The sequence below is a fragment of the Lepisosteus oculatus genome, chromosome 2, assembly GCF_040954835.1.
Source record: "Lepisosteus oculatus isolate fLepOcu1 chromosome 2, fLepOcu1.hap2, whole genome shotgun sequence".
NCBI lineage: Eukaryota > Metazoa > Chordata > Actinopteri > Semionotiformes > Lepisosteidae > Lepisosteus > Lepisosteus oculatus.
In genome coordinates, this window is record NC_090697.1 from 59,292,934 (window position 1) to 59,556,953 (window position 264,020).

At 36.4% G+C, this 264,020-nt stretch overlaps 4 protein-coding genes and 1 non-coding gene across 17 annotated transcripts in view; 3 read left to right on the forward strand and 2 right to left on the reverse strand.

Annotated features, from left to right (window-relative positions):
- The first annotated feature begins 15,352 nt into the window (after positions 1-15,352).
- Positions 15,353-15,424, forward strand: trnap-agg (transfer RNA proline (anticodon AGG)). Its single transcript has one exon. It is a non-coding gene; the product is annotated as a tRNA-Pro (tRNA).
- A 78,119-nt stretch (positions 15,425-93,543) lies between these two features.
- preb (prolactin regulatory element binding) lies at positions 93,544-107,092 on the reverse strand. 4 transcript variants are annotated; one of them, XM_015346567.2, is made up of 11 exons: positions 106,840-107,092; positions 106,356-106,438; positions 104,460-104,610; positions 103,174-103,369; positions 100,888-101,102; positions 99,620-99,700; positions 98,439-98,566; positions 97,520-97,693; positions 96,549-96,621; positions 95,363-95,522; positions 93,544-94,890 (listed from the first exon to the last, which is right to left on the reverse strand). In XM_015346567.2, exons 3-11 carry the CDS (start codon positions 104,592-104,594, stop codon positions 94,796-94,798), a joined length of 1,257 nt encoding a protein of 418 aa, XP_015202053.2. In that variant the 5' UTR covers positions 104,595-104,610; positions 106,356-106,438; positions 106,840-107,092; the 3' UTR covers positions 93,544-94,795. The 4 variants fall into 4 exon arrangements, with proteins under 4 accessions (XP_015202053.2, XP_015202046.2, XP_006625835.2 ...); XM_015346560.2 differs by having other exon boundaries at positions 106,356-106,529; XM_006625772.3 differs by lacking the exon at positions 106,356-106,438.
- Positions 107,093-118,290: 11,198 nt separating this feature from the next.
- adcy3a (adenylate cyclase 3a) lies at positions 118,291-182,440 on the forward strand. Of its 2 annotated transcripts, none has more exons than XM_015346195.2 (20): positions 118,291-120,976; positions 122,605-122,754; positions 139,510-139,640; positions 142,685-142,796; positions 145,176-145,303; positions 152,802-152,960; positions 154,289-154,454; positions 156,746-156,865; positions 158,312-158,454; positions 163,186-163,347; positions 164,290-164,377; positions 167,983-168,099; positions 172,111-172,367; positions 172,997-173,078; positions 174,712-174,870; positions 175,116-175,262; positions 175,930-176,049; positions 177,096-177,222; positions 177,756-177,880; positions 178,341-182,440. In XM_015346195.2, exons 1-20 carry the CDS (start codon positions 120,302-120,304, stop codon positions 178,521-178,523), a joined length of 3,351 nt encoding a protein of 1,116 aa, XP_015201681.2. In that variant the 5' UTR covers positions 118,291-120,301; the 3' UTR covers positions 178,524-182,440. The 2 variants fall into 2 exon arrangements, with proteins under 2 accessions (XP_015201681.2, XP_015201686.2); XM_015346200.2 differs by having other exon boundaries at positions 156,749-156,865.
- A 9,752-nt stretch (positions 182,441-192,192) lies between these two features.
- wdr26a (WD repeat domain 26a) lies at positions 192,193-243,213 on the forward strand. Of its 8 annotated transcripts, none has more exons than XM_015344649.2 (15): positions 192,378-192,783; positions 194,356-194,455; positions 194,956-195,012; positions 209,941-210,077; positions 211,024-211,121; positions 217,513-217,669; positions 219,197-219,335; positions 220,320-220,460; positions 221,002-221,121; positions 221,763-221,908; positions 225,196-225,274; positions 228,566-228,695; positions 229,683-229,877; positions 240,612-240,658; positions 242,880-243,213. In XM_015344649.2, the coding sequence occupies exons 1-14, from the start codon at positions 192,476-192,478 to the stop codon at positions 240,641-240,643; spliced, it is 1,839 nt and encodes a 612-aa protein (XP_015200135.1). In that variant the 5' UTR covers positions 192,378-192,475; the 3' UTR covers positions 240,644-240,658; positions 242,880-243,213. The 8 variants fall into 8 exon arrangements, with proteins under 8 accessions (XP_015200112.1, XP_015200160.1, XP_015200135.1 ...); XM_015344667.2 differs by having other exon boundaries at positions 229,683-229,868; XM_015344626.2 differs by lacking the exon at positions 240,612-240,658 and having other exon boundaries at positions 192,193-192,783.
- A 12,806-nt stretch (positions 243,214-256,019) lies between these two features.
- LOC102684106 (synaptosomal-associated protein 25) overlaps positions 256,020-264,020 on the reverse strand; it is a 64,761-nt gene continuing 56,760 nt past the window's right edge. For both annotated transcript variants that reach the window (XM_006625689.3, XM_006625688.3), the window contains exons 6-8: positions 262,207-262,332; positions 258,946-259,090; positions 256,020-257,307 (exon numbers count right to left, since the gene is read on the reverse strand). In XM_006625689.3, coding sequence (XP_006625752.1) covers positions 257,239-257,307; positions 258,946-259,090; positions 262,207-262,332 — 340 coding nt within the window. In that variant the 3' untranslated portion in view covers positions 256,020-257,238. The remainder of the gene's footprint in view (positions 257,308-258,945; positions 259,091-262,206; positions 262,333-264,020) is intronic.

A 264,020-nucleotide genomic window follows, 5' to 3' on the forward strand; every position in this document is an offset into this window, starting at 1 on the left:
TGTGAGCAGAGGGCCCCTGACAGGTCACCTGGCTCTAAGGCCAGCAGCATGGAGACGCACTGTCCTGTCACTGATGCGGGCATTGTGTCTGCTGGCAGTTTCAGCAGCAGTACAGGTAGCAGATCTCTCAGATGAACCAGTCTGATGTGTCAGTCCTGCTCTGGTGTGGTCACTCAAGGGTGACCGGATCTTGGACAGTCATCTGTCCTGCCGGTCTGCTGAAACCTTCTCTGCAGTCAGGCCCTCTCCCTTGCTTCTGGTGACATTCAAGGCATTATGGGATGCGCAGAAAACTGACTAAGCGTGGCCTTTTTCTTGCAGTGGCCTAATCTTTGAATTAAGACATTTTTAAAGGTGACCTGATCCGGCATTGTTCCACCTGGACTCGTGGAGTAAAAGTGCACCTAAAAAGCTTTCGCAAGTTGCAATGCCTCACTGCATAAGCTGTATTGCTGATCAGAGGTCAACTTTTTTGTGAAAGTATATAAGCTATAACTAATATATTCTTATTCCAGAAAATGTTAAGTTTCTTTTTTCCCTCAGCATACAGTATATTATAATATAATATGTAGCAGTAAAGGAAAATGTCAAGAGTACTATGTTCAAATATGTTTAATTAAAATAAATGAATTGAATTCATTAATGTAGATCAAAATATGTTTCAGGAACATATTTATACATTTACATGTGAAATTTATAAATATTTCATAATACACACAACTTACCCAGAAGGATGAAAGTTCAGTAGCAGTTGAACTATTCTTGATATCAGATATTCAATGTAGCCATAAACCAATTTGCAAATTCAGACTGTGATGGGTATAACAGCTCAGGTATATACTATGTAAACAGTTAGAAAAAACTCTATATTTGATTAAGATTAAAGAAATATTATTCTCGATGAAAGATTCACACTTGAGTTTGGTGAAGATACAGACAATTAGTACAGCAGGTGGTTTTTTAAAACGGAAAGCAGAAACAAGTATTCCAAAAGTCAAAATAAGGTAACAGATGAATTAAAATGATTGATTATCATTTGTGATTTCGAACAAAATCAACAGACACAGTAGTCCCTTAGGACCAGGACTGGAAGCTTTTGTCAAACACTAACATACAGTACAAAAAGACTGTAATGTTTTGTAATGAACAGAAAAGGCTACGAAAGGATGTGATTCAAGTATTCAAAACCCAGAATCAAGTTTGTTGGAATCAACAGCAAAGCACAGACTTGATGAGACTTTTTGAGAGAAATCTGCCAGAAAGTGCAAGTAAAACTAAGAACAGAAGGCACATTTTTTATACAATGGATTGTAGAAGTCTGGAACAAGCTATATAGTTACAATTTTGAAGTTGACACCATGGCTTAATAAATCCTGGTATCATTTAGTTGCTAACTTACATTTGTGTTATGTTCTTATGCTATAACTCAATGCACAGAGAATGCACAATATACAGTATAGAGAAATATAGTCATTGTTTTCTGCTTTGCATTGCAAATAACATACAATCTCTTAAACATCAACTGGAAGGCACTTTATTTTTAATAAAGTGCAATCATTTTATAAACACGATCTGCATACCTGATCTTGATGACTATAACTGATACATCATCTATAAACATTGTTAAGTACAAGATCCCTGTCCTCTCTAATGCATAACTGTGAACCTGTTTACAGTGTGAAGATCACCTTTTTAAGTATGTTAGTAATTACAGACATGTAGGGGAATTACGTACTGTATCTGTGTGCAGCCTAATCAGAGTATCACCTGTGCCTTTTACAATAGGCTTCCCATTAAATGAGAAGATTTTTAGATGTTTCATTGAATTATCCCTTTAGGAAAGAAGATCGTGTGATCTTACCCAAGAGAAGAGAATTAACATTTCTCTAGATATTTTAAAACACAAAATATTAACTTTGTACCAAGCAATGTCAACTTCAGTCCACAAGCTGAAATCATGTCCTGTTTTCACAAAGCAGATCACATAAAATATTTGCTTAAATTGAAGATAAAATGGATGGCTAAAAGCTGTTTAATGGAAATCTCAGCAATAGTTATTGGTTTAAATTAAACAGACAGCACAATAACACACTACAGAATTCCAGGATGTCATGGCAGTGAAGGTAAAATTGAAATAATATCCACTGACATTTATATTAATCCATCTTCTTTATAAAGTTATTACTGTTTTAGATAACCTCTGTATAGATTTCTACCATAAGATATTTTAGTGACAGCCATGCTTATATGGAGATGTAACTTGCACGTTCTAAATAGCACATGCTATCATCAGTAAAGTTTAGTAGCAATGGAGATGTTGATTTACTGTGCTAAATAATTAAAGACACATACAAGTTGTGTCTCATTTATATACGGACCCGGTTCTTCTGTTCTTTACAGAAATCTGGCAAGATTGACTTCCATTTTCCTTTGATCTCATCAATAACTCACAGGCATTTCCAGGGTGCCTTCACAGGATTGGGAGCTGCTGCTTTGTGTACTGTTTTGGAATTAATAAGAATACATATCTAAGAATTTGTACTATAAAATTTATAATAATTCGTTATTTTATATTATAAAATATAATCATTTTTAGGTATGCCTTCCTAACCCCCCCGCCCAAACCAAACCATGTCTCTGAAGAGTGATAATAATCTCTCTTACAACATAGGTCTCAGATGGAAGGAATTTCTATCTGGAAGAGCAATATAAATTAAGTTTGTCTGCCAGTTTCCACTGATTACAAGTTTCCATGCGGAATTCCTCCAAATTCTTCAGGCATGACCTCTGGTGAAAAAATAGGCCCCTGTAAAAGGTGTTGAGGAATTCCAGATCACATTCACAAGAGCTTTCATTTGAGAGCTTTAACAATGAGTTAGACTGTGTGACAATGGGTCAAAGTTTAGTAGGTAGAATGCATTATTTCACAATGACATCACTGTTTTACTCTTTCGGTTATTGTGAGCATCCCTCTCATGCCTTGTGTTTATTAATATATTTTTCTGATAAAGTATTTGTTTTAATTATAGAGTATAAAATATTTTGTGTTTGTGGTTATACTGCAACTATATTATTATTATTTGCTATTATGGTTTTGGAGAAATATTACCTGTCTTCATCTAACATGATTTGTCTTTGGTTTGATTTACGTATGACTGTTGTTAATGTTATTCAAAGATAAACCAGTACTGTAGTGGCTTAAAATATATTCAAGGCTTAATAACCTCACTGATTTTTTTAAATAATTACCTGTTCAAATCTATGGACTGAATCATGGAGTGTTTTTTTCTTTGTAAAGAACATTTAGAGGTGAATGAGGAAACCACCCCATAAATGTTACAAACCACATTTTTACACTAGAATGCAGGCACAACCACTGAAACCTGCAAGTGAAAAGTGACGATTTCTTTCCAGTTACTTAGATAATACTTTTACAGGGAATCACTATTTGGCTCAGGATTCTACTGGTTAACTACAAATGAATCTATGCTAGTAAAATGTGAGCTATTATCCTAGTAGGATACAAGTTTGATTTTTCCCATGGAAAGACTAGGCTTTTGTCCCAACCAAACTTATGTTTGTAAGTCAATGTCTGTCATGTTTTGTCCTGTTGTGTATCTATATTCTATGTACATATTGAAGAGACGTATGTTTATATGTTTGGCTTTTTAAAATATGGAATAAATAAAATATGGAATAAATAAAATATGGAATATAATAAAAATATTAAATATTTAATATAATATATATATATTATATGCTTAGCTGCATATACTGTAAATATGCCGCTAAGCGGCAGCATTTACAAATGGGAAGGAACTTTTGGCAAAATTTAATTCTAATACTTACTTTCCCAGATTATAATGTCAATGTTTATTTAATTTACAAAACATCAATGACGCAATTGTTCTCTTAAGCATTATAGAGAGACCCACAAATTGATATGGACAGTCCATGAGGGTCCAGAGGTCCCAGATTATAACACTGTCTATTTTTTTCCAACTGCAGGCAGGTGATCTCTCTAGAGGAGGCAGATTTATTTTTAGGGCACCTTTTGTAGGCTCTACTCCAGAAGTAGTGATCAGAGCAGATCCTAGGCAGTACAGATCAGTCACAGTTACGGCTACCAAAGTGTACTTCTGCCTCAAACCTCTGTTTGTTGACCCTCTTCTGACAATCCCTTCATAATGTCATATGATGACTTGGAGTAACTAATGAATGGGCCATTGCCAAGTTTGCTGAGTGGAGAACACAGGAATCCTATCAAAGCCTTCATAGTAACCAAAGTGACTCCAAGGCTTCCATACCTCATCCTGTCAGTGCTAACCCTAATTTGCTCATTGTCCAACAGGGGTGAAACTATTTTATTACTGTAGATACGTTAAAATACACTAATCAGACTCATGATTTCCCCAACAATTAACACAAAACTTGGCCTCACAAGTATCCACAGTTTTCCTCCCACTTGAGCAGGTGTAGCAAATTGCACACTCACGTGTTGCTATTTAAAAGTGAAGCAGATGGGGTCTGTGCCAACAACAAAGACTAACACTCAGACACTCTCCTTCTCACTTCTCAAATCCCCACAAGTTAGACAACAAAATATGTCAATTCTATTTAAGGTACACAGTTACGCTATTTACAGGTATTTATATAAAGGTCTGATTATTTAAAATGCATGTACAGTATGTTGGTTTTGATTTTGACTGCAGCTAGTTGTGTTCCTCTTTTATCCACACACCTCATTTGCTGGTGATAAATCCAGTGATGATGACATGGGATTAGGGATTCAGGTGAACATATTTTGTGTCTGTTTTGTTTGTAATGTCTCCATGACTCCATCATCACAGATTTCAATGTTTATCATAAAAATAATTAAAGATAATACAGTGTATGTATTTTAGAGGTGGAGGGTTAAAATTGAACTATATGGTATAAACTTACAGTACAACTTGCTAGAAAAAGAATGAGGGAATTCTCTGAGATCCAAACAGACGGCAGAACTAAACATTCCTAAGTGTCAAAACATTACCTAGAGAAGTTCAGAGGTTAGGTCAGAGAAGCTGGAAAATGACCAGATATGGGCCTTATCTTGCTATCCACCTAATAACATAAACTGTAGCCTTTGGAGGAATTCATGTAACCAAATAAGAAAATGTGTTTTCTGTAGGTATTATGATACAGGACTCTTATGTGCTGTAAAACGAGTTATATTCACCACTACTGCCTACACCAAGAGAAGGCTCCATAGCCAAAACATTGTGTTTTCTTTCTTCTCTTTTCAGCATGGAATAAACCTATTACTTGTTCTTTGCAGCCTATGCATGCTGACTCAGCTACCCACCTGAAGCACTTCACCAATACAGTTCTCATGTCTGTCTTACAGTTGCTGATACGCAGCAGGGTGGTCTAGACAAAGCCATCAGTGATTTCTAGAGCAGACTTGAATCACTGCAGGTGTGTTAAAGTAGGGAGCCTTAGTCCAAGATCCAAGACAACGATGGCACAAAGGCATTGTTCTCTTGAAAAGGACATATTGATTATTTTCTGTATTTAGAAATCTTGATAAAATTTTGACTTCAATGATATTCTGCAGGTTAAGCATCTCCAGCAGCCTGGCCAGTACCTGGATGCAGGGCCGTCTCAAAGGTGACGGCCTCCCAGGGCCTCCGAGCTGACCAGCGCCCCCCCCCCCCCAATTCCCCACTTCACACAAGCATAAAAATATAAATACATACATATTTAATTATTTTAATTAAGCAACACACAAAACTTAATTTAAATCAAGATTAAATCTAAAGTTAGTAGGAGAGCAGATGCTTCATTCAGACCTGGAGGCATGTCTTGCACTAACTGTCATAGGCCATCATTTGCAAGCTAAAAGTTATTACGGCATAACTAAACTAGCTTGGAAAAAAAAGCCAGGGGAAAAATGGCGAGCACAAGCTGAGATAGGGACACATTTCTAAAATACTACAGTGGGTGCGAGAAATGAAAAAGGAAGCAGAAGAGGGAGGATGCAAATGTGTCACTTAAAGGCTCTTTGGAAAGGTTTGTTTTAAAAACCAGGAGTGAAGAAGAAATGGACATGGGTGGTGATCTCGAGGTCAACAAGAATGCTAGCATTGAGACACCTGAAGGTACCAATAGCATTAGCAACAACGGTGTTTAGTAGTTATGTTCGGTTCTGTACATGTATGTCTGTTTGCGAAGGCCAGTTAGGTAGCTATTTCATCACCTCAACGCTGCTCTTTGCCACCATCACTATACACATAAAAATCCTAGGGCGTTTCTCGAGAAGAATAGTGTTACCCCGGCATCCATTAATATTATTATTATTATTATTATTATTATTATTATTATTATTATTAAAAACCCTCATCACCTGTGCCCTTTCAAGTCTTTCATTAATGAGGTGATTTAGTGCTTCTGCAACAGTCACTATTATGGTCAGTCACAAATGATCAATTAATCCAAATATATCCAAAATATATACACTTTTTCTAGAAACACACGTCCTTAAATATAGTGACATATATTATTTGATGGTCAGTATACGGTATATAGTCACCAAATGAGATACAGATCCAAGATTCACAACCTCAGTTTCCTTTTGGTCTTTGCATGTGGTTGACCAGATGTAGGTCCATCACAGGTGGTTCCTGCTCATAGGTAACACAACAGGAACATAGTCACAGGGGACTATTAGTAACTTAGCCACTTCAGGTTGTTTGGTTCTTCCAAGCAACATTCCCAGTGTTCATCTCTTTTTATTGAGTCTTGATATAATTGTAGTGTGATTAAAAATGGTGAATCTGTAAAACTCTAATGAGTTAACTTTACTTTTTCACATTCAGACTGACATGACTTGCATGTGCTTTCATATCTGTTGTCTTTTTTAATCATGAAGTAATGTTTTAATATTCATATTAATGTAAATTAATTAAATCATTTCACAGACCAGGATTAGCACAAGTCCTAGATTTGCTAACCTAAAATTACAATGAGTCATCAAAGATCAGTGCTTCTTATGGGCTGTGAAACTACTGGATAAAGTGTTTCAGTATAAATTGTGAAATTAATTTGGTGAATGAATAGTGCATTACATATGAATAAATTACATAAAACGTGTTTGTAAATAAACAGTTATATTGTGTGAAGTACTTCTATGTATGGTACTTTGTAACACACATTAGAATGTTCACCGGTATTCACCATAGTCAGAGAAGATCTCAATCAACAATATTAAAAAAGTATTCAACATGCAGCAGATAAATAATATAAGCAATGAAAATAAGAAAGCAATTCTTTATATGGTGCTAAAATCATCATCATCATCATGACACTGAGACACCTAAGGTCCGTAGTGACGATCGTCCATGGCCTCGCTCTGTAGCCTGAGTCCACTCACGCTGGATACTGGATACAGTGCCATTACCAATTTTCTGCACATATGTATGTCTTGGATGACCCGTGGCCTTTTCCAACCTGGGGGCAGGCTCTGTGGATCGTCATGTCCCTGGCAAAATGCAGCAGGAGAGTAATTTGGTACCATTTCGTAGTACTGGCTTCATCTTTGGAGAATCTCATCCTGTGTTCTACAGGCTGTCCCATCTGTTTTAAGTATTGGGACAGGGGGGATTGTGTTGAAGGATCCACGTACTCGTCTGATGACCCTGCATGCGGCTTCCAAATTCCAACTTCCACTTCAGCGGCCAGGGTTTGATGATACTTTTCCCGATCAGATTTGGCTTAAGCACAAAATATACCTTTCAACCGCTTACACTCACCCTGGTCGTTCTTCAGGCAGGCATGGGCTTTCTGGTTCCAAGGTGACATCTGACAGCCACGGTTGCTTGCGTACCTTTCTAAAACCAACAACCTCTGTCGCTGTGTCACAAATTGTGTTGCTACAGTAAGTGTAGACCATGCTACCTCTACATCATCTGGAAAGTCATCCGGAACTGTGAACTGTTCTCTATTTCAATGTTGTACTCCTGTGCAATGGCTGGATCAATGCGCAGTCTCTGTACATCCAACCTTGGTAACATTTTATGTCTCCGAGACGGTCTAGAGGTAATGGCTACCTCTGCAACAAGTAGTCGATGGTCTGTGTTAGCAGGTGCTTCGGCACCCTGGTCAAAACGATATGATTTGACAAAGTGGAGTTGACACGTAAGTATATGGTCAAACTCATTTTTAGCTCTACCGCCGTTGGAAATCCAAGTTAGCCTGTGAATATGTTTGCTCTGAAACCAGGAGCCCGTTGCTACCACACTGTGAGTTGAGCAGAGGGGCAGCAATCTATGCGAGTTGTCATTTACTGGCCCAAAACCAAAATGTCCAATAATTTTCTCAAAGCAGGTACCCTCGCTCCGGGGTTTGCGTTCAGGTCCCCAAGAACTGCTAATTCATCGTGAAGAGGTGCAGATTGTATGCAAGCCACTAACTGGTTATAAAAGTAATCTTTCTGTGCATCGTCGCTATCTTCTGTCGGAGCATAGACGACAACTAATGACAAATGGTCATGGTGGTGAATGAGTCTGGTGTACAGCAGCCGGGATGAGATGGAGTGCCACATCACCAGCAAATTATTAATTGGTGGGTCATTCGTGCCAGAATGCAGTATGGTGGCACCATTCACAACTCTTTGACCATGTTGATGAGACGAGCTTCTGTAATTACAGCCACCGTGATGTTATATTTGGCCAATTCATTGACGAGGGCAACTTGGTATCCTGTGCCAGGACATTCCAAGTTGCGAGATGAATTGATATCCGTAAGTCGGTTTTTGCCACCTGTCGATCAACCTTTATCCGGAAAAGGTCATCCTGTGCTGGGCTTTGAGCACTCCCCTTCATAAGCGCCCCTCTTGGGGCGGATTGATGGCCGGTGTCCGAGAAATCGGGAGCTCTAATGTGATGTGTGATGTGTTAAGCTGGCCATGGTTGATCGTGTACCCCTGAATACTTCATAATCTTGGGGCAGGGATGATGGGAAGCACATTAACTGAGGCTGTTTTCCCATACATTGGTTCTCCGCCCTCAGCTAAAGTTCACTGTTGCCACTTGCTCCGAGGATGGGGTACATGTGCTAATAGTGAAGAAGGGGCCACTTCGGGTTTCACTTTGGGTTTCACCAGAGCCTTATTAGCTGGCAGTTTCAGGGTTCATTGCAGGTCTTCATGGTTACTGTAGAGGCCAAGGGGAACAAGCCCCACCATACTTCTCCCTGTCAGCAATCTCCTACTTTGTCAGTTGCCTGCCTCCCTCAATGTGAACGTGAGGTTGGACTTTTAGGAGGCATGGTGCTAAAAAGCACCCATACTCACACCCATAGATCCATTATTTTATACATGGTGCTAAAAAAGCAAGGATAAAATAATGGATCTATGGGTTTGGTTTGTTTAATTAAAGAATTATTAAATAATCTAATTAAATAATTAAACACTGTGATTATTTCCATAATACTGTTCTGTTGGTATTAAAATCGGACATATACATATTGTGCTTACTGTAGCACATACAGTAGTCATTACTATTCTCTAATACAACAGATTCTCTTATGTCACCAGATGAGTAAGTAATTAGGGAACTTTCGAAGCAGGTTGAGGTCATGGTGTAGTCAGCCAGTAAACTTCACACAGGTTTCAATAATTGTCTGTTACTTAGATTAGCAAGGCTCTAGACATAAAATATTCTTGTATGGGCAGAACTGTGATGTACACATTCTGGTATGATTAATTGGAACAGAGTATACATATCTGGTGTGAGTAATGTCAATGTAATTTTTTTTATTGCAAACTGTGTTTAACATTCCATTTTTCCACAAATTGGAAAGAATCTAACAGAGATCTATTTCTCTATTTTAAAGAAAAAACTTACTACATTGTAGGTAATGGCACAAAAAACACACATGGGATCTTATACTACAGAGGATGGAGGCCATATATAGTGTCCTCCAAAGGTAGTGTACTAATAGGTGATATTCTGTACTTTTGTCTCATATTTATCTTCTCATCTCAAATTCAAATTGCTTGAGTATACAACAATAATAGGAATTTTGATCTTACTATGCCATTACTATGAAGGGCAATGTATAGTAAATGAAAAATATATCCAAGCTGGACTCAGTTCCACTTAACAAGACAAGTGGCATTAAAAATTCCCCTTGGCCTCCACACTCAACTAACAGTTTGTATCTATTTCCCTATTCAGTACTCCTGGTATTTTTAAAAGCCTGATACAGAAACTGAATAGCCTGGGTTAATTTGAAACAGGAGAAAAAGGAGAGGCTGACTTAAGAAGGGGTAAAAAAACAAGTGAACAATAAGTGATACTCAATTAAATTGATATTAAAATAAAAATAAAGTTCAAATAAAAACAATAGGTTAAAAAAGTGACATTCCCCACCCTGAAGCAGAAGTGCAGCAAATCATAAATGGGTAGGTACTGTATTTCAAGGGGAATTGAAACACTATTTTTATATTTCAACAAATATACGACAAATCAGCATTTATGAGTGCCTTTTAAACCACAATAAAAGTAAAATGTACAAAATAACTTGTAAAACTTCCAACTGACATTACAAAACAGATTAAATTTCCAGGTATGCCCAGTGCCATATTCTGCGATTCAGAATGAGGCAACAAAACATCTGGTGACATGAAGCGGCCCTACTACAGTTCTAAATAAGCAGGCTTGTGAATAATTCTCTTCTAATCCAATAGAAGTATTGCACTCAACTTCGAGATACAATTTACAAATACTACTTACTTGTTAACTCTGCGTGCAGATGATGTTGGAACCTTTCTGCATGAAATGTCTGCTGCACAACCTCTAATCATGCACTTGTACATCACATTATATTAGTCATTATGGAGACTAGTGAGCACGCAGTTCAAAAGAGGCCGCAATTAAACTTTCTCTTGGTCTCCCAGCACTACTCAGCTGAAGTCCATTTAGCAAAAGCAGTCACAGGGGAAAGTTTAAGATAAAAAGGTTTTCTTGTGTTCAGGTCTACATTGGCTTGGGCAAAGAAACTCTCTCCCTGTATCTATGTTTTTCTGCTTCCCCACAGTCATCTTTTCAAAATGTGGCACCAGACCTATGAACCTGGTGCAAATTGTGGCAGTTTTAACATGGAGCCAAATCAATAGACTATTTCTAAGATGCTAATTGCAAAGGGTGTGTGGTGATGGAGCGCAGGGTGAATTCTGGACTTTAATTGCAATAATAGAAAAAAACACAGAAGGAACAGAAAAACTTCCCAGTTACCATAAAATAATAGTTGTCTGCCTATATTCATTGCATTTCCTTCTATACTTCACATCTTGATGGTCTGAGGTACAAGGAACATTTTTATATCAGGAGTGGTTTTTGCATCCTTTGAGCAACTACAACAGTTTTATAGAGGAAGAACATTTCACGTTTCATGATACTATGAGTGACATCAGTCTGTGTATTTCACGTTTTAATACAATTCATGGTCCTACATTGAATTCATATCTCTTAATCTGAGTCAGTCAAAATTTGTCCAAAATCCCTGCTTTTACATTGTATTTGACAAATGTTACCAGGGCTCAGCTTTACTAACACACGTTGAAGTCCTGTCCTTAATTAGGACATTCTGGAAATCTTTGTACATCTTTGTTTCGGACAAACTAATGTACTTATTGTTTCCATGCAGTACATCTTCTGGAATTTTATGCAGCAGGGCACATCTTTGCAAAGTTGGTATTTGCAGCATTAGTGATGTACTGTACCCCTTTATTTAGCTGCAGTGTGCACATGGTGTCCCATGTTTTCATTATAACTGGATTTTCTTCACTATACACACGTTCCCTTTCTGAGTTATTGCTTCAACAAAGCTTGTGGTTCAATACCTTTTTTCACTGCACTAAATCATTTTCACTACAATGAAGGCAATTTTCTTCACAGCCATAGCTTCTCTTGTTAAAGCTTGTCATGTTGCAAGGAAGGAATACTTTACTCTGCACAGATTATATTAACAAAGTTCGGCATCACAAAATCCTGCTGTGCTCTCTGTGCATCCACATGGTTCTTTGTGTTTGTATCATGTGCCTCTTGTGATCTTAATTACTGAGTAGTTTTGTATTGTGGAACATCCCCCTTATTATGTTGGCAGAGAATGCTGGAAGTTTTACTAAAGCAGAGAAAATAAGGAAAGCACAGTCCCTGAGGTAAACCTTGAAATGATAAAAAGGCTGAAAAAGGTGAGTGCGCATGAGACATTTGCATTTTGCATTTTCATAAATGTTGCTGTTTCAGCAGTGCAAGCTCTATTTTTACCAAAAAAAAAGGAAAAATATCAGAAATATGTTGGGGGACCTGAGCTTAATTTAATATTTTAGATTCAAGATTTTAAAATTAAATAAAAAATAGTAATGCTTTCTTGTGAAAAAGGAAAGAAGTGATGACAGCAAAACAATTACTGCAAAAGCCTGTGAGTGAACGTATTAACCTTGCTTTGTAGAGTGTATGGCATTAAAGAGCTGACTATAACACATTCATAAAAAACAGAGAAAAAAACATAAAGGATATTAGTGTTTGAAGTGCTCCTTGTAGTTGTGATCCCATACTGGGCGAAATGGAAAATGCATTACACATTTGGATTTAACATATGGCATAGAAACAAACACCTGTGGATGGCTCTGGGACTTGTGGGACGGCTTTTGAGCTTGTGAAAGTAATCTATATAAGCATTAGGTGAGGGGGTGAAGACAATATAATTCAAGTTAGTATGCAAGAAGTGGTGGCTCATAAAAGCTTTAAAAAAGATACTCTCTGTCTAATATGAATTGATTGGGGAACAGGCATTAGTCGGAAAAAAAAATTATCCCCCATAGCTGCTTAAAATCAACAAAGAAAGAGCCCAAACAATTTTTCACTGCGGATTTAACTGCCTTGCTATGGAAAAGAATATATTATTAATGTATTTATTAAATATGTACATTGATTTATATTTTTGAAATGAGGTTGTTTAGTGTCAGGATCAAATCCACCTCTTCATGGCGTGTTAAAAAAACAGACGTCTGGGAAAATTCTAATCTCTCCCACTTCTGCTCTCCAGTGCAGAAATATCTTGCTTACTGAGTGGTGTTTTGTGCATCTTTTTCACACATCTTAGCCCTTGGTTTTCAAAGAAGCACAATGACTTTGTTTGCTCCATTCTCATTGAAAGCAAGTTCTCCTTCCAGCTGGATCTGGACCCAGAAGATGAGTTCCTCTGCAAACTAGATTCCACCCCTGAGTATCTCCATCTCCAGCACTCATGCTCACACTATAGTGCACATCCTCTGATTGAACTGTGATTGCCTGGCCCCAAAGATAGCGTGGCTCTTTGTTACGGCATAGGAAGCTTTGAGTTAAGTTTGTGTCTCCTGGAGCACTGAAACCCTAGAAGAAGAACCAAACCACAGGTAACCTAAAATACCACGTTAAGCAATTCATGTAGCCAGGGAAACCAAGTTGTCAGCTGTAAATGAAAGTTGTAAGTTTGTCATGGCCCTCATATTGATGATTAGCAGTGTACCAGCTACAAGCTGAATATGCTAAAGAATTAAATAGGTATATGGAACTAGTGTAAATCCCACTCCTATTAACCCCATCCAGATTGCTAAATATTTAGCAGGACTCCCACTCCTTTTTTACTGTATTAAAATGTCTAAAGGAATCTCATTTCATTGTGCCATTGTGCACAGGCTTAATACTGTTAATTCACATCTGTGTGTGTTTAGGTAATGATAAGAAATCTGTCTTGCCAGTAAACCAAATTGTCCATTAGTGCCTCACACTCTTGATCAATTCCCATTGGACAGCACCTCATTAACTTCAGGTGGAATCAGCAATTTCAAAAGTTATGGGATAATTATTTGTAACCTATTAAGTAAAGTTTCATTTAAAAAGAGTAATTTAAAGATCATTTGGAACCCAATCCTAAACAGTACGAACCTCAAGAACCAGAGTTACTTGCTTAATCTTAACTGCATTGCCTTACCCTTTGTGTAGTGAATAATGAAGTGGATCATGGAGAAACTACAGCACTGTTTTATGACCACAGTAATGTGGTGCCTCAAGTCAAACATTCCAGCTGTAAACTGTCTGTTATTTCAGCAGTTGAGCAGCTTCATAATACAATAAGTGCAAGAGCTGACTAAATCTCTGCCACCAATAAGCAGATTTTTGTAGTGAAATGAAATGGAACTTCTTTGTAACAGGGAAAAAGCTCCTGTAATAGCAATGGGAGAACAGTAAAATTACTTGTACAGTAGAAAGAGCCAGTTTTCAAGCTACTATTTTAAATAAAATAATGATATCCCATTAATTGTTGTTCATCAATACTTGGCAAATGCTTGAGCAACACCTGGTAGGTGTCAGAACTATCACATCTGCCTACAGCCAACACAAGAAATGACAACTTTAGTCCAACTTTAGAGCAAAATCTAACAGGTTTAAGAGGCTAAGAAATTTCTTCACAGTGGGGTCATTTTCTGTTAGAGAAGAACTTTCAACTGTTCATCTGTCATTAAAAATAGACCTCAGAACTACATACAGCATCACAACATTTTTAGTTGGTCTTTTAATATGGTTTTATGTGTTTTATTTCCACATTTTCTTTCAGGCCCATCTAAATGTTATTAGGTTGAATTACCTGGTGTTTTATAAACAGAAAATCCCCAAATATGAATTCATGCTGCAGCTTTGCACAGTATATTGTGTATAACCACACTTATAGAAGAAAAGTCAATTAAATGTAGCACATCCTAATCTCGTACTTTCGCACTCCTGTGTATATATAATTTCACCATCCCAGCTTCCCATTGTGCATCAGCATGTTTAGATACAGCCAGATACAAACATCTCTTGCAATCAGCATCACTAGACCTTACCTTTATCACTCCTGCTCCCATCCTACACTCCTCCAAGTGAGAATGGAAGCAACTTTCTCTCTGTCTTGAACAGGTAACTCTTTGACCTCAACATAAAAAGCCCAGCTCCTCGCATCTAGCTTTTGCAGGTAAGCATGTTGCTTACTCTATTCTTCCTGTTCTCCGGATGTTTGCACTAAGCATCCTGGGCTTCTAAATTAATGCTGATGAACCATAGGTATGATTGTAACATGCCTAAGGACTGCAACGGATCTTGGATATTTCAAAGCTACTGTATAACACATAATACACATAATAAAACCCGTGAGAAAAAACAGAAAGGGTAAGTGAACTTAGTCGTTCATGAAATAAATGTGTATTTCTGCTTAGCAATGTAAACACTGTAGATTATATCCTTGATAAGAAATTATAATGGAACTACCATATACATTCGTTCTAGTTGGCTCGTTGGTCTAGGGGTATGATTCTCGCTTAGGGTGCGAGAGGTCCCGGGTTCAAATCCCGGACGAGCCCTAAAGGTTTTAGCCAGCAGCCATATCACCATGTAACACAAAAGGAGAATTCAGGCAAAGGAATACAACCTGGATCAATCAAGGGTCAAGAATCTCTATGGATTAGACTATAATGTAGTCACGATATAATAAGTCACCCTGCAACTCACAACTGGCAACCCACTGAAGCTAAGCAGGTATGAGCCTGGTCAGTACCTGGATGTGAGACCTCCTGGGAAAAACTAAGGTTGCTGCTGGAAGAGGTGTTAGTGGGGCCAGCAGGGAGCTCACCCTGCGGTCCATGTGGGTACTAATGCCCCAGTATAGTGACGGGGACACTATACTGTAAACAGGCACCGTCCTTCGGATGAGACATAAAACCGAGGTCCTGACTCTCTGTGGTCATTAAAAATCCCAGGGCGTTTCTGGAAAAGAGTAGGGGTGTAACCCCGGTGTCCTGGCCAAATTTCCCATTGGCCCTTACCAATCATGGCATCCTAATAATCCCCATCTATGAATTGGCTACATCACTCTGCTCTCCTCCCCACTGATAGCTGATGTGTGGTGAGCGTTCCGGCGCACTATGGCTGCCGTCGCATCATCCAGGTGGATGCTGCACATTGGTGGTGGTGGAGGGGAGTCCCCATTACTTGTAAAGCGCTTTGAGTGGAGTGTCCAGAAGTGTAAGCAATTATTATTATTATTATTATTATTATTATTATTATTATTATTAAACATCCTCTAGATAACAAATGTTTTTTCTTAAGCAAGATACTTAGATGTAGTCTAAATAGATGCATTCCAGATACAATAGTTGGGAAAATTGAACAAATTGTGATGATGTGATTTGACTTGATGCAGCCAGTGTGCTTATATACAGCAAAAAATTCAGGAAATGAATACCAGAAATGGAACTGTTCAGTTGAGTTATGTGATAACAAACTTTGATTTCTTGATTGTCCCATGAAATACTCATCTATTGAACATGACAGACATTAATACAAAGAAGTGATCCCAATTTGTTAAGGAATGTGAAAAGATGCTCTTCTTTTCATCTGGGGTCATGTCTGTGGTGGATCTGGATATTTCACAGGAAATGGCTGACAGCCAACACTGCTTCAAAATGTTTATATTACTTGTAATAACACAATATATAACATCAAATAGTAATGTTTTCATAAGTTAAATTGTATAGTTCAGCAAAGTTCCAAGATTGCAGTGTTACCTAATAGTTGGTGAGGTGGGGACTGAGCAAGGTGAAATTTGGGTTAAACAAGAGATATGTGGAATTGATGAAACTGGTGATACATCTGTTGATATAAATGGTGCAAAATGCATTTATTCATTGCTAAATAACTATTAGGTTACTGGTAAATTGGAAAAAGTGAAGAAATTATTTTAACTGTAAATTATATTTCATGAATTCCTAAAAAGGTACCTGCTACAGTATGTAAAGAAGCACAAGGAAAGAATTAAGTGTTTCCCATTAGGTAATACTGTATCTCTTTCAAGTAAGGTAGTCTTAATCTGTTTGTGTTCTATAGCTTTGTTGATATTACTCATTCAGAATTGAGGCCAATGATGTCAATACTTGTGGTTCACGCATATACTGAAAGAAGGAATATGAGTCAATTACTGGAGTGAGCCTTACTGTGGAAAACCCCTAGTCCTGTTGCAGACCATATGCTGGTATTCAGTTATGTCTGTTAACTGCTGTTCTCTGCTCTGAGTCATTACAGTTTCTGTCAGGGTCAGCCAAGCCACAGACAAAGAAAAGGAAGGGTGTTTGTGTCTCACTGGCTGTCTTTTTAAGATACCACAGCACAGTGACTTAGAAGGTAGTCAAGTCTTCCCATACTGTACGTCTCTTCATCTGGAGTGCTTTGGCTTTCCCTCCTATTTCCATACTACAAAAGTGGTCCTGGGCTCAAAATCTGTTAAAACTTTTTTAACAAGGAAATACATGTGACTTTTAAGTTACTCTAAGGTCTCCAAAGAGTTTTTAACACAATATTCCATAGATTAAAGCACATGCTTTTCTCAATAAAAGAGTATTTAGGTTATGCTATTGAACACCTTTTTTATGGGGAAAAATGTATCACTGTGATGGATCTCACAATCTTTAATACATTTACAAAATTGTGAACAACTACCATTACCTTAAACTTTGTTTTTGTTCCATCTACACTTTGGCCATTGTAAAAATAGTCCATCTGTTAACCATATTCTCCTTTGATTTGTAAGCTCTGAGCACAGGGGCTGACCTAAGCATTTTTGCAAAAAATGGAATTCAACACCTTATTTAAATAAAGTGCTTCAATCCCAGCTTCTGTTCAGAATATGCGAAGGAATGACTAAATGGCTTATGCATCTGGATTTCATCAGGGAGTCATATTGTACTTACTGTGGAATGGGCCTTCATGCTTTATGAAATTCAGGCAGCTTCTTTAGTCACCTTTGGGCCTTATTGTCATCAATAACATAGTGCTGGCTGAGGTAAGGATATGGTTGCAGTGTCAAGACATTTAGAATCTTACTTATTCATATTTCTTTTTAGAATTATGTATATTTTACACTATTTTGCTTTCGTGTTATTTTATAGTAAAGTTTTAGGTGTACCTCTCTCTTTTATTAAAATTAGACAGCCACCTACTAATAGTATATAGGAAAACAGACTCCTTTAATAAGTACAGTATATTCACAGGCATATGAAGCCATAAATGAAATTATGCCCCATTTGAAGACCCAATATTTCCATCATCATAGAAGTGGTAAGAAAAAATCTAAATCTTATTACATACTACAAATTTGTATACACAATTTCTTGTTTATGTGGTATAGTATAAAGTGGTATAGTGGTGTAGTTAGGAAACTACAGGAGATACAGTAAAATATCAGCATCACAAAACTCATGAATCATAGTTGACCTATACTTGGTAGGTTATATCTTTGGCTACTAGGTTTCTAAACTCAAATGCTCTACTCCCTCAAAAAATGAAAAAATAAACCATAGTAACCCATATAGATTATATTGTATTGGTAACATGAATCAAACCAAAGCTATTCAAACTTTTTTTTTACTAAATTTATTAGACTTCCAGATAATCCCACTATCAAAACTGCTCAAATTAATTATTGGGCAACCTATTAACTTAACAATTGGCAAGAATACTTGAACAGACACTAATTTCTGTCATTTAAGACAGAAATTAGTGACCTCTGTCAACCACGATGATGCCTTGACTGAATAGTTAAAAATGCTTACAAAATCTTCTCTCATTTCATTAATTTCATAATCTGTTTTGAGACATACAATACAATACTTCACGTAAACGTTACCTTTTCGAAAACAGTTTGGCTAATTAATATTTAATTGATTGACTTTATAATTATAATTCCTAGTACCACCAAGCTGAATTCACTGTACAGCATATGAAAGCACACAACAGTAAACCATTTGGCCTACTCTTAAAAATCTGGTTACATCATCTCTCATTATGCCCCAATAACCTACAGTACTTCTCCTTCAGTTTGAAAATATTTACCACATTTTGGACAGAAGGGTTTAAAGACAGTAAAAAACAAAAAATCTAAGATCTAGAAATTAACATTTATCATTTTTTGCATAAGTGTCCAAAAATAGTACGATAGATACACACGAGTTAAGAAAGAAAAAAACACAATAGATCAATTGGTGGTTAGGGTTTTGAATAAAATGTACACCATTATTAAAGTTTTCGGACTTTTGATTTGTATTAATCTGGTGATTGTGGAGTTTAGTTCACTTGAGTTGAAAAAAGTATACATTATGTGTATTATCGACTTATTTACACTGAAAGTTTAATGAGAAATATTCTCATGATAACAGATCATATCTTTCCTTGTTATCAAGATTTGGTGACCAGTATTATTGTAAGTAGAATTAAATCACTCATCTTTTCAAGACTTTTCTTGTCATATCCTTTATCAGTCAGGTGTGAACACACATAAAGAACCGTACTTTCAGTTTCCGTTTTTTATCAATTTATTGTAAATTACTTTTTTATTAATTGAATGCAAATTACAGGATATTGTCAATTTAGAAACAAGATTCTTTATTTGTAACTGTGAAAACATTGACAAGCATTTTATTAAACAATAAAACAAATAATTAAAATTTATTTTGTGTCACTTTATATACTATTTATTCCTTACTTTACTGATGATTATTCCATATTCATGATTTGTAAAGAGAAAAAAAAACTATTCTTGGTGAAACTTACAAGTGTTTGTTAAGGAGTTTGGTCAGGGAAAAGTCACATACAGTGAAATAAAAAAAGTAAGTCCATGAAAATGAGTAAAAATGTCATTTGGAATAATGAGTAATAAATTAGAATAATAAAATAAATTGGAATAATAAATCAGGAGCACCCACATGCTTTCTAACCTTCACACCTGAGAAACTCTTGTGGGCAGTGGCAGATCTGGAATTTGAATTATCATCTAATTATATACTTTAGGATGAACAGTAGTCATAAAATAGTAGTACTGTGGTAGTAGTACTCTATTTAGTAATAATCATGACCAATTTGAGAATTCACACCTTATCTGAGCTCTGTGTTCTAGTTGAGGTAGCAGTGCTCAATCCAAATGCATGAATTTCATTGAACGCTTAATGCCTTACTTTATGAAAAAAAGCTTCAGAAACTCTAAATATATAATATTACCTGTTTGTGTCCATAGCTGTTCTTGATTGGTCAAAGAACTTGAATGGGATATTCGAACGTACTGTATCTTCAGTAATTCATGTTAACCCATTCATGTTAACACAGATGACAATATTGATCTATTTTAGTTCTAATGATCATTCCCATAATATTACATTCAACAGTAATTACTAACAAAAATGAATTTAGTTAGTACCTGATAAAAAAAGATCTCTTGTTTAGTTAAGAATAAATGGTACAATACAATCAGTCCTGCTGATTTGTCAATCTTGAGGACTCTATTCCTAGTACATGGAATGCTTCTGCCTCTTCTATGCTAATTTTATTTTTAGTATAGAATATTCTAAATAATTTAGATCCTATGCTGAATAGTACATTATATATTCATTTAATGGCAAAATTATTTTATCTTGGCCTTTCTAAGGTATTTTCTTACCCATTCTTGCAATTAAAATGAATAATTTTAATTCAGTTGTTAATTCCATGTGGGCTACTGCTTTCTCGCCTTTGATTTACTTACTTTTTAGTACAGTACATTTATCCTGTGCTTCAATCTGAATATTTTGAAACTGTAGTCATCCAGTAACTACTGTTTTTATAAGTATTCTAGCCCATTTCATGTATCTTAGACTGTTTCAAAACACTGACATTGTGACATTGTGATCCAACTATTCTCTAGTTGCTTCATCCAAATCCAGGTCGCCAACCTGAGACTATCCCAGCAAGCAATGGGCGCAAATTGGGATACAGTACATCCTGGATGGGATGCCAGTACATCGCAGGGCACACACAGACACAAATACATTGTTCCGTCCCATATTGTGTCCATATTTCCCCAGTGGTTTCTCTTTCCTTAGTTGAGAAGATTAGTCTGAAAAGGCTGGATAACAAGCAATACTTCTAGTAGATATTTTGATAAACTGAGTGAGCCATGCCCACCATTTTTGTTCCAGATGCTGACATCTCTGATACTTTTTCCCAATTTATGTGAGCGCAATTACAATACACTAGCTCCTTTGCACATGCATCCATGATTTCATTATGTAAGGCTCCATTAATAATAATAATAATAATAATAATTGCTTACACTTATATAACGCTTTTCTGGACACTCCACTCAAAGCACTTTATAGGTAATGGGGACTCCCCTCCACCACCACCAATGTGCAGCATCCACCTGGATGATGCAATGGCAGCCATATTGCACCAGAACGCTCACCACACATCAGCTATCAGTGGGGAGGAGAGCAGAGTGATGTAGCCAATTCATAGAGGGGGATTATTAGGAGGCCATGATTGGTAAGGGCCAATGGGAAATATGGCCAGGACGCCGGGGTTACACCCCTACTCTTTTCGAGAAACTCCCTGGGATTTTTAATGACCACAGAGAGTCAGGACCTTGGTTTTATGTCTCATCGGAAGGACGGCGGCTGTTTTACAGTATAGTGTCCCCGTCACTATACTGGGGCATTAGGACCCACATGGACCGCAGGGTGAGCTCCTCCTGCTGGCCCAACTAACACCTCTTCCAGCAGCAACCTTAGTTTTTCCCAGGAGGTCTCCCATCCAGGTACTGACCAGGCTCATACCTGCTTAGCTTCAGTGGGTTGCCAGTTGTGAGTTGCAGGGTGACTTATTATATCGTGACTACATTATAGTCTAATCCTAAGAGATTCTTGACCCTTGATTGATCCAGGTTGTATTCCTTTGCCTGAATTCTCCTTTTGTGTTACACTCCTTAAAACTTTCCTGTGTTTTCACAATGCTATGCAACATTACCAAAGCACAAGGGTCTGCTAAATACAGTAGCTTCTGTTTTGATCCTTTTATTCCTAGCAATTGGGCATGAGTATTTAATTGGCCATTTGAAATTTTGACTTTCCCTTATGCTATGTTTTTGCGGTCAATGTTTTTCTCCTTGCACATTTTATTTGTCTCTGCCCTTCTATTATTTGTATTTAACTCTATGTATATTGAGTTTTCCATATTAAATATGGAGGATTGAAATCACCTCAATCTAAAAAAAAAACCTCAAAACCCTAACCCTAACCCTAACTCCCCATACAGACCAATTCTAAACTAAATTACATAGAAGACTGACTGACTAATGATGAAATCTGTTCCCAGAATTTTGGAATTCATAAAACAAGTGTAGCTTTCAGCTTGAAAGCTACACATTACTCTTCTGGGTTTAAAATTTCTCCAAAGAGAGGGAGAAAGAAGACCAAAATTAAATAGAGAAAAGATGTGTAAAGAAGTAAAGAAGAGTAAAGAAAATGGAAAAAAAAGACAATGGCCATTAAAGATATCAAAAAGGGGAATTATTCTAAACTACAGGTTCCAAAGGGAATGGATATTTATTGTCACAGATTCTGGTAGTGTTTAGTTATATTATTTTTTATTTTAATTTTGATTTTCTTTCCCTTTTTTCAAAAGAGAACTTTAATGAGAATATGGAATTCTAGTAAAATGGAAATCTAAAAATTGAACAGTAAAAGTATTTCTCTTTAGATAAGCAAAGTTATATATTTTGTCAGAGGTATATCTGCCTTAATAAGAAAATGTTTATTACATGCTTTCAAACTGCAGAGGTAAGTAGGTAGGTTAGGTCTCCTTTTCAGACCATAAAGGCCCATGGGGGAATGGGGGGCAAGGGCCACCATTTTTTTCAACCATCCGACACTGGAGGTAGAGGTGATTTGGTCAGCATCACGCTCCGGCCGGCCTATTACCCCCAGAAGGATTAACCCCCGGTACTCATTTGGAGTGGTCCTGAAAGACATCTGGAATGAATTAAAGTAAGCTACATTGCTTGCCCCCTACCTGGGTTTGAACCCGGGGCCTTCCAGTCAGGAGCTAGAAGCTTGAAAGATAAGAATGTATTTTTTGTTCTGTATCCATGACTTGCTGATGCAAATAATCATAGCAAATATTGTCAATTTTTAGATTTTGTTTTACTCCATTGAACTAACCAGTTTTGCCAAACGAACTTATGAATAGTTTATTTACTTTGTGGAGTTGGTTTTCTTTTTTTCACTTTAAAAGAGGATGTACTGTAGACTACACACTTTAAGTACAGTAGCAAGTTCTTTTGATCATTTTACCATACACGCATGCTACATTGTCGTATCCACCTTCATCTTCTAGATGTCAGCCTGAATTTACTGCAGTAATGTTGACAAAGGTTTTGTCTCACGGCAACTCAGGCAGCAGCTCAAGATGTGTCAACTGCCAGATTTTCATTTCATGATTTTGGATGATGGCCTGTCTTTAGCGGGTCTGAGTGAGGCCAAATACACAGAAGCCTCCAGTTTACAACCCAAAATACAAGATGACAACCTGAAGGCAAAGTATGGTGAGCTTATGAGTTTAGGATGTGAAAAACAAAATGAAAAATTACAGAGGCATTACTTAAGCAGCTGTGGCAACATGTGGTAATGTATAATGGTATATTTGTCATAATCATGCTCCCAGTTTTATAAATTGACTGCTATTTGTCTCTGATTTAGGTGGACAAAAATGTAGATGGGAACGATAGTGACGTATGAAACAACATAATATTTTCCTTACAAAGTGTTAGACCACATGGAATATAACTGTTGAAGCATAAATAACAAAAGCTTTATTTTGCTGTTTTATACTTTTATTATGCTTTAGTTTATTACCTCACACTAAGCTGAGTTAAAAAAAGCTCAAAAAACAAAACATTGTGGCTTTTGTTTCTCATTTTCAGCACAGAACTAACTTTTATGTGATCCTTATCTGTGATTCAAATGGATCATATTGTGGTTCTAAGGGGAAAAAATCTCATTTGCTTTAGATGCTAGTATTATAAGATTTATTTGATGTTGATAGTGACTGTTTAGAAGAAATACTACGCTTAATGGAGTATGAATAAACAAGATCCCAAATTTCTTTAATTCTCAATGTAAAAAAAAACTAAAAGCTTCAATCTGACAAATGTCTAGTAAACTGTGGCATTACTATGCTATATGGGTATATCATTTCTCTTTGAACATACAATAATCTATTGGAAAACTCATAAATATATTAGAGATCATGTGAAAAGATTAGTGTAAGAATACCGTGTTGCATATTCATCGTGTGGAAAATGTAAAGGAAACCATTTTATACATTTCCGAAACACTTAAAATATTCCATCTACAGTACATGTTGCTCCTCCTGATATAACTTCCAGATTGGTGGTTGCCCATTTACAACTGGTCTGTAAACAACATTCTAGCTAATAACTGGCATCTTCAAAAGGAGATTGTAAATTATGAGTGAGATCTTCTTTTCTTTCAAAATACTGTGGCATAAAAAGTGAACTGTGGCCAAAATTTCAACTCATGAAAGGAAATAACTTGTCAGGAACAGTTTCTATGAGGTTTGATGAAATTTCATACTTACCAGTCAACACTAAAATGGAAGTAGTGAAAGAAATTGAAAACTGAGTGGACTTAAAAGGGGAGAGTTTCTGTATGTGACAATATTTACATTATTAGTAAAAACATTATTGGTATGACTGATAAATTAAAAGGGAGGTCATTTGCATTGAACCTTTGTTTATTTTTTTACAGACTGACTGCTGTAGGATTAAAAATATTTTGAAATTAAACTTACATTAAATTATTATATGCTGACAAGGTTTTTTTTTAATAGACAGGTATGAGGAATGCTAATATTCTTTTACAATAAGAAGAGACCATTGCTGATAGGATACAAAATAAGAAAGAAGACTGAAGCACATATAAAAAACATAAGAATCTTGTGTTTGTTTCTCTGTTTATCATTACCTTCCATTTCATTTGTGGTTTGATTGTTCGAGAATGAAGCATGTAAAAAAATCCACTAAAAACAGTAATCAAACTTTTCCACAAATATATGTACTGTAATGCTACTTAATAAGGCAGGTTTAATCTTCAAGACAATTACAGAATTAAAAGGAAAAAATCTACTTAAATGAGGCAAATGTGAAAAAGGAAATGAACCAGAGAATATGGAAGTGCAGGGGAGATAAATCAATCCAGTACTCTCCAGTACTTGCTAAAAAAACTTGTATGAGAAGATCTCACAAATCAGTATAATCAGTAAATCAGCTTTCCCAGGAGCCCTAAGGCTGGATTTAAAGAGTAAACACACACCTGCCTATGTCACATTGAACAATATGTTACAGCACATGTAACAAAACAGACACTTACAGATGCTTACCAATCCACCCGTGACAATCAGCTACCAAACACCAGGTAGCAGGGACATTTTTTTTTCAGTTGCATCTTTGTGCATAAGGACAATTCAGTAGTTCAAATATTCGGTGATAAGAGGAAATGGGTGACTTTGACCTCCTCCCAGATTTTTTGTTTAAACCTCCATGAGTTGGGTTTCATTCAATATGAACAGCATTAGCAATAATTACTTATTATCATTACAACACATTCTCATTTACATCATGGGTTACGACATCTATAAAAGAGAATTAAAAATAATGTATATATTAACATATAACAGGCAAAACTGACAACAAGTGTTATGGAAAATATGAGTAAAAGTAAAAAACAATTCAAAATACTGGATCTTGAAAACAAAATTAGATTCCTGATTATACTATAGAATTATTACAATTATGCAAAATGAGGTTTTCTCATTTTCTGCCCCTACAAATTATTTTATGCAGATATTCACAAAACATATCATACAGTATTTCTGTACACCATCATGCCTTACAGCTTTAAAACAAACTGATTGCTTAGGTAAGTTCCCCTAAGCAAATTGATTGCTTAAACAAATGCTTATTTTAATCTCATATACAGTATATACTGATTGAAAAAATAAATGCAACATTTTCTGTAATGAGAATACTGTAGTTATGGCTTATGTACATTCACAAAACATTGTCAATTTGTTTTAAGCCCATGGACCAGCAATACAGCTTGTGCAGTGAGGCATTGCAGCTTGCCATCACACAAAAGCTTGTTAGGTGCACTTTTACTCAACAAGGTCCAGGTGAAACAATGCCTGATCAGGTCACCTTAATGCCTTAATTCAAAGCTTAGGTCACTGCAAGAAAATGGCCACACTTAGTCAGTTTTCTGTGCATTCCATAGTGCCTTGAATGTCACCGGAAGCAAGGGAGAGGGACATTGGCATGCTGGAGGCAGGCATGTCATGTGCCAGTGTTGCCAGACACTATGGAGTAAACAGCTCCACTGTGTACCAACTACAGAGAAGGTTTCAGCAGACTGGTAGTACAGATGACCGTCCAAGATCCAGTCGCCCTCAAGTGACCACACCAGAGCAGGACCGACACATCAGACTGGCCCATCTGAGAGATTGTTTCAGATCTGCCACCCGTACTGCTGCTGAAACTCCCGGCAGACACAAAGCCCGCATCAGTAGCAAGAAAATGAGGGTCCATGCTGCTGGCCCTAAATCAAGGCAACCTGTCAGAGGCCCTCTGCTCACACCTCCTAGACGTCAAACCTAACTGGCTTGGACCAGACAGAGGCTGCGATGGACTCGTCAGCAGTGGCATTAGGTCCTCTTCACAGATGAGTCACTCTTCAGTCTGTTCCACACAGATGGGAGGGCCAGAGTTTGTAGGAGGAGGTGTTGCATTTCTTTTTTCCATCAGTATATATCAAGACATATTAAAATGGTGATGAAGTTCACATTTCTGATCACAGCATAATCTCCTTCAATCCAAATTAATTTGCACAGAATTGCTCTTGATGGGAGATATGGTGATATTTTAGAATGTTTTAGCTTTTTTTTGCTCTGCTTTAGGACTAAAAAAATACAGTAATTCAATCCTGAGACAAGCATTGCTGTTGTGTCATCCAGTTATTCTTTCCTTGCTAACCAGTATTCATGTAGCACTTGTGCAATACATTGAAATAAATCACATCCTGTTGTACAGTATGAGCCATAATGTATAATGTACCCAAATCTAGTGTCACTAAACAATTGTCATGAAGGCCATTTAAGAGAACTGGAATCTGAACTGTTATTGGATACATCAGTCAAAAGCAAATGAAAATTCATAAAAAAAACATTTTAATCAAGACTGTGTATTTCATGAAAGACTGATACTTAAAAACAGACATATTTTCAGCAGTCAGGAATAGATGGTCCTTTACAAATTTTCCAGCAGCAAAGAGTTCCTCACTTGATATCCTCTCTTAAACATGTACTGGTGGGCAGATTTATTATTCAGTTTTTTTAACTTGTTTTTTTGAGCAAGGATTGAATACCTGTAATATGAAGAAATGGATTTTGTTTAATCATTTCTGCTAACATTGTCATATTAGGCTAATAGCTCTTTCTTCAACTTAAACAAGTATATGTAATTTATTTTAGTTTCTTACTCCGGAAAAAAAGTTGACTTATTTAAATGCATTTAGATGTTACTATTTTTAAAACCAAGTGAAAAAAAAATACAAAATAGGATTCAATTCAGAATTCTGTTATCAGGCATCAGTTTTAATTAATTTAACAGAAACTAGCAGAAGACTTCAAATGTCATTGTAGCTGGGATGTGTTTCTTACCCATGTAACAGTTCATTTGGTTTTTTGCGTATGACATTTTGGCTTATGACAAAAGTCACAAAGAAGTTCAGGGTGCACATTACAGTAGTTTTCCTGATGATAGATGGTTGGTGTGCAGGGTTATTGAAAGTACTTCAATAGTTAGTCTACTTACAGTATATAGCAACTAACTGGAGACACTTTATGAAGGCCTGTGTCCTGTTTTAATGTCGTCATCTGAGTGACTCTTAGCATTCCTTCTGATGTAATAATTCTGCTCTTTATCCTCTCAATACCCCCCAAAACTGCAGTAATCATCTGTCTTCTTTTAAGTGTGACCACCACTCTGCAAATTTGCAAATATAGGAATCATACATCGATATTTCTGCTTGACTTCCTACCCCTTTTCTCTGTCCAAGATTGGGCCTTATTTCTATATGTCTACCACATGGCTGCTAGCCTTACCATAGTTTCCATATACCATTTGCTCTATTTATATCTGACCTGTATATAGGTTTATGGTTGTTATTACTTGTTACAAGTAGCTTTCATATTCATATTCAAATATCTTACAAAATAGTGGGTTATTCCTCTTGAGTTGCTAACAGTGAATTTAGTTTTTCCTTGAACTAATCTCTAAAAAAGGAAATATGTTTTGCCAATTCTATTAGGAACTAATCAGTCCGGAGCCAATGTGTTGATATAATAAAGTTTAATTGGTTCCGAAGATGAAAATGATTAATTAAGTTAATGAAAAATTATGGTTCATTTTAAAATGAACTTACTTTTCATACCATTATTTTTGCTTTATGTGAACATTTCCATAAAAAGATACTATCATACATTAAAAATTTTAGTTTTTAAGACTTTCAAACATGACTAATATCCTGAACAATAAAACTTTCCTTTAAAATACTGCTGTATTTTACTGATGATGTCATTGTGATAAATAGTCTGGTGAGATATCACTTCTGAATGTAAATGGTAATGCTTCTGTATGGCTTGAAACCAAATGCTAAATGAGCTTTTCTGACAGAAGCAAAATCCAGAAACTTCATTTATGAAGGCTTTCAAAAGTCAGCCAAAATGACATCATCTCAAACAGACTGTCTGAGGCTCTGCTCTTTCAGTCTAAATTCAGATGCTTTGGTATCACTGGTAATGTCCCACTGGGAGCTTGCAATCTAATTAACACTTTCTTTAACTTCTTCAGTTTGAGATCAGCATCTTTCCTCTGTTTGTGCTTTTGGCATTAAGAAGGCTTGTGAACAAAGGAAACCTTTTTATAGCCTGTACTGAGAAAGCAGCAACTGTCAGGTTTGTTCATTATCTTTTGCCACCTGTCTTTCTGCTGGCTAGAGATTTGCGGCTCATAGATGAAGAACTCCTCTTGCATTCTGGGGATCTTTATTTTATAATTCAACAACTGGCACCAAAAGAGCCCCAAGGCCAGCTATGATACTACTGAATTCATAAGACTGACATCTGAGGCTGTGCACTGTTATGGTAAAGAACTACATAAACATCTCTACCAAATCCTACATGATAAATTTCATTTAGATTAGGAAAACAGATATCGGAACCTGCCAGAGGAAGGAGGTTTTGTTGACACTGACCCTCTGGAGTCCTTGGTATGTTTTTCTTTTGGTATTTCAATGTTGAGCAGCTGGAACACTGAGAAGGACAGATCATCGGTTGACATTATTAACTCTTCACGGTTTTCTTTCACTGATTTTCACTGTCATGCCAGTAAAAATGTTCTTCTCATGTAAATCAAACCGATTACGTTAAGATAAATGCATATACTGTATAGGATTTGCTCCATACAAAATATATTTAAATCCAAAAAATGTATGAAAGATACATAATTATGTATGCAGCTTTCATAATTAACAAGTAAAAAATATTTCAATATTGTGGCTATGTATGGCCAAAACTTAACTCAGATAAGAACTATTCAGTTATTCGTCTCTAAGTTAGAGTGGGACTCATGCGAGCAGTGCAAACAAAAGATACTCAACAGACACAACAGACATGCAGCAATGCTGGAGGTCTGGAGCACAAGGTTCCTGAACTGGAAACTACTCTAGATAAAGATGATACATTCCATATTGTAGTTTTAACTAAAGGATCTGAGCATAATGATTCACTTGGATTTCCAAACAAATTTAGTTCTCAAATCTGGTGCAATGAGACTTATTAAGAGGGTAGAGAATACAAGATGCAGACTATACTTCTAGATGCTGTGATGACATTTGGGAGGTTTTCCAGTCACAGATACAATGTATTCAAGGATATTTAAAACTATAAATTCAACAAAGTGAATGTCGTTGACTAGCCCTGTCAAAGTCCTGATTTGAATTTGTAAGCTTGTAAAGTAAGTTTACAAAGAATGGGTGAACCATTGTGGTGTTCCAGATGATGAAAATGTATCCAAAAAGTAATTTTCAGATAGATGTAAACACCATCTCATAAAACCACTATTAAAACTCTGTATTTGAAAAAATAAAGACCCCACAATTTATGATGTCATTCTATGTCACTGATTTACTCAAGTTGAACACTAAGTGTGTTCACTCCAACAAGAGGTTTACATGACTAATTATTTCACCACAGTCAGACGGAGGTCATTTCTCTGAGAAAGACATTCTTTGCCTTGTTCACAGTACAGACTACCAACTACAGACGCTGCCTCCTGTGTGATTCTGTTATTAGATGCCAAGACAGTTTTTGATCAGCTTGGCTTGCTCTGGATTATATGGGTTTTGGATCAGATTTCATGAATACAATTAAACATGGATATGCTAACCTAAGTGTTCGTCTCAATTTTCTCTATCTAGTAAAAAAACAAAGAGTAGTTGGGATACTCTTAAAAATGTTTTTTTTTTTTCAGTTTTCCATTACAGCTTTCTTCTGTCCCAATTACTACTACAATTACTATTACTACTACAACTGTAATTACTATTATAATTAAATATAATTGTACAGTACATTTATTTTAAATATACATTTTTCAACAAAGAGAATTTTAAGGAACAAATATCTACTATGATAAAGATAATGTTTATAAAGTTGATAATATAGGTTATAGTTCCATAATGCTGCTGTACAGAACAGTTAGTTGTTGGATAAAGATAATGTTTCTTTTCAAAGTTGATAATATAGGTTATAGTTCCATAATGCTGCTGTACAGAACAGTTAGTTGTTGGATGAAGAAAGAAGACAGAACTGTTAATTCAATGTTACAGTGCTATTATTCTCTAGGGAAGAAAGGGATAAAAGTGAGTTGAGTCAGGGCCAGCGCACTGTAACAATTTTACATCAATAATCCAGTGGAGTGCAGTGGTATGATAAAGGAAATAATCATCATTCTTTTTCAAAATCAGGTGCACAAAAATGATTGAACACTGTTAGGGGACATTCCTATGTATTCACTTTCCAAGTACATAAATTGTTGGTGGCAATTGGAATGAAAAAGGAAAATAGCATTGTGAGTTATTTTACATGTCCTGTATTTTTCTTCATGACCTGTCCTTGAACATTTTTTAATGAGCTGTGTGAAACATGTTGAAAACACAACTCATGGATATCTTAGTGATATTATCTAGTTACAAATAAATCTTGCAGTCATTACTTTTTGCTCTGCTGAAAACACAACTATAGACACTCATATACTGTATTATGTGATATGTCATTTTTCTTTATATGGAAAACTTCCTGGTTTTTCTTCTCAACTTGAACAACATGTAAACTTAACTTTTTGTCTCATTCAGGGACAATATTTGGAGGTACAGTAGAATTTCTAGGTGAAAACTGGGATAACTGGCTTTTGTTTCTCAAAGTGGTGTGCTGATTTTTTATTTTAATATTGTCTCTGTGGTTTTAAGAGTGGTAATTTCTCAATTGCGATTAGTGTGGTAGAATTCAGTTACAGGACAAAATAAGTAATTCCCTGAGGAGATTTGGACATTTATATGGACATTTGAACATTGTGGATTTATGTTTACCACCCTTGACTAGTTAGCACTGCAGCTAGGAAAAATATGCAGTGGATTACGAATGAGGGGAGTAGCCCAAAACATATTGTGCTCCAAAATAGGTCAGGTTAGAAGCAAGCTAAAGGAGTTGATGTAGAACAAACTGCTGTAGAACTACAGAAGATCAGTGAGTTACTGGTAGTGTCATCTCAAGCTCATAAAGGTTAGCTGTGTATTGTCTCAAGAGCTGAAAAAAATATAGAGACAGATTAGTTGACTAGTTCAAATTCTGTGAAGGCAGATAGTGGTAAGGTAGACATGGAAGGAAAGGACAACAAGTCAATAAAATAATTTTTATTGCAGAAGTATGGAAAAACGTAAGAGAGAAAATGCCAGCAGTCATTGGGATCATTTTGTGCACCGGACAAAAAAATTAAGGAAAAGAAACAAAGACAAAATCGAAAAGGGAATCATTGTGTTGTGTTGTGCGCATGAACAGTTATGAATTGCTTAAGCAGGTGCATTCAGCCATGCCTGTCAGGAACAGTTCTTTCCGGGCCCTATGCGGACGACACGATCCGGAAGGTGAAGAAACAATAGGGAAAAATATCATGCAGGAGTGGGTCAGGAGACAGGGGGGCGTGTCCAAGGTGAGCAGGTGTCCAGGGGAAGTGAGTCCGGGGCAAACAATCCAAGCATAAATCCAAAAGGGAAATCCAAAATGGGAGACAGAGTCCAAGACCAGGGGATCCATCCGAAGTAATTAAAAACCAGAACCGGGTCGGGACCGGCGGGACAGGGAATCAGGAACAGGAAACTAAAACCATAACGGAGCCAGACGCGGCAGGACCCCGGGCTCTCACGAAACAGGATTCAATGAGAAGCCCCGGGCAAACGCCTGCGTCTGGTTTTAAAGGTGGAACTAAAGAGGGGCTGGAATAAGGAACAGGTGTGGGGAATGGGGCAGAACGAGGAAGGGCTGGAATGCCCTTAAGATGAGGACACGTTCGTGACAATGCCATGAAAGTGGCTAACAACTCATGCTTAAATAAAATTAAAACCAAAGAAGGCAGAAGAAAATTAGTGATGTTCAACAAAGTGCATTGAAAGAAACCAATACATAAAACAGACTGATAGGGTATAACAGTTACATTTTGAAGATTTACAGTACACTAACATTACATTCTCAGGAAATAAGTGTGCTCAATGTCTTATGAATGAGGATAACTAATTCAGGCAGCTGCAGATACAGTTATAAATATTTTAAGAGGCACAATTTAAGGTAGAATAGGAGATATTAGTTTTAACAAGGGGAAAGAAGAGACAGTAAAATAGGAAAAGTAGAAGTGAGACAAGAGCTTCTTCATATAGACATACTGTATGCTTACAGCTCTGAAGGGAAGCAGGTAATTGAGATCCTGGAGATAGTCCAAAAAGTAAAAAGTTGGTAAAATGAACATACTACGCATGGGAAAGTTGACCTTCAGTAAGAGAACTAAAAAAAAGTTTTAAAAGAGTATGATGAAATATAAGATGGGGGACCATAGTAAGCAGTCTGCGATCACTCAGGCAGCAATTCAAGAAGCTTAAAATTCATATTTAAGGAAACTAAAGAAGGATCAGTGTAAAAAGAGGGCTCTGTGACTGATTACAATGTGTGGTGTCCAGAGGTCAACTATGAAGGTTTGATTAATCTGAAGTTTGGCCTGGCCAAACTCACTTTGCATGGCATGTCACTTTTCTTGAAGTATATGCACTTGGTATGCAAAAAGGAGCATACACTCGGTATAGTGCATGATTATATGAGAGCCTGGGAAAGGAGAGCAACTGCAACAGCAGGAGGAGGAGTGATAAAACATTTTGGACTATATCCAGCACTAACAGGCAGTTCAGCTGCCAAGTGAAATAACTGTATTAAAGGGTAAAGCTCATAGGAAAACAGAAGACAGGGTAGAACAAGGGAATGCTTATGCAGATGAAGCTGCAAAATTATTTTGGTGAAGAGTCTTGAGGTGACCTTTGCTGCTGTAGACACTGAGGAAATCAAGATTCGAGATCCTGAACATAACATTTCTTCTAAGGTGGAAAAGAAGGAATGGAGAGCATTCCAGGATGCCTTTTTATCAATATACTACACAAATGTGACAGAAGCAGGAAAGCCACGCACATTTGATTAAGACAGATTGGTGGTGACTATGTTTGGAAAGAGATATAACTAAACACTGCAAAGGGTATCTTATACAGTATGTGCCTATCACAACCCAGGGACACACATTAAACTTAAAGTGGCACATTATCCATGAACAAAGGGACCCTGAGAAAATATGCAAATAGATATGACATAATAATTTTACAGAGAAGGTCCCTAAATTAAGCACAAAGGCAAGGTTTACTATTTGAGCATAATTAACCACTTAGGAATAGGAGGAAACCTTGTCTATGCAGTACAGACAGCAACCTGAGTGATGGCTGAGGAGGTGATTCCCTGCTTGGAGAGCTTCCATAGTTGGATTCAGACCAACGCACACACATTTCATCCGGGTTGTCGTGAAACAGGATGGGAAGCTAATAGGAGTAAATAGTTCTTCCATATTCCTTATCACCTTCTGAATTTAGATATGGTGGAACAAATTAATGCTATACTTTAAACTGGGAAAGGATGAGCCTAGGGGCAACATTAAGTTGAATGACTAATTCTAAGCTCTTATGAGCTCATGATAGGAAGGCTCATGTGACACAAAGAAGGCATTCTTACAGAAGTTATAGAAACTAGACACTGGAATGAACTAGTGGTGACTTGTCCAACCCAACTTGGGGGTAGACAGGGAAGCTTATTTGTAAACTCTCTACTTTTATACAGCTTTGCACAACATTCTAACCCCGAAGCCTTAAGATTTAAATCAATAAGGAGAGTTATGGGAAAAGCAATATATACTGTAGTACAGGTTGTTAAGGTTACATAGTTCAGTCAGGGGAAAAGCATAGGTAAAAGCATAGGTAACCACTTTGGAATGCTGTACAGAGTCCGCTCATTATATTATATGCTCTAGTGATGCCGCTCAAACATTAAAAAAAATGTCAGCACTGTTCAGATAAATTATGGTGTGTCCTCACTGAAAAAAGATAGTTCCCATATGGCAGTCTGAACAGAATTTCAATAGCTCAGGGGTTGACAAACTTTCAGAAGGGCAGTGCCAAAAGGATTTACTTAATAGTGATACTTTTTAATGTTAAAAATACCCCTGGTTAAATGTGGATTCATTAAACGTTAATATTAAAATATAATAATATCCAATATTAATACATTAAAATTCATATCTTATCACATAGTGTGATCCTTGCTGAAAAATCCATGTCTCTTGTATCAAAGCTTTTTGGTTTTGTCTAAAATGAAAATATTGGGCCAAAACATTGGAAATCCTGAATTGTGGCAGAAACGTCTGATGCCAGTACTCAGAAGTATACTCCAAAGTCTGTAACATGGATTGCACAACATTTTGAATGTTCTCTAAGATATTGTTAATAGTGGAAAGTTGATGTGTCAATGGCCTGAGAAAAAATTCTAAGCTTTAAGTATCTACAATGGTAAGCACCTGGCTAAGGTAAATATTTGATGTTCTTGGAAATTCAAAGCAAGAAAAGAGCTATGGTGTTTACTTAATTGTGCTGGGTGTGAGATATATTGATCAAAGGAATCTTTGCCTTGGTTAATTAAGTTCTGGGTAAAAGATTAAATGTCAATCAACAGTCCAGGAACATATCATAAAAACAGAGAGAAACAGAGAAACGGCAATTGTATTGTATTTCTAGTGGAAACATTTATATAAATTATTAAAAACATATATAAATTGAAGTGACAATGGGCTTCATATTCTAGTAGATAAATGTAACAAGGATGTTCTTCACTCATTCCAGTATTTGCAATCACAATATAGCTTCTTCTATGTATAGTATGTGTTTTAATTACAGTGTTCATATAAACCTATAGCAGATGTTACTATTTGGAATATTGACTAAAATATCACATACAGTATGAAGCTCTTTTCTGACACAATATTTTGAATATCATATAAATTCTGCCCAGCTTTGCATCTGTTGCTTGGATAAAGATAAGTTAGAAAATGTATGTACAGTATATCTATAAATTCTGCCTCCAAAAAGCATACAGTATGTTGATACCCTTACATTTTCACAGAATCAAAATTCTCAGTGTATATTTAAGTCCTTGTATCTCAAATCATACAAAGCAACTTCCTAGTCTGCTGTTTATGCTCTGTCTAAGGGATTTCTCTGGGCACCTTTTTACATATAGCAGGATAAGATTGTCTGAAAGATTACCAATGAGAAGAAATTAATTGATCTATCTTGCTCATTTAGTTATTTAATGAAAATAAGAACATACGGTAACACTGGATCTCATCCAGCTGATTCTCGAAAGAAACCATGGTATCAGTATCAGCTTCATTAAAAGCAGTTTCTTTAAAGGCTGGAATGCCTGTTCCAGGTATACTTTTTTGTTTAAGATACAGTTTGTGTAATGAAGTGTTTCTTAATCTCTTCTTAAATTAATTCATTATAGTTTTCACTTGTGATACTGGGTCTTGTTTTCACCATTGAGTGTGTAAAATTTCTTAAAATTCCAGTTAACCCTGTACAATCTTAAATATTTGATTCACCTCTCAATCTTCTTTGTTCTAGATTGAAGAGTTTTAACCTCCTTAAGATGCCAATATACAGTACAGTATACCAAATTCCCAAGGGTCAAGAATACTTTTTGGCTATAAGTCCAAAGGGGGTGTAGACTTTCTATAGGCACTGTATACACATATACTCATCAATGTTAAATTTGATGTCTGCTCCCTTATTTTACGTTTCTTTATTTATTATATTGCTTTGACTTCTTTAATGATTTATTTTTTTAATATTTTTGTATCATCTGCAAAATAAATTTGGTTACTATAATGGAATCTAAAGTATTGAAATCTTCCCAATTAGAAGTCGCTCCCCTTAAGATGTACTTTTTTTCTGTTTATTTACCAGTTCTAGTGGCAGGGACGCTATACTGTAGTGGGCGCCATCTATCAGATGAGACCGAGGTCCTGACTCTAAGTGGTCATTAAAGATCCCTGGGTATTTCTCGATAAGAGTAGGGAGTTATCCCGGTGTCCAGGCCAAATTTCCCCCCTAAGCCTTTACTGTGGCCTCAAAATTGCCCCCATGTACAGTATGATTGTCTTGCACTTGCATTGTGTACCCTGCCTTGCGCTTGTTGCTCGCCAAGTAGGCTCCAGCTCCCCGCGACACCATATGGTATAAAGCGGTTTGGCAAATGACATGACATGATTCATGTGCACACAATACATCCTATGGGATCCTTGGGTTCCTATGAAATTTAATTTCTTAGTTAACCATTTCATAAGGTGAGATCAAGTGATATTGACCTTTGTTTCAAACCAGTGACTCTATAAAACCATGAATCTTAATTAATAACTTTCTGTACATTTCTGTAGCCAGCAAAGAAATGTCTACTCTTTTAAATAAGAAAACACTACCACAGTTGCTTATGTGTTTTGAAAATAACTTTTTTACAAACCACAGGAAAAATAATAGATACTGTATAAAATTGATTACAGGTTATTTAGAAGACATGTTTGTATGAAGTGAATAAATCATTACAGTATACACCTGCTTTTCAGAAGGGAAAAGGCTCTGCTCCAATGTGGAGCAATTCCCCACATTTCAATTCTTTGGTAATATATCTGTCACGACCACGGACTGAAATCCGTGTCAGATCTTGTAGAAGGCCCTATGCGATGTGGTAAGAGCTGGAGAAAACAGGAGGCGTGGTAAAAGGGAACTCACAGGGGTTTAATAATGCACAAAATAATAGTGACAATCAATGAGACAGTGTACGGGGAAGACAAAATGGCATCCAAATCCATACGGGTCCAAGGCCAGGTCAAAGCACAGTCCGAGAGTCCATCAACAAGGAATCCATCCTGGGACGCGACAAAGTTAAAATCCCCGGGAGGGGGGAGCACACAGACAGATAAAACATGAAGGTCCAAGGGTGACGAGGCGAGATCCTCCAGCCCCCGGGGTCAGGACGCGGGAGATGTCGGGGATGAGGCCTATGCCCTTAGGAGACGGACGTAGGGTTTCCTGGTGCCAGGCAGACCTCGCAACATCTTACCCTAATGATGAGCGCCGAGGACTGGAGGAGCTGGTCTTTAAATAATAACGCTAAAAGGGTACACCTGGGGTGCTTTATCACAAAGACAATAATGGGAGCAGTGGAGCGCCCTCTAGGGAGGGATGTCGGGAGTGACAATATCACCTGTACCTCAGGCTGCCAGCTACCATTATAGAGTTAATTAAGTACCCAAAACTGAAGGTGCTTGTATTATAATGTGGAGCATATTGACATCACCTATTGTAAAACCAATGTGAAATATTATTTGACTACAGTACATCTTTATCATCTTCTATTTTATTAATCCATGATTGTCTAGTAAACGTGTGCTATTATGGTTTATAGTACTGGAAAAGTGCTTTGCAATATTCTTTGCCTCAAATGCAGTATTCTTTTCTGTCTCCTTCTTGTTAATTCTAATTTTTTTAGTTGAAACTTGGCATACTTTTTCTCTCTTTGGATCTTGGACCCTTTTCATAGTCTGTAAAAACATTTAAACTGTATTTTCTCATATTTTCTAGGAATGCCTAGAATTACAGCATATGAAGTCATGGACGAAGGATGTAACAGTTGTCCTTCCTTTGGCTTTGAAGATTGTAGATGTAGCCTTTGTGTCTATATGTGTCTATATGTGTCTATATGTACTCTTGGAACATCCCCTTGTGTGTCTGGATTTGTGCTCTGTTTATTATGCTTAAACTTTGCTTTTTGTGATAGTACTTTGCTTTGTCAAATGTATTCAGTTCATGCCTGATATGTGGTACAATGCAAACTGTTATGACTACATTAGATCTGTCTTAAGTTTAAAATTAAAGCTTCAAATACTCTTATGCCTGAAGCCTTGTATTTATTTTATCCAAACATCCTTGACCTTTTCATAATTAATTGAATGTGCTTTATTCAGTTTTATTTTAGACAAATACAATAGGGTCTTGACATCTACAAACTTAACATTCACACATTCACTTAATCGTGATTCAGTCTGGCCAACAGGGTCTTGTGTGGACCAAGAACAGAGAGGGAAGAAACCAAGCTGAAGGTTTGCGTCAAGTTAGCAGTGCTACAGACTAGGATCGTGAGATTAATCTACTGTAGCTAATGAGTGAGCCTCTCCCTGCCACCTGCCAAAGTAAATCCTATACAGCATTCACATCTCAATGTCTTGATTTTATATTGTAAAAAACACTACTAGTACTGTGTTTTGCAGTGTGGGGAATGACAGGCTGGAGTCTGGACTTTATAAGCTCTCAATTTATAGGGACAATTTTATTACTCTGTTTCATTACAGTGGAGTGTGATAATCATGGCAGTAGAGAGAGAAAGTGCAGGCTGAATGCAGAGAAGGGATTTGTGTTGATTATTTTACAGATTACTACACATTTGTGATTACTGTTTTTTCTTTCATTTAATCAATGTTATTTAACTTGATAACATTCAGGTGATAACATTTTCCTAGTAACAGTGTAGATAAATACATAAAGCATTTTTATAGGTAAATAAACCAGGCTCAGTAAATGAATCAGTATATTAATGCCGATCTTCTCAATACAAGTGGTGTTAAGATTATAAGATCACTTTATTGGCTATCTACAATTTCTTGTATTAGGAATTTGTCTTTTTTTACATACCCTTACTTGTTCTCCATGAGACACACAGACAGGGAGAGAAGCTTGGGGTCAGAGCGCAGGGTCAGCCATTTCTACAGTGCCCTTGGAGCAGCTGGGGTTAAGGGCCTTGCTCAGGGGCCCAACAGAGTAGGATTCCTCTGCCAGCTGCTGGGATATGAACCAGCACCCTTCCAGCCACTGCTCCGCCCCAATACTTTGGCAGATTAGAATGCTGTAGATTAAGGTCTGTGACTGTAGTTTTAAACATGTTCTTCCTTGTTTTTACATACTGTTTGTTTGTTTAGGGTGATTATAAGAGAAATAGTGTCAATCAGTGACTCAATTCTTTTTGTTTTGATTGTTGTACCATCTTCATAAGGATCAGGTTTAAAATATTAAAAGATTCACTCACCAATCTTAACATGTACTGATACGTTTCTATTGTATGGAAGCTAAGGCCTAGTAATTTACATATGGTAGGTAAAATCTATTGCAGTTTTCACAATATGACCATACTGTATACAGTATAGTACAATGTTAGCTTTGTACCTTTCTTGAGTGCTTTTGTATGTTTAAAGTCAACAGTCTTATTTAAAAAAAAACAAATAAGCAATAGACCCAATGCACTGTGATAGGTTGTGTCATATTTTGAATGAGTTTCCTTCCATTTTGTGCTTTTCTCTCAATGCTATATCCTTTTCTACATCCTACATGTTGTTAAGATAACCCTGAAGGAAACTAGGTGAATTTCTGTTGAGTTTTTCTATTCTTTTTTTTATTATAATCCTATCTTTTATTTGCATTTTGTCAGCTTATTTTAAACCTTAAGTAATATCATTTAATGGTCTTTGATTATGGTTCTTTCTACCAGCTCGGTGGAAAACTGTCTGATAAACTGTCTAATAGTTTATGTATGGCTCCGTGGAGATCTGAATCTTCTCTTTGAAGGAACCTATGCGTGTTATGAGCAAACAATTGAGTCTTTAAGAATTGTTTTATTGTTTTGCCCATGAAGGAAACAGTGTCTTGGTTTAGCCCAATGCTGACTTTCTAACCTTGTTTACACCTTATAAGGCAACAATCTGTTACAGGCCAATCACAGAAATGCATGGTTTTGTATGGAAATTGTGCTCATCTTCAAGAATAAAAGCTTTTTGTTCTGTTCCAAAAAGTGAGTGAGAGATAAACAGTTAACCTTTTACCTGCATCTGTCCTCCTTTCTTTATTGCAATAAAGAAATCACTGTTGGATTCATCAGAACCATATGTGGTTATCTTTGTGGAGTCTAATATCTTGTTATACAACCTTTGTTTTTGCAAGCAAAACTGAGTACATTACCTCAACTTGTCTATAGTTTATCTGTTGTGTTTATCTGTTGTGGTGTTCCTGTTTCTAAATAATTTAGAATTAAGCATTGTGAATTAAGCCTCTCACTATGTTATTGTTAATATACAGTAGGATATGTCCTACCTATTAAGAATCTACTCTAAGTCATAGGTATATATTTTGTGTCTATGTTTATCTTTTTTACGGAAGCTTATTAGTGCCACAGAAAAAAAAATGAACTCATTTATACAAGAAAAGGATCTTGTTTATATGAGAAAAGTACCTTGTTTATATGAGAAAAGTACCTTGTTAATACGAGAAAATTATTAAACACAGTTGTACTGTAGGTGCCTACTATATAAATACTGTAAATTGCATTGTACTCTATATGCAATAATATTGTCCCGTGCAAAGTAGCATTGACTTTAGCAACAGCAGAATATCGTCACACTCCTCTATTTAGGGAAAAAAATAATCTAAAGGAGCACGTGTTCTGTCTTTTGTATACACGAAGTACAACACTGTGTCAGTAAGCATTACTCGGGTAAATGCGTATTGTTTTTGCCATGTCTCTGACAAGTAGAAATGACATGGCTTTCCAAATGTATGCATCACTCACTCAACAATGTTAAAACTTGAAGGTGTAAAGAATCTGTCTTTTTTAGTATTAATATAATACATATACTGATGGAAAAAAGAAATGCAACATTTTCTGGAATGAGAATACTATAGTTATACTATAGCTTATGTACTTTAACAAAAAGTTGTCAATTTGTTTTAAGCCCTCTGACCAGCAAAACAGCTTGTCCAGTGAGGCATTGAATCACACAAAAGCTCTTGGTGCACTTTTACCCAAAGAGGTAAGCAGGAACAATGCCTGATCAGGTCACCTTTAAAAATGCCTTAAGTCAAAGCTTAGGTCACTGCAAGAAAAAGGCCACACTCAGTTTTCTGTTCATTCCAAAATGCCTTGAGTGTCAACAGAAGCAAGGAAGAGGGCCATTCCCATGCTGCAGACAAGCGTGTCATGTGCCAGCGTTGCCAGACACTATGGAGTAAGCTGCTCCACTGTGTCCCGACTGCAAAGAAGGTTTCAGAAGACCTGCAGGACAGATGACCATCCAAGATCAGGTCGCCCTTGAGTGACCACACCAGAGCTGGACTGACACATCAGACTGGTCCATCTGAGAGATCGTTTCTGATCTGCTACCCATACTGCTGCTGAAACTGCCAGCAGACACAATGCCCATCAATGACAGAACGGTGAGGCTCCATGATACTGGCCTTAGAGCAAGATGACCTGTCAGAGGCCTTCTGCTCACACCTCCTAGACATCACACCCGACTGGTTTGGGCCAGACAGAGACCCGTCAGCAGTGGCATCAAGTCCTCTTCACAGATGTGTCACTTTTTAGTCTGTTCCATGCAGACAGGAGGGCCAGAGTGTGGAGGAGGAGGTGTTTTATTTCTTTTTTCCTTCAGTATAGCGTATATAGGAAGAAGTAAGCACATGATTTAGGTTACGGCTTTTGAGCAAGTAGTGCTTTGACATTATGTGACAAATTGACCAAGAAATGAAAGTAATATTGTAGCTTTCCATTTCTTTTCTTATTCTCAGAATACATGAAACTGGAATTTTGAGATGACGGGTATATGTACTGTCTCAGTGTGTATTTTTGACTTAATATGGGGATTAGTACATTTTTTTGTAGAATAACACCACAGTATTTAAACAGTAAGGAGAAGCAGATTAGCTTCCATATCTAAGTAGGGTAATTTGAATATGATGGCCTTCCAAGAAATCTTAAAGTATCAGAGCACTAAGAATACAATTTTCATTCTAGTTTCATACTGTATATTTCTAACTTAGAATAATGTTTATTATTATATGAGAGTATATGAGTATACATTACCCATCACAAGTAGAAACTGCAAACAATTAAATTTAATTTACTTTCATTATTTGCAGTAAGAAAATTAAAGAGTACAAAAGGAAGATTTGAAGTAGAGGAGAACACTGGCATTCTAAAGGTGTACACAACATATACAGAAGCAGGGGGAAAAACATGTAAAACCATTCAGATAATCAGGAGTTAGTTCACATTCTAATTATGATTAAATGAGGCAAATGTGAAGGAATAAAGTACAGGCATATGTAAAGGGGTAAACACAGTATTTTGCTGTTTGGCATTAACTGACTTGACTGAGGAAACGATAAGATCACTTTAGTGGCCATATTCAATTTCTTGGATTAGGAATTTGTTTTTTCGCATACCCCAACTTGCTCTCCATGAGACACACAGATAGGGAGAGAAGCTTTTGGTCAGAGCGCAGGGTCAGCCATTTATACAGCACCCCTGGAGCATTTGGGGTTAAGGGCCTTGCTCAGGGGCCCAACGGAGTTGGATTCTTCTACCAACTGCAGGATATGAACCAGGAACCTTCCAGCTACAGGCGCTGATCCTTAGCCACAGAGCCACAGAGCCACCCCATAGTGTTATGGAGGTATCCCTGATATCCCTGGCTGTAAGGAGAGGAATGCAAAAACTCCCCTGACCTGCAATGAATGAGTCAGGAAGGTTGCTGCAAGGGTGAAATTGTTGTTGGGTTGGGTGCTAGAAAAATAACTAGCGAAGTTGTACCACAGACAAGTATTTAAGAATAAGAGTAGACGAGTGTGGTTACAATTGACGTACTTCCCAAACTGCTGTTTAACAATTTCATTAATGGTAACCTACACAAATGCTGTGTATGCTTTATGAGCTATAAACTTGCTCAGTTTAATAATACATAGGACAGGGAGTCTCACCACCTAACACTTGAAAAACAAATTAATCTTCCCACAACAGATACATTTCTTAAACTGCAAAGACATTTCATGTTTAAAGCAAAAAAAAACACTAGTTACCAGTTGAAAAAAAATAGTTAAAATAGTTTTAAAAAGTTAAAAAATACCATCTTAACAGACTCTCACCTTTGGAATTAAAAATGTATTTCTTGAGAACAATTAAATACTTTTATTGTAGCATTTTTTCACTAAAGGTTGGAGCACTAAAGTACCCAGTTTTAGAAAGGAATAAGAGTGCACAAAAATGTTCCATTAATGACAGATTCATTGAGGTAGCAAAAACAAAAATACTTTTAATGCACAATCTAAATTTTTTGCACAGAAGCACACAAGACATAATACAGGGGGCTGTTATACCATACAAATCGAGGCACTCTGATTATACGTTTCTGTATGTAAATGAGTACTATCTGACCTGTAAGGACTCTACTTTTTTAAATAACTTGTGGTTTTCAGTAGCCTTTGGGAAAGAAGGCTGAGGCTGGGCACTTTGGAATGGGTGATCACATATTACAAATTGAGCCCATATGTGTGCAATGCATATGATGCATAGGTTACCCTTAATCTTCTAATTAAAGAAGAAATAAAAGACACTTAAGTTCTCTTAAATACAAAGTGATATTTTTTACATCACTATAATTTTGGGGTAGCCTAGGGTAAAACACAGCTGTGGTCTCAGTTTTAAATGTAATTTATGAATCTTAAATAAAATAAACCATATACAGTAGTACAAAAAGTAGGTTTTAAAGAGCAAAAGACCCAGTTTAAAAAATGAGTGAAAATGACTACTGAAAAATAAGTAAAAATATTTTACTTAATTTAAATTAAAAAAATAAAAAATTAGATAAATTTGAAAAAAGTGGCTACAGCTGAAAACTAATATATACAGTATATAGTTGTCTGAGCATTGTACGGCCTTTTATGCAGAAGAATTAAAAAACCTATTCATAAAAGCTTGTACTAAGACAGACACAAGTTAAAAAACGTTATCTGAAAATTAGTTTTGAAAATATTAATATTAGAATACATTTACCCCACATACAGTAATCATACTTATCTTACATTCAGCTGGCCTCTCATTGTTGCCATCACTGAAATGGAAACAATTTTTGAAATATGTAAAATGGGTAAAATGTTTTAATTTAAGAATTTTTAAATAAAGAAGTAAATCAGCCTTCAGTTTCATGTTCATGTTTATGATGTTTTATGACAAATTATTACTCATCGCTAGCATTTAGTGTAATGGTTTGTAACTTTTGAAGGTGGAATCCACATTTATTCCTTTCCAGAGTACTGAATATCCATGGATATTCCCATTTCTGGTGAAACAAAACTATAACTTCTTCTGTAACCAATTCAAATTTGAATCAAAGATTTTTTTATATCATTTTAGTTCCATCTATTGTATTTTATACTGATGACCTAACGGGTACCCATTATTTCTACAAGACATTTATTGGATTTTTTTTGTCTAATGCACAATTTATATTCTTTATTTTTATCAGAGTCTCCCATAAAAAGCAACTTGCAGCTTTTAGCAAATCTTTTAGAATAAGTTTAATTGGGTGTACATTGATATGATATGAGGTTAATCTCTATCCAGCATAGCTCGGGAGGACTACCTCATAGTCTTTGAGGTTGTCTTTGAGGATGACCTTGAATCTAAGACAAGAATGCAGATTTGGATATTCTAGTGCCCTTGGCCCTCTAAATCTGGGCTCTCATCAGTCTGTTTTGCTATGTTGTATTGCTGTTGTAACATAGAGTTCCCAACATACAGTAGGCCTTGAGAGTTGGCTGATACTGTACATGACCTACAGTAACTTATTTTCAGGTAGATTCTTTTGTACCAGTTTGTATTGGCTAATAGTGAGTGGGTTACTAGTGTGGTTATCTGCAATCTGTAAATCCTTTACAACACCTTAGAGTAGATCTGTGGTGATCTGATATCAAACACCCCTACATGACTGGATATGAATGCCCCCAGTGCATACAGTAATATGGAAGTCATCCTCTAAAGTCATGGAGAAGATAGAAGAGAAGTGTGCTGGCGTCGTTGTTCAGATTTGTTTTGTTCTGTTTGAACCTGGTAAGGGGATTAAAGATTCACCACACAGGTATGATAATGGACATTTTAAAATATATTGTATTGCTTTACATATTGCACTGATACTTTAAAAGCCACAGGGGAAATCATATATGGGCTGCCAAGGTACTGTGATCATAACAGCGGTTGTTCTGTAAATAGGATGTCTGCAATCTTGTCTTTCTTCTTCTTCTAGGTATCATTATGAATGGTGACAGTTAAATAAAATAATTCATTGTCTGGAAAGACGATGACATCTTGTGGTGGTATCTGCACTTCAAACTGGCATTTGCTCAAGATCTAATTTAGACAAGTGAAAGTATCACTCTTAGAAGGAATAGTTCTCACTTCTAAGCCAAGTAGGCTAGAATTAATTGTCCTTCTGTAGGAACAGAGACTAAAAAGCCTTTATTGAGGTACTGTAGAATGCAGGGGTAACAAACTCTAGTAATTTAGTATTACGGAGTCTTGGCTTTCACTTCTGCTGTAATATTTTTCAGGATTTTTGATCAAAACTCAAGATTCAAGGTACAGTACATTATAAATAAATCTTTAGCAATGTTTAGTTTTGTTTATCTTTTCTTTTAAAAAAATAAAGAAAATTTTCCCACATTCCACACAAAACCTCCTCACCAATCCCTGTCAGCAGTACTCCATTATGTTTACCTAAGGACCTCTTAAAAAAAGTTGAACATCTACAATGATGCTTTCATGCATCAATGCTTTGCATCAAATAATTATACTAATTAAGGTTTTGGCTAGGAAGAAAGATCAGGAAGAAATCAGGAAGAAAAAGAACACCCAATAAAATTGAGTATATGTTGGTTTCTAGTTTTATAAGGTTGTATTACTTTATGTAATATTAGTTAATGATAATTAGTATCTATAATAATTATATCTTTCAAAGGATTTTTTCTGTGTAACTACAATCATGTTCTTCAGCACAAAAATTGAGCTTTAACAAATCATTTTACTTTTAAAGTAAAATCATTTTACATTTCACTTTTAAAGTATAAACATTTATAGTTTTAGTTTTTAGTATTTTAAATAACACTGGTGTTTTACTGAAGACACCTTATTTGACTTAATGTAATGATAATTAAGTTGTGGTGACTTTCATGACTCTTCATGATCTAATGATTTCTTGCATAGTTAATGTTTTTTTCTTGCATATTTCATTAAATACAGTTATTAAATCAATGCCTATAAATGCTTTACAAAAATTTACAGTAAGTAAATATTTAATTAACAAATCATAGATTGTAATTCTAAAACTGAATTGTTCTCAGATATAACCACAGTAAGATGTTTTTTGACAATTAGGAGACTCAAGTCTAAATTTAAAAGGTCAATCTTTATGAACACAGCGTTGTATTAACATTTACTTCACATTAACTTAACATTAACATTAACTTAATGAATGATATGGACATTAGACAAATAGCCGGCAGCCTGGTCAGGAATAAAGGGATCTATATGTGTGATACAGGCTGGTTTGTTCTAGAAGGGAAGTGGAAAATGATTACTATATTCAGCATAACTGCACTACATGTATATATTGCATACACTGTGGACACATAACAGCTCTACTCACAGTTTTATTCAATTTAAAAAATGTAACCTACATTTTGTGATTTTTTGTGAATTTTTGTGATTTTTGTGATTCTTGTAATTTTTGTGAGCTCGCAGAAAAAGACATTTCATTGCCAGCAACTACTGCTGCACGCCATATTGTTGTGCATTTGATAAATAAACTTTGATTAACTGATTGATTGATTTGATTGATGTACAAAAGCGGTGAATGCAAACTGCAGAAAAGTGATCTGACTGCAACACCTGAAGTCTCCTAGGTAAGGAGAGACTGAATGCTCTGAAGTTTCGCAGGGAGAACAAAGAGACACAGCTGGAGCCACACTGGTGACTAGAAACTGAAGCGGAATAGAAAAAGACTGAGAGCAGCAGGACAAGATGGGATAAGGGCAGAACTGGAAAACAGAACTCTGAGGTCAGGCTAGAACATGGCTTAGAGTAGCTCAATTACCAAGTTTCAAGCAGTAATGGTGCAGGGCTTCAATACAGTGCTAAACAAAGATCTGTGAGCAATACTGTAGGTGATTGAGACAGGACTGTCTGCCAAATCTGGTGCTTGTAAGACCAAGCAGTGTTAAGCTCCTTGTGTGAAAGTGAGTAGTCTCCAAGAAGATAGAGGGCTGAGAGCTCGGACATTCCCGGGCATAATAATGTGGTTTAGAAATATACTGCAGAGGAATATCATGAAACACAAATACTAAAACAGAAAACTCCAAAAGTACAGAATTCTCCTATACTAAGTGAACAATGAGTGAGTAGAGGACTGAACTCAGCCTTTTGGGGGGAGTGTAAACATGGAGGAATTCAGAGATGTATGATGGAGCCAGATTGTTTAGAGCCTTGAAAGTCAGTAACAATATCTTGTATCGAATATGTTACTTCATAGGCAACCGATGTGGAGACTTACAGTAAGTATAGGAGTACTCTGGTGTCTGGTGAGTGTAAGTAATCTAGCTGCAGAGTTTTAAACATATTGCAATGTTGAGAAGATCTGTATTGTTGAGAAGAGAGTTAGGGAGCCCATAGAGTGTAGAGCTGGAGAAATCAAGTCTTAACGTTATATATGAATGAATCGGGCACTCAGCATTGGACATTGATAAAAAGTGCCCAATGCAGGCAATATTTCTAAGGTGAAAGAATGATGACTAAATCTAGTTTTTTACATGTGACAATATAGGAGAGTATCAAGTGTGACTCACAGATTCCTGGGCCCAAGACTGAACCCTGAGGCACACTGGGGCCATGCGGGATTTATGAGGACCAAGGGAGACAAAATGCTGCATGCCAGACAGATAAGAGAAAAACCAGTTATAGGCAGTACCAAAACTGAGCAACACTGAGTATCAACACACTAAGATCGAGGAGCAAAAAGATGCTTATAGCACCCAAATCAGAGGCAATAATACTCAGAGGCAACACTGACAAGAACAGTCTCAGTGCTATGATTTGAGTGGAAGCCAGACTGAAACGGATCAAATAAGTCATTAACTGTGTCATGATCGCTACTCCTCCTCTTAAGGGCGCTCCAGCCCTTCCTCGTTCTACCTCATTCTCCACACCTGTCCCTTATTCCAGCCCCTCTTTAGTTCCACCTTAGGCGTAGACGTCACCCGAGGTTCCTCATTGAATCGCATTTCATGAGAGCCCGGGGTCCTGCTGCGTCTGGCTCTGTTATGCTTTGAACTTTCTGTTCCTGATTCCCCTCGCCAGTTCCGACCCGGTTCCTGTCCCCACCCCCGGATGGATCGCCTGGCCATGGACTTCAGCCTTTGTTCCTGATTACCCGTTTGGATTTCCTATATGGATTGTTTGCCCCGGACTCACTTCCCCTGGATACCTGCACTCCTTGGACACACCCCCTTGTCTCCATCCCTTCTCCTGCATGATTTAATTCCTACTTTGTCTTCACCAACGGGATCGTGTCGTCTGCATAGGTCCCGGAAAGAACTGTTCGTGACAACGGTCATACAGTATGTGCCTATAGTTGATGTGTAACCACATGTTCTAAAACTTTCAAGAGAAATGGTAAATTAGAGATTGGTCTGTAGTTCATTATTATATGAGAGTCCAAGCCAGGTTTCTTAGATTCATTCATTCAGTAGAAGAGTGTTAGATGCAGTCTTTAAGGCAGTAGAGACCACATCCAGGGAAAGGGAATTTACAATTAACAGGCAGATGTCTGGGAGGCGAGGTTTCAATAAAGAGGTAGAAATGAGATTTAGGAGAAAGAAGTTGTTTTTCAGGTGGTAATAATTTTTGTAAGTTGATCCGTAAGGCCAGTGGAATAACTGGGGCTCAACTAGATGTCCAAATTCATTGCAAGGCTGAGGCTTGATTCAGTTAAATGTAATGTAAACAATGTAATACATTCAATTTTTGAATTATAAAATTAAATCTCATTTAAACTCTGGGTCCTCTATACTTAGAGAAAACGTTAATAAAAATTGTTGTAAAATACAAGTTGAATATCTGTTGTGGCAATTTACTAAGTAGTGCATTGCATGCGCTGGGCTCATGTGTGATAGTTTTCCAAATGAATAGTGTCAATAAGTTTGTGGGAAGCCTGACGTCTATAGCCTGTTACACTACTCAAGTCTGTTATTACACTATCCCATCATGAATAGAAAAAAAAACTACTCTGAAGCAATGTTCCGGTCTGTTTCACCAAGACCACAATCTGGAACTAGTGGTGAAGGGGAAAAAAAACACTATTTTATCTGATGAGAAACTGGAAATTCTATATTTCTCTTCCCTCAGTTGGTTGAAAATGTGATACTTGGCTATAACATTTGTAATTTAAATAACATACAAAGGTGTGTTTTTTCACTTCAGTACAAATGCTCAGAAATGGTGCATTTGTAAAGTTGAAAAGCCAAAGAAATTTCTTCTCAAATTTCTTTCTTCAATTGCAGGGACCATCTCCACAGATAATACATACTTTCTATTAATTCAATTACAGTTACAAGTAGTTTAGGACCAGAAGGCAAAATAGATTATTGAATGCCTCAACAGTGTGGACAGTACCTTGATAAACAGTAATACATTATGAATAGTACAAATATCGGCAATCAGTTAGTACTGCCAATGGTTATGGAAACCTCCTAATTGATATCATTTGTAATAATTATATAATAATGTGAATTAAATATAATGTATATTGACTGTATTTTGTGTGTAGATGAAAATCATATAGAAATGTGCAGAAACCCTAGCTTTAAAAATTGCAGATTTTATTTTGATATTTGGTTTTCATTCCACAATACGCATACTTGGCTATTGTAATCAGAATTACAGAATGTTGCAATTCCCTCCGGAACCAACTCTGAAAACCTTCCCCTATTCAGGACAATTGAAGTTGCAGCCACCAGTCTGCTCTCACATATCACAGACGCACTCTTTCCAAACTTTGATATCAACAGCGTCTCATACCTGCTGCTCTCACTGTTTTGTCCTAGCCATTCTCACAGCTGTGCCTCAGCATCTATGTAATGAGACATCTGATCTTATGTTTCCTCCACTCTAAAGCTAGACCAGGACTGACCGTCTGACTTGAACACCTCTCAGGGGACTTTTCATTTTGCTCTTGAGGCATGTTCCTGGCTGAATCCTGTTAACCTACAAATGCCCTTCAGCTGTGGTCACATAGTAATGTGTACCTCTCTAATTGAGAGCTCCCTCTCCCTGTCAAATACACCTCATATTATACCACATCTTACAGTACATGGGTTATTTGTACTTACCAGTGTTACCAAATTTTTGAACTGGGGGTAATGCCAGATTTTCAACTGAAATATTTTGGATCCCTTACCTTGATCAAGAAGACTTGTTTCTGACATTAAGAAATGTGACCCACTGTAAGCCACAGAGAATCAAATTCTCAATTCTTGTTTAGATATTTACCCCCAGACCTGCAAACGTCCTCCCAACATTCTAGTGATAACACCTTGTATTGTCCTTCACCGGATTTATGAGAAGCTAACACACATACAGTATAGTCCTGGTCATAATGACATTTTATACTTAATATTAATTGTTATCTAGTCCAAAGGAATTAAAATAATTTCTATGTTGGTACTCTCTTTTGAACTCGCATGAGCATATATATATATGATCATATAAAATATCTTATATCCAAATTTACATTTTAAAGGTGTCTCTGTGTTATGTCATGTCATTTGCCAAACCGTTTATATGGTAATACGGTGTTGCAGGAAGCTGGAGCCTTCCCAGCAAGCAATGAGTGCAAGGCAGGGTACACTGTGGATGGGGCACCAGTCCATCACAAGGCAAGTGCAAGCCAATCATACACAGGGACAATTTTGAGGCCACAGTAAAGGCCGAAGGCGGAAATTTGGCCCGGACGCTGGGATAACTCCCTGCTCTTATTGAGTAGTGCTCAGGGATTTTTAATGACCACTGAGAGTCGGGACCTCGATTTAACGTCTCATCCAAAAGACAACACTCACTACAGTATAGTGTCCTCGCCACTATACTGGGGCATTAGGACCCACACATACCGCAGGGTGGGCGCCCCCTGCTGGTTCCACTAATACCGCTTTCAGCAGCAACCATAGCTTCTAAGGAGGTCTCCTATCCAGGTGTTGACCAGACTCAACCCTGCTTAGCTTCAGTGGGTAGACAGTTGAGAGCTGCAAGGTGATATAGCATTAAACAAATAGACTTTTTGAAGCATTGTCTTAATATTTTAATAATAAAATGATGGGCTTGTAAACACATCTACACCCATCCCACCTACACAAGGGTTCTGTCCTGCAGCTCTTTACATAAAGCAAATTTTACTGAAGTCAGGAAGCAACTGTTTCATAGGCATTGTATGAACACATAAAGAGAAATACCATTCAGGGTCTGCTGTAATCCTCTCTTATTTTCTCTAGCTGTGTGACAGTGAGTGTGAGGAATGAGGGACAGGAGAGCAGAAGTGCAGCCTCACCAGTTTATTGTCCTTCAATGGTTTACAGGTGTGTGTTCAAAATCACACTCAAAATCAAAATTTAGAGAGCATAGAGAGCAAGAGAGAGCAGAGCAGCAGTTAGCAGTCCATGAGGTAGAGAGAAGGTAAGGGAACAAAATATCAATATAATTGTTTAGTAATTAAACACAAAATAAAATACACAGTGAATAATACAAATTATTAAGTCACTTGGGTGCAGCCTTATTTTTGCAATATTAAGTAACTCATAATTTGTTTTGAAAATGTATAACATATTATACAAAGGCTGCTATACATGCTGAAAAACTAAGACCAAAGTATAAAATGAGCCTTGACATACTGTATGCAGATAGTGATCACATTACTAATACTCAATACTATTCAGAAGAAAGTTACCAAACTATTTACCTTTTAAGAATTTAACAAGAAACTTAAAAATGCACCTGGGATAATCAGGGCTTTTCTATATAAAGCGTAGTTAATTGTTTCTGATCGACATTTGTTTGTTTTGCCAAAGTCTGATTATTACTTCTTGAATGAAGTACTGAAATGACTCTTAATGCTCAGTAGTCCCTGGCTTTATGGTGGTGTAATTATTAATCTTTATTATTAGCTTGCGTTGCCTTTTATTGTTCTTGATTTCTAATGACCTCTTATTGTGTTACAACATATTTCAAAAATTAGGATTTAATCAAACTATTTGAAAACATTTTGTCTTCAGTAGTATTCCCCAACATGATAAACTATCCCTCAAAATATGTATTAGTTATTGCCTGGAAGACCGCAATTTGCTTAATTTTCAATTATTGTGATTATGTGATTTATAACTACAAAAGTTGAAAGCTATTTTGTTTGTGTTCTACATTTCCATTAGCAATACATTTTGATGTGGTTTCAATGTATAACATCTTTTAGTGACATTTGATTTGCAAAGTAGCACATAGCAAATTACTGGTTAGACAGGAAAAGAATGCTGTCTTTTAAAGTGCAAAATTTAAAACACCTGCTTTCCACTAACTTGCTCATACTATATGCACAAAGAGTAGCACTCAGAGTGATAGGAGACAGCTGTCTGTTCTTTCCTGTAATCTTGTCTCGGTCAATGTGAGATGTTGGCCCCACCCATCATCCTAAATATTTTCTCATTGCTTGTTTCTGGTTGAACTGCTTGCCAGCTGAAGCTTGTTCCTTTATTGCAGGTGTTTTCTCCTTCGGTGGAAACTATACTGGTGAATCTGCAAAAAATCTAATAAAGGTAGTCCTAATCCTCATCTTTGTTTTTGAATAGAATGAGGGAATCATGCATCACTATGTCACCTACACCAATGCGGGACTCTCTTACAAGTGAAATATCATTTTAAACACATGATCAATATAATTGTTAGGAGAAACAAGCAGTATTTTAGAGAAAAGCCAACTTGAAGTGTCATTCTTTTTGCTGATGTCTACCCATCTTCAGATCCTTAAATATTTTATTCTGGTCATTGCACTTTTCTATTGCCTTAAAAAGCCTGAGATCTTTCATTCATGTTTGAACAGCATTGGATGATTTGTACAGTAGTGCAGCACGCCACTTTATAGTGCACTAGTTGAGTCAAAGGTGATACCCTGACTTCTTTAAAAAAATGGCCAACTGAGATCCTCAGATCTATTAGCAACCAAATAAACTAGAAGGGCCAAAATATATCCTCTCATTTCTAACCTTCCTTATATTCTCATTGCTGTCGTTGTTTCATCCAGAGCTATTTTAAATGTCCTTGTCTCACAAATAAAATTCCCTGTATTATTCAGGAGGCATCTGAGGATTGTGCTTAGTTCTAAAAATCCATAAATCTATTAATATATTTTTCACACTTACAGGGCCAGCCCTTAGCCATGTCAAATTTAGATATACAATTTAATGATATAAGCACACTGTATTCTCAAACCTTCGTTCACACTTGAGATTTAAGATGGCTTAGTGCATTCAAAAGTTTATTTCCTATATTTTATTTCCTGTATTTCAGCAGCCTGCTTTCTATGAACATAACCATTATTCTGAGCTATTTTTGAACTATTTTTAAATTTCTTCCAAACGTGTTTGATGCTGAGGAGCATCACATAAGATGGACAGAAACTTATTAAAATCTGTGTAAGAGCCTAATGAAAAATTTTAAATGATTGCTTTTTTCAGAAGTCTGACAAACAACATCATGTGTTATGACAAATGTTTGTGTATGTGACTAATGTACTTTTGGGTGTGACTAGTTTGACATCGTCATTAAGTCTTCAACCACTTCTAAATAAGGATGCTTATCTATCTTCAAACTATCTGTTTTTTCAAAAACGTATACTACAAAATAACTAGAAATAAATGTGTCCACATAAATGAATAAATGCGTGAATAAATGTATTTAATAAACACTTTGAAGATTTTTTTTTCAGATTTAGAGAAAAATGAAATTATGCTCTGAAGGAGGTCCACATGAAAACATTTACACTGTAAAGATGTTTCCAAAGCAAATATTAATTTTCCAATTGTTGAATACTGAATAAACCCTAACTTACGTCAGTAAAGAAAGGCAATTCAGAAGCTTGTGGTTGAGACACATCTCATCCCAAAAGGCTCAGGCTTTATAAAAATGTACTTATAGCTTTTTTTGGCTAATTTGAATACTTTTGTTTACTCATGCTTGAGTCATTGTGGTAGCTAAATACAACTGTTACTCATTTTCTCTTTGGTTTTCTTGGTTGTTGCACAGATCTTGGTCTTCCAGGCATATTTTTAAACAGCAACACCACCCATACCATGGTGTTTAACTTTCATTTAACTTTCTCCTCTTACATTCTTTTATCCATTGTACTGAATCTGTCTGCCTGTCAACAAAGATAAGAGCTCAATTAATGTTGTACAGTAAATAAGAGGAGAACATTCCTCTTACAATACTGCTTTATTTCCATGAAGCCATTTCTTAAAGGATCTAATAAAAATCAGTTTCAACAAATTAAAGGGAAAACTCTTTCCTAATATTCCATGTTTAAGTTTCAAAGATATTTAGGAAAAGTTGATAAAATGACACAGTTAATTCAGTGAACTATTAAATCACATCTACTCACACTATTTTATTCTGATACCGTACACAGAAATGTGTATATACAATGTAAAAACATAACTTTTTTTAGTATATTCCATCAGCTCAAAATATTTTACTTCATCACTTTTCTCTTGTAAAAGTGATTAAGCAAATTCTGAAATATTGATTTGAACATCAGTCAAATAGTTTCATTCCCATAAGTTAATATTGCTTTCTTACAGTGCTTTAGTAGTCCAGTCAAACCCTAATTATAACAGGAAAAAGCTGTTATTCGAACTTGAATAATTTAATGTCTGAATATGTCTGGCTAACGGAACATCAGCTTGCCTGTTGGAACTAGGGTACCCAAAATCCCCCCCTTTTATAAGAGGGATTTGACTACCAAATTGTGCTAGGCAGCTGCACTAGATGCCCTGCGTATTTACTAGATCTATGTATCATGATATTTATTCTAAGTGGACGAGGTAAAGTTTTTACTTTCTCCCAAACTTTCATTTAAAACTGTCAACCCTTAAATTAATGGAATAAATATTGTACATAATTTAAATTAGACAACTTTATGGACTTACCTTTCTCTCCATATGATAACCTAACCTTATGGACAAGGCTATGAAAACCTCCCAAAAAAAAAGGCAGATGGGACTCTATAAGGCAGGTGTATAATTCTTAAGTAGTAATAGAATATAATATAATAGAGTAGAAATGGGCAAGGTTACGGTCTTAACTTTTTTGCAAATTTCATTTAAAATTCCATTAATTCTTAAAGGGTGTTTCCGTAGTTCAGTCAATGTCTTAATATGATTTAACTAGCTGACAAATATAAAAGGATAGTGTACACTTACAAAGCGGTCAAAACGTGGGCGTATTAGAGCAAATTCATTTAGACACAAAGTTTCATAAGAACCAAATGGAAAATGTGCTCTGTAGTGTGGACTGAATTTATGATGTACTGTAGGCTTGAGCTTTTGAACAGGTAACAGTACAAACACTTAACCCTAGCTTACCTAGCTTGCTTGAGACTGAACACATTCTGATAGTGAGAGACACTGTGGTGGCCTGGAAATAGTAGCCTGAGTTGTACTGCACTGCTGCACAAATAGCACAGGATTTAATAGTCAGTTACCACTAGCTGAAAATTGCTAGAAATTAATAGATGAGGATGGATTCCAAGCTGTACCCCCACAAAATAAGAAATATTAACGTTATTGACAGCTGGAGGCTTGGAAATGGAAAAGAATCTAAGGCCAACACCACACAAGCTGGACGCCAACAGAGGAGAGGAAACCCTCTGTCATAGCAGCAGGGGGCCGCAACTGCGTCACAAAGGACTGTAAGGGCTGTGATCAATCTGGACCAACTGCATGTGTTTGAACCCTTGTGGCAGAGTGAGCATCAACAACCCTGGGGGCTACTATGGAGACAGAGAAAAGTAGGACTGGGGAAAGTGGGAGACTGAAACATTGAGCACTTGAGTGACAGGAGCTGTGGGTTGAATGTCTGACCAGAAATGGGGAGGAAAAAAATGGGGGGCAATCTGAGTAAATGGGGAAAGCTGGTGAAGGGGCAGGAGTGGTAACAGATGTTCTGGAGTATGTTTGCAGTTACACTCTAAACCAAAATAATGTGCTCTTTTTATTTGGCAATTTATAATCCAGAGTTGTGCTGTACTTCTATGTACTATCCCTTTCTGACAACGTATTTACAGTTCACCAATGTGTATCATACAGTAAGTTACATTTTTTTCTCATGAGTCCTTCTGTGGTAGGATACCTTTAAAAATCTAAAATGAAACATAAAGTTACAGTTAGCTGTGATACACCGTTTAAGTGAAAAGCCATATAACCTTCAAATTGGATATTTTTGCTATTCTAATCCATTTACCAATTTTCTAACTGCTTTATCCAAAAGAGGGCTGCAGGAGAGCCAGTGCCTATCCCCGGTAAGCAATGGACACATAGCAGGATACACCCTGGATGGGACGTCAGTCAATTGCTGGGTAGACACAGACATACTGTAAACACATACACTCACACCAGGGCCAATTTTCACAATTTTCCTATAAGCTATTTACCCTGCCAGTAGGTTTTTCAAATGTTTAAGGAAACTGGTGGGCTCTAAGAAGAGCTAAATGAACATAGGAAGAACATATAAACTAGCCACAGGCATCAACCCAGAAATTGAACCCAAGACCCTACATCTCTGAGCAAGCAATGCTTACTGTTCTGCTTTGTCACCTTGCTAGTATAATACCACTTAAAATACTGATAATATTCTCTATCTTTCAGAAATAAATTATTTAGAATTGATATGGTATAAATTGAAAATTTATAAGACTAGATGTGCAGTAAATGTTCAAATAAGTGAACCAACCACTAAGAAAACATTTATGAGAAGTCTTAGTGTTTTCACTATTACAGCCCAGGGACATGTCTCTAGATGAAAGTGCATGCTCTTCCATCTACAGCATCTATTTTTCCATCCAACATATCCACAGAAGATGAACTTTAAAATGAATGACCCTCAAGCACCAGTTACCCCTGGACAGGTAGAAAGACATAAACATGGTGTGTTTTATGTTAGGTAGTGACAAATACAGTATACTGTAGATGTACTTATACATACAGTAGTATACAATGTCCCTGTGTTATATCTTACTGTAAGACCTTCTTCCTTCATTCTTAAATTGTTAAATTATTCACCACACAGATAGCTAATCCAAGGCTGTCATGATGGTAAACTATGACATTAATCAGCTTTTAAAGCCTGAGATCTTAGAAACCTCAGGCGAACGCTCTGACAGAAGTGCATTATCCTTCTTCTTTGAAGTGTGCATGTAGTAATGTATTCCATCATGTTATAACAACAACTTGCTTCCATCATTTGAGTGTCTACTTTGTTTACAGTTTTTGCCAATGTTCTGTGTAAACATATATCAGTTGTGGCTACCACATATGTGGTAAAGTGTAAAATTTCCATTCTGTTGTCATTCTCTCTACACATGAAAAGGGTTTTCAAACAAACCACTTTGGCAGCCAATCAAGATGGTAAATTTTCACAAATTGACTAGCTTACAAATTGTGGCCAAATGACACTGGGAAATTACAACCAGCTGGCTCAAAAAATGCAAGCATGTTAAAGCTGTACACATATTTGAAAAGCAATATTTATAGTGCTGTGATATTACATCATTTGATAATTTAATTGTTTAAACCAATGTGTTCAAGAGAACAGAATAAACCATGAATCTTTCAGGTCAAAGTTGTTTTTTAATCAAATACACACATTTTATATACACAGATATACTGTATACCCCCAGTTTATTAAACAAAATCTGAATCTTGAAATCCTGCAAGATAATTATGATATAATGTATTGGAAATGTTTTTGTTTCCCCTTTTCAATGTTTATATTTCACATGCACAGCATATACCATAATAAATCCCCTGCCTTTTATATTAAAGCTTCTTTTATATTCTTCTGTGTATTTATCAACACAATAAATGTTAGCAATACAAAAAATGGACCTGCTTAGGTACACAACAAAACGGTTTGAATTTCAATTGAGAAATGTAATACCCGAGCCTTACAATATAATAGCAAGATCTCATCTAGAATTTTCTGTTCAGTTTTGATTATAGTAACAGCAAATAACTATAGCTTTAAAAAGAGTTCATAGAAGACCGATTAGAATGAGTTCAGGTCTCTGGGTAACATCATATAAGACAGGTGAAAGAATGAAATCTAGAACAAATTAGCTTGAGAGGAGATTTTATCCAAACAATAAAACTTAAGGGTATTCCGGGTGACTATTGCAAAGCCAGTAGGAAAAGGATATGGGTCCCCAGATGAAAATGAAAAAGGCAATTAGTTTAGAATAAAAACTAAAAGAGAATTGGTTTAAAATGAAGAATATGAAACACTGATTAACATAATCAGTGAAACACTGAAAACATAACATAAAGAGTTGTGGGTGTCTGGAGTTTTCAAGCCAGGTAGATGAGACCAAAACTCTAGAACCCTTCTAGAAATGATTGTGTTATAAAATTTATAGAGGTCCACACCTAGCAGGCTCATGTGGCTGGTGCCCTGTTGCGTTACGCCGGAGACCCGGGTTCGTGCCCCAGGTGTGCGGGACGGAACGGGGGTTGGGGGACACGACACCTCGCGGTACCACGACGATCACACATGCAGTATAATAAGATACAGAAAAGCTAGTGATTTAGAAACACAGACACAAGGTATAGATCTTGGATACATTTGAATTAAGTGTTACTTGTAATAGTACTCGGCAAGAAAGTACAGCGGCAAGTTGCAGAGTTGAAAACAGGATTTCATGAATACAGTATATGCTTTATTATATGTTGAATTTAATTTCTCTGAATAAATGTTAATTTTTATAGGGGGACAGCACAGCAATAGTGCAAGGTGTGGATTAAAATGAACATGTAATATTAATGCAAAGGAACAAGTAATAGGTTTATTCCAACGTGAAAAAAAGAAGAAAGAGAATACAACGTTTCGGCCGTGGAGCCTTCTTCAGGTGTGAGAGAGACATGGCATTAGGCGAAGGTAACGTAGCGGGAGAACAAAGGTTGGGAGGGATCCGGAATTGTCCTGAGGGGCCTTGTCCTGAGGGACCTACCACACTCATTCAAGGCCCCTCAGGACAATTCCGGATCACCCAGACAGCATCTTGTACCTCCAAGCAACCTTATTTACTGTATCTACATTGGAGAAACAGGAAAGAGACTCGGAGACCGCTTCAGAGAACACGTCAGGGCTGTGAAGATTAAAGATCTCTCCAAGCCCATTGTTTTTCATTTCACCTCTGACGGCCACAACCACTCTAATCTCTCCATCTGCATTTCTAAAGACGGTTTTCCGAACTCATACATCAGAAAGACCACCGAAACTAAAATTATTCTGCAGCTAGGATCACACATTCTCCCTTCTCTTAACGACAGACTACTGTTCCTTTAAATTTTCTCCATTCATTGGAAGTTTCATTTCACACCTCTGACTTCACACCTCTTGATTGGCCTCTCTTTCTGTCCCCTGCTCCCGCCTCTCACTCCTCCTACCTCCCATCCTTTGTTCTCCCGCTACTTTACCTTTGCCTACTGCCCTGTCTCTCTCACACCTGAAGAAGGCTGCACGGCCGAAACGTTGTGTTCTCTTTCTTCTTCTTTTCAGCATGGAATAAACCTATTACTTGTTCCTTTGCAGCCTACGCATGCTGACGCAGCTACCCACCTGATGTAATATTAATTGCTCATACTGTAGTTGTAACAGTACATTTGGTGTTAAATGTTTGTACTGTAGGTATTACAAATTGAGAAGCAAGACCTTCACTGTTCACTGATTTTTGCAATATTGATGGAAACCAATAATGAGCACACTACAGTATCAATAAGCAATTGGTAAAGGGGGGCTAAAGTTTAAAAATATGAGAAGTGCTTTACTTATTGTTGTTTTCAGTGCATTCAGGTGGTTATTTTGCTGAATTTAATTCAAACAACACCATTTCACCATAGCCTTTTGACACTGAATTTTTTAAATGATGGAAATAACAATTCTGTGGACATTTTCTAGTTAGTGGTACAAGAGTGAATATATGAATTAGGATTATCTATTGTGAAATGTTGTGTTGAAAAGTCAATCTGTCTAATGTAACAGCTGGAGAAATAAATACAGAACCATATGCACATATATCAGTTGTTTCATTGCAGTACTGAAAAATGGTCTCTTATGGAAAATAGAGTCTCTTAATGGTCACTAATGGGATCAGTGTCAAGTAAAAGCTCTGTTTGATTAATGAGATACAATGCTAAACAGCTGTGATGAGAAGTAAAAAACAGCTCTGGTCTTGTATTATAATTAGTATAGTTTTAGTGCAGTAGACCCCAACCCTGGTCTTAGGAGACCCCTGTGCCTTCTAGTTTTTGTTCCAGCCAAATTCTTAAACACAAGCTAATTGATTTTACAGCTTTTTAAATGTCGAATGGGAGATGTGCTGTATTTGATATTAATCCTGTATCAATTTCTGAGATTTAGAACTTTGCTTATTTCTGTTTTCTTCACTTATTTTTATTGACTTTTTTTTTCTGCTGAAGTTAAGGCTGGAGGAATTTTATTTTTTCTCTTAATCTTAGCCTTCATTCCTTGTACTCAGGAGATAACAGCAAAAGATTCTGAGTTGCAAAGTGAAACACTGTAGCCATAAAACAAGATTAAATCTTATTAAAATGCCCTTTTTGTCATAACATGCACATCATAACAAACTGTTTTATCTAAATGTGCAATCAATGACAATAGCATTGATCGGACTGCAAGAGTTCAAGAAAATACCTCTGAAATAGAGAAAATTAGAAAAAACAAGAAACAAATGTCAAAGATAATAGCTGGACAGGAAAGCAACCCTGAAACACTCAGCACAATTGACTGTTAATGATAACTTTAAAATCCCTTGCCATTCCATTCACAAAACAGTATGGAACAATCCTTTTTTTGTTTGTTTATTATGAACTAAACTTTACTTACTTGTCAGGCAATCTATTGATATCCTGAGTGAGAGAGGTGAATTGGCACGTGTATGCTTTTGTCAAACCATATCATTTGCCAAACCGCTTTATACCATACGGTGTCGTGGGAAGCCAGAGCCTACCTGGCAAGCAATGAGCGCAAGACAGGGTACACCCTGGATGGGGCGCAAGTCCATCGCAGGGCAAGTGGAAGCCAATCATACATGGGGACAGTTTGGAGGCCACGGTAAAGCCTAAGGGGGGAAATTTGGCCCGGGCACCGGTAAAGCTCCCTACTCCCTACATGACCAATGAGAGTCAGGACCTCGATTTAATGTCTCAGCCGAAAGATGGTTCCCACTATAGCATAGTGTCCCCAGCACTGTACTGGGGCATTAGGACCCACACAGACCACAGGGTGGGCGCCCCCACTGGTCCCACTAACACCACTTCCAGCAGCAACCATAGCTTTCCAGGAGGTCACACTTCCAGGTACTGACCAGACTCAACTCTGCTTAGCTTCAGTGGGTAGCCAGTTTAGAGCTGCAGGGTGATATGGCTGCTGGCTGTGTGCTTTTGTGTTGTTAAGAAAACTGTAAATTGAAAAAAGATTATGTTTGCTATGTTTTTGCATATCCATTTACCTCTAATCAAGCATGGTATCCACTTATCACATACAGTACATCCACAATCTTGACTCAACATTTAAAATGTCTTGGTTTGGGTGATCCCTACCTTCAGGAACTTCTTTTGCTTTGCAGACAACGACTGTTAAATCTAGCAATTATAAAGGGTGCCTGGACCCTACCTTCCTAATTTAAACAATTTTGATCATTTTAATTCATATTCAAAATCTGTAGTATCATTATGTTTTACTGTCAAAACTGTATGGAATCACAAACTATTAAATTCAATTATTAAGTACAGCATAAAGCACTACAACTGCAAGAATCTTTAGACTGTGATGTAGTAATTATTATTTAACTTATATCTTTGTATTAAACAATAATAAGAAAATGAAAAAGAAGTATTGAAAGCTACATTCCTGGTATTTGTTTCTCAGAAAAGGAAGGCAAAAAAAGATGGAGAAGTATATGTATTGCTAGAGAACTAGAGAACTACTGTGTGTATAGCAATGAGACATAATTGCAATGTTGGAGGCACTGAATTAGAAAACACACAGTGGGATAATTTAGTCTTTACTGTAGATTAATCTGTCAGGATCTAGGAAGTTATTAGAAGAAATAAGAAAAGAGAAAAATAATTGGCTGTATACCTATGTACAGTATAGAGTATAGTACTCCATGCAACCAAAGATACAGTAGATTACACTGAAACACTACAAGGCACTAGTTGGACCACATCTAGAGAATTACAGTACATGCAGTTCTGGTATCCATGTAATAAAAGGGTACAAGAAACACTGGATTACATCTAGGGAAGAACAAAGAGATTAATTACGGAGCTTAAAAATAAAAATTATGAGGAAAGGAACAACTTTTCAGCTCACCAGAAGAGTTTGAAAACAAAATGGTGTTCAGGCAGCCATCATTGTACAATCAGGAAGCACATGTTAAGTGTAACAAAGCGTTGATCAGGACCCTGTGCAGACGGCAGAATCCGGAAGGGAGTGAAACAGACGTGGGGAGGAGAAGACGAGGAACTGGGAAGGTTGACGAACAAGGGCGTGACGACTGTGTACTGGTGCTCGGGGGGCATGACCAGGGCGAAGAAGTCCAGGGGGGTCCAAAGGGAAATCCAGGGTGAAGTCCAAAAGTCCAGAACCGGGTGATCCATCCAAGACAAAACAAGACAAAAATAAAAAAACGGACCGGAACCGGAACAGGGAATAAAAACATGGATGACGAGGCCAGGCGCTCTGAGCCCCGGACTCAGCTGGGTCAGGAAGCCGATAGAAGGCCTATGCCCTTAACCCGCAGACATAGGGCTGCCTTGGTGGTAGGCAGGCCTCCGGGCGTCTGTCTTCCAATGCAGAGCCGGGAATAGTGTGAGCGTCCGGCTTATTTAAGGAGGGGCTGGACAGGAGGCAGGTGCACAAAATCAACTCAAATGTGAAAGAACCAGAGCGCACTTAAGAGGAGGGATTACAATCGTGACATTAAGTGTATTATCACTAGAATTAAAACTTCTATATGGAAAAATACCTCTTTTTCAACCATTGACATGAGAGTGAAATTAAAGACGCTATTCTTTCAGAATGCCAGAGGGAAGTTCCCAATACCTTCTATCACTCTCAAAACCAACAGTGATTCAGTCACAGTGGAAAGGTTCCCTCCAATTGTTGAATGCACACAGCTTTTATGCACTTCTCTTACACTAGGAAACCAAGGACATGGTTAAGATATTAACATAATGACATATTGTTGCTTTTCTGGTCTGAGCAACTATTTCAGGTTGTAATTGAAAATGGACAGCTATGGTAGCTGCAGGGAATTAGTATAAGGTGTGCAAGGCTCAGGTGGCAACAAAAGCAATACTTTGGCTTAGCTAGTGATCTATATTGAAAATAACTTAGGTTAAGCAAAAGAAAAAATACAATTCAAACTGACTTCTCTTGTCACAGTAATGTATACTAAACCATGTTAAACATTTCTACAAATTTAAAACTATTTTCACTACTTTCTCCATAGTCTTTACATGCAGTAGAAGCTCTTTGTGGGATGCTTAACAACAGGACACAATGGAACAAGTAATAGGTTTATTCCATGCTGAAAAAAAGAAGAAAGAGAACACAACGTTTCGGCCGTGGAGCCTTTGACAGTCAGGTGACCATTCTGGTTTTGCCGTATTATACTTGTTATTAGAATATATATAATGAGTGTGGAGTTATTAGTCCGAACAGTCTTTAAACAGGACGTTTATGTCACAGGCCACATTTCACTATGTACATGATGACCTGGTGTGGGAGAGAAAAATATTGCAGTGAACTAAGGTGTGGAAGCAACTTAACTTTGTTGATGAAATCTACTAATCTTGAATTTAGTATAGCACCCCTCCTTTAATCAGCTTTTCCTCAGAGGTTTTTCATCTTACCCCTGACCAGGCCCAACTTTGCCTATCTTCTGAGATCCGAAACATGTGATTATATGTTATTCTTGTGTCGGTCTCCAAATCAATTATATTATTTCATAGCATACACACATTGTGCTATTGATCCTATTTAAAAACAAGTTCACAATCAAAAAAGCCTTATCTAAATTTGCATTTTACAAATTATTAATAAACAATATTGAAACACAAAGCATTCGGAACTTTAAATACTCAGCACTTAATAAATATAACATGCAAAAGGCTTCAAAAATTCAAATAATGCCACATAATTGCCTCTGTTAGTTAAATTGCTTGAATGTATTTTTTACTACTTCTTCATTGCCTGCCGAGTGCTCTCTCATTTTGCTCCTCCCACCTCTTTGTAGGCACCTTCATCTGTTGTAAATCAGCATTAGCTTTATTTTATAGCTCTATGCTGTAGTACGTCTACATGTATGCCAGTTCTATTAGTTCAGGAAACAGGGCGCTAAACACTGATCATACCACACAGTTCACATGCATTATTATGGTGAGATGTCTGCTGTTTAGTAAATCAGGACCTTTTTTGCAATGACTGCTAGGCTTTAGAAAAGAAATCAAACACTAAAATATGCTGAAACAATAATAGCCTTCATCTGTTACGACTCCTATAAACTTCTACCTGGTGCCTGCCAGTCTGACACCCTACCGCAAAGAGCACTCAGCCAAATAAAAAGAACATGTTGACTCCAAAGAAGATTCAAAGGATAATCATGCTTAAGCTGCAGGGTCTTACTTAATATTTTTATCATTTTCTTACCAAATAGTTAATAAGGTTTTCTAACCAGAAATAAAGTACATAGCTGTATTTCTGAAATTTAATTTTGTGTTCAAATAATGTACAGTAGAATGCCTTGCAAAAGTGTTCAGACCATTGAATAGTTCTCATTTTCACATTCTGTTGCTTTAAAGCTTGTAGTCATGATGCTGGAAGTCTGACACTCACATATTTAAAGAAAAAATAAAAGGAAAGAAGTAAATAGATAAATAATATGAAAGAAAAATGGAAAAGTACTAATAGTATCCAATAGTATCCCTTTGCTATGACAAACCTAAATTAATTTACATGTACAAAACTACTTCAAAAAGCCACAAAATCAGTTGAATGGTTCCTATCTGTGTGTAAGAATAGTGGTTCACATGACTGCAAAATAAAGTCACCAATCCCTTTCAGTCAGGTACAGAATTTCAAACAAAAAAATCAAACATGAAGTCCAAGATGCTTTCAAAGTCACTGAGGGAGGTAGAGAGACCTTTATTAATTCTTTGTGCATGGTGAAGTTGATCATGAAGAAGTGGACGGCAGTAACATATTAGATCAAGCTATCATTCCAACCAGATAAGCAGTGAGGGATGCCACCATGGGACAAGCAGCAACTTTGAAAGTTTAGTGGCTGAGATGGAAGAAAATGTCCAGGGGTGAACAATACCTCAGACACTCACGTGTAATACTGTGGCTTTAACTTGCCTAGCTGGGATGTGCAGTGGCTCTGTGGCTAAGGATCTGCGCCTTTGGCTGGAAGGTTGCCGGTTTGTATCCCGCAGCCAGCAGAGGAATCCTACGCCACTGGGCCCCTGAGCAAGGCCCTTAACCCCAGCTGCTCCAGGGGCACTGCATAAATGGCTGACCCTGTGCTCTGACCGCTAATTTCTCTCCCTGTCTGTGTGTCTCATAGAGAGCAAGTAGGGGTATGCGAAAAAGAAAAATTCCTTAAACAAGAAATTGTATATGGCCAATAAAGTGATCTCATCTTAAGGAAATGAAAGTGCAGGTCAGAAGTACAAGCCAGGAAGAAAAAAAAATGCAACAGTGATGTCGGGATGGAAATGAGGGTGCTAGAAAAGATTGACACTAAGCCATCTGTAACCGGAGAGCTTCAATACATAGGGCCAAGGAAGTGTGAGTTTAGGGCCTGACCTCCCAAACTTCTGTTGAATAACATTGAATAGCCGAAAGGTCGCAGTGCCAGTTATCTTGGTTGATAAAAATGTGAGGAATTCCCCTTGATTTGGAGAATGATGTGCATGAAGATCAACAGCTGTGCTCAGTTTGCTACAATAATAATAATAATAAATAATAATAATAAACTTTATTTTATATAGCGCCTTTAAAGGTGGCTTCTCAAAGCGCTTTACAGGATGACAATAACAATAAATAAGAAGAATACAACAATAAATAAGGAGAATACACAAGATAAGACACAATTACAATATATAGAGGAGACCGTGGATGGTGGTACTAAGAAGAGCAGAGGGGTGAAGAAAGGAACCAGTTAAGTAAAGGCTTTTCTGATGAAGAGGGTTTTGAGTCTGGATTTGAAGTTTAGAGAAGGTGACTCTCTAATATCCTTGGGCAAAGATTTCAAGAGCTTGGGGGCATAACAGGAGAAGGCCCTGTCACCCATAAAATGTAGACGGGCTCGGGGGACAGTAAGGAGGGCAGAATTTGAAGAGCGGAGGTTGCGAGGTGGGGAGTAGGACGATAATAGTTCAGACAGGTACTGAGGAACCAAGCCATGCGGAGCCTTTTAGGTGAGCATGAGGATGAGCAATAATGGGATCATCAATTTAGAATGCAAAATACCCAACATTGCAAATCATTCAAATCTGTTGATCTAATGGCAGAACTACAGAAGTGCTGCCAGTGTGGCTGCACTAGCTGGCCTACCTGTTGAGGACCCTACATCTAAGTATGTAACTTTTAACTCAAAGTATGACTCATAGTAAGTTAAAGATTTTATGTTTTAGGAAAATCATAACCATTCAAATTGTTGTGATTCTCTTATATTTATAGTAAGTCAATAACATTGAATGTCTGTCCCACTCAATAGGCCTTTCAAATGGTTTCTCACTATTTGCTTAATAAAAGAATTCAGTTAAGGCAAGGGAAAATAACATTACAAACAACTGCACTGTAAATAACAAGAAAAGCCATTCCACATACAGTAACTGAAACTGTAGATTTATAAAAAGAAAAAAGTGGGTAAGTAAACATCACAGCCCTAACCAGATACAGCATATAAACAAAGAAGGAAGGCTATAGTCAAACACCCAACAATAAGATAATACATTATCTAGATGAAGAAAATAGAGAAAAAATGATTAAACAACAAAAACTAAATGTATTCAGGTGTGGTTTTAGAACCCCAAAAAATTCAAATCCCCATAATTTCAAACCAAGATGGGAATCTTGTTAGCCAAAAAAAGAAGAACGAAAAAAGGAACAGAACGAGAGTAAACTCCCAAGAAAAATACTATTATGATATCATAAGATAAATATATTCCGAAAAAAAAGACACAATAGCCAAGAAAGGGATAAGAAAATAAGGGGGTGAAAAATTGCACAGTACCAGAACAGACTTTGTCAACTTCCAGCATTTCCAAAGCACTTTTCACACTTCCAATGTGGAATGAAAAACAAAACTATGTGCAAATTAGTATATACTGTACCGTACATTTCTTTACAGGAACAGAAAGACTTTTGGGTTTATGCTCTATACTCAGGAAAAGGGGCAGAGTTCATATTTCTATATGTCTAGAAAATGTTTGCCTTGTTTATATTGGAGGACTTTAAAAACAGATTTTCATGATTTGTTCTTCTGCAGATATGATCAGAAATCCTGCAGGCTTGCTCAATGTCAATAGATCAACAAATGCCAGAGATGGCCAACCATTTTGGCCGAGATTCCATCATAAAATTAATGGCATCATTCTTTTCAACCCCTTCGGATAACTCGATGATCCAAAGATTTCTTCCAGTAGATCTGGCGGGTGGGCTTTGAGCTTCTGTATTTTCCTTTCTGTTTGTCCGATACAATTCTGATTCTGTATATCTGCCGCTATTTTGCTAATGTAATTTAACTATTAAACATGATGAAAAAGGTTTAGAAAAGTAGGGGAAATTCCCAATTACATAGCAGTGACATTACATTTCTAATTAGCCAATGGCACAGTAGAGTTGAAATTTAAAAGGAATCAGTAGAATAGTTGTTCCAATTGCAAACAACTTACTTTAGACCTGTGTCACCCACTTCTTATTTCTTTTTTCCTCCTTTAGAATAGTACAGTATGTAAAGATGGGCATTCAGTGGAACAGTACCATAGTCTAAGTCATGACCACCATCACAGTGAATGAATAAGTAGCATTTTTAAGAAGGGAAAGACGGATGTTGCCTCATCATGGACTGTTTTGCTATGCTGATGACAATCAGATTTACTTGCAGACCTAATCATATACTACTGTTGTTCCTGCATTTTACTGATGTCAGCCTGATATTAAGATACAGTAACAGCATTATCTTAAGTTAAATTGTGACAAGACTGATGTTGTGCTTATAGTATCCCTACATCTGCATCACAAATTCTTGCTGAAATCAAACCCTTAATAGAAAACATGGTGTTCCTTTTGGTTTTCTGTTGTCACCTGAAGCATGTACTGTAGTTAGAAGGTCACAATGGTATGTTTATTCCACCTGTACAATATTGTTCAGTTAAGACCCTTGCTCTACAGTATGTGTGTGATGCTGAAATATTGATGCATGTCAAGCTACTACAGAAACACCATAATTATAGGGCTTATGGATTTCTTAGGTTCACCATATATTGTATATTGCTCAAATACAGTATAAAAACCTATAAGCTAAAATATGACTGTATATGTATTGCATGTGTGCTATTATACAGAACTTTGGATTTCTAAGTACAAGACACAAACACAGAAGTGCCCATGTAACCAAACATACATCTTAAATATGTAAATACCTGACATTAAGAAAATACTCACCTTCATAATATATTATATATTATTAATTATACATATATTTAACAATATAGTCAGGTCCCATTTGTATTCATTATACCACAGACAAACCACAGACAGACATCCAGGTCAAAAGCAGGTCCCTGTAAACTTACATAAAGCAGACGACCTGAAATGGGTGAGTAATAGTTTATAAATGTCTTATGAAAATAAAGCCACACCAAAAGAAAATGGGGAAAAAAAAATTTAAATGATTTAAAACAGGGAGTTTCTTTTGGAAAATAAAAGCTGAGTAAGAGAAATATTTTTAGAGGACTGGCAATATTTTTCCTGGAAGCCTTTGTAAACAGACTTTCCTCAGGTCTAAGGCTGAGGTGTCCTGCACAACAGATCTCTTTCCTGGAGAAATACAGCATGCAGGAACGTCTGTGGTTTGATAGTTCCTGAAAAATATTTCTATTGCTGTGGTATGCTAACACCCTAAAATATAAATAAACAGTTTTTAATTGTTTAAATTTTTTTCTTAATTCAACTCAGTTCCATTCAAGTTTTTTTTCCTCAAGTCTCATAACATCACATAGCGTTATTGTTAAACAGTGAGTGTACAAATTACGCCAGTTAGTAGTAACTGTAGAAAATATGAGTATTTGACCCCAGACAAACAGATTGTGGGAAATGTAGATAATTTCTACAATTATTTCTATATTACTGTATGTAGATATTTAATAATGAAGAATATCCAGCAGCAATCCCCACTATGCTTGTGTGAATTTGTGATTTTCTGCCCATAAGAGACAGAGCAAGAGTTCCAGGAAATTGCACTGAGATTGAATTGTAATTCAGGATTTCAACTGAATAAGAAAAAAGCAGTCATAAGTTACATGATGACAACAATCCTCATAGGTAAATTACACTCTCCAAAGTTTTTAGATTGGTAATTACAGTATATGATTATACAGTATGTCAATAACGTAATACACTCTGATCTGCAGTTTGCATGTATGATTTGTTTGATGTTTGCTGATGCCTGTTGTTTGACGGGTAAGGCATGACTTGAGGTTACCGAAATGTAGAAAAGACAGCATGGCTTTTTATATGTTTAAAACTTGGGAACATCACAGAACATATACAGCACCCTGCAGATTTACTTGTACTCTCATTGCAGTAGGAACAAAAAGATAATATAATTGTCAGGCTCACGCTGGCTGCTGCTCCACTCCCCTGTCATTCAGCACCGGTTGCTATGGACACCAATTGACCAGAAATCTGGAGCTTCTGGAGGCAATTACTATCTGGCCCGCTTCAGGTGATTCAGGGATATTTAAGGGCTGCTCAGACACTGTTCAGGGATCTGTTGTAGAATTTGGACTCTGAGTCTCCCATGTCTCAAGCTTATTCTTAGCTGCACTCTGTTTTAATTCCTGACCTCTGCTTGTTGACCTTGTTCCCAGACCACCCTTGACTTATTACCTCTCCGTGTTTATTCACATTTGACCCTGCTTGTTGCTATGACACCAAAATCCGTAGTGCCTGGCTATCGCACTTCCTGGACCTGACCCTTGATTTGCTTTGGCCACATCTCTTGGATTCTGCCTTGTGCCTTGGACTGAGTTCTCTTCTGATTTCACTGGCTTTGACCCCATATCTGCCCGACCTCAAACTCAAAATGGCATTCCCTTTCTACTACGCCACCACTCCACCTGCAGGATCAGAATCACTGCCTGCGTGTAGCACTACTTTCTGTCAGTGTGCTGCCTGCAGTTCCCCTGGGTCTCATCTGCCTTTTGCCCTGCAAGTCTCCTGATCCACTACTAGTTCCACAGTGTAGTGGGACTGTTACAATAACAAAAGTATTTATTGCATAATGTGTGCTGATTAAAGAAGTGTGTATAGTTATGTTAAATTGTCATTTTAATAACATTGCACAGAGCAAAGTTATATTTTCTATTAATATTAAAGTCCAATAAATATAAGGGTTAATTTAGTCACACAGCAGTCCCACATCCCTGTTGTTGGTATTTTGTCAATTCTCTTCTGGCATGGATTATGTTGACAAGATTTTAAGTAGTGTGCAAAGAGCTTTTGGAACTTCTGAGGTGAGAATTCTAAACTAAAATCTAAACTTCTAAAATCTTTTAGTTTCAAACAGTACATTGATTCGAATGAGATCTGAAGATTGAGGTGACCATTTGAAACCATTTATTTTGTATGCTGAAGTGAGACATATAGACATTGCACATATCCAGTACTACAATAATACTACAGTGAATAAATGTGACCATTGTGCTTTCTAGAATTCTATTAAATATTGCATAAACCAGAGACCCATTGGCACAGTGTTTTGTCTGTTGGAGACATTGTACATTATAGTTAAAATACCATAATCAAACCATAATGTGGTAGCTGTAAAATATTACTGTAAGACTGGCATTAGCACTGTATTTCTATCTGAAAAGCGATCAATATGCTCCTACTTACTGTAAGTGTAGATGCAATAAGTTGTGTTTTTCTTTTTGAACACAACAAAGTTTTACAATACTAACACATTCATTTTCAGTTGTAATAAAGTAAAGAATGAAGAACACAAACTTTTAAAACTGTTTTCTGTTCTGTTGTGTATTCATTCATATCTGCTCTTTTTGATGTAAGTGTAATACCAAATAATTGAACCACAAAATAGCCTTGTGTGGACAAAGTGGAGCACAACACATGATTGATTGCACAAGACTGTGTTAATAGTTTATAAAGGGAGCATCTGGTTGTCAGAAGTTTGTAGTCATTCAGTACAGTATTATAATCCTTGTTCACTGATCCATATAATAATTTGAACCATAGACAATTTGATTTGAACATTTGAAAATTGAGACAATATTAAAAACTAATCTTTAATGTCTTTCTCAAATAAAAAGTCAAAATAAATTAAATTGAAAACACTAGCAAATTCTAAAATACTACATATTACATTTGGTGCCATTTGTTCTATAAGAAAATATTTCAGCCTTTCATATTTAAGTGAAAAAGATGGAAATGTGATATAATTTCTGATGAGACTGTTCCCATATCTTTTCAAAAGAGTTCATTTGGGGGGTTATGTGAGGGAGGTTGGACTATGAAAGAAGAATGCAGATTTGTTACTCTAGGCAGGTTTATTTCTTAAGAGCTGAAAAGGAATGTTATCGGTGAGTTTCACATGGAGGAGGCACTGTAAGGCTGGTTTTATTTGTCAAATACACATCTCATTTCTATAAATTAAAGATCCAATAAACGACTTTTCTTGTTTGTTTAAGTTACTATCTTTAAACTCTTTCCAAAACAGATGATCCAATGTTCATCACCACTCTGAAGGAGCTTAGTTAGGTCAGAAGTCATGTTATGTTTAATGCTGTCACTGGAATCTGCACGGCTGGTGATTTTTAAAACAGCATTTAAAAAGCAACCCGCTATTCCATTTAACATTGTAAACCAGCAGCTAAGCACTTAATTCAATTAGATAAGCATATATTTAACTGTGCTTATTCATGGAATTGTTTATTGTATTTTAAGTGACATGACTTTTCCTTTGCCAGACACTCTGTATATCTGTAGGAAAACAGTAACCCAGATCATGGATGAAAGTGTGTTTTCAAAGGCCTGGAAATGATTATCTTAGTTGCAGTTGCTTATTTTAATGGATTGGTGTAGGTCTACTGTCACAGGGAGACTGTCAAAGGGAGCTTATCTGCAGCTGATAGCAATCCAGTCCAGACTTTCTTTGCCTAATGGTTCAATGATTCATTGCCTTGACAGACATTCATTTCTGTGTGTACAGTATGTATAACATATAAATTTTTTATATGTCTGACATATAAGTATATACAGTATAACATACTCTACATGTACTTCATCAGATACACCACTGTTTTTAACGTTTTAAATACAATAAAGTAATTATGGGTATCTTACTTTTGAAAAACAGAAAGCTTTCTGTTTTTCAAAAGTAAGATTTTTTACAGATGAAAAGATCTGTTGTCTTTTTAACAATACATTAATCTGAAATTTAGGCATAATACCTAGAGAAAATATACATAGAAGAGAATTAGTTCCCAGAGCTGTTTCTTCAAATTGTAACCCACAGAAAGAAGATTGTGTTTGGCAAATAGTTTTGGATATATGAAAGTACATCAATTTATTAAGTTTGCAAATTGGGCAGAAATTTGATTATGAAATTATGGTACTAGCCACTGAATGTGGTGTAACCAATAACCACTCCAGTTCTTGATTAAACTGAACAATGTCTGACCAGTAACCTTCATTTTGTTTGTTTTGTCAGCCTGATACTTTTAGTTTTTCTAACTATGAGTATTCATTATTTATACCTTTATTTACAGCTGAAATTGAGAAACATGAGACTATATTAAACACATTTTCCTTGTGGAAATATTTCATAAGAGACATTAGATCAGACCATTAGTTATTATTATTCAGTGAATTTATACAGCAAGAGAAAGATCCCCATTTCTAAGCTTTGAGAGATGATAATATATCCCATTACAAATTATCTGTGTTATAAAACATTTTCTAACATCTGTATGAAAATTAAAATTGAGAAGAAATTAAAAAGGTCTCTTTGGCAATACCTCACAAAGCTGACCTGCCACTAGACCCCTCCAAAGGGCCTGTCATTTCTGTAAACACACTCACTCACAATTATTTATTAGACTATTTGTGATGGATGGAAAAAGTGTACGCTCTCACATGTGGTTTAATTAGTGGTGTGTTTGATATACAGTATAAAAGACATGCATGCTCATAGTGGTGTTTGGGGGTCATGGAATGAACAGATTGAAAAAACATGTGGGGAGGTGTTTTGTTGTTGGTGGTGGTGTTGAAAAACCCAGAAGATCTCTACAAGAAAGGCTTTTATATCATATCTGGCCATGTGTGTTTGTGTGTGTAAATCCCAGGGATTCCTTAGCCAAGGGTGGGGTCCCTCACAATATCCAAGCAAGTTTATCTTACACAGTTGCTTCTAATTGAATTACATTCAGACATTACACCCTATCACCACTGAAGATCATGACATTCTAACTCACAAAGTGAGACAGATCAACATTTCAATTGTTATTCATACGCAAACTCATATCCTTCAAACAAGATCATTAATCATTCCAATGAAATAAAATAATTCCTGTGAATTGCTAAATCGTTACTATTTAGCCATTCCTAGAATATATATTTTTTCCTATTCCCGCCACCAGGTTCCATTGAAAATTTTAGAGTTATGCAATGACTCCATAACTTTAAAATAAAAAGTGTGGAGTAACTCTTCACTGACATTCTAAGCAAGACCAAAATAACTACATTCACATTCATAAATCCTCTACACCTCCACACATCTGTCACAAACAAATACATTCATGAATTTTCTAAGCACTTTATTCAATTCAGGGTGGCAGGGGAGCTGGAGCCTATCCCTGCAACCAATGTGTGAAAGGTAGGGTACACCGTGGACCAGTTACCAGTGCATAACAGGGCACACACAGACACTGACATATACTCCCAGAATCCAATTAACCTACCAGTATGTCTTGGATTGTGGGAGAAAACTGGATTGCCTGGAGGAAACACAGGGAGACCATACATACTTCAATTATCCCAACCAGCAGAAGAACTTGCTCACAATGCAGTTCGAGCTCTATAATTAAACACTATGAATTCAAACATGAGCTGTGTCATCAGCTGACTAATCAAATTCCCAAGCAACAGTACACAGTTGGTTGAGTGCCTCTGAGATTGAATGTGCCTGAAAGGGCTCTCCTTGGCATGATTCCTGGGACATTTTAGAACCTGTGACCAGTGTCATGGAGTCCTGAAACACTCATTACAACACACCTGTAAGGCACTGTGGAGACAACTGCCATAAAATAACAAAAGGCTTTACTTACATGTTTTGGATAAAAAATTGCTAAGTCCATGTCCCTGATCTGCCTGTATGAAGGTCATAGAACTGAAGTGATCTTATAAGCAACTGATAAAGCTACATTGGGTTGATTCAAAGAAAAATAAAAATCAAAAATCCAAAACAGATGTTCACATAAAATTCTGACTGACAAGGGACTCAGTTGTCCAGATGTTCAGATGTTTATTTTTTTATCCAATGAAATGTACTATTATGTATGTCTCATAATAACCACCCCAGCATTTTTATTGAATCAGGAGTAATTATGTTAGTTATTTCACTCTACAAACTAAAACTATGTATCACATACATTTCTGTTTGGTAAAGTACTAAAGTACAAAAAGACACTGTTTTGCTATTTTGTGTGCTTCAAAAATAAAGGACATCAAATTATAAACAAACATGGGAATTTTGTAGGTGGAACTCAACCTTGTTCATAATCAAATATTTTCATCATCTGGAAAATACATTCCTTGAAACTATTAACCTTTCTTGGATTGGCAACTGTGTGACTCCCTTGCTATGCACCTGGGAGTCCAGCTCTGTACATCAGGCATCTGTGGGCCAAGTTTGTATACTTTATAAAACCATTTGAGGATGAAGCCTGTAGTAACTGATGACAGCTTTATGATATTTTGGGAAACATGTTACTCCATTCCTGAATATGGCATGAAAAGTAGCAGTGTTCTTAACAGGGTTGCTTGAAAAAGAACACATGATCAAACAGGAATGGGCTACAGGCAGATTTGATTCCAGTCAAGTCACTTAAAGAAGATAACCTGTGCCACCATTGAAACAATTGCATTGACTTGCAAACTGTTGGACATTTATGTGGTTATTGTATTTACCTTGCAGCTGCTTTTAAAGTGTAGAAGTTCATTCTCAAATCATTCCTTCTGGTTTTGTAAATTAGCTTGGTAAATGTATAAAGGGAAATTACAATGGGATGTAACACACCAAATGACAGAACACACTACAGTACGTTGGATGTGCAAAAAGCAAGGGAAATAACAACAAAATGTAACCTGTGATTGTTCTGAATTTTTATTAAATTTGATGTAATGAAGTAAGGAAAACAAATTATTTATAGGAGAAACAAAAGAAGACTTTTTCTATTCCCCTTTTCAACAGGGCAGCACTGTGGAACTAAGGTTAGCATTTCTACCTCACAGTGCTGGAGGCCTGAGTTCAATCATAATCCAAAAATATACTGGTTAATTGGCAGGTAGGTTAATTGCATTCTGGGAAAACTTATCCTGGTGTGAGTGTGTGTCTGTTTGTGTATGTCCCGCAATGGATTGGTGTCCTGTCCGGTGTGTATCCCACCTTGTGCCGTTTCTAGCTGGTATAGGCACCAGCTCCTTCACTGGATCTGGTGACTGGATCAAGCAGTTTTAAAACTGAAGGATGGATAAATATACAGTACCTTTATAGGGGGATATCCATTTCTTGCCTTATTTGAAGTGACTCTTCCTAAAAACAGCTGCATTTCTTATAGATAATTATACTATCATACAGTATCTAATGTGATTCAGTGAGATCTTTCAGGAACACGTCTTATGGCTCAATGATCTATCATCAACCAAATGTACATGAATAACTCATAAATAGACTCGTCTCATTTGTTACTCCCCCACACTCCCACCATATTCTTTAATTTAAAGCTTAGCTTTAATTCAACCATCCTGAAAACAAAGTGCTGTAATTTTAACATTTTTTTGCATCACATTAAAGGTAGTTTATGGGGTTTTTATGTCCTTCGAGAGGAGAAATGGGAGTTGAGTTATTTTGGCAGTTATCACAAAAGCCCAGGTGTGACACAGATGGCTGACAATGTGAGGAACTGTAACTCCAGAAGGCAGTCACAGCTTTTAACATTTATGGTTACAAAATTTAGCACAGTAAATCATGGTCATTTCTCTGTAAACCTGTAATCTTGTACTTGCACAAGGAATAAATGCATGTAGCAAAAGAGCCACCCTCTAGGGATTTTTAGATCAGAAATTTGCATTGTTTGTCCCACTAAAGGACACAAAATCTGCATCTGTTTTGCATTAGTGTTCATGATGACTTAACTGTTCTGCTTTTAAGATGGCATTTTTATGTGAAATGGACTCCTGGAAACTGTTTCATCTTTCACATTACTTTTTTTTTTAATTGCTATCCTTGATCTCCTTTAGGTGCTGAGCAATCAGAGGGATATACTGACAATATAATAAGGCATGTTCTTTTTCTTACAGCCATAGATTATTTCCGTAAGAGAAAAGTTATTTCTCTCTTAAAGTTTGCTTTATGAACTGTGGTATACTCTGCATAATGTCTAGAAGAATGCATATAAACAAATATTTAATCATGCTTTTCTATGAAAGGGTTAACAATGGTAAAGGCAGCACAGCTGCACAGTGGGTAGCTTTGATGCTCACACCGTTAGGGCCCTAGGTTAAATTCTGGGCCTGGGGTACTACAATATGTGTGTGGAGTTTGTATTGTCTCCCTCTGTTCATGTTGGTTTCCTCAAGGTGCTCTGATCTCCTCCCACAGCCCAAAAATATACTGGTAGGTAAATTGGCTTTTGGGAAAATTGGCCCTGGGGTCAGTATGTGTGTGTCTGTGTCTGTCTGTGCCCTAAGATGGACTGGCATCCCACCTAGGGTGTATCCTGCCTTGCACTCGTTGCTTGCCCAGATACGCTTCAACTCTGCTGTGACCCCGAATTGGAAAATAAATGAACGGATTAATAAATGTATTGTTTTAAACTTAAAACTTTACAGTGGGGCCCCATAGCCCCATATATGAGGTTTTTAAAGCAACAACATAATTAACAATAATTTCTATTGCAAAAATCTCATGGGAGGAAGCCATTCTGAATTATGTGACAGAGTGTTACAAGTTTCTCTTTTCATTTCTTGTGTTGTCATTTAGCTGAAGGGATAAGTATATAACTTGTTTTAGATTCCTTGAGGGCTTACTGGATAGTGCTTTTGAAGAATGAAATACCTAATTTGGGTAACATATTTGGGGAGGTACCATGGTGATCAGTACAAAGTTTGCTGTTCCTTCTAATTTATATCAACAAAGGTTAATGTGCCAAATTCTAACATAACCACTACATCAAAAGTTTCCATAGCCATGGAATAATTTCATTATGTTCTCTTAAGCAGGTTATTTTTTTAGTTAAGCAATTTATGTGCCATTTAGAAAAAAATGTGAACACTAGCAACTTATTAGGAAATGAGCTGAATGCATAAAAAAATTAAATTGAAGGGTTTGCTAAATTGGGCATAATATGCAGTTTTTCTTCAGGTCCTAAAAAAGGATGATTAAAGGAAACTTCTATAACCTGATGAATTGTGGATTGACAGTACTAGATCTGTCACTAATGATCTAGGAACTGATCAACATGAGTTCTGTGCACATAATATTAAACCTAGTGGAAAGTAGATTTGCCACCTGCCCCATTTATTGCATATTGGATATGTTGCGTTTGTAGGATATAGGTAAAGATCAGGTAAGTGGGTCTTGAATCAAGAGTAAAATAGAAAGTCTATCTTTTAAAAACCTCTGTTTCAGGTCCATACATTTTATCAGGTGTATACAGGCACATTTGAGAAGTATCTTAGGTAGTCCAAACCATGTTTAGAACAATTAAATTACCATCTACCGTCTACCAATTACCAGCTTTAAAACTATGAAATTCACAGGTCACTTCGAAAGATCTGAATAACCTTCATTATGAAACATCACATTATTGGTCTAGCTTCAAGTGTGATTACCAACTTGATGGCTTGTAGAAAGGTATAACGTTAGCAACAACAATTTTGCCACTCTACCTACAAACAAAATAAAGATTGAATGACATAAATAAAATCAAGAAAATGTGTTGTTGAGATTCCAGTAGAACAGATGCTACAGGAAACCTGGAATTTTTGTCTGCAATCAAGTTGGTTTGTGTTGGGGGATTCTGATTTACTGAAGCCAAGGGATGTGTATTCACTTTCAGCAAGTGCTTTCAGCAACCTATGAAGCAGAGTTTCAAAATATTTTTGGCACTGCAAGTGTTCTTTCCTTAGTGGAAGTGAGAGTTTTATATATGCATCTAATGACATAGTGTTCCTGGACACCAGGTATAAGTGTTGCATAACCTTTTTGCTTCTCAGTAAAATCTATTTATACACTACTAATCAATTAATGGAAACAAGAAATGATACAGTATGCCGTCAAACTGAGACTGAGGATTACATAGCTCTTTTTAATTTTAGTAGCTTGGTTTCCTGGACAAATAATAACCTCTTCTTTGTGAAATACTATGGAAATATTTGAGGAAACCATTCCACAAGTATTATAGTACCCTAAATACAGAATTAGCAGGTCCTTTTCAATTATGAAGGAAACAAAAACATACTGCAATGAGTCACAGGGTTTTTCTCAGTCTATCTCTAAAACATTTAGACCAGTATATTATCAGTCTTTAGTAGACAAATTTGACCACATTGCCACCTATTGGATGAAGCGTGAATCAGCTGTTTGTTTTGCAAATTTCTCAGCTTTGAATCAATAAAAATTGGACAGCAAACCTGGCAATGTCACGCACTTCAGTCTCTGTGCAAATTCTGGCATTTAGATTACTCATTTGGCTTCTGACATCAAACAGATATTTCTCTTTCAATTGAAGTAGTGTACACAGTCATTTTAACAACGATCAAAGCTTTCGGGGGAAAAAAAAGATTGGCACATGGAGCTTTATAATGGGAAAAAACAACAGGATTTTGAAATGGTCCTCTGTTGGTTGTTGGTATGAACTAGTATATAACTAGTGCCAGCTGAAGCTGTCAGTGCCAAAACTGTAATTCAGCAAGCAAAGACCTTTCCCGTGTTCCAAGAATTCAGAAAAGAACATGGAGATTTTATAGCAAAAGGCTAGTGTTCCCAGGACTATCTTAAAATAAGGTGCTTCTGTCTTTTTCTGGAGTTTTACATTCCATGAACACCAGCGCAATATGAATTCTTTATTTTGGCAGGGTTTTCCACCTCACCTGAAAAATAGCAATAAGATACTACATGTCAGCAAGCAAGTGGCATAGCACAACATCCTGAATGGCACTCACTCTGACAAGGCAACTCACAGCAGAAGTGACAACAGACATCTCACTGACATCTACAGTATAGCTGAGACATTGATTATTTTAGGATTTGATCTCAGATAAAAGGTATAATGGTTTACTGTCCACCCTCTTATTATTCATTACTAACAAGAAGTCTGCTAGGCAATAAGTTACATTTGCACATTGAAGTGCTCAAGGGGTGGGTCCTGATGGCAATTCAAATGTCAAACATCAGTTCAGAAGGTTACCTCAAGGAGTAGCTAAAAGTGTAGCTGACAAAAATGAAACACATTCCCTTCACCTCATACCTAGGAACATGCATGCTATAATATTGTAACGCTTCGGGGTTCAGGCGGGTGCCCTTGCCACATCAGGTTGGACCCGCACCATCGGGGGCTGGAACCCAGGACTCCCACGTCACTTAAAAGGGACTCTTACAGGGCTTACCAAGCTTACAGGGCTTGGTAAGCTAAAGAGAGATCTCTCCACAGCCCAGTGGCTGTGGTCCTGCTATTACAGAGAAGGGCGGTGACGTCACCGCTCTGGTAAGCCGGCTCTTACACAGTGCCTGTTGGCCGTATGCGTTACAATATTTTTATATCAAAGCAATTGACTGTTAAAAAAGGCTGTGGCTTATAAAATGATGCATTTGTACTTGGGTTTGTTTTACAAATTCTTATGTTTTTATGTTGCAATTACACTTTAGGATCTTTAAAGTGTTTCTGTTCTTCCATCTTGAAATGGCAGAGGAAGGCAGCAAGGCAGGCAATCATGTTTTGAAACTAAGAGGTCTTTATTACATGAGAGTTTAACCTTAGAACCAGAAAGATCAGCAAATAGTTAGACCCTTTGTGGTGCTACTTGAGGATAACTGAAAGACTGAGCTGACAGAGATAATGTTCTTGCACACAGAAGAGCTGTGTGTAAGACAGCCGGTTCACTGGACTGCAAATCAGCTAATCATCCAAATAATCCAAACCTCTTATGCCCTGCAGCTGCAATGGAAAAAGGGTGAGTACCATACACTCAGAAAATGTATGGAACAGGCCAATATGGAGTGAGGCACAGACCAAAGGAGAGCAAAAATAACCCATAGGTTTTACAGAAAATAAACCTAAAGACATGTCCTGTTCTATAGAAAGATGTGAATGTGAAGAAATCCACTGGAGTGAACCAGTTGCTCAGACAGACAAACTGAAGAAAGTATTTTTGTGCGAGCATCTTTATAAGTTTACAGATCTAATAATGGTCAGCTCCAGAGAGCCTTTTTCACTACTTCTATTCCAGAGGTGCAGGGACTAAACATTTTGAATAACATGCTCTTGTAAAAAGGTGGATGGATATGAAATTTCATTTCATAGTGAGACTCGATGATGTTGAGTGCCCAGGTGGACAGGGTATTATATCACCTCTCTCTGATGTGGATGTGAGGTTTGAATAGTGTCCATATCAGAGGTTATAAAGCCACTGAATGAGCAGTTGGGATAGGACCCTGCTTTCTTGAGAACGGAACCCATGAGTACACCATGCTCTTAGGCCAATGCTTCTATACCATTAAACCTTACTGGACCTAATTAGAAGCAGCAACTACAGTCATCCCTCAGTTTCCCAATTTTCACTTCAATGAAGCCAGTAAATATATATATATATTGGAAGGTTGTTTCACTTTATACAGTAGATCTTTTTAGACTTCAAACTGACTTGTTTTGTGCATGTTGTGTTGCAGTATGTGCACATTCTTTTATTTTTTATTTTATTGTGCTTTTGTTCAAAGCATGTGGAAAAATATCAGGGGGGGTACTGAGAAAGCAAAGAAAAAGCAAAAAGCAAGAAGAGAGTGGATAAGGGTCAGCAATCAATTATCTTTTTGCAAAAGGACAAGACAAAGAGCAGAATTTTGTGTTGGATCTGTAAAAGTGCATCACATTATGACGGCAAAAGATTTATTCTGTATTTCCACATTTTAATGATTGATTAAAGATAATTAAGATAATTGTTGATTTTATTAAAATAAAAAAATAAATTACTGCTACCAAAAATAACTTACTGTATGATATCTGTGATCTGTCTTTTGATATAAACAATTTGAATTTTGGATATAGACAATTTTTGGCATCAATTAGAAAATACTGTAAGCATCTAATGTTGCTGATATAAAATAATATAAAGTATAATAATATTTAGTAAAATAAAAAATGTTTTTTTACTAAAATGAAAATTAATTAGCTATTTAATAAATGTGTTTACAATATTTATACTATATTGTTGATGATGCAACACATTGGATGCTTTTGGTTTACTGTTTTAACAATTGTAAGATCCTCCATTAAAAATTCAAAACAGTTTGGCAAATATTTACTGTTTACAGTATATCAAACATGCAGTAGTACCACATTTAACCCCCCTCCCACAAAAATACTATTACCAAAGCACATCTTTTAAAATTGGCTAGATATTACTGTTTCTAATCTACAGTACTGTCACACACACAGTAATTAGAACTGCCTGAATGTCAGAACTAAACCCAGTATGACACAACAACTGTTTTTTTGCTTCTTTGCTCTTTTTCATCAGCTAGTGTTCTGTCTGATTCCTCTTAATAACTATGAGCTAAACAATATGTGAAACTAAACATTTGTAACTCAATGAAATCAAAAGTTATAAGAGTTAAAAGTTAAATATGATTTTTTCATGATTAGCAATGGAAGCTATTCCTCAAATTGAATGGACTTCATGTACAACTATTGATTCTTCAAGAAACTATGAATGAAGAATGTTTATTTATACCACTGCCTTTGGATTATCTTCCTTATGGACTGTCCGAGCTATGATTTTGTGTACTGTATTTGGTACAGTACCTGGGCCATGGGGATGTACACCTTTAGGCATATGTGGAAGTTTAAGTATTAAGCCCAGATACAGAGCTTTCCTAAAAAGCCTTTGAAATTTGTATAACTATTTATGATTCTCTAGGTTTTTTTTCTATTATAAATTAAGAAGGCAGATTGTGTAGCTATATCTTCTAAGTAAACATTAGAAAATCGTAAATGCTTACATTCAAGTAAAACTAAAGCTAGTTTATAAGACTGAATTGTTAAAAAATGTTTATGATGTTTCATTGATGAAATAACAGTCATTTTCATATGCATCTTCTATGCACCTCCCCTGTGTTATTCCCCCCTGAAGGAAGTGGCCAGTTTTTTACAAAGCTCTTTGAACTTCCAAGGCAACAGTTAGATGAATGCAAATATTTTAATGTTCAAGTTTGAGCCAACACCTGCAAATTCGTCAAGTGAGCTTTCAACACATGACAAACTGCTAGTGCTGACCATGGGAACAGAAACACAGATCCTCCAAATTAAAATTTTAATAGGTTTTAACTGATTGTTTGAAGAGACCAATAAACAACATGCTGCATAAAATTCGTCTCAGGAAGGGGTGCAAGTTGGGGTGGTTAAGTAGTTCTCATTAGTGAAGAATGCATTTTATTGCTCGTTTTTATGTTTATTGCTGTTGCCTACAAATAGTTTCTTTACACCTGTCCAAAGTGAGTTTTTTGTCATATTTTGTAGCTGCCTAAAAGAATAAGGAATTAAGCGGCTTATTTGCTTGGCCAAAGACATATTTAATCCTTGAAATGTATTTCTTGCATTCCCTGTCCAATCTTTCAATCTCTAGTATTTATCTGATTTCATTTTAAGCTTTGTATTTATGGTGTTGTCGCATCTCTAAAATTTTCTTTAGAAACAGCGTATAAACTTTATTTTACCTATAGTAATTTAATGTATGACATATTATTTGTCTAAATGACAATGGGACCGTCATTATTTTTTTTGTTGGATTTTCTGGAAAATCTTTGTTTACCTGATTTGTGTGTATTTGGTGTTCATCTGTACACGTGGCAGAAGCAATCCCTGTGTGTATTTGTTTCAGCCATCATATATTCTGCTTTTAGCCCTTTGTTTGTAAATTAATCTTGCTTCTTGTGTTACACGGAAGTGGGTGAGTGGAGTCATCAGCAAACCAAACCCAAACCACAGGTTATTTTTTTAAATTCACAATGTTGTTCGTGAGACAGCACAAAGAAACATACAGAGAATATGTATACAGAGTGAATAACACAACTGGAAATAAAGTATTTCTGAAAGGCCAAAGTAAAAAAAAAACACAAAAGAAATGTTTCTGTAGAACTTCTGTACTTTACTTACAGGAGATCAATCACTGTATGTCATGATTGATGTCATGAACAGAAGTTACTGTAAGTTACAGAGGGACAGGTAAAGTGGAGAAACAAGGAGGAGAAACGAGGAGGAGAACACCCTTTTTCCTTATTATTCACTTAAGACTGAGAAACAGTAAGACGTCACTTAGAAGATACAAAAAACAGTATAGTGTCCTGGGAAAGTATTATGTTCCACATTATGGTTTATTTGACAATGACTGTGTCCTCCTAAAGACTATGTCCTCCCAATGACTTTCCTATAAGGAAAGTAAAATCAAGAATGTACTTTTACCTTACAGTAAATCATTTTGAATTTATGATGATGAGAATATTTGGAATGACAAGTACACATTTTATTTTTGGTTAATTCCATGCATACATTTGTTAATGTTAGAACAAAAACATACCCTGTGTTCCACTCAATGATTTCAAGTGACCAAAAGTATTGTGACACAAGTGAGTAAATTTGAGAGTGTAAAAGTCAATATTTGGTTATATATTCCTTTGAGGCAAAAACTGTATAATGTCTGCAAATTATTGAGCTCACAATTTTCTTTGTGTAATCTTTTGAGATGCTATGCTGTTAACATTTTGAGGTCTTCCCCGTTTTGGGGGGATTTCTGATTTCAATTTCTTTTTCATCATAGGAAAAGCAAGCTCAATTGGATTTGGAACAGTAGATTGACTTGGTCAGTATTTTCAATTTATTTCTCCCATTGAACTAGTCCTATATGTTCTGGGTCATTTTCATTGCAGAATTGTGGAGCATTGTCCAATATGTATAAAAGTATTTCCAGTTATATAAGCAGACAAGCATCATAGTGATGCAGTCATCAGCATTGCATTGGAGCCTAGATTCAATTCCAGACCTGGGGCCCTATCTGCATAGAGTTTTTACATTTTCTCTGTGTTCACCTGGGTTTCCTCCAGATGCTCTAGTTTGCTCCCAAAGTCCAAAAACCTACTGGTAGATTAATTAGCTTCTGGGAATATTGGTTCTGGTGTGAGTGTTTGCATGTTTGTGTCCGTCTGCCTTGAGATGGATCGGTGTCCCATCAAGGGTGTATCCTGCCTTACGCCCATGGCTTGCTGAGTTCCTCCACAATCCTGAATTAGAAGAAGCTGTTAGAAAATGAATTCGATAAGCAGACAAAAAGTTTCTGTAAAACATTCTGCTCCTGCCATCATAAGTTACACCATCAACAAAGACCAGTGAGACAGTTCTCACGGTGGCCATGCACGCCCAGGACAGGCCATGCTTTACAGAAGAGGTTGTGTTTTTTGAAGCTTTCCTTTATGTTTCCACTAGCCTTTGTGTTACTCTGGTAAAAGTTTATATTGGTCTTGTCTGTGCATAACATTTTATTCCAAGGTTCTCCTGGCTCATGTTTGTACAGTACATCTGAGCAAATTCTGAAGTTTGGCGGAGGTAGTGTCATAACCCGGTCATGATCATCTGACTCACTCACTTTTTTGCTCATAAGTGTGGCAAGAATTGTATGTAGAGCAGTTTGTAGACGCAAAGTCAGGTTATGTGGTTGTTTCCAGTGGTTGTGATGAAATGCCTGAGAGGTCATTTGTAGAAGTACAAATTGAAAATTGGTCCCAACCATAACAAGCCACATCAGTGTACTTAGTTTATAGTTTAGATCCAGTTCTCACACTTTGGTATCAGTTTTAAACAGTACCTTGTCATGTAGATGGGTCTTTTTTTAAACAGAAACCAACATTAGATTGCGGTAACGTCAATACATTATTGAAGAAATATAGTAAGTGAAGGTACCTTTGTACTGTAGAAAGCATGGACTCAGAGGTACACTTCTTTATAACTAATTTGTAAATAATAATTTGTATGTTTTAGTATGTAAATACTGTATGTACTGTATTTCTTTGTCTTAAGATACCTGAAAATTGTGTGGTTTCATTTTCACCTGACTACAAAGGGTGTGTTATCAAGTATTTTAAACTGGTTATGGATTATTTTTTACTTTTACCTTAAAACGTCATGAGACACCCCCTATTTTATTACAAAATCATGGTTGTGATTAAACACATCACATCATTTATCTATATCCTGTTGAAAAGAATATTGTTGTCTCATTAAACAACTGAAAAATAAATTGGCGACCATACAGTATATACGCTTAAATGGAATCTGGGATCCAGTATTTTCCTTTTAGTGTCTATGGCTGCTGCGGGTCTCCTCAAACCTGAAACAGCAGCAAACAATATTTCTCACAAAGATCATAAGCTTCCCCAATGATTATCAGGCCAGCTGGCAGAGGAGGTGAGCATTAGCTACAGTTTTTCCTGGTCTCTTCCAGTAAACTTGAAACATCTTTTCATGCCTTATTGCCTCGAATCAGCTGTCTAATATTTCCCTGGCTCCCAAAATTTGCAGCTGACCATATAACCTATGCCCATATTCTCCAGCAAGTTGTGATATCCTGAGAGATGGTATACTGGGGCTTTTGTTAAAAAGGAGGGTCTAAACAGATAAACAGAGTACAAAAGCAACCTTATTCGTTTTTTATGCAAAACAGTACCCATTTGTTCAAAATATATAAAATAAAAATGCTGTTATTTTAATCATTAACTGGACTTGTTTTTGAGTCCCTATCTAAACAGAAATCCAGATGAACCAACCATACAAAATCTCATGTTTCAATCAAAACAGTAATTAGTTCATTCTTTATCATGACTACTTGCTTGCACTGAAGCTTTACAAAGTTGCTGACCTCAGTGTCATTGTAGACAGCTGAAACCTTTGATGGAAGTTAGAAACTGCAGAATTGCTTTTGGCCCTGTACTGTCATTTGAATCACACGCAAGGAACATCAAAAAGGAATGTATCTTTTATCTCATGTATTCATGTAATATTGCTTAGTCTGATGCTAGATATTGAAAGATTTATATTTCCATATTCCTATAAGCCCTTATAGGGCTGGGTTATTTTCTAAGATACAAAAAATAGTTTATCCTGAAGGTAGTGGTCTGCATACTGAATAAAATACCAAACTCAAAACATCTGTAAGTTGCATTGACTCCCTGTGAAATAGAGCTGATATACAGTGACATTGAGATTCACCTGTTCAGATATTAGGTGTTGAAATATTACTTTAGAGATGTCTGCATGACTATAGTCCATATTGAAAATAGTTTATCCTGAATGTAGTAGTCTGCATACTGAATAAAATACAAAACAAAGACCACACTCCATGCAACTGTCTCACATACAGCACAAAGTCAATGAAGCTCATTGCCCAAATACTGAAAATTAGCGTGACTGCAGCTGTTCATATTTTAAATATTTTTAGGGCCTCTTATCACTCAAGCTTTTAGTACATAATTGTTTCACAAAGTCTGTTTGCTGTACTATTTTGTAATTCTTGAAAAGTGAATCTTGAATTTCTGCCTTATTATTAAATAAGATATGAACTAATCTACTACAATCAATATCATTGTCTAGAAGTTATTACATACTGTAGGCAGCTCATGAGGATCTAAAGAAGCTAACTTAAAGAAGCCTGAAATAATTCTTCCCTTGGATCACATTATAATATTCTTTTTACAGAACAACACATAAACTATGAACATACAGTATGTCCATTGCAGTTCCCAATGGTGGGAGAGGCAAACAGTTTTTATAACAGTCTCAACTGGACAACAGCACATGTTTAGATTCATTTCTTCTCTCATTGTTTACATGTGGTACTTTATTCAACATACTCTACTGTGGAGTAAACAATTTAGCTTCCTGTAAATTTAAATACAGGGATTGCAATTGAAATCCAATGCAAAACGCTAGAGCAAATCAACTTCAATCAGTTGTAGTGGAAACAGTTGGCGACAGCTTTTCTTGTGAGTTAGTAGTACTAAGATTCAATTAAATGTGTGAAGATGGTATTATTTGCCTTTCAGTTTTCCTAATACATTAACCTGTGTAGCAATTTATCCTGCTGAATTTTCTTTGAAGTTCTAATCTTCTTTTCAACTATGTCATTCTGTTTTGCTTTGCTTTGCCTGTAAGCATACTTTCCCACAGCAATCTAACATTAAAAAATGACTTTACTTTACTGTGTACAAAAAATATATACATCATTCTCTTTTCTTTCCACACTTTCCAAGGAGTATTTTTAATTCTATCTGTAAAACCTGACTGGCATCAAGACATATTATATTTAAATGTCTGTGAACATTACTGTTTAAACCAGAAAGCAGTCACAAGTGGTTTGGTAGTTCATTTATATTCTGCAAGTTGTTTATGCACAATTCTTGGTAATCAGAAACAATCTTGAAGTGGAGATTAAATTGTCACTGTGTCTTATAAATGTGCAATAAATAAACAAATATGTTGAGGTTGAGTTAATACAAACAAAACCCTTCTGCTACAGCATTTAAAGGAGCAAGCTATTTTTTTTCTTCAGTGCCTCATGGGCTGATCTCTCAAAAGAGTCATTGAGAAGGTCACAGAGAGAACTGTATCTTTGTGGGTCTCTTTTCAAAGCTTCTCTGTTGGTTTTTCCCCACCCAGGGAGTTGAACATCAGTACCAGTAATGAGAGCCATTCAAGGGATTAATAGCTCACTTGGCCCGAAAATCCTCAATTCATTTTACTTTCTTTAAGGCCTTTTTCCAATAGAGACCAAATGAGGTTGGACTGCACAAAAGAACCACCAACCATTATTACACTTGTATTCTGTGGTGTGTGGGAATACATGATAAGAAACATTTTTCATCACAGGGTGCACGGCTCTAGGACTGTTATGGTTTTAAGGGCATTAGAGTGTAAATATTCAAACAAATGGCAAGTCAAAAAGACTCCAGCTTTAAGGCTGAGTTTAAAGGCAAACATGCCTAAATCAGTCATAGGATATTGCATGGTTTTTCTTCATGGATTTCTTTATGGATTACTCTTCACAGGCTTGATGAAATAAGCTCGCTCATGTTGATAAAGACAGATTAACGTCCGCAGGCAGATGTATTGAATACTGACCAAGAGCTCTTCAAAATAGTGTTTTTTTTAAACTGTAATCAAGTTCTAGAATATTTCTTGTGTTCAATTAAAAGATTCACAAAGTTAGGTGCTGTATTTTCCATTAGAATATGTGTAATCCTAAACAATAGCACACTGAGAAATATGTTTAAGTGTAAAGTTAGAAATCAGTGTAGGGTAAAAGCAAACATCTTTTTAAAGTATCAGTCCACTCTGGACTGTACATAAAATATATTTTAGTTTGTGCATTTCTGCCTATTATTTAGTCTTCCACACTGTTCATTAAGTATAAATGGATTAATTTACAGGGATTTCTCGCTCAAGAACACAATTTAAATTTATTTTAAATTAGTTTTACATGCCACTTTTATAAATCAAAATGGTAACTAGTCTATTATTCTTAACTTTTTGTCTTTTTTATATCATAACTGTATTCTCAAAACCTCTATTGGGTATTATAAAAATTCCTTTGGCACACTGGTGGAAAATGTTTATTAGGCAACAATATTAATCTTATTGTTTTGCAATGTGTGCCTTATTATCATTAAGGAGACAATGGGTTTCTTATTTTGAAACAAACAGTTTACTTTCCCATATGACTAATTTGATTGAATGAATTAAAGAGTTAAGAGATTACACAAAATTCAGGCAGAAGGACTGAGTTTGGAAAACATTGTAAATCTAAGTACTGTATTTAAAATAGTGGTCCTTCTCTCATATAAATAGAAATAGGTGCTTATTCTGCCATCTAGTGGAAGATCTACACATCATTCAACAGAATACTACAACAAAATGTCCCAACACAGACAAAAGTATAAAAAATAAATGCAGATTTTGCAAGATTATTCAAATATTTACTGGTTAAAACCCAGAACACAATGTGGAGACCTTTGGGAAGTGCGGTCAAAAATACTGTAAGTTTAATATTGGAGTTCATTTTTCTGCAGTTCAGACTCAATGCTTGCTACTTATCAACAATTTACACAAGAAAAACTTTTTTAGGTTACTGAAACACCAATATTTCAGTTTTATGTCTGGTATTTTATTGATTGCTCATCAGATGTTTTTTTGTGGTTGTGTTGTTTGTACCAGCCAAAGACAAATGTCAGGATCAAGAACTGTATTGTGTATAAACCTGAGTGCACTGACAATTCCACTCTCAACTTCAGTCCTTTTCTTATTATTGATTTGGAAATATTTGTTTGGCAAGAACTTTCAGAATTTTAAATTAAAGTCAATGAGCTTTCAAATTTTACCAGGTGTGAAAAGTTGTCATTAGCTTCTAGGAAATCTCCTGAACAGTTTAGAGGACCCTGTGAAACCCTAGTTGAAAATCCTTTCACAGATTGTTTCTCCTAACCCTGCAGCACTCACCTGTAAAACCTAAATCATTTTAGACTTCCTAAGGCCTACAGAAGTATAGTACAGTACATGCACCCAGACAATGTTTATGTTGTTTCTTTATTAGCCCTATACAATTTCTTGCATTAGGAATGCGTCTTGCATTAGGAATGCATACCCCAGCTTTTCTCCAGGGAGACACAGACACAGAGACAGGGAGAGAAGCTTGGGGTCAGAGCGCAGGGTCTGCCATTGTAAGGCTCCCCTGGAGCAGTTGGGGTTAAGGGCCTTGCTCAGGGGCCCAACGGAGTAGGATTCCTCTGCCGGCCGTGGGATTTGAACTGGCAACCTTCCGGTCACAGGCACAGATCCTTAGCCACAGAGCCGCTTACAGTCTCCTAAAATGATGACTCACTACAATTTACCATCTCCTTTTTATAAATAGTAAATAGTAAAAACTGTTACTCTATCTATAAATGTATTCTTCCTTTTCCTTGTCTATTGTTTTATTTCACACTTAACAGTTAAGCAAATACTATGTGCCTTTGCTATAAAGGCTATATTTGCGATAAAATTCCCATAAGCCTTAAGCATAAGATCACAAAAAAATAAATTAATGACAAAAACAGGTCTGCCTATAAGGGCACATGATTTTCCTATAGACTAAGATCGTGTCACAGTATCATGTAGCTTTAAGTAATTTCTCATTTTTGCAATATCTTGGTAATTTATTCCGTCCATTCATAACACTTTGTTTAGAAAGATTTCCACTTTTCGTCACTAGGGATCCCAAAGAAATGTCTACATAAAAAGGGATCCCCTTCATCCACCTCCAAAATCCAGCACACACCTTTTGTGTCCATCTGGGACATGTGGCAGCCGTTGTGCGCCAAGTGTCCACTACAGAGGAGATTAGGCAGAGAATTGAGAAATTGCTTCACCAAATGAATTTAGGATTGGTGGATTGTACAAGTCCAGAGTGGATGTTAGTTTCAACATTGGGGTTAACAGCTCTGGCATCTTTAATGAGTAAGTAGTCAGGTCCTTGGTTTAACATCTGAAGGACGGAAATCTACAATAGTGCAGTCTGCCTTGTCACTACACTGGGATATTGGTTTGCAAGTTCAGATTTAGAGGGATCACCTACTGGCCAACCACATCTCTTCAACAGGAACCTGGATATCCTGCGAGCACTCAGATCTCAAAGTACAGACTTACCCCTGCCTTGCTTAGCACCTGATATCTGATGAATTCAGGGTGGAAGTGTTGCTGCCAAGGAAAGAAAAAAAAGCAGGGAATCCTATCTTACTAAATTTATATGTTTTATGTTTTAATGCAGTTTTGATTGAAAGCTGACAGTTTTAAACTTGACAAAAATGATACTAGAAAAAGCAAATGGACAGAGACCTGCTTAAGGTAGAACTAAATCTATACAAGCTTTTACAGATAGTGATACAGAGACCAGGGATATGAAACCAACCCACTTTAATAACAAATCCAGATTTTGTCTCAATTACCTCAACATTAATGACTATCTGTAAAAGTTTTGTATTTATGTATTATGTTATGTGATGTTATGTGATGGAGTTATACAGATAGAATGAAAAATCTATAGACTGACTAGAACAGACTCTTCTATAATGGCACAGAAAGCTGGATTCAGCCTGGTCTGTTATGATGACAGTCTGCTGTACATAAATACAAAACTTTTACAGATAATCATTAATGTTGAGGTTACACAAACTGTAGATGTCATTTTCTCATATACCAATTATAGCTAAAGCCATAAAAAGATCCTCCTCCATAGCAGTTGGGTTCCGTAAATTCTACACGGTATAATTGAGACAAAATCTGGATTTGTTATTAAAATGGGTTGGTTTCGTAGCACTGGTCTCCCAAATGAATTGAATGAATGAATTTCTTGTAATCCTGTCAGAGAAAACAGGTATTAAGACCCCAGGCTCATAGAAACATCTAGGAAATGTCTGTGTTGAAACTGTGAGCTATGTCTCATGTTTTAGGTTGATCACGTACCTTGAGATGGGGTCTGTCCAGTTTTCAAGAATTCTAAGGCTTCAGCAGTTCATACTGCTGAAGTGTCAGCAAAGTTATCTCTCAACCCTTAACATTCAACCAATGATAGCTCAACCTAAGACACTTTAACATATATCAAATTTTGTAAAGAAAGCTATAAATTCACACAAGGAATTCAACATGACATATATTGATAGAAGATGAATAACCAGAAGAAATAGCCAGGAGCTGATATCATTCATGGACAAGACATTACCTGGATTAGCTCAGGTTTTTATTTTAAACAAAGATTTATCCTTCATGAAAGTGGAGCTTAAATACAAAATAGTTTCTCTTTATACCTGAATTTATTTTATTAATTACAAGAGTGATTTCTGGTAGTTTTCTTAAACAGAACATTGCAGTCAATGGATATGTTTCAAACAAAGCCATAGCATGAAGCTTTTTTTGGAACACAATTAACATTTGACATGTAATGCTACTATAGGTAATGCATGATGTCCCACTCCTTTCACACTACAAATGTGCTAGAACACCAATAAAGATTTGATAGTTAACAGCCAGAAACATATGTAAATTATAGTCTGCTTTTCTATGGTAAACCAAAACGTTCCAAGAATGAATACAACCATTGTTGTATGTCTATGTGAAATTACTTAGTGCAGTGAGATTATTCATTCTCAAATATAACTTTAAATATATGAATGGGAGAGTACTATGCTGTCTGGGTGCATAACTCCATCACTGCAGTTAAATTTAAGTATTATATGTGTGTCATTTGGAAGACAGCTCTCATTTAGCACATTATCTGCATGGGTTTTTAGTCCAAGAAAAATAGATGGAAACAAAATCAACATTACACTAAATCCTTTTTAAACTTTTCAGTCCCAATAGAAAGTGTAGAATGAAAAATCAATAGAATCACTAGAACAACAGATTGTGGCACAGAAAGCTGGATTCAGCCTGGTCTGTTATGTTGAGAGTCTGCTGTACATAAATACATCACGGTGGTTTGTTAATACCACTATTTATTACTTAAACAGAGGGTTAGGACAAAAACAGCATCAAAATATTCTCATTAAGGAACAGAAATGCAAATTCTGCCATTAGTTAATCAATATCCAAACTCTCAAGAGTCGCCAAACATTACTTTACAGGCACCTAAAATCCAGGTATAGGCAGGGTTAATGTTTAAAGTCAGAATTTTAATTAAAGATGTCTCCGGCTTTTCCTTAAAATAAAAATCAGAAATCATAAAATTTGACATTAAAAGCAACAAAGAGTGCACCATAATGGTGGCAAACAAATAACCTTCCTTATTTTTCCTAAGGAATCAAAGCTTAGTCAAGTGTTCTTCACCACCAGTATCATGCGAAGTGTCTTCTCTTGCTCAATGTGTTGCTGTCCATCCAGACCAGGAGCCAAGTTCCCTGAGAAGAACTGAGGAGGCAGCTCATGTTTGTCTGGGTCTGTACCCATGCTGAGCAGCTTAAGGGGAACCCGTCCTTCCTAAATTAACCCTGGGAAGGCGTGTTGCAGGAGCAGGATGACAAAAATGACCATTAAAGCGCAGAGAAGGAGAACCAACCAGACAGGAAAGGTTCCTAAAGAAAAAGAGAAGTCATCAGAAAGTGGTAACAATATGTACCAAAAACCATACAACTTTAAGGGCTACCAAATAGCATAGAATAAAATGTCAAGATTAATATCGACCACTCCATCTCCTCTTTGGTGATGGAATTATTCAATTGGTTGGTGAATTATTTTCTATTATTCTATTATTATTAAACTTTAGCATTTCTAATACTTTTGATTTATATAATTATATTTCAATACAAAATATTGAATTTTATACCATTACTGGACAACTTAGTTTATGTGATAGGCCTCATTTTCAAAATCGATATATTTTCCATCAGTGTTCACTGTATTTGAAATGATTTTCCAGCACTCTATCTAATGCTGCAGATTTTCTTTAAAATCTTTCTGATAAGCATCCGAATAACCTTGAAAAACCACACTGAAAAGGCGACTAGGTACACTGCAATTCCTGTATCGCCTTCCTGACACACTTACGTCGGCTGGGGAGAACGTGCATTTTACACCGACTGTCCACTGCCACACTTAACATGGCTGCCTCGTTGTCCCCAAGGATTTTCAGGCCTTGCTTTGTGTCCGGCAGGAAGGCCAAGCCTGTGACCACAATCCCATGTGCTTCTTGGACATAGTAAAGCTTCTGTGTATAGAAATAAAGAAGCAAGAATATTTTACTGTACTTCCATGGACAGATGATAGTCTACAAAATAATGGACTGCAATGGACTTCCATGAGTGTTCTTGTTGAAACTGTTGGTCACTCAGATTTTTGGAACAGAAATAAAATATGCTAATACACTTATAACAATTAGCAGGAGACTTATTTGAATATATATATACACTCATATAGTAAAAACGTTATATTAATTATAGTATATAATATTTCTTCATTGCATAATAAAAGTATAATTAGGGCTCGAGTTTTGGCACTTATTTTAATGCTTAGAATCTTTCTTAAACTCTTACTAAAAATGGCAATTTTAAGAATATAACACCAGCTACAAAGAAAAGCTACACACAACATTCGGCCCATTTAGTTCATTTGGTAATTATGGACTGTGGTAATTGTAGATTATGGGCAATTATTAACTATTTGGTAATAGTTTATTGATACAAGAACATCACAAAGTTCTTCAGAAAGTTAACTGATACAAGAACATCAGCCAGTTATTTCTTGAAAGAAGCCAGAGTAATAGCTTCAACAACATAACTCGAAAGCTTATTACATAATCCCACCGCATGGAATAATTTAATTATTGAATCCCTAAACTGATATAATAATGTTGAGAAATGACGTGCCCTTACACCTGTTTTGCAGACTTACTGACACTTTGGATCCCCCATACTTAAAACAAATCATGCTATTGGATTCCAGTTACAGGGGTCAATTTCTTATTACACAGTGTACACATGCATCAGGACAAAATACAAGAATAGTTAAATAGTGTCTAAAGGTTGCTGAAGTCTCAGTCAATTTCATGTCCTTGAAAGTTTAAAATAGATCCACTGAATACACAATTCCTGTATTTGAATGACAAACTTCCTGTCATATACAAACTATGTCCTGATATTTAAGGGGTGAATCCATGGCAGGATAACAAAAAAATCTGTGAGACTGCAGATTTTTGGCAGAGGGTTGAATGACAACTAGTTTATAGGCTTCGTACCTGCAGTGAGAAGGAAATGTAAATAGCTACAGATCCCGTTACCATACCCAGACCCAGGAACGTCCCAGAGTCACTGAAACAAAAAAAACACATTTACTTATTAATTTAGTAAAATGTCTGGATTTTTTTTACTTTGACATTATAGAGTACTTTGTGTTGATCAGTGGCAAAAATTCTGTTAAAAGTTCCATGCTATAACACAATAAAATGTGAAAATGTACGAGGGGGGGGTGTAGACTTTCTATAGGCACTGTACATAGTCATCTCCCCCTGTTTTTTACAGAAATATTTTTTGCGTTGTTCTTGTTAGCTGTTAAAAAACAAGGCCCTGTACAATACAGTATGTTTCGTGCTCAAATTTTACAAATTTTAAAAAAGTACAATATTTTGTTTGTTTTTTTTTGGGTGCTGGTTAAACTTTTATGTTTTGAAGAAACTCAATGTAAATGGCGAAATAATCTGTCACCAAAACAGGAAATATTGAAAAATAAGGTCAAGGCGAATTTTATGAATGTGCTGCAAACAAGGCCCAGGGTTATCAAGTGAGTGAATAGTATACAAAGCGTTTTCATACAGTATGCTTACTTGGAAAATAATATTAAATATGAAAGCATTTCAGGAGCTGTTGCTGCTTATCTCATTTACCAATAGTAAAAGTTTATCAAGAAAGGTGTGCAGTTATCACATAATACACAGTAGTAACTCTATGTATTTTGATGACAAAATAAATACATTCTTTTTTCATTCTTTCCTTTTCACTATAGTCAGAATAAATGTGACTGTGCCTACATGTTTCTTTTGGGCATTATGTGTCAAGATTTAAAGATTTGATGCATTTGTCCTAACAACTGTAAATTTGGCCTGATACAAGACTGTAATAAGAGACTGAACACACACCACACTCTTTGAAACTCATGTGTTCCATTAATAAAGGACTGTTGAGTGTGTAAATCAAGGAGTGGATTCTTTACCTGACAGCCAGACAGGAAATAACCTCGTTGCCACAGGGCCGTGTAAGGAGAGGCAGGAAGTTGCTGCCATCCCACTTGGTTAGGTAGCAGGGAGGGGGTTTGCGGTCACGCTTGTGAGGAATCTGGACTGTGTACAGCCGCAGAGCGTCAGGCTGGTCTTCCACCTTGGCAAATCTACCAGAAATATCGAACAACAAAAAAAAGAACTATTAATACACTTTCTTCATACCTCTCCTGAAAACTCTTGTGACACACAGGGCTGGAGTATGTCATTTATTCACAAAGCAGAGAAACAACCAAGTCACCTAACTCATAAAAATTAAACTGAATATCTGTACCTCTTTTAAATACTTCATATACTGCAGAAATAATACATTCTACAGTACAGAAATGTTAAATATCCTTGTAGCTACAAATACAACTTGCAAAGTAGAAATGTGCTAAGCTTACATACCTGAAATAGTGTTGCAACCAAATAACATAAAGGCAGACAACTAACACAAATAAAGTACCGTATAAGGTTAAACATCTGTGGAAGTGAAGCATTGCCCTTTTGATTCCCATTGGATCATGAACATGTATAATTAGCAATAATAAAGAAACTAAAACAGGACAGTTACTAATCTTTTACTAATCAAACAAATAAGCAAAGTATGCAATTAATAACCACAAAGTGGACTAAAATAAAGAAATTACACCAAAATATATTTTTTCCCCATATGTAAAAGTAAATCAAAGAGGTACCATCGTGTGTGCCAGTTTTCTATCAATCTAACTTTAGGTTCCCTTGGAACAAAGAAGTTGTTAACTGGAAAGTGTGGGGGAGATGCAATGTGTCAATAAAGGAAGAGCACCTGCACCAGCAGGAACTAAAGAAGAGCAAGTGACAAAAGGCTTAACAAAGAGCCACAGATCTTGCCTGCATGCTTGGTACCGATACATCTTTTCAGGGATGTTGGGCATATTTTCATTCCAGCGCAGCGCTGTTGCCAGCTGGTCATTCTGCCATACACAGCATTTAAAATCCCGTCCCACCGTCACTATCTGCTGTCAAAGAAATTGTGACATTTTAAAACATGATGCAACTGGTGCTCCTTGGTACGAAAAGCAAACCAGAAAATAAGGAACAAGCAAAGATTTCTTGTTGAAAAGAACACAACGTTTCGGCTGTGGAGGCTTCTTAAGCTATGAACTTCTTCAAACCAGAAAACAGCCCTAACATCTTTAAACCCTAGAAATTTTATCAGCACTGTACAACAATAGCAGTTGGAAAACTAGCAGTCGTTTTCTAGTACCCTCAACCAGCAAGAGTAAGGTATTTTTTGTGATTTATGTTTCTTACAGTACATGCAAAGCTCATTTAAAGACTAAGCTTACAGTATGGAAACTGCCAAACGTCTTACCTGTAGTAATTAAACAGTGAAACTTTCATCAAATAAGAGTGCTAATATATTCAGCACTCATATCTGAATAATCTCAAACCCCCAAATCTAAACCAAGGGTTTTTTGCTAATTTCCTGGTTTTAATAATTTTTTGGTCTAAAGGAATTCCAGGGACATTCACATTAGGCAATGCTTGTTTTCACTAACCTTTACTACTGACTACTTTACATTATGTAAAAAAGCAAAAATACATGTGAGCTGTAGGTAGGCTCATGGATATTTTAGCCAAAATTGGATTGTTTCATTTAAACAACTGACATGTGTTTCAATTATATCCATGAAAGTAAAAAAGGAGGAAAATACAACGTGTACTACAGCTAAGAGACTAATTCTGCTCCCCGTAAAGCAAAAGCTATTTCTTGAAAATGCAGCATAGAGGAAACATCTGGCATTTTCCGTCCTGTGCAAGTATTGGATATATTGTTGAGGGCAAACATGGAGACTTAATAAATTGTTTTTTAATTTTTGTTTTGGAAAGCCACTTTTAAACTTGGAAATTAAAACCAATAAGACAAAAAATTGCCAAAAGTGACTCAATTTGCCCCAATACTTGCTGTATTAACAGCAACAATAAAACATGAATTGTATCAGAATATCCAAGTACTGCTTTTCTTGTTTTGAATTCTGTTCTTTTAAATAACCTTCTTATACTATTACCTTACTGTCCTGGATGATGTCTAAATCTTCAATCTCTCCATCATGCGCTTTGAAATCTAGCTTCTTTTTCATAGCAGGGAACTATGGTAAAGAACAGAAGAACTTCAGCCAAACTATAATTTTGAAGAACCAATACTTCTCATTTGTGAAAAAAAAATACTTTCCTAAGTGAAAATCACCAACAAACTGTTATGGATCAATTGGAAGAACAAAAACCTTTGCATTTACCATTTTAAAATTACATTTTTAATACTGTACCAGACAACAATGCAATCCCTTACCAAAGGGTATTAAAATCTATTTTTGACGACCATAAAATTAAATGTATGTTCTCTTATTATCACGTATGCTTTATAGATTAATAACATTTAAAAAATCACAAGTTTCATATACACCTGTACACACTTTAAAAGAAATCTCCAATACATGTGGGTATATACTGCAATCAGCTTCAGTTCTGTTGTTCATATAAATAGTATAAATAATGGTCTACTCTAAAAGCTGTTATTTACAAGCTAGAAAGACCATGACCCTGATTAGAATTATGCTAACAGAACAAAACTACATATATACTAAACTGATCTGCCAGAGATATTACAAAATGTTGTTTTAGCACAGTGCTCCACTCAGTTTCTGTTGATGGCTATTAATATCAATCTATTTCTGCAATTTCCCTCACAGGATCAATAAAGTATCTATCTATCTTATGTTAAGATTTAAAATCATTGCATGAAACAGGTAAAACACACCTGGATATCATTGTGCCATTTAACACAATTTAAGTAACTCTGAAGAGGGGTGGTTCAGTGGCACAGTGGTTAGCATTATTGCCTTGCAGCACTGGGGCCCTGGGTTAAATTCTGGACCTGGGTGCTACCTGTGCGGAGTTTGTATATTCTTGTCATGGGTTTCCTTCCTCAGTCCAAAGACATACTTTAGTAGTTCAATTGGCTTCTGGGAAAATTGGCTCTGGTGTGAGTATGTGTCTGTGTGTGGTCTGTAGTAGACTGGTATCCTGTCCAGGGTGTATGGTGTCTTGAGCTTGTTGCTTGCCAGAATAGACTACAGCTCCCCTGCAACCCTGAATTGGATGAGGCGTTTAGTCAATGGATGGATGGAAGTTACTCTGAATATTATGATGTCTAATTTGGAATTTAACAGTTGAACTGAACTAATGTATGATGCTTCATCAAATAACTGTCCAGAAATATCCGCATTTGCACAAAGCAGTATTGAGAAACATTATGAAGATAAGCCCTTTGTCTCACCTCCCATACTCGCACATGTCCATCAGCTCCACCCGTCACAAGCAGGCTATGATCTACACTGAACTGCACACATTTCTGAAGGCCATCTGGGCTGAAGTCCGTCTGTACCTCCCCCAGGGTCTCCACAGTGATCTGAGGGGAGTCATCATGCGTTCCTGGGGTGCTGTCGCTCCCAGCTTGAATCTTCCTCCTGTGTGCTCCCCGTCCATCACCCCCTGAAAATGACAGAAAGCATAAAATATATCATGCACAGTACACACTGTACTGTACAAGTACTAATGTTCAAAACAGACCTGGCCCGAAAAAATTGAGGATTATTCTGTAATTATAGAGCTTAAAGTTTTAATTACACAACAGTAAACAATTATACTTGTGTAAGTATATTATGAGATGCACAAAAATATGGCTTTCAGATGCTGCTGCATTCTTCTTTGCCTTCTAAAAATAAAACATACATTAAATGGCCACATTCTTGCTGGATATAATGCCAGTGTAATAATGCCAAGGCTCAATAAAGAAATACACTGTAAGAACACTGCTTGCAGAAGACTGAAATGAGAGCTTAGCAGGGTATTCACTGTCAATTCATCAACCAATTAAAGAAAAACATTCAGCCAAAGACACATAAACTCAGTGCCAAAAAAGGTTTGCGAACCTCTTAGGATTTCCACATATTTTACATATTTAAAATTGAAAATGTTATTAAATCTTTAATCTTTAATAATTGAATACCGTTCCAATATATTATTTAACTATGTTTGAAAAAAAATGTGAGCTTTTAACTTCTAGAACTCCCTAGACCAGCAATGACTGCTATTAAAAGTTGCTTCTAATCACTGATTTGCATCTGATTTGAGGAATTTTGACCCATTCCTCCTTCATCTCTGTAACATTTGAAGGACACCTCGCAGGGACAACACACTCCTGACCTGTCACAACATTTCAGTGGGGTTTAAGATCTGGCCTGTAATTACGCCATTGTAAAACAGAATTTCTTCTGCAGCCATTCTTTTGTAGATCTGCTTTTTTGTAGTCAGTGATATTTAGGATCACAGACAGACTTTTGGTTCCGATTCAGGTCACAGAATCCTCTAGAACTGTCTGAAACAATACAGAAGCCATGGTTGTGTCAATGATGGCTTGCTGTCCTGTTGCAGTAAAATAGCCCCAAGCCACCACACTCTCTCCACCATGCTTAAGAGCTGGGATGAGTTTCTTCTCTTCAAAATCAGCGTTTGGCTTTCACCAGACATGATGTTTCTCACCGAGGCCAAAGAGTTCTACCTTTGACTCATCCGTCTGGAGAACACTGGTCTAGAGGCTTTGTGGATCACTTATGTGCTCTTTGGTGAACTTCTGAGAGGGAGTACATTTCTCCTTTTACAGACTTTTGTATCTCTCTGACAGTGGATTGGTCCCACACAGAAATAGTTTTGTAAACCTTTCCAGACTGATTAGCATCAATAACTCATTTTCAGGGGTTCTCCGAGATGTCCTCATATCGTGACATGACTTGTTTCAACACACCTGTATGGTAAAGACCAAGCTCACAGCGTTTATGATCTTTATAAAGGGTATGTTCTTCTAAACGCAGCCCCCTAAGACCTACCTAATTCTTTAAACACATGGTTTTAATTTTTCCCCTAATTGAGCAATGAAACTGGGGGTTCGTCTACTTTTTCACACTCCCTATTCCTTTATTACTCGTTTTTTAATTCATACATCATTAAGTTTCAGGAGGCATGGAATTGATTACTATGACCCTATTGGATATTTAGATAAAGACTGGTTTTGATTCAAGACTTTCCGTGATGGTAAAACTATGGACTTTCTATATTTATCTCTGAAGTTCACTAAGTTTTTCTTTGCTCTTTGCATACTGAAATATCAAGCATCCGTTGGTTATTTACATAATGTTAAACTCATCTTGGATCAATGTAGGGAGGGCCTAAAGATTTTGTGGTTCTCAATTTATTATTTTTATTTATGCACCACTGTTAAAAACCAATGGTTTTATATTTTAAGTATTCATTTTTAGATTTTGCCTCAGGCTTACCACTAACTGTAGCAGTCATCCCACAGCTAGCACTTTCAATACGCAAGGTAACTAGATCTTTATCATATTCTTAAAGGGAGGATAACCAATAATTTAGGGTTCTACAGGGAAAACTATATGCAAAAAAGTGCTTTTTAACAGCCTCAAACACATATTATTTATGTTTATGTAAATTAACTCTTTCAAAGTTCTGAGTGTCCCCTCACTCTCAAGACAGAAAAGTACCTCACCTCCTTTTCCTGGTGGTTTAGCTTCTGGTTTGTCAGAGCACTCTCTGAAGCGTAGAAGCTGGCAGCTGGTGTCTTGTCCAGCTGCAATGACATTGTCCCCTAGTGCCAGGTTCATGGTAGCACGGGGGTCAGTATCAAAGGAGTGTGCAAGAGAAGCACTGAACTGCCCTTCCACCAATTCCACCCGCAGAAAATGCTGAGAAGACAGAAAACAAATGTTGGGAGATCATTTTAAATGAAACAAGATTATCCCAGTTCACCCCAGATCCCAGTAGGAAGGTTTGTACTTTAATTTTTAAACATTTTTATTTCACTGACTGGTATTTACAAAGGCATTTTACAGTCTTGTTATTTATGAGTTTTGTTAGCTATGATGCAAAAATATATTTTTCTACTTATAATGTGCAATACAACTTTTTTTTACTGTTCTGTTTTTTGTATATTCTGAACTGTGAGCAACTTTTTTTTTAGTGCACTTCTCGCTGACTGTACTGACGGTATTGTATGTATTGTATTGTTGTATTTCGTAATACTGTGCTAAGCTGCTGTTGCACTGCAATTTCCCTCATGGGATCAATAAAGTATCTATATATGCACAATTTTCAGAAGAATTGTAATAATTTCTTAAATTACTAATTATCAAATTGCAGGTGGTAGGCATTCAAGGAAATGCAAGTTTTTGGATTGAGAACTGGTTAAATATAAAACACAGAGTACAGATAAGGGGATGAATACACAAATTAGAGTCAGAGGATTAGTGCCATCCCACAGAGAACTGGAGTAGAACCACTACTGCTCTTCATTTATTTCAATGATCTAGATTGTGGTATAGTTAGTGAAGCAGTTAAGTTTACAGATAATACCAAATTAGGAGGAATAGCAAACATTGTAGAACCTGTCAATGGAATTCAAAAAAGATTTTAGAAAATATTTTTTTTAACATTTAATGTAGACAAGTAGAGGGTTTCACATGCAGGTAGTTAAAGCAAATATAAATATAAATTGGGAAATGCTGACATAAAAAGGCTATTTATCAAAAATGGCACAGGTGTTTGTGTTGAAACATCTGCTTGACAACACAAGGAAGCATCTAAAAAGGCATCCAAAAAACTTTAAAAAATGTGTACATCTAATCCTAAAAAATAATTACATAATTGGAAAGGGGTGAAAACTTTTGCAAGGGACCATCACTAAAAACTTACATAAGGCTGTAGAAAAAGTAAAGGTGAGGTGGAAAACACATTTTTTTTGCAAGGCAATTGAGTTTTTTGTAAAACAAGTCTCACCACTCCATTCTTAATGCCTGTTTTAGAAGCTCCGCCTCCCCCTGCAGTGATGACCAATCCAGTGTCTCGATGCACACGCACTGTGTACAGCGGAAAGGGGGCACGATACAGGTCTGGAACCTTATACTTCCCCATTGTTCACTCCTCCAAACTGCAAAATACAAACAATACCTTGTTTATTGTAGTGTATAACAAACCTCTACCTCTAATAAAAGTCATTGACAAGTATGGCAATCAACTACACTATCTTACGTGTTATATATATTTTTTCTGAGTAGTGTTGTGAGGTTCCATATCTTGATATGTTCTGCTTCTCAGATGAAACCAATAAAACTGTGATCTTTCACCTAGTTGCCGTGCTCAACTGTGATATGCATGGTTTAGCCGTTTACTCGTTTTTCCTTCTCCAGGCTGTGAATTCCATTATATTCCACAAAATGAAGAAAAACAGTTTCTCCAAAAGACAAAAACTTCTGAAGCTGAAAGTTTAAAACAGCACCATCAGCAGACAAATGGTATCACCTAACCTTAGCTCGAAAACCTGGCAAAATACATAATGGTCTTTGTAATAAGTAAGGGTCAAGACTACTGTTCTTTTAGATGAGGGGTAAACAAAAGTACTCTTCTCCTAGACTGCAATAGTGTCGCCATAAATGCACAGAACAGTAGTAATCAAGATCTACCAGTGCCTTCCGGTGGGTCATTTTACTCCACCTACACCATACAGAGGCCTAGTGCTAGAAAAGAAAAAACTACAATCACTGGTTTAAATTCTGTGGTTACTCAACACCTTCCACCTTCCCTCACCCAAGCTGAAAGGCATTATAAGATAACCACCATGACAACATTAGGTTAGGACCACTAAGAGGTGTAGAACAACAAACCGGCCTTCATTCTTGTACATAATATTTCTCAGGGGTCAAACAGTCTATAAAGTATAATTTCCATTTTTTTTCCTTCACAGGTCCTGTATTCATTAACAGGGCCCCAAGGATCACATACAAGCTTTTATTCTTAGCACCCTGCATTTTCCTTTTTTAAATGTGTAATGAGAAAAAGATTGGAAAACAAACTTCCCAGTCCCTGTCTTATTTCTTTGCATCATCTTTTGCCTGACAATATAAAATAGAACTTTTAGTTTTAATATTCTGTTTGCAAATGTTTACAAAGAAAACATTTGAGCAATATCTCAATCTTTTTCATATCTTTTTTTACATTCAGCATTAAGGAAACAAAGAATATCAAATGTCATGTTCATAAAAAAATAAAATATAATAAAATAAATTAATCTGTTTAATCCAGCAGATCCATACTTTATAACAGCGGTTCTCAGTTACCTTGTTTGTGCACCAGCCAAGTTCTTAATCACGGCCAAATTGATTTCAATTTTCAATTTCAACTCTTAATTTCTTCTTCCAGATACTAAAAATTGTATGGGATTCAAAATTGTTATTAATCTCGCACCAATTCTCTGGTTCCAGAACTAACCCCAGTTGCGTATATTAGAAGAAAATGATGAAACACATTGGACTTCAGCAGAAGGGGAAAAAACACATTATTGGGAGCAACTGCTAAATTATCTTTCAACCTATCCGCTAACTATAACTTGATAACCTACTAAGTGCTTTTAATTCAGGAATAAGGCATAAAAGTCTTTGTTTGAAAGCTGACGAGAGGCTAAGTATATTTCTGAATGTTTAAGTTTCAAGGACTGAGTGCAAAATAAAAGTCTAAATAAGCAAATCAATAACTTCAATTGTAGCCGGTCAAATTAGACCGAAAATCATTTCACAGCTTTCCCTCAAGACCACGATTGAGAACCACTGTTCTAAAATACGAGGGGAAACAATATTCTGTATCATACAGTGTATGTACGAAGTAAATATTGTGACCTACATCTTGGTATTAACGTCCTCTTCTGGTTCCTTTTAACAACTTCAGACAGCTTGTTTCTTGAGGTTTATGGTTTGACGATTAAACTATTTCATAAATGTTTACCAAAAAGATTCAAAATACCGTAGTTGTTATCCAAACCGACGTGCCCAATTTAACGTACTTGCCATTCACTTACTGTAGAATGTAAATATATATGATAAAAGATTAATTCTGTAAACAATCAGAAAGACCAAAACAGATCCCATAAAATGTCTAATGTACATCAGCCAATTCAAAGATGTGCAGCCTATCTCAGGAAATGCGGTATCTGAAATGCTTTTTATTCTGATACACAAATATAATTAAAACACGTATCTTACAATTAACTCCATGATCAGATATTAAATGTCTTATAATAGCTAACAGGGTTTCTCGTGTTCTTAAAAACGTATTTTCACATTAAGGATTTAAGGAATACATAGTGTTTATACAAAATTTACTGTACCTCATTAACACGAATATGAATGCAGAATCTACTATCACATGGCAATGATTGAATAGACTCCACCAGACGCTATGGAACAAACTTGAAATTAATAACAGTCTCAACTGGTTTTTGTACTACTCTCCTGAATTGGTCCGGACTTCTTCATTAAACCCAGATTCACACTCATCCCATGGACTGTCACCCACGATACACGATGCGGAAACCTATTTGTGGAAGAGTTACTTCCCTACCTACACGTCAGCAGCTTGCCCTATATGGGAGCCCTATGTCACAGGAAGGAAAACACATACCGGAATATGCTGTGAAGTATTACCGTAATGTTTTGATAAAAGCGCCTCTCATTTGTTAATCTTAAAACAATTGCGTGTACATTGAATTATGTTGTTTTTAATATTTATTTTCTTACAGAATCTGTTATTAACTGAAATATGAATTAACACTTTTGTAGATTTTTAAATAAAATGTGTTTTCACCTTTTTATTTTTATGGGGAATTTACATTGTAACTGAAGTGAATTTCTAAAGCGCACCATTAAGATGATAAAATCAAATGCTTCATCAGGCAAAATGTACTCAAAACCCATTTCATTCTTATGTTTTATTTTCCTTATATTTTATTGGAATTCCAATTGGTAGTATCAGCAAAATATAATTTAGCTTTGGTGTGTTCATTTTCATATATAAATATTTACCCTATCAAGAAGAAAAAGAGAGTAAATATACTGTAGCACTCAGGTTTCACAACAGTAAAACAGTGTTAAGAAACTGAAAAGCCTTATTGAGCGCCTGGAGGGGAGAAGGCATTGCTTGGCAAGATAACCCTAACCCTTCCCCACACCTGAAGGAGAATGGTCTAGATGGCACAGGTGGAATCCAGAGTTCAGCTTCTGTCTTACCATCTACAGACACATGGGCAGGCCCTTGAGGGCAAGACAAATGAGGAAAAAAAAACAACACTTTGGCTGCTGATGTGTTTGGGTATGATAGATAACATAGAAGTTTTGGTTATAAAGAAGTATCCCTGGCCAAACAGGAGCAGGCAGGAGATGTTAGTGATTAGGAGATGTTAGTGGTTGTAAGTGAAGATCTGATGTTTGATGGAGAGAGCAGTTGAATTGAAATGAGACTAAGAATAATTGAAATAATTGAGTTGAACAGTGCACTGCACGTTAAATAATTGGGTGGAAAACACAGTCACAGGAGATCTAGTGTCTTAAAGCTTCTATGTCATTCTGTGTTGTCAAATAAACAAATTATTTTCTAACCTACACATGTACAGAATAATAATCTGTTTACTTAGGTATTTTAGTGTTACTCAAAACATCAACTTCATTAAAGAGAGTGTAACCTATCTGTATCTCAGATCCAGGTTAAAGCTACTACAGTTACGCAGTTAATCAATTATTACATTCAGTGTGACCTATAAAACACCTCAGTACCAGGTTAAAAGTACTACAGCTATGCAGTCAATTGATAATTATATCAACTGTGTAAATGGGAGCTCGAGTGGAACTGAAGACACTAGACCCTCCAGGAGTTTGTGTCAAACCCTGCAGGAGTTTGACACACCTGATTTAAATGGTTAAGAGAAGGTATGTCCATTTTTGGCCGTTGTTGCATGTTAAATGAGTGAAAACACATTCTGTAACAGGCAGTCCCTCAAGGATGAGATCGAGAAATTCATCATCACTGAGAGAAACAATTTTTCTTTTTCCAGAGTATGCAAAACGACTTCTGGTTTCTATTTGGTCTTTCTTGGAAGCTCTTGCTTTTTTTGTAGTGGTTGAATGGACCTTTCCTCCAAATGTTCCTTCCTTTTTGGATTTTGTTTCACAATCCTTTTTTTTTATTATTTTTTTCATTTCTGAAGAAAAATAAACTGTTCTTTTAGAAATCAAATCCTTTTATCGTCCTGTTTGCAGAGCAGAGTACTGGACAACAGATTTCTAACCTGTGTTGTAAGATGTTATGGCAACAATATAGGAAGCTGTGGCATCCCTGTTATATTTCAAATTGCCTTGTGACTTAGCAAAATTGTCCACCAGATGGCAGAGATAGATTAGAAAGTTCTTTATTTCTTATGTCACTTCCTTGACTGGCACTGTTTTGTTGTTGTGTACCATTTGACACTGTGTGCTTTGCTGGATCTAGGGCCAATCTGTGATACTCTGTTCTTTGAATCTGAGTAGGAGTTGATATTCCTGCAGGTGTGTACTAACTCAAGACAGAATTTTGAGCGATCATTGTCCTTGCCTAATATCTTGTCATTCTTCAGAACCTACCAGCACTTAAGTGCTACAACATTTTTTATGTTTCAAACTGAAATTGCCCCCTGTGAATGCTGTATTGTCCCATGCTTTTATCAGTGCCTTAATGTCAAAACCTATTATGGAGCTGCATGTTTATACTGTATAGATTTTTTGTAAGATGACAACCTCATGGACACTTTCATCTGGAATATCACTGTGCCATGCTATTCTCAGGTATGGAAGACTGCTGGAATGGATGTGATGTATCAAAGCTATTTGAAGTGCAAAGCTTAAGGCACTGTTTTTGTATAATTAATCCCACTGTCCAAAAGTTGTAAGGGGACAGTGGTAACTACCAAACCACTATGCTGCCCCAAAAGGGAAAAATACATTCTGAATCTATATATTTAGGTATTGAGAGGCATTGAAAACAAATAAATTCTGTTAATTACAATAAAAAATGTAGTTTCTTTCCGTGCAGTGCCTTGCAAAAGTATTCACCCCATCATAAAAAATGTCTCATTGTTGCATTACAAATGATATATACAAATTATTTAACTGAATGTTTTAGAATAGGATCTTGAATGTTCAGACTGAGCTCTTGTACAGGTGAAAGAAGTTTAAAGCCAGTAAGAACTGTAAAGACAAATCAAAAACAAAGTAAACTAATTATTTACTTCCAGTATACTTGGTGGAGGCATCTTTGGCAACAATTGTAGCTTCGATACATTTTGGTTAAATCTCTTCCAACTCTGCACGCTTGAATAGTGCAATTTACTTTAGAAAATTTAGGAGGGTTGCAAAGGCAAATGGTAAATCATTGGAAGGGGCTGAAAACCTATCACAACATTATATGTCATTTCTTTTATTTATGATAAATGTCCCTGTACAGACTATATGAAGAATTGGATTACATTTTGATTTTTTTGGGGGGGGGAAGTAAGGAAATTAGGCCATTAAGAGTATTCACTGCATAGAATAGAAAAAAAACTAACAAGTTAGTCAGTTAGAGGAGATCTCATCTGGAACAAAAAAGCATACACAATTAATTTAGAAGCCAAACATTCTGTTACACTTACACCCATGTAATCTCTTCATTTTTTTAGAATTAAGTACGTCTCAGTTTCTAAAATCACTGTATTTACCAATGCTGTTAATTTTTTTAACACATTTTTGCTGTTTGAGTACTTTATACTTTTGTTTGAAAGGGCTTTCACTAAACCTCACCTAGAAGACACATTTAAGTCTTCCTTCCTTTCCAAAGAAAAATGTTCTTATTAAATTTTACTTTTTCTCTGTATGCATTTTTTTTCAAAATGATGAAGGGTCTGTCAGGGTACAGATGTGCTAATTCCTGCCAGCTGAATGCTCCCAGTTCCTCTGTGTCTCTGCACTATCTCTCTCCCTCTTGGTTCTATTTACTATTAAAATACACATATGACCATCCTAAGTATGGTGACAGACCTTCTTCCTAAGACTCTGCAAAACATTATAACTGTTTCAGGGGTGTTTGCGTGAATTTTCTTCTGGCATCTGCATAGGCCTAAATGTATTTATTATGATGCATTTTCTCCCCACAGAATCATATATTAATATAAAGTATACTATGTTTATAGTACATAATATTACAATCGTCCTGGAGCATACAGTACTAGGTTTTTTTTTTGTCACAGTGACATGCTCAGAACTTTGTACATGATTTATTGACTCTGATTAGCCCTAAAGTGAGTATACGAACAGTGATGCAGATAATATTTTTCCTGTTTATGTCACAAGCAGTGCCGTTTCTTAGTTACAGTGTTATTTGTGACAGAAGCATCAGATGCTTTTAAAAAGGTTAGGCAGAGAAGCTACAGTACTGTATGTGAGCATCAATACCAGGCTGCAAGGTATCAATGGATATTGTTGTAGTAGCCTATTTAGAAAAAGATGACAATGAAAACATATCAGAGTAACAATAATAATTTAATTTCATATCTACAATTTTGCCACAGTACATGAATTATTAGTTATTAATAGCTGTATAGGAAATGTATGTATATTTTGGGATTTCTCTCATTTGTTCAACTAAGTGTAATGCTTAAACTCCTCATCCTAAAAATCAAGGATTAGACTAACATATTCCATTGTTTTAGTATACTTTAATATAATCTGCTATTTTGGGTTGACAAACTCTTAGTCTACAGATACATTGAGTTAAATTAAGATGCTAGGTTCATTGCAAATAACTTTTTACATAGTAAACTAGAATCAGCTGAATGAATGTTATGTGGAGGACAGGACCAAGATAATATGCTGTAACAGCTAGATACTAGGGCATCATGCTATGTAGATACTTGATAGTATTTTTGATTTTAAGAATCAAAAAAGGAGTAATGTGATCAATTGCCAGGATTCTAGCAGCCAAATGCTGAACGTATAGTTACTAAAGTGTAATTTTAGAGGCTCTTGCAAGTACAGCGAGAGCAATCAGTCCTTAAAAACATCAATGTATGAGTCGTTTTTTCCATTACAGCATGCCATGATATGTTCACAAGGAAAAACAAGTTAGATATTGGCCAAATATTTAAGCAGATTATTCCAAGTCAGATTTTGTAGGCACTGGCACGACTGCAACAGTTTTAAAAGCTATTGGTGCCATGCCTTCTATGTGGTAATATATTTGGTATTTGGTATAACAAGTCTCTTGGGTCCCATTTTCATTACAGCTTCTAAAGTCCATTTGCTTGAGAGGGGGCACCACACTGTACTTCAAGGCAGCTATCTCTAACTCTGCTTTTGGAAAGCACTAATCCAGCTGTTTATTAACTTGCTTTCTTTCTCTTTATATTTTTATTGACTTATTCATTTACCAATTTAGACCTCTGCATTCTGCCTTGTATTTATTTGAAATAAATAATTGTAACTTCAAGCAAAATAAGAGTATGTTTATGCTGTTGTTATCGATTCTCCATGTATTCCATATCCACCTTATTACATTCTACTTCTCTTAAATTCTGGCTCAGTCTTTCATAGTCTTCATCAATCACATTTTTTGTTTTGGACTATATGTGTACAGTTTCTTAGTACACTTACAAAACATACAAAGTATTCAGACTCCTGTGGGGCATCTACAGAATGGGATAGTGGAGTGATCCACACTAGAGAGAAACAGAAAGCTTCCAGAGATGTATTGGTAAATAAGAAAATAGGTAAATTATTTTTGTTTGTAAAAATCTATGTATTTGGAAACCATCTTTGATTTTGCTGGGAAGGAGTGTTCAATATTGGACCCACCACAGCATGAATAACTTTTAAATGGTCAAAAAAGCCATGGCAACCATGTCTGTTTGGTTCAACTGCTGTGTATCTGAGGTAGGCTCTGCACAGCTCTGTCATTCTCTTTCAACTTGCTCTCTCATTCCAGTGTATCAGAGTACTCAGCTTCCTCTGACATGAAATCAGGCATTAGTGGTGTTTACAATGAGATGTTTGCTCCAATATAAAGAGACTTTCTTGTCTTCCTTAAACCATCATTTAAATCATGAAGCCAGAACCGTTTTGACAGCATGGGTACAACTCAGCATAAATTCTCTATCTGTGCCTTCACCTGGGTTACAATATCTATGAGTGAGGTTCAAGTGTGTAGCTGTGTCAGCATCTGTTGGCTGGAAAACAAGAACACAGTTTTTACTTTCCAGTAAGGAATTAACCATTACTTATAAATATATATTAGTCATAGGATCTCTAACTACCATCTGAGAACTGTCAGTAAGTTGAAATACAGTACTAGTTTTTTATATACATTATGTATAATAATAAATCATTTTATTATAAGACATATTTATTTCTTTAAACCTTTGCATTCCATGGCAAAATACTATAGGTTTTATCACCATTTTCATTAGAACTGCTGCCCTATTTGAAAAAAAGACCATTGACATAATAAGGCAGAGGCTGCTTTTGGAGAATCTTAATAGTAGAATAAGAGAATTAAAGTTTCTTGACAGACCTTGACAGAAATTGCAAAGGTTCAGTGATCCAAATTATATTGAAGAATCATCATAGCTGTGCCATAACCTGCCAATCACCCATTTATCCTTTTTCTAACTCAATTCAGGGTCATGGGGGTGCTGTAGCCTATCTTGGCAAGCAACGGGCGCAAGGCCAGATGTATCCTGGACAAGACACCAGTCATCGCAGGACAGACACACAGACACAAACACAGGTACGCACACACTCACACATAGGTCCAGTTATCACTGATGCCAATTAACATTCCAGCATGTCTTTGGACTGTGGAAGGAAACCAGAGCACCTGGAGGAAATCTGTGTGAACACGGGGAGAACATACAAACTCCACAGAGATGAAAGGTCCGAATTTGAAACTGGGGCCCCAGCGCTCAAGCCAGCAATGCCTTGCCAAACACAGGAGATGAAACATGTTGGTATAGTATACTACCACTATTAATATATAGAAATATAAGATGTAAGATAAGCATTGAAAATAAAATTACATTTTCATTTAAAATCCATCTTTGGAATGGAGTTATAGTTTCATTGACTGGAGAATCAAAAATCTGTTAACACTCATCTGTTCCTTAAAATATACTGTATGTATTGAATTGTTAATTGCTTTATTCATTTTAATTACCATGAAAGGAATACTGATCTTTTACTTTTGAAATCATTTTATTTAATTAAAAAAACACAACAGGAAAAAAAAGAAGAAAATGACATTTTCCCATTCCCACACAAAGACCCCCACTAATCAATGATCAGAACTATGCCCCTTCATGTTTCTTCTTAATGACCCATAAAATTCAGCTACGAAGCTACAGCTGAACCCACATGCAACATGTCTTTGACTGTGCTTAGATATAAGATGTCATGTCTTTACCTTCCCACAACTGGCGCCATGGATTTTAATGGTCAAAAGTTCCATCTAAATTATATAATGTTCTAGGAGAAGAAATAGTGATATACTGTAGATAGTTCCAACACAGTGCCAACAAGTCTGCAATCAAAGAGATACAAAGTAACCCAATTATTTTGTTCTCCACTGAAGGCCTAAAAGATTATGTATTTGGGTACGTCATGCCCTCTGTAGCCAGAGGGCGCTCCTTCTCTGTCCTGTCTCTGGTTTCCGGTGCTTTGCTGTCCTTCCTACCTGAGAGCATAGGTTTCTATACGGCATTTCCTGAACAGCTGAGCCCGGGCTAACCCCCATCTTGCCGCTACGCATAGGGTATTTTCGCTCTCCTGCCATTCCGCGGTTTGTCCTTTCCGACATCTGTGACAGGTACATAGACAATGTGATTGGATATGTGGTAAAGACATGGTAAAGGCCATCAATTATGGGTATATCAAAGATATAATATTGTCTTTTACTATGTAACTTTCCTCAGATGTACTGTATGCTATAGGACTCTGAGACTGGAGCCACCTTACCCAACTGGTCACAGGATAATTAGGGTCAATTACAAGATTTCCTGGGTTACTTGAGCACAGGTCCTATTAATTAAGATCTGGGTTCAGTGTATATGTAAGCGTGGGAAATGGTAGCTAAGAGACCAAATTGTTGTACTGGTGTACTGGTGTAGATAGTGTGAAGAACACTAGAAACGTTTTAAATGAGAATGTTGAGTTTAAGGGAAGTTGCTGACAGAGTGTTTTGTTTTTCCTAGGGTGGGGCACGAATTTGGGAGGGTGGAATAGTTTCCTATAAGTTAGTTAGGATTGCATAAAAAGTGTAGTTATTCCTCCAAAACTAGGTGAAGGTTTATCTTTCTGTATTACTAGTCTGTTTCCAAAGTGGCTGTGGCTGTTAAACTTTTTTGGAAGATTTTGAGAATCTCTGCTGGAAATAAAATGCAAAGTACACAAAGTCTTCCTTATGCCAGAACATTTATTCCCAAACCTGGAGGACAACTCTGTCTTCTGGATTTTGCTACAGTTTATTTTTTAATCACAGGATACGATTTCAGTTGATTTCAGTTTTCTGTCTGGGTCATATTTATACATTTACTTTGAGCTCTTAAAAAGTTAAATGTACCAATCTCTAAGTTTCAGAACTGCCCACATTTATGTGTTACTTGAAATATAACCAACTGGACCTTTGCAAAAGGAAAATAAACCCACTGCAGGGTGTCTGATACTGTCATTTTCTTCTGTATCTGATCATTATTAATTAACTAATAAAAGTAATTTAATCAGAAATAAGACAAGCGATTTGAAGCAAGACAACATATCATTCTGTATGCAGAAGTTGTCGAAAACAGTACACTTCAAGAAGGATATTTTGACACTCAGGGCTGAGAGGTCAAGTGACAATTTTTTAACTGACAAGTTAAAAAAATTATAATCAAGCAACCGGATCAGTAAAGTCATCAACTAGCACTGGCTATATATACAGTAGGTCAGCTGGCATGAAAACTAGCAGAAATTGTTCCTCAAGTCCTAGAGTTACGAACCACTGTGCTAGAGTATAACCCAGTTGCAGTGACAACAATTTCTTCTTAATAATATGGACATTGAAAGAGACTTGTAAGACCTACAGGACAGCAGCCATCAAAGACCAGACCTGGGTCACCTATTGTTTAAATTAAGGTATCCCTATAATAAATCAGACACCTATAAATGCCTCAAAGTCTAAGTTAGTTTAGATTTCATTATTATGTTAATTATATTGGTGATGTAATACAACAGTATACATAAATGCATGCAACCTCTGTGTTATGTTTTTTCAAGGCTTTTGAGTGCAAATCATGTAAGTTATGCACGATTATTTGAAGAACTATGCTTTTCTAACAACAGCATTTCTACTGTCTTTAAAGTACAGTATATTGCTTATGTGAATGTAGGTAATCACCAAAAATCTTTTTAAAAGTTGGACAGGATTGGTGAACTGCTTTGGTATCTTAAGAAATCTATTCATTTGGGTATGTGATTTACTCCCTGCTGAACAAAGAGTGATTCAATGGTTGTCATTAATTGGTAACATGTTAAGAGCGTCAAGAGAAAAATAAATGTACAACCACTTAATGAGTAAGATAGGGGGAGCTCTGTTTGTTAAATTTCTTGGCAACAGTATACATGCACCAGTGTATTTGTTGAAGTAACATGAGTGCAGAAACAGATTAAAAGGTCCGATCAAAGGGTTTTTACTCCAGTCCCTGAGGTTCTAAATCTAGTAGGTTTCCAGTGTCTTTTAAAACTAACCATCCATCTATTTTCTAAATACTTCATTTAATTCACTGTTGCAGGGGAGTGGGTACCTATTCTGGCAAACAATGGTTGTAAGGCAGGAAACAGCCCTCAACAGGAAACCAGTCCATGACAGAGCACAAACAGACACACATACTCGTCTAGGGCCAATTTTCCCAGAAGTCAAATAACCTATCAGAATATATGTGGACAGTGGGAGGAAACCTGAGCAACAGGAGAAAAATTGACATATGGACAACATACAAACTCTGCATATCTGGAATTGAATCCGGGGCTCTACTGCTGCAATGCAGCAATGGTAACCCCTGCATCCTACATCCTATTGATTGCATTAATGTTCTGATGTTTTTTGTATAATCTTACATTATAGGTCAGAATAGTGGTACAAAGGATCTCGGAGAAGGGAAATTCACATGGATGTGTGCAGCAGAATACATTATACAGTAAAAATGCCTGTTTCACTCCAGTTTGTGCATCTGTGACCTGTGGCATTACAGGACCGTGTTCTTTGTTTTGAGTTTAAAAGGCTTTTACAAGGACGTTCCTTGTTTTGAATTTTAATCCCCCGCATTTTCAGCGGCTGCTCTTGACATAACTTCCATTCAGCCATTTTGAAAAACACCTTAGTCCAATACAGGGTTGTCGTGAGTGGCAGTCTTTCCCAGCAGACAATGCTTGCAAGGCAGGATACATTCTGAATGGAACACACCTGTATTGCAGAGTGTGCATACTGTACAAGCACAAAAACATATGGGAGACAATTCAGAGATGACATTTAACCAAGAAGTCATGTCTTTTGACTTAAAAAAAAACATCTGGTAAAACACACACTCTCCACAGATGGTGTCCAGAGCATAATCAATACCAGTAACAAACAACTTTGAGACAGTAACTCCTCACAATATACTATAATTTAATAAAATCTTGTACTGTTTTAAATTCTATAAAACGAATTATTTTTCAACTCAGAGGTTGATTACATTTAACATCACATGAGCTATACAACCTTCTGTATTTTGACCATGTTAAAAAAATATGTTTACATTCTCTTTGGTTAATGAAAGTGAAAAATCTTTGCTCAAGAGGATGACAATTTTCATTTACACTTTGCTTTGTAAAGGTCAGATACTCGAGACATTGATTTGATGTTCATTACACAGTACAGTGGAATATTCAATACTGTCTCCATTAGCACTTATCTAGCCTAGCTGATGTTGGACCATTTACAATCCAATGCTCTCAGCATAATTAAATACACAATAGTTTTAAAAATTCCAAAGGTCTTTTATACTCTGTATACATTTAAATTGCATCCTTTTGAGATATTTTGTTTTACTATGAAGAAAGTTACCCAATGAAAAATAAGAAAATACTACTTTAAGGCATTTGAAAGTAAAGATGAATGTGGCTGACAGAGATTGAAGACAAGCAGATATATAGAGATATTATAAATATATACATTATAATGTACTGAACGTTAGGAAGTGAATATACTGTATGAGTGACCAAAACAGTACTTGAATTAACAACAAAAACTGTGAAAGCAGGACTTTATAACTATACTAAACCTTGGTCAGTTACAGTATTCCATCCCTCCATTTTCTAACTGCTTCTGCCAATTAAGGGGCGTGAGGGAACTGGAGCCAATTTTGGCAAGTAAAGGGCACAAGGTGGAATATACCTTGAACAGCACACCAGTCCATCACAGGATACACGGACACAAATACAAACACTCACACCCAAAAGGCAATTAACCTACAAGTGTATTTTCTGTGGAAGCATCCAGGGGAAACCCATGCAAACACAAGGATAATATACAAACTTCATGCAGATACTGTAGCAACCAAGGTCCAGAAGCTGCGAGGCACCTTGTCACCTGGTCAGTTATTCATTCAAATAAATCTATAAATATGTAGCCAGCTACCTTGGCTCTTGACTGGGTATTGGTTTCTGGTTTAACGTTTTGTTGCTGCCGCCTACAGGGTTACAGTTCTCCTTTGCACTGTAGAAGAAATACGATCATAGCAGACAACAGGGAATGAACAAACGGAAACACGCTGTGTAAACACACTCCGAAAAATCAAACGAGTAGTAACGGGGATGGGACTTCTAAGCGTCGACCATTAAAGCTATAAGTCTCGGAGAAAAAAAATAGTTCTAAAAATCTTGTGACGCATGTGGACCGACTTCAGTGGCTGTTATGCTGTGTATTTTTTGACTGTCGCTTCTGCGTGTGTTGAATGTTACGAGAGTATCACTGCCGCTGTATCTCTGTAGCAGAGGGAGGGAGCGAGAACTAGGCTGGACTGGGAGAAAGTAAAGAGGGAACGTTATTACGTGTTTTCCGCTGAAGAAGGAGGAAAAGGGGGAGGCAAAAATATGCATTTCATGTCTTGAATCGGGAGGATGCAAACAGCTTGGTTAATTCGAAGGTTTAAAAAACGTACATGGAAGCGAGGGGGCAGCTGACAGCAAATGAAACGAAGGGGAGAATTGAGGAGATAAGGTGTTTTCTCGGTCCCTAGCAGGCGGATACAAATTGCCGATTTGCATCCTTATCTATGTTTTCTGGTTCTTCTTGACATACTGTACCTGGTATGAGCTCACGCCGTGTTTGTAACACTTAATAGAAAAAGAAGAAAGGGATGCTGGGGAAATCACTTTCTTAAATCCAGTATTACAGACTGTTAATTTGAAGGTTCTTTTGGATACTATCAAGGAAGCTTTGTTTTATGCAAGTATTTTTAACCTTCAAATGAGAATTTAAGGGCCGCATGCGTCTACCTGATTAAATGCATCTTTTAAACGAGAAGTGCTGTTTATAGTTAAACAGCAGCTAATAATTCTAACCATAACTCCAATGTAAGTCTTCGAGTGTATATATGAATACACCATCTATGGGACAAGCAGTGCTTACTTTGCCTTTAAAATTAATTATTGGAAATCGTCATAATTTCTGTGGTTTTGTACTCAAACTGAGTGAGATTAATTGGACTGGGAGAAAGTGGTGATGCTTCGCAAGGAAGAGACTGGAACCCAACAGTCGGTTTCTCATGGGGACATTTGTGCACAAACAAAACTACGTATACCGAAGGATCAATACTTCTATTTTTTATGTCTCGTTCAAATGGAATTTCGTATTACACTGACGAATAAACGCCTCGTTTCTGTCTGATCGTTTCTTTACGTTATCTTCTGGAACAGGTATGGATGCATTACTTCCATGTTACTGTATTGCAAGACTTTGCCATGGAAACCAATGCAACCTCTGCGGCTTCAGAAAATGACTTCGTGGGGGATATGTCAAAATACCTAATATTTTAAGTCATTACACATCAATCTGATCTGTAGCTGGCGGATGTACCTCACAGAAGCGATCATTTTAAGAAGAATGGATTATCTTGCTCATTGAAAAATAGAACTAAAGGAGGAAATAATTGATCTCAAATATAAAATCTATGTTGCGTTTTCTACGCAGGTTTTCTTAGACTGTTTTTTCGAATGAAGACTACGGATACAGTAGAGAGGAAACAAAGCACTGTAAATTTGTACTAATGTGTAAAATACAAAGATTTTCATCAATCACAGAGACATTTTTTTGTGATTGTGGGAATATCCTGTTTAAAAAGGTATCTTATTTTTCGATAGATATTAATAGAAAAGTTAAACTGACGTTAAACGTCTAACCTGAAATAGTTTTGATATGAAGAAAAGCGGTTTGATTAGTGTACATTGATTTTAATGTGGATACCTGCATGAAATGTAAGAAAGTGTAATTAAATAACTGCATATTGTTAACATGATTTGCTGCTGTTAAACTGAAGGTTAAATTATCTTTGAAGCAAAAGCTTATTTTGTTTTGCACTGGATGCAAGAAAACAACAAAAAAAAGTAAATGTGCTTTGTAAGCATAGGTTTGAAAAACAAAATGGATGTTTCAAGAATAACTGAATATCACTAGGAAGTGTTTTTTTTAGAAAAAGCCAGGTTCAGTTAGGTTCCAAAATGCCACGCAACCGGGCATTCTCAGAACCTGAGTATTCTGCAGAATATTCTGCAGATTACTCAGTGAGCCTACCTTCAGACCCTGAGCATGGAGTAGGCCGAACACACGAGGTGACAGTCCGCAACTCTGGCTGCTGCCTGTGCCTGCCTCGATTCATGAGACTCACCTTTGCTCCAGAGTCCCTCGAGAACCTTTACCAGACCTACTTCCGCCGACAGCGTCATGAAACCTTGCTGGTGCTGGTGGTGTTTGCTGCGCTTTTTGACTGCTATGTCATTGTGATGTGCACAGTGGTCTACACCAGTGACAAGCTGGCCTCCACTTTGGTGGCTATCATCGGACTGGCTGCCCACATCCTGCTCTATGTGCTGTGCAAATATGGGCTGCTTCCTGATCGTATATCACGCAAAGTTGTCCCCTATGCTCTCTGGGTCCTGATTGCTGCACAGATATTCTCCTACTTGGGCCTGAACTTTGCTCACTACCACCAGGCCAGTGACACTGTTGGCTGGCAGGCCTTCTTTGTCTTCTCCTTCTTCCTCACACTGCCCCTGCGCCTCATGCCCATTGTCCTCATCACTGCTGTTTCCTGTGGCATCCATACCCTGGTGCTGGGGGTGACCATTGCTCAACAGGAACAGGAGGCCATTGAAGGGATAGCCCTTGTCCGGCAGGTAAGTTACCTCAGTCCAGAAGTATGGAACGCTTAAATGTTTTAGAAACACGACAAGCTGATAATTAATGTCAGATTGAGATCTGTCATTTGACACACCTATAGCAGTGTCCTATTTTATTGTTAAGATCCAGGCAATGAAAACCACCTGTTAGTGTCTTTGATTTCTAACACAGATCATTCATGGGGGATACTGATCTTGGTCAATTTGTTTTGTTTTCTTTACAATATTACAATGAGTGGTAGTGATGCTACTCTGTTAGAGCATGTAGTCACCATTGCCAGAGCTGAAGAAGGTTTTCTCTTGGACATGTACTGTACTGTTTTTTTTTACTTATCGTTGCTTATTTCTTGTCCTCAAGGACTGCTGTTTCTTTGGTTTTGTTACTTGGCCACTTACACTTCCATCTGAAATTGTTGCATTAATGAATGACAGTAATTGAAGATTTATAAAATGAATAATGAATATGTATATAATTATAATTATTTGACACTTGTATGTCCAATAAGTTGTTTTGAACAAAAATGGAAATTATTAATGGTAACTAAGTTATATTCACTAATCTGAAACAAGGTATTTCTGTAACTTCACAGAGGTGCATATTTACAGTGCAGAAAGTGGTTAGAAAATGGTTGGATGGATTTCCCAAATATATTCAATTAAAAGACATGGTATTGTCTTTGGTTTGATGAATAAAGTTTCATTATCTTTGTACAAATACAAAAATTATATACTTCATGTTGCTTTGTGTCCTTAGAACATTACCATACATTTGGTGTTTGGTAACACTAAATTCCACTACATGCCTTAACACACAGTTGACATAGTGATAGCACAAGTTAACACTAAGTCTTTGAAAGTATAATGGCTTAATCGTCTTCTAATTTATTGTTTGCATGCACTGCAAACCACCACAGAATCTCAGTCAATATTGTAGTGTGATACATTACCCACAGGAAAACAAGTTGTGAGTGAAGTCTTTGTTTGTCCAACGTTTGTCCAGCAGTTGCCCTAAATCCTACTGAAGTGATAAAGGAGAACAACAAGTTGTGCAATTGATGATATTGCAGGAACCCCCACAAGATCAGTGAAAGGCTAGGCATTGAGCTTGAAAAAAGAGGGAGTAAGAGTTCAACACACATTTGCTCTTAAGTGGTGGCTGAATAGACATAAACAAAAAAACAGTGCCATACTATGAATGTGTGGTGAAAGCTTTTTTTGTCCAGCTCTGATTTCAAACATGAATGATGTAAGAACTATTCAGCATCATGTACCCTCCTTGTGCATTTCTTCTTGAAGGTTATTATTAACTATTTTGTTAGTTGTACTGTAAGGTAGGAATATTGTTTGGTTACCTACCAATATGTAGAAACACTGTAGCTTATAAAAACGGTAATGCCTAAGTTTACAAGAGTGGATATTTTTATTTCTGTTTAAGCAATAACTGCTTGGAAAGATATATGTTGAGGACAGAAAATTGCCAGTCTTTGTGGCTTGACATGATGCATTAAAGAAAATAATGAAGAAAAAGTCAAATCCAAAGTCTATGTAGTTGTACAGTATGTTGTATGAGAGCAGTTTTGCTATGGACATTGCAGTTGTGATACCTGTTTTTGTTTATGTCCCAGTTGTTGGCAAACATTGCCATCTACCTGTGTGCCATCACGGTGGGGATCATGTCCTATTATATGGCAGACCGAAAGCATCGCAAGGCTTTCCTGGAGGCGCGACAGTCCCTGGAGGTTAAGCTAAACTTGGAGGAGCAGAGTCAGCAGCAGGTAAGGAACTGTTTTACTGTTTTGAGTCTGTTCATACAGTTTTGAGGACTATGACCTTTATACGAACTTTTGCTTCTTAACACCTTCAGTTTTCTATCTAAGTCTTTCTAGAAGGAGGCCAGCCCAAGAGCACCATGGGTTCATAATAGTGGCTCAGCATATATTGTCTGAAACCTGCGAGATTTATTTCTCATTCCCATTCATTGGAATCATTGGAATCACAAATTTGATTTATGGAGAGCTCCTCTTTGAGCTCAACTATGTCACACTATGTGTGAACATACCATTTTAAACTATTAGTAGGTGTTTTTTTCTGTAATTTATGTTTAAAACAAACTTATCTATGTACCTGCAATAAAGAAAGTAGCATTCCTAAGAGATACTGCCTTATTTCAAATGTATTCTAACTTTAGACTTACTGCTTTGTTCAAACCTCATTATTTAACCTGGCACAGTAGCACTTTTTGATGGTTACAAATGTGACCACTAAGTCAGTGTGATAAGAAGTCAGTAGTGAGCCTGATTTAAACTGAGGGAAAACAGTGCTGTCAAAAGTGAAATGGGGTGTGCATATCTTCTATGTTCTGTGTAAAGCTAAGCTTTTTACTCTGTTCAGTGACCTTCAGTGCTCAGAATAGTTCTGTGTGTTCTGAACCATTGAACAAGGCTTGATAAATGTACAGTATACCAGGTAAAATTTCGGTTGTGACAACATCAGATATGTAAACACTGGGTTCCTATGCACAGGCACGAGCCATTATGATTGTCAGAAAAGAAATCAGTTCTCTTTCTCAGTCCTTAATCCACTAATATTCAGAGAATATTTAAATGTGAGATATGGTAAGGGTAAGTACACCACCTTTAAGAGTGGACTGTGGGCTTAACCAATACAATTCTAGTTAAAAATTTACTTGTAAATCTTATAGATAATCTGCTGCTTTGTCATCAAGCCATTCATAAAATGATTCTATAACAATGTTCTAGAATCACTGCAGAGCACTGCAAATTCATAAAACATTATTTATGTTGCATATGCTCCTATCAAAAATATTATACCCCATTGTTGCAGGTGCTTTTGGGTAACATCTGATGGTATTTCTTTAAAAGGCATATAGTTAACACAATATTCTGAAGTGTTTTCATTTTAATGGTGGTTGTGCCTTCAGTATATAGCAGAGTTAGAAAACTTTTTACTTTCTGTACCAGTACAGAATACACACTTTTTTCACATTTATTTGAGCTATTTTTAAAGCTGATTTATTGTTTGTGTTCAGTTAGTATGATGTGTTCTTGTTTCTGACTACTATTTTCCTGTTACTAAATAACGTACGAATACCACATGCTTGCTTTGAAGTACTCTCAAGACTGTCTGAGCTAGGTCCAGAATGCACAAGTGTGTCACATTGCGGCACTTCATTGTTTTTCTTGTGTTGAGGTCACACTGTCTGGTGTCTGTGAAACATGAAACGACTCCTTTTCCCCAAGCCAGCCATTCTTTTCAGTGCTCCTTACTCTCTAGCAAAAGGAAAACACTGTAGTAGCATCCCATGACCAATGACAGAAGACTGTGAAAGTCAGAGGAGAAGGAATATTTTTATTATGCAGTAGCATACTGTATGTGGAAAGTTGGTTCCATTAAGGTCTGGTAGGGATCATGAGGGGGCAACAACATCTTCCTGAGAAGCAGGAATTTTAAGCAAGAATGTGGCCTTAATTGATGTGGTAGCCCCATCAATGAAGAACACACGTTGCTGAAATCCTGAGCTCTGTAAAGACATCAAGCACTAAATAGGCAAAAAAAAAGACTCCTAGCAGTTCAAGTTACAGTATCTACAGTATCTGCATTGAGATCAAACAGCTTCCTGAGAAAAGGAGGAAATACAATATTTATACCAAGTAGTCATGCCATATACCTAAGGCTCCATTTCTTTTAAGATAAGATCAGATCACTTTATTGGCCATATATAATTTCTAGTATTAGGAATTTGTCTTTTAGCATACCCCAAGTTGCTTTCTATGAGACACACAGACAGGGAGAGAAGTTAGGGGTCAGAGCACAGGGTCAGCCATTTATACAGTGCCCCTGGAGCAGTTGGGGTTAAGGGCCTTGCTCAGGGGCCTAATGGAGTAGGATTCCTCTGCCAGCCATGGGATATGAACCGGCAACCTTCCAGCCAAAGGCACAGATCTTTAGCCACAGATCCACCACACTGCCCGATACTTTTTCACCAAACCTCCAATACTGCAACTCCCGTATGGGGCTTTCCTGCTACCCACCACTTTCGCACATGTGGAATTTCTGTGTATCCAGGCAATTTCCTGTTCCCTCTGTCAGTGGACACCCTTCTCTTTTCTTCTCTGCTTAGAAATGAGAGCCCTGACAACCCCTCTCCAGGGCTGGATTTATCATCTCCTCTCTGAGGACTTGAGTTTGTACTAAGATAGGGATTTTTTTTTAATTTGTCGGAAGTCTGGGATTTATCTGCCTCACAGTTCCTGTCCACTGGAGTGCACACCTGCGATCGCCTTTCTTTCATTCATAGGGACTTACACAGTACATCTCTTTCCTGCCTACCCATCTTCCCATCTTCTTTCTACATTCTACATCTGTCTGGTATTCTCTTTTCGCTGCTGGCAGCTGCTTGATCTTTAGAATCCTGACACTTTCATCATACCCCTCCTGGGCTGGCAGTTTTTTTCATCCTCTTCCCCAGTCTTTGTGGAGGGCAGTGACATTTATCATCTCTGTCTGCTCAAGGGACATTCTACTGTGTTCTTAGCACAGGTTTCAGTCACAATTGTAGTCCCCCCCCCTTAAGGGCACTCCGGCTCTGTCACTTCTGAGATGATTTTGGGCACCCGCTCCCTGTTCCAGCCACCTATCCAGCCCACCTTAAAAGCCAGACACTCACTCTGTTCTGGGCACTGCATTGGTTCCTGTACCAGGCGAGTCCGGGACCTGGTGTGCCTGGTCCCGTTCCCCCCTTTTTCCCCCCGACCCTCCACCGGATCCCGCTCCAGTTTTAAATCCGTTTGGACATTTGCCTTGCTTGGATTTCCCTTTGGACTCCCTTTTGGACTGTTTTTCTTGGATTCACCCCCCAGAACACCTGTGCACCTTGGACATGCCCCCTGTTTTCATTCCCGACTCCTGCCTGCTTTTTTCCCCGTGTTTTCCTCATTCTTCCCCGGATTGTGTCATCTGCATAGGGTCCTGAAAGAACACTTCGTTACAGTTTCCCTTCTAAGGGATATAATATTTATTTGACACTCCTACAACCCTCAGTGTTGTTTCAAATAGCTACACATAACTTCCTGAGTGCTAGCGAAGTTGTATACAGTAAATTAGGCTTAAGCTGGCTGTGGTATTCTCGGCTTGTGATGCATCATTGACCTCAGTAGCTTACGAATATTCAGTTTTGTTAGCAAAATCTGTATCAGTCATTATAATGGTGATAAATCTTCTGTAGATACTATACATTATATATTAATATGGACCCCCTAGTGTATAAATCTGGCTATATGAATATTTATGTAGTTAATGGTAAGACAAGATAGCTTTTCAAGATTAGTACATTTCAGCAGGACTGGCTAGAAAAAATAATTGCAATAATATCGATTTTTTTGGCTGTGGGTACTACATGCAATGCAGCATATAATATATATTTACTTGATGAAGATAAACATTACAGATCCTACAAATGTAAGCAACTCATGGATTGTTTGTTTTGTGTCTGTATGAAGGTCAAAGCAGTATGTTAGGCTGACTGATTGACAACTGCTGATTTCATACTGGAGGTATACAAAGACAACTAGTTGTAAATTCCTATTTAATGAAATACAATGGGCTGGTTTGAGACTAACAAGTGAAAAATGTAGTTTAACACAAACACTTTTATGTGGTTAAACATTTGAAGCTGGTTATAAAACATTCTGACAGGAAACTACCAGGTCACAAGACTTGAATCTAGTCAGACAGAATTCGATCTGCTGTAGTTGCACTTTGGGAGCTGACAAAATGACACAACAGACACAGAAGCTGATTAATCTTCCGAGCAGTGCCTTACAGTGGTTACCAGTAAGGAACCATGTGCCAGATGTACAGTACAAAGTGGCAGTTTTCTTGATTGGTGTTGTAACTCAGCCTAGAGAAAAATGAATAAATCAAAATTTTATTTTTGAGGTTCAAAATGAGTCCTGTAAATATTTACTTTAAATGTAACTGCTGGTTTTTTTTCAGAAAATGTTTTCCTTCCGTATGAAGGTTTTTAAATATTTATGCATATTATGGCTTTGTAATAAGATCTCCAGAAGAAATAATGAAAATAGTAAAACATCTGGAATAATAATTGATTGTGGTTAGCACAATGCAAAATTGTTTTATCTGATTAAAATATATTTTTCAGATTTTTGCCAAATATTTGCAGATTCTGCCTGTACAGGCATCTGCTAATCATGTTAAAGATGATAATGATTGAAGTGCTCTTAAAGCTTAACTTTTATCATTACTGAAATTTCTAATGGCTCATAGTGAAGTAGTATTAGTCAATTTGGCAGTTTTATGTTTTCAATCAGGAAACATTTTATTTGTAAAAGTAACATATTATGGACATACTGTACCTTTATCTTCAGAATGTCACTATAGTACAGCTGGAACATACAAGAATACATTTACAATAGGTATTGTATGGTGTATAAGCTGAACGTTTAATAAAACACAAGAATTTCCTTATGAAAATATTTTATATATATATATATTATGCTGTGTTTCAAATTCATATATTTCAGTAGCCAAAACTGAAATTTGGGTTTCTTTAATTATCTGTTACTATTTTCTTAATGTATTGGTTAAGTGCAAACATTAGTAATGGGAGTTCCCATATGTTGTAGAGCAACTACAGAAACCAGTAAATGCTGAATATACACTAAAATTAACCCGTATAGAGTGACTAATTGTTTAAGAAGAAACTTTTAGGGACAGAATCTGGTAGGATGACAAAACATATGGGACTTTTTTTTTTACTGTACATTTCTAAAGCAATCTAGCTTTGAAAGGAAAAAAAAACTGGTCCTGTATAAGAAGAGCATACTCACCTATGTGCTTTATGTATTGATATTATTGTTAATATTCATTGATATTATTGTACACATTGCATGTTCATTTATGTAGGCAGGTTTTTCAGAATTCTGTGCAATGTAAATGATGTGCAATGTGTAATTTTGATTGTATGTTTGTTCTTTGATTAGAAATGTGTAAGTCTAAACACAAGAAAAGTATTTGTCACCCTACAAAGTTTAGTGATTTAACAGCAATCAAATCCTAGGAGTTCTATAGATGGAATTGAATATGCTGCCCAACTTAACAGTCCGAGCAAAGCAACTGAAGATGCATGCAAACAAGTTACCATTAAGATGACATTCTAAAGTTATAATACAGTACATGTTCAGGGGTACATTTCATGAAAATCATTTGCAAGAAATCACCATTACAGCATGGTCACAGCTATAGATTTGCGTTTCATAAATAGATTGCAGGATCTTTGATAGTGCAGGTGTTCTACTGCCACTCCTGGAAATTAACCATAAGTGACCATTTTCATTACAGATCCAAAGTTACTATGGGAACATGAAAAATGTGCAATGGCAAACACTTGTGTTATCTTCTTGTGGATATCTTGTGGGCATCCAATGTTGTTTACAATTCAGTTAAAACCTTCATTAAGGCTTTATGCTTATGACAGTTTTCAGAAAGTTCTGTGTCTTTGTCATGGCATTAACAAGTTCCTAGTACTTTGTGTGGCCAATATCACACAATGTGTAAAGATTCCAACAGAATGTGGAAGGAGGAAAAGTTGGGTGAAATCAAAGCATGATTTGTCAGTACAGAAAAAACGGTTGTTAGTTTTTCAGAATTTGTACATTACTTTTATCAAGTTTACTAAGCATGGTTATCTTGCTACAATATGGTTTTAATATTTTATTTCTACTTTATTTTTTATAGATGAGAATATGTAAAATGTTGAAACATTTTCTATATAGATTTTATTCAGTCATAAAATAAAGGTTTAAAAAAAAACTAATGTAAATCACTTCACCAAAGTCAAACGTTTAGGGTAAAAAACAAGATGTAAGTGAACCAGCAATTTAAAAAGTCTAACTTGATATATCATTAATTGCAAAATAAGCTAGTTTCATGTTTTCAGAGGAAACAAGCAAATCCTTATGCACTTCTAAGAGGTTGCACTATGGGTGAATTAAGAGGTTTACTTGGGGTTCATGATATTTTGCTGCAACCTTTGAGGTACAATCATGAAGCACATTTACAGTAAGTGTTAAGAAATATGCCAAGTGTGTATTCAATTGGTGCAGAGGTTCACAAGACAACTCTGGTACTGTATGCATTTTACAAACAAAACAGTGTTAGGTGGCTTTTGTGGTTTATACCAGAACACCATTTCATCCTACATTAACTATGCACAGATTGTATATGAGTATGCATTTTTTTTCAATTGTCACAGCTATCTGGGAGAAGCAAATCAGAAGCAGTTTTGTTTGTTGCCAAGTATTAAATCAATTGATGATTTTTTTTAGCCTTGGCTTACTCAATAATGTCAGTGTGTTATATATTAATGTCATGCTCACTAAAGTGATACTTATAATTAGAACTGATTGGCCAAGCAGTTCTTAAACAGCAGGAGCAATTGTTATGGGAAGTGTATCAACAGCAAAATAAAAGAAGCTTTGTGGTCAGGCACGACAGTTACTGTAAATTAGCTTATGTATGAAGCCTGTTGTTATATATTTATTCTGTTGAGACTAGAAGTATACCCTATTCATTTGGAGTTTTTCAGCAGAAGCAGGCTAAATTAAAAAGTGTAAGACTCTCAGTGGACATAAATGTGACTGTAGCAACCTTTTTGGTGCACAACTGAAGCAAAACAATCTTTGGTGATGGATGAAATCTGATAAATTTAAATTCATTTGGTACAATCATAGTTTATAAGCTTTTTATGGGGGTTTTAATAAGTGGGTTGCCATCTTGGTTGATACAGAACTTAAATTTTTGCTGTACTGTAGATTGAGTGATTTGTCTTTTGAACACCTGTCTAGCATGATGTTACAGAGTTGAAGGTGGGACAGCAGAAGTTGAAGGTGGGAAGAAAAAATCCTTTGCAGCCATAATAGGCTTCCACTACATGAAAGACAACTTACTTTTGAAAAAGTTTCAGTGAAGTAAAATCTTAAAAATAGGAATTGCTATTAAAATGTCAAACAAAGAAAGCAAGTACAGTCAATATCCATCCATCCATTTTTAACTGCTTTGTCCAGTAGGGGGTTGTGGGGAAGCCCGAGTCTATCCTGGCAAGCAACAGACACAAGACAGGACACACCCTCAGAATGTGAGTCCATCACAGGCACACGCAGATATAGACATTAACAACAGGGCCAATTTTCCCAGAAGACAATTAACCTACCCCAATGTAAATGGAGTGTGGAAAGAAACGGAAGCACCTGGAAGAAACCCATGAATACAGGGGGAGATCTCAATACAGATGACATCCCAGGAGCTAAACCCAAGGCTCTAGTACTGTGAGGCAGCAGTTCTAAGAATTGTGCCCATACCTCCCTATAATGAATATCTATAGACAAATTATAAATAAATTAAACAAACGGTAATAAACTATTGCATTTTTTATTTGACTATTTCACTTTTAATTATCTTCTTAAGAAAGAATTAAATCCAGTTTACCATCATCATGTCCTCTCTTACCTTAAGGAAAAGGTAACTCTTAGCTAAGTAGCTAAGAGTTACTAAACAATTTTAAACAATTTTCCTACAATTTCCAGACAATCAAGCTTCTCAAAATTTTGATTTGGGAAGCTGGGTGGAAACTGAGATACTCTTAGATCATATTCATTTCCAGATATTCCGATTGTGGAAAGAAGCACAACTAAGTTACAAGAAACCTTTTCTTTTCTCCTAACTTGTTTGATGAACCCACTTTTCTTTTTTGTGTGAACTCCTTTTTCTGTATTTTGTGATCAAAAATGTTTTTCAGTAGCTTGTGGTTTGCAGAAGGGCAGTCACAAGTTCTGATGTTTTTGATGAAACACAAGCACCACAGTCCTGTGTGATGTGTGATCTCTCATGCATGTCGCAGTTGCTCAGCTTTGATGAAACGGCCCCAAGACCATGTCATGAGTACAAAAGTCTTTAAATTGCCTTCCAAATTGCTCAGCAAACCACAGTAAAACTACTAACAAAGTTCTGTCTATACAAAACCAAAAAAACATGCTTGTTGACATGTTCAGTGATGACATTATAACACATACTGTATAAGCTCAACTTCAGGGGACTAAACAACACATCTTCTTGAACTTTCACTTACCTAATATGTTTTGCTCTGATTAAGATATCCATCCAATTTTAAGCATTTCTGGGAAATTACTTATCATCGGGTGCATGATATTTGAATGCTAATCCTAACAGAGCATGAATAAGAGCTCATCAGAGCATGGAATGCCATTCCCAATGTCGAAGTCAGACTCTGATAAGGTCAATGAAGCATTTGATGCTCCACAGTTCTTGCTGCTAGGGGTGAACACATTCAGTATTGGAACTCTGAGTTCTTCCATTCTTCTCCTGACCTCATCTAGGTAGGAGGTGCTAAAATTACACAGGTGAAATTTGAAATGAAATATAGATCAAATTGCTTGTACTGTCAATGTTTGAGGCGTTGTAATACAGCTGTATTATGAACTGCTATACAAATGTCAGAATACATTGGCAATTCTTCACAAAGACTATTTAAAGTTAAAGGAAAGAGAAAAGAAGTAAGGAAGTTAAAGGAAGAAGAACAAAATATGTTGAAAAAAAACAAAAAAGTCACATATTTCTATACTCTCTTTTTTTCAACCTATATCTGTACTTTCTGTCTTAAGAATGTTAACCAATTAATTGAAATTTATTTCACAAAACAGTAATGCAAAACTGAATCTGCATAAAATATCCTCCTCTGCCTATGATGTCTTTTAAAGATCTAGGACAGCTCTGTTTTGAAGTGTTACAACAGTATCTATTTGGTTATGATTTTATGGGTCACGGCTTCCTCTTGACTTTCACAGAAGCCCTTGAAGTAGTGCTGAGGATTGTGTAAGAGGAATCTTTGTGAAATACAAAGAATGCTGGTATCTTTTAGTGTCAACTGGGTTTTGCAGCACTGCCAACCCAGTACTGAAGAATGTTAGAAACATACCATGGATTTTCAAAGTGCCAAATGCAGCCTTCAGAACAGTGACAAAAACAATTTCATGTAAATCCCTTCCTTTCCTTTCTTGTGCTCAAAACAGTATTAGACAAAGTAACATAGTTATATTAATGTTTATTTATGTTCTCTGTTTATAGAAAAATCATAGTATTAAAATAATTTCCTAAAACAAGGAAACAAATAATACTCCCACTGCATTTCTTCATAGGTTGATCAATATATTATTTTAATGCTGTAGGTTTATCAATTAACAGCACCATGCAGTTGGTTGGTTTAGGATCTTTACCTTATGTGGGATAAATACCACTGGTGTGTAGTTAAAATAACTAGAAAATGATATTCAAGTATTACTACTAATGGGTTCAGGCCAGGGAAAGCTGGGTTTATACTCCCTCTTGTTCTCGGCAAAGGTGCTAAGATATTCTGATCATCTGATACTCATTCTGTGTCATCTGTGGAAAAATGCCAGGCATGCTTATCATGGGCCATACCCTCTCAGATCATTATGTCTGGTTTATCAGACTGTTTTGAATTTAGGACATCCAAACATCCTGCTGCCCTCTTCAAATTCAAGATCAAAGCTCTCTTAGGCAGTCAATACTTTCCATATTCTGCACCCCACCTCACCTTTTCTATAGGTATTCAAATCAACCAACATCAAGCTCCTGGCACACAATCCAGGTAAGATAAGGTGCCTCATTGCTATGTTAATAGGCAGAGTGGAGGAGATGCAGAATCCTCTAGCTGTCGTGTTTTGGCTACCTGGTGGGTACAGGTTGTGGCATCTCAAGGGATGTACAACAGGTAGCACATTAAACTATTTTGCATGGTTTGGTGTACCTAAACGAACTACGTTTTGTCAAAATTAGCTAATGAGTGGCAACTGATGGCATTTTTCTAAAAGTACTTAAAGAAATTAAGGATATAGGTTATCGATGTGCAATTAAGATATTTCACTAGCATGTCAAGACAAGAAGACTTTGAAAATTGTAAATGGTATGCTTTAAGCATTAAAAGAATAAAGGTAACCAAAGATATCTGATGACAGCTATCAGCGGAATCCAGTATAGGCATCCCTACAGTATAATGGAAATATCCAGACTTAAGATCTTCAGGCTGTTACAAGTTATGTTTAAATAATTCTGATCAACGGAATGAGTAACAACTTTGATTTAAAATTGAATGTCCCAACCAGTTAATTCCATGTGCTTTGCATTGTTACAGTTTAGATGACATTGAAGATCATACAAGGATAGATATATGACTTAAGTGCACCATTAATACACCATATGTGATTAATGGAGAAGGACATTGTTTAATCAGTAAAATTAACAAAGATCAATTAAGTCTGTTTTAAGTGAAGTCTAAAGCTCCTGGTATATACTTGTGTTATGACATTGGTAGTATAAATGATTTATTTCTTACTGTACATTCTGTCAATATGATCTGCACATGTGTGTGCTCGGGAACGTTTTATTCTTCATATGGGGATACAACTTGACAAAATGCCATTACAAATATATTAACGTCTAACATATACTGTGCAATGTAGGGGTGCTAAAATGACATTTTTACAAACTAAATGGCATCTTATGGGTGTGTACTGATGGCACAGTGGTTAGCATTGCTACCTCACTGTATTGAGGACCAGGGTTTAGTTCCAGTATGTATGGAGTCTGCATGTCTTTCCTGTGTTTGTGTGGGTTTCATCTTGGTGTTCTGGTTTCCTCCCACAGTGCAAAGACATGTTTGTAGGTTTGTTGGCTTCTGTTAAAACTGACCCTGTTTTCTTTTTTACATCTGTGTGTGCCCTGCGATGGACTTGTGTATCCTGCCTTGCAGTCAGTGCTTCCTGGGATGGCCTCAGGGCCACTGAAACCATGAACTGGATATTATTACAAGCGGTTATTGCAAGTGATGATGATGACAAAATATAATCTTCTTTTTAATCTGCCAAACTATGTTTTCATCTTATGTGTACCATATTTTCATTTTGGGGCAGTTCAAAACAGTGAAATAGAAATAGAATAGTGAGTTGTGTAAATCCCTATAATGATAAGTTTTGATTATGTCAGGGGTTACAATGGCTCTAATTTCCATTATGTATTGCACAGTTCAAGTCTACAGAGCTGATGGTTGCTAGGCCTAGCCAAAAACAGTTACTTTATCTACTTCGCTAGGTACGTTTCTTAAGGCACCCAAAAAGCAAACCCAGTAAATGCTTTTTGTTCTGGACTTCGCAGTTTGAAAAAGTGCCTTGCATACAGTACATGACAGTTAAAGAAGCATCAATAAGATTTGTCTTTGTGTTTTATAGCCTCCCACACTCACACTAAAAAAGCTTAATGTGAGTGATGGCACACCAAAAATGCTACAGTAAAAAATGATCCATTGATATGTTCCTGTTATGCCTTTTAAATGTCTATGAGTGGCAAGGAAGAGCAGTTGTCAGTGCTTCCTTCTCTGTCAGTTTTCACTGCATCGTTGCTAGGTAAAGCAGGGGAGAAGGAATAGAGATTGTGTGCAGTGGGTTGTAAGGTTGTGTGGGTGTTCTGTGTCAGGTGTTCAGTCTAGTCTGCAAGCATTTGCATATGAAAGTTGATGACAGAGCCCATGGTGAGTGTACTCTCTGAAGGAACACTCATTGCATTTTCTTAGGTGTTACATACTGTAGAATGTGGATTCATGGAAAATGTTCCATTTATGTTCCAAAAATGTTAGGTTATTTTTGAATTTATCAAGCCCAGCAAAGCACTGATCAAGTTTAACCCTTCCAGTATTTTTCTAGAATAACTTTTTTTTGTTTTATTGTTTAAATATATTATTTTTTTAATGTGCTTTTCTAAATCTAGGCGCATAAATTTATTTATTTAAAAGTGTGAGGAACCTTTACTCCACATGGCAGTGCATTTAAAACCAATAATGGGACACACATCTTTACCCAGAAGGTTGTAGGAGTATGGAACAAGCTACTCCGCCATGCAGTTGAAACTGGTACCTTTTTTGCTTTCATGAAATGGCTGGATGAGATCAATGGATCTACTAGCTAATAACTACTAAACGGGTCTAGAAGGGTCAGATGTAACCTTTCTTGAGTTCTTAAACTCCAGGCAGTTTTTCTGATTTGTTTAAAGGTGATGGCCCGGAGTTCTGTACAGTATATGTTTTAAAACTCTTCTGGGACATGCATACTGTAGGTATTCACAAACTGACTGTAGGTCTCATACTGAGGTATTGCTCCAACAGTATTGTGAATTCCAATACACCAGAGGAAATGGAAGGAAATGCACAATAATAGACTAATATAATATAAATAAAACATACAGTAAACATTTAATCTGACACCTGATGATTAATGCCTTTATAATCTGCTCTACCTTTTGGTTTGTTTTATTACATTTTTAAAGCTTCACATCACACATATATACTAGTTTCAATGTACCTTGCCCTTGTTCACGTTTATCAAAGTTCCACAAAACCTTGTAAAACGATTTTCATGTATTAAATGTGAACTATAGTGAGGTATATGAAGGCTACCTCCATAGGAAGGACATCAGTCATTAAAAACTGTTTGTGTGGTTTAATATTACTGTTATTCCATTTTAAAATAATTGATTCTTTATAGCACAAAAATGCAATCAAAATGTCAATAGTTGATTCAGAGTTCTTTTGAACTCTTTCAAATCCTATTCAGTTAACACTTAGACCTTACTGAAAAAGTATAAATCTGGATGCAAATCTGGTTTAGTAATACTTTGTCTTTTGTAAAGCTGTTTACTTGAATCTAGGCTGAGTCTCCCAGAGAAATTTTAGAGGTCCATAAGGCAGATTTAACGCTTGAAACCGAAAGTAACTATTGAATTAAAGAAATAGAAAAAAGGTTGAAGCAATCGTTTGTTGTTTTAATTAAGGCTGAGTTCATACTGTAGCTGAGAACTATTAAGGAACAGGTGACCTTATAAACAGTGTCTATGCATGGAAGTTATGTCCACCTGAATCTTGGAAAAGTTTTAACTTATCCTTTTAATGTCACTGAATTTGGATTTTAACTCCAGAAATAAATAAAAAATGTCTTCAATGAGTTGGAACATCTGATTCATTGACTGCTTGAGTCTGTAGAACAGTAGTATCTGTTTGCTTAGTTCTTCTCCCTCTCCCCAGACTCCCTGCTCAGAACAGCTATACAGCACTGGGCATAATTTGCAAACTGTGATGTGCCAATTATCTCTGTTGCTTTCAAACAAATGATGTGTGATTTTCTTTTTTTAAACTGGGTAATGTGCTCCTCAGGGGGGTGCAGAGAGCCATGCCTCATGGCATTTTGACACAGTGAGGCTACACGGATGGCCAGGGACTTGCTACACTTCAACTGTTTACTTCAACAGCACGAATCCTCCGAGATTAAAGCACATAATTCAATAGGTTAAAAATTCTGTTGATAAATCTAATGTAACAAATCTGCAAGGAGGTTTTTTTCTTTCACGTGACTTCATTTGTACTGGGTGAACACATTGTAGTCATGGCATTTGAGAGTTGGCATGGGACTGGCTATGGATTAGATCAGTTGAATGCTAACCAAGATTTGAAGTGATTAGTATATGTCTTTATTATCATGCTGGTTTCTAAAATATATTTAAAAAAGGTCATGTTAAAGCATTGCAGTCTAAATTCATTTTAGAATTTCTGTTTCCATTAAAACCTCACTGTTGTGAGCAATATTAATTTTAAATACACCACCATAACACAGGTGGTTGAAAACAAACATCTGTCTAAAAGAAAGTTCAAAATATTCACTCCTTGACCTTTCATCTGTGTGTTTCAGGTTTCTTCATTTTTGTAGAAACCTTTGTGAAATTAGCATAATGACAGAGTTCCTGGGATGACAACAGTTGACAGAATAAATAAATTGCAATCGAATTTCATAGCTGTACTGAAATTGGGTTGTACAGGTTTAAAACACTGCTATATATACTGAAACCTTTTTTAATTGCTCCTTAATTAAATATAGAGTAAGCAAAACCTTAAATGTCTATTTCTACTCCTCAAGCAAAGTGTAATCAGTTGGGCTAATTACTCAATATCATATAATTAATCCCACGAATGGTATCTTCTGTTCAGTAATGGAAGGCAAATGAGTCGAATTATTATGGCAATAAAATGGCAATAAAATTGTTTTCAATGTCTTATAAGAGTACTGAGACCTGTTAAACTACAACAAGCTTCAGACTTTTGACTGAACCCTGAAAATTCTCTCTTATATTGAAAAAGAATGGTGCTTTCAATATATTATTTTTAAGAAAGCTTGAAATATAAAATTAATAGAATACTTGTTCTGCCGTAGGAGACTAATTTCCCGACTTAATAACTAATTAGACACCCAAGTAATTAAAGCTTTGAGTGCCTGAACTAACACTGCAGTGGGATTGCAATATGTCAAGTTGAAACCTAATGAATCTCTTAGAAGGTAATACATTTGTAATGACTGTGTGATCTGTTAAGGCATAGTCAAACTCTCGGTTTTGAAAAAAGGCTTTGAACAAGCTGAAGTGCAAAGGGTGTGTTTATTTCCTTTAGTGTATCATTTCCCCACTGCTGTGACTGTGTTTAACCCTGCTTTCACTATCTCTGTCTCTCTCTTCCTTCAGCCGATGCTGTCAGGCACCCCTCCTAGCTTCTATTTTTGGAACAGCAGGTTTCTTTTAAGGAGAGAGAGAAAGAGAGAGGGGGGGGGCTTAGCATAGGCAAAGGAGAAACTCACAGAATACTAATAGACAATCAGGGGCTTCTGGGAGGAGAGCTGCAGCCCATTGAAGTGCATCCGGCAGCTGCAGGCTTCCATGGCAACCAGCCTCCTGAGATATGTCAGCTCTAATCAAACTCGGGAGTCACTGACTTGCTTAGCTTTTGTGTTTTTCACTTTTCGCACCTCTATCTCACTGTGCTCTCTGACAGAAATAACTACATGTATTTTACCTGCACAGGTGTATTTTCTTTCTAGGCCTATGTTTGCATTCTTCTAAGGTCAATTCACTCCTCAATATGTTAAAAAATATCATGGTACCAGATCACATATCTATAAAAGAGGCATGTAATTATATAGGGTGATGTATCATTTTAAGTCACAAAATTTGGCTGTCGTCACTTAGTTTCTACATAGAATATGAATAATTATTTGAGGAAACTACAATGTTCCCATGCCCATTAAAGAGAACATTATTTTTAAAGTTCTTAACTATACCATTTAACTGGTTCACATAATTTGAGTTGAAACATCACACAGTGTTCTCTCTAGGTAATTTAAAGGTCGTGGAATTTTCCTGTTTTATGTACAGTAGCTGGTAGAAAAATCAGAACATAGCACTGCAGTCCATCTTTCTCTGTCTCTTTATAACCATGGATCCAGAGATGTGTTTTTGATTGCACAACGTTTGTGTAAATTTGATGTCAGCATGTGCAAAAAAACTCATGAGATCCCATAAGGAATGTGCTCAGTTCCATGCATGACCAGATGGTGCATGAAGATAGCTCCACTTTGTCTGGGAATCCACAATAGCTTATGTGATCTTGGAGGCTGAAAAATCAAAACTCATTATTGTATAAATGACACTACATTTTACACTGAGGGTTGAGTCACAAATGCGGCAGCAGCAAACCACTTTCCATCTACTTCACTTTGCTGAATCAGTTAAACCTGAAGATGATCCAAACATGTTCAATTAGTCAGCATATACAGAACAAATGTATATTGTGTTTGTAATATCCTTAATTTAAAAGCCCTCCATTTCATGTTGGATACTTGAGATTGCACGCATAAATTGCACAAACAGTTCAGGTTTATATAGACTGCCATGAAAGGGAAGCCTTTTTCTTATGTTATGAAAACATTTTCAGTAGCTCATTGATTTGTGGGCTGCAATGGGCAGGAAGCACAAAGGGGATATCTGGAAAAGGTTATGAAGTATACTGTATAACTATAGAAGTGTTAAAAATAAATAAGATGGAAGTAATAATAAGGCAAAATAATAATTGCAAAGAGAAGAATCAAGTTTATACAATCCAGAAAGAGAAAATAAAATATGTCATTGTATATAGCCACCCTCTCGTAGAGTTCTTTTTATATTTGCAGGGTTAGCTGTAGCTGACAGAGGTAGCATAATTGTGGTCTTGCAATCATGTTATAGAACACTGCCTTCTTTTATTATACCATGCTAAGAACTCAGGTCACACTGACACTAACATCTTCTGGGGATGGGCTGGAGCATTCTCATGTAACCAGGTGAGGTACTGCTGGGATTATTTTGTTTGCAGTCATGTAATATGGCTGTTAATGAGCTGAGGGCATTTTGTTGCAATCGACTGAAGGAGATTATCAGTTTAAAAGCAGAGGAAATGAATATTGGTTATGGGTCATGCAGTAACTGGACCACAGCTGAGAAAGTATCAACTTCTGTCTATCCGCTAAGAACTCTTTTTCTTCTCCCTCTAGGAGCGCCTTCTGCTGTCCATTCTACCAAAGCATATTGCCGATGAGATGCTCAAGGATATGAAGAAAGAAGCTAGCCAGAAAGAGATGCAACAGTTTAACACTATGTACATGTATCGCCATGAAAATGTCAGGTAATCACATCGACAGAAAGCCATGAAAGCACAAATGTTATATTGTGTTTCATACATAAAACCAATGATCTAGGAAGATGTCTAGAAACTTCAGGTCTGAAAGTTTGATCTACATAACAAGGTTAATAGAATTATAAAAACATTAGTCTTGTTTAATTGTTTTTTTAGTAAATAGAGATTACTAGTGGGATTTAGTTCAAACTTTTAAAATTTTGAAAGGCATAGATGAATTCAGACCCAAGATTCAAGCTCATATATGAAAGAAGGATACAAAGAATCATTACTAGCATTTAAGAAACATAATTGAAAAAGGTGAGTAATTTAGCTCATTAATTGTGATCCTTCATGAAATGATGGAATAAGATTCTTGGATCAGTGAGCTACTAGGCACCATATGAGACACAAGACACATGGACCAAGCAGTCACATCTCATTTTGTCCTTCCTTTTATAAAATATACAGTACATACACAGTACAGTACATACAGTACATAAGAAATTTCCCTCAGGGGACAATAAAATCTTATCTTACACAAATTTCTTAGTGCAGGTCCCTTAAAATACTCAGCAATCGTAAACAGTTACGTTATTTGTTCTTTATGAAAAGAAAAAACATAAAAAGATTAAATGAAACATACTTCCAATGTTACTTCCAATGAACTTCATTCAGTGAAATAGGTGCTGACAGTTACTGATTCAATTGGAATACTTATTTTTATTTACTAATTGTCAAACAGCATTCTCTATTGTTCAATTGCTGTGATACTTTACTCCATTGTCTGTACCAAGTAGATAGGTAGATAGAACATGCTAAATGTCATTCAAAGGTCCTTATGAACACTGCAGAAGTAGTATCAATACAACATAACAGAACAATAAAAGAACATAAAAATTAAGTGTAACAATACCTTTCATTACTGCCCATCATGCTGTTTCCCCAGACATGCATTCCATGATTATAAACAGCTAGTTTAATGTGATTTTTTTCTAGTGCGTTGGAGGACATGGATGAATAAATTATTTATGAAGCGCCTGGTTCATGTCTCAAGACCAATAGAGAATATTTGTCATTCTAAGTGACAATCCCTCTACTATTTTCAAATTAGAGACAAAAATGGGATTTGTCAATTCTGGTTGCTTGTTGGCCATATTGATAGCAAGTCAGTTGTAGTCTTACAGTATGGTATTATGATTCTATTATTGTGGAGATTTACAATTACTCTAATCACATTTAAGTGTCTTCAGTGTCACCAGATTATGTTAGCAGCTGTAGTTGGTGTAAATATGCCCTTAATTTCATGTTACAGTGTTCCTGCCAGCAACATTCCCAAAAGACAGGCCCTCTTTCACTGAGATGTGGTATTACTGCATTGTAATTACACCCAGTTTGCCTATGTGCCTATTATGTATACTGTACAGTATGTGTCACATCACCTTTGAACATGCAAACATGCAAACACACATAACTCAAGAAGTAGCTCTCACAATTCCCAGTCATAATATAACCTCTGATAATGTCATACTCAAACAATTTGCATAACTAATGTTAATGATTAAAAATACATGTTCTGCTTCTAAAGTATTTCACTGTCATTTGAAGTATAAAGTTGGTTACACTGTATACCGAACATCAAAGACACCTATGCTTGTAGGCTGTTAGAAAAATAAAGTAGAAATATTTAGAATATCGATTAAATGTTTTGCCATGATTTTGATTCATTGACCTTGATATGTTCAAGTGACTTTGAGTTACATAAACACTAAATAATCTCATTAGTGAGGAAATTGATTGGGCAAAAGTGATGAGGTGATTTGACCTTCTGAATGTCAGGCCAAGTGCAAAAATAGGAAAAAATAGAATAAAACAGATACAGTATACAGATACAGATACAGATACAGTATGTTAATCAAGAGAACAATGTTTTAACACATGTTTTAGAAACTTACCTAACTAAACTATTTTACTATATTCAATAGCTCAATAGAACATATTGTAGTTTATTCAACATGGATTTAGATACCCTAGCTAGTTAGTAATACAGTCATTATAGTAGTTAAGTTGAGTAGCTTTTCAGCAACATTTAGCGACAACATAGGATGCAGTCTGGCAATATTTTTAAGGTGGCACGTGTGGGTCAAACATCAACCTTGAATCAAATATCACTCCCCAGTTCTTGACTTTTGATTGAAACTCAAGTACAGTACCATCCACAGATAGGGTTACAGCATTGATTTGACATAGCTGATGGGGTGTGCCAGGAAGCATGACTTCAGTCTTGACTCCAATGAGCTGTCATGGAAGCCATGAAAAGTCTAGTCTACAGATTTGACTCTCATTGAACATTTGTGGGATGAGTTGGAATAATGTGTGTCATGTGTGGCTCAAAGACCAATACATTATTCACGTAATCTCCCAGGCTTTCTGAGAAGAATGGGAAAAAATCCAGGATCTGTAACCTGGTGCAAAACATGACATCAGATTTACAGATTGTATTGCTTCCATTGGTGGCCACACATGCGGTTTCACAGGACACGCCTTGTTAATCAACCTGTTAATGTTCTTTATGCAAATCAGCATAATGAATTTATCCATGTCATACCAATTCACTAAAATGTCCGTGTAACCTGATGAAAGAAACATTTGTCTATTTCCTGTTATTAATGGTGTAAACTTGTTATAGTTATAAGCAATAGGTTTTTCTCTTTAAAAAAACTACATTGCAAAAATAATTATTACCTTTCCATTTTACTACAACTGATGCTCTTATGGGTCAAAGATGTTAAAATCAAAAGGTACACCTTTTGTACACGCCTTCTAACGGATCACCTTCGCTATGCTCAAAGGCATATTCAAGAAAATAGGATATACTGTACTGTAATTGGATTGAATACTTTTGCAAGGTAATAGAGTTAATGTAGGGCAATACCAATATAAAAAATGCACATGACACTGCTGAAGGACAAGATTCACCTACATGCATTTATTAACAGATTTTCTGTTGCAGGCAGTAGATTCTCCTTAATCTTCTTTTCATCCTTCTGCAGTATCCTGTTTGCTGATATTGTGGGCTTCACACAGCTATCCTCATCTTGCAGTGCCCAGGAGTTGGTTAAACTGTTGAATGAATTGTTTGCTCGTTTTGACAAACTAGCTGCTGTAAGTATCTCTGCACAGCCCTCACCCACACTGCATCCTACTCATGTTACTGTTCTTATATTAATACATTGTACAGTTTGCACTCAGTTTTCAGGTTCATGGAATCCTAGTAACTTACTGACTAGAAAAAAAAATTCTATCAACTTCAGAACATCTCCATGAGAATATATATTTTTGTTATCTAAAATGTAGTAGTCCTTTGCAAATACGGTATATTGTAGAATAATACATCTAAATATTATATTTATATTGTGAACTGTATATTTAGGATATACTTGAAAGATGCCTTACAAGAAGACTGTTCAAATTGAAAAATGCAATGATCGCGAAAATGTATAAGGTAACTTTTGAGCAGAAACTGTCAAATAAATATTGTAAATACTGAACAATAACCCTTCATTTAATGCATACACAAGAATTGTGAAGCAAACTATTCTGATGGGTGAAGTATTAATACTTTTTACCAAGTAATTTGATTGCTTCTACAAAACATTGTGGTTCATTATTTAATTTTTGCTGCACTGGTTTTGACAGCAAAGCTTAAACAAAGTTAGATGATTTCATAGATTTAATTGCAGAATACCTCAACCATTGTTCTGACCCTAAATTTGAATATCACTGTAACATCGTATTTGTTGTCTCTTGGAACTAAGTTCATTGTGAACATCAGCAGAATGATTTTTTTCCCATACTGTTTTTGCATTTGAGTGTTCTTTATGTTTATTGTGTTTAGGTTTTCCCTCCTAAATTAATTAATTGTGCTCTAAGACCATTGTAGCTTTATCTATTGATATCCTTGGGCTAAATGACAAAATGAGAAGTATATACTGTAGGTTTGAGGTATAAGCATAGGTAACGATTGCAAGGACAAAGAGATTTCAGTAGTAGAGCTCAATTTGGTACCGCCCCAGATTTGTTATAAGATTTCAAATGTTTGCACCTTGGCATCTTTGCACAAATATAGTACAACAAGAAGTGTTATGACATAATAGCATGGATTCCCGGTCCATGTGTTTGGAACCCTATGCTTCTTAATGGAGTTTACTTGCATTGCAGTGGAGTTAACTGCATTGCAAATGCCGTAATGTGAGAGATTACAATTGAATACATATGTGATAAGAATTTTCATATATGAAAAAGCCATTTCTTGCTTAAAAACATCCGTAGCTTGACACCATTACACTAGAGAAATGCCTCTGTAGAAATGCCTAAGTAATATGGTCTTTGGCTTTGGAGAAATTATTCCACTTGCTAGTGATGTCATATCTGCAGACATCTTATTGTTGTACTAATTGTTTTGTCATAGCTGTATTAATTGAGTTACATTTCATTTCCCATTAATACAAATGCATTTGAAATCTATGTATTATTTCTTCTTTCTATAATTTCTGTAGCTATTTATGCTGTCAAATAACATTTTAGTTTAATTATTAGAATGGAGGTGTTAGAATAAAAGCTGTTGCATAATAACCACTGGGAAAGCTGTTTTTAAATGTATATATTTTGAGTCCATATTCTGCCAAAAAAGTGTTTTATAATTGACAATACACAGACACCACTTTTACTCTGGTAATTTTTATTAGAATCTGAATGTCCTGTAATGCTTAGGTATCTTGTCCATTTTGTACAACTGAAGGTCAATCATAGATGTCTTTCATCATGTTGCTGCCTCTGCCTGTTTAGACTATAAAAAGAAAAAAGTCCCATCTGACACTCACCATCAAAGACATTTAAGTAGTAAATAATAATAATAATAATAATAATAATAATAATAATTGCTTACACTTATATAGCGCTTTTCTGGACACTCCATTCAAAGTGCTTTACAGGTAATGGGGACTCCCCTCCACCACAACCAATGTGCAGCATCCACCTGGTGTACTATAAGTACTATAGCTGTTGAACTACCTTGTTCCTTTAAGGAGTAGTAATCTATAACAAGGAGTTCTAGACTGCAAGTGTCACATATGACACTAATTAAGAAGTGCTATATCTGTAATAACAGCTGTACTATAGCCCTGGAGGACATAAGCTGTCCATTCCTGGTCTAGAATAATATTTGGCAACCAAAAGATACAAGGGCTTCTGGGTTTTGCTCCACTCTACAGTAGCTCTCAGTTTCTTTAATTGAAACAAATATTTTCTAAATTGAGTAAGTGGTATTGTTCCAATTTCAAGGTTGTTTATCGGTGGTCTAGACTCTAGAGCCTTCTTGATGTATTGAATAGACTGTTTTTTTCCATTTACTTCAGAAGTAGGTCACCATGCAGTGGAAGTTGCTGAAGATTGTCAGAGTGGCTGATTCACATGACAGGCTGAGATTTAACTGATTCTACGATGATTCTATGACGCTTATTCTCTTTTTTTTTTCTTTCACAGAAATACCACCAACTGCGAATAAAGATCTTAGGGGATTGCTATTATTGTATCTGTGGCCTGCCGGATTACCGAGAAGACCATGCAGTCTGCTCTATTTTGATGGGGTTAGCCATGGTGGAAGCCATATCGTAAGTAATGGATTTAAACACACTCCCTATCCACAGGGATGCAAAATTGGTTATAACTGGTTCCTATATGAAGTTTTCATATTTGCTTTCTTAGGGTTTACTGCACAAGAAACATTTGCATTTCAGAAAATGAGTAAATAAGTTTGTGGTAGATGTTTTATATGTTTTTAATGTATATTCTCTATATTAAGTGCAGAAGTATTATGTTTTAATATTAACAAGTCATTGAGCCTCAAAATGTTCTTTATATTTTACCTTGTGTGAGTAATATTATTCCTTGTAATAAGAAAAAACTGAGCACATACAATTTCATAAAGTATGTTATATGCTCAGTGTTTGGTATTTCAGTTCAAATGTCCATAAATAATATCTGCAAAAACAGTCACAAAAAATAATTTATGCACTAATATATGGGATATGCAAAATATATGACCATGCCCCACACAAGTAACAAATGTTATCTGATTACTATCAGTATGATTGAAAGTGACTTGTAAATGACATAATTTACACAGACAATGAGATGTTGGTTTTAGCTTTTCAGCAATCAACAGTCTAATCCCAAAAGCAGAGAAAAGGACTCTGCCTCTGGCCCAAGGTCATCACTTCTGTCTGATCCATCTAACACTGCAGTGGCTTCAGTATGAGAAATGCCAGCATAGGAAATAAGATAATCATTGTGTCTGAAAAATGACTGCAGGTTGCTGTCTGCACAATAATAATCAGAATACTTGGATGCCATTCAGGAGTAACATTGACAGCCAATAAAACACAGTTTTTGTGCTCTATGGGCTGCAGAACATCTCATGTAGCAGCAGGGGGAGTGGGTTGGTGTCTTGTTCTTAGAAGAATGTTGTTTTGCCCTTGACAGACCTGACGAAAGACAATGTGTACTGAGCCACCATGGTTAGTGATATGCTAGCTGTTGCATTGTACATGACAACTTGAAAGAGGAGAGATATTCAAGGAGATTCCTTCCAACAAAAAAGCCTTTGGTGCACGCTGAAGGCAACCTTACTGCTCAGAGTGTCAGTTTTCCAGCAAGATAATATACCACTTCAGGGAAACAATGTTGAGGCCAACTTTTCATCCTGATATGAGTGCAGTAAAACATCAGCTATAATCAGTCAACCTTCACCTGGTTGGTCTGAGCTGCAAAGGAGTTCCAGCTGGTGGAACATTCTACAGCTATCCAGAGACTGATCAGGTCTGCCAGGATTGTGTTATTTAATTACGAAGGTCATATGTAACCCTGTGTTAAGGGCAGCCAGGTATAAAAACGGACAATGATCACTCACAGAGCAACTTCCTGATGGCGTCTACGTCACAGTCACTTTGCTGCATGGCTTTGGTGACATCTAACAGGTCCTTCCCAGTTCTGTAAGAAGGAATTCACACAGGATTCCTTTTTTAAAATGTATTTTCTAAAAAATTAGAAAAAAACATGGGAGGGCTTCCAGAGGTTTTTACAAGCCAGGAGTACTGCAAGATGATCATGGCGATCTAACCATCCACTTGTGTGATGACATTATTCCCGACTCCTGAGCCCCACCTCATCCCTCATGAGGCCCCACCTCATCCCTCATCCTTCTGCAATTTCCCTTACGGGATCAATAAAGAATTTTTCACCTGATTACACATACATAATGCTAAATCTCTGATGTTTTAATATCAACCTTTCGAATTGAATACTTACTGATTCCTTGATCACATCTGTTTTTGTTCACTTTTTGTAATTTAATTTGATATGTTATGTTTCTTTTGTGCGTCAGTACACAACAGTAAATGAACAGTCAATTCATACTGTATCTTAGCTTTGGTGTGAGATTTTCCATGTAGAAATCAAAGTACTTTGTGCTGGATTTACTTTTGTTCCAGTTGGAAGCATTTTGTGTAGTACATTAGGAATTGTCTATTGCTTTGACTGATTTGACAAGGTCAGTGGGGTGCTGCATCCCCGGAGCCAAGTAATTTAATTTTTTTTCCTGTCCTCCAGAGTTCCTATTGATCTTCCCCCAAAGGGACAACTCTTGGAGGTCACCGGACTTGTATTGTCAGTGCTTGTAAAATGGATTGGCTAGACAAAATGTAATCTCTATTTAAGTGTAGCAAAAGTAGAAGTGTGATTTCTCTCAGAACTTGTTTCCATACATTGACCATCATATCACGGGGAAATAACCTACTCTGAATTTTTCAGTAGCATTTTTGCTTTAACCAAAATGTAATAAATGATGTGAGCAATACTTTTTTACAATACTGTTGTAGTGTGCTCTCTGAAGGCACCAGTTCTGTAGGGTTTGGGCATTTACTGGGACAATTATTAATTGTAGCAGTAAATCACAAAATTGATTCTTTTGATGGCCTTAGAATCCATCCATGCGATATAACTCAAACAACGCACACACACAGGTACTAATACATGAGGATACATTTATTAATACATAGAATATGCATATAAACCTAACAGATCTTATCGAGATGGTTATCAGAATACAAAAGGTATATATTCAGTCAGTTACAAAGAGTTACATATATCAAGAGGACACACGTTCAGTATATCATTCATTTAGACCGTTTCGTAAATGAACTTGGTTATAACTTCTACATTGGATACTCAAAACAAGTACATAATTCTTAGGAATTAAATTGATATCAACTGGTTGGGATAACAATTGAATTCTCGAGCAGTAATGCAGTGAAGTTGAATACTCATCCAATCTCTGGGGATTCAGATCTCCTGCGGACTCAAAGAAACAGTTGCAGGCTGTTGCTGTCCAATCCGCGCTCTCTGGCTCGGTGGCAGGCTGTGCTGTGCAGCTTGCGACGGTGCGCTGCTGATGCTCACTGACCGGCTAGTTAGTGTTGGCTTTAACTAGCAAAGTTTGTGCACAGGAGAAAAGATGACCGTGGGTCCCAGCAAGTCAGGAAGTGGACCGGTTCGTTCCTGATGAAGCGCTAGTTCTGAATAGTGATTCAGCTGTCCACAGTTCCGACCTGTTCACGAGGCCTGCTGCTGGTGCTAACCTCGGGTGGATCCTCTGGTTACTCTATGGCAACCTCCGCTCTAGACTCTTAGAACAAAGGAAAGTTCTGGCACTCGGACACACTGGCCGTTCCGTGGTTGTCTGGGCTGAGTCTCAGGATGGTCAGGAGGCGCGCTACGAGAATGTCCTGCCCTTGGGAGCCTTCTGCTCCTGGGCCGTCCTGCCCTGGAATTCTCCTTTGAATTCCCTTTAGAAAAGTCCACAGAATCTTACTGAATCTCATAGGCTCTCTGTGTTGCCTTTTTTTACCTGGAGGAACTTCAGCTCGTTGATTGGCTGAAAGTTCCATGGGCATCAGAGTCCCATGTGGGTTACTCGGCCCTACCAGTCCCTGATTGGTTGATCAAGGTGAGATATGAGTCACTTACTCCTGACACTTAGGAATGCAGCCCAGATGTCCATCTGGCACTCCCTAGACAGATAGGCGTCAATGGATGACCATTGATCATGATAGCCAGGCTTAGCTAAGTGTATCCCCCTTTGGGAGCTGTCCCTTATCAAAAGAAAACATATTTAAATCAGCCTGCATGAATAGTTTCTCTGTGGCTGCACCACAGAGATGAACAGAGATGAGGCCTCATTTGGGAAAGCACCGCAACACTTAATTCTGTCTTATTAACAAGGTTCTTTTGGGAGCAGTGCAAGCTGGTAGTGAGGATCTAACTACCTGCCAGTGCCAGGATGCTATTTCCAACTCCTCTGCCCCCACCTCATCATTTTGTTACACGTACATGATGCTAAACTTCTGATGTTTTAATGTTGGGAGAAATTAGAATCCTTTATTGGAATGTGAAGACTTGGCTTAACGCGCTTGGCTGAGGGCCAACCTCCTGACCGTTGGACGGGGAGGATAGGACCCCCATGCGACCAATTGGCAGCTGCAAAGGTGGAGAGGGGGTGGAGGAGGGATGCAGAAAACGAACAAGGGAGAAGAGAGGGTGATGTTTGGTATATATGGAGACCGGTTGCTTACGTCAGAATTAGTGGGAATTGCAGCAGCTGTGTCGAATAAGCTCGGCTGCCTTCATCCCTCCCGAACTTTCATTAAAAACTCAGTTTCATAAGAATTGTTATGCAGCAGAAGGTCTTGTTGTCTTTTGGTGTAGCGAAGTTCACCTCTGTCTAGCTTGTGGCATTTTGAATGCTGTGAGCAGGGACAGTACAGTATATAGATGCACTTATCACAAAACCTAATATCTTTTTCCTATGAAAATTGATGACAAGGAAAACACGATGTCACAAATTTCTTCAATTGTATGTGCAAAATGTAACTCCACTGTTAGTGGGAGACTGAATAGCCATAAACCAAATTTGGTTGCATTCAGTCACAGAAATCGGCCTTGTAGAATGCAGTAGAGCCAAGCTACCACGTCAGCCTGAACAGATTAAATACATTTAGTGACTGGATCAAATTGTTATATACTGTAGTATGTGTACTGAAAACAAAGCAGAACTGCTTCTTCTTCTGTGTTATGAGATAAAACATCTCAGATGAGGAAGCTGAGCAAGAAGAGAACTCACAAATCAAAATCAGATACTTTTACAACACCAAATATTTATATATACATATTTTTTAATTATGGCTTTTATACACAAGATGCCTGCGTTCACCAGGTTCTGACATGCAGATCCAAGTATTCAAAATCATCAAAGACTTTAACAAAAAGTCTTCCCAGTGAGGTAAAAACAGAAACACAAGCTAGAGAACAAAAGTAGGAATTACTTGGAAGTGCATTTTAAACCAAGAACAAAAGGCACTTCTTTAGTCAAAGGATTATGGAACTAGCTATCCATTAATGCTGTTGATGCTTATACCCTAACCTTTATCAAAAAAGCTAGATGAGGTATTTCAATCCATTAACTACTACAGGTACCTGCAAAATGGGCTAGATGGACCAAATATCCTTCTCATATTTGTGCTCTCAGACATGTGGAAACTTTCTGTAAGTGCATTTTCAACTGAAGACTTTTTTGCATAAAGGTTTGTACGTTTCTGGAACAAGCTAGCTAACTAATATTGCTTTTGTTGAAATATTGGTTTCCTTCATGAAAGCACAGGATGAAATATTTGGATCAATTAGTTACTAGCAGATACATTTTAGATTTGCTGAATGGCCTCCTCTCTTTTGTAATTTTTCTCAAGTTCTAGGCCTATGCTTAAAATGTTCCTACCTCTTACGCTTTTATTATTTCACTCTTTTTTATGTTTCTATTTTTTTTTGTTTGTTTGTTAAAAGTGTACTTTCATAACATGCTGATAGGTTATTTAAGGGAAATTTTCACTTCAAGAAATTCTTGTACCAAAGTCTCCTCTTCTATAAACAATTCGATTTTTGTGTTATTAACTTGCTAGACAATCCTTGCCTGTCCCTGTAAAATTGCATTCTAATCAGTGACTCCGGGTCTTGCTTCAGGTACCATATGTATTTTAAAAGCATTCAGTTCTCAGAAATTCTCTAGTTATTTTGTAAAGAAAGGGTACTTTAACATCTGCCATGTCTTTTTATTTGTGAATATTATTCAATACACCATTGTACTGTAATTCTATCCTTGTTATAGCTTATGTACGGAAAGGCATTGCAACACACCAATACCATGTGTTGTGTTTTTAATGCCTTTGTACATGTACAGTATATTTTTTCCAAAATGTATAATCAGTAAATCTAGCTTTTAAATTCTGAATGTTGCTATTAAGAAAATAATGGATGTTACAGACTCTTGATTTGCTTCTATTTGGAATCAAATAAACATTTGAAAAAGTATGCCAAAATGGGTATGTAAGACATAGGGGTAAGATGGCTGCTCATATCAAGCCAAACTAAAGTTTCATTTAATTCATTACCACAGAGCATCTATAAAACATAATTAAAGCACCCAAAACAAACAACTCTATCGTAATTACTAAGGCTTCAATATAACATTTCAAAGCAGGGCTTGCATACAGTTATCAAGCAAAAGCCTTAATAATAAGTATCTCTGTTATCAAATGACATGAATAAATACAATGCAATCTAATTCATTTGTTAAATGTTTTAAGGTATACAAGGGAAAATAGTGTTTCTCCAATCTGCCCACACACCTGTGTAATCATCTTCAGATGGCAGCTAAAAACAGATGTTATGATGCCTTGTATTCATCAGTGAAAGTGGTGGTGAAACAAAATACTGCGACTAGTTTTTACCTTCCTCCATTCATGTTTTAAAAAGTTGGTTTTAAGAAGGATTTTTTTTTTGGAAACAGCTATCCTGTAACTGACTTTGTTATCCTTATCCCATTGTATGAAAATGTAATTGTGTTTCAGCAAAAGCACAAAGTTTGCAGCATTCATTCTTATTGATCAACAAATATTGTCGCAAAATTATGACGTCTATCCATTTTTAACTGCTTTATCCAGTACAGAGTCAGGAGGGATGCTGGGGCCTAACCTGGGAAACAAGGGAACACCAATCACAGGACACAAATACACATAGACAAGCATACACATACACACCAGAGCTAATTTTTTCAGAAGCCAATTCGTCTAACAGTATGTCTTTGTAGTATAGGGGCAAACCAGAAAACCCCGACACAACCAAAATAACCATTGGGAGAACAGAGATACAGTAACACTCCAGGAAGTGAACCCCAGGCCTCAGTGCTATAAGGCAGCAATGCTAACCACAGCACCATCATGCTGCCCTATGTCTTAAAGCCCATTTTGTTTTCAATTGTAGGTTATATAATTAACCATACATTCACAAAAATAATCTATGTTCATACAGTAACTTTAGAAAAAGAACCACCCAGAAATGTTTATGACTTGTTGCATTTAGATAAAAATGATGCATCCTACCACTTGTTGACTTGGAACTTGAAATAGCTACATGTTTCTTTGGTAAAATTAAAAAAATTCTAATATTTTTTAAGGCTGCCAGTCCAATCCTATGTCATGTCACTAAACTGATGGTGACTAAGATTCTCCACTCACAGAAGAGGCACATAATTGGCAGGGCACTGCATTGATAAGATTGGACAGATGCAATGCTCCTCCAGTCAGTGCCAACTCTCTCCTAAAGCACTATAGAAAAAAATATTTCACTATAGAAAATGTTTTCACTGCAGATAATGTTTTATCAAAAGTTGAATGTATCTGACTGGTGAGTGTGTTGGATGAACAGGATTTGAGGTACCTGAAACTCATTATGGATGATTATTAAGGGTGAAGAGTTTTACTACTATCCCTTTATCTTTAAACAGAAGCACTGCTCAGTTAGTCATTCAGTCATACTGGCAGGAATCAAGAGACAGAGGATATTTGCAGTAGATTTTAAGTTAATTTATGTTTTTTTCTGAAGGCAATGTGGTGCAAGTAGAGTAATGTACATCTAAAGTCATGATCGATATTAATCCATCAGTTGAGAAGTCTCCATTTAAAATGTAGCGGTAATGATGTCCATCTGTTGTGTGGCTGGCAGGTATGTGAGAGAGAAGACGAAGACTGATGTTGACATGCGGGTTGGAGTGCACACAGGCACTGTGCTAGGTGGGGTTCTTGGGCAGAAGCGCTGGCAATATGATGTCTGGTCTACAGACGTCACTGTGGCAAACAAGATGGAGGCTGGGGGCATTCCAGGGTAATTCTTGGTCTTGTTTTTTTATATGAACAAGTAGCTTAACTACAGAAGATTGTGTTGTGCTTACATGACCAGAGTCATACTCCACTACACTTTGTGTGACAACTCCAACATGTCTTAATGAATGTGAAAGTTTACCAGAGAAATTGCAAAGGTAATATAAGGTTAAAAATAAAAATAACATTGTTTTTGAAATAGAGAGAAGTAGAAAAGGAAATAAACCTGAATGGTAGGTAGCAATTTAAGGCACATTTATTTTTTGGCACAGTACTGTTGGAAGAAACAAACTTAAAAAAGTATTTACAATAAAATAACATGACACCACAAAATGATCAATGGTAACACATATGTACAATTCTAAACATCTCTGAGGCTTGTGTTTTATATGCCCAGAAAATCAGTACTCTAGCTCAGTAACCTGAAACACTATGCAAAGCCTGAACAGGCCAAAAAAAGAAATGTAACCCGCATCCTCATCCTAAATCAAAGAATCAGGACTAAATCTAAAAAATGAGATAGGACTGTACCTACCTAATTTAAAAAATATTACCCTACTAAAGACTGTCATATCCTTTCCAATGATCTCCTATTTTATTCACTTACAAATTATGTATATGTGTATTTTTAAGTGGATATTTTACATTAAAATGTGAATGCTCAGAATGATAACTTATATAGTCAAAAGAAGTAAAATGTTACCAAATGCCTTTTCTGTCTGTGTGGGAGATTTTATAAAGAAGAGGTTAAGGATACGTACTTCAGTCCCTATAATACAGCTTTAAAAAATAAAATGAGTATCTCACCATGTCGTCTGCTTCAGCAGCATCTGCACAATATGGAATTCTTTTTATGTAACACTTGAGGGAAGGTTCAGTGTTTCTTCCTTTTTTATGGGATTTGTAGCAATAACAGACTACAACAAATTCAAAATATTAAACATCTGGTTCATGTACGTTATATAGAGTATAACTTAGCAATGTAATTTTCTCTGAATATACAGAACTGTAGGATATGCATACAACCCTCTAGTGACCTACAGTACCATAGACTCTTTTTTTAGGGTAACACATATATTTAGCCACACCTTCATCCTGACTAAAAATAGAGCATGTTTAGTTGGCTTGAAATTCTGCGGTGATTTCCAACTGCTGCTTACAAGATGAAGCCTTTTTAGCCATGTGATTCAGCTCTAGTCATCGGGAACCGCATGTATACCGTAGTATGCTACAAGTGCAGAAGGAGACAATACAAAAGAAGTAAGAAAGCAAAGAAAATAGACGGGTCACAAAAGAATAGAAAAGCACAAATTTTGATTGTGTCTCTTACAGCCGAGTCCACATTTCTCAAAGCACTCTGGAGTGCCTGCATGGCGAGTTTGAAGTGGAGCCAGGAAGGGGTGGGGAGCGTAATGAATACCTGAAGGAGAAAGGCATTGAGACATACCTAGTGGTTGTACCCAAGATGCCATTCAGCAAAAATGGTATCAATGGTGTTGTGAGTATCACCACTTTAAACATTAATTTTCATCATATTCATAGTATTCAGTTTCACAGACCATAAGGTATAGAATCTTGTGGTTTCAATCTGGATTTTGGTGGATTAATCAGCAATTATTTTTCAGTTATCTAGTACCATACTCTAATTTATTCTGGCTACTAAACCCTACTAGAAAAGTTTTATTTAAAGTGCACATTTCTGTCAAAAATGCTTGAAAAAGAAAAAGTATTTAAATGTTATTTATTTAAATAGATCATGTAGATCTCAATTCTTTTTCTTCCGGGTTTTGTTTGCTGCCCATGGTATGGTAGCAAAATGAAGGAATTATTGACACAAGCTTATGTAAGCCATGTTAATCAAATGATTAAATATTTTACTGAGCATGTGGTGTTATTTATTTAGGTTGATCCCACAGATAGAACATAACTGCCAAAGCTGAGATCATTTAAATTAAGTCTGAGTGTGCGGAGAAGGTCTCACTAATAATTAAGAATAAATGCTGGGAAAACAAAAATAGTTTTGTTCGTGATCACTTGTTTTAGGGGGAAGAAAAAATAATCTGGAAATCTTTCCCCCCCAACCCATCACCTCTATCAAGGTGGCAACCCTTTCTCCAACCACAGTGGACCCCAAGAGTTTCCATCAGATAGCAGTTTTCATAGATGGCCTCAATGATGCTTTGCTTCCGTCCACCTTTCCTCCCCAGCTACAGTATATATGTGCTATGTCAAAAAAAGAAAGAGCGCACTGACACCAGGGAAAGGAATGTAGAAGCCAGCAGTAATGAGTGAAAGTCTTCAGTCTTCTTCTTAGAAGCGGTAATGTAAGCCAGTCCAGTCCAGGCTTTATTTAACAATAAGTCATATTTCAGCAAAAGAAACTGTCACGATTATAATCCCCCCTCCTTAAGGGTGCTCCAGCCCTTTCACTTTAGACTTTATTCTGTGCACCTGATCCCTTTTTCCAGCCTACCTTTAAATCCAGGCACTGACGCTCATCCTGGCTCTGCATCTGGTTTCCGCACCGTGCGAGTCCGGGACCTGGAAGCGCCTGGTCCCGTTAAGGTTTTAACCTCTGTTCCTGTTCCTGTTCCTTGTCCGCCGGTTCCGACCCGGTTCTGGTTTTTAACTACTTAGGATGGATCCCCTGGTCTTGGACTTTGCCTTCCGTTTTTGGATTCCCTCTATGGATTACTTTTGGATTGTTTGTCTCGGCCACACCTCCCCTGTGCACCAGCGCACTTTGGACAAACCCCCATGTTTTCAGCCCCGTATTCCTGCATGACATTTTCCTAGTGTTTCCCTACTTCTTCGGATTGTGTCGTCCGCATAGGGTCCGGAAAGAACTGTATCTTACAGAATGCAGAGCCAACACCTGGACCCCGGGGATGGCACCCTGGCAGCCTGGATTCCATTGTTTTTTTTTCCTAGGGCTTCGGAGCCGCCCTGAAAAGGAGGGGCGTACTGTCATGATTATAGTCCCCCCTCCTTAAGGGTGCTCCAGCCCTTTCACTTTAGACTTTATTCTGTGCACCTGATCCCTTTTTCCAGCCCACCTTAAAAGCCAGCCGCTGACACGCATCCTGGCTCTGCATCTGGTTTCCGCACCGTGCGAGTCCGGGACCTGGAAGCGCTTTGTCCCGTTAAGGTTTTAACCTCTGTTCCTGTTCCTGTTCCTTGTCCACTGGTTCCGACCCGGTTCTGGTTTTTAACTACTTTGGATGGATCCCCTGGTCTTGGACTTTGCCTTCCGTTTTTGGATTCCCTCTATGGATTACTTTTGGATTGTTTGCCTCGGCCACACCTCCCCCATGCACCAGCGCACTTTGGACACGCCCCCCTGTTTTCAGCCCCGTATTCCTGCATGACGTTTTCCTAGTGTTTCCCCACTTCTTCGGATTGTGTCGTCCACATAGGGTCCGGAAAGAACTGTACTTTACAGAAACAAAGGAGAACAAGAACTTTCTTCCTCAAAATAGTAGATCTATTTGAAGAGATCTGCCTCCAGGACAGAGCCACTCCCTAAGGGAGCACAGCATGCTATGGGGTTTCATTAAAACCAGTTTGGACATGTCTCCAAATATTCAAATAAATTCTGTTGATATGGTCAACTGGTTGTCAAGCACTTCAAAAGTGAGCTCCAAATTATTCCAAATATTAAACAGATCACGAGTGGTTAATAACACAATCTCAGTAGGTGAGAGTAGGGCAAAGGGACAGTTATTGCTGTCTTGGCATAGGCGAGCTTCACCCTGATCTCTCTTTCTCCTTCGCTCTGCTCTGCTCCAGAAGCTGTCGCTCACATCTTCAAACGGCAACTCTCCACTGCTCATCAACACCAAGGAGTGCAACGGCAGTATCAACACCACCTGCACCACCCCCGAGGAGCCCGAGGAGCTGGACACTCGGGTATGGAATGGATGAAGAAGCAGAGTGGTGTTTGAAGTGGGTCAGGATACAGTAGACTTCATAATCAAATGATTTATTCTGCTATTTAGAGGGGAAAATCCTTGACATTGTTGCTGTTTGAACTATATTCAAATAGTTATAGAGAAATATGCACTGCCTTGTCTTTGCTTTTCAGTAAGTATGAAATGCACAGAGTGCTTTTATGAAATGCTTAAACCTCCTCGCAGATGTTAAAAAGTAGAATAGTGGTACATTTCCATTAAAACTTGCCCAAAAATATGCTTGCTGTTGTGTTTGCTCATTACCTCTCCTACTGCATTGTTACTTACAGTACCTGTGACTTGCAGTAACAGTTTTTGTTGTGTTTTTGGTGGTACTATACACTGAGTGACTGATTGTTTGAACTTTAGTATCTGTGATGGTGGTGTCCTGGGAGCTGACTTGTTTGACAATGTGATGTCAGGTGGCACAATTGGGACAGACTGCTGTATTCATCTTCATTTGATAACCTTCATTTGAGTCAGGCATCTGAAGTCTCTCTGTGTAGGTGTTCTGAAGATTTTAGGTGGTCTGGCATATCAAGGTGTTGGAGTTGGGTTTTTTAAGCTTTGTGTGTAAGTGAAGAGAAATTTCTTTAAAAAAGACTACTTTCACCAGACTCCATCCAGACGCCTCATTTCCATCCAGTCACCTTATTTAGGTTGAGGCCTGTCAAACCATTTCAGGCTTAAAAAGAGCTTAGGTGGCAATTTCTCAAACTGGTCTTTTAAGCATGTTATACTCCAATTTGTATACTTCAAAATACAAATGGAGCAGCAGACAGCTGGATGTCTAAATCTAACCCTTGCATACCTGTCATTAGCTTTTCACTAGAAACTGACCCCTCAGGCCATTTCATTTTCCAATTTTGCCTTTGTGACAGACTTCCTATTGGTGGGTAGATGCAGAGACTTGACCTGGGAGCTCTATTAATGACATAGTCCATAGCTCTCAAGAAACACCAGAGTCTATCAACAGGTGGCCTGCCCTTGTTCTCTGTGGCTAGAAGCCATGTTCTCATTGAATAACACTTGATAACAGACTATATTGTCTAAATTTGACCAAATGATCAAATACTTTGTCTTAATATGCATTGGTATAATTAATCTACTTCCAACACAATACTTTATTTGTTGGGTGTATAATAATACCATTCTTGAATGGTGAAGAAAAATTGAAAGAAGTTAACAAAATATTATCCCAGAGGTAGTATTGTTAGTGCATTGTATAGTATATATAGTATGCTGAATTACAGTATTTGTTTGTAATTTGTGTTCATAAATACTGTAAAAGTCTCACCTCTCCCCACTTCTTCATTCGCATTTTAGACGGTAGCTTATGTTAGGTTGAACTAATGCAGTTTAACTCTGAGGTCAACGTCATGACAACTGTTTTCTTTCCCTACAGGTAGTGAATCCTTCATTCCCTAACCCCCGGCGGAGGCTGCGTCTGCGTGACCTGGCCGAGCGAGTGATAGATGCACAACAGAACGAGCAGGAGCTGAACAAGCTTCTGAATGAAGCCCTGCTGGAGAGAGAAACTGTGCAGGCGTAAGGCCAAGGGATGGGAGGGTGGTGTACTTGGCTTATTTCTTTATATACTGTATTTTATTATGGGAACAAGACTGGACAGCACAATACAAACTTAAACAGAAAGTATCCATCCATTTTCCAATCACTTTATTAATATAAAGAGTTGCAGAGGACAAACAGATCCCCTTCTGGCAAGCAACAAGCGCAGGGCAAGATACCCTGGACAGGACAGCAGTCCATCACAGACCACACACGACACACACACATATAATTTTCTCAGAAGCCACTTAACCTACTTGTACGTCTTTGGACTGTGGGAGGAATCTAGAGGTCCCAGAGGAAACCCATGTGAATACGGGGAGAACAAATATTACCAACGTAGATAGCTGATAGACTGAATTGTACCCAGGGCTTCAGCACTGTGAAACACATTGCTAAGCACTTTGCCACCATACCACCTGAACTTTACCTTCAATTAGTAAAAGTATCAAGCAAAACAGGAAGTGATTGAGAGGGAATCTGAAAAGAAAAAGTATCATCAGCATACAGTGAGATATTATACCGTGCATTTTCAGTATTGGCAGGGATATTTGCTGTGGATTGCTGCAGTACCTGTGCTAAATGGTCTAATGAGATGGTGAACAACAACACAGCAAAGGTGCAGCCCTGACAAGTACCTACAGTATGGATATTGCAAACTAAGACAGCATATTGTTACAAATGGGGGGTTACGGACATGGTGAAAATCCAGGAATTGACCGAGTGGTTTAGTCAATCAGTGAAATAATTATTCATAACCCCCAACTTGTACAGTACGTGATTTCTAACCATATACCCGAGCGGCTGGTATAACTAGAGGCATGTGAATTGTTGATTCTCTGGCACAGGTGTGTTGAGTAATAATCCAGGCACCTTGGTTAATACAAATATTAGACACGAAACATACAACACACAAAGTTACATTATATACAGTATTTACAGACAAGGCGTTTCAGAGGCCTAACATTCTGGTCACCCAGAAAACTCCAGACTGCTACTAAGCACTAAACTTGTATTATGCCTACAGAGAAGAGGTGAGCCAGACAAGAGATGAGATACCTTCTAACTAATTACAAAGCAACCTGTAGTTAAATCTTTCTCTCTGGACCCTGGATGCCATATACAGTAAATGGGAGCCTAAATCCCAACCCATAAAATGCATCCTAATCAAGATGTTTCTAACTGAGGTATCTTTTACCCAGGAAACCCAAATTCCCAAAAAAGCAGCATAGCACACTTTAAAAAGGTTCAAAGGTTTGGATGATCAGGAAAGTAGGGACTCTTGCCTGGCACAAGCTTCATGTTCAACTCCTCTGGACTCCTCTCTCTTTTCCCTGCTCCCCTTGTTTCTTCCTTCTTCCTCTCTCCTTTCTCTTTCTTCTCTTTGTGCTCTTAATGTCATCTTATATTGTCTGTGTCTGTATTGCTTCTTGCCTATCATTAACCCACAACTTCCCTACGTATATTAAGGTAAACTTTACTATTGTTTCTGTTCAAAGGACCCCCCAGACCTCAGCAGACATCCTCTATCCTTTGAGGTTAGAAGTATTTACTCTTCCCAGTGTCACAAACTTTATCTAAAATCAAAGAGACACTTCTAAGTCACCTAAAGCTGTAATAATATGTTATTTGCAATCAACACAGATGAGGGGTTTGCATATAATATTTTAATAATTTTGATTAAATCTACACCTAGACTTATATGATGTAAATCACTCCCATTCCATTCCAGGATGTTATAAATAGAATGGATATTGTGGAAAAATGTGACAAACATCAGTAATCAAGTGACTCTCAACAAAGCCTAGAACTGTTGATTTGACTTATTCATGTAGTTCTTACGCATGTATAACAATACCTTTTAATACAGTTTAACATTAAATTTATTAAGCACAAGAGGCAATAGAAAGCATACAAAGAGGGGTCCTATTAATTTTTCATTAGCAATGACATTACAGAAGTATTAGCACTCCTATTAAAGGAGCATCTCTCCACAACTAACTTCTTGAGTATCAGGAGCCCCATCAATGCTAGAAGGCAAGTAGTAACTATGACACCCGAAGAAAGCTCCACAGCTGAAACGTTGTGTTTCTTTACTTTTCTTTTCATCATGGAATAAACCTTTACTTGTTCCTTTGCAGCCTATGCATGCTGATGTAGCTCCCAACATGAACTGTGGGGGGAATACCATCAAAACTAGGGGATTCGTCTGTGTTCATACTCTATAAACTTTCAATTGCAGTGAGTCAAAGACATTGGATCACCTAGATCAACTGTCCCACTTTGAGAGAGTGATAATTTTTTTAAATTAAAAATAATCAAATTTCATAACATTTTTCATAAATATATTACTTTTAACTAATGGTCACTGCAGACATTTTTTGGTATTTAACTTATCTCATGCTTAACTTATATTTTTTCAAAACATGCAATCTTTGCAGTCTTTATATTGCTTTTTATTGTATATTAGTTTATTAGTGAGTCTGCCTTATCTCAATATCTTGTTTTATTCATCTGCTTTTTACTACTTGCTTAAACAAGTGCGGATTATTGCGGAAACTCAGTGTTTTGTCAGATTTCCTGCATGTTTTAAACTGCCATCAAATTTCACATTTGGCTTAGTAAAAACAATAGGATACAATTTTGCATTTGTAAAATGTACAGTGAGGATCTTTTCACAAATGAGTCAGTTGTGAACATCTGTTGAAACTGCTATGATGTATTATGATGCTTACTGGTGCAGCAGACTTGCTTTGTTGCTTACAAATGTGAGAAGTAAAAAACTAGAGTGCCGGATTTATGGATACAGGTGTCATGGTTACCGGTGTTCCTTAGAACTCTGATCTCTAAGATGTCTGTAGAGAAATATGCCAAAAAATACACTTAGGTCACATAGGGATGAACAGGTTGAAAGCAGAGCAAAGGTACAGTACATGTGTCCTGAATTAAAATGAATATAGAATATTAGATATGGATATAGAAAATGCAATCATGTCATATGAAAATTGACAGAAATAAAGCATAAAGTAATGTAAAGTGACAATGTAGGTACAGTATATGGGAATATATCATATGGAGCCTCAACCAGCAGATCTGGACAAAGTAGTTCAGGTGGGTCAGCATGTGTATGCTGCAAAGTAACAAGTAATAGCAAGTTTATTCCATGCTGAAAAGAGAAGGGATCTGGACAAAGGCATGATGTAGTAGTCTAAGGAAGGGAGAAGGAGCAGTTAGGAGGGGATGCAGACACATGTATAGAAGCAGGAACCAGAATAACAGGTGATTTGTGACAGATGGCTAAGGGGCTGTTGTATTCAGTATTTTTGTGGAAAAGAGGTGGGCTATACTGAGGAGTTCACCCATTCACATTAAATGAAAGAAGATAAAGTTCAAATCAGCCTCAGGTTTAGTAGACTTGGGAAAGGTCAAGCAATTTTATCCTCCACAAACTCCTTTTTGGGGATTGGGTTTTGACATCTGGACTAAGAAACATGTGCAAAACTACCAGCAGTTTTTCGTTTAAAACTTAGGCAAACAACGTTTCTAAAAATGTTTGTAAATATTGGAACCTTATCTTATCAATATTCTTTAGTTCTTTTTCCAGTTCAACAGACTTTTGATTTTTTTCAACATGGCCTACAGTATGTTGTAATAGCAAAGCACTCAGATATTTTTTTTCCATTTTCGATTAGCTGCTTTACTGTAATTTTAGAACTTTCACAATTTAACACATTTTTCTCACTTTTTCATTAGCAGCATTTGAATTACTTGAAGACGATGCTTATTATTACATTCAATATTATACATTCAGTGTTTTCTTTGAACATTTCTAACTTTATTATTTATGTAATTTCTTAACCATTTTGTTCTTTAATTCTCAGCAGTTACAGTATATAACTTTTAAATCAAAATCTCCATTGATTTAAAAACCCCACAAATCATATGAAACTCATAACTGAAGTGTTAAAAACTTTAACATTTCAAATAAGGCCAGTACTCTACCTACATAGTCAGAAGCCCTTGATTGACAGCATAATGTCACCTCTCCAGTCTGCTGCCTAATCAGGCCGTAGCCCCAAAGACATCATGAACAGAACGTGCTTAAAAGGATTTTACAAGACCATTAAAATCCTAAATGCATATGTCAAATGCTCCATAAAATGAAAGTACTAAATTTCACACATATGTGTGACAGTAATTGCAGGCAATGTTATTTGATAAATAAAAAAAATTGAATATTGACTCATTTCAGCGTTTAAATACTGTAGTGCAGAAATGAGTCAGCAAAATAGAAGTAGGTTCTGCAAGGTATGGAAAGAAAAGAAGTGCATTTTTTAAAGCCCAAACAGATAATGTATTTCGACTAAAGCCAAAACAAGAAGAAACAAATGCAAATTAATTGTAAGGATACCATTGAATAACATAAAAGGAATTCCTTCACGCAATTGTGAGGAAGAACAAATAAACCATTCATGATTTCAGATCTATTGGTAACCAGGGTCCACAAAGAAAAGTCTTGTATGGATTAGTCACTCATAATCATATGAGTAGAAAAGAGACCACTTGATCTTGCACTTGTATTTTGTTTCTTTTTTTTCCAGTCACTCAGGATTCCAAATTTCAGTTGAAATATTTAAAAAATTGAACGTATGCCACAGGTAACGGTTTCATGGATCAGTTTGGTTGATGTTCTGTTCTTCTCTTCCTCAGGCTGAAGGGAAAGCACACAAATCGTCTCTCTATGCGCTTTGTGGACCCTGAGATGGAAACTCGGTTCTCTGTAGAGAAGGAGAAACAGAGTGGTGCTGCCTTTAGCTGCTCCTGTGTGGTGCTTTTCTTCACTGCCATTGTGGAGGCACTCATTGACCCGGGGTTAGTTCATATTTATGATCCCCCTTCCAATTTGAAATTCCCCATCTATTCATCTTTTAGTTAAATTCTCTTTTTATCCATCAATCCCCCTTCTTAGGACTTTAACATCTACATTACATGTAGTAGTATATAAAATGTGCCTGTGCTAATAATATTACAGGAGGTTGCCAGCAGCCATATCACCCTGCAGCAAACAACTGGCAACTCACGGAAGCTAAGCAGGTGTGAGCCTGGTCAGTACTTGAATAGGAGACCTTCTGGGGAAAACTAAGGTTGCTGCTGGAAGAAGTGGAACCAGCAGGGGGCCCTCACTCTGTGGTCTGTGTGGGTCCTAATGCCCCAGTATAGTGATAGGACACTATACTGTTCTAACGCTCCGTGGAAACCGAAGGGTATGACAAGGCACAGAAAGACATCATGGCCATCCACTGTAACCAAGAAAGTCTCCAGTCGTGACGATTACTTGTACCACTGGACCCAGGCTTCTGAGGTCGAGGGAGTGGGACTCCCATTTTAAAAAAAGCTCTCTCGCACAGTTTTCTGTGTGCAGCTCATCTTCTAAACACCCGTCATCGTCGGACTTGACGGACAACCATCAGTACAGGAAGTTAATGATTTTAAAACAGTGCATTATCATATTAAATGTTCTAAAATATTCCTGGTGTATTTTCACATTTGTTTTGTGCAATCTGGAATATGTTTGCACACCCCTGAAACACAATAGTTATTACGATTTTTCCCATTTCAAAAAGATTGTATTTTGTTTTTGTAAGTTTTTTGTAATGCTGATTTACTCATTTGTATTCAGTGATACATTGATGCAAGTCAAAGTTATGTCATAGAAGTGAAAATGTTTTTTAAGGATTGTGTTATGTTCTCCCCATTATTTATCTTACTAATTACTAATCTGATCAATCCACACTGTTCTGGATCTCTTCACAGACTCATTGCCAACTATGTGACATTCATTGTTGGAGAGGTGCTGCTCCTCATTCTCACCATTTGTTCTTTGGCAGCCATCTTCCCCCGGGTATGTGCCATTCTCTTTATTTGCATATATGGCCAGAATTAATCCATAAAAAGTCCAAATACAGAGGTCATTTTTCTTAGCAAAGATTTTAGAAATTAAAGAGAGGTTATGTACAACAATGTACAATGTACAACATTTTGGTTAGACCTGACCTCTTCTGGAGTTATGGATACAGTTCTGGTTTCCACTTCACATAGAAAAAGAGTAAAGAACACACTGAGAAAGTCCCAGAAGAGCAGTAAGACTCTTTAGATGCCTTAATAGTTGCTTTATTAGGAAGCAACACAATCCTTTTGATCTTAAAAGAAGGTGTTTAAAAATATTTGATTGAGATCTTCAAGATGTTCATGATAATATGTCTTGAAATTTCAAACAGGTATATCAAGTTCAGTAAACAGAATACGGGGACATTTTTTTTCAAAGCCAATATTGCTCTGATAGTAGAAAAACACTTTTTTACACAGAAAACTAGCAATGTATGAAATGGAATGTTAGAGCAGATTGTGAAGGTAGAGGTGTTGGAAATCTTCAAATCTTAAGTTTGATCTTTATCTTTATCTTTATTTTCATTATACATAGAAAATTGACAAATTAACAGTTTGTATTTTTTCATCTGTTTGCATCCTTTTTATAGTCTTATGTCTTATACATATCTATTGGATTGTATCTCCTGAATAGAACAGTTCAGAGAGATTAAGTCTTAAACAATGTGTAATTACAAATAGTGTACATACTGTAATAAGAAAATAAAAAAAGCAATGCAAAAAAAAACAACTGGAGCATACTCTTCTTGGGTAATAAATTTTGCTCCCATTTGCTTTATATAAGCATAGAGGTAGGCAAAACACCAGGATGAAATGTCAGATTTAAGTTTGTGTTTGTGTATAATCCCTCAAAAAAAAGCTATAAAGACACAAGTTTTCGTTACATCTCTTGCCTACCAAACAGTTGTGAGTTATTGCCCAATGTGATTGTGTGGGTTGAAACATTATGAAACCAATCTAGGACAGACAGACCAATACATTTTGGGCCTTTCTTATGAGAATGGCTGTTTCTAAATTGTTAAGCAGTTCCATGACTTGCTGTTTCTGCTGTTAATGTGTTAGAATATTCTTGTTGGTAATAGGTTTGTCAAAGTGGGAACAATGTCAGCTCTACCACTGAATTCTACTCCATTTGATTAATACATTCTGAAAAACAATATGGGACACATACTGTGGCTACAGTATTGAATGTCTTAAATGAGTAATTAATTGAAAGAAAGTAAGAATTTCAAAGCATGGTGCGCTGAAAGACTGTATATTAGTGCTTTCATCTATAGCGACATATAGAATCTAGGGAATTAATGGAACTCTGCAATAATCTTGAAGTTAATTAGATTTTTAAATTTTCTGTAAACAATTTGTTGATTAAGAAATAAATAAGGAGTGACTTAAAAACAATAATTCATTCAACTACAGTATAAAGGCACAAGTCATGAATCATATTGTATTATATAGATTTACAGACAATGTACAATGTGAGTTCTAGAGCTCATAACACCAGCATCTAGTCTTCCCCCACTCCATCACTCACATTATGAAGCCCGCATAGCTGGTCCTGTGAGCTTTTCTAGTTAAATTTGGAAATTTCAAGTACTAAAGCTTCTCATGCCATCTCATCTCCACTCAAATGGGGCTGTTAACTGGTCAAGTATCCATGAATTGGGATCTGCCTGTCTAGTCAAATACTGTATCTCAATTGTGCAATTACCCATCTAGCTAGTGATTCTGATTACAAGGCACTAGGGTGGCTGATTGGCCATAAAGTAATCAATACAGACATAAGGGTCCCCTGGACAATTGACTATATATATATATCTTTTAAGCAACCATGAGGATGTTGACCTTTGCATCACTAAACTTCCCATTAATAGTTTCTGTAGTTGAAATGCTCAGTTTCATAAACCTTTGTCATAGTAAACAAGGGTTGTTTTTATTAACTTGTTAATTTGACTTAACTAACTGTTAATCAGCTCATAGAAAAAAACGTTATTTTATGTGAATTCATGGAAGTGGAATAAATTGTTTGAAATATGTTAATAATAGAAGGTAAATTTAACTGGCCAAAATGTGGCTGGTAATCTGTTATGTACTTTTGTTACTTCTAAGTTTCGGTGAACATTCATTTGTCCTAAGAAGTAGTACTTAGGATTCCTACATCTCTTTAGAAGTCAGTTAATATAAATATTTACACCCAGTCTTAGATCCAGTGAGCAATATGTTGTTTTTTAATGCAAGTGATTTTTAATCCAAGTTTAAACCAAGTTTAATTCCATGTGATTATTTGAATATTCACATACTGGATACTAGGGTCTTGACATTCCCAACTGTCACAAATAACCAAGTCTACAGTACTATACATACAGTACTATATACTATAGTATATAGTATGTATGGTTAAAAGACATACTGTAACTCACCTTTCTATGTTATATAAAGTACTAATGCATTGGCTCTAAATTAATTGAAATAACACTTAGAAACTACATAAAACAACAGTATTCACAAACTAATCAGTAAAAATAAATCCCTCCTCTGTATCTTGCAGATTCCTACGCTTTCTTTGCCTCCTTGATTAGCACCACTGTATTGCAACAGGCAGTAAAACTGTTGAACAGCCTGTAAAGTCATCTGCAGCCTATTGTTGCAAATGTTGCCTGACACAGAACACGGAGAACTGTGAATAATATAACAACAAGACCATGTTGAAATGTAAAAGCTGGTTAATGGGCACTTGGGCAGAGGGCAGGGACACTAGCTAGATTTGTTCCAGGATCCTAATGTGTTGCACCGCTAATATCAAAGTTGCAAAGTTGCTAATTTTCATCCCACTCTGCTCTTCTTTCATTCAAAACCCCATCAAGAATCATGAATAAGCCAATTTCTGAATGTTCAATCCGCAGATGTTGAGACCCTACAGTACTGTGCACTTTGTGATAATGCTTTCTAGTTGTCTTTACATGTATAATTATCAAACATTAAACTGGTACTGTTTCTTAACCAACATGATTAACTCAGTGGTGAATATTAGTGTTGCTTGTAGTATAAAGTATTTCTTGCACAATACATTACTTAAAGTATATATGTATATATAATCTTTTATTTTTATTTTTCTTTCACCATGACCTCTCATTGCATATTACGTTATGGATGATATAATACGTTCTCCTTTATTACTCTTTAACTCATACTACAGCTCCTAATGCACAAACAGTTATAGTTGCCAGTACATACTCTTTAATCTATGTTTATGCCATCTGTTTTTTTTTATTTTATTGCAAAGCTCAGACCACAATTTGTTTCAAAACATTCATCTTCCTTTGACTTTAGAGAGAAATAGAGATGTTGTCTTGCTTTGTCTTTTCATTTTGGATATAAATGAACAGAAAACAACTCAATTTTGAGCACTTCTTCAGCATGTGTTATATTGAACCCATTCATAAGATTGAAAACTAAATGAGATCTATAAAGAGTGGTTGTGACACAAGGAATACCTTTTGGAGGGAGCAGTAGTGAGCAAGAAGATTGAACTCCCATGAATGTGTCATTTTCTTCTCCTGGTAGATATTTCCCAAGAAACTGGTCTCATTTTCCACCTGGATAGACCGTACACGCTGGGCCCGAAACACCTGGGCTATGTCTGCCATTTTCATCCTCACCATGGCGGACATTGTGGATATGGTGAGTAGTCTGATTTCTTGGTTTAGTTTGTTAAAGAGTTAAAGCTTTGAGAATGTTAACTGTAAAGAGTAATGCAGAGACAAGACATAGAAGGAAAGTAAGACGATTATGAAGGTCTGTTATTCAGGAATTATAATAACATGGGTTCAATTCTGGACCTGGCGTACTATCTGCACCGAGTTTGTATATTCTCCCCATGTTCACATGGGTTTCCTCCATGTACTCCAGTTTACTTCCACAGTCCAAAAACATGCTAACATGTCTCTGTGTGTGCCCTGCGAGTAGTAGGTATAAACACCTGAGTTCTTTGTTCTCTGGCACAGCCTTAGTGAAAAGAGTAATAATAATTTAGGCACACTGAGTTAAACATTTATTAATAATGACAATGACAAAGTAAACAACATACAACATAAACATACTGTACAAGTTGCACTATTTACTATCAATGCATCCTAGAGGGTTACATCCTGACCAACCAGAAAAATTCCAGATTGCTACAAAGTACTCAGGTGCTCTGTAACACCTACACAGGCCAACAAGAGAGATCAACCTGCCTTCTGAACCAACAGACATGGCTTACAGTTAATTCTCTCTCTCTGTAAACCATCCGGTTTACAAAATTATTGGGAACCTACTATATCTCCCTATTTTAAATATGCACCCACTACCCAGTAGAGGATGTTTTTAATTGAGGGATTCTTTGCACAAGAAATAAAAGTTTCCTACAGACAACTGAATGGCAAGCTCTCTTAACAAGGTTCAAATACTTAACTCCTATCTGGTCTTCATGGATGCTCTGGCTAAGGAGCTCTTGTTTGGCATATGCTTTATTTTCAGTATCCTCCTTTCTCCTCTCTCTCTCTCTTTTTGCCTTATTCCTTGTCCTTCTTTCTCATTATCTAGAACTTTTAAATAACCAGGGTAAACCAGAAGATTAATTTGATCAATGTGTCTCACACCAAGCACAACTAAGTAAACACCATAGATTCTTCCTTGCTTTGAAGTACAGAGAACTGTAAATGTTTAACCCAGTGAGGTGTTAACCATTATATCTAGATTCTTAAACAACACTTCAGTAGTCACATCCAATAGCCATAACAATATCATAATAATCAACATAACCTTTGCTTTAAAATGTGCAAAAAACAGAGGTACATATCAAATCAGGACTGCAAGATTCCTGCAACTACATATTCCAAATATGCCTTTTGCCTGTGTCTTTTAGTTTGCCTCTATCCAATATATATAGAAATCAGATAAATAAATTTGTAGCTGGGGATTGGATCAAAGTTTTGATTTATTTCAGACATCTGTTGACTAGCATTTATATCAATTTATATCGCTACGGTATCAAATGAGTATAAGTTTGTATTTCATCTGACTAACTTCATACTTTAAGCAATTTGGCAATTGTGGCCGCTTTAAAATGACAGGCATTGGGTAGTAAACCTTTTTTTCATTTTCTTGTAATCAGAATAACAATCAAAAGCTTACAGGATAGCAACAATGGAGCAATGCAATATTATTTCCAACACACCTATGATGTCTCTTAGAAATGTTCTATCCTTTTTAAAATACCCCCCACTTAAATCTAAAATAAAATGAACAACTGTATTGTGGAAATGTTTGAACACTTTTACAAAACTGTTTTCTGTCATGTTGGGCAATTGCCATATTGAAAATCTTCTCCCTGTGAGAGTCATGGTGAAATCCCTTTGAAATCTAATGATTTCAAGGTGGATTTGTTTGGTAGGGTATCATTTTGCACTTTTATTTCATTTGCCTGATTTCTATTATTACAGGTTATCTGACACCAAAAGGTGAGGTCAGTGTTCAACTTAAGCAACTAGAATAATCCACTCTTTACACTTGGGGCAGTAAATGTTCCCTTAAATATGATTGAAGAGACCCTGATATTAACATTTTTATCTCAACTGACAGACACAAACTGAATCATTTTAATGTGGGTCTTTGGGTTATTTTGTGTGAGCTTAGACTACTGATACCTGGTTCAACTCTAGGCCATCAAATTCTCTCTGAACCTGGTATCTCTGAGGTTCAGACATCAACTTAATCAGTATCCTAAAATGGTAGCCAATAGAATGTGTTTTAAGTCATGATGGATATTTCACTTAATCTTGTTAAAGAAAACAGCCACTTGTAATGTTTATATGTAATGTTGTATATAATTTCACAAACGTCACATTTAATGTTATCTGCAGCACACAACTATCCAAATGTTTGCATACTGTAAAAGAAGTACTACAGCCTTACAGGAAACAGAAACAAAGCTCTTAAGTTATTGGCACACTTTAAGTCATTAAGTGCAATAGCATTTGTAAGGGTACAACTGAAGTCTTATAGCCTTGCTTAATAAATTGCATTATTAAAAAAAGATTTGTGGCAAAACCTATTTAAAAAGGAGGTCCCACTGAGCTTTTGTTTGTTTAATGTGAAGCTTCAGCAAGGGTTTGGGAATTTATGCCTGACAATGGTGTGAGGGCAAAGTACTATGCAGAAGGGACTTTCATTCATGTGTGATGTTAAACTATTTTCATAACTATTGATTATTAATGATATTTTGGCAAAGGGTTGTATGAAGTTCAGTGCTCTCTTTTTTTCTCTGTGTAGTGGGATTCATAATGATTGCCATGCACCCTAAAAGGCCCTGCTGAGGCTCTCAACTTAAGATGCGTTTTCCATGTTATGGAATCATGTAGGAGATATTTCCGTAGCTTGTTTTAGAATAAATGTCCCAATAGAGACACTTTTGCTGTTTTGACAGGAATAATATGATGTTATTAAACAATAGTCTTTGTCTAGGAGAGAAGGAAAATTGCTTCTTCCTTAAACACTCTTGCCCTATTGGCTTTGGGTGTTTAATTAATTCCCCTGAGAGCTCCATTACCACTGCCTAGTCAGTTACTGTACCTTTTAATAGCATACAGCCATCATCGCTCCATGGTGAAGCTCCACAAGAGCTTTTGTGCCTGTTCCTTATTGTTTTTCACAATTGCTTTATTGACTGTTTTAGGTCTGCTTTAGGTCAAAAGCTTTTTGCAATTTCAATTTGTGACTGGATGCCATTTTTACTAAATTTCTTGTATCTTGGATATATAAGAAGAAAATCAGATTGGTATGATTTATGTTTATGCAACTAATGCAAGGTTGACAAAGGCAGAAATGTAAGAATAGAATTATGGTTTTGGGAGTAGATCAGTTGTTTGCAGCAGCTCTAAAAAGTGGCTTGACAAATACGTTCCTATCCCTCCTGTTTGTGTTTAAGCTTTGTAAAGAACATGAGACACTCTAGGCATGGTGGTGCAGTGGTTTCTGGGAAATTGGCCCTGGCGTGAGTGTATGCATGCATGTTTGTGCATCTGGCCTGAGATGGACGGGCATCCCATCTGGAGTGTGTGCTTCCTGTTGTTTGCTGGGATAGGCTCCGACTCTCCAGCGACCCTGAACTGGAAGAAGCAGTTAGAAAATGGATGGATGGATGAGATACTCTAGTCTGAAAAGTGCAATTTTATTCCTGCATTTGATAATGAGTACATACATTATATATTTCTTAAAACATTGTCTTAGTCTTTTCTTTACAGGCATTCTCTTATGTGATTTCAAAATTAGTTCTTTTAAAATTAGTTATAAATGGCAAAAGATGAATGTACCATAGTCGCTTGGAATTCATTTGTCTATATTTCCGTCATTAACACACTGGGGTTAACAATACCCTGCTTAAGTGATGTCTTACAAAGATGTGATTTTTAAAATGCTCATACTGGAATAGTTCAATACAACTCGCAAAATAGGATACCATCATGCTGAGATTGCCACAGAGTTCTATAATGTTCTTCATTTAGGACTACATTTAAATCTATTCATTAATTATTAATTTATTTATTCCATTCTTGCCTGTTAGTGTTTTATTTTAGTCTTGCATGGTATCTATTAATGGTACAATTCTTCTGAACTTGCACTCCATTTGAACAATTGTATTCTGTCTTACAGCTCAGCTGTCTGCAGCCCCCTCAGTCATCTCAGAACAACACTGCGATGGGAGCAGCAGGAGGCTGTGTAGACAATCCTAAGTACTACAGCTACATTGCAGTGCTGGCTCTATTGGCCACCACCATGCTGGTGCAAGTCAGTCACATGGTGAAGCTTACTCTCATGTTGCTCATCACTATAGCAACTGGCGTGGTTAATATTTACAGCTGGAGGGACATTTTTGACCAGTATGACCAAATGCGCTTCAAAACGTACATGTGAGTGGGACCTAACCATGGCTCTTTTCTTTATTGCTAAGGGAAACAAATAACATTTTACAAAACCTCACTGGTTATTATTGGCTGCAGTGGAAAGATTACACTTAATTCACCTTTTAATTTAGAGTTACAATTTTCATAACTATGGTACAGTGAATTCTTTTTTTATATTTGTTGATTAGATATGGCTTAGTATATCCAACTGTTAGAAAATTGAAAGTCCACTTTCATCTGTTATTATTCTTGAAGGACATATTAGGACTTTTTCAAGCCTAAAAGGAATAATAGATTTTTTAAATAGATTTATATATGTAAAGAGTAACATTTTAGATTTGTTATTATTGTGGGATTTGGTCAACCATATCAAAATATTGTTTTTAGAAGCAGTTTAGTAATAAAACCAATACACGCGGGAAGTACTAGAATACTACTGCATGTTTAATTGTTTCCTCTATGTACAGTACCTATCTGACAATAGGTGAGATTTAATATCCTACTGTATGACATGGCACATACTTTACAGCCACTTGCATCAGAATGCCTGCTATTGCTACAGGAACAAAAGATACTGTAGCATAATTCCAAGCTAAAAATGGGAAACTGAAAGGAACTGTTCTGATCAATTCCAGGTCCTCCCTTGTTCCCTCAAAATATTCCATGACAGTGATGATCTTCATAATGATGCTCAGCTTCTACTACTTTGCCCGTCATGTAAGTACATTTTAATTTTTGCAGTACATAGGCTGCATAAGAGAGAAACAAAGTTTAAATCTGAGTAAAGACAAGCCTCCTGCAGATTTCTCAAAATAAAAAATGTAGAATTTAACACACAGATGCCTCCCTATCCACATGCATTTAGAAATGTCTGAATACAAATGAGTCAAGAATCCTGTGGGGAGGGAGTGAGAGCTTTTGAAATTTAATAATATATGTTAGTATATTCCTTTTTATTACCATCCTCTGGGAGTGATGAGGGTTAGGACATTAGAGACATCTATTCCAGTCAGTCTTCATTTTCAAAGACTTTTGTGAAAATATCTTGATACAGTTGTGCTTAAAGATGGGTAGATTTGCAGTCCTAGATATACTGAGCTTCAAAAGAAATTAGGAACTTTATGCAAAGTGCATTGTGTCAGGAGCAGTTCTTTCCGGGCCCTATGTGGACGACACGATCCGGAAGGTGAAGAAACAATAGGGAAAAATATCATACAGGAGTGGGTCAGGAGACAGGGGGGCGTGTCCGAGGTGAGCAGGTGTCCAGGGGAAGTGAGTCCGGGGCAAACAATCCAAGCATAAATCCAAAAGGGAAATCCAAAATGGGAGGCAGAGTCCAAGACCAGGGGATCCATCCAAAGTAATTAAAAACCAGAACCGGGTCGGGACCGGCGGGACAGGGAATCAGGAACAGGAAACTAAAACCATAACGGAGCCAGACGCAGCAGGACCCCGGGCTCTCACGAAACGGGATTCAATGAGAAGCGCCGGGCAAACGCCTGCGTCTGGTTTTAAAGGTGGAACTAAAGAGGGGCTGGAATAAGGAACAGGTGTGGGGAATGGGACAGAACGAGGAAGGGCTGGAGCGCCTTTAAGAGGAGGAGTAATGATCGGGACACATTGCCTGCACTTTGAATATCTGCTCCACTGAATATGCTTTTTTTTACAGTTATGTCAACAAATGTCCTACTGTATAATTTTAGTGATCAAACAAAATCACAGTTTGGCGTTTATGAAAAACCTTTAGACGCTTACGGACATTCTGGGCAGAATTCTGTTTTATTGATGGTCTCTCTTAGCGTGGCAGTTTCTTTCATCAGAAGTTCTTGTGAATTAGTAGTGTGGCATGGATAGTCACATGATTATTGTCAAGTTGTTGTCATGAAGAAAGCACAGAATTGGTCCAGAGATCCTGTCCATGCATTTATGAATAGTGATGTCCAGTTGGGGTAGGAGTCCACATGTTTCTGTGTGCGGAACTACAGAACGAGATGAGTCAGTCTGGGCATTATATCATCGGTGTCGTTAAGATGGAGCCATTTTAAAATGGCCATGTTTGGGAGTTGGAAGACACAAAAAATGTCCAATTTATGAGAGCCTTTTCGCACAAAACCTTCCTATGCAGATGGCACAGAGAAGTTGACCAGTTCCTGGACTTATTTCCAAGGTGAAATAAGGCTGGCCATAGTCTTGCTGCTACAAAGTAGCATCTGAAATATATAAGGAACCTGCAAAAAACAAGCCTGTTTTTAGGGGATAATAAAGATGTTTGAACAGTATTGTAATAAACTCACTCAGTAATATGTCTGTACAATTTCTCTTCAGCCACTGTTTTTTTTTCTTACCCCAGGTGGAGAAGCTGGCTCGCACGCTGTTCCTGTGGAAGATTGATGTTCATGACCAGAAGGAGAAGGTATACGAGATGCGTCGCTGGAATGAAGCTCTTGTAACCAACATGCTGCCTGAACATGTGGCTCGTCACTTTCTAGGCTCTAAGAAACGAGACGAGGTAAGAGACAGAGGGTAGTTCAAATGAAGCATATAGGAAGAAAATGATTAAATTAATGGAGCAGTTAACCCTGAAAAACAAAGGAAAATCTGAGATGTGGAATGAGAAAAAATATTACTGGAAGAAATAAACGTATACTACCTGTATTAGAATTTTAAAAAATCAGATCCGGGGAGAATGTCAGATAACTGAAACCTGTGAAAAAACTTTTTTCTAATGACTCACTGTCTCTGTTTTATATATAGGAGCTCTACAGCCAATCATATGATGAGATTGGTGTCATGTTTGCATCAATCCCCAATTTCTCTGACTTCTACACTGAAGAGAGCATTAACAATGGAGGAATTGAGTGTTTGCGGTTTCTTAATGAGATCATCTCTGATTTCGACAGTGTGAGTAATCCTTTTAATCTGCAAGCCTTTACTACTGTGTAACCAAGGCCTCTTATGTAAGTCAATATTAATTATTTACGTTGATATAATTCAAAATATGTGATATAGCTCAATGTGAATTTCAGATCTTGTTTATCAACAAAGTCTGTTTTAAATGAGATCCTGAGTTGCCACATTGCCTTTTAAATTTTTTACAGTTTTAAGTATCATTGTTGTGTCATGTACCATTTAATGTTAAACAAAATACAGTCCAAATGTGGGAGAATATGTGAGAAAAGAAAATGTAACAAGAATGGCTAAGGTACAGTGTATAAAATATTAAGCAAAAGCTTAAGGGCATGATATAATTAACTTATAGAACTTCATGAAGAATGTCTTCTATGATTTTGGTTACTTGCTGAATGAAGGTCTGGGAAACATTCAATGCATAGCAATTACAATAAATGCCTATATAAAATCATGGCATATATAAACATTATCATCATTCTGCCTTAGTAGCCTTTAACAGAGGATAATTTGTGGGGGGCATGATGCAAGTTTACAACATCTTGATAGAAACTGACAAGGTCAATACAGAGTTATAGTGAGCTAAAAATGAAGCAGAGACTCATGACTAAATTGATAAAATCAACTGAGTTTATCTGTAATTCTTTACATTGCCCTACAGCTCCTCGATGAACCTCAGTTTCGATGCATTACGAAAATCAAAACCATTGGCAGCACATACATGGCAGCCTCTGGTGTCACTCCAGACATAAACACCAATGGATTCAACAACAGTCTGAAGGTAAGGCCTTTAACGTGCGACCTGCAGTACAAACCTACAGTATATGTGAGTTTTCAGTGAAATGTGAATATCTGTTGAACTGCAAAAAAGTCCAGAAAATAATATTTTTTTTCCTTGAATTAGTTTATCTGTCTGTACAGTCAGGTTTGACTAGTGTGTCACAATATATCCAAAGAATATATAATATAATTGCATATTCACTAGGAGTAACAAAACCCAAGAATTAAGTGTACTGAAAGGATTATGGAGTGTTTTAGTCTAATTTGGCTTGGCTGAAGAGGTGGAGGTGGGGTGCAAAAAGATGTACTGTATGTGAGGGAGAGAATGGGATAGTGTACTGTATTTATAATGTTTTATGAGAGGAAATGACATAAGGAGTGATTGTGAATTACTGACAGCTGAGTCTGATTGAACTTGGCTGTTGTCATCCCTCCTGAAAATTCATTATAAAATCCATTACTTAAAGTTGAATAAGAAATGAAAGAGAATGCACTGACAAACACTTACAGTAAATGGCAGTGTTTGTGGGGCGTTCATCCATGGTCCTTGAGAGACACAGATTCTTCTGTTTTTCATTCCAGCATAGTTCTCTGTTAATTAAATTAATTGAGCAAATTCATTTACTTTAACTTTAAGCTTTGAGTTTAATTAGTCAAGAATAATTTGATCATTATCTAGTGAATGAAGATGTCACACTATAATTATTAGAACTCTTCAAATCTGGGGTGTGAGACCACTGCTCAATTTCCATAAGGTTTTGTGTGATTGAATTTATGAGAAATGACAGAGCTTAAATCTGAATCATACAGTACACCACGATTTCTTTTTTCTCTCTATATTGTTTTCTTTGTAGATTACCTCTAGCTGTGTACATTTTTATTGTACAATATCCTGTGGTTATTTCCTCTAATACAAATTAGAAGGAAGTATGTGGATATTGAGAACCACATTGAGTCTATTAAATGTCTAAGACACATCATACACGGATGATAGATGTCCATGCTACGGCAACTGTGCCGTTCTCTGTTTTTCTTTTCTGTCGCCAGAAAGAGGAGTTATCAGACAAGGAGCGATGGCAGCACCTGGCAGATCTGGCTGATTTTGCCCTGGCCATGAAGGTCACCCTAATGAACATCAACTACCAGTCCTTTAACAACTTCATGCTTCGTATCGGTTAGTGTCTGATGCCGCATCACCGGAAGAACCTAATGTCTTGAAAGTATAGGCCTGTCACCCTCTTTTTTTTTAAAAAATACTCTGTCGTGCTTAAAGAGATCCGGCATCTTAATACAATGCACAATGCTGCCGTAATGATGGTGTACAACAGCTCTTGCAGTCAGAAATGACTTTTCTTTCAATTCTGAAAAGTCACACAAAGCCCACCAAAGTGCTTGCTACAAAAGGCTTTGTTTGCTTAATTGCCTGCATTTTAGAGAACCTTAGGGGAAAATGATACCTTGCATGAAAAGTGTTTTTTGTCAAAAATCTAGGCATTGCTTGCAAACATAGTATCTCCATCTATAAAAGTTTAGGTATCGAATGACAGAATGCCATTCAGCCCATCTTCCTCATTTGGTTGCTCCTAGCTCAGTGATCCAAACATTTCATCCAGTAGTTTCTTGGAAGTAAAATTCATATTTTAAGATATGTTGTTATAGTGTTGAAATGCCTTAATGAAAGGCCTCTGTGTGTGCTGTCATGCTTAGGTTTGAATAAGGGTGCAGTGCTGGCAGGAGTGATAGGAGCACGGAAACCTCACTATGACATCTGGGGCAACACTGTGAATGTGGCCAGCCGAATGGAGTCTACTGGAGTGATGGGCAACATTCAGGTATACAGGGACAGTAGGATTTTCAAAAGTTTGTAACCAGTCAATTTACAGTAAAGACATCATTAGTAATAGACAACAGATGTTTGGATCCAAAGGAAATTAGATTTAGGAGCTTGATCAATAATCTGTCATACTGAAAGTAAGGATTTAGAGAAATTAAATTTAGAGAAAAAAAGAGGTAGCTTCTTGTGTGAGCTACATAGATTAACTGAAAATGTAGTGTTGAAAAAGAGCAAGCCTGGCTTGTTGGTGTTGCAAGAAATGGATAAATCCCACATACAGCAGATTGAAATTAGGTACTGGTGTTTGGAGGGTTGATTGAAAAGTCCAGAATCACACTTGAAATATTGAAAAATTGGACTAGAACAGTACAGTAGCTCTGATGCACGTTGGCTTCAATTAACAAGGATATTATTCTCAAACTATAAGGTGCCTGAATGCCTTTTCTCTGTCTCCCCAGGTTGTGGAGGATTCCTATACAATCCTAAAGGAGTACGGGTTTCGGTTTGTGCGACGTGGGCCTATCTACGTGAAGGGCAAAGGGGAGCTGCTGACCTTTTTTCTCAAAGGCAGGGAGAAGCAGGGCTCCTTCATCAATGGCTCCTCAGTCACCTTGCCACACCAGGTGGTGGACAGTTCATGACAGAGCCACTAAGCCATGCAAGACTGATGGACACCAGGGATCAAGCCTTAAAGGCAAACTGCAGGACCCACATCTCTGACTACCTATATTCTTTTTTTAAGAAAAGGAAAATTCTATTGAAAATTTATGAAAAAACTGAGAAACCAGCTGAAAAATTGAGATTAGACCTTCTTCACCTTGAATCATACACCAGGATTTCTTTTTTCTCTATATATTTTTTCCTCATTCATTCACGGATGATAACTCGAAATCAGACATACAGTACAGATGAACCTCAGACATTCAGAGCCCTCTCGTGACCCAGCTGATCAATCACAAATGTTTTATTTCTAGAATGGAATAAAAAGACTATCTGGTTTCCTCACAGGACTAGGGCTGCTGTGGAATTTTTTTGTTGTTTTAAAAGGATGTAGGCAAATGCTGACTAGTCTGCAGTCCCAGTCACAATACATAGCTTTTGGTCAAGGGCGAAAAAAACCTATTTTCACATGGAACACTGGATTATATAAACCAGGTCAAGGACTGCTTTCAGCATTTTCTCCTAGACTCTTTACCAACCGCCTCTGTGTATTCTCAAAGCCTTAGCAGAATTGCTAATTCTTTGTCCCTAAACATCCTCATCTTCTTTCCAATTTAATTTTAATATCATTCATTTTTAACACCAAATGCATTTATTTTCTGAAAGTGGTTCTTAGTTCATAATTCAGATTCCATGATTTGTTTAGTGGAACAAAGAGAAAACTAGTATATTTGCACAATCCTAGTCCACATGTAAAATGTCCGTACGTTCGATTTTGCTTTATTGTAAGCCTGGTCATTCCATATTCCAGTAAACAGTGTTAGTTTTCTCTAAGCTGTTTTACTTAAAATGTATTAGATTGCTGGAGTAAACTAGCTATTTTTTGGTCAATAATAATTGAAAGCCTTTCTATTGCATCTGACTATTGCCATGACTGATATAGCTTTTTCTAGACAAAAACATCCCTGCTGCTGTCTTTCCTACCTGGCTGCTTATTTTCTTCATATTTCCTAGGCCCAGTTAAACCTCTTTCACTTGTAAGAACTGGCTGGCATCCCATTCAAGCCCCAGACCTTGTTTCTTGTAATTGTTCTCTTGCAGTTTATTCTTCTCTAGGAGTGACTGAAAGTGGGATATTGTAATCTCCTGGTCTCCCTCAGTACAAAAATGTCTCCGCTTATGCTACATTTTCTATACCAACTATACAGTACATCCTCTTTTTATGCAAGCAGTAAAACTATGAAAAACAGGAGGGATTCAGGACCAATGCAGAGTATGAACAACTAAATCTGCATAAAATTAAATCAATCATTATGTAAATCAGGTTCCAGTTTACTGAATTATTATCAGTTTTGACTAGAAAGACAATGTAGAAAAGAACATTTATTTTGGGAAAGCTCCTACTTTGATCAAAGTCAAATTTAAAAATATAGTAATTCTTTTCTACAAATCTGAGGTTGCAATATCAAAACAAGGGGCCAAATATTCAAGAGCTGTGATTATTACAAGATTTTAGATTTTTTTATGTTCTTTACAGGTTAACCTTTGGAAAGGTGGAAAATGTTTCAAATATGAATTGCAGTTGGAAAGTATTTACAAATCCTTTGATTTTTTAAAATGTTTTTTTTTTAATTCATACTCAATTCATTTCATATGTTTGAAGCATTTTGTTTTCCAAGCATTATTTAAAGACCTTGACTAAGTGGGTAACTGTTTACGATAGGAGTACAAATGTTTTGGCAACAAGAGAGAAAAAGAATTATAACTGGCAAAACAAAATGTTCAGATAGGGAAATGGGCTTTGTATAACATTCCTTCAAAGTGCACAAGAGCTGAGTATAAATTTGAAGAAAATAGCATGTAGAAAACACAGCAATATTTTAACATACTTTACTTTAGGCATTATAAATCTGATGTCCTGCTGCAGCATTGCTTATCAGTTATGAAAATAACACCTTCAGTTAACATAACAGCTGAATATTTGTCTTTTTTTTGTTACTGACAGCCAATGTGAAGTTTAACAGAATCTGATTTTTTTCTGCTGCAGCATGTTTTTTTCGTAGCTCTTTAGAATTGTGCACTAGACATTAGAGCTGTGGCTTCTAGAACTTTGCGTATGCCCAATATTATATGCCAGGTTCCTAATGTGATGCTAAAATATTCCAGGATATGATGTAACTCGTATAAAATATGGGCACGGAGAACTGATTAGAGCTCTTGACAAGAGGCTTGTAGGATCTTAGGTGGGACACTGCTGCTGTTCCCTTGAGCAAAACACTTGACTCAGGTTGCCCCATTAAGTACCCTGGTATATAAATTGATCTCCAGATCCTAGTCATAAATGAAACTGTCTTCTCAAGTAATGTTTATGGGTAAGTAAAGAATTAAATAAACCCTTTTTTTTTCAAAATCTGCCCTGGCTAACATAACCACAAATCAGCTGCATTTAACTGGTCAACTTACAAGATACGTAAATCAGTCCAACATCCACATTTCGAGAGCTACCCACTCTTCTCTCCCATTGCATTACTATGCATCTCCATAAACTGTTTTTATTTTGAAATGCTTTATATTGATAATTTGATGGCTAATTGATTTCACATAGCATACTGTATGTATTGAGTCTGAAACACAGTCATTGGAATCTTAACTCACCAATTGGTTACAATCTGATTTACAATATTAGTATTAGGGATGCATTGATGGGCTGAAATGCAGTCCCTATTAGGTGAACAAAAACAATTGTTGCCTTTAGCAGATAGAGAACATTCTCACACACACCCCATACTTTAACTTAATTTACGTCATTTGCATTTTGTCTCCCTCTCCCTGTTCGAAAATATGAAAGTCCTAAATGCTGACTGAGGCAATACAATTTGGCATAACAAGTACAAATGTTGCAAATGATTTTATGTTTTGCTTGTAAATCAAGACGGTAATTTCTCAGATGTGGAAATCTGAGCTGACAGTTTCATTTACAGTTGTGCACCTTATAGAGTTGCAGGCATAAGTATTGTTACCCTCTGTAAGTTTGTCAGGTTGAGTCAGTGTCCAGATAACTTTGAAAATATACAAAGAATGAATAAATATAGTGATAACAAACATTTATTAAACTAAACATATTAGTATGAAAATTTCTAAATTTGCTTTTTAACACCGTTTATTTAAGATAAGATAAGATTTTATTGTCCCCTGGGGGAAATTCTTTTATGGACACCCAGCAGTCCATATTTAGACGGTAGTTGAGAATTGTTTTGGTTCAAATCCATTCAGATTTTAAAACTTTTTTTTAACATTTATTCTTCCCAGAACCGCAAATCAGCACTAATTTTTATCATCAAGCAAAAATTAAGTCTGCAGGATCTTTGAATATCTGGCCCATTGTTATGTGTGCTAAACCAATGTTTTAAACAGTAGAATATGAAATAGACTCCAGAATAAAATGACATTTGTGACACATATTGGTCATGCGGAAATAAACAAGGGGTTCTTAAGTGTCTTGTGCTTAATAATTACCCTTCAGTTAGATTTATGTTGCTTATATAATGTAAAAATAATAAATAATGTGAAGATATCAAACCAAAACTGGAAATTAAATGACAGGAGTATTTTTTTTTTCATTCATGTAGGCCAAAGAATGACTGCTTAATAAAAATAATAAAGCTAAACTGTAAACAATAAATGTTAAGGCAGTTCAGATTATAACACTTTCAATTGGTCCTGGATCCCTTCTGAGGTTTAAAAAGGTTCAGATCCAAACTTTGAACAAGAAACTCTGTCAATCTGCACTGGTCTCTGTGCTAATTCTTGTCACTGCTTCTGCTCCTCTTTATATTACATATTATATATATATATTTAAGAACAAGAAGAAAGTTTTATTAAAAGTTCTGATTTGAAATTTGTGCTTTTTCTTTACATACACATCAATTGTTTTTTCACCAATCACAATTCTGTGGTTCAAAAGATACATTTTTTGGAATCTTAAGCTGAAAAACAAATTTCCCCAAATGGTCTGCAATTGTGAAGATAATTATATTTCACAAAACAATGTACTGCTTGATGTGGTCAACAATCAAGGTTGTTTGCAAAGACCTAAATCAAGTGGTGTTTTACTCAAGGCCTGCAGGATCCTTTAGTTAGTGTTCCATTTTAATTCTAATTAATTTTAATTAATATTTAGATCAGAAAGCATATCCTTTATTTAGTCATTTGATTTTGAACACATCACAGACAACGTTAGAATTGAATCAGTTGCTCATTGAAAAGTGGCCTTGAGGAGTTGAGCTGCCTATGTTTGCGTTGAATTAAAATGATCAAACTAAATGATAAACATTTAAAAGGCAGATCTCATAGTTTCAAGATTTGCTTTTCTACACATTTGGCTTATTGGCTAAGGGTAGGGGAGGATGTGTGGTCCAGGGCTGTTAGCAAAACACATTAACCTGTATGTTCACCCAGGCTCTTGCAGATTTGTGGAGGTGTTGGTGAGGCAGGTGGCACAGTACTGAACCTCCAGTACAGCTGCATTGCCTGTGACATATCCAAAGCCGATTGGCTCTGCTGAGCAGGTGGGAGGAGTCTGCCTTCGTCATCTTCTCCTTTGTGAAATCGCAGGGGTCGTAGCCCTCACCTCAGATATGAAAAAAACACCACTGGTGATTGCAAAAATTGGTTGGGCCTTAAAACTATGGAAGGTTTTACCTTGTTTTATCTTGTTCCATTATTCCTCATGTTATTAGTTATTATGAACTTTTTAGTGTTTTAAAACATTTTCTAAATGGTTTTCAAACTTCTGTTTCATGTGGGTAGTTCAGGGAAAAAATAACATTGTAGGTTTAAACATTGACATTTGGAAAGAGACCACAATGTGCAGAACATATGTAAAGGACAGTCATATATTTTTTCACAAACCATTTAAAATATCTTAAGTTGATCTGTCTATTAAGTTAAAAAACAGGTTAATATTGCAGTTGGGTAAAATGTTGATCCACCATTTGCAGCTGATCTTCTACACACACCAGTCACTGCCTTCTGAGTTGAAATCAACAGTTTTTAATATCTGTTGAGTTCTGGAGAACCTTGGGGATATGGCTTGCTCTGCAAGACTTCTTTTTTTTCCCCAAAATACAACCACATGTATTGCTACTTTTTTCCAGAGCATCTCCCGATGCTTTATTCTGTTAAAAAATATTTTTGTTTCACGCTTTAAAAATAATTTGTATAGGTTTTCTCTTCTGGTGCTCTTACTATGCCCAAGTATTGTGAGACGTTTATTGATGTCACAGCATTTTCAAAGCTTGTGATGACATAATTTGAAAAGAAAATATGCAAGTTATTTCACTGTAAATACAGTGTGTGCTTAGTGAATTTCACCACCTTTCTCTTGAATGCCCGCAGTGAATAAACACTGTTGGAGTTCTAACAGCTTAGAATTGTCTTCAAAAAGTTGTCATGACTGTAGACCTGGAGAAAATGTGCTCTGGCCAGCTATGACTAATGTATAAAGTATAATGTATAACTTTGGAGCTTCTTCTGAGTGACAAATTGCTTCTGTATGGTATGGGATATCAGCAGAACATTCATCAGTTTCAGTAAAATCTAACAGTGAAAATAGATATGTGCAACCTTGAAGGCTTTCCAGAAATGTATCTTGCTTTGGTTTCAGTATTCATGAACTCCATACCCTGTTTTTTTTCCCCATAACATATTGCAAATTCTTCTTTCCAGGTGATGCATTGTGCTTGTGTTGTTCCATTCTGAGAGGAGTAAAATGTTGGACTGAATATTAAAAACCTCATTAACAAAGGACACAAGAAAGGGTCAGAGCCAAAGATAAAGGGCATACTATAAAATTCCATATTCACCAACCGCTGAAAGACATGCCTTAAAGCTGATGAAAATGATTAAAACAAATGTCTTAAAAATAAGACTCTGTTCACTAACATCCTCTAAATATTCACAATTCAACCACTGTATACAAATGGTGTAGAAAGATCGCACTAATGAGGGTAATGATATGCACATGAGATTCATTAAACCTTCTCAGCCTTGAGGCTCCGTAGAATAAAACTTTGGGTATGAGAAAGAATTGTATGTTCTCCATGCTTAGATTATGTCAATTCAAATCAAATTAACATTTTTAAAAGTAAAAATTTAATTTGAACATTTTTGTACTGAAGGTACAGAGACTATGAAGCTTACAAACATAATATAAATGAGCAGGATAAGCACAATGATGAAGAATAAAGTATCTGGGTCAAGGTTAATGCACTCTGGGCTATAAATTGTTTTCTGGCAAAGCCACCCATTGCATTCCACTGCAGAAATTTCTAAGTCATTATACCAATTTCCATCCACATCTAAAATTCAGTGTTAATATATAATCCACCACAATTCATTTTCTGAACATAAGACTCTACTTGCCACCAGAGACTGAAAACATCAGTATAATACACTCCCATACTACCCAGACATACTAAAAACTCTCCTCTATTCTGAAAACAATGCCAATCTCAAGGTTCCACTGGATTTTTCTTTACACAGCAACATGACTAACCTCCAATAATTAACCCATAATATGCAGCTTTTTTTATTTACTGAGGATATTCTCCACAATGCTTTTGTCACGGTCATCATCCCTCCTCTAGACGGTGCTCTGACCTTTTATTATTTGTTTAATTATTACGTGCACCTGTCTTCTGTTTAACCCATCACTATATAAGTCACGTGCCTCCTAAACTCTTGGCCCAGCATTGGAAGACAGATGCCTGGAACCCCGCCTACCAGCGGGTTCAGGACAGACCCGATGGCATGGGTTTCATCACGGCGTCCTGACCATCTGAGTCCGGGGCTCAGAGCGTCTGGTCTCGTCATCCTGTTTTAACTTCCCTGTTCCTGTTCTGGTTCCGTCCCAGTTCCTGTTTTTAACTGTTTGTCTTGGATTGATCCCCCGGCTACCTGGACTTTGGATTGCACCCCGTTTTTCCCTTTTGGACTCTTACTGGACTTGTTCGCCTGTGCTCCCCCTTGCACCCGGATCACCGTCGGCACCGCCCCCTGTCTGTCCTTCCGTCCATTCACCTACTTTTTTTCCCCGTAGCCCTTCTCCAGTCTCTTCCACATTATACCGTCTGCATATGGTCCTAAATATGCACTATACCAGAGTCAGGACTGATAGTGTGTTTATCAAGACCAAGAATGCCCCTCAACATAAACCCACACTCAGAATTCCCACACTCAGAGCCATGATAGGCTCTGGCTTTCCTGTATTGGATAAAGCACTTAGAACATAGTGGATAGCTGGTGCTGGAAAAAAAATGTCTCTAAATGTATATGGGTAAAATGCCAACAAAACCTTAATTATTATTACCACATTTGTATGAATTAGTATGAATAGGCCACTAGATCCTGATGGCAGAAATAACTCTGTCCAGTGAACATAACTTCATGGAACAGGTCCAGAAGTGGTGGTGTCCTTGACTGGGCAGTCACCATGATGAATGGCTGCCCATATCTCCATGTCATTGAATGCTGGTCCTTGACTAGAGTATGAGACAGAGAAGAGATCCAATAATCTTTTCACTCTGTTAGAAGTTCTGTCTTTGTTGTCTGTATTTTTTTTCTAATAGTGGATAGTGTGTGCTCACATACAGTACAGTTTGGCTGCTTTATCAGTACCTTGAAAGTGATGTGAAGATCTTGCTCATAAGGACTGTCTGGAAATCTATGTGTCAACCACATCCAAGGAAACATCCAGGGCCTCAGATGCCTCCTTGTACAAGAGAAGAATTTGTTGCCTTCAAGCTGTCAAGCTGTCAATTCTGTGTTTATTGTGTTTATTGTTGGAGGGGGTGATTGCATGCCTTATTAAGTGGGTTTTTCTAATTGAATTTGATTTCGTTCTTTTTTTACTTCATGGTCCTAAATAACTGAAAACAATACCAACAATGTTATTTTATGAGTGCATTCATACATCTTTTGGTACCTCATCCCATATTTTCATCACATTTAATGGCATTTTGAAATATGTGTTGTTTTGCACCTTAACATTTGTAAAACGATGCATAAAAAACTTAATTTATAGGTAGAGACATAAAATCCAAATAACAAGCCTTGAGAAAATTGCCTTAGGAGAAGGGTAAAAAAATTCCAGTTCTTAAACACAATGTTTAGTGAAGAAAGCTACTGTAGCATGAAGCACAATATAAGATTATTTTGAGATTAGGCTGTTATAATGGATAGCATGTGGAACTGCACACACACACTGGCAGTACCCTCGATGAGCCTGTAAGATACTCTTTCTCTATCTCTATCAGGTTGAGCTGCTAGAGAACCCTCTGTGCAGACTCCTCTACAGCTATACAATGTTTTTCCAGACCTGCTGCTTTTGTCCATCTCTGAATCATTGTTAATGGACAGACTGAAGAAAGTAAATGTGCACAACTTTTCATGATATTGCACTATCCAGATACTTTTCAAATCTCTTAAATCTGTGAAATAAAAACAAGATTTTGTAATGAGGTAGCCACTTAATCAAATGTGGTTTCTCTTTAGTACATTTGTTTGTCTAACATTGCCCTCTTGTGCTTAGAAAAATATTTACAGTCATCATTTGTAGACAGAAGGATTTTATATTATTATTGTAACATATCCTGAGATGCACTCATGGTAAAACGACAATGTTTTCAGATCACTTTTATTACAACGACCAGGATAATCCTGCCTGTCAGTGAAGTAAGTGATACAAATACCATAACCCTGTTGAGTCTTAATTACACATCTTCAATTAGACATCTGAAAAAATTTTAAGCTTGTGGCAGCTTCTACATATCGTAATATTAAAAATTTTATAAGCTGGAGCTGAGTCACTAATATCATAGTCTGTGTTGTTTCACAAAATTCCAAGTTGAAACTGAGTCCTGATCACCAAAGTCATTTTCCAAGCAAATTGATTCAAGTCCAGGTCATTGCAATTTCAAGTTAAATCTGAATTTGAAATCTGTGTTAGAATTCTGGAGCCAACATTCAGTTCCCTTCTGAATTTTGTTGCTACAGTATTTGCAAATCGTTGAAATAACGCTTCTTTAACTGACCAAAGAATTCGGAATCACTGGCTGACTGGACAAGGTTATGAGGTGGGTATTCTAGGACCTCTATCAATATTGCAATGAAAACTCATAGGTGCTGCAGGCAATGTTTAGTCTGGCAATATACGTAACACAGCAACATAGCACCCTAAGGCAGTGAGCCAGGCCATTTTTGAAAGAAGGCTTTCTGCAATCTGTGCACTGTGAGAAGCACTCAGCATTTGACCACATTTGCACAAGTCCATCATTCTTTAAGCTGACACTTGACAATATCACAAATAGAAGGGATTCTCTTTTGGGCTCCAATGAAGCAGATTATTGTGCAAAAATGCTCTATTTATTTGCATCCATAGGCTGAAATGAATTCTAACTATGACAGAATGTGTTGATTTGTTAATGTTAAAGTTGTAAATATTGTTACATGTACGGTGACTACTAAAGTGCCTTGAAGAATCTAGATACAATGGATGGCACCTGGCTTTTTTTAGCACTTCCAGGTCTTGAGAGCTTCAAAGCAAGGACATGTTTGCTGAGATTAACTGGTGTGAGATTCAGTGACCAAAGCAACTGTAAAGCTTACTTTAGTTAATTAAGTTCTTGATAAATGATTAAGGGTATCATCAACTGCCTAGGAACACTGCATAAAACAGACAGATACAGAGCCTAAAAAAGAGACAGCAAGAGACAGAAAAACAGAAGGCAAGAGCTCCTTGTCAAGATCATCCAGAAATACCATGTCGGAGTTAAGTATTTGTAAGTAATCTTGTTTAAAGCAATGCCCATTCTGTTGTTCTGTTTTTCTATGTAAAGAATCCCTGGGTTAAAAAAGGCCTCCTCTGGTTTATTGAATGCATTTTTGGAATAGGGAGATAGATAAGATAAGATCACTTTATTGGCCATATACAATTTCTTGCATTAGGAATTTGTCTTTTCACATACCCCAGCTTGCTCTCCATGAGACACGCAGGCACACAGACAGGGAGAGAGAAGCTTGGGGTCAGAGCGCAGGGTCAGCCATTTATATGGCACCCCTGGAGCAGCTGGAATTTAGGGCCTTGCTCAGGGGCTCAATGGAGTAGGATTCCTTTGCCAGCCACAGGATTTCAACTGGCAACCTTCCAGCCATAGGCACAGATCCTTAGCCACAGAGCCACCGCTCCGCCCGGTTCCCATTCATGTTGTGAACGGGTTTACAGAGAGAGCGAATTAACTTTAGGTCATGTTCTGTTGTTTTAGGAGGCAGGTTAATCTCTCTTATTGACCTTTATAGGTGTTATAGACCATTTGAATACTTAGTAGCAGTTTTTCTGGTAGGTCAGGACATACAATAAGCCTCTGGAATTCATTGTTTTATAAATTTTTAAATAGTGTAACTTACTGTATATGTTGAATGTTTGTTGTGTGTTGTTTAATGTCTATATTGCTATTACTCATAAATATTTGTTTAACCCAGTGTGCCTGAATTATTACTCTTTTTTACCAAAGCAGAATATACAGTAAATAAATATAATTGTTTTCTTCAGTATGTTACTTGTAAAATGAATTACATTAAACAAATAATAAGTACAAAGGAAAGTAGGTGCCTCGCAGTGCTGGGGCCTTACGTTCAATTCTATAACTAGGGTGCTATCTGGGGTACTAGTGTGGAGTTTGTATGTTGTCCTCATGTTCACCTGTGTATCCTCCAGGCACTCTAGCTTCTTCCCACAGTCCTAAGATATACTGGTAGGTTAATTGGTTTCTGGGAAAACTGGCCTTGGTGTGCATGTCTGTGTTTGTGTGTCTGCCCTGCGATGGCCTGAGGTCGAGTCCACGGTGTGCCCTGCTTTGTGACCGTAGCTTACTGAAACTTTGTTCTATTTTTATTTCATGGGCCTACATACAGTAACTGAAAACAATACCAACAATTTACTTTTATGAGTGCATTCATACATCTTTTGGTAGCTCACCTAATCCCATATTTTCATCACGTTACTTAATGGTGTTTTGAAAAATGTGTTGTTTTGCACCTTAACATTTGTAAAATGATGCTTCAAAAACTTAATTTATAGTTAGAGACACAAAATCCAAATAGCAAGCCTTGAGAAAAGTGGCTTAGGAGAAGGGTAACACATTTCCAGTTTTTAAACACAATGTTTAGTGAAGACAGCTAGCATGAAGCACAATATAAGATTATTATTAGCTTGCTGAGATAGACTTAATAGAAGTGGTTAGAAAATTGATGATCATTAATATGATACAACCATATTAAGTACAACTACACTGTATTCAATTTGATTTTTTTTTTAGAAAGAGGCTATGACTGAAAAAAAGACAATTAAAGTGATTTAAACTTTTCTTATTAGTTGATCTCAGTACTATAGATGTATTCTTATTTTCTGACACAGTGTCAGGATCATTACTTAATAATTAAATTGCTTTTGAAAATTGGAAAACTGGACTCGTACTGTATACTCAGCCAAAAAGGTTTTCATTTTATGTTCTGTTACCAGGAAACCAACACAATTTTAACAGGTTCCTTGTTGTTATAAGTAATATGCGGCATGGTAAAATGAGTTTAAGGAGATGAACAAAGTAGCTCATAACCTTATGAAGCAGCATTTTTCAATTATACCTTTTCCACTTGAGACCTTCTGATTAAACTTGACTTCCATTTTATCATGAAAGATACATTTACTATAGTTGGAAAATATTACAGAAGAATACATTCGGCCAGGTTTAACTTTGTCCAGCATTACTGCACAATTTCAAAAGAGTTGTATGTTTTTTTTCAGTGGTTAAAATAGCCATCGGTAAGACAGAGAATCTAGATTTGAACTTCAGATGACAGATACAGTATTGTTTCTTGTCATTTCTACTAGCATGATTTGAACAAAATCATGGAACTCTCCAGTAGGGAGAGACTCTTACAGTTCACAATATTTGCAGAAATCCTTAATTTTTGAAGAGTTCTGTAACTCCAATACTTGTTCACCACTTTCCAGTCAACAGTCTCACTTGAACGTTTTTAATTCCATGCATTAAGATGGTGCTCTTTTATCGCCAAGAACATTCTGCGTGATATACTGTACTGTATGTGCAAATATCAAGTTTATGATTTGATCTTCTCCATACCCTGACATTCTCCATGTCCTGACATGATCGATTCATTTTTACATCTTCCCAGCCTTGTGCTTTATAACATGAGATTTGCTGGGGGCTTTGACTTGCTTTTTACATTGTACTCTCATTACTTTTAGAAAACTGGCTTACATCTCCCTGTCATGCTGGAACTATCTTTATTTGTTCTTCCTTATTCATACCGATTGACCAAAATAGTACAAAAATGTGAGTTTGACAGGTATAAGTTCTACACACACAGGAAGACACTGACTGATGTTCTAAATGAAAGTGGCGTCTTTAAGGAAGGAATCACCAAGTGGGAGAAAAATTAGATAAAGTTAAAAAACTTAAAATCTGAAAATGTAGAATGGAATGTAAACTGATAAGATTCTCCTTTTCATAAAATGGCTAAACAGCAAGTTAGAATAGCAGAATGGTCTTCTCTCTTTAACTTTCTTATGTTCATATTGCAATATTTGAATGTCATGTGTGTAATCATAAGAACTGTATCTGTGAGGTATGAGACTGTCTTGTTGTTCAAAAATAATTTGTCTCATATAACAATGGTACTTAAGCAAGCACTATAATTTATAACATGTCATATTTTCCTACTCAGGCCAAAACTGTTGGGCCTCTGCTCCAAACAAGTTCACCTACAGTACCAAGGCACCAACACACACTGTTCTGTGTGCTCAAACATGTGGACACCGCACAGCAGAGAAGCACACATACAGTACACACAGCCTGAAATTAATTTAATCCCTGGTATGACAGAACTAGAGGCCATGGTTATGAGTTCACAATTCAGACTCCTGACATTATATACTGTAACATGCGTGTGAAGCACCATCAAACATGTACAGTACAACAAAGCAGACAAACACAATACAATCTGTTACCTTGCCTTTGTGCATCATGCAGTCTGTGAGTTCTGCAGAAGAGCACTGGTGCTCTTTCTTATAGTTGTTCTTGATTACTGATATAGAGTTAGATCTTGTAAATTAAAAAAAACAAAGTATACAACCAAATTAAATTATTCATGATAACTGAATTTTTAAATATTCAGATTATGATCAATTAACACGTAACACTCCAAATTTTCAAATGAATATTTATTATTATGAACATTATTGATGCTCATGGCTCTTTCCAAAGTAATACATGCAGAGATTATTTTTTAATGTAATATGGAATTCACACTTAAAAACTTATCTTCAGTGCGAAACAGTACAACACGAAAATCAATATGCAAATAATGTTTACATGCGCCACCTATGGATTATATAATTATGCCCCCGGAAGCAGGGTAGTATAGGAATTTCCGGTGACGTCAGTATGTCTGGACTCCATTAGGGGCTGCAGCTGTTTTGAGAGAAACAACAACAAAAAACGGAGAGACAGCCGAGAGAAACAGAGCGTTTTTGGCCGGGTTAAGAGCTCTGAATCCCGGGAACTGACACCTCCTTTCCCATCCCCGGGCCCACCGGCTTCTAACCACGGCCGCTCTCGGCGAGGAAACTCTGGCCTCCGCTTCCTCCTCCTCCGACTCGGACACCGGCGGAGCGTCGCCGCCCCCGCGGAAGAAACACCGAGCCTCGGCGGCGGAGGGAGCAGGAGAGCCCGGGGCTTCGACAGGGACAGCGGGCCTCTCTGCGGTGGTGTTAGGACTTGCAACTTCTCCACATCCTTCTGCTACGCCTGCCATCCACATTAACAGAAACCTCGTTAACAGTAACATTAATAACATGCAGTCCAACGGGGCAGGACAGGGACAAGACCAGGAGCTTTCCTGCCTTACTACCGCACAGAACGGAGAGTCCTCTTCCGCCGGGGGTGCACATTCGAACGGACTGATATCTAGTAGTAACAACGGGAATAATGTCAGTAATAATGGGGCTTCTTCGGGGGTACCTTCTGGGGCCCCAGCCACCTCTAGCGCTGCTGCCTCTGGCTCGGAGGTTGGGGCTACCATGAAGAAAAAGAAAAGGCTCTCGCAGTCTGAGGAAGATGTCATCAGGCTCATAGGGCAACATCTCCATGGGTTAGGCCTTAAGTAAGTAAATTTATTCCAAAACTCCCATTGTACGAAATAATAAAGAATCTAGGAGAAAAATCGACGCAAGAGACACAAACATGTTGGGGGAGGGGGGGGTTCCATCTTGCACAATGCAGCACCAATATCTTGTGGCCGTTTTGGAAATGGCACTCAAAATCTCTGAAGAGAATGAAGTGTGTACCCAAGAAAGGTATTTGTTCCTGAATGGCTGTGAAAAGTCGCATTACATCACCTGCTTCATGTCGAAAGATGCACAAGAGACCTTTCGTACAAAGGATAAAGTCATTAACCAAGCCGCAATAACGAGACTGCTTCTTAATCTGAAAATAAGAATGTTGTTTTGAAGGGGATTCGAGGTTTGCAGTGAAATGAGCAGTAACTGCTGCTTACATTGTCGTTTTTTTGTGTAGAGGTACTTTTGCTTTAGATCGTTGTGTCCCAATAATTAAGGAAGTGAAGTTAAACGTCGAAACAGGTTTTGCGGGCAGCTGGAGAAAAAGGCTTTGTCTGCAGGGTCTGTTTGCCTCAGCAATGCTCTGTGGAGGTGTCATAACATAAACTCGAGTTCCCCGGCTTAAGATGTAACGTATTATGTTTTCAAAAATAAAAATGATGGTGCATTTGCATAAGTGGGTGCTTGCTGCTACGGTCAGACTATAATTCAGTAGATTTTTCTGTGACAGGGTGGCCTGGGAGCAGACATCATAAGCAGAAATAAACAATTAGCCAGGAAGCTGTCACAATTGTATTTGTTCTATGTTGTGGCAAGTTTCAGAATGTAGGAAGAGTAGGAGTACTTCTCTGTGGTCTTATGATAACCCTTGAATGTATTTTATAACAGCTGTTTAAGCTTCCAGATGTTGGGAAATCTCAATATAACCTGCTCCCTTTGTTTGTTTACAATGTCAATAGCATATTAAGCATTTCACACTCTCTCATGCTAAGTACCGTTTAACATTGTATGAACGTGATCTGTGACCTTGCTTAGAAACCAGGCATTATAGGATTAAACTGCATACATACTGCATTAAATGCAGTACTTCAGGATAATATTGACAACAGTCCAAATTGTAGAACAAATCCAATGTTTGTTTTATCTTGATTATGGCAATTATGGATTATGACACTATTAATCCAAGTAGTGTCTGGAATTCAAATGTGTTAATATTTATTTTATTTATCTTAAGTTCAAATGGTTGATGTTATATTCTAATTTATATTAAAAATAAAATATACTTAAATAAATACTTAAAGCTTTTTTCAATGTGTTTATTAAGATTACTGATATGTTTTACCATGGCTGTATAACCAGTGCTCTTTTGAGTGTTAAGAGTGCTGTTTAAATTAGTAGTGGCGCTACAAGGTCTGTATTTGAAGTAGATATTGAAGTCAGACATGGCTCTTAAAAAAAAAAAAATATAGGTTTGATGGCATTTCACTCACAGGAAAAGGAAACGGTAACTGACTGGTGGAAAATGGAAGTGTTTCTAACTTGTGGAAATCTTTGGGAAATAAAACACTTCATTTTTTTTTCTTTTGATTTCTGAATAAAACAATTGTTTTCCACAGCCAAACAGTTGATCTCTTAATGCAAGAGTCTGGATGCCGTTTGGAGCACCCTGCTGCCACCAAATTCCGCAACCACGTTATGGAAGGGGAGTGGGACAAGGTGATATGTGTTTTAGGATTGATTCTTTTGATTGAATTGTCTTTGCAATGTAGGCAGCATTATCCGTAATTAGGGCAATGGAATGTATGGTAACTAAAGAATCTCTGTGGCAAAAGGCAGCTAGGCCAGTTTTTTTTAAAAAGGATGCCACCATAAAGGCAGATTCTGAGCAGTATCTTGATACTGATACATTTTCTTCATTAATTCCAATTAAAACTCAAAACTGCACTGTAGCATTGCAGGTTTACATGATTCCATGGTGATGTCAGACATAACAACTAGTTCTTTATAACTGCTGTAGTGGAAAGTCTGTTTTACTACTCTATGGGTCATGTCCCCAGTCCTATATACAGTATTCTGTATATTCAGCACTGCATATAGCAAGTGTAAATATTTGTTCTTTATTCTTCCATTTGTTTTGATTATGGATTTTTTTTAGAAAAGCACTACTTCAGAATGAAAATGCTGAACTAACCATTTTTATTTCTTTTGTTCCACAGGCTGAAAATGACCTCAATGAACTGAAGGCATTGATGCATTCTCCTAATGCTATTGTGGTAAGGCAAAAACCAGCTAACGTTTTGAGTGAAAGCAATGTGAAATTCAGGAGTGTTCTGGACTGTACTTTTCTCTTTAGAGCTGGAATGTTTTTTTAAAGGTGTTATTACTAAATAGTTTCAGTACCTGGTATTAAAGGAGGTTGTATAAATATAAAAAATGTGAATTTAGTAATTTCATTATAAAGGATGGATATGTTTGCATATCAAGGTCATATTACCACCTTTAAGTATTTACAAAATGCTAGGCCTAAACAAAATTGAGATCTCAATGAAGTTCTGCTCACAACACTGTCCAGACATTCCTCCAGGCTATTCAGAAAGTCTGGTTGGACACAAAGCCTCTGGACTGTGGGGGAAATTTTGGATTCCATTGCTAGGTTTCCTGTGTATCCTTTCGGCCTGATGCACTGGAACAGGGGCAGCTGCATTCGGTTATGGGGCCAACCAAAAGTTAAGAGGTGGCTGTTAGACTGCCCACAGTGACAAATGGTCTTGAACTGTGCTACCAAATAATTCCTTACACTAAGGGGGGAGGAGGTGATTGCCTGTTCTCCTTAGGACTCCTCCTGTACTAGCACTGCACCACATTCCTGGGATCCTTAGCCACATCAGGTCTCGTGCAACTTTCAACCCTTCCCCAGAGTGGCGATCAGGTGACTCTTCGTCCTGGCTTAAAGCTTGTGTTGTCTAGGGCAGCAAAATACATACTCTTGGTCATGCATAGGATGTGAAAGGTGGACCACTCTTGACAGGTCAGCTTTGATTTTAAGAGTTCAGGTGGGTAGCTGCATCAGCATGCTTAGGCTGCAAAGGAATAAGTAGTAGGTTTATTCCATGCTGAAAAAAAGAAGAAAGAAAACACAGCGTTTCGTCCGTGGAGTCTTATTCAGGTGTGAGGGTTTGATTGTCTGGCTGCCTGTTTGCTTGGGGCAGCCCTCCCTTTGTACAGCCACCCTGCCCCTGTTTCCTGTCAGCCCTTTCCACCATGAGCAGTCACACTGTAGGTGCCCTTGCATCCTGCAATCTGGGATTCCACCCCCCAGCTGACTTCTTTCTCATCACCCCCTTGGTTTAGGTCCATCTTGTACCATGCTTTAACACTTAATAAGATAATACCACCTATTTGTGCTCTGCTTTCTCAATGACTGGTTCTAAATTAGACAGGCCTGAAAGTAGTAGCTGCTGGCATAAAGCTATTGGCATCAGTGTCTGCATGGATGTGAATTATTCCTTCACTCCTCCCACGGGAGGGATGGTGTTGAGCAACCAAGCAGTAGATGTCCAAGCTGAAAGACCTTACTGCCTCAGAGGTTAGATGCTTCCTACTGTCCAGTTAATGGCTATATCGTAGGTAGGTCCACATGTTACCAGTGCTAAGGCTGTTTATTGCTGGTTGTATGAGCAGCTCCCCTGAAACCACTGGTACAGTCCCTTTCAGCAATCACTGTAGACACTTTACTCACCTCTTCTGGCCAGTTTTAATTAATAACTTTTATTACATTTAATTATAGTTACATGTAATATTTAGGTGGTGGGGTCTAAACAAATCTGAGACCTCTAAAAACAGTTTTGCTCTGAAAAGTGCCCTATGGAGCTAGAGTGTGTGATTTCTTTCTCCACTGGGTTATTCAGGGCCTACTGTGGGAGGCAGAGTCTTTGGGCTGCAAGGAAAATACTAGTTCCAGTGCTGGGTTTCCTTTCCACCATTTTGATTTAAAAATAAATGATACCCCCTTTATTCATTACACATGGGCTATGATTATTTTAATGGGCAAAGTATACTCTATATGTGAAGTGTACAGCATTGTTCTGCTTACAGTTCTGTATATCAAGGTTAGTCTATGTGCATCACTTGCCATTTTTCAGTTGTGCACAGGGTAACCATTTTAAACTTTACATGCTTTAGACTTCCATTTTGTGTCTCTCTTGTTAATCTGTATAATTCAAATTGAAAATAATTTTATGAAACTGAATGAAAGTTTAAGAATTAAAATAACCATTTGATACAACACAGTATGTTACTTTGTGGAAGTGTTTATTTAAAGCTTGATAGAAGGAAATACATCACAAGTTGTGAATAAAAGTGTAAAATAGAATAATTTGGCTAGTTGAAACATTTGAGAGCAATCATGTAAAATGTGACCTTTACAACCCCTTTACTGTTTCTTGTCCTTTTTTTTCAGCCTATAAGTGCAATTAATTAGACTTATTTGTTGTCATATTCACCTAACATCTGCATTTTTCTCACACCTTTATAGTTCTTTTGTACCTTTGGAAGGAGATCCATGTGCCTTTCCACCTAACGCCAGTCTGCTTTCCTGAATCGTTCTTAGGCCTTCTGAAAATTAGTATTTTGGAACATTTTTTTTCCTTTTTAAAATTTATGTGAGGAGGTTACCTCAGTGGCCATTTGGGGTTGTCTGGGTGACCTGTTCATGAGTATGAAAATTATATTAATTACCTGCAGGGAGAAGCAGACTATATACAGTATGTCTCAATTTCAAAATAATTCAAATCTAGATTGAATGTGGTAGTTAAATTTTTTTAAAATAGTCATACTATTAATGATAACTATCTTGTAATGCATAGTGGAGCTCCTTGGCTTTGAAATGGTGAGCTTCATTGAATTTGGTATTTTCATTTAACATTTTTCTGCTTTGACAAGATTTTGACTTGCTTAAGTTTATACTTATATGAATTAATGTGAAACAGCTGGTTTCTATAAAAAAGACCCTAAGAGTTGTTATATAATATGAGAGGCTTATGAGGGAAGGACATTTGGACAGTCTAATGGTAGTATATTATTAATTCAGGGATCTCATCCAGCTGTTTCTTGAAGGGATCCAAGGTATAATTGGCTTCGACAACATGGATGGGTAGTTTGCTCGTTTTTCTCTAAACTTTATGTAAATAAGTGCCTCCCATTCACAAAAATGCACTTCCACAGTGGTTTCCACTTGTCTTCTGCTCATGTTTTACTGTTTAATCTGAAGACGTCAACAGATAACATTGTCATTGCCTTTGAGGTTTTCGAATAATGGGATCAAGTCCCCTTATAGTCTTCTCTTTTCAGGGCTAAAAAGGTTAAGTTCTTTCTGCCTCTTGATATAGGATGTTCCTTTAAGTTCTGAAAAGCTTCTGGCTGCTACTTTCTATAGTTTGTTGACCAAATGTGTATTGTAAATATGGATGTGAATAAATGTGATCTGGAATTTAAATACAAAAACTATGGCTTTGTGCAGTATTTTTATGATTAATATATGAAATTATAACAATTTAAGTGAGACTTACCTAATCTATGACTTTTTGCTATTTTTGTTTCCCATTTCCATTGGGGTCTGAATAAACTTGGAGGGCACTGTTTGTTACTACCTGCATGCAGTAGTACTTGCATGCACGGTGCTTGTCTGTTAAATTGTTTGCTGTCAGGTGTTTGCCCAGTCATGAGTTTTATCTTAATCTTTTTTAAAAAAATCTTCTTTTTATGGTAGAGTTAATATTGCTTTCTGATCTAATATGTATACCTGACTACTCTGTCTATACCAGATCAGGTTTTAGGTCATTGCAAATTGTAGTAATGATTGCAGAGATTATACACTAATTACTTCAAACCAATTTGAGCCTTCCCTCCTATTAGTGAAACTCTATTGAACAATTAGATATATCCCTGATTTATACCATCTTTCATTCAATCACAATTTTGAGATAAAAAAAGTCATTACAATCTTTGCAGTGGTAATTGGTGTGGCTTACTGATTTACAGTGATGCAAATCATTTTTCTTTCTGTGGAATACGTAACTCTATTCTGTCCAGACAATAATGTACTTTTCACTGGAAGTGGGTTATCATGTTTGTCTTCCAGTAATAAATTCATAATTGAGGTGCATAGTGTGATTTGTTGTTCTTAGTCTGGCTTTTAAAGACTAGGTTAGATTTATGAACAACTGTAGTTGCTAGTAATCCCTCTATTTAAATTGTGAAAATCCAGATATCTATAAAGCATAAATATAGATTAAATACATTAGTGTTGATTGGGGGAGTGTGATTGTTAGAATTCCCATACGCGAATACAAATTTTGGGGCATGAATGCTTTGAATAATTTGTCCATTGGCAGAATCCATTAAGTTCTTTTAAAAAATACTGTTGTAAGACGCTTCAAATCCAAATAATTTGAAGCTGTCAAGAGGAGATATTCATCTATGGGATTTTCCCATATTCCATTACATGAATGCTGTTAAACACAGCCTTTATTTGCAAGAAAAACTGAAGGATACCTACCTATCACCTCAAATCCAAAAGTTAATTTTTTTATTTTACCCATTTTGTGTGTTTTAAAGCAAAGTTTACTAGAAGACCGTGGAAAGGGATATACCAAAGGTACATTAAAATTACATAATGGCATGGTTGTCTTTTCTGTATGTTCAAGTAGCTGCATCAGCATGTGTAGGCTACAAAGGAACAAGTAAAGGTTTATTCCATGCTGAAAAGAGAAGAAAAGAAACTCATCGTTTCACCTGTTGAGCCTTCTTCGGGTGACACTGAAAAAATTCTCAACATTTACTAAAAGTGGTTTTCATTGAATGAGAATGAAGAAGAATTTACATAATATGGTATAAGACTTCTACTGATGGAAGATTATTCTCTTTCTACATACTTTAATCATTTTATGCACAGTTTGATCTACACCTCACTCTGTATTGCCAGTGAAAAATAAAGCCATGGTTAAATTATAAGCTAAAGTAGATAAAGTATTACTTTGTACTTGAAAGAAATTGATAGATTTAAATACGTTTAAGTTATTTAACTGGTCATTGTTGTTGATTTAAGTGTTCTTTTTGTTTTAAGGAATGACTGATAATGCAACCTTCTGGTGAAAGTACATTTTATTAATCTTTGTAGGGTGTTTCCAAGACAACCCAAGATAAGCATAAGATTTTTAAAAGAGAATCCTAAAATATGTTTCTTAGAAAAATGTGAATTGAGAACATGCAGGTATTGTTGAAATGTTTGAATGTATTTAAATAGCAGTTCACTCAGATTCCACATTAATATCTATCAGGTTACGGAGTGTTAGCCATCTTTGCTTACCACAGCAAGATTCAGAGTTGAAACAGGCCTTCAATCTCCAAATCAAGCACCCTAAGATTGTGGAAGTGAGTATTCATTCTCATGAGAGAGTATCAAAACACCTTTATGGAAAGTAGCTGAGAATCTTTTGGAGCAGAATCAAAATCTGCAATCATATATATTAAGTTAGCACGTGAAATAAGTGTTGCAAAGCACTACCAAGTTGAATTCATATTTATTTTTTAAAGTAAGCTGCAGCACAGAGTGCTCCTATCATTTCCATGAAGAATAAGCAGTCTACTTTTATATTTCATGACAGCTTTTCCCACACCGTAAATATTTATATCTAAGCACTACACAGTGATGTTTTTTTACGTCTATGTATTATTTACAGTGTAATTGTAAGAGGCCAGATTTTTTAGATTGTATAGTGGTGGCCAAGCCCAGTCTTTCAGATGCACAGATTTTTTTAAATTAAATTGTTACGTGTGAAATAGTAGTCAATTAAGACATTTGTTCAGTATTGAAAGTTAGTACATAGTTTGTTGGAGCCCCTGTGGCTCTTAGGAACCCACTGAATTAACCTGGAGAAACTGGATATTCTCTTTGAATATTTTTTTGTCTATCTCCTTTGCAAATATTATTTCCTTGCACAAGACCACGTAGCGAACAGATGGTTTTTGCACGTTTTTGTTGGGCGTATATGTTCATGTCTCAGTGACCATCCCTGGACTTCCTGCCAGATGGTTTAGTCACAAGTTCACTTGCGGTCATCTTAATTCCAGCCTGTAAAAAACAGCAGAGCTTTTTTTAAATGGATTTGGATTCACTTTTTTTGGCAAGGTAGTCCTCCCCCAAAACCCTTTTTATGGCAGGAAGAGACACTAATTATATTGGGTTGATCATCTGTAAAGAATGGTGTTTATTTCTAATGAATGTCTAGAAGCAAAGAAGGGAATACAGAGCCTCACCCCTGGATATATAATTGAATGTGCAGAGAATATACTCGGCAGTATTACCCCTCTATGTATAGTGCCTTGCAGAAATATTTACCCCCTGCCTATAATGCCACATGAGGACTTTACCCAGTCAAGAACATTCATTCTTGTCATACCACTTCACTTTGACCTTATGCTTCTATTTGATGTCATGCATGAATGTGGATCCTTTGTGATTCTTGGGTGACTAAAAATCACTAAAAACAACAGTACCTCCTGATGAGAAGCAGCAGACATGTATTATGACATTACCTTTCTTGACAGCTATGATGCCTGCTTTGATGAAGGGTGCTTCTTGTCACTCAGTCGTACAGGTCAGATTTGTGGTTATTGTAATCGTAGGAAGGGATTCCCATCTCAGATATTGAACATTGCTGATTGTAGTGTTGGTTTAACATTGGAATCCATAATCAGTGTTCTGTTGGCATGGCTGTTCAGTTTGGATCTGCGGCCAGATGTAGGTAACTAGAATCTGGCTGTTATGATGCACATTCCACATGTATGATGGTATGACGGGCATTCTGCTTGTTCTTGATGGACATCATTGTACGCAAAGGAAGAAGTAACCTTCTCCAGATCTATCTGCTTTACTTTATGAAGTTTTACTTTACAAGTTTAACCACTTTGGTTATGCACAAAGACCACTGGACTAGTTTTATGGACTTTCAAACTTGTTTTGCACCTGAACATAGCAAAAAGGTCAAAAGCATACGCCATAGAAACTTCTAATGTTCTTTAAAAACTAAGAAGTTGTCTTAATTTTCCAGTTAAGGTGCTAGAAGTCTATGGCTTATAAGCGGTTATGTATGTGTTGCACAGACTTGTTCTAAATTTTGGTATTTATTTTTTGACTCATGTTAGTGACCAATTCAGTTAATGATCTATTATAAATATCATGGCTTAAACACTTTTATGAGATGGTCCTCTGGCTTTTAGGTACTGTTATTGGACCTATTTGTTTTTTATGACATTGAGCAGGACCAGGCAAGTAAAAAAAAAAAGTTACTATCTCAAAAGAAGTGAGGGTGTGCATTTCACTGATAGATGACATATGTCATCTATCAACAAACGTGTGCATGATCTTTTCTCACCAGTTGTAAACTAAAGAATTGTAGAAGCAACTTTAAATTAATTTTTGGAATTTAACTTCATTTTGTATAGCAGTTGATGGCAATTGTTAAAAAAAATCTGCTTGAAACAATCTAGCGGTACTAAGCAGAATATGAATGGTGGATGTCACTGGTTTTCACATAAAGAATGCAGATATGTTAAAGTGAATATTTTTTTTATGGATTAGTTAGAATTTATACATTTTCATTTCAGTTTTGTAGCACTGCCTTTCGACCAGTTAGTGATTGAAAATTTCCAGATAAATAAAATAAGAGGTCAGATTATATTTGAAAATGGTTTGTAGGGCAACCTGTAGCTTTTGAAAAGAGTGCCGTTTTGATTGCCAAATGCAAAAAATGCTTCTAAATTGAGGTAGATGGTTTCCAAATGATATCAAAAGGTGCTGCACAAACATTCTGCCTCCCAATTTTGTATTTTATAGAGCAGGGGTGCCCAACCTTTTTAGAGGAGCGATCTACTTTAATCCACAACCTACCTAATGTTATCTACCATTCAGTGATGCAATGGTCACTTAATAAATAACCCACCAGCCTGGCATTATAGGCCTATGTAGTTCAGGTGGGTAGCTGCGTCAGCATGCGCAGGCTGCAAAGGAACAAGTAATAGGTTTATTCCATGCTGAAAAAAAGAAGAAAGAGAACACAACGTTTCGGCCGTGGAGCCTTCTTCAGGTGAGCCTTCTTCACACCTGAAGAAGGCTCCACGGCCGAAACGTTGTGTTCTCTTTCTTCTTTTTTTCAGCATGGAATAAACCTATTACTTGTTCCATTATAGGCCTATGCATCATTTAATTGAAAGCAAAACAACTCAACTATGTTTTTACAATGTATAAAAAAGAAATGGTAAAATGAACAGTATTTACCTAATGCGCTCGTTGACACTGAGCGTTGTCTACTAGTTTGTCTACTAGGCAGGATTGTGGCTGCTGGTTGCACATCTCAAGCAGGCCTCCATGTGATTGTCGGTAAGAATTGAAAAGAATGAGAGAACGCTGACTCGCAGACATAGGTTGTCCCAAGGAATGCAGTTATCTGAGCAGCACATGCTCTCAGGTTGGGGTACTTGTCTTTTGCAAGTAAGTTCCAAGAATCTCCCCGAATGTGCTTCTTAACTCTTGATTTCAGCACAGTGTCATTCTGTACAGCCAGAATTTCACTTTCCCTCCAAGTGAAAAAGAGGTGCAATTTTGGAGGCAATGTCACCCACTGCAATTTCTGTGCCAAATGGGAAACGCATGAATGCTGAAACGGGTTCAAGCATTGTGAAGTCAATGAAACGCCTGTGGAATTCGGCTGCAGTGCTTTCCATTTGCCCTTTATGTCTTGCACAGTTCACCTGAACACGTTTTGCCGTGATGCTCTGTTTCTGAGCGCATATTTTCAGAATTCTGCAGATCATTGCGCCGCAGTTTGGAGGATAGGAGGTGTAATTTTTCCTTAAAAGTGTTAGAGCTGATCATGTCCGTTATATTTTTGTTGAGGTTGAACTTGTTTAGCATGTTTGTCAAGTCAGTTAAGAACGCTAAATCTAGGAGCCGTTGGTCATCTAAAAGCTGCTTGTATTCAAACTTAGAAGAAATAAAAAACTCTTAACCCTTGCAGCAGTTTTCTAAATTGCTGCAAAATTTACTTTTGCTTGGCCATCTAATGTCAGTGGGCAGCAAAAGGTCCACGTGTTCTGCATCCCTTTCCTCTAAGTGCAGAAAAGCCGTCTGTGAAGACTAGCACGGATTGAGCATATAGTTTTCATTGCAACATCCATAACCTACTTAATGTTTAAAGTTTTTATACACGAAGGTTGCTGGTGGAGTATGTAGTGATAGTTGAGAAACCCAGGAAACCTGTTGCTATCTTTATTAAAGTGCACTGAATCCATTTGTTCGACCTGTCATTGCCAGTGCGCCATCAGTCGTGATCAAACCGAATTGGTAGCTGCATTTTTATCCACAAATTCTGTGAACGCTTGAAATATCCTGCCCCCTAGTTTGCCCCTTGAGTGACAATATTGTCAGCAGTTCCCCTCATGAACTAATGTCTTCGAAAACCATTCGGATAAAGATGCACAACTGTGCCATGTCCATGGATTTGTCAAATTGAAGGGAAAAATACCTGTGCCGATTGTCTGCTCTCAGTTGATCTTTCAGATCCGCGGCTATTCCCTCACTTCTCCGTGTCACCGTATTTCTGGATAACTGCATGTCCTGAATAGCAGACATTATTTCCGACTTGTTTTTGAAGCCATCAAACAATGGGTCTGCTGCTTCTAAAAATGCCTCTTTTATGATTTCTCCATCACCGAAACATTTTTTTCGCTTTGTAGGCAGAGGGCTTGCCCGATAAGATGCTAGAGTTGTGGCCTTTGCTTTTGTGGTAGTCTCAGGAAAATGGCCTGTTGAACTAACAACTCAAATTTCAGTTCCACAACCTTTCTTTTACGAAGCTCACTTCTAGCTGGATAATCCCTCTCATACGTTTTTTGCATAGAACGATAGTGCCATTTGACATTGCCTCTTTTTGGCATAGAAATGGATTGCTTGCATATCAGATATATGCATTTGCTGTTAGTCATTGTAAAAAAGAATTCCTCCTTCCATTCTTGATGAAAGTGGTAGGTTTTCACTCTCTACGAACTTGTTCCTGCATCTGCACTCATTTTGATTTTCTGCAACAGTCTTTGTAGGTTTAATAACATACGCTACATAAGCCAGCTTCTGTGTGAACAACTTGTTGATAGCGCGGGCTTTCATGTTGCTATGATAATATACGATTTTCAAAAGATACCAGCATATCACGTCATTGGGAAAATTTCCTTGACAAAATAGAGGAAAGTGGACAAAAAAACTAAACACTTGATAATGTAACTTGTTTAGTTTAATAAACTGTGTAAAATCTGTAATAGATATCAAAAAGCAGATCTACCAGCAGCTGCTTCACGGTCCACCAGTAGCTCGTAATCGACTGGTTGGGCACCCCTGCTGTAGAGATTATACTACTAAAATATATAAGATTGGTTGTTCTGTGGAAAAAGGGCTGTGCGTGTAACTGACCCGGTTTGCAGCTGGTATTGATGTAATTTGTGCTGTGAAAATACCTTGTTTAGACCTGTAATACTGACCATATCCAGAAGTGATTCTTAATATTATCATGCAGCTTTTTTTTAAATCATGCATCAGGAAGTTAGGGGATATTGAAAGGGTCAGGAGGTATTTATCTATTATAATGTGTAAAGGATCTAATTGACCAATCTGAATTTTGATTAATCTTGCCATCAACAATATGGCTTGATACCTAGATACTCCTGCTTCGCTATGTGTAAGGTAATGATTATAGCTATCCATTTTAAATGCACCTCTCTCTAGGTTGCATTTAAGTATTCTGGTTTGTTTTACACTCTTTTTTCTGGAAACCTGAAGAATGGTTTGTCTTTGAAGACATTGAATATCTCTATAGGTCTTCTTAGTCTCCACTGTTGAGGTGACTACTTTTTTGTACAGGCTTGTACTAATACGTTGTACAATTTTAACATGCCCCGATTTAATTTATACATTTTTACACATCCTAATGTTGATTGCCTTTTTTGTATCCCCACAGTGTTTATGTGGAAATTTTAGTCTTGAGGCTTTCTCGTAAGCAGTCTTTATAGCCTTTTCTTCAATTATGCACTTGTCTACTTTAAATTTCTATTGCAAGGTGTCTCCCAGGTCATGAATTTGGTCGGTCTCATTCAAAATAAAGCCTGCTTAAAATAATTTTGTATCGTAGGAATGTGGTGATTGAGGACTACCAGCTGCAAATGTTTGCTCTGTGCGAAAAGTGTTTTAGCATTTTAATCACTACGAAACATTTAGAGTTTACCGTTTAATTAAACTGGAAGTTTAAAGTTCCAGTTTAATGTGCTCTTCTCTGTAATATGCACTGTTTGTTTTGACTTGAACTCAGCAGAACTATTCTGGGAATTGAGTGGTATGTTGAAGTAGGCCTTGTTGAAATAACATGTTCGTCTTTTGAATTTAAAAATACTAAAAGGTTTTTCATGTCTCTTAAAAGCTGCAGAAAAATAGTTGTTCTTGCATTTCTTTGTTATATTAGTGTACTGGACATCTTGGGAGTGAATTGTAATCAAAGGTTGAGAAGCTTCCCGTCTAGTGGGGGAAGGGGAGCAAGGGAGTAGGAAGTGACGTAGAGTGTCTGAGCTCTGTACTGTTTTCCCTGCTGCAGTAGGCAGCTGGCTAAATATATACAGGCATCAAGCTCCCTTTTCGACAGCGGACTGTTTATTCGTTTTCTGTTATTTTTGACAGAAAAGGGGTAAAATTCCTTATTAAACAAAAGAGCTGATAAACTTGGTTTTATGGATGCATTTCAATATTTTCAGAAATCTGAGTTTTTTTATAGCCTTCAATTTTATGTAGCTTAAGACTATTTTCTGTCATGGTGTCTTTCTTCACTTCATTAAAATATACTAAGTTGATAGATGTATAGACTTAATTTTCATCTGAGAGTAATGATTTCTATACCCAGTACAAGAGTATTGATTCAATATTTGTTCTTTTTTAAAGATTATGCATACCTTTGCAAGTCTCCCTGAAGAGTATATTGTGCTCAGCTAAGTAAATAAAATAATTAATGGCAATCTTGCAGTATGTAGTTTTTTTGTACGGCATATGAAGCTCTGTTCAGGAAATCTGAATCATATTGCATATAAGTTTGGTCTATTTCAGATTTTATGAGCACCAGTCACTCCGATGCTCCAGAAGAGCAATATTTCTTTGAAGGTATATACACAGAATAAGAGTTTGGAAATGATGGGTTGCTAGCAGCTATTCAAATCTAAAATTTGGAGTTACTGCACATTTATTTCCCATCTGCGATAACTTTAGAATTTTCGCAGATAAGATCCATACCATAATTATTCGCTTTTAAACGTGCAGATAAAAATGTTTGTAGTCATTTATAGCTTGGGCAAAAAAGACAGGGGTCCAGGGCCTTATTTCAGGATCTTAAGACATCTATAATATGTTTGTTTCCATATATCTGCCATGCATTATTTCCTCTACTGGTGTGGCTGGTTTGGAGCTAACTAGCTCAACCCTCCTTGTGCCAAGGCAGTAAAAGTATTCCTGCTTTTCTGCCCAGGCATGACCAAATTCAGAAGTTCTTGTCACATGTCAACAAGACACAAAGGTTAAGGAGAGTGTTTAGCAGTCCTATCTAAAGACACTCATTGCAGAACTAGGGCTGTTGTGGATGCTCCTCACATGAGATGCTGAAATGGAGGTGTGTTATTGCTGGTTTATTTCCTGTTAATAGTTTAGTGTTTGGCTTCTTGTAATCAAACAAAGAATCAATATTCTTTAATATTGGCACTTAATAAATGCATAGAGCAAATTTTAAACCTTAACACTAGTTAATACTATGTATCAGATTGCAATGAATGAATGAGGAGAATGTGAAGTTTGTTAGATATCTTTAATATTGTAATTAAAGTACTTTCCACTGACTAAGATAAAATTGGTCACCGTTGTCTACACATACATTCTGTTCCCAGCTTATTTGCTTTTTAACAGATTTGATAAAAGGCATCACCTTAATCAATATTAAGACCATTAATATGATGACGTGATGACTATTATGAAAAGTAGGAGGTCTTGTCATCTGTAATGTACTGAATCTTCCCACTGAACACCAGGTTTGTGTATTGAAAGGAATGGCAAGATCAGATTCATGCCAGGTAGACATCAAGATACATGAATCTCAGCGTTACATCAGAAAGACAAAGGACACACTAAGATGAACATTTGATCATAAACCCATATAGGGCAGAATAACTACATTTTACACTTAAGACTTTTAGACTTTACACTTTAGGGCAATTAAAACCCATCTTGTCTTCTAATGTCTTGTCACATTGGAAGTTACTCTTCGATGTCCGTAGGTATCTTGTAAAGCAAAGGAGGGAACTATTTGTGGCAAAATATCAATTAACTAAGGAGTGATGCATCAGTGACTAACAATTTAAGGATTGTATGCACCACAGCCATTTTGGACATGTCTGATATACTGTGTGTCACTTCATTTATGTCTCTGTTGCAGGCAAAGCTGCAGTCTACACTGGCAGTGTAAGCAAAACATCAGCAGGTTATCTGTGCTATGGTGTTGACAAAGACATGGAGAAACTCATGAGCTTTTATAATTATATTTTAGACAGTAGAACAGGATATGCTTTGGAAATTGAAATAGTGTACGTTCCCTGCAGTCTAAAAAATACAGTGAGCAGAACAGAACTAGTAATGTAGATTCAGCATTGCCCTTGTGTCCTAAACTGCCTTCTTTAGCTCAAATGGGGTTGGGGTTGGATTTTTGTACACTGTTCTGAACTAATATTCCTTGCTCTCACCTACTACTCTTGATTATTAATCTAATTTTGGCTTTCCAAAGCAGCAGAAATGCACCAGGTTGTATGTTTGTGCTGTGGTTAAAACATGTTGGCTCAACATTTGAATGTTGAGCACATGCACAATTGCTTCCCAGTGGAAACAATTGAACCAGTGCTATGTGAACAGTAATAGGAAAATACTGATTAAAATTTTCATTTCTGAAAACTGATTTAAACCTTCAAGTGCAAAGTATTCTGTGCAGGATTCAAATTTCAGTTATTTTTGTTAAAGCAAACAGTGGTATACAGTGATTACTTTGGAAGTAAAGAATACCACAGAATGTGACACAAATGCTCTACATGTTACAGTTAGAATGTGAAATGAATTAAATCTAAATATTTAAACAAGATTTCACATTTAGTTAGAAATCTTGGATTTTTTATTCAACATGTGAGCAAGTGTGAAAAATGTATTGGTCTCATAACTCATATTACATTTTTTGATGGATGTTGGATAAAGACTTCAACTCCACAGAACAGTTTTAAGTGTCAGCATCCTCTTGTAAAATTGAAAATAGCTAATGTATGTATTACAAGTGTGGAACATTGCAACCTTCTAGCCTCTAAGTTATCTTTCCCACAGCTGTTTTACTAACTTAATTTCTGTTTCATGCCACTAGTAGTGCCACACACTGCAATGTTTTTTTGGCTTGTCTTAGATGATAGACTGGTGCATGGTGTTGGGTATCTCTGAATTGTGAGAGCAGATGACTATGTACACAACCAAAGAGGAATGCATTTACTGTAATAAATTCTATAACTGGAACTAGTATTGATTTTATTTTAGAGTAATATACTGTGCAATGAAGTTTACAGGCAAATTGCTAAAGATCAGAATGGATGAAGTTAAATACCAACAACTGGAGTACTTCCAGTGTTAACCACAAATGAAAATGACTAATTGATAATGCTGTGTCCCACCTTTTGAAATGTTATTTAGCTCTTTGTAACAAACTTTGAGTGATCATAAATAAAAAATGTGAGTGGAGTTTTAATAGGAGGTTGTTTGTAGTATTGCATAGGCTGAGTCCATCGTTTTCATAGAAAATGGTTAAATACTTTACTGGGGTAACAAAACTGTTCACTGTGGATTTATTAAGGTTATTTAGAGTTGGGGCTGGGGTTGTCCCTCAAGAAGTGGGATTGAAGAACACCATTCCATAATATGCATTTTGTGTCATTGTGTAACAGGGCATTGTCTAAACACTTATGAATCCACTTGAACAGATTTAGAGCTTTCATTTTCATATGTTAAGAGGATGCTTATTTTTGTATTTATTTGTCTTTCATAGAGAATGAAGTTCTTGTTGCTGCAGCAAAAGTACCTGGAGTATTTAGAAGATGGGAAGGTACTTGAAGCACTTCAGGTCCTGCGAGGTGAACTGACACCACTAAAGTACAACACAGATCGTATTCATGTCCTTAGCGGGTATGTAAGAATTTAAAAAAATCAACCAATCCTTACTTCGTTAATTAATGTGCTCTGGCAACATACGGTGTATACCAGTTTGTTTTCAGGCTTCAAGTGAAGGTAGTGTGGCCTTTTCTATTTTATTGGAAAAATGCCTATTATTAAAATTGAAATACTGGCACTTTGGCATGATTTAAAAAAATGTAATGTTATTGTTCATCAATTTGCATGTAACAACAATGCTTTTCATAAAATTGTGGAGTGGAGGTACCATGTATTTTTGCATCTAGAAGCTCCTTTTAACAGTGTAATCTTTTTACTTGCTACTTGTGCAACTACTGCAGTAATTCCATGCAGAAAACAATGTTGGAGTAGTTTTTGTGTCACAAATGATAGCATTATCCTTTCACAGGGATACAAATGGTTGCTATTACAAATTTCAGAAAATCAGAAATAGTTTTTTTTCCAGCTTTATCCAGTTAAGTAAAGCATTTCCCAGAAAAGAAGTGCAAGAAAGAAGTTCCTTTTTTTCCAAATATGCAAAGTGAGTTCTCAAAAAATGTAAACTGGTCAAATTGCCTCATATCTGCTGATATCTAGTCATTTAGAACAGCTGCTTAAAAACTCATTTGAGAACAATTTTTTTTATAAAATATTTGCAAAATGATTCAATATTAATGGTATAAATGTTGATACACATACTTGGCACTGCTTTATACTACATAAACTGGTAAATGACACATGTTTGCACATTATACATATCTTGCTAGTCTAGCATTTGTTTGAGGTTTTATAACAATCTTGTCTTAATCAATTTCTTAATATAGTTGTTGATTCAGACTTTTGCTTAATGCATAAATGGAAAGCCAAAAGTCTTGTTTTCCACTTGGTTGTCTTCATTGTTTTTATGTATTTTTTCAGTTTTTTCTTTACTACAAATAGAATTAATGTCTCTTTCCTGCAGGTATCTTATGTGTAGCCATGCTGAAGATCTTCGTGCAAAAGCTGAATGGGAAGGAAAAGGGACAGCTTCACGGTCTAAGCTTCTTGACAAACTACAAAGTTGGTTTACATTTTTGCTTTTAATAACAAGTGAAGTATCTCAGTATGGTAAAATATTTTCAAAATGTTTCTTTCTGAATTTTGACAAATCCCTACAAGGAGTTATGTTCATAACATTGTGTTATATGAAAGCCCAAGACTTCTTGGGCATAGTTTTTTTTAAGGTATTAAAATTCACATTTTCTAAGATTAACATACAAGATAAGGACCCATCTTGCTCCTTTGGTTGCTTCCAACTAGTTCATTAGTATAATTCTAAAAGGGTCTTATGGATTTATCCAAATTGTGTTTTGGGAAGTGAATAATTACCTTTAGTCTTGAAAGCTTATAAATGTAATATCCATAATGCATAATTTACTTTGACTAATGTGTACTTTTTCTGCTGTGATCTTGAAAAAACTTATTAAAATTTAAGTTACTCAGATTCAGATTTAATCTTCCAGTTCTAGAGTAATCTAAGTTAATATTTGCTTAATCTGTAACTTCCGTATTGCAGTGAAGAGACTGTTAAGAAAAATGGTTTGAAAATCCTACAAAAAGGGGAGCATTTCAAAGAGGAATCCAATGTGAACCAAAATAAAATATAAACCAAGGCTAAATTAAAACCCAAATATGTTTTAGGTGGTTTGATAACTATGCTCCAAAAGCTCTCCATAATGCCACAATGTCAATGTTAAAAACTCTTCTAAATGCAGCCTCCTGAGTCACATAAATATGCCTTTCAAAACAGATTTCATCAAGCCAGGCTAACTGGGGTCCAGGCCAGAATATCATTTTTTGACCTGGACTTTGATTCCCCATCTTAAGGGCTTCAGGAACTGTCAATGAAAATAAACCTAATACAAAATAGCCCCCCCATATTTGAAGACTAGGAGTGTCCTCTCAATATGAGATATGAGTATCACTTTTCTTAAATTATGTGAAATATAATGATTGTGAATTGTTTTTAGATTGTCCTCAGAAGAGGCTTCTTTCTTCAACTCAGACAAAACCACAATAAAAGATTAAAACCACAAGCAACATTAAAAGCCAGCTATTGCTACTTTGTATATCCTAAGATGCAAGTTTATGCTAAATATCTCAAGCTGTTGCTTTTGGATTTATGGTTGTTGCTTAAACCACTTGTTTTTAAAGTCCATGGTAGCAAGGTACACTTGTGACCTCTTGATGGCAGAGTTTGCACTATGCCAGTAGCTTTATGTTTCTTAATAATTGGCTCTACTTGAAAAGTTGTACATTTTATAGTTTATTTTGCAGCCATTCCCCAACTTCTGGAGATCAGGGACCAGACCTTTTGTTCATAGCCTTAAGAGCTCTGACCTTAATCATAATGCTGCAACTGGAAAACACTTGTTACCTCTTTTTATTCCTCAGGGAAACTCTGTGGTTTCCGATATGGTTCCAGAGAATTTTGTTTCACTTCTATTTTGTTGTTTTTTATTAGAAGGAGTGGTTAGAGGTGTGAATAAATGACTGGTGATTTTTAGAATTTATGCTAATTTGACATGTTTTTTTTTTAACTTCTTTTGGAGGGGTATTAATATAACTGGAGGGTACATGTTTATACACTTTAATGGTGTAATATCTTATTCACCAATTTGGGTATTAGAAAATATGACCTTTTTGGTAGTATTCTAACTTAGAGGCATTCAGTAATAATCTCACAGGTGATAACTTCACGCCATTGGCTCCTCAGCCAAGAATATACATCAAATGTCTGAAGCAGCGGTTCCTCTTGTAATGAGCAGGATTATTATTGCAGTAAAACATCAATATGGCTGATTTATATTACTGTTTTTGAAAACTACATATTAGTTTTGTATGTTTTAAGTACATGTTTTGCATGATTGCAGAACATTAAATATCTAATGTTAATATGGAGTTGAACTGTTTGCCAATCCTAGTTTTATTTTTACCTGCCTCCTGTACTGTAAATATTGTATCCAAATATAGCTATAAAACCCTCTTAATTCAGTTACTGCTGTTGTTCATATAAATGTTAGAACACTGATAAGCATATTTTTTTTAATTTCTGGGAAAAAAAATACAATAACTGTTTTGGGAAATGTGCTGTGTCGATAATATTGCACTTTACAATGTTTGATGTCACCTCCTGTTTCCCTATCTGTTGAAGGCGCAGATTCAAGTTCGTACATTCCTATTGTTTGTTTGCAGAATCTTTGCTTTTGCTTTACTGTCTTGCATAAGAGGGAAGAACCGGGCATTTCTTTTTTTAATTTGTGGCTTCGCATGTTCTGCTCTTTTCTTAGAAATATCCTTGTATAACTTTCCATTTTCATGTAATTAGGAATATAATTACAGCTAAAATATTTCAACGTAACCTTTTTTTATTACTGCAGTTATTTTTAGAATATTGAGGACTTTATTCAGTAACTTAATTGTTATACTACTGTCATGTTAAATTATGTTGCTGGGTTGTGTTTCAGAAGTAGGCCGTCTACGTAGTTATTGGGGAAACTGTTTACCACACTATGGTTATACTGATATTTATAATAAAAAAATTAAACATTTAACTTTGCGTGTGTGTACGCCATAACCTAACTAAAACCATGAGTTCACAAATTACATATAGCTGGCTTCCAGCTTATCTGAAAAGAAAGAGATTTATGAAAAATCCAGGTCCCAAATAAATTTTAGTCAGTGGTCTCAAGCTTGACATGGTCAGGAATTACAGGAATGCATTTTCAACTGTAAACTAGAAGTCCAGAATATAAATTGCCCCAGAAATGGAGAGCGAATTTCCTTGAAAATAAGCTTTAATTCTAAAAATTGTAACCTAGTCTTTGCTAAGTGATTGTGTGCTGTGTGTATTAGCATATGAATATAAACACAGATCACAAATACAAAAGTAAGAAAAAGCTCTTTACCCAAAAATGTTTGGGTGAATAAGAGGAAAAAAAAAGGTAAGTTTTAATAAAGTACAAACGAGTATGTGGCGCCATTGTTCAGTAAAGAATGTAAAATAGCTAAGTTCATATCATATGCACATTATAGAGGTTTGTTAGGCTATTTCCTAAATGATCTGTTGCTTAATTGGTTAGTGTTTATGATTTATATAATAATGGAAGAAAAAACTAAAAACTACATAAATCCTAAACGGGATTCTCTTCTTTTATGATAAAAGCTTCCTGAATGTTATTCCTTGAATGCTAATCACATACACTTTACTTATGACTTTACATAAAAAAACAAAATAATTACGTAATTCAGATTTGATTTATCTTTTTAAGCATATTTGTAAACATTAAGCGGTAGCTACTTATGGCCCTTAGAATGTCCTTAAATAACTTCTTCTACTTAATACATCTTCGTTTATTTTTTCTATAGTCATTGTGATCCATTAATGATTATTTCATTTTGTTTCAGAGTAGTCTTCATTATATTACAGAATATACTCATGTGGGCTAATCACTGCTTCAAACAGAATAGGACCCTATTACCATCAAATTCTGTAAAATTTACTTATGAAATGGTTTCTGGATCTGACCTATTGATAATTTGACCAATTTGCAAACCAGTATGGTTAAAAACATCCGTATTTTAATGCCCAGGGTAAAATTGGTTTTAAGTTAATTGTATGTATTTTAGACAAAATCGCTGAGCTTTGTAGTTGCTGTAGCAGAAACTGCTCTTTGTTGTCTGGCTGTATTGGGGAAAAAAAGCATATTTTTCAACAAGATTGCTTAAAAGTTTTTAGGTTAAGTACAAATATAGCATGAGAAAGCACTTATATAATTTGTACACACTCTTTTCTGTAAATTTCATTTTATGTAAGAAGCACAGTACTGCTACAGTTAATGGAAATTTAAGAACTGGAGAAAAATTCCCTTGTATTAGATAAATTACACTGGATTATGAAAAATTAAAAATAATGCATTGACAAATTTGCTGTCTTATTATCTTATAAGTGTGTTCCTTTTAAAAATTGCAGGATATGCAAAATAGATACCAAACCAGATGCATTTGTTCATTTTGAAATGCTTTTTAATGTAGTTACAACACCTATTTTTTGTTTCTTTATGCTTTTTTTTGTCAATTTGATTTGCACAGTTAAACATTTATAGAAATTGTGATTAATCTTACTATTACTGGTTACTTACTGAGATTATAATGTCTGGAATGCCTGAAGGCTAGTTGTTCAGCTAAGGATAGAGCTCCCTATAGCCACATGGTCAAAATAAAATAATTCTACCACTATCACATAAATACAGTAAAGCATATTTGAACAATAAGATTGGTTTATGCTTTAGGATAAAATAATATGGGTTCTGTCACTCTGAAATCAAAATATGAATATGCTTATTTAATAGATATAGAAAGTTTTATAGTATAGAAAGTTGTTTACTGAATTTAAATCAGTAGAGGGCATAAAAAGTGAAACTTCAATGTAAAATCACTTAATAGGGCATTTGGCTACTTCAGTAGATTCAAACCATTGGGCTCTTTGGATGGGATCCCTTAATATGATCACTCAGTACCATTAAGTAGCGATTAGCATTGACCTTGCCTTCTCAGGGAATGACAGCACCCAAACAATGCAAGGAAAATGTACCCCTCAATGCTATAGAGCTTCCAATACCATTCACTTATTAAACCAAGCACTAAGGGCTGTTGAGTTCTTTAGGTTGGTGCTACATCTGCATTCTTCTGTTTAGAACATAGTGAAGGATGATTCATACTTCACTTTTCTCCAATGTTCAGTATTCAATTTTTTGTGCTCTTTCTGGACTCCCAAATGTGTATTGGAAAGTGTGGTAAGCTGTCTGTGTATTGTAACCTGGTTTGAGCTCACCTCTTTGTGGAGTTCTTGGTAGATCATTTTCGATTAAACTGGCTGCTTGTGCCCCAGGTTGAAATTAGCAGTCAATTGATCTTTAGGCCCTTGCCTATTTTGCTTTGTAATTCAAATTAATGCACATGTATCCCAATCCTGGATTATGTGCTTCCAGCCACTCATCTCCTATGAATGAGTTGTGTGGAGTGAGTAATGTGCTCTTCACCACAGGTTTGTTTTGCACTTCTGCCTCACTTTGCTTTCACACTTTTTAACATCTGCATATTATTTCGTTTTTTTTCATTAAAGATTTTCAGTAACCCAGATTGCAGTCATGTCAGGGAAGTACCTTCGTATGTACTTGCTATGTATTTTATTTTTAATTAAAGTCATTCTGGTTTATTTATCATACTTTAGATTTTTAATATTATGGTGTATCCGGCATTAAATTATACTAGTTATGAAAACATTTTGAAACTACAACTATATATATATGAACTTTTCTTTCTCTACCTCAGGGACTGGTAGCTGCTGCTACATTCGGTCTTTTGTTCTCTTCCCTCTCTGTGATTAGTGCACACACCTGTTAACCATTAAGGAATAATAAACACTGGTTAGCCTGCGATCTTGCTCTGTTTTCCCCTCTTCCTTACTGGAATAGCAGCTGGGTCAAATAAAGTAGGATTGCTACAATATCGGGAATAGTAATTCTCTATATGTATGCATGCAGTGGTTAAATAAGTATTGCTTCCAAACAGAATCCTAGCATGACCTGGGGAGTAGATATATAATATTTTTGGATATATGCAATAAATCATTATGCTAATGACTACATTTTACATCTGCAATAAGTATAGCAAAAAATTGTTCCTTTCTAAATCTTGAATTATTTATAATATTGCTATAATAAAATAATTAGTGTCTGTATGTGTCTTTTCAATTATTGATTTTTCGGCCAAAGCGATAGCTTTATTTCAACACTTGGTGAAGGTCAGGTAGAATAATCTGTAAAATGCCTAGCTTAGTTATGCATTAGTTTTGTTCAACTGGAACTTAAACTGTACACAACTGTTTGTGTGCTCTTTGAAATTTCTGAATACAGTTACTGGTATTTTTTCCCCAATATTGAGGAGAATCATATTGCAAATCTTTTTTTCCCCTCAATCTCAAAACATTACTGTTTAGATATTAGCACTATTGAAAAAATATTAGCTCTATTTTTTTTCTTCAGATAAGAATAAAATCTACCAGTGGGCCATAGTCACTAACCTGTATGTCCTTTTTCTGTCATTTCAAATGTTAGACCTGGCTGATGACAAACAGCAGTTGGTAACATTTGATTTCCATTTTAAGTCTATAGTTTTGTTCACGTGCTACACTACTATTTATGTGTTTGGCATTGAGTCAGCATCAGTGATTATGCAAGCTTATATCCCAACACCGTAGGCCGATGCTTTCTGGAGGTTTACGAAGTTGTCAGTCGTTTCTAAGACTTTTCAGAGCCATTTGTAATTGTTTTGACAGCCATGATATTTATGAACACGGAGGTTTCTTTTACTTTAGCCTTTTTTCATTCTTTATTTTTTCTCCTTGTAGCATACCTGCCTCCGTCAGTGATGCTGCCCCCTCGCCGTTTACAGACGCTGCTGCGGCAGGCAGTGGAGCTGCAGCGGGACCGGTGCCTCTACCACAATACCAAACTGGACGGGAGCCTGGACTCTGTCTCCCTACTAATAGATCATGTCTGCAGCAGGTGGGTGGACAATCATTGTGCCCCAGCAGAAGCATGAAGAACAGTGTTCATTGGTTTCAGAAACTAGAGAAAGATGCTGTTCTAATTATCTCTTGGAGACTGCAGATCGTTGTCCTGTTTATTTCCGTTTACCAGGACAGACGTGCATGATGTAATGTGTAAAACCTTGCCTGTTTCATTTCATGTTTTTGTGAGCTACTTCTTATAAGTGAAGGAACATGTTTTAGTATTTAAAATTCACAGGCTACACTAGTAACTTAACTAATTTAAAAAATGTATATATTACCTTGGTTTCTGGAAGCACTAAAAGATCTGGTTTTTATTATAATTGCCAGTGGGGAGGAGGGGGCAGGGGGGATCACCTTTTCTGAGTAAATAGTGCCTGACAGTCTCTAAGTGTCATAATTTCCCATTGTAAATCATCAAAACTACTTTTTTAAAATTAATTATACACAAAGAAAAAAAGAACACATCGTTGCCTTCAACAAAAGTTATATAACCCATTTTGAAATACAAATATCAAATGTGTTGAAATATATTTTAGGGGACATCATTATATATTTCAGAATTATATAAAAAAGATTAACATTATAGAAGAATGTCCAATCACAGCCTTCGGCATTTCACGACACACCTAGTAACCCACTGTAATGGGGAGGTGTTCTGTCCAGCATTGACTGCATTTTCTCTTATTCCCTAGGTTTCCGAGATTAGATTCTTGCCTCTCTGAAACCCTAATTAGAATGGTTATTTTCTTACCTACTGAGCTACTTGTTCACTGTAGCATAGTACCCAAGTATACGAATAAAGCCAAGAATGTAGTCAGTTTTATTCTAAGAATATGTGGTGGTTGGTTCATTTTGTAGTTTTTCCTTGTGTACTTAGATGTTAATACCATCATATTAAGTAGTACTTTGTGAAGTCAAGCCAAGTTCCTCCAACATTATAGACCGTATCTCAGTATCTGTGCAAACGGCAAGGGGTAGATTGAATTAATGTTTGTATTTTGTTTTGCGGCGTTATGAAAATTGGATCCAGAGTTTCTTGATTGCAAATCTTTACAGTCCATGAATGTATAAAAGCTTCTAAACGGATACTTCACACCCAAAAATTGTAAAATCATGGTAGTATTTACACCCCTGGGTTAATATTTCTAATTGTTATCATATACCTACTTTAGCAACAATAATTTATCTTCAGTTTAATTTTCTTTCTTTTATATCAAATATAAAAGTTTGTGCTAAAATTTTAGAAAAATGTTATTTTTAAAAGATGAAGAGGATGTTCAGATTAAAGACAGTTACTTCAAAGATAAATGTAGTCATGCTAAGTACTATTACAATATGGCATTGTGTATATACATTTGAAGTTTTGCTTAGCAGTGCCTGGCACTTAAATACCAAAAGAGCTGCTCGAGACCAGCGTGAATGTTCATGTATGATAAGTCACTGGAATAAATCATTGTGTATTGTGAATGATTAAGCAACTGTTTAGGTTTTCTGATCGAAAATTCTTTTTTTTTTCCAGGAAACAGTTCCCTTGTTACACCCAGCAAATCTTAACAGAACACTGTAATGAAGTGTGGTTCTGCAAATTTTCAAACGATGGCACTAAACTAGCAACAGGATCAAAAGATACCACTGTTATTATATGGCAGGTTGACACAGTAAGTGAAATCAAACTGTATTCCTATACAAAACGAGTAGTTATGACTTTGAGGTTCAGTCACCAGTTTGACACCGTGTAATAGGCACTAGTTGCGTACAAACAAATTATACAATTTAAATAATATTAGTTCAATTTTCCATAAACATTCTGATTCACAAAACACATAATCTTATCAAACTAGTATCTGCATTTGGAGTGTGTTCCAGAGCTCAAAGCACCACATGCTCCTAAACTACATTGTACTCAAAAATAGAATTTATAAGGGAAATTGACTATTTTGATAAAATAATCCTCCATAGTTGAGCCACAAAGGAGACAGGCTTCAACCCCTGTACAAACATGCATACAAATAGAAATGACAGACTGCCTGTTGGATCTAAAAAGGAAATTAAAAATTTTCGCTGGCAACAGAAAATGCAGCTGCTTTGCCTAGATTTATTCTGAGTACCTTCAGAGCTAAATAACTGATATGCTTCATTTTCTCATTAAAGAATCAAGTAATGATGATTGTGATGCTTAAAGTCCTCTCGCACCAATAGATCTTCCTTTTATTTTTTGCTTTTTTATCTCTTTCATTATTAGAATAATATAAAATATTTAAAATATATTTTATAAATATATTTTTCATTTTATATATTAATATAAAATACATAAAAGAATTTTCAGACATGATTAGGGTTAGCATTATTTGGAGCAGTGTTGCAATGCATTAAATAATTTTTATCTAAAAAGCACCTTTCCAAACCCAAGGATTCTGTACATAGTGTTAAAAGAGTAAAAGACATGAAAATACATTAAAAAAAGATAAAGAAAAATATAAATATACAGAATAAATTGTAAGTCTCCTTATTCCATTGCCACATTTTGTTTATAATACTAGTGCACTATTTATAAATGTGTCTATTTGCATGGCATTTTTAATCAATCCTTGGTTAAATGCTAATAGAAACAAGCATTATTAACAAGTAGATTTTTTTTACAGGATACTCATCAGCTAAAGCTATTAAAGACCTTAGAAGGGCATGCGTATGGTGTTTCTTACTTGGCCTGGAGTCCTGATGATAATTACCTTATAGCATGCGGTCCTGATGACTGTTCTGAACTGTGGCTTTGGAATGTACAGGTATGTGGTCTAAACTGTGAAAATATTGTACATTTTATGAGTTCAGTTAATTCTAGGGATTGTGATCAAGATGATAGGTTTATACCGACCAGAACCAATACCAATCTGAAAAAGTCAAAGCCTGAGTTGGGGACTATAGGCTTGTACATGTTCCCTGAAACAGCTAGACAGTCATTATTTGTAAATAGCAGAGGACTTTCTGTGAGAGATGCAAAAACTAATAGCGCAGGACAAGCAGGGAAGCCTTTAAGCAATCTTGAAATAGTCAAATGATCATTGTATGTCTGTTATACAGAACCATCTGTTGCCTAATAGTGCCTGGCGCAGATGGTGGTTGTAGATATTTAAGGGAACTGTGGACAAGAAGAATATTTAGGGTTAGGTGGTCGATAGTATGATATGGAACAGGTAAAAGTTTATTCCGTGCTGAAAGGAAAAGGAAGGACACAACATTTCAGCTGTGGAGCCTTCTTTGGGTGTGAAAACTGTTTGAACCTTATATGTAATAGTTCAGAAAACTGTGATTTTCTTTTCTCCTTAGTCCGGGGAACTGCGGACAAAAATGAGTCAGTCACATGAGGACAGCTTAACAAGTGTGGCATGGAACCCCGATGGAAAGCGTTTTGTCACGGGAGGGCAGAGAGGGCAGTTTTATCAGTGTGTAAGTACTAGGGTTCTTTTAGTTTTTTGCTGTAGTATCTTAAGACTTCTGTCTCCCTGAAGGGGAAGTAACAAGCTTGTGTAGGAAGACAACCAGGTCATAATGTTTTCATTTCTAAGTGTTAGAAATGTTTCAGTAATAAGTAAGGCTTACTTGTTTTATGATGAAAATAATTATCCCCTTAGAATTCTTCATCTGGGCTCTGTGTTTATGAGAACCTGTAGCCACCGCTTGTAGAGTAAATAAGTAATAAGCAAACATAACTGGATTTGTTGACTAATTGCCACAGCTGAAACTAATATTAAAATATTAAATGTGTACATTTACCATAATTGTTAAGTTTTTCAAGTACTTAGTCATTGACTTAGAATGTCAATGCTTATTGAAGTATTTAAAGTCAGGAGAAATACAAATTTAAATTGCTAAAAAGCCTTGAATTTAAATACATTTCTCAAAGGAGAATATTTGTTTAAAAGCTGTTTAACTGTACCAATTCTATGGGTAAGTCTTATTTCTTAAATATTTTGTTCCTGGTTTAGCTCTATGGCTTAGAATGGACATGAGCAAAATACCTGTTCTAAAGAGCAGAAAAGGTGGTTAATTGTAGAGTGAAGTATTGTTTCCTGTGCTCTACGATGCAGGATTTAGATGGTAACCTACTGGACTCCTGGGAGGGTGTAAGAGTGCAGTGTCTCTGGTGCTTGAGTGATGGGAAGACTGTCCTGGCTTCAGACACACACCAGCGGATACGGGGTTACAATTTTGAGGACCTTACTGATAGGAACATGTAAGCCCACTTGATATGTTTCTATGATTTGAAAGTAGTTAATCTTTTCAGTCTTGGAAGCAGTCATTTGTCTTTATTTCAATGTAAATAACCTACTGATGTTAAGATTTTTTGTTGCATAAAGTACTTTTGCAGTATGTTTATACACTAAATAGCTAATGTCCTGTAGTTTTGAACATTTTGAAGATCCAAATAGAAGTGCAAAAGTCTGGAAAAGATCATAAATCACAGTTGAGTTATTTCAACCCGAAGAAAACTCTTTTGCAAAAGTGGTAATTTATGATGACAAGAAGATAAACTGTAGCTGAAAATTATTTATAAACATAGCAGAGTAAGCCTTAAATTTTAATTGCTCATGAATCAAATAAAGTAAAACAATTCCTTTATGCCTGTGAAGCCTTGCAAAACTTCACCACCTATCAAGTCAAATTTTGATGAATGTGATAATATATCAGTTTTTTTCAAATGAACTTTTTTGTTCAGAACTATACTAATCAAACCAAACTTCCGAGAAGGCGGTTCAGTGTCACCAAAGTCTGTGTATAAATTATTCCAATCAAGATTTAAAGCATAAATGTTCTACTCTATTCTGTAAAAGGTCAGTACTTAATGGAAGTACCTTTGGCAGCAATTACAGCAATGTACGTTTTGAAATGGTCTCTACCTACTTTGCACAGTGAGATGGTATATTCCTTGCCATTTCTTCTTGACAAAATTTCTGCAGTACTGACGAGGTTGTTGGGGATATCTGAAATATTCAAGTTTCACCTTACATTTTCAAATGGATCATGTCAGCATTTTGAGAGGGCCACTCAAAGATATTAATTTGTCATTGAGTGTCAGTGAGGCTATGGGTCTTTGTCCTGCTGAAATGTGAAGCTGACTCCAGCAGCCTTTTCTCTAGGACTCATCTGTATTTTGGATGATCCATTTTCCTACGACAAACACAAAAAAACCTGCAACATATATGCTGTATCATTTTCATTCTTTAGCAAAAATTTCATATAAGTTTTAAGATGATTCTCTTTCAATAATGGCTTATTTCCTGCCACTCGCCCACACAAGCCGTCTTTGAATTAGGATTGGGATATTGTTGATATATGAATCGTATTCCTTCTCAAACTTGAAGGTAATGGTTGTAGTGGCAACTTTAGTTATCATCTTTCCCTGCTGTTCACATTAAAAGGGTAATGTTATCTGGTTAGGTTTATTAGTATGCCCCCACTCTAATGAAACGAGCAATAAAACTGTCACTTTGCAAAGCCTAGAATAGAAAATATTCTAGGCTTTGCAAAGTCATTTACAGCCTGTTGGTTCCCACACTGCTGACACAGAACCTGGAGTGCTTTTTAATTGTAACAAAAACAAGACCACATTGAGAATCAGGCACTGGGTAGTGGGTACCTGGGTAAGGAGAGGCTCTCTCAAGTGATTTGTCTCACGATCCTGTTATGCCAGTTGTTATATCCTGTTGCGGTTAACAGAACCTTAACTCGTTTTCATCCCGCTATGATCTTTCACCTAAGACAGTCTGCCAGACTGAATCGCAAATAAGAGAACTCGCATGTTAAATTGGCAGATGTGCAGCCTTACTGTATTTTATTTTTCATAATCAAATTAGATCATTCAGTCAGCTGGTTTTACATCTTTATAGAGATACTGTACTGGTATAGGCGTGAGTAGATAATTGATTAACATATGTAGTATTGAATTGAGAACCACAAACATAAATCCTACAAGCTCAGAAATGTTTTTTTTTTTCCCGTAGGTAATGCTGGTTTTCTTAACATTTTAAAATGAACATCCAGAATTGTCTCATTTAAACCATTTAGCGCATCGTGTGAACCTATTGAACACAAAGTACAGCCAAATTATTGTCTGTAGTGAGTCTGTATGCCTGTTATATATTATTCAATTAAATTACATACGACAATGAAAATATTCTAGGCTTTTGATGTGCAGAATCCAAACCTATTTTTATTTCCTTTTCAGTTATGAACTAACAAAAGTGTGCTAGGTACAGTTGGGTGTGAGCAGGCAGTTATTGCATCTAGAGGCCACTTTCCTGGTATCGCTGTTAATCACAGTGTAGTTGAAGATAAAGAACAAAGCCAATTACTTTAGACACAAAACTAACCCCACCCTTCACCTACACAGCTCAATAATTAAAAATACGCAATAGAAACATACAATGAAATGAGTTAAATAAATCACAAAGAAGATTCCACACTAAAAGCTATAATATGTCATTTTAAATACAGAGATATGTTTTCTATACATTTGTATTAATCCTTCATTAAGTGGACAATTATATCAATTTCTTTGATATTTCATTGTTGATTCCACAAATGGCTAATAATTGCTTTAGTATTAAAAAAAAGACAAGTCAATGTATAAATAAGTTTCTTCATTCACTTTAGCATTTCCTAAATATACTGATGGAGCGAAAAATGCAACATTTTCTGGAATGAGAACAATAGTTATAGCTTATGTACTTTTACAAAAAGTTGTCAATTTGTCCTCTGACCAGCAATACAGCTGTGAGTCATTGCAACTTGCCAATCACACTAAAGCTCGTTAGGTGGACCTTTACCCAACGAGGTCCGGGTGCAACAATGCGTGATCAGGTTACCTTTAAGAAGGCCTTAATTCAAGCTTAAGCTTGCCAGACAATATGGAGTAAGCCACTCCACTGTGTCCCAGCTGCAGAGAAGGTTTCATGCAGACCAGCAGGAAAGGTGTCCAAGATCTGGTCTCCCTCAAGTGCCCACATCAGTGCAGGACCAACACATCAGACTGGTCCTTCTGAGAGATTGTGTCAGATCTGCCACCCGTACTGCTACTGAAATTGCCAGCAGACACAATGCCTGCATCAGTGACAGGACAGTGAGGCTCCATGCTGCTGGCCTTAGAGTCAGGCGACCTGTCAGAGGCCCTCTGCTCACACCTCCTAGACATCACACCCGACTGGCTTGGGCCAGACAGAGGCTGTGATGGAATCGTCAGTAGTTGCATCAGGTCCTCTTCACAGATGAATCACTCTTCAGCCTGTTCCACGCAGATGGGAGGGCTAGAATGTGGAGGAGGTGTTGCATTTCTTTTTTCCATCAGTATATTTCCACTGTAAGTAGGGAACCTTCATGAAGAGGTCTCATGTAAACAAAGATTCATATTTTGAAAAACTGCCAGATAGTTGCCAGAAAAAGTTGCCAGATAATGACTATTGCTATTTGAATATGCCATTTGCAATATACCATGTTTAACACTTGTGAAACTGTTTCTTTCAGAGTGCAGGAGGATCATCCGATAATGTCTTTCACCGTTTCAAAGAATGGAAGATTAGCTTTGTTAAATGTAGCAACTCAGGTAAGATGTTATAAGAGGGGATACAATGTTCAAAATGTTGGTCTGATTTGTCAGAACTTAATTAAATTTAGCAACATATCCCAGTCTGCCAATGATAAATTAGTGTTTCTCAACAGAACTGCTTATGGGATAAATGCTTTTGTCTTGTATATGAAGTGTGTAATTTTAAAGGTTTGGAAGTATATATATTTGGTAGGTGACTCTAGATCTTTTAAATAGATATGAGGTGTGGTTTTGAATGTCTCACTTTAGTCTGTTTAACCTTTGCTTACTCTGACCATTTGTACTTCCATCACTTCATGTATTTTTGAAAAACAACTTGCCTTGTTAGGTCTCCAGTGAACTGACTGAACAGTTTTTCTTGTGCATTTTAGATACAGTATGTGTCTGGTCTCAGTTTGATGGGCATTTCTAATTGATTGGATGTGGTCCTATAACAGGTAGTTATAGCAACAAAATGAAAGGTTTCTAAACGCCTTCTCTCTGCCTTAACTAAGGCTCAGCATTAAGAGATTGGACTAGAAAGATGATACTTGACTTCCCTTTAATGGAGATACTGGAGAGAATAGAAGAGCAGGTTCTGGTGAGCTGTCACTTGCACATAGTGTTGAGTTGATTGTTGGGTTTACAAGGCATTTTCTGAAAGTACAACAAATAGGAGAGTGACTGATGTAGTTGCCCTTACCTGATGCAAGCTCTTACAAGGTCCTAGGTCCAAGTTACTGTCTACTTACATTATTGGCTACTAAGTCTTTTCAATCTTATGTTGGCATGAGGCAGGCCCTCAACATGGGTTACTGGCGAATTTGGTGAAATCGGGATGAGGACATTCAGGCGTGGTACTGGGCAGCGAATGTACTGAAGTCTGAAGTTCGTGTTTTAGTTTGGCAGTGGTATTCATCTAATGCAGAAGAGGGAGCCAGACTGATGAAAGTATACTTAGCTGCCAGTATACATTGTTGCGAGGAGCAAGCCTGGTAGAGTTCATAGAACTTGGTACCAGTCTGTTGTGTGCCTGTACACAGCTGCAGTTTTTTAAATGTATTTTAGTGAAAAAAACTTCACTTGCTGTGAATTGACCTTTTGACTTAGATTTTTTTTAATTCAATATGATTTGAAGATTTTCTATCCCCAGACTATTTTAAAACTGACCAGCATTATAGCTGATATACTCTTGAATGTGCCTTATTTCAGACCTGAAGACATAGAGACGCATAGTAATGAAAATCTTTGAGTTGTTTTATAAATGCTCTACAAATAACAGATAACATAGGTTATCAGATTATTTAATACGTTTAACGTATAAATGGTAATGATATGAAAGTAGCAATACATTGTGTTGTGTACATGGTACATCTGACTGAGTAGAATCAATAGTGTTTCATTACATCTAGGATAGGATTAACTAGTTCTGGAGTTAGTGATTAAATCTTGTAATGTAACCACTAGGGGGCAGGCAAAGACTGAGGAATTGGAAGAAAGCTGAGATCTGCAAGTTCCTGCCATTTGGACATGCTGAATTCAGAGTTGAATAGGGAAATAGCGGAAAGCCAAAGCAAAAGAGAAGAGCATTCTGTGAAGGAAACCTGCTATTAACCTGAGATTTTCCTGCTTTATAGAGCTTTATGAGAATTTTTTAGAGCCTTCTTGGAAATAGCTTGCAAAGGTGATGTGTTGTGGAGAGAGATTTGTGATTAAAAATAATTTACTGTATGTTTATAGTGTTTAACATACCACTTTACCCGCCACAGCAGTGGAGTGTGCTCCTGGTTAATTTGTCCCAGCCATTATGAACCCAGAAGCCCCCTGAACAAGAAATTTAATTAAAGGGCTACTTTATAAACAGCAGACTGTATAAACCAGAACACTGGAAAGTTAAAAAACTGGTTTGATGTCTAGTCTGAACAATGACAGCTCCAATAGCACAGTGGTGTTCGTCATCAAACTATAGTAATTTAAAGTTTCCCGTCCAGAACAAATAGTGTCACTAAGGTTCAACCTTGAATATTTCCCATCCCAATAATAACCAGGCCTAGCATTATTTAGTTTCAGAGATGTAATAAGATTAGGCAACACAGTGGTGTTTTATCATACAGAGTCTCCAGTTGCCTCTTGCATACAGTTATCCTATCCTGGAGTAGACAGAACAGCTAAAGCAGGTAATGCAGCAGCATCCAGGACAGTTCAGAGAGCTGCCAAGTTGGATGTGACTTTTGAAGCTTGAGATTGTTTTAAGTGAAATGCAACCATTCATGGAAGAAGATAAGCTATGTTAGAAGTATTTAAACAAGAGCTCACCACTATAGTCATTTAGGAGTAATTGACCTTTCATTCTATCCAGTAGTGCTTAAAGACCAGATCAAGTTTTGCTTTGGATACTATCAGACATTTGCAAGTTCATTTCATATTTCATGCTTAGAATTGACAGACTCCCTTGTGACAGTGAGTGAAGTGGCATTCATTATGACACCAGACTTTTGTCATTAATCTTTACAAGAGCTGATGGCAGGTACAGCAGGAGAGCAGACAATCTTCCATATGCCATTTGGATTATTTCAGTTTATTACTAAAATATGTATTAATATTGTTACGTTTTCAGCATCTAAAAGGCTGATAGATAAATTATTAGTACGGTGTTTTCACTTTCACAGGCACATATATGGATGATATGATTGTTCTATGGTAACTGGGGGGAACAATTGTTCCTTCTTTACTTCTTTGAAACTGAAAGAAACTCATTTGACAGATAATGGGTGCAAATATGGAATCTGGAATATGAAGTAGTCCAAGTAGGTAGCTGTGTCAAAATGCGTAGGCTGCAAATGAGCAGGTAAAGGTTTATTTCATTAAGTGGAGACGTAACCACAGATTAGTCATGGAGTGTGAATGTTTTTGCAAATTTAGTATTTGCTCAGCTCAGACCTTGTTCTGTAAAACTCAGTATAATTACTAGATGATATGTCTTGCTCCTATCATACAGTATGCTGTCAATTTGGCACTACTACATGTGTTTGCAGAGTTCTGAGAAGTGGGGAGGAGAGCAGCTATTGTGGAGCACCGTCATGGTACATGGAAATCTATGAATTACACTGGTTTTGGCTTGTTAAATGGAAGCCTGATTAAAATAATTTGTTCTATGTTCATTGTTTGTTGTACATGCTTTAATGATTAACTTTATATATTCTTTATATTATGATGGTGCTTCTTTGTTTAAATGTGTGAAAAAGGTCATGACTCCTGATATTTGTGTGCCATTTCTTAACATGTTAAAAGTTTCCTTTTTTCTTCTAGGGAGTTCATTTATGGGACTTGCAGGATCGTGTTTTAGTGAGAAAGTATCAAGGGGTCACACAAGGATTTTATACAATCCATTCATGTTTTGGAGGCCATAATGAAGACTTCATAGCCAGTGGTAGTGAAGGTAAGCTGCAATTGTGAATTCAAGAGGGCATTTTTGCATTTTTTCAATCTAGGTTAAGAAATTAATGATAAATTTAGGTCTTTGGTTTTTGTTGTAATTGGTGTTCGTCCAATAAACTGAAAAAAAGTTTTTCTTTGTTTCTGAAAAACAACTGTAACTGTTCTTATAATTGTATCAAATATCTTTTACAAAAGCCATGTCTTAAGTACAGAAAGTTTAGTACAAAAGGATATATTTCTTATACAATAAGATCACACACATGTGTGTAAGACAACATAGAGATGTTAATGGGACCAGTAGGGAACCTCACCCTGCGGTCTGTGTGGTTCCTAATGCCCCAATATAGTGACGGAGACACTACAATGTAAAAAGGGGGCTATCCTTCAGATGAGATGTAAAACCAAGGTCCTGACACTCAGTTGTCATTTAAAACTCCAGAGTGTTTCTCGAGAGGAGTAGGGGTATCCTGGCCACATTTCCACCTGGTCTTTACCAGTCATGGTCGCCTAATAATCCCCATCTATGAATTGACTTCATTACTTCGTTGTCCTCCACACTGATAGCTGATGTGTGGTGAGCTTACTGGTGCATTTTGGCTGCTGTCACATCATCAGGGTGGGTGCTACACATTGGTGGTATAAAGTGCTTTTGAGTCCAGTGTCCAGAAAAACAATATATATGTGTTATTATAACCTGACGAGATGATGGTTGCTACAGAATGTTTTGACAAATGATTGAGAGAACATCTTATGTCATATTTACAGCACCTTTGAGTACAGCTCTGATACCCAGCACAGATTAAAAAGAAAAATTCTCCAAATATGTTTTTTCCATCCTATTAGCATTACATGTCGTGTTTCACTACCATAGTCAATGCTGTGGTATTCCAGCTTTTAATAGAATTATAAAAATATTATTTGGCACAGTAATTGACACATTTTTGAGATATGTATCTGAATGTTTTAACTCTTTGCCTTCTTTTTATAGACCATAAAGTTTATATCTGGCACAAACGCAGCGAGCTGCCAATAGCTGAGCTGACGGGACACACACGCACAGTCAATTGTGTTAGCTGGAACCCACAGGTCCCTGGCATGATGGCAAGTGCTTCTGATGACGGCACAGTTAGGATATGGGGACCAGCACCATTTGTAGACACCCAGGATTTTGAAGGTATCAATGGTAAATGACCTATTCTATTCCCTCTAAATAAATTGAAGCACTGTGAAGAAATCAGTTCTTTTAAGAGGGTTTTAATACAGTTCTTTTTATTTCTAAGGAGAGTTGAATGTTACTAAAGCTTAAACTGACTTTGCATGCATCAGGATACTACTGCTGTACTCATTCTGAATTAAATAAGGTAACCGTCAATTCACTTTGTCAGAATTGCAATTAACTTGAACATTTTTGTCATAGTTGGAACAGTTGGTATGTCTTATTCCAGTTCTTTAATGTACTTTATCTGTGTCATTGTAACATAAGTGATTGAATGGAATAGGGCCAATTTTAGTACATATCAGTTATCTCTTTCAGTAAAAAAATCTTAAGTGGTGTGCCCCTTATGTTTGTTTATGTTTGTATATAGAACAATAAGTATGTTCATTAAACAAGGTGTTTTATTTAATCAATGAAATTCGTTTTGGCTCATTTTAAAATACCTGTTCAAGGAAGGTGGTGTACCTTCTAAAATTCATCAACGTGTAAGAGTGACTTCTAATGGAGCATCCACAAACCCTGCAGAATCAAAGTGGTCAGCTGAGTTCTTTCATGGACATCAGTCTCGTGAAAATGACAAACTCTAGATGCCCTGCTGATCAACTGGGTCAAGATGTCAAACATTTGGACTAGATGGCAGCAGCATGAAGCTACAATTTCTCGTGTCGTGATGATTTTTAATAATTATGAGGAAGAGGGGAATGTGCAAGATTTAGTCCAGTGACATAAAATTCCAAACTTTTGAGTAGAAAATAACCAACATTGTATTTTGAGCCATTTTAAGTACCTTGTTCTTTGAACTTACCTACAACTATATGTATGCATATGTACTGATTTTACTTGTGAGATCTGAGCGATCACTTGTTTACATTGAGACTGTAAAGAAAATAATTTCAAATGAAAAGGGAATATCCCTATTAGAAAAAAAAATCAATCCATTTTCCTTACTTATCACTCATAAGTGCATAATCAAGCTTTTTTTCACTGAAGCGAGTATCATAACTGTTACAACCTATTTCCTTTGCTGTTTGTTTTTTGGAATAGTAAATTATTTTATAAATCTATCATCAGATGTCTTCCTACAGAATTACTAGTGGTTGGTATTTGTATTTGTACCAGCACACATTCATATACTGTACGTAGCATCAAAGCAAACAAGTTGTTAGTGATGGAAGTAAGAAACCTGAGTGTGACATATGTGCCATAGATTATTAAACTGTTTATGGTAAAAGTAAATTTCACACAGCTTAAATAATGGCAGTGTCTAGTCTGTACAATGAAAACTGGAATAAGTGTGTATGATTAACCCCATATTAGCAAGAAAAGAGCAGTTATAAGTGAGTTACATTCATTGACATGTAACTTCACCAAGTCTGTTGTAGTTACAGAAAAGCCTGATAAATCACTTAAAAGCCATTGATTTATTCCTAAATAATTCAGGTATCGAAAGTTGCCATTTGCGATAAACAAGAAGTAACACCCTGTTTAACACGAGATACCATTATTTAAAATTTACCATGCCAATTTTTTTTTGCAGGACCTAAAGATTTTTAAAAATAATCATAACTTTATTTCAATTACATTTATTATATATATTTATAGAGGCCCTCTGGATTTTTATGGAATCCCTTAATTCAGAAATCCTTAAAACAGGATTCTAATAATGTGCAAACATTTGTTGAAAAAATTGCCTTGGATTAACCTAATGCGACACCTGAATATTTTTCATGGCATTGTTTTTTTGTCAAAGCAGTTGCTGCACCTTCTGTGCAATATTAAGCAACTTCCATTTTATCATTTCATTTTAAGGAGGCTTAAGGAATGAATCAATATTAAAAGTTAGTGTTGAATTTGCGTATATGCCACTTAGGATAAGGGATATTGGCGAAAGCCATTAATATGACCTTATTTTTAAAATAATTGTTAAAGGTAAATTTGAAAAAGAGCATAATAAAAGATTAGCATATGCATTTTTGTTCTGTTTTTGGGAAAATGAAGTAAAATAAGTAATTTGTACAATAGTTTTCTAGTGTGCAAAAACATGGTTTTCAGAATAAACATCTTAAGAAGCTTGCAACAGAAGATATGGATGACATCTTGTCTTTGAATGGATACATTTGTTTTACTGCCCGTTTAAAAAAATATGGTAATTCGGGCAGCATTAACACAGAGTGAGTGTCTAGCTCTAACACTAGGTTTCTGGCAAAGGGATTTTTTCTCATCTCTGGAATAATTATTCACTGTCTGCCAAAATACAGACAGCAAGGTTTTAGAAACATATTAATAATTGTTCTGTACCCATTGATTACTAATACTCCAGAATTCCACAAACTGAAGAAGGGTGGAGATAAATTTTGAGGAAAGGGACATGGCCCTTACCACAGTGCACTGCGGCCCTGGATAGCACGCGCAGTTATTGAATCCCCATCATATTCAGACTGGTCAGTACCTGGGTGGGAATGTCCTGGGTAAAACTATGGTAGCTGATGGAAGAGGTGTTAGTGGGGCCAGCAGGGGGCACTCACCCTGCGGTCCATGTGGGTCCTAATGCCCCAGTATAGTGACAGGGACACTATATGTAAACAGGCGCCATCCTTTGGATGAGTTGTAAAACCAAGGTCCTGACTCTCTGTGGTTATTAAAAATCCCAGGGCGTCTCTTGGTCAAAATTCCCATTGGCCGTTACCAATCATGGCCTCCTAAAAATCCCCATCAGTGAATTGGCTTCATTACTCTGCTCTCCTCCCCACTGATAGCTGATGTGCGGTGATCGTTCTGGCGCACTATGACCGTTGCATCATCCAGGTGGGTGCTGCACATTGGTGGTGGAGGGGAGTCCCCATTACATGTAAAGCACTTTGAGTAAAGTGTCCAGAAAAGCGCTATGTAAGTGTAAGCTATTATTATTATTATTATTATTATTATTATTTTAATTACAAGACATTAATTTGATATTCTTGATGCTGTGATCTTCTAGATGGTGGAACTCATGGAAGAATGAATGATGATGGATTTTTGCCAAATATACTCTCATTTAAGCTCTTGTAAGCAGTGAATTAAAACTATCATCTCCGTAATACCATCGGGAGCAGAAAAGAAGCCCCTTACTCGTTAGCTGAAGAAATCTTAGCTTTCATGAAATACAAGTGTACCTGGGTGATCAAACAAGAATCTTTTATCATATCTTGAAGGCAAAGTGCTGCAGAGAGAAGCCTTTCATAATACTGGCAAACCAGAAGTTCTGGAGACTAATATTATTTGTCAGGGGAAAAGTAGAACTAACTGGTTGCTTTTTTGTAAGAAGCATCTGTGCAAACGAGTGTGCTTGCACTCCAGCAGGAAGGACAGTCTAAAATGTCAGTCATATTCAAATACTTGGAAGGAACATTGTGCAATGAATTATTTTCTTATCCAAGCAACACATAGCAAGATGCATTTAATGCAAAGAAAATTCAAGAGGATTACAAGAATTATTTCAATTCTGTGGAAGATGGCAGCTCAGAGCACTTGCTTAGTTTATTATAGAATTGGATAGTTAAAATAATAAGACTTTTGTGAATATAGCTACCTTGAAAGAAAAATCCAAAGTGTCTTATGTAACTACAAATTACTAATTAAAAACATTTAAATTTATAATACTTTTCATCAATAACATCTATTGAAACATCTATGTACTAATACACAGGCTACATTAGATTCAGTAAATTAATCACAGACACTGAAATAATAAATTTAAATCTGGCAAATGTAGATTAGTTGTAATCGAAACTATACTTCATTGAAGAAATGTGTAAATAAAAAAGACATAACTAAGTATACATTCTATCTGGTATGTGGCAGAATCAGTTATCAGCTTTTTTTCTCCAGATGAAATCGAATGTTTTTGGTGTTGTGTATCATACTATTCCCATTTTTCAGAGGGCAATTTTCTAATATGCCATACTGTCCAAAGCCTGTGTCTAAATCCTAATTATGTTTTGCATCACAAGGGAGAGTGACCTTTAGAAGCCCACTGTAATCTTTGATTTTTGTATACCAGACTGGTATGTATACCAGTCTCCAAAGCTGATGAAAAAGGTTTGTCAGAGGTGGTTGGTAGGATAGTTTCAGAGATAAAAGATAGTAATTCACCTGGCTGGAGAATTATTTGTGTGGGTGTCTTTGAAACAAAATAATATTTTTAATTTTTTACAGTTTGCGTGACAGCATTCATTTTAAGTTAATAATGGAGTAAAATCAAATATCTTATGCAAAATATCTTTATCAGTAATGACTGACTTTTGCATACTTTTACCACAGAATATAATTAAAAATAAAATATATTTATTTTTAAATGTCATAGTTTTTATAGTAACTCAGCCAGTGAGAGTCTAGTTTGAGATACATGTTTACTGTATGGAGCGTATTATACAGCTAATCACACATCAGAAAATTCTGAAGCTCCATACATAAAATTTGGTAACGCACCAATACATTGTCGGAGCCTGTGTAGATTAAGCACCATCTGCTCTCACTCCTCCAATCTGGCAGCAATGGGAACCTGATGGGAGGAGATACTTCTGCCAGGATGGGCCAGGCTGTGGCTCGCTCTGGGAAGCCTGGAAATTTTATGATGTGCGATTAGTCATACAATACTAGCCGTACAGTAAACATGTATATATTATGCCAGACTGTCACTGGCTAAGAGCTTGTGAGCTGTTTTTCTTTGCATTTTGCCTTAAGCACATATACAGCTTGAACTGAATGTGCTCTAGGTGCTTTCTCCTGGCCTGTATGTGCATGATTTTGTACTAGTGTATGTGGTTAATGAAAATAATAGTGAGCAAAATATTCACTGGGGCAAATTATTGCTAATAGAAATAACACTAAGCAAGGCTTTTCTATATATAGAAACATCCTTTTACAAAACTTACTGAATCATGTAAAGGCATTTTCTATGACGTCTGAATGCATTTAGTGTTTAACCAAGTTATATCATTTCACTGATTGAGTAAAGTAACTTAATCTTAGCGAATACCTTTCATATGACATGTACAGGTACAGTATATGTATTTTTTAAATGCATAGCATATATGAGGTTACAATACAACAAAATATGCCCAACATATTTTTCTCTTGCTAATTCAACCCTAGATATTTATCCACCCCAGATTATATTTTACAATAGGCTTCTTGTTTATTTGATATGTTAAAATGTATCTAAACTATCATAAAGTAATACAACTACAGTAAATGTACAGAATTATAAGCCATTCAGTCACTGTCATCTGTTTATTCCCCACATTTTTTTCAATTATCTAGAGGTTAGATACAACTCATTGTCAAGTTGTAGCAGTTGATATTGCCCCATCCCTAACACCTTTGAGAAAGTCTTGCAGCTGCTGCCTGTAAACGTTGCTTGAAAGTATCCTTCTGTTACATCGTCTTTAATACCCGACTTATAGTTTGAAAATAGACATAACATAAAAGGTATTGCTTTCATATTCTTAATTTTGTTATTGTCTTTTCCCTCACAGAGGATTGCAGTAGCATGGATAGTTGATGGTGACTTTGGAGTGGACGACTTCTCTAAAAGAAAAAAATAATTAGTTGCATTCTAAATGGCTCTGGAGTTGGTGTAACACAATCTTGATTGATTATTGGACAGAAATGATCTTCATTTAAACAAGAAAAAAGACAACCATCAATGGCACTCAAATAAGGAGCCAAGCATCCTACCATCTTGCTTCATAGTAACAAAGAAGAAGCACGCCATTAGAACACAGTTGGACGCCATGTTGAAATATCTCCATTGGTTTGTGAAGAGCTGTGATACATTGAGACTATCCATTGGACTCAGCAACTTTTTCCCTGACAGTTTTGGTCTAGCAACTCTTTCTTGTTGTTCTTCTACGTAATGGAGTTAAAATGCTTGTTTGGATTTTTTATTTAACAGTTTAGAGGGCTTGATTAGTGAAAATGGAGTGCTTTAGTCTGAAGAATTTACACTTAATAGGAGAACTCTTTTATCCTTTTTGTTTATTCATTTTTAAAACTGAGACCCCGAGACTCCTAGCCCCCATTTGGTTTTGAATCTCTACAGCACGGTTCATGGTTTCACACAGAATCACACTATTGGAGAAAAAAATAACTTCCTTAGAGTATGTACAGGAATGGCTTGTGTTAGATTATGGAGTTAGATTACATGGAGTAATCCTAAAGGATCACCTTTAATGTTCATGGACTTATGTCCATGTGATATTTATCACTATTCTCCGAAGGCTTATAAAAAATGTGCATCCTGTATCTCTTCACACAGGAACAGATCTTGAACCTTCTCCAATTGACTCTGTAAAATTGGTGCTATATGTATATACAGACTTAAGTTGTTTAGAGGCAAAATTCACAGTTGATTTCACACATGAAAGTTTGGACGAGGCTATTTTGCTGCTTAAGTCTCTGATAGTGAGCACATTCTACTTAAAGGATTAATGATTTTTAAAAATGTCAACACTTGTTTTTTTTCAAGTATATAGTTCTAAACATCTGGAGGATAAAGCAAAAAGTAAATGTTTTTCTGTGTCAGGCTGGAACTTGCAAGGTATGTTGTATTATTTTCAGATAGAATGATACAAATGTACAGCTATCAGTTAATGATATAATAATTGGGCATTTAAATAAAACACATCTTTTGAGAAGGCAACACATTTGAGATTTTTTTTCTTGAAAAAATTCAGCTTGGATTTTTTTTAGTCTACAGTTTCATCCCAGTGTTTGGACAATGGCAGTTTTTATTTTCCTTTATACTTGTTTGTATATGGCGACACATCCAGCTCATAATAGTAGATTTTATTAATGGTTACAGATAGTCTGCTTCCCCGATTTTTTTCTAAATTAAAATTCAAATACACTACTCTTCACCTTTTTATAGTGACTTCGATTTATTGGCTGGTGCTTCTTAGAATAGCCTTTTAACGCCAAACATCTTTTAACGGAAGCTCAAGCTCTATGAAAACAGTGGTTTTAGTGCTATGCTCAATTAATGTCAAAGCTGTAGAACAGAACTCAAGTGGCTGATCTCAAAGATAAAAGTTTAAACATACTAGTTATTTTGTATTTTGGCTATATTTTGATTTATTGTAATAGAAAATGTTAAAAATTTAAAGAATGAAAAGGGATTAGTTTTTGGGTACTAATTGGTTTGTATAAATATTCAGACCTACAGATAAATATTTTTTAAGTACTCATTTTTAATTTTTATTATATAGGACATTCAGAATATTCTGTTTATTCCATACTGATAAAACTCCTGATGTTTATAGATCATTATTACCACAATATAGCTTAAATATTTATACATACTAAGGATATCATTAATGAGCAATGTATTGTATCTTCACAATGTTTAGTTGTGGAGTAAATTAATTGAACGTTAAATTTAGCGCCCTTTCTTTTATAATCACATGAGTGTTTTTTTCACACTTGGCGATCTAGGCATTTCCTTTTGTTTTATAGCATTCATTGTCATCTCAAGGAGATGAAACTCGTTGTTTTAAGATCTTGTTACTCCAGTTGTTCCTGTTCCAAGTTGGAAAAGGCAACTATAACATTTCCCCGAGCATGCGACCTGTGTGTTGGGTCCCTAAAAACAAGGACTTGAACCCTGATAGAATATATCTCACCAGATTGTATTTAAACGTCAGATAATAGGTCTACAATGCACCACTAGGACCACCCTAGGGAGAGGCTGTCATAGCCACCTGGACCAGTATGCTAAAACTAATTTTGCTTGAATGTTTATTTGCTTAATGTGTGTAGCACTGATTTAGACCTGCACAACACCACTTACGTTTTGGACATGTAGCATTTAGCAAAGTTAATTAAGACATTTACGATACTCTGCCATGAAGGTAGAAATTATTCGAGGCCCTTCAAAAATCCATTCTTCCTCTAAACACCCTTTAAGATGGCAAACATTTAAAATGAACATTTCAAAGCAATTCTGATGCCTGTTTAAGGTGTTAGTTGGTGTTAGAACATATAATCGAACTTGTGCTTATTTTGTTTTACGGGTGCATGCTAAGCAGTGTCAAAGTTGTGTAAGGCAAATACATTTCATTAACATAATTCTGAAGTCCATAAATCCATGTTTAGTGAAGTGTTGGCTATATCGTACATACAAAACAGGGTGACACAATCTAATGTGGTTAGAAAATGACTGTTAATATATCTAGAAAGTTTGAAGCATATCCAGCATATCCAGTTGTTCAAAAATGTACAAATTGAAGCCTTGAGGTCTTGAAGCCTTGAGGTCTGTGTTAAGGATTTTAAGTAATTTTCCTTCATGTCCAGTTGTTTGCCAAAATGTTATGTAAAGTGAAAAGAAGGCAGTTAAATTGTTCAGTTTACACGTTACAAGTGCTTTTTAATAACAGTTTTCTGATCTGTTCTAATAGTGTTTAAATGGAAAAATAGGGTGTATCCCACGTCATTGACCAAGCTATGCAAGTGGTGATATTGCTGCGTTCCTCAGTTAACCTTTAGATTTGCAATTTTGTTTTTTACTTAAGACTACCCATAGGCGGTCACTGGAATATGGGAAAATCAGTCAAGAAAGCCTGGTCAAAAGATAAGTTTTTTGAAGGGATTGTTTTAATGGAACAAAACATGAGATCATCTTGTTTTGCAGTGCACATGGGAGAGGGGTAAAAGTGTACTGTGGCCAAAACACTGCAGGGGAGTGGGAGGTGAACAGTCAAAATTATAAGAAACTAAACCTCATGATAATTTAGTGAGTAAAATAATTAAAATTCATTTGTTTATAAATCGGTATCTTCAGATTTGATAATTAATAGAATCAACTAAGGAGTTCATAGAAAGAGCTGACTCCTCCCCCCCAAAAACTTCAAAATTCAAATACGATTCTACACCAGTTATCCTTCTTCAGACATCTGGAAACATTTCAATAGAACTACTTTTTAAAGTGAAAATATAAAGAATTTTTAATTAAACACCTTTTTGAACAATATCATTTTTCAGATTCCATAACGGCAGAACCTTATAATTATTTTTGCCTATCCTAAAATTTGCTTATTCCTCTATGGTCAAAAACATTTACACTTTTTCTATATTAATTTTTTAAATGTCTCACTTCAGCCAAGGATTGTGCTTTGCATTATTTTGATCACCCGCTGTTAATCCTGACAAGATGCATTCAGTCAACTGTTAGATTTTATTGAATACTTTTGCTTCTAGTTTAGTTCCTTAAGGAAATTTTCAAATGCTTGCAATTGTATACCAATGTGAACCATTTGTTGTCAGGTTAAACCTTGTTTGCACCGTATAGATAGTAAATGAGGCTGTTCAATCTTTTCCACATTTGTAGACTTAGAGACTTGATGGAAGAAGAGAAAGTGTATTTAAGGCCTTTGACATTTTATTTAATTCCCTCGTTTTAACATTTTTATTACCTTATCGAAAATATGCATATCAACATACACCATGGTTGTTAAAGGTTTCAAGAGGAGCAGTTTATAGTCAATTATAGTTTGAGCCCCAAAGGAGCAATAATTAGACCACTTGGCATTTCAGAACTGTGGTAATGTTTTGTAATTACAATCAGTTATATCACATTGTGTTTTTTGTGTATAAATGACTTTTTAAACAGTTAATTTAACAAATGGAATAGAAAAAACAAAATACAACATACAAAAATCACACAAGATAGGAGCTTCCACATGGCAGAATTATGTGCATCACGACAGAACTTTACTGAATTGTCACATCTTTTGATTCTTAGAATTTTGCCACCATGAAAACTTTTGTAAAACAGTTTGCGATTCTCCTTGTCTTATAGCCAGCTCTCATAAGAGTTAAGAGTATAACAACATTAGTTACAACAGTGGTTCATCGTACTCATTTTCATACTGTAAAGAATCCCTAAAAGCCAGCACCCAGAATCTAGTTTTGCAGTTTGCAGTACATTGAGAATCTTAGTCTTTAATTTTATTGTACCCAATTAAAAAGGAATTACACAATTGGGAATATGAGGCATTATTGTTGTTACTTGTTACTTGATTTATTCTTTCTATTCTGTTTAAAATCAAGTGTGTCAAAATCAAATCAGTGCAGTAGCAGATTCTGTTTCAATACATATTCAACCTTTTCTTTCAGATAGAATTTTAAAACAATTTGAAATTCCCTTCTTGCCTCATTAGATCTGTTTAGTAATGTATACCTTTTGCTTCAATGAGACAGAATGTATCGTTTTCAAATTCTAATATACGATGATAGTGATGTTGTCAAGGGGTAATATTCTTAAATGTTGAAGAGCTGCACATGTGGTTGACCATGGTGTATTTTTTGGTCTTTGCCCCTTTTGTGTCCAAAATGATTTGCTGCTACATACATGTATTCACAATTTTTTCCATTGTTTATGGGATTAAGAGACTGCCTTTTTTGACAGCTGTCAGTACTGTTTGAGTGGCATGTCTAAGATTTCCAAAATCATTCACGTTATGAAATCTTTTCATCTGTATGTGATTTAAAGTGCATTGTGACCAACGTACCAGTTGCTATTTAAATACATTTTTTAACTAGCCAGATGCACATGCAGTTAGTTGTCTAATCAGGGCGTCATTATTCATTCTGTTTTATTTGGGTGATTAATAGCTTTAGAGTTAATATTGTCATTAATGGATTTCATGTTTATTCCTGTCTCAGGATTAAGACCTTTGGCACAGAATGTGAAGTAGCTCAATTCATGCTTTGTAAGTACTACACTTGTTAACTAATTTAATTAATTTTTTTCTTAATTCATTCATGTTATTAGTTAAACCAGATTATGTTAACTTGCAGCACAACAATCCCTACTACTTGGCTAGACTGTGAGCCTTCAGTGAGAACCACATCACTCATCTGGTTAATGCTGATATTGTAGACACTGAGGTGTAAAAATCTGGGGGAAAATGGTTCTTATTAGTATGCATTTCAAAAGAAAACTTGCATACTAATTTTTCCCCAATATGCTGGCTCAGTAGTAAATTCAGTATGATTAGCAGATGTTTAATGAAGTAATTTAAATAGCTGAGTTCGCAATTGTTGAACAAACAAGACCAGCAGTTACTTGTGTCTTTTCATTCTGAAAATTAGTGTAGGTAATAGTAACCGATATGGAGCACTGTGATTCCATCATTTAAATTGTGAATTTTAAACTTCACAAACTTTTTTTCTATGACTTGTAATGCCTACTCTAAGAATGTACCTCATTACTTAATTATCCAAGATGGTGGGCTAAGCAGGTCCTTCTCAGCAAGCCACCTAAATATTTAAGCTATATCTGACCTTATTAGCCAGCTGGGTGTATATAAGAAAATGAGACCCATTCTCCTGGTTTTTTCTATTTGTTACTTGATACAGCCAGGACTTTCACCAGCAGCCTTGTACTTGATCCCTTATACACCCACCCATATTCTAATTTATTATAGTGGTTACTATAGCAAGATTTATAGAGTTGTTTTATAACCAACTAATAGTATTAAAAACTGTTTACCTTCCTATCAGTCATTTCTAGTTAATGTTGGTTGGTTCACAATAGCAGTTTTTATATATGTATGCACATATAATATAGTAGTTTGTTTTTTTTCAAGAAAAGTAGGTTGCTATGAATCAGAGATATGGATATAATTAAGCTTTAATAAGCTCTTTCCCATTATATATAATATATATATATAGACTATGTTTTCTTAAATGGATATAGGTTGATTATAAGCCACATTTTTTAGGGCAGGACCAGTTTGTATCTTTGACTTGCATTTTGCTTGTGTGGTTTATTGAATATTTTATTCTTAAACAGTTTAACTGAGCATACAGCTGCATTAATGGTGGCCTGAACAGGCCATTTCTTTAGAGCTGCTCTGTCTGAAAGTGAAAAGATTGTTTTGACAAATTTGTGTTGCATACAAATGATATGCGCATTCTTGTGTGTTACTCAGATCGGAACAATTGCTTTTTAGCTTGATGAAAACTAGCTAATCCTTTAAAAGTACAATCTCTTTATTAGTACAAACTCTGTTATTAATTATCATTCCCACCTTTTGCCAAAATAACATGTTCCTGATTATAATTTGAGCCTTTCTGTTCAGTTTCATAAATGCACAAGTGTGGTCTTAATACATGAACCGAGCTGCAGAGAGTGATAGTACCATCTATACTCACTCATCGCAGATTACTAAACTGTCAAGATTTCTATGAAGTTGTGGTGGATCTAGTTACATTTAGAGCTTTTTGGTATGTAATGACTATTTGCTATGGACTGATATTAAATGTTGAAAAAGACTGCTTTTTTGTCTGTTTTTATGGAACTTTTGTTACTTTTCACATATTGTTTTTTTCATTTATTTTTTTCTGTATTATCATATTAAAATATAACCTGCCATTGGGCCTCTTACTCTCAGTATTTATTCCCCATTGCTGTTCACTGAAAGGACATCTGTTTACAAAACTTTAAAAAAAGTGTTCACATTTCCATTTAAAGCTATGCTTTGGTGCTTTTCTCATAGTTTGTATCCCTTTTTAATGTATAAAATGTTGAAAATACCCAGATGGACATAGCCACTTAATGTTGGTAAATTATCAAAATGCAGAACACAATGAAATACCTTTTGGAATAGTTATATATTTTATATCCATATAAGAGTAACATACAAAGAATGTCTCAGGAAATAACTTGTGTATCTCAGTTCTGGAAACTGCAAAAAAAAGTTTCCCTGTAGTCTCTTTGAAAAATTCAAATTCAGGCAGCATATTGGGTATTTCAGAAGTAATGCAATATTTTAATCACATAAGCTTAGTAATTTGAACATTTAGACGAGTCAAATTTACAGTGTGAGGCCAAAATAATTGTTCAGAAATGAAGTCTCTTTCATTTTTTTGCTCATTTCTTTTTTCATTCCCCCTGTAAAGTACTTGCAACATGATTTTCTGTTACAGGTTTGCGGTGTGGGTTAGCTGCCCAGCAGAAGTTGTCTCCTAGACCTTAGACCTTGCAGCAGGACACAAGAAGAGTTCTAATTTGCGTTTAAATGTTATTATAAAAAAGTGATTGTACTTGTTTTGTAATGTTGTGTAAGGGGAAGTGTTATGTATGCATATTTTAAATAAAACATTCAGGGTTTTCAATACAGAAATATTGATAGATTGGAAATAAGTCCAGTGTAATCAATAGGGTTCTACTTAAACAGCATACCAGTGAGATGATGTATGCAGCTGTTTGCTGTTAGTAATTTGGATAAGTTTAAAAAAATTAAAACTTTCAATACAAAAACATTTTCTTAATATTTGTTTTTACTTTGCTTATCTCTACAGATAAATTCTTACATGCTGTTTTAAGGTAAGTTAAATCAGTAATTAACAGAACAGATTTGCAGCGAGTGCAGGTGCTCTAGTGTGATATAAATCTGTGCAACAATACATATTTATGCTTGATTTTTGCGATTTTTAGTTACACATACCAAAAATATTTTTTGCACTGCTTTACCTGCTTTAGGATTATGCAAAAACTTCCAAGTTTTAATGATGGTTTTCATGAACAATGGTGTGGACTGCAAGATGTGTTCTGTAACTTCCACATATGCACAGCAGGGGAAGGACTCTTTTTTTTTGTTGGTTTGTAAGCAAATGGGTTTCTGCTTTGAGCCGTTATTAAGTCTCAGCTGTGTGAATACTTTGTAGAACAAGCACCATTTCAGCCTAAGGTGATAATTTGTCAATCAACAACATCAATGAAGCTGCTCTAAAGAAAAAACAATACATCAAACCAGGGCTGCTGGTAAAATATTCACCAATAATGCAGGGTATTTATGACCATTCTACAATGGAAGTACTTGTAAGTAGTATCTTAGACCATTAATCTAGCTCAATATGCGGCATGCAATAAAAGCGCAATTAACTGCTGTGAATGAATTTCGGCTAGATTGTTTTTATATTTATGCAACAAAACAACAAAATGATACAGTCTTCAGACATATGTTAAGTGTTTTTTGCTTCAGACATCTTCAGGATCACTGAACAAACGCTAAACAGCAGAAATATTGGTGTCTCCACTGAACCTCTTACTTAAAGTTCAGTGATGTACATTTTTATATCTATGACTAAATAGTTGGGGAAGTCGTGATTATGCTCTGTGGCATACAGCGAAGGTTCCTACAGGTATTCAGCAGGACATTTTCTACTTGTTTTTTTGATAATAGATGATCTACCTATGTCGTATGTTTATATGTGAATACAGTCTGAGTGAATTTCACTTTTAGCAGATAGTTATATTGTATCGTTTCTGTAAGTGAAAGATGGTGATATAAAATCACATCTCATACATTCAGTTCCTCATGTTTGTATTCAGGTCGTGTTCCTAATGAATTATCTCGGATAAATGCACTGCACCTTCTCTGGTTGAGGCCTAGGTTTTTCTAAATTTGGAAAAATTTGCAGCTCATTAAAAGCAAAATTAATTGCTAAAACTACTCACTGCAAAACCTGATTTTCTGCAGAAGTATTGCATGATAATTAGGGTTGTCAACCCTCCAGGTCTGTCTTGGAGTCTTCCAGAATTAATTACTGGGCTTCCTAACAGTAACATCCAGAAGAATGTGTTGCAAAGGTTTCTATTCCAGGAAGAATGTGCCTGGTGCTGAAGAAGGGAAAGTAAATCACATGCATGTGGTAATTTAAAATACCTTGGAGCACCTACAGTGCCTTTTGGAAGCATTCATACCCTTCCAGAGGACTCAGGTGCAGTTATGACACTTTGAAGCAGCACTTGTTACAGCAGCATTTGCTATATATACAACTTCACACATTCCAAGCAAAAAGTAATATGGACAAAAAAAGGAAAGTCATGATTGCATGAATATTCAAACTGTGCCAAGCCTACATTTCCTTGCACAAAATTACCTTTGTAAGTCCAGGAGTCATTCAGTGTCTTCTGTATGCAATAATATTGGTTTACATGATTTTAGAATAAGATCAGATCATTTTATTAGCCATATACAATCTCTTGCATTAGGAATTCATCTTTTCACATTCCCCAGTTTGCTCTCCATGAGACACAGACAGTGAGGGAAGCTTGGGGTCAGAGCACAGGGTCAGCCATTGTATAGTGCCCCTGGAGCAGTTGGGGTTAAGGGCCTTGCTCAGGGGCCCATCAGAGTAGGATTCCTCTGCTGACTGTGAGATTTGAAGCGGCAACCTTCCAGCCACAGGTGCAGCTCCTTAGCCACAGTGCCACCGCTCTGCCCTATAAATACAACAATCTGTCGCTCTTTTAAGTAGTTGCTTTCAACCATAAAGACCCAGGGGCTTACCATATAACTGAGGTATTAAATTGTAGAAAGGCACACATCAGGAGAAGGATATAAAACATTTCAAAACTCTTAATATCTATTTGAACATGGTGAGGTTGAGTAAGAAGCAGAAGGCACCTAACTGTCCCCACAAAATGAGCAGCCAGGCAAGGTAATTGCTTGAAATGTAACCGAGATGTGACCAGTGACCTTAAAAGAGTTGCAAAGTTCAATGGCTGAGATCAGAGAAAATGTCCATAAAGTTTTTTTTTTTATAGCTGGCCTATATGGCTGTGTGGAAATATCATCTCCTGCATGAAGTTTGTAATACGGCATTTAAGGGACGTTGCAAACGCAGCAAAAAGATTTGTGGTCAGACAAAATAAAATTGAATTGTCTAAATGTAAAGCATTACATTTGGCACAGAGCACAATCCCTATTATCAAGCATAGTAGTGATGTGATGGTTTACTTTCCTGGTGCAATTGTTAGAACAGTAAATTGTGAGAGTGTGATATTGCTTTTAGGAGTCAATCAGACAGAGTGACAAGCAGTGTCTGTAGTTTTTAATATATACAGATTATTAATCTAACAGAGTAGCATTGTAACGCACTGGCTAGCATTGCTGCCTCACAGCACTGGTGCCCTGGATTCAGTTCTTGCTGTGCTATCTGGGTTTTGAGTCAAATATCAAGTTTAGAAAATGTCTGTGGTTCAATATGTGATTTCACAAAAGTTGACACCATAGGAAGGCATTGAATTAGCAAGGCACTGAAAATTATATTTGTTCACGATATATTTATGCTGTGGAGATGCAATATGCCTTAGCTTATATACCATACAGTATGTTGTATTCCTTGTCTATAGGCATTTTCAACACAAAATCCACTATGAGAAGTTATATGCAATTAGTTGATGTGGTTTCTCTGCTGTACCTCTCCTCTCTGTTAATATCTTGGATAAGTGTGGATAAAGAGAAGAGTTTCTCAGCTGCTGCAGTAAGTGGATATACCACTAGTGCACCCTCTACCTCCTCTTGGTATAAAATAAAAAAAATGTGTGGGTTGTATGAACTTATTGGACTACTGTATTTCTCATGCATGAGTAATAATCAGTTGATTGCTCTGTTATAGAAATAATAGTGACTCCTGTAAAATGTTATTTTTCTTCTTTGCTGGTCTAAACGGTGGTCTGTCAGAACTGTAATAAACATGGAGTAGCCCAAAAAGGCCAGTTCTACTGCAGCAATTGCAAATCCAGTCACAATCTCTGATTTATAATGCAGGTAAGAGTATATTACAAAGGTACAGTACCTCAAATGTACAGTAGGTAACTGGATATTCAGAAAACATTTACTGACTTCAACTAATGTGTTAGTGAGTGTCACCAGACATCCCTCACACTAGCTAGAGGAGCACTCATTCAAATACAGGGAAAAGCAGAGGGCAGCCTGTGAAGGAAGTAATAAGCAATGGTATCAGGTAAGGAGAACTGGATAGTGAAGAGAATGGCTTTTAATTACTTTTCTGTCAGCTTGAGTTGATTCAGCAGGGGGACAAGGCAAGTTATCAGTACAGTAAAAGATATTACACCTCATAAGTCAAATGCTGTGACAGAGTTTGTCCCTGACTCCATTCAAATTGCGTGTCATTTCTAACATTCAATATGAGACAGCTTTTCCTCTTCTATTGTCCTTTATTTGAATGTGTGTTGCTTGGCGTAATGAAAGGCAAATCAGACATTAAAACAGTAATAGTTCCATTTAAAAGAACAACCGTCATAAAGAGCAAATTTGTGTAACAACTTTGTTCCTGAATAATATTTAGGACTTTGTCTTGGCTACTAGAACTTACTAACCTTTTCAGTACTAACCTTGGATTCTGGATGATGACATTTTTCTTATGCATTTCAGTGTTTAATGAGGGCATGCCAATTTGAGTGCTTTCCAAATCTGAATTAAATGGGGATAATCCAGGAAAACCTAGGAACATTGACTGCAGACTTGTTCTTAATTGTATTTCTGTTTAACATACTAATACTGTGATTAAATAGCATCACACTGATTGGTCACAGTGGCCAGAAGTCTATCCTGGGACATATTGAACACATGGCAGGATACACTCTGGAAGGGACACCACTCCATAGCGGGACATACACAAAGTACATACTCACACCAAAGCCAATTTTGCCAGACGCCAATTAATCTACCAATATGCTTTAGGACTGTGAGAAAATGGTGAAAACATACAAACTATATGCAGATGGCACCCAAGGAATTGAACCCAGGGCACCAGAGTTGTGAGGGAGCTATAACAACCTTTGCACCACACTATGCCGTCCTGAATCACAATATATGAATCCCAAAATTGCTACAAATGAATTACCTTTACCTCTTACATAATTTAAACTAACCAACAAAATTCCATGTCATTCAGAGCTTAACTTTAAATCAATAGCAGTATCTGTTGTGAGATTTAATAGAGTTGTGATTTATACCTTGCCCAATTTATAAGAATCTAGTATAATCTAGAATTAAACAGTGTGTCTTTATTATTAACCATGCAGCCTCTATACTGTCCAGGTGTGCCTTGTGATGCATTGGCATCCTATCCAGTGTATGGTCTTGTTTTAAATGTTGTAACTCGGAACCCATTGCCAACATAACCTACAGATCAATTTAAAAGCATGCAAACTAAAATGGAGACTGGGAGATTAAAAACAATTACAGGATATCATTCCTTAAAGACTTTTTAAAATCTTTTCACAATCTGTGGTTGAAGTCTTCTAGTGGAGTAAGTCTGACCTTTGCGATTTAGTTAAGATAATTTAGTTAAGTATGGCGTAGAAAAGACTATGAAGACATTATTAACAGGGATTGACTCCTTGCCAATTTGAGATAAAGAGCTATTTGTGCTCACTGTTTCCAATAGAAAATTCATGAAGTGATGGTTTTATTCTTAATAGCAACTCCAACTTCATGAATCTGATATTCTTTCCTTTACACTTCTATGAATTCTTTTCAAAACAAGGACATGATCCGATGGCATGCTAACCAAGATGATTGAAGATCTCAATTTGCTGCAACCTTGTCCATCACAACAGCAGTTAGGACATTCTGGAAGGTACTGCGTCTCCCAGCTGTTCTACCAGCAAGCAGTTTGTGGCCAGAGCTGTATTTGTGAGTATGAGGGATGCAGGTCTTCACAGTAGCCTAAGTGGCTGCAAGACTGAAGGAATTCATTTTCACAGTATGTCACCCTTTCAATATTTATATTACATTGATTATAAAAATTGTGAATAATAGTTTATGTGATAGTTTGTAATTAAAAGTTTACAAATATGTAAAGAAATATGTTAGCCAGGAAAGCACAGAATGGTTAGTCAATTTCATCCCTGACATTGAAGGGTGTTTTACTGATATTGGTGTTTATTTTTACATTAATACAACACCTCCCCACCTCCCCACTCCACCCCACATCGTAACCATATTAACATTGAATGAAACTGATCAAGGTATTTTACATTAATACATCACCTCCCCACCCCACATCGTAACCATATTAACATTGAATGAAACTGATCGAGGTATTTTGATAACATGATAATGTCACGCTGACATATTGCTAACAAAATTAAGGATGAAAGCAAGGATTTCTCCCTGCAGAAGGATATTTTCCATACATTAAATCTATGAAATGAGACTAGTGGTGCATTGAGCATGATAATGAGAACTTGACCTTGTAGATCCCAGCTGTTTATGCCAGACTGGAAAGAAACTTAATTCATTACTGTTTCATAATAATAGTGATAATTATAGTACTAATAAAGCTTTATTTGTAAAAAGCAAGAGTAGGTGCTCTTTTCAAAAAAATACAATCTTCATAATATAGAATTGCAAAGTATACTATAAAAATCTAAATATAATAACAGAAAAAACACATAGTGCTTAACTATAAATCAGTTAGATAAAATCTTAAGTAATTAACTGAGCAATACAAAGTTAATAATTAATCTCCAGTTGTCACTCCTGTAACATTATTGGCTAAATAATTAAATTGACAAACAAGGAATTTGAATTGTCCCTTTTTCTTTTTATAATGCACACAGAAGTGTTTACAGAAGCTCACAGAAAAGTTTGCAGTTTTTATACATTTTGCAGCACCCACCAATTTCATTTGGTCAGTAGATTATGGTGATAATATACAGAGCAGAGCTTTTATTTTTGGGTTGCAAGGTAGCAGTGGTATTTTTCAAAGAAAACAAAAACAGCATGAATTGTTATTTATTATTATTTATTATCAGTAGATCTAGGTTATAAAATATCCCTGGTTGATAGCATCTGCAGTTCAGGAAGGATGTAGCTTTTTACTGTGTATTCCTTAATAAGATGTACATGTTGTGTGACTATTGGGTAAGAAAATATTGTGGCACCTTGGTAAAACTGTCGAGTCACTTTTTTAGTGTTCCCATAATCCTTACATAAATTAAAGATGTTGAAATATCATGGGGAAATGCTCTTATTACTGTACTATACTATATTATTATTATTATTATTATTATTATTATTATTATTATTATTACTACTACTATTATTATTATTACTATCTTTCTTATTGCTCTTAATATGGCAGTTATTTAACATGAGGGACAGTAGTGGAAACATCCATTCTGTCTTGTGCAATCATTTTATAATGAAAGCTTTTAATTTGCTTTAGTTTGGTGAATGGCCAATCTGTTTCTGCATTAGTTGTTGATAGAAATGTACTGCAAAGTTTGGAAAAGGTGACTCCCAAAAGTGCCAGAGGCTGAAAAATGTGGACAGCAAGGGAGACAAAGATGACAGCACTGTCGAAAAAGAGCCTCCAACTTCCTATCAAACCCATCCCCCACCTGCCTGTGGTTTATGGGATGATGCCCCAGTGATTTGAAGGGATACATGGCTCCCTAAAAAAGCTATATTAGATGATATGCAAGATATGTTAACTATATGTTAAGATTTTCTAGTTGGCCAATAAACTAAAGTTGTTTTTCTAAATTCATTCAACCTATGCAAGAACTCCATTTTTGTCTTATTGACCTAAACACAATGTCACCATATTGTACATGCATACCAGAAGGCTGAGGAGGGGTCGGAAACTCAACATTTAAACTAAAAAATTTGCCAATTAAAGGTATAACTAACAAATGGAGACTATGTTTATATTTGCCAATAAAATAAACCATTAAGATCTTAATTAGAAACATATACACTGTATCTCAGGTAAATATTAAAAATGCCCTACCTACACTCTTTTTTTCCTTAAATGAATTAAAGAAGACATATATAATGTAGTTCATTCCAATAACAGTATATAATTTAGTTTATTCCAATTAAATCAATTGACTAAAAGTCTATAACGGAAGTAAGGTGTGGAATAGATTTTATTTTTAATTCTTTAATTTAATTTTAAGAAATAAAATGTTTATTATTAAATATGTTAAATACAAAATGTTTAGATTTTTAAACAAATTTGGTGTAGTTGGAGTACTAATCCATTGTCTTCTTTGTGGGTGGTCAAATGAAAGTCCCCTTTTTCTAGATGGGCTGAATGGTCTCTTCTTGTTGGCAACCTTTCTTAAGCGGGTAGAGAATTAGATAATCTCAGGGCATTATAGCAGAAAGCATCTTATCCTGTGCTTCTAAGGTTAATGCTAAGAATGCAGAATAAGCAGGCATTAGCTGACCTTGAAAATGCTGCTAAAGAGTTAAAATCTCATTTAAATAGTCAAGTACCAATCCGTTTAGGGCTTTAAGTGTTGTTAATATAATTTTAAAATGAATTATGTTGTAAACTAGACACTGGTGCAGTGATACAAAGAGTTAACTGTGCTGTCTTTATCCTATGAAGCAGACTAGCAGCTGCACTATTCACAAGCTGGGGCTACTTTTTAACATTAAAATACAAATGAACAACATTTTTAAAATAAAGGAGTTTGTTACAACCCCAGGTGTCTAGGGGTAAAGGGTTGTAACATTTAGGATGGGTTTGGATGCAGGTGGGTTTCTGGTGAGGGACTAAAATGGTGGAATAGGCAAAATCAAAACAAAAAATGCAAGCAGCCAATACATACAGTAGATTTAACCTATAATGCTTATTTGCAATCATCAAAATACAAATAAATAGAAGCAAAGAACATTTTTCTGGAATGACAATGAAGGGTAGGTCAATGATGGTATGTAACAGCCCTTCGTCACAAGCAGGATTGCAATGTTAGAACAATTCAGCTGTTTTCAAGTTCACACATTTGAGAGCATCTTGATTCTTAGCAACAATTTTCATAAGATAGAATACCTCACACAGAAAAGTGATTGTACCTCCAAGGCCATTGCATTGACAAAAATATTTCTGTGAAGTCTTCACTTTCATATCTGAGCTGTCAAGTACAAAGAAACTCTCCATATTCTACAATGTAGGTGAAAACATTTTTTCAATAACATGCAAAAAAAAACAATTTTGATTGCTTTTAAAATTGAATTCAATATGAGTGGTAATTCAAAGAGGCATGGTAATATGAGAGAAGAAAATGGCGGACAGGTGGCCCAGTTTGGTTTACACAAGAATATCAGTGCATCAGTTGTTAATTATTTTATGTGCCGCCTATATTTGGAGGTAATCCTTACTGTGAATGGAGTTAATTTTAAACAAACGAGGTGTCATGTTAAAAGATCGAATGTCCTGTTGGCAAAGTGTATGCAAAGTGAATGGTGAATCATAGGACAATTCTTATTAATTGACAAATATTGCAGTGTCATATTATTTCATTCTTTATTGCTTTCTTTCTGGCCTTCTGATCCAGGTCCTGTCCACACCCCTGTAGTTGCCCCTGATTGTGCGATGATTGATGAGCATCTAGGCACACAGTGCGTGATTCAATCTGTGAAAGCTGCTGCCCACCATTTTGTTAGGATAAGAGCTTGAAGACCTTGAAAAGGGCAGCAGCTGCAGAGCAAACACAGGGATTTTCATGTACAGTATATGCAGGCCAGAAAGCAAGCCTAATTCTGTTTTTGATTTTCTTTTCCGTTGAACAAACCACTTGAGTTTAACAGACATCAGTTCAGTAGTACTGGGATCCAAAAGGAATATTTATTTTTGTTGGCTGGTTTGGTCTTAACTGGAGTAATTAAGTGTAAATGTTAAACATTAAAGCTGCAGAATAACTGCTACAGATTCTAGAACTCTTCCTATAAAGTTTGGAGTTAGCTGGTCAAACATTATTTGAGCATGAGCAGGATGCATGACAGGCTACATTTTCCAAAACAACTTATGACCCATTGTGAATGAAAAATTATTATGGTAACTTTCATCATAAATGGTAATGGCTTATCTACCCCGGTAGCCTAGTTTTAAGTGTCTCCCTTTCTCATACTTGCTTATGAGCTGTTTAGCAAGCAGGAAAAAATAATCAAATAAGTCAATGTTTTCCTTCAGAAGAAATTAGGGTAAAGTACTTCCAAGTACATAACAACTGCAAGTGTTATTTTCTTTACAAGTATTTTCCATGTACGGCTACTAACATCACCAAAATATTTTATAGCATGCCTAGGAATTCTAGTTTGCAAAATAATCTGAGGATATGCATTTTAAATATGACATAACTTAAGAACAAAAGAAAGGATATAAAAGGTTACAAATAAGAGTAAAAATCTAAGAAACATTGCAAATGATAGTAACAATCTAGCTTATTTGGTTTTTAGTAGGTAATTGATCTGAAGATTTCATCCAGATGTTTTGGATGAAACTGATCCTTTAAGGGTTGATAAGGGTAAAACCTTCTGGAATGTGTCTCTCCAGTAAAACAATTGTTTACCTTTGCTCTAATATGAACAATCTATTTTTTTAAATTAATTTTGTAAGATGTGACCTGGTGCCTTTGGAAACTATTAAAGCAAGACAGAAGCTTTCAGTTTTACTTCATCTATTATTCAGTATGGAACATGTAGAATTGATGCACTACAGCAGTTATGGTCTTACATAATTTAATTCATGTTTGGTTAAGTGACATAGCAATGTAATCCCACTAAATTCTAAGATTCTCAAAAGATGTGCGTTAGTGGATTTTGGCACTAAGTATAAATTGCTCTAGCAATTCAGTTTAAAATCATACCTTCACCAACTTCCTTCTAAACCATAATAGTTATTTGACAAATTATATAGGACCATAAGTGCAGTTTTTTGTAAAATTCTCAATTTTAACATTCTTTATACAGCACCACAAAATGTATAATAATATATATTATATAATATAATATATATATATAATATTATAAAATAGTTTTATTCACTGCATATTTTATTATATATTAATTTTCCTAAATGATGGACACACATTTATGAGCTATGTATGTCCATGTAACTGAGACCAAACCCCAAATGGAGCATTAATTATTATTGTAGATTGTTTTCAAAGGGACTCACACAAGACTCAAAACATCAAATCAGACATTACAACTTTCCTAATAACAAATTACTCCTTTCAGAGTAACTCTTCCTGTTGGATAAGTGGTGCAGTTTTTTTCTGAACGAATTTTCAACTCCTTTATTCTTACTGAAGCCATTTTTAAAGTGGTTTAAGATAAAACAAGACACCCCTTTGATTTGTGTCTTAATTCCTAGGTACCTTGACTGAAAATTAATCTTTCCATAAGATCTGCCCAATGAAAGGTTATTAGCTGTGCAGCTGCCTGAAAGCAATCTGTAACACACTCAAAGAAGTGAGAAGCCACCCACTTGTAACAGAGAATATTCTATGACCTGCTAAGAAGGGGAGTGCTTTCAGTACATGCTCTGAGGATTCAGTACTTGCTGGAAGTGCCTGCTGTCAGGATTTCCAATGTCCAACTAAGATAACTTGAACTCATTAATTTAATCAATAGATTACATTCACCGGCACATATCAGACTGAAATATATTGCTTATCTGTGCTATTTAAGATGTAATTCTTGGACTAGAGTAAAACTGTCTTTTTCTCTACTCTATTATTTTTTTGCATAAGTGATGTTATGTAAAATATGCCACAGTGCATCCGTTTATAATGCATGGCCAAAATCAGTTATCTCCCAGCTTTTCCCTCTGTTGAACTTCCGCACGACTGGCAGATGGATTTTATTCAGCAGATTAAAACAAAAGGTTAAATTGCAGTCTGTTTTAGTATTAGAAATGCATTGACATGCCAAAGCAGTGGTCATGACCTGATTGCCAAAAAGCTGTCAAGAGCTGTAGATTTGACTTGAGCATTAACTAACAAGACTTCCCAGCCCTACACATGAGGACAAATTTTGTCTCTCGGTGGAATCCCAATAGAAGAAAAGTGGCAATGATGATAGGGTACACTTCTCAAAAGGTATGGGCATATGTGAATAGAAATGGGAATTGTCCTGAAACAGCCTGAGATCATAATCACAGATTTAAGGGCATTAGTGATGATGGTTGTTGAGAGAGCTATGGCGTAGCTTGTTAATGCTGGGAGCAGGGAAGTTAGGATGCAGAGCTATCAGGGACGAGGCATGGTTAACCAGAATATGTGTGGGTTGCTAAACATAGAAGAAAAAGCCTGGAGTCAGAGTAGAAAGGGAAGCACATGTCAAGGGCTAGGCAGAATAGGAGAATAGGGTTGAGGTATGAATGATTCAATTGTTAAAGTGAATTGTGCCCAGAACTGAAAGTGAGATAGTCACACAGAAGACATGGGGAAGAAGATCTGATCCCTGGACCTTTGCAGCTGTGGATGGAATAGTGCAGGAGGAGAGAGTGTTGGGTGCCAATGGAGCATCCAATCCTCCATCAGGAGGAAGAGAAGGGGAGATAACCTGTGTCTGTCCGGGGCAGCAAGTGAAGTGTGGCCACTGGGGAGAGAAAAGCTGTAAACAAAGAGCTTTGGCAAGAGGCTCCTACATGAACAATTGAAAGAGAGGATTAGGGAAGTGAAAGAGGCAAAAATCGCACATACATTGCTGGGGCAGAACGTGGGCTGGGTTGCACACCTGACTGTGAAATGAGGGCGAAACGAAGCAGGAGAGAAAGAACAGATCATGAAGGAACTGCTGACTGTGAAAGAAAGAGAGGAGGGGAGAAATGACAGGGTCATAGAGGAATGGGCAAGGAGAAACATCAGTGTAGTTGCATTGGAGCTCTGAGGAAGGATGGGATCAGGAGTAACTTGAAGAGAAAGACAGTCATCACCGTGACACACCATTTTGCCCAATATCTAGCAAGAGCTGAAACCAAATAGTACACATTTTTGTATCTCATTCTTTACACTCTCTTACCCATTGCCTGCAAGGGGTTCCATGGAGGCATGGAGTCAATACAACTGGGCAAGGAAAAAGGGCAGTGTGGCAGCTTGGGCAAGCAAGACAACGTTGGATTGGAGATGCCTGCTTGAAAAAAATGAATTGATGAAGAGACACGGGAATGAAGATGATGGAAAAATGATGGAGAAGATGTGAGCAGGCCACTACTCCTCTCCCTAAATAGATGAAGATCAGCATGGCAGGAGCAACCACTAGGACACGTGAAATAATTTGTTTTTCTTTTGGTATCGTTTTAACGTCAGCTGGAGCTCCATGCCTAACACAATCGGGAAGTGCTGGAATATGGTTGCCTTTGATGTGGTTTCCAAGCAGGCAGAAGAAGCCATGGAGAGTAACACAGCAAGGTGTCTGGTGAGAGCACATGGGAAGTGTGAAAGTGAAACGGACAAATATTGTCTTTATTCCTTTATTCCAGAACACAAAAAGATGCTCCATACTATTCGAGGTTTATTGTTTTTTAATCATTTCAACTACCTACAAAATGTCAACCACTTCACAAACTGACAGGAGACAGAAGGAGCTTTAGTATTACATGCTTTGAGGACATTTATTCAGTTTATCCTATGTATCATTCAGTTAAGGTATTTTGTTTTTATAACTACTCAACATTTTAGCGATTTGGTGTGCATAGCTCTAGGTACATAAGCAACAAAGAATTTTACCAATAACAAACACATGGGGAAAGCAACTTACAAGATACAGTCTTCTTAAAAAATTAAAATCTTCCAGAAATATGCAACTTATAATTTGTATTTTTTGTATTGCAGTTGTCTTTTCATCTTAAAGAACATCCAAACCTTATATTACAGTACACAACCAGTCCAGTCTCTTCATTGAACTGCATATTCATTTAGAAAACAGATGATTTTTTATGTGCTACAGCTGTGTTGTTGTTTTTATATTACAATGGTGGTCACAGTTTGTAAATATATACTGACAGAAATAGTGGCAATATAGCCATCTTGCAGGAATATGGTACTCCCAGCTGTGTCCTAATACTGAGCATGCTTTTGTCAATTTGCTACTGCCATGTAACGATCTTTTTTTTTCTTTTTAGTTCATTTTATTTAGAAGATTCTAAAATCTATCATTCATCATGCATAACGCACAAATCACATCACTTTAAGTGCAATGCCTATTACAGTTACATAGTCTAGCTGCATGTTGTTTAAACGTGAACTCATAACAGCTAACGAGGGAAAATAAAAATAAGGACAGCAACCATAAGTGCTTTCAGTTTTTTTTCTTTTTATCATTACAACATCAAAAAGAGGAGCACGGCAGTAGCAAGATGGAATGACACAGTTTTACTAGGACAATACTGAAATACTGAAAAGGAAAACAGTTCGTAAAGCATTCCTACATTGTCGTCATCCAGCAAAGATATATTTAATATAATATAAAAAACGAAAACAAAAACTTCACAAGTGAGCTAGAGCCATCAAATCAGCACTATATACAACCTTTGGAAAGAAAGATAACCAGTAAAGAAATCATTACAAGGACAATCATTAAAAAGCTGACAGACCACACAGAACAACATTTACAATGGGGGCTGATATGTGCGTGTGTGCAAACCTAGTAGGTACAGTAAATACCATGATAAAAGCAAGTTGGCACTGCTCTGTGAGCAGCGCAGAGGATGAAAGATTTTTGCTTTAGCCACTGCCAAGCATCTTTGTTGCACGCTGATTGGCTTCATCAATCCTGGTTTTGTTGGAGTCAGCCTAGGCAAAGAAAACAAAATAATGACTAGCATGTAAAGAAATACTAGATTCAAAGAACGCTTTTATGATTTCCAGACAATTGCGTAGTCTAGCTCCATGTTGCTTAAACACGAACTCATAATAGCTAATAAAGGAAAATAAAAATAAGGACAGGAAGCATCAGTATTTTTCGTTCATCAGCACAACATCAAAAAGAGGAGCACGAAATAGCAAAATGGAAACACAGCAGTTTTACTAGTACAATACTCATACAATGGAAAAGCAAGAAGAAATAACAACTAGCATGTAAAGCGTACTGGTTTCAAAGAACAAAGTTTTCAGGTAAAGTTGGAGTCTGGAAACAGTATAATGTAAACAATGACAAAAATGACAAAATTAAAATATTTACATATTTAAAGAATATTTAATGCTAATAATAATTGATGCTCATTAATAACATTACCAATTAAAACAGTGAGACTATTTACAAACATTGTATGATCACTGGCAAATAGGAAATTGTAATCATAAAGATATCTGAATAGAAAGCACACTAAGAAACCAGACCATTTCCTCACTGGTGGAAATTAATGTAACTGTACAATGTTTAACAAATCAAAAATAAAGTTGAAACTACAGCACTATTAGTGCTGGATATACTGGATGTGTATCACCCTCTATAGCATGCACAGTAAATTTCATTCTGAACAAATTATTGGCCACTTTCTCATTTCAAATACTTAATGTTCAAAATGAGACATGCAGTAACAATCTTATCTTCATGAGAACAGGAATTACCATCACCCCAAGCTGGAATACTGATTTTACAAAACGAAAGGTTTTACTGTCACAAGGAAATACTCATCTTAATGCCTAACAGCCAAGGTGGTTCTGTTCTAAATGACATGAGATTCATTACCCAATTATTATTTATGTCTGTCTATGACATAGCAAGAAAAATTCATAAGGTTTGTCTTCAAACCATTTTCTTCATACTAAAAATGTGCATTGGTACAGTATGATTAAGCTTTACTCTTAGTTTATTAGAGATGAGGACTGTCAGCTTTAAAGTGTAATGGAGATCCTTGCTGGCCAAAAAAGATGCATAGAAAAACTTCCTCTTTAGCCAAAATATGGTGTGAATGGTATATATATGGATTAGCTGATTATTCTTGTTAATTATGAGAGAAGAGAGTAGAATATGGTAGGAGCAGTGGGGTATATACTAGAACCAGTTAAGGAAAGGCCCTTCTAAAGAAGGTTTTGAGTCTAGATTTGAAAGAGTTTAGGAAAGGTGACTCTCTGATATCCTTAGGGATAGAGTAGCAGGGCTATGGGGCACCCATAGAGTGTAGATGGGCTTGGGCTTGGGGGACAGATAGGAGACCAGAATTGTGAGGTGAGGAGTAGGATGACAGTAGCTCAGACAGGTCCAGAGGTGCCAAGCAATACAGAGCCATAAAGGTGAGCATGAGGATTTTGAAGTCAACATGAAACCTGACCAGTACAAGGACTCCAGGATAGGAGTAATGTGATCACTTGCACTATACCTGGTCAGGATTCTGGCTGCCGAATTTGGACAATAGAACAGACAGTGCTGTAGGAACAAAGGATTCTGATATTTTTACTGTATAATGAGCAGATGCAATGCTTAATTACCTTCTCCATGATCCTGTCAATCTGGCGGTTCTGTGTATCAATCTCGTTGCCCATATCCAGAGCCATGTGGCGCAGATTCCCAATAATACCACCAACCTGTTCCAGGTTCTCATCCATCTCATTTTCCCGGGCATCATTTGTTACCCTGCAAATAAGAACAACAAAACACTAGTAATACACTACAGATGTCTACCAACCGATATGGTTTTCTTGCTTCCCTTCCTTTTGCTGGTAGATTTGTGAATCTAGGCCATGGCCAAATACATTTTTGTTTATTAAAGTTCAAATTTAAGTTACAGTATATTTAGGTTTAGAAAAAATGACCATCATCCACATAAGGACAAGCTTCTGAAATCCAAGGTTATAAAAAACAGAAGAGAAATAAAGAAAAATCTTCTTCATTTATGTGTTACATAAAATGTGATCAGATGGAAAAAGTAAACATGTTAAGTAGCAACATAATGATGGAGAGCTCCAAGATGCTTAACCACTAACTATAAACCAGAATAAACACAATTATTTCCACAAAACTGACCATCAGAGAGAAACAGAAGGAAAAGCAGACTATAACTCCGTCATTCAAACTGCTGCTAGACCAATAATAAAAAAACATGAGCTTCTCTGTCACTGTACCAAGAAGCAGATACAGGCCAATCAAATTAGTTCAGTACAAAAACACCCCAAGAAACACATTTATTCCATTTCAGTGGATCACATCATCTGCTATAAAAAAAATCCAAGACTGGACTGACTGACTGACTGAATATCATCAAGGATGATTTTCATCTTGGCTGGGTAAAGCAGAGAGCTCTGCACTCCAAGCTGTTGAAATGTTTTCTACACTGTACAGTAAAGGCAGAATAATCTGAGAAGACTGGGATTGAATCTTCACGTTGTAGAGGCAGTGCATTTAATTTCCTGAAGGATAAACTGTCGATCATTACTGCCATTAAGTATCTTTAAAAACATTTAAAGATGAAGGTATGAGTCCTGTCCCTCTGTACTCCAAAACCGTTACAAACCCTATGTGCCCTCATGACTTTGGTGAATAGGAGGGTGATGAACAAGATACACTTTGAAGTATACTTTAAACTTCTTGTTCACAGCTTTCTTGACCGCCCTCAGCAACCATCCAATAAGTGGTTCACAAATGGAAACAGGTTAATAATGTTCTGCTTGAAGCAAAGAATGGATTCATCTCAAGAATAAGAATATCCAAATCAAGAAAGCAGTAGCACAACTGGTTTAATCATCATCAAATAAATGCATATGATGAAAGAGATTGTTTGCAGCAACTCTTGCCAGGATAAGTAACTTTCAGATAATGGATAGATGGACAGGTAAAAAAAGCACTTTATACAATGATTAAAAAAAGAAAAGGATACAATTAAAGAAAAAAGTCTTGCAGGTTAAAGACAGGTAAAAAGGGATACAAGAAATACAAAAAAAAATATTATTAAATTATTAAGTTATTAAATCAAAATTGAAGTGTCTTAGAGATAAAGGGAAACCTTTAGATGATGAATGCAAAATGGGCTAATGAAAAGGAGTATGAAGAATAAGAAGCACAGGTAAAATCGGACATTAGAAATGCCAACAGAGAGTTGGGAATGGATATTGCAATGGGAGCTTAAATTAATAATAAAGAGTTTTTCAGTTCTAGGAAAATCAAAAGAACCATTAATGATGAAGGAAACTATATGTCCTGGACAATATATTTAAGTGTCTAAACAATGAAAGATAAATAATTGTGTCTGGACAAAGAAAGAGAAAAGTTTCTCTGATGTACACATATTTCTTTCATGTCTAAATTAATATTTTTCTCGTGTTCAGCATAGATGAAATCATAATACTTCAGGCAGGAGAAAGACAAACTATTAATCAGTATTATCATAGAAGTGCTTTACATACTAGAAGCACTTAAGATTAATAATTCTACAGGTTCCAATGCTCTCTTACCACTTGTACTCTTGTACAGGAGATGTCATATACAGTATAAGCCATTTACACAACTATTCCAATTCAAGACAGGTAGTGCCAAGAGACTGGAAAATCGTACAGTAGTAATGATCTATGAAAAGGTACTTACTTTTGACAAGTCTGACTTCTATTACATCTAAAATTTTGGAGACAATAATTATAGGATCACCTACATTATATATGATTGACACCAGAGGGAATGGTCAACTAATTTTAAAAAGGTAAGTCTTCATAGAGTTTTGTGAACAAGCAACAACAATAATGGATAGATACAGATTATATGATATTGATTTCTGAGGTAATGTAATTAATGGAGTACCACAAGAGTCTGTCCTAGAATGTCTGTTCTTCCTTATTTATAGGTGGTAGATGGCTTTTAGTAGATCTAAAAGTTATGTTTGTAGACAAGAGAAGGGTTTTGCACCCAGGTAGCAGAAAAAAGCTATAAACACAAAATAAAAAAATCAGTTAGAAAAATAATTAGAATGGTATACTTTGGTGAAAAAGTCTTTGGTGTTTATCTTGACACTTCATTTAGAGTATATATTTTAGCCAATATGAGAAAGCCACAACAAGATGTTAGGATATATATATAAAAAGTGAATTCAAAATATGTAACAATTATTTAATGCATTAGAAACTACTCAGAATACTGTGTATAATTTTGATTTCCACGTTACAGGAAAGATATTGCTGGTCTGGAATCAGAGAAGTCAGATGGATTCTGGGGTTTAAGAGAAAATCCCACTCTGACAGTTTGAAGGAACTGATATTTTTTTAGTCTTGACCTGAAAAGATAAGGGGCACCTAATGCAATTCTCAAAACTCCTTGAAGGCATTGACATGTGCAACAGGTTTCAGAATAAACAGTGAAACAAAAACCAGAGGTAACAAGAGTAAATTACATATAACAATAATGGAAATGGATATAAAACAGAATCGGAGGCATTTCTTCATACAAATCATTGTGAGAGTTGAGAGTATGAAACAAGCTACCAAACCATGTTGATTAACATAGCTTCATTCAAGAAACAGCCGGATGAGATCCTAGGATCAATTAGCTATTAACTTCCAATGCTGACTGCATAGGCTGAATGACCTTCTCACCTTTGTAATCTTTATAACCATTCTTATTCTTATGCATTAAATATTTACTCTTTATTGACTTGTCGTGTCTAGAAAGGAGTTTCAGGCCATGGATCTTCTTACTCTATGAGAACGTGTATTAGACAATGTCCAAGGAATTTGTTCTATGAGTAAAACTGTCTTGAAGGGACTCACCTGCGGATGAAGCCTCCACTGATAGCCATCTGTTCACGTTCATCCACTACACGAGCTGGCTGGCTGGCTACTACCCCATCCTGATTGTTGCCCCAGGCCTTCTTGTAAGCATCACTAGACTTGAGTCTGTGCACAGAAAGAATGCGAGTCACACAAAACTACTTTCACAAAAGCTAGCAAGGCTCACTAAAGGTCTAGAAGCCAGGAACTGAATTAGGCAGATGAGATTTTTTTCCATTACAGATGCTTTGCTCTACCAATAAGTAGTGTACTCTTAAAAGCCCTGTATATGCTACAATAATGTAAACTTTTAACACGTGAAACAATTTGTCTAAATTCTCATTACAGAATTTAAAAAAGGTCAATTAAAGGACATTTTTAGTAGTGTTTCCTTCCAATTGGACTGAGACATAGAACACAGAGGACATATCTGGCAGACAAACAGATAATACAGAAAAACAGGACTGCCAAGTACGATGTGCACATCACATTACAGGTGCATTCTGCAATTGGAGAGAAAAAATTGGTTATGAGGAAAAAAGAGAGCAATATATTCTGTCTGGGGTTCCAGAACCTTTATAGTCAGGTCCACTAAAATTTCCTAGCTGTATAAAGATGACATTTTTGATCCACCTCAATTTGGGACAAAGCATTTGGAGCTCATCAATAATACTGACTCAGTACTTACGATAGGTAGGCCTATATCTAGAAATGATGTAATGTACATACCTTTGTCAGCTAAGACAAAAAATAAAATAGAAGAACTGTAGCAAGATGAGTGTGGACACAGCTAAAATTACAAGGAATCTAAGCATCAGTAAGGGATGCAAGAAAAAGGACTAAAGCATTTGTACTATCCTTAACTACTACACAGGTACAATTAAAGCAATTGGATTCCTAACTGATTTTAGTTTTCAATGGTCTGAATTCATTACTTCACACTACTAGTAAAGTCATTAGGGAGGTATTCCTCAGTCTTTTACTGTAGTCAGTCGTCCAAACTGTGATTCCATCCCATGCCTAGATGTATATACAGTATGTGTACATACTGTTGATGTGTAAGTATCCCATGTGATCCAACTACAAACTCTTAAAAAGAAGAATTTTATATTTATACAAAGTCAGCATTGATTCCTTGCATTAATGCTTAGACGGTATTCTAGAAGGTATGCAGTCAGATACATTTTTTAACTGCTGATCTTATTCAAACAATATATTACTGATTGGTGTGATTCCAATGAAGCCTGAAATTCTCAATTTCTTAATTTTCTACACGGTCTCTTTCCAGAAACCACAGGCACAAATCACTGACTACAGTTAAAAGCTTTTTAGAACGTCTCCCTCTACAAACCACGTAATAACACAGGAAAACAATGGATCTTTCTGCACTAAAATAAAAAGCGCCTAATGTTTGTTTATGCATCCAAATGAAATGTGACACCCCACTTTTGCCTGTGCCAAAAAAAAAAGAAAATCTAGGCATGCTTCCAGTGAACTGTTTGGGAAAGGTCTACATTGTGCCTGATCTTATTGTCTTTAAATACAGCACACTAACCTTATTGTAACAGTAATGGTATTTATGATTTAGTTTCCTAATGGCACAGTTTGCTGACTATTTATAAAACTGGACTGAGGGTACTATGTTCAACTCTTCTTTCAGTGCAAAGCCATGCACATTCATTTCCTACAGAAGAACAAGAATATAGATCTCTCAAATGAACCAATAATTTCAAATTCTATGTTTATTCTCTCCATAAATGTATCTTTTACTAAAAAGTAAGAACTCTGAAAACTATATTCCAGAAAAACACTTT

Bases quoted from the DNA above. Each gene is read 5' to 3' on its own strand.
- preb (XM_006625772.3), bottom strand. From the start codon at position 104,594: ATGGGGAAGTATAAGGTTCCAGACCTGTATCGTGCCCCCTTTCCGCTG. The intron at 96,622-97,519 runs GTAAAGAATCCA...TTTTTGTTTCAG, and splicing joins ATTTCCTGTCTGGCTGTCAG to TGACTCTGGGACGTTCCTGG. The intron at 94,891-95,362 runs GTAAGTGTGTCA...CTTTTTCTTTAG, and splicing joins GCACGTTCTCCCCAGCCGAC to GAACCTTTCCTGTCTGGTTG.
- adcy3a (XM_015346195.2), top strand. From the start codon at position 120,302: ATGCCACGCAACCGGGCATTCTCAGAACCTGAGTATTCTGCAGAATAT. The intron at 122,755-139,509 runs GTAAGGAACTGT...TTCTCCCTCTAG, and splicing joins AGGAGCAGAGTCAGCAGCAG to GAGCGCCTTCTGCTGTCCAT. The intron at 177,223-177,755 runs GTTAGTGTCTGA...TGTCATGCTTAG, and splicing joins CAACTTCATGCTTCGTATCG to GTTTGAATAAGGGTGCAGTG.
- wdr26a (XM_015344626.2), top strand. From the start codon at position 192,476: ATGCAGTCCAACGGGGCAGGACAGGGACAAGACCAGGAGCTTTCCTGC. The intron at 217,670-219,196 runs GTGGGTGGACAA...TTTTTTTTCCAG, and splicing joins ATAGATCATGTCTGCAGCAG to GAAACAGTTCCCTTGTTACA. The intron at 221,909-225,195 runs GTAAGCCCACTT...TGTTTCTTTCAG, and splicing joins GACCTTACTGATAGGAACAT to AGTGCAGGAGGATCATCCGA.